This window comes from Nipponia nippon, unplaced genomic scaffold, assembly GCF_047370975.1.
Source record: "Nipponia nippon isolate SJK-2023a ecotype South Korea unplaced genomic scaffold, ASM4737097v1 scaffold_3, whole genome shotgun sequence".
Lineage (NCBI taxonomy): Eukaryota > Metazoa > Chordata > Aves > Pelecaniformes > Threskiornithidae > Nipponia > Nipponia nippon.
Window position 1 is genome coordinate 76574191 of NW_028262347.1, and position 204902 is coordinate 76779092.

The 204902-nt window shown below is 40.3% G+C and overlaps 7 protein-coding genes and 1 long non-coding RNA gene across 26 annotated transcripts; 3 read left to right on the forward strand and 5 right to left on the reverse strand.

The window, feature by feature from the left end:
* Window positions 1–309: 309 nt before the first annotated feature.
* ARFGAP3 (ARF GTPase activating protein 3) lies at window positions 310–36505 on the reverse strand. The gene is made up of 16 exons (XM_087767255.1): window positions 36320–36505; window positions 30036–30154; window positions 28751–28823; window positions 25718–25849; window positions 23521–23604; window positions 21318–21405; window positions 20858–20914; window positions 19065–19111; window positions 16728–16873; window positions 13035–13160; window positions 12330–12452; window positions 8485–8622; window positions 7160–7283; window positions 6043–6133; window positions 2104–2225; window positions 310–1403 (listed from the first exon to the last, which is right to left on the reverse strand). The coding sequence occupies exons 1-16, from the start codon at window positions 36386–36388 to the stop codon at window positions 1386–1388; spliced, it is 1557 nt and encodes a 518-aa protein (XP_087623381.1). The 5' UTR covers window positions 36389–36505; the 3' UTR covers window positions 310–1385.
* Window positions 36506–45390: 8885 nt separating this feature from the next.
* On the reverse strand, window positions 45391–107825 carry PACSIN2 (protein kinase C and casein kinase substrate in neurons 2). 3 transcript variants are annotated; one of them, XM_087766510.1, is made up of 11 exons: window positions 107647–107825; window positions 74087–74197; window positions 61903–62059; window positions 60914–61149; window positions 60056–60211; window positions 58776–58951; window positions 55843–55963; window positions 53586–53710; window positions 52801–52914; window positions 51640–51836; window positions 45391–47233 (listed from the first exon to the last, which is right to left on the reverse strand). In XM_087766510.1, the coding sequence occupies exons 2-11, from the start codon at window positions 74144–74146 to the stop codon at window positions 47121–47123; spliced, it is 1455 nt and encodes a 484-aa protein (XP_087622636.1). In that variant the 5' UTR covers window positions 74147–74197; window positions 107647–107825; the 3' UTR covers window positions 45391–47120. The 3 variants fall into 3 exon arrangements, with proteins under 3 accessions (XP_087622636.1, XP_087622634.1, XP_087622637.1); XM_087766508.1 differs by having other exon boundaries at window positions 52801–52917; XM_087766511.1 differs by lacking the exon at window positions 52801–52914.
* A 92-nt stretch (window positions 107826–107917) lies between these two features.
* On the forward strand, window positions 107918–131698 carry LOC148054710 (uncharacterized). Of its 2 annotated transcripts, none has more exons than XR_015706455.1 (4): window positions 107918–107966; window positions 112551–112683; window positions 121836–122007; window positions 130057–131698. It is a non-coding gene; the product is annotated as an uncharacterized LOC148054710 (long non-coding RNA). The 2 variants fall into 2 exon arrangements; XR_015706456.1 differs by lacking the exon at window positions 107918–107966 and adding an exon at window positions 109324–109923.
* On the reverse strand, window positions 116839–136011 carry TTLL1 (TTL family tubulin polyglutamylase complex subunit L1). 5 transcript variants are annotated; one of them, XM_087765470.1, is made up of 11 exons: window positions 135886–135959; window positions 132240–132360; window positions 131736–131868; window positions 129728–129936; window positions 127719–127899; window positions 126485–126619; window positions 126208–126316; window positions 122770–122913; window positions 120880–120966; window positions 119560–119723; window positions 116839–118018 (listed from the first exon to the last, which is right to left on the reverse strand). In XM_087765470.1, exons 3-11 carry the CDS (start codon window positions 131846–131848, stop codon window positions 117889–117891), a joined length of 1272 nt encoding a protein of 423 aa, XP_087621596.1. In that variant the 5' UTR covers window positions 131849–131868; window positions 132240–132360; window positions 135886–135959; the 3' UTR covers window positions 116839–117888. The 5 variants fall into 5 exon arrangements, with proteins under 5 accessions (XP_087621596.1, XP_087621597.1, XP_087621595.1 ...); XM_087765471.1 differs by having other exon boundaries at window positions 132240–132289; window positions 135886–135938; XM_087765469.1 differs by lacking the exon at window positions 132240–132360 and having other exon boundaries at window positions 135886–136011.
* Window positions 136012–136086: 75 nt separating this feature from the next.
* Window positions 136087–153905, forward strand: LOC148054711 (uncharacterized). Of its 9 annotated transcripts, none has more exons than XM_087766889.1 (7): window positions 136087–137484; window positions 138169–138264; window positions 139577–139623; window positions 148563–148699; window positions 150421–150616; window positions 151706–151817; window positions 152377–153905. In XM_087766889.1, exons 1-7 carry the CDS (start codon window positions 137245–137247, stop codon window positions 152476–152478), a joined length of 930 nt encoding a protein of 309 aa, XP_087623015.1. In that variant the 5' UTR covers window positions 136087–137244; the 3' UTR covers window positions 152479–153905. The 9 variants fall into 9 exon arrangements, with proteins under 9 accessions (XP_087623015.1, XP_087623022.1, XP_087623021.1 ...); XM_087766896.1 differs by having other exon boundaries at window positions 136087–137374; XM_087766895.1 differs by lacking the exon at window positions 139577–139623 and having other exon boundaries at window positions 136087–136949; window positions 137238–137374; window positions 150344–150616.
* Window positions 153906–158147: 4242 nt separating this feature from the next.
* Window positions 158148–160511, reverse strand: MCAT (malonyl-CoA-acyl carrier protein transacylase). The gene is made up of 4 exons (XM_087764262.1): window positions 159917–160511; window positions 159588–159675; window positions 159081–159298; window positions 158148–158811 (listed from the first exon to the last, which is right to left on the reverse strand). Exons 1-4 carry the CDS (start codon window positions 160373–160375, stop codon window positions 158389–158391), a joined length of 1188 nt encoding a protein of 395 aa, XP_087620388.1. The 5' UTR covers window positions 160376–160511; the 3' UTR covers window positions 158148–158388.
* Window positions 160512–160589: 78 nt separating this feature from the next.
* Window positions 160590–172854, forward strand: TSPO (translocator protein). Its single transcript, XM_087764263.1, has 4 exons — window positions 160590–160709; window positions 167561–167761; window positions 171042–171180; window positions 172072–172854. The coding sequence occupies exons 2-4, from the start codon at window positions 167574–167576 to the stop codon at window positions 172246–172248; spliced, it is 504 nt and encodes a 167-aa protein (XP_087620389.1). The 5' UTR covers window positions 160590–160709; window positions 167561–167573; the 3' UTR covers window positions 172249–172854.
* A 1776-nt stretch (window positions 172855–174630) lies between these two features.
* TTLL12 (tubulin tyrosine ligase like 12) lies at window positions 174631–204284 on the reverse strand. 4 transcript variants are annotated; one of them, XM_087764260.1, is made up of 15 exons: window positions 204063–204284; window positions 198647–198691; window positions 197188–197363; window positions 194920–195118; window positions 192946–193105; window positions 192131–192264; window positions 188830–188906; window positions 183207–183323; window positions 182903–183097; window positions 181182–181293; window positions 180187–180338; window positions 180021–180102; window positions 179482–179550; window positions 177105–177243; window positions 174631–175149 (listed from the first exon to the last, which is right to left on the reverse strand). In XM_087764260.1, exons 1-15 carry the CDS (start codon window positions 204180–204182, stop codon window positions 174998–175000), a joined length of 1929 nt encoding a protein of 642 aa, XP_087620386.1. In that variant the 5' UTR covers window positions 204183–204284; the 3' UTR covers window positions 174631–174997. The 4 variants fall into 4 exon arrangements, with proteins under 4 accessions (XP_087620386.1, XP_087620383.1, XP_087620384.1 ...); XM_087764257.1 differs by lacking the exon at window positions 198647–198691 and having other exon boundaries at window positions 204063–204283; XM_087764258.1 differs by lacking the exons at window positions 183207–183323; window positions 198647–198691 and having other exon boundaries at window positions 204063–204283.
* Between the last annotated feature and the right edge of the window lie 618 nt (window positions 204285–204902).

The window sequence follows — 204902 nt, forward strand, 5'->3', positions numbered from 1 at the left end:
TCACACACATTTTTATATATGAGAAACCACGGGAGGGGACAGAACTACATTTGGTCATACTTCGCTTCTTAATTTAAGCAACTGCATCCATACACAAATGTCTACATATGCAGCCCAGTTATCGGAGGAGCAGGTCTTCTGCAAGTCACTGGATACTGTTGGTATATCGCAACTCTGAAAATCAGACCACGTATTTCACTAATTGAAATTAAAGGCTAATTTTACCAGACCATTGTATAGACAAAATACAGATGGCAGTATTTAGGAAGCTGGAGACTGGTGTCTGCACATAGAAATTTAATTAAAAAATGAGTTTATATCAACTGGTTTTATTAGATATCAGCAGTTTACAAATTTGAATTAAGAAATAAAGTTACAGAACGGAATTAGCTTGAGCTCATTCTTGGTTGTGAGGTTTTTTTCTTTAAGGTCATAATCATTTTTATAAGGATGTCATGAGCAATAAATTCTAGACTGTCTAAAACACAGCCCCACTATTTCCTCATTCAATATTTCATAATTTATCAAAAAACTAAGATCATTCTAAACATTTTTAACAAGCATTTAATTAGCTACTCTATTAGGCCCTTTATATATTTTAATTTTTTTTTCAATTTGTACACAATACAGATTTTAAGAAAGCACTTAAGGATTCTATATTGCAATTTTTTGTAACTTTCAAAACTAGGAATAAATAGATTGTTCCCATGACAAGATGAAACTGACTATTCAATATACCACGTGTCTTGCCTTCTCCATACCTCACATTTAAGGATACAATTTTCTAGCAGGAATATTGTTTTAAAACACTAATTCCTCATCATTTTAACGCACATCAATTTATGACTGCAAGAGCTTCTACTTCCTGATAAGCGCAGGTTTAACATAATTCTATATTTTGCTACATTCCACTAAATACCACCTCAGCATACGCTTAATTTACATTTTCTTCCCCACAGCTCGTCCGACAGTCAGAAGACAAGTTATGTCTGGCGAGTAAAGATGCAACTGCACTGAGGTTTCTATTAGGAAGCCTCATTTCCAATGTACGCGTTTCACCCTTCTTTCTCTTTCCTGCCTCACAGCCAAAACCAGTAATAAAATAAATCCTCTAACATTAAGGTCGCAACAAGACTGTAAAGGAGGGGGGGGGGGGGGGAAGCATATGTAATGTAACAAGGTGTTACAAGATTTCTGCTCTGTAAAGATGAAATAGCAGTAAGAGGGTGAGCCAGAAAGCTGCACAAGGAAACAAATATGCTGGAACAAGTGAAAACATCAACAGTCTTAAGGCAACCTTCATTCGAATCAGCAGTGTGATATTACTTGTATAGCTGAAGAGAAATCCTTCTTCAGTGTACTTAATTATGTCGATACAAAAGATGTTATGAACCATATCGATCCTAGAAAAGTAAAAAAAAAACAACAGACATGAGTATGTTTTCCATTGAAAAGAAATTAGTTTTATTTACTTTTGTACAATAAATAGTAGTTTAATTCTTAAAGACTTAAAGAAAACTGACCAATGCTTCTGAGAACTGGAGTTTATGGTTAAACTCCAGGATAATTAGCCTGACTTTCAAACACCGGAGAGCTCCCACTGACCTCATATAGGAAACGCAAACTAACTGGAGCACGAAGCATGCTTTACACTATTGAGACCAGCATTAATTTTGTGCACAAACATGGATCAAAGGTATTACTGTCAAGTCAATTAAAGAGTCCATACAAGAGTTGGGCTAGATGATCGCTGCAGGTCCCTTCCAACTAAACTATTCTATTCTGAGTTATGAACTATTATTACTTAAAAAATAAAGTGACAGCAAATAACTTCCATGATGGAATTTTTGTTTCAATTGTAAGAAAAGAAATAAACTATATAAGGGAAAAGGCAAAAATGACATTCTAAGGAAGGTGAGCTATCAGCTAGAGATTTATTTTTAAAAAGATAAAGATCTACTGTCTAGTATGAGAGGTCTACGAAGCTCAAAACCAAATTCATTCTTTCTTCCCTAAAGATGATTCAACGGCAGGATCCATGATACTAAATCCCTACAAAAAGACCTTAACTGATGGTTAATATATTGTAATATTTTTACTAACCTGTATAGATGTCATGACCCCATTAGCAAGTACAGAAAGTTTTCCAGCCACTGATTTCACTCCTTGTTTAAACTGAGCTATATCAGGAGCTGAAGGCAAGACATTTGTAATATTGTAGCTTCCTAAAGGGAGAACACACACACAAGAAGAAAATAGAATTTTACATTAAAAGCAGTCTTTTTTTCCCCCTGAAGTACAATATACTACTAGGAGCACTAAATACCAATGTCTGAGTGACACTGTAAAAACCACCAGGCATAGATCTCAAATTTCTTCAGTACATCTTCCTTTTAATTTTTTTCAGTTGTTCATAATTCCACCTAGAGTGTCATCATCTACACTTTGTATTCCCAGCTGAGCAATTAATGTTTGGGTAATATATGATTTATTCTGCACTTTCAATCTGCTGCAATTTTAATTTGTTTTGTATCCTAAACAGCTGTTATTACCTTGCAATTTAAAGATGAATGCACTTCAGTGGCGGCTGAAGTGATGAACCCTATTTGTGTGCATGCATAGGTATGCTTTCCCTGCTGTATATACACAGATATTTTGCATTACTACAACTGAGGCTTGGAAAATTCTATAGAAATTATGGTACAGGTAAGTAAGTAAGTTTTAAAACTCCAAAACAAAGCTGGCAATCCAGCCCTCCTTAAAGCCAATAAAATTTGGTCAGTAAGTGTTAGCTCTACTGCTAGCATGAAAAGTCTAGGCCTAAAGATAACAGAAATCAAAGATGTTTCAAAACTAACTGCATGATACATATTAATGTGCTAACAATTACAATCACCCACTCATTTGTGAAAAGAATTACTGGCATGCCTTGATATTAAATACCTGATACTGTAAAAGGCACAAATGGCAGTAAACCAGCATCACAGAGCAATGATCTCGGGAATAAATGGGGGTCCTGAGAGGAAGCATCCCAAAACAGACCATTTTCAAAATGGAGACTGCAATCTGTAGCCTTAATTTAGACACGTCGCCAACTGATAGTCATGACCAGTCGGGACACAACTGGTAACTTGTGAGCAGTTACTGAATCTCGGACAAGCTCATCCAGCCGCAGGCTCCACAACCTGCACAACTCTTTAACTCCTTTTGACAGCAGCTCCGTATATACAGGGCATTGCTACACACCGGCAGCACTTTCCTCTCCTTTTTGTCTTTTTGAACAGGGGTGGAGGGGGAAGAGAGAGGGAACCTGCAGCTCCTCTTTTCATGGGAAATTCAAGGCACCTGCCTCATTAGCAGGCTGAGACAGACATTACTGCAGATAATTTGATTTGCCTAAGCTAAGTGGCTGGTTCGTAGTGGCAGATGCATAGTCACACATTCAGAGAACTTGCCACCCCATTCTTTAAAGCCGGCTAGCAGCTGTTTCTACAATGCATAGGCACGCTTGTTTATAGATTATTTTCAAAAATTCACTGTTAGTGAGACAGCCCTATTTCGGGACTGTAATTCTGATTTCCTTACGATCTGTTCCACTTACCAAATGCTTTAGCATTTTTGTTATTAAAGTCAGAGTCATGGAAATAACACTTTCAGATACAAATAACCTGAGAAAAGCTCTAACCACTTCTCAGCCACATAAATTTTCTCACGTTTTTCTGGTTATGTATGGTTGTCTGAAAAACTTCTTGTGAATGACACAGGAAAGCAACTCCTTTGCTTGTGACTTCCTTCAAAAGCAGCACCTACAGGTCAGCTACAGGTCTGAAATAACGCAAAGTAAAAGCATTTTCTTGCAGCCCCCTCTTTTTGATAAATAGCTCCTACAGCATTCTACAGAAAAGCAAGCACCCCAAAACTGTTCAGCCCTAAAATCTCAGCAGTGCTCATAAAAACAACTTTAGATTCAAAGGACATTTTATTCTGGCAAGGACCCCAGAATTACAGCAGCATTTTTGTTGCCAGCCTCCAGTCTCCTGATTACCTTTATTTTATGGAACTAATGATGGCCCTGGCAATAATTCAACACCAGAGAAGCTATCAGTGCAGTAAAATTTCTCCAAGAAGGGCCATTGTCAAAAGATAGTCTTTGGGGTGGGGGGTGTAACAGAAAAACATGCAGGAAAGGAAGATTCTGTAGACTGAATATAGTGTGAATTTATAATATACAAACTAATAATTCCTGGTGTATTTTTTCCTCGCTATTATTTTAGAGCAGTTAACAACCCACAAAATTTAGCAGAAGTTTAGTCTTTGTAATGTAACTTTAAATTTACTGTTGGGTTACATGCCAGTCATGGAGAGTAACTAACTACAGGTTGCAGGCAGGTATTTTTCATTCCATTATTGGGTATCTCTGCATTCCCCCACAAGACCCAAGAACCCTTCCAGGTGGGCAATGATGAGTAATCGTGTGTGCACAATTCACGTATACAATTGCCTGTAAGCACCCTTATGCAGAATACGGTGAGAATTTTATCACATATAGATGTATGTGTACATAGAAAGGCACATTCATATACATACATACACACGCAGATCTCTCTCTCTCTCATACAATTTGCCCCATCTTTAACTTATATTTACCTTTTCCTAGTTCATTCTCTTATTCATTACTGTGTAAAAACCCCACAAATTACACAAATTAAAGGAAAAATTAATTCCATATAAAATAATTTATATGCAAGAAGATCAAAAGGACGAAGAAAGAACTATTCAACAATAGCTAGATAACAAAATAATATTTGTTATCACAATCCCATATATTATTGAAAACATTATCGTTTACAAATTCAGAAAGAAACACCATTTCTTTGCTTATGTTCCCATCATCTTTTTTTATCACATGTATGACACCATGTTGCAAATATTCTTTCAAGTGGCTAAAGTACTTACTGTGATTTCTGCTTTTCTGTCTCCTCCCCTCCTTAGATTTTTTTTTTTTTTGTTACATTTCAATTGACTACAATCCAGCTTAAGTAACTGGTAACAGGAGTTATTTCTCTACTAGCCAATGTATTCAAAACTTGCTTCCAGGGGATCAAAACTGAACAGTCACACCGTTTTTTTTAATTCCAGCTATTCCAAAGTAAAATCAGATGCTGCACAGTTTGCTTTTCCAGCCTATTTGTATAATTACTCACAGATTTCAAGTTCTTCAGTAATTCTTTTTTTTCCATTTCTTTACAAGTTACGGAATGAAACCCAACTGATCAGGTCAATAAAATATTCCAGTATTTCTTACCTTTTTTGTTTCACATTATTGCACTATCCAAAAAGGGTGTTGGAAAGAAAACATGAGACATTTTCAATAGCCTAAGAGGCTACTTTTCAGTCAATCTAATCTAATACTTCTTCCTTTGTAATTTGATGAACTATACTCCCCAGTGTAAGGTGTTCCAACAAATCTTTTAAACAGACAAACCAGTTGCAAAATTTCCTTAATAATTTGGCAAGACCAGTGTTAGAAGCAGATATCCCAATGAATGGATATGCCATGCAACAGATTACACAGGAATTTCAAGCCCACTAACATTTTATTAATGGTTCCTCTTAGCTTCAATATTATATGACAGCTATTTTCACATATATAAATATAAGTTACTTATGGTAACTTATAAAAAAATTCTACCTAATAGTCAATTTAGGTATTGTCTCATTTGTTTTTATCATCAAATATGACAGTTTTTCTTTGATAAAAATTCTTTATGATATAGTCACTCTCTTACCAAGTCACATAAAACCCCAGTATAATATATTGAACTTACTGAACTGAAAATACAGAACTTGAATCTTTTTTTTTTTTGTTTTAAATAATGACTAGACCCGTTATGCTTGTTTGACCTACTAGCAATACTAATGCATACTGCACTTTGCACACTTGTAGAATACAGCAACAGCTAGCCGATACTGGAACTAGGAACAGAGTACCGGAGCATTTCCCACTGCATGCTACAGTTTCTCACTCTGTTCAATATGTACCTGCTGGTTGTTTTTTCTGATCTTCAAACAAGTCAGCTGAACTTATAGAGGAGCTTCCAGAAAGTCTTTCTAGCCGAGCCCTTGCTTCATACTAGGAAAGAATTGAGAAGAAAAAGTATTGTAACAATATGCTGTCATCTTTTGAAGTCATGTCAGATAATTCATGAGATTATAGATACAGTTCTAGAACATACAAATCCAGCTGAAGTTGACCATTCTGAAAGCTGTTCCCATTTCATAGTTTTCACATGACTTACACAGTGTGAGTCTGTCATCATCTCAACTCATTTCTGAGTGACATTTACCACTGCAACACCAAGAGGCCTACTTACTGTTAGCTACCCTAGAAAAGGGGATTGCTGAAAAGGCAGAGGAGAATAAACTACACAACCATTAAAAACAACAACTGAAAAATGTGAAATGCAGTGGTTGGGTAGGCTAAGGAAAAAGCACTGCAGTTAGCATCATGGTAACCCTTCTAATCACATGATGCTTTTAATTCAACTTTTTCTGAGTTCCGTGGGAATGGTAATACATTGATTATATTTTTTTACATGACTGTTTACATTGTTAATTTTTCATTAAAAATAGATTTTTTTTAAAATGATGCCTCGCCTCCAAAACGCAACATAATATTAATCTGTTTTTTATTCCTAGGCTGATTCAATTACATGTCATTTGTTGAACCATTTATCTGCTTGCTTATCCTTACAACAGTAACAATGTTTCCATGTAACAAATACAGAGGGGACAGCTGTTTTAACAATGGTTTGTTAGTATCAGTTTGGCAAAAGAAGTAAACCTTCACCCAGCATCAGGATGATTCTTTCAAAAATAAAGACTGCTGAATCATAGTATACCACTTCTATCAGAGAGGAATGATGTTGGAGGTAAGGTCCTACTTGCAGCTGCAACTCCTTAGGAAATACTAAACTATCAGAGTTATCAGAGACTTGTACATTTCTATCAAACGAATATTCAAGTGAACATAATTCAATAAGCATACTAATTCTACCAATTTTAACTATTTATTGCCTTCTCTTTATACAAGAACACCATGTTTATAGCCAAACAATATTTTAACATTCAAAAATATTTATCACTGCTTTCTACTTACATCAGCATGATCTTGCCTTCCAAAATACATGTCTGATGAAATTGCTTTTGCATTGCCAAATTTTTTTTGTGCCTCATCTGAGTTTGAAGATGGTTCATACTCAGGCTTACGACGAGACGTAGGCCTAAAAGAAAAATAAATGCATTAGTGAGCATAACTTTTATTTATATCATGGCAGAATGCAATAAATCAAGGAAGAAGCACTATCACCTTTGTTTTGTGAAGCTTAAAAGTATAAATGTGATTTTTTTTTAATAAAAATTAAATCAGTATGAACCCAGGATAAAGAAATTCAGTTAACTAAGTTGATATACCAGCAAATAAAATTCCAGTGACAGTTTTACAAGATGGTGAATATATAGCATTTCAAATTCATTAATCCTGTGTCTTTATTTTCAGAGTTCATTTAAAAAGCAAGCCAAAATTATGTCAATAAAACCTCATAAAAACCAAAACACAATGTCAGTGAACTTCAGATTTAAACGTAATAGTACAAAAAGGTTCAATATCCTTTGAACTGTCACTGCCTTCTACCTGAAACATACATATTCAACACTTGCCTTTTCTCTCTCTCTCTTTTTTTTTTTTTTTTTTTTAATAAATGTACTCAAATAAGGAAATAGCAGCATTGTGGACATGAACCCCTATTTTATGCTATATGCACCACCGGTCCAGTCTGCAGGAAACAACATGCTTGTGCTTAAAAAAACCAAGTTGTACTTAAGTGCACAAACTGCATTGTACAGGTAAATGAAAATACAGGTAATAAGAACAGAAGCAGAAAACACCGACCAAGCACACAAACCCCCACACTCTTATATTTTCCACTTGATTGTTGTTGAAAAGAAACGTATTCATTTTTTATCATCACAACAATCATACCTGCTGTTTGCAAGTATCTTCAATGCCTTCATCCTGAAAGCCGAGTACCCCAGTTTCATTCATCTGGTAACTGGGTTCTGCTTGGTTCATTAAGCAATAAACAAAGCAGGTACAGCAAGTATGCTCTCAGAACAGTGCAAATATTTGAGTTTCTCTCTACATCTTTTGTCTCCTTTTTTTTTTTTGCTGAAACATTTTGGAAATTACCTCCAGTACATGTACTCTACAGCACTGAGCAAAACAGTGCTTAAAATAGAAATAACTAAACAGGAAATTCAGCTTACAGAAGTAATTCAGCCAGGATGTCCCTTGACTGCTGATGAACGTTATGGCCAAATTTTCCCTCTAGACTGAAAAAAATCCCAGTCCTATGACCAGGACTCAAATCATATTGACAAGCTTGGGCTTCCTGTACAAAAATCAGTTAGGTTTTCTTTGTATACCTGTCTGAAAATCCTGTATTTTTTGAAGTTAACATTACATCAGCATCTCTACTGTTATTTTCTTTCTTCCAAAAAGAATCTGTATTGTCATCCCATTTAGAGAAAGCGCTGCTCCTCAAATCTGAAGAATCATAGTACCTAAAATAAAAGAAAAAAAATATTGAAAAAGTAGGAACTTTATATTGTAAAATAAATACTGCTTTAATAAGTGTTCACTAGCAAGTAAGTTTTCAGCACAATGGTAGCTGTTAGTGAGTAATTTGGATTTCATAATCTTGGTTAGAAGCTTTGTGCAGTTGAATCCAATGGATTTTTGGTTTTTTGCACACATATTTAACCGAATGAAAAGTTCATCCTTTCTTTAGGCTGGATATAGTCATGAATATGCAGTGACTGCCTGAAAGATCTGGTCCCATGAAAAACAGCAGAGCAAAGTTCTCAGCACTTCAAAGTCTTATTTCTTCTTTAGTGTCAGACAACGCACTAGGAAGAACATTGTCAAGATACCTGGCTGGTTTAAGAGCTTCAGGAGCTAAGAAAACTTCAGGATGGACCCTGTGAGCAAGGCATCATGATGATCCTACAAGGTAAGGTAGGCTGCTCATGAAGGCCTGCTGCTTTTGACACTCTATACTAAGAAACCAGCTATGAAAAAAGCCACCACAACTTTCAAGGCACTTTGAACACTCCAGAGATCCAAGAGCACCTCATCCATGGCATCCAACTGTGCTGTGGTTTCACATGGGGCAAAGTTTTCTAACTAAGGGGCTGACAGTGGCTAATCTCACAGTTCCATATGAGTCAATCTATAAGCTACGCAAGCAGAGAATCTGCTCCCATTTTCCAAGGCATCAACAAACATAGTTCAGAGCAGTAAGAAAAGCCCTTGTCTCTGGTTCTGTATATATTTTTTAATACAAATATTAGTATTAAATACCTCTGACCTTTGTAACACGTTTTATTAAAACAACGCTAAATAACATAGTTCTTAAAAGTGAGTCTTAATTTAATAAGACAATCCCCTGTTGCATATCAAAACTGCAGGGAAAGCACGAACAGAAAGAAAAGGGAAAAAAAAAATTAAGCATGTTTGTCAGTTCCAGTGGTATCTTATCTTGACATTTTCCCCTTTGATTATCTACACATATCTAAACTTATATGGAAAATACTTGAAAAAAACTCTATTAAAATCCCAAAGATTAAGAATTTCCCTTTGCGGTTAAATAAACTTTCTCAAAGTTTGGATATGACCAGCATAGGGAGTAAGAAGATCAAAACAATGGGAGGCTAGCAGAATGGAATCATTCAATAGAACAAGCACAGGATATTAAAGTCCGCATTTGTAGTCTGTGAAAAGCACCTTTTAAAAAAAAAAAAAAAAAAAAAAAAAAAAGTTCTCCATGCTTGTGTTATGAATAGTCGGGACATTGGTTTTGCGGTTTATGAGATAGACACCTTCAGCAGCAAAGTTCCTCCCCTTCTCTCCTGACAGACAAAGGGAAGTGCATTTAGCGCTCTGAGCAAAGGAGACTCACTGCAATGCAAATCTTCATCTTCACAGTATCAGCCCACAGAGTGGACGTTACACCCAGTAGATTCCTGAAGGTATTTTCTCCTGCTAAATGAGGCTTTTTACCACCTCCACCTTTTGGATACAGGTGGAAGACCCAAAGTAAGAGTCATAGATGAAAGTTGAAAAGAAAGGAAAATCACAGCATCTATTTTTTGGGGCACATCACTATACCAATTCAATCTTTCACTGTTCCTGTGACCTTAGGTTGTTTTCAATGCCATATCACATGTAAAATAAATAAAAGGAAAGCAGAAACTCCCAGACAAGAGTGGTACAGCACCAGAAAGTTGTTGGTATTCCAAATTTCTTCATGCAGCTGCCTCTCTCCCTTACATCAGCTTAGAAACATGGCAAGGCACTACATATTTTCTTACAACCAGGGTCATTTTCTTTGGGCCTGACTTCTCAGTTTCTATGTCCTATGTTCCTGTGGTAGCAGAGTGTAGAAGCACAGTACGCAACCAGCAAGGAAGCTACTACATAGCAACGTTCTTATACCTGCCCACCTAATGAAGAAGCCACAGCAATCTTTAAAAGTTCCATATGGATGTGTAATAACAAACAAGGGGTGTGTGTAGGTGTGTGTGTGTGGGTGTGTATATAGATATATATAAATATATATATCTCTCTCTCTATCTCCAATCTCACAATGGCCATCCAAACCACAGGACGGGGCAGGGGCTACAAGAGCTGGTCTGAATAAAATTACTTATTTTCTCCATCCTTCCCTTTCAGATTTTCATAACTTTGCAAAATATTTCTTCAGCATTTGGGTGCGGTGAAGGGAGAAAGAAAAACTGCATTTAATAGAAAATAAAATTTTACATTGTTATGTTAATAAAGATTTTATTAATTGTAGCAAAAAGAAAAATTTAAATCCAAGGATTTTGAGAGGCTTCAATTACATATCTAAACCTTGAGACATTTAGCTTGCTTAATTTACAGATACTTATCAGCACTCTAATATCCAGCATGATTATTTTGCTTTTGGGCTTATATTAAGATGATATTAAAATTACTTTACCTCTATTTCAAAGTCACAGCTTGGAATAAAGGATGATAACCACCTTACAAACCTTACCAAGTCAAACAACCTGACTTTATACTTTCTTTAAAGAGAATGAATTTGTATACCAACTCCGATTAGATTCTACTACTGCTATAACCAGAATAACAAGAGCCGGGAACAGCTAGGGTACAATTTATCTCCTAATTATTGAATCAAAACACATTAAAAAGCCTCTTCCATAATTCATCCTTTGCCTGCTAGTAGGCTTATGAATAATTTGAGACCAGTAACAGTTCTTTTCAAGGAACAAATAGAGAAGCACTGAAACGATACCTTTTATTTTACAAGACTGCTGCCAGTTTACTTGGTACCACATTTGCATTTCTGCCACTAGTGATTACACTACAAAGTAATGACACAAAAGCCTTTGTGGTTTTATTTGCCTGTCTACAAGTAATTAGGTACAATTTTTCATGTTTCTGTGGCACCAATCCAATAAAGGCAGTTTATAAAAGCAACACCTGTTTCTACCTATCAGTCCAGAAACAGCTGTTGCATTGCAATTAGTGCCTGTAGGACTAATTCTTTTTCTTCTCCCTCCCAACAGCAGTATTTTATAATTTGCATTGCATTCATGCTCTGATCAAAAATTTGTCAATTATTTTTTGCTTACATTTTATGTTCACATACATAAAAGCCTATCAAATAAGACTGCAGACATCTACACAATACATCCAACGCACAACACCTCAAAAAGATCTAAGCTTTTACATTTGGCATACATCCAGTTAAAAGACTGATGCAACTAGAGTATATCTAGTATCAGACTTTGATACTTGTTTAATTCTAAATTGAAAGTTGAAGACAGTACCACAAGGGGACACACACACACACACGAACACAAGTCATTCTGACAAAAAATTCACTGGATTCAGGATACAGCAAACAAAAGCTTGTATGGCAACTGTCTGTGCAAACAGAGACTAGATCCTGAACAAGACAAAAACTTGTGAATGCATAATTCAGACTGCCTTCTCCTCAGAAAAAGTAATCCCTCCTCTTTATAAATACATCCGTCATCAAGGTAAAGTCAACCATTTCACAACTTTTCTGATTCAGATGTCCCCTGAAAATATACTAGGTGTGTAGACATGTCCCATTGTCTTCTGTTTTGATCTTAAGTTCCAAATATATTGTATATATTTGAATATGTAACTTGCATATACTTCCACTCCCACTCAAAATAAGCAGCTTATACATTACCTTGAACTGGAAGAGAAATACGAGTCTTCTACATCATCGGTGTACTTTTTTTTTGGCTTTGCAATTGCAGGTGTTTCCTGCTCTATTGTTTGCATATCTGAGGTGACTGAGTGAGAAATGCCACTGGGGACAGGAAGAAAATAAGTATGTAAAGAGATGACAAAGCTCACACCCTAAAAAAAAAAGAAACGAAAGCCCAAACCTAGTTTCTGAAGCTTGCTGGTAAAACCCAAGCTATACAAACATTTAAGAAGAAAGGAGAAATTAAAAAAAAAAAAAGCCCTGGAAAACTCAACTGTCGTTCTTTGAAGTAGTGACAGGACTTCTGAACACATAGACCATTCCAACAGCTAGAAAACACAGCAATGTGACTTCTTCAGAGTTTTGGCTTGTAAAAGACAGACTATACTTAGGTTGGTACTGTTCACTGAAAACATCCTGGCTACCTTCCTCACAGTCTGCTAATGGAAGCAAACACCCTACAGACAGCTTACAATTTAGGTTAACGCCTGACTGGCAGGTTAGAACTTAAATCTATCAGAAGCAATCCTGCCCCTTCCCCCTGACAGATACTAGATTCTTTGATGATATTGTTTAAGTTTCCATAACACACTTTAGTATATTTTTTCATTTCCTAAGTAAAATGAAGGATAACTGCATAAAGCCACAGAGTATTTTAAATACAGTTTATAGAACTTCACATACCTTCTGTTGCTGCCAAACCCCATGCCAAGTCTCTCCAATTCATTTTTCTTCTTACCAGACAGATTTAACTTCTCTTCTTTTGTTTTAATATCAAGATCTCTGTAGGCCAGCCGTAAAGATGATACGCTAGAACAAAACATACAGTGAACATATAGCTGTAAAATGCTACACTGAATGCTTAATCCAATAATATTGGTAGAAATTAACAATATATATTGTAGCACTGTATTTTGTATGTTCTGTGTTTACTGAAAATATTAATTATTAATTGGATTAAATTCCAACTATAAGGGTGGGAGAAAGCCAATAGAGAAGACTGTCTAAACGGTACCCCAGTCTGTGTATGGACAGGCAGTCTTTTTCAAAACAAATGTGAAACATGCTACTGCTAAAGTTCAGGACACAGTTTTCCATTACCATTAAGTCAAACTGAAAGAGTCTTTTTTTCCACAGTCCTTATTCTATGTGATACGAAACAAGTATCAAAATTATTCAACTCTGACATACTACAGTACTGTGGCATTCATGAGAGTAATGTTTTCCCCTAACGTGCAGCGTGGCCCTGCTACGTCTCCCTCCTTTCACCCCCTTCATGCTCCTAGTGGCTTTAACACCTTCTATACATGCGCTCTTGAGACAAGTGCTAAAGGTAGACCATACTTCTTATTGATGCTGCCCTTCCCTGTGCCCAAAAAGGTGTCTCAGAAGAGGGGAGGAGAGAGTCTTTGTACTCCCAAAATGGAATATATTCTGTATTGTGGAAACTTGGAAGCATCCAAAAGTTTTCACTTTCTGCACAGCTGGCAACACGTTTTGTCATCTGAAACATCCTCACAGTTCAGATATAGTAAGCTGTCTTTCTGAGATGCCATGAACCATCCTACACCTCAAAACAATCTTAACTATTTTCCAGTAACACCAGTGTAGCAGAGACAGAGGTTTTTAATGATTACAGAATTGTAGAAACACTGCTTAAAGTTAATTTGTTAGGTTAAAAGGGATACAAATAGTAATTTTCAGGAGCAACGCAGCAATATTTTAATTCAGAAGTTGTGACTGGCATAAAGTACAAACAAACACTATCAAAAGAAAGGTAAATGAGATTTAGGATGCTGCTGTAGACGTCCTGCTGCAAGCAGAAAGGAAGTACTAAGTCTGAAATCCTTTGGAACTTTACATCCATTTTGTGCAGAAGCAGGAATGAAAACAAAACAAGTTTTTGACCAAGGAATGTTTTCTTCCAGTGTGTCTCCTAACTATTTGATTGCTGAAACAGGCTCTTCCCAGCTTGATTTTTTTCTAGTCCGCTGCATACTGACTTAATTTTAACCACGAGTACAAGATGCCCCTACCAAAGTTCATACCCTGCTGGTTAGTGCATCTCCTGCAAGACAGGAGCTGGGTGGCTGAGCCTGTTAAAATGCATTCGGTTGTCTTCCTTCACAGACAAGGGATGTAGGTACCAGCCCGCTCTAAGGAATGGGACACAAATCGTCTGCTGACAAGGCATTTCAAAAAGGAGAAGAGCCATCTCAATCTTGTGATGATTAGGTATCCTTTGATTGGGGCTTCCAGAGGACTTGGAGCCAGAACCAAAAAATCACTACGTCTTATGTTCAGATGCTTGTAACAATAAAAGTCAGATACAAACCAGGATGCATCTGTGGAATGACTTTTGACACCAATAAAATCAGAAAAATATATCTCCAAAGCACAGAGTATGTTCAGGGACGTTTAAAAATAAATTCTTACAGTTTAGGACCAACTGTTACACAGAAAATTGAACATGTTCTCTAAAATTCAACTTGAAACTGCTACTAATAAAATCTACCCAGCACTTTAAGTAGAAAGATCAGCAGCCCATCTTATGAAATCTGTTTTATGAACATCAAAAATCGTATTTGCTGTTGATTTAAACAAATAGGGATACTGATCAATTTTTTTACAGTAACTCGTTATCTATTCTCGTCAGTGCACAGCAGAAAATAAAGAAATTGTGTACCAATTATAAAATCACATTTTAAGTTTTAAGTCTCAGCACTCTTTCTCCTTCTAAGTACTAGACTACAAAAGCATCGCTTCCATTCCCGCCACGTAACAAAGCCACATTGAATTAATTTCCTAAAGCTCATTACTCAAGCTTTTAAAATTAAAACCACCACACAAATTAGCTGGAAACAAATGCAATTTTAAAAGTATTCACTCTTCTTTAATTTTGGTATATACTGCCATCTACAGTTAAAAATCCAAAAAGGTAATCTCAAGGGAAATAGTTATCCTGCCTCTACTGGGATCGGATCCATAAACTGAAGTGTATGGGCACCTCTCATGTTTGCAGACATTTTTAGAGGGTTCTGGCCGCTGCAGAAAGCTTGCAGCAAACTTATACTAAAGGTTGCAGCAAACTTATACTAAAGGCTGCCTTGGGTCTATATAGATTTATAAATTTCTGACACAAAAACTGAATCGCTACTTGGGACTTTCTTCCAAACTGAATTATATCATCAAAGACAGTACCATTAAAGAGTAACAATAAATAATAATGAACAATCATATTTCTTCTTATTTAATAGTCTGTTCCTCCAGGTCACTCTACTGGTAGTTTTTGGCAGCCACTGAGAAGCATGACTTTGTGGTAAAAATACTTCAGGAAAAATGAATGATCCCCTTGTGATTAATATTTTTGATGCACACAAAACATCCATTTCTGCAGAGGCTACATAAAAGTGAGCAAAAGGAGTAGGGAGGAGATTATAGACCAAAGAGCTTGGTACCATGAGCTCCAAGTGATCCTTTAACTATGTAATAATTCAGAAAATTTCTCAATAGGTTATAAAGATGATGCATCTTAGCACTTAAGAGAGGATGTTAAGCTTTACAACAGTAAAAGTGTACACTAACACACTCTTTAGTAATGTAATTTTGATGACGACTAACAAAATGTTAAAAACCAAAAACACGTAACAGAGAAATGGAGTGGAAGGAACCAGGAACAGCACCCGCTGAGCTTTAGGGCTGAGTACTTATTAATTAAGCTGGCCTAACAGATTCAAGGCCTCAGACAAAAATATTCAAAGGGTTTTGGTGAAAATGAAGGCAGTTCCAGTATAAAATAGCTGAAACTTAAGCAGGCAATTCTAGTCATACTTAAACTACCCCCTGCCTTCAGCACAGAAACTCTTACCCAGTAAGTACAAATAAATCTGTATATTTGTATGTTCCCTACACTCTTAGAAAGACTGTTTTAAATAGTATTCAGTTCACTACACCAGAACAAAATAAACTAGGTTACCAGCAGGAGGTAAAGAAAGTTCAAGAGGCAAGAGTCTTCTGTGGTAATACTTAAATTTAACATATTTTAGATTTATTTCACATTTTATTCATATGTATCAGTAGAATGTCTCCTTATTTTCTGTGTTAAATAAGAATAACACTAAGGTTATATTTAAAGATAGCATTGGGCTATTTCTACAGTAAATGATCAACTGTAGAAACATATACCTAATGGCAAAAAAAAGGGCAATGGGGGAATCACTCTTTGGCCTCATCCACATTTGGGATTTTTTTTAAAGCAAGAAATGAAGTTTTATTTGCATGAGCTTATCTCTGGTAGTATTGAAAATGTTGACAATTACTTCATTAACATGAAATTAGGCTTCATGTTTTACCATTGTATATATAATTCATACTTACAGTGGCTCTTCCTTCTCAGTTGTCTTACTGCTATGAAGATCCTCTTGTTCCTTCCTTTTATCTACAGCTTGTGCTTGTTTCTCAATCTCATTAAAGCTTTGGCTGCTCACTTTTTGTGCCCCCAAACCACCTTTTTTGGCACCGAGCTTGATTTATTGAAAAACAAAAAACAAAAGGCCCAACATTATAACTGAGACAATCACCTCAACTGACTTAACAGTCAACTTTGAAAGCATCAGCAAACACTATACTCTGTTCCGGAGCATATGCAAACAGCAATGAAAATTTGGAGCAAAGAAAATATTTTTTCATGTTTTGACCCTCTACATGCTTCCTCTACTATGTCTTACAAATTTAGTTAGTTCTGCAGTCAACCATCACAGGGTAATGAAACTATTACAGTTTTAATTGTTCAGAAGTTGGCATGTTCAAATAAATGCTGTAATATATAGCACAACTTTAGTTTCTTAATAATTATTTTGTTGCATAGGACTAACATAATAAAATTTGTTGCAATGGAACCATTTGGTGCTCATTCACTTAATTCACAATTTACATTTAGAAGTGGCAAAGATTCTTCAGCTAGTTCTCACTGGCCAGTGCTAGTGTGTTATCTTAAGATTAAATATTGATTTATTTGTATTTTTAATAAATGCGTACATAGGTATTTACTGATTTATGGTAGGAAAGCAATATACAAGTTTTGTATATATGTGTATGCATGAGTAGCCTTTGCATGTGACAAAGCATTGTAAACTTCTTTTAGATAAACATGTCAGTTGAGAGGCATCAGTTTTGCACTTGTTCTTTTAAAATAATTCTATTTCTAGTTCATATTACTTCAATACAGGGATACACATTCTTTCATTCTGATTATCGAAGATTTAAAAAACACCTATTATTACAAATTTGAATAGATACAATGATGCTGATTCAGACGGTGGCACAGCACTCAAAGTGCTGTTCTTAGTCTCCTATGTGTTTAATTCCTCATCCACAACACTGCAGAAATACTAATTTTCACAATACATTTATCTTAACTTTTTAACACTTTGAAGTCTTCAGGCAAAAGCTCTGGCCTACGTACATAAAGTTTTAGGCTCTACAGTTCACAAACTGCACATGCACCTGTGAACCCAGTTATGTTCTTACTGTAAGGGAACATACCCGCATAAACCATCTAGAATAAGACATTCTTCTTGCATATAAGGGCCCCCTAGTGGGAGCAAGAAATAATAGTTTTCAACCTAAATGACTTTTGCTCCAATAAATCTTAAAAATCTTTTGCCATACAATAGGCCAGACTTAAAAGAAGTGACTCCCTGTAACATAGTGTCACCCTAGTAGCCTAATATTAGGGCTATTTTCTTGGGACTCAGGAGCCAAACATTCAAAACCTAGCTTTTCCTAGCTAACTCGATTTAACTTGTCTTACTCAGCTTTCAGGTTCTTTGAACCACCATTCTGAAATACTCAACTCTCCTCATGCCTTCTTTACAGAGACCAGATGCCTAAGTGTTAAGGGCCCACGCAGAAACAAGTCTGTAAACTATCTTGAAACTATCTTGAATTGAATGCGGCTGCAAGTTACCTATAAATACAACCAAACACCATACCACTGTATGGCACGAGAGGAGGAGTGCTCCAGAAATACACATCTAAATGTCTCAAACTCACCTTATATTGACAGATCATGCCACACATGCATATTTAGCCACGCAAAAGTGCTATTGGAACTCCCCCTGGTTTCAGGATTTGCTACAAAAAGATCTGAATGCCAGCTAACTTAGGTGAAAGCCTGAAGAGGCCTTGCAACCCAGTATCAGCAAGTGAGAAGAAAGGTTACAGGGCACCAGTGAAGTTGCAGGGACAACAGTTGTGAAAAGAACTGAAGAGAAGTGGGATATCGACCTTGATATCAGTATATGCTTTGACATTTTTGTTTTACTCATTTTTGAAAAGACATCACCTGCTGTTCAGGTCCAGACAGCACAAAGAAAATGACACTCAGATATACATGTGGAAGTCTAGCCAGTTCAGCGAGCTACATGCAACATACGCAGAATTTATCTGAGGTCAGAAAAAGATCTGAAGCGCCCTACTACATAACAACAGTAACCTGTTAGACAAATTCATCTTAACAATAATCCGTTTTCAAGCAGACCACTGGCTGTTTTGATATAGAAACGGTTTTCAGTTCCATTTTAGTTTCATAGATCATTACTGACACAAGTACTGTTTAGTGCTAAGTTACATGATACATTTCCATATTGCAAACTACATATTTCTAGAGATCTATAATACAGACAAAAATATGTATTATGTATATACACTTACCCCCTTCTTAGCTTGATTTGGCTTCTTTTTTATGAAGGTGGTGTTCTCTGTAAGGATTAAATGTACATTACTTGACATACAATTTTATTAATTCCAGAACTGCAGAAGATAATTTCCACAATATCAGCCTCAAAATAGTTTTTGGAATTTATTTTAATGCCTCAAACTATTACAGTTTCTACACTAAGAGACTAAGATACTAAACTGAGTTACAGGGAACGGAGCTGTGAAATCTCCAAGAAAATGTGGGAAACTGCCTGACTGACAATATGGCATCTCTTGCAAATACATAATAGGAATAAAATTACAGCTCAGTTTTCAGTTGTAGATACCTGCTAGTAAACAGAACAAGAATGCAGGACTTGCTATTCTGAATCAGCCTAGAGGTCCACCTGATCCTGTACCGTTTCCAAAATTAATTGTTTCCTGGATGGAAAGGTATTGGCTATGTTTAAAACCACCAAAATATGCCTGTATCATCATAAACAAAATCACATACATTATCAGAAGTGACAACATACTCTGCCACTAGATTGAACAGCTTTGTTCAACTGCCTCCAGTATTGGGAGTTTGAAAGTTACAGCCTTAATGCTTTCTATTAAATCTTGAAACACAGAAAAGAAACGAACCTACCTTCTGTTCTGCATGAAGTCTGACACAACTCCTCATCTTGATATTTTTAATGAGACCCTAATAGGACTCACTACATTCGATGAGGCACTGTATTGTGCCTTGGCTACCCTGAGCCAAGGTCAATCTCCCACAATCACAAGTTTTCAATCAACAACTCATATTGAACGCTTGAACATACAGAAAAAGTGGTTTGAGCTGAAATTTAGTTGGAAACAGGCATACACAGAACAGATATTCTTCACGTAAGATAGAACTTGTGATGTCCAAAACAAACAAGAAAAGCACTTGTTTTATGAGAACATGTGTTAAAGATACAAGTGACAAAACTGGGAAGTGTATGCGGTTAACTCTTTTTGCTACTCTCCAGCTCTCAAACCTGCCCCCCCCCCAAACCAAAACCCAAAACCCAAAGCCAACCAAATGAATATAAAAACAGTCATGAAGACCATACCTTCTTGAAGCACTGAGTTAGACCTGGCCACCACTTCTTTACTACCCCTGTGCTGCTGAGAATCAATGCTCTTTATTCTCAGAAACCTGCTCCTGCAGGATGACCCTCAAAATGATAAGCCACTGATGTATTTTATTCTATTCTATTTTCCTCAACTTTTTTTTACTTTACTTACAGTACGACACACTCTTCAGTATGAAGCAAATGAAGACTCTGGACATCGAAGATATTGTATTACAAATACAAGATTTTTCCAGTTTAAATTTTTATGGTCAGTTTTCTGAAAAGGGAGCAAAAACTATATCTAGATAGAAAGACTGACCTATGACCAAACACGACGTGTTTGCTTAACATAAATAACAGGCCATTAATCACAGCACAATGGTCTATTCCACCTGTGTGCTTTAAATGCAGAACTTAAAGCAGTCGTAACAGGAGGTGTAAAACATTAATGGTTACCTTTATTAGGTGTGATACCTGTAGTATTTAAATTCATCAGGTTGGCTAAGATAAGACAGATAAAACCAGAACAACACTGACTGAAATTAATTTCTTAGAAGGAGTATACTGTTTAACAGAAGAAGTTGTAACACGAATTCAGATGTTTCAACTCACTCATGCACACTGATATTAAAGTAAGAATTCCACATCTCTTCCCAGTCATATATTCTCTGTACAAACGAATACTTAAGTACACTATACTATTACCTAATGCAGCTTTTGGTGATGTACTAAGGCAATCAACACTTGGTCCATGTTCTGGTCCTAAAACATAACGAATAACAAGGATAAGAATATCAGAAGGCTCTTTAGAATGCTTAAAATAACAAAACACAACTTACAGTACTCAGGGTACTGTTTGATACATATAGTGTAATGTGTTATTTCTATCACAGCTTTACCAATTACTAAAAAGAGCAGAAGGCATCCAAAGATTCATCTGAAGTCTTCTGAATTAAATTTTAATTTGGATTTCTATTAAACGTTATTAAAGGAACATGCAGTGTCACACATTCTAGCATAACCCTTCTAAAAAGTCCTTCCTCTCCAAAATTCTTGTGTTATTAGCATGGTTAGGCTATTTAACTATTAAAGTAGGGTAAAAAGAGTCTAAACAAAGAGACTACCAGAAAAATGCAGCTTCTTGTTAACAAAGAATCAGTCATACCTTCATAGGATTCTGGAATATTTTCTGAAGTTTTCTGCTGTAGAGAAACTGTCTCTGGCTCTGATAACACCCACTCTGTATTCTTTGCCTTGAAAAAAATTACAAAATCAAAAGTGCACAGAAAATAGAATACAGTAAATGAATATGAGCACCGAGCTCAAAGACTGCCTAAGCACCACTGATTAGTTAACATTATATATATTAGTTAATATGTGTTTTAATTGTGCTTTAGATTTATTTATGGTATGCTGGCTATTAGTTTTCTTTACTCATAACAGTAATATAGTACAGGAAATCTGGATCATTTATTTACTATAATCACCAAACCTTCTCCCCACACTAAGCTCTTACACTTCCAATTTTCTAACATTTAATTTTTGATTGTGAGCAGTCCTCCCAAGTCTTCCTGATGAGTGCTCCCACTTCCCTCAGACACATCCTCCTCACCAGGCAGGCTTGTGACCTGGTCACAACAACATCTGCTTAGTATCATGTTTTCCATCAATGCTGTGCCACTGCCAGTTCATGCTTATTCTTCCCTAAAACCTCAATCTCAAAACTTCCTGACATCCCTCTCTCAAAGCATCCATACCCAAACAATCTCTTTCCCTGAGGTACAGACTGTTTGTCTTTAACGTCCTGCCTTTGCAGCTACCCAAAATGTTTGCGGTGAAAATTTACTTTACCCTACGCATACATTCCCTTAAGAGGGTTTGCATTGAGTTCCTACTTCTTGTCCTCAACCTCAAAAATATTTACAACGCTTTTCTGCTTAAACTTCTTTTTCTTTAGCTTGCCTCGGTTTACACATTTCCCACTCAACTGCAAGCATTCTTCCAAGTTGCCTTCTGCAAACAGAAATACTCCATTTATTTTTCTGCTATCAGGACAGATGATCCTCCGGTGAAGACACTAGACTAGAATTCACATTAATTGGGGTTTTTTTTTTGGTCTTTGCAATGAGCATTTACGAGTAATACAGCAATCTTCCCAGTCTGCAAAATGTAAATGCTCTTTCACTGTTTCAAAGATGCTGAAATTTATTTTGATAAGACATTCAAATATTGGCTGCAGTAGAAGTTCCTAAAATAAAAGAAATAAATAGCAAAAAGGCTGAATTTCCCTTTAAAATGCACCATTTTTGAAACCTCACATACAACAAAAAAGTTACATTTTGAAATGTCACAACTGAATAACCAAAATAAAAAACCCCAATTTTTCATTTAATTTACAGCTTTTTTCATCCTTAAGCATCCCATATACACTAGAAAGTCACTAAAAAGTCATGCCATTTTTACTGTGTTCTTTACCCAGGTGCAGATATGAGCAACTTGCATAGGTTTTTATTACTTGCTACTAATGCACATGCACGACCACAATGTCACGACAGGGGAATTAACATGCATATGAACTGGTGAAGAGTTTTCACAACGAGAGCTAATCTGATATACCCAAGCTCTCTGAATTCTTCTCTATCCCAAAATATGCCTCATGATCATACTCGTGTTTTAGGTGTTCATGGACTGCAACCGTACTAGAAAGCAATTATACTAGAACACTTAATATTGTTGCAATATTTAGGAATACTAGGTGTAGTAATAACTTAATTGCTCTAAGTTTTAAGATCACAATTGCTGAAGTTGTTTTCACTGGTATTTTTCAAATACCAGACTCAAGCAAGTCTCTGAAACATTTTAATCTGTGAAATAAACACAGCATCTATCACCTTAAGGAGGTAGGATCAAATAAACAAAACCCAACAGTAGCCTTCCGAAGGTTTCTTTAACTTTTTCAAAGAGTATGTAAGTATTCTGGAGGAAGAAAAAAAGCTTCCGTTTAGCAAATGTTTTAAGAACTGTTAAACTTTACTGATCAAAAAACAAAGTTATCACACAGTATATTTAAATCAGGGCACTCCCAAGCAAGGAATCATGAGTCCAAGTGGAATTGTACGGCTACAAAAAAAACATAGTTTCATTCCACATTTAGCTACTATTTGGGTCATTCTAAATTATCACGTTAGAAAGTGGTTCACATCCAGGAAGAATTTTGAGACGCACAGAAGGAAAAGCAGTAAATGTTAACTCCCTGACCTACCCTTTCTCTGTAAGGTTTTCTTTCAGGGTTTAATCTTCATTGCAGAGCACACAGTTAACCTAAGTGTTGAGAAAGCTAACAAGAATTAAATACAGGTAACCTATACCTTGGGAGAAACATGGGATGCAAAAAAATCTTCCTCTTTGTTTTGAGGTGACACAGGTGGTATTCCACATCCATCTGTCCACAGCTAGAATTAAAAGAGAGAGAGAGAATTTTACAGGACAATTGCATTAATACATTTTTTTCAAATGCACTAACCTTAAACCTACTCTTTTTTTCCCCCCAGATAAAAATTCCTTGATTTTTTTTTTTGGTACATAATTTTTCCTTACAAATTTATTCAAGCTTCAGTATATGACATTCCTTTTTTATTTATTTATTTCATACATCTTTGATGTGTTCCTTCACATTACCCATTTCCTTCCTAACAAAATGCTCAGTATAAGCTCTGCTGCAGTAACACTGTCAATATTTAGTATCACTAGAGCTTTATAATAAGTAAGCTTTTTCATATTCTCATATAAGGTATTTTCTCTCTAATATTCTTATTTTGCCCAAAGCAAAAAAACCTGAAAACATAACACTAGCAGTCATTGGAAACAGTTTTCAGAATTGCGTCAGTGTGGTCTGGTGCTCTGATGAATTTTCCCACCTAGTCTCAGAGTACCAAAACCTCTGCTACAGTTAAAGCAGAGTTTTTCAAGATGCTAACTAACATTTTTGAGCTATGCCTGATCTCAGGGCGGGCTGGAGAGCCCGCAGTGCCTCAGGCCATTCTTAGCATTGTGCAGGACAGGACTATAACCTGTGACCTGCACTCCAAGGTTACTCATAGGTAATTTCTTACGGTTCTTTCTACTACGTGCAAAAGATAGATGACCAAAAATAACAACCTCTGTCAAAAAGGTTACTGAATGTGCAACAAGCTTACCTCATCATTCAACAATCAGCTGAACCAGTAAGTTAGGGAAGAAATTTTTTAAAATTTGACAGGGGAGGGGATGGTTGGTACTAAATCTTATTATCGGAATAATTTATTTCACCAATTTACACAGCACATAATCACTTAAGCTTGCAGTACATAATTCAAAAGTATATTTACTAAAACTTTTAAATAAGAAATACATAATTAATATCAAACAATTGGATGGAATCTGTAACTGAAACAAGATAATAGCTGTTCTTCAAAGTGTCATTTAGGGAACTTACCGTCAACTTAAATGCACATGGTATATTATATTTACTTGAACATGTTTTACATCTAAAGCTGTTTAGTAAGTCGAAAGAAATATTCTCTGAAGTTAAGTGATGTGAACTATATTGTCTATAACATTTGTAATATAGAATTATTATAATCCGTTAAATTTCATGCTATGTGATGCGTAGATTAGGGAAAAAAACAAGCTTTCTTGCTTTTCTTTTAATTCCCACTCATCTGATCAACTTCAAATGAATCAATCACGGACTTTAACAAGCTGAATTAAACAATCAAAACATGCTTTCTGTGTATGCAGAACAGAACTGTTGTCAAACTTATTTAACACCTCAGCAAACTAATTCTGCATACTTTGCTAAGAACTTCTTCCTGTCAGCAACCTAACTTAAGGTTTCCATAGCATGCATGAACTGCTTCACTATTTTTTAATGGAGAACAGCAACTTCAGGACATATGTAACTTGATAAGTTTTCAAAAATTATTTTTGTAGGAAAAAAGCAGAAAACCCATGTACCTGTTCAAATCAAATCCCACTGAAATCACAAATATTTTGCAGTTAATTCTATTAGCATTTTTACATTTTTTACATGCTGTACTTCTCAATAATAATTCAGTTCCAGAAAAGCAGAAATAAAACCACTATATAGTTCACGGAGAAGTGCTGACTTTTTTTTTTATGAAATACCACTAATATGATTCTGGAACACACTTGCAAAACAAAGCAGCTTCCATTTTGAAGAATACCTGAAGTTTCTGCCTGGAACTCCTGTAAGTTACTGCAAATGTTACAGTTAATGTTTTGAGTAACCCAGAAGTGACCTTGAAATATCAGATATCTCAATATCCTTTTTCTCTATCTCAATATTCTTATCTATATTCTTTATCTCAATATTCTTTTTCCAAACAAAAAAGATAAGCTGCAAATAGTTTACACCCCAGCTTGCCTATTCACTGCAATGTGTATCAGTACCTCCCAAAGACAGATAATCTTTTGCATTACTAATTAGAAACTTAAAATGGCTGTAGAGGGAAAGAGGAGAAAGTTTTTCAGACATCTAAATGACACAGGGGACACACTACTCACATCAGTACCGTGCTTTCTTGTTGCTTGCGTTGCAAGAGATTTAATCTTTTCCTTGTATAGCTGAGCACCTCGACTGTTATACTTTGCATTGGTATCATTTGTTGTGCATCCATGTTGATGGAAAAAAGCAGACTATGAAGCAGAAAACAGAAAATGCTATAAGAAACACGTTTAAAACCTTATGACATTTAACACAAAAATATATTGCAATGCAGCAAAATAGTCTGCTCCCCTACCTAAATTTAATCTTTTAAATTATTAAGTCTATGTAGACCTCCAAAATAAAAAGAAAACTCCATTCTGGCAACTTCTCTACGTATAAATAAAACAACAGAAAAACCAAATACATCAGTGGGACATTTTAAAAGCGTATACAAATACAAGCTTCCCATCATATACAAAGAATCCCAGTTCTGAAACTAACTGTAGAAAGGAAGAGGTAATTGATTGCCAATACCTGCCCTTCAAAGGACATTCCTCATAGTCTAAAAGGCATTACTTGGCTTCATCTCTAGCATGCTAGAGAGAACAACGTATGTTCAATAGCATCAAAATGAGTGTATAAAAATGGTCTTCCTTCAAAAGAAAAGTATATGTATGCACATATATATGTATGTATCTATATCTATACATATAATTGTGTATTTATAGAAAAGTATCAATGAAAATTTTGATCATATTTAGGATCTTAAACCAAAAGCAAATCAATTCACTTGTATCAGAGTTCCACAATCCGGAGAAAAAGAGGGGGGAAAAAAAAAATTGTTGTTTGAAAGATGACAACGTGGAAAAGCTGGCCATTTTTTCAGCACCTAGAATTGACTAGCAAATCATGTTGTACGTTCTTGCACAGAAGAACACATCAGACTATTACAGTAAAACATAATAAACAAGTTTCTGACAGTATCAGCAAATCTAGATAACCTAAGGTTATGACCCCATATGCTACAATTGCAAAGCATAAATCTAGTATGCAAGTCCCAGACTTTGTATAAAAATTAAGCAACAACCATGCAAGAGATAATGCCCGTCAACTTCTGTGATTACAACAGAAACAGCTGTAAACATCACAGGTGCCAAAATTACTGTGCATTTTTTTATTTAAATATATACACCTAGCAACTTGATATTCGGAGCTTTTTTTTTTTTGTAAACCCTAATTCCAAACATCATAGAGAATTATTCTGAAAACAAAACAAACTAAGAACACTTCAGATTTTCTAGCAATCCGATATATAACTACGAAGCTCAGGACTGCTGTTATCCAAGATTGAGCATGACCAGGCAAATATAGAATACAAATGATTAATGTTAATCTGACAGTGCTTCTAAACAGTAGTTAGTAACAATAGAATTTGGCATTTAATTGGAACAAAAAGGGGATTTTTTTTTTTTTTTTTAACACAATTAGAGGAAAATGTCCAGACAGTTCACTAAACTTGTCTTTAAAGTTTCAGGTATCAATCTTCCTAGGTAATCCAAAACAGGCTACTGTGAATTTGAGGTATTTGAGGGGTGGGTGTGGGTATATTAGACCTCTTGGTAAAATGTATGATAGGAAACGGTGACATCCAAGCAGAAAGACAAAAAGTCATAAAATGAAATAGTAAAGGTTTATCGTTAAACTTCTGGTAATATGCTTTCTAAGATTAACTGAAGTACTTTTGAAACTTTGCCGTCTCTTCCTTCTCACTGCCTTAAAACCTTTTGCTAAAAATGAAAATATTTTTCATGCAAAATCTCCCTCTTCTGATTAGTCAATACTGTGATTTTCATGTACTAAGTCAGATAACAGAAACTTGATGAGTAAATTCACTTAACAGTAGTATTAACACAGAGAGGTGTAACTTAGAAAGGATGGGCAGAAGAAAAAGAGGCAGAAGACATCACTATTTCTCAAGAAGGCATGCAACTGCTCAGATCTGTAAGCCGGAGATAATGACCTGCTGAATGCGCAATTCAAAGAAAAAGGTTTGATTGGAAAATGCAGAAGTGGAAGATAAATAAGAATGATTCTGAATTCATCATTCTTTGTATGGAAATAGAAAGGAAAAAAATAGAAAAAACAGCAGAATATGAAAGTGTTAAGACTTAAGGAAAGCAGATTCAGAAAGCTCAAAACTGTTAAGAAAAAGCCTATGGAAAGCAAGTTTTCTTAAAGAAACAACATTTAGGACAAAGCACAAATGAAGAAAGATACAAGGTAAGCATTCATGGAATTAGAAGAAAAGCAGAAATTGCTTAGGGAAGTTGCATGTTTCCTCACTGGGTGGGTCAACTTAGGGAAGCAATCTCAGTTATTGGTGGTCTATCTTTGAAAAAAAAAAATGGAAAAATGGGCAAGATTCCAGAAGAGCTGACAAAGAAAATGGAAATTGAGAACAATACAGCAGTCAACATAAACAATATTTTTGTAAATTGAAGTTAACGAACTTATTTGTAAGTACATAAAAAATCAAGTTGAAAATAACAGCCAATATGAATTGGCCAAAACGAAAACACTGCTGTTTCCTCTCTGACAGTGTAGCATGTCTTATCTTGACTTCAGTTGTACCTCTGGTGTAAGTCAGATCTTGACTTCAGTGTGACCTTTGACAGTGACATTTTTGGCATGATATTTTCATAAACCATGTAAGGATATATGGTCACAGGAAAATGCCTGTAAGCTAGGTTTACAAGCTGTTGGAAAGACATTGTTCAGCAGCTGTCAATGTTTCACTGTTAAATTAGACATGTATGGACAAGGAATCTGATCTGGCCTTTTCAGTGATTTTTATTAATGACTGCTAAGAAAAAATAAAACATTTGCAGACCGTACCAAGGCAGAAAAGTTGCAAGAAGTATGGAGGATGAAATCAGCATTCAAAGGAATTCTGATAAACAAGAAGGGGGGACGGAAAAAAAAAAAAAAAGAGAGAGATAAATGAACTGGGAAAATAAAAAATATCCCAAGATGTGAGCCAATAAGGACAGACAATAGCTTCCAAACCTAACAAGCTTCAACGTGCAAAGCAAATACTCAGGCGTACATACAGCATTTGCATTTCCTCCAACTTGCATGCATCTCAGCTGAAACCAAGACCAATTGGAATCCAGTTCTGTGGATCTAAACAGAAGGACACATTTTTAATGTTATCTCCAAAGCTATTTAAAATCTCTCTACTTCTTTTTTTGGTAAAGTGTTTCTCTCCCCTGTTTTTTTTTTTCTAAAGTGAAAAACATGCATCTATAGAAAAAAAAATCTGCAACAATACACAATGTGCAAAACAAATTAATAAAGTCATGTAGAACTGCCACAGTTTTTCAAACTGTAAAAGTTTGAAAAAAAATGCACCCTCTGGCTGACAGGCTTTCTCTTTTAAAAAGCACCAATAAGATACATTTTCAGGAATCACATTTGAACTCTGTCAACAGCAGATGACAATCACATGTAATGGACAAAGTGACAATTTGGATGTTGTATCACAACAAAAATTTGGGGCCCGGTATGAGGAGAATTAATACTGAGATCATTAGGAATGGATTCTTGAGAGGCCTCTTGTAACCTTCTTGTATACACTAAAAAGGCAGCAGAGGAAGAATATGGGTTTTAGTTGATGGAAAATGGCTGCTTTTACCTGCAATCCATTCTTGAACGCATTGCTGTCACTCACTTAAAGCAGAACCTTCCATTTCAAATATGTAATTATTTATTAGGCCAAAAAGGCCCACAGGCCATCAGTTAGGATACTCACCTGAAACGTGACAAGCTCAGGGTGCTGATTTACTGCACCAACTGATTGACTGAGCTAAACCGTTGCCAAAGAGGGGAGCCCTTTCCACTACCCCAGTATTAGCACTCAGGTGACACCATAACCAACTACTTCAGGAAGCAAGGCTGGCAAAACGCTATTTAGCTCTCCAAACTGGCTTGCTAAGGGGTCAGATTATAAGCAATACACTGTAACGCTGTTGAAGATGGTAAACTAATATTTGCCTCAGTCTTGATTTGCAGGAATGATAAAACACTTCAACATGCTTACTCTGTTCTTGGTTTTCATCATCATCAACGTAGAAACAAATCTGCCAAGACACGCGCAGTACTCACACAAAAAGCAGGTAACGGGAATGGGTGCATAGTACAAATTCTACTGAACCCTACCTATTTACCTAATTCCCAAGCAGCTACCAGATACGTCAAAGCCAATACAAACATTTAAAAGGTCTGAATCAGTAGTTGAGAGAAGAACAGGTTTTCCTCTCTGAGCAGGTATGTGAACAAACAAACAGAAATATTAAAAGATGCAATTTTTACTATAAAAATATACAAACTACTTACCGAATGAAACTCAAATGAACACCAAGTGATCGATGGGTCCCTGAACAATCAATACAGAGAAAAACTCCATATGTTATGCTTGCCCAGCTAGGGTTCTTGGCTCCGCAGTCAAAACACACCTTAAAGAAAATAAAGATCAGTAACAGGACTTGAGCATAACCACGTCTTACAGTTGTATTACAGGTCATGCTAACACCCTTGCAGTGATCAAACTTAATTAACTCATCCTTACAGCATCTGTTGACATGACAACTTTATATTATCCTAATTTTATAAATATAAAGAGGAGTTATGCAATCTGCCCACACTTGTGTGTCTTTGCCCTAACTAGACAGGACTATATGCCTTCCCGGTTTCTGACTATAACCAGCGTACACATGGACCACAGGCTGAGAAACCGTGGGTTAGAGAACCCACATCAGTGTAGTTCAAACGCACATTTCACACAGTACTTCCAGCACTACTGAAATACTAAAGCGTTTAAGAAATATTTTTCCAAGGGCGGGCTCTCTTCGTGACGTAGCACTGAGTGTGCTCTTTCTTTAGAACGTACACGCGACTGCAATTATCAGCAGCACTAATGACATCATTATCTACTTTGCAGTATAGAATCCTTGACCCTTAGAGCAAGCCTCTGAAATCCAGCTGTGTGAAGAAAGCATCCACGCCGTGTACTGCCTAGCCGAGCACTCTCTGCCAGACATGACTATTTGTATGATGTATCACATACGTATTGCTGCATCAACCTTTTAACTGTCTGTAACACAGACTGGTAAAAAAGCAAATATGCCCACAATTACTGCATACACAAGCCCAAGAATTTCTTACCCTCTGCCACCATGTTATACTCCTAACATTCAGCCAAAACTACAAGAGGTATCTGCGTGTACATCTCAGACCGCAACTTTCATGTCCTGTTTCAGTTATTTTGAATTTTGTACTTCTTTGGCCAAGGAAAGTAAGAACAAAAAAATTATCTGATACGAATCAATTTTCAAATGCAAGGAAGAACACAAATTTAAACAGAAACAGCTATTCCTAGTTAATGTCACATGTACACATCTATTCCTGTATGAAAGCACTTCATTATCTGATCAATGCTTTTTCAGTGGTATTTATAAATGCTGCAAAGAAGTACTGCTACAGTAAAAGCATCCATCTATAGGTACACTCAGTGGCATCTACTAAGAAATAACTCTACAGAGAGACAAGCTTTTACACACAAATTGATGGAGCTCCCATCTGCAACTTTATCCTTTAACACCCTCCTATAAATCTAATGCATCACCAGATAGCAAGGGAAGTTCCAGCTATACGCAGAAATTAAAAAAAAAAGGCTTATTCCAAGTCAGCTGGGGACAGACGGAACACCCCACAAGCAGGCCACAATGCTTCCAGCACCTCCTTGTCAGGTTGGGGGGAAAAAAAAAAAAAAAAGGTTAAGAAGTCTCCTTGCTAGAAACTCCATTCATACAACTAAATAGGGATTTTTTTGTCTCTTACTTTTTTGTACCTACCCAGTCAAACTAGCCCTGAGTTTGCGCTCAAATCAGCTCATCTGTCATCCACCTAAATTTCAAGTACACACCCAGAAGCAGTTTGAGGCTAAACTCCTCATAGAATCATAGAACGTCCCGAGTTGGAAGGGACCCACAAGGATCATCAAGTCCAACTCCTCGTTTTAGTGTGGGTCTATTTTAAGCTTGCACAGTCCAAGTTTATCAGGCACAAGCAAAGTTCACCAGCAGATCCAGCATTAGCTCTTCCGACATATGAACACTTCAGGTCTGAGCTTCAGTTAGGCTAATGACTGGTAGCACAAACAGAAAGCATGGAGGTCACAGCTTCTGCATGTGCAAGTCCCCTTTTTCTCTCTCAACAAGAGACTTAACATTTATTGATGTTAAGTCATTTATGTTTCCCACTGTTGTATGTGGAAATGGGGTCATTCACTGACATACAGCAGAAAAAAGAAATAAGACAATCTACACAGAATGAGTGACGAAAGGAGGGGTTAGAGGGAGGCCCTGAAACAAGCACAAATGGAAGAATGGGATACAGGGAGTTAGGGAAAAAGAAGAAAGAATAACTCTTCATGTGTGCCATATTCTAAGAAAACACACAGCCTTAGTAGTCAGAACTCATTATCTTTTTCCCAATTCTCTCAATTCTTTGAAGTAGTTCCTTAAAAAACAACACGAGCCTTGTCTTCATTTTAAATTGGCTATTTTCAGGCTTTTTCTTACAAGGCCAAAAGGAGGATGGGGACAACAAAACAAGAGAAGATTCTGCTTGAAACCAAAGAGAACAGAACAGCCCTGGTCTCGCTTCTAATACAGGAGAGCAAACCAGACTTATAGTCCTAAGTCTTGTGGAAATTCCCTGGAGCACAAACGGGAAACGAAAATCTTGAGTATAAGTGGGTGGTTAAAAAAAATCCCATGTTTAAAAAAGTTCAGTTATAAACATCCCTGAAGATCCTCCTCCCCTCGCCAGTACAATATAAGCACTTCTTAATTTCAACGTCTTAAAAGTCCACTGAATCACCTTGGAACCTAGCTGCCACAAAGCGGTATAGCTCAGTATCTTCACTCACGCAGGACTCTCTATCAACTATTTACCAGACACCTGTGAAAGTTATTCATGTGCATAAAAACTGTAGCGTTTAGGATTGTGGTGCAAGTAGGAACATCTAATTTACCTGTGAAATTAATAAGAACTGCCATTTCTATCATGTTATTCAAGAGAAATAGAAGCACGTTTCATTAACATTTAGACTCATTTTGTTTAGTTTTCTCAATTTGTAAAGTGTTTCCCACCACATAAATTTTAACAAGAAGTGGGGCGGGGTGGGGGTGGACAGACAACAAATGAAAATCAATTTCAGAGCCACCCTATGAAATCATTTCCATATCAAAAACAGATAAACTGTATTTTCTATACTGATTTAGGCACAACTAAGATATCAAAATCATTATAAAAATCAATTAAAAGGATACGCTTGAATAATCTATTGCTTTTAAAATACACTTGCATTCTTTTTGCTTATTTTGTGTTAAAGCATTTCAGGACAGCCTAGATTCAGTAACAGTCACTTGGAAAAAAAAGAGCAAAAGCCCTGAGATGTTTGTACCAGAGCAAACACAATGACACGGGCATAATCCACAGCAAGCAGTCATTAAATCATACAGCATCCACCTTGCACAAGATACCTATGTTAATAAATAAATACACAATATACATTGTTATTAGATACGGAAATGTGATAATATATAGTCTATAGAAATGTTAGTTTTGGCATTTCAGAAGAGGCAAGCAGGTTCAGCAAGTTTATCCCTGCGGTCACAGTTACACAGACATTTTCAACCTCCCACATAGCAGGGCTACTGCCACAGGGTAGCAGCTCCACATCTCCTTGTGCTTGCCATTCCCAGCATCCGAGGCTACCATACAGCTGGCATCAACAGAAAACCAGCTAAAACTCAGGAGGTAGTTTCACACGCGGTCAAAGGTGATCCAAATCCACGCAGCTACTCTCTTAGTTACCCGCCACCCTATGCAGATATGCCTTCCTTCTTCTCTTGCATCAGCAGTAATCGTCACACTTGCTGATCCTACTGGAAACCAGCGCTGCGCTGCTTTGACGCAGAGCAAAGGTAGGTCCAACTCACATCACAGCCACATGACAGCAATGCCAATATAAGGGAGGGAACGGGAGTGTTTGCCACAGGAAGAAGACAGGACTGCCCATTTTGGAAGTGTCACGGTCTTAAAAGGACTTAAGTGAGACATGATATACTACACTCTACTCTGGGGAAAAAAACCCCACACCCACAACACACCCCATAATAACGAAACTGAACAATTGATAAACCACCACCATAACACGCACACTTAGTTTTCAGCCAGTTCAGATCCTCGATCTGGGTCTCCAAGCAGAGACATGAATACTACCATCAATGAAAGAAAAGAAAGAACCAGAGAGAAGGGAATGAGAAACTACTGTTTTCAGAGGAATAGCTTTATGCCAGATTAAAAGAGACTGTACAGCACAGCCTCAAGGCGCGAGTCTTCAAAACAGGTGAGCTTTACAAACATTTAAGTTAACAATACCAGGTAGCTTAGGGACTATGAGCATTTTTATACGTATAAACTACATCCTATGCAATTGTAATAAGTTTGTTAAGTGTCATCAGACAGCTCTATATTAATAGTCCAAAGACAAACCAAGAACTCAAAAAAAGCTATTTCTCATGGTATACAAAGTAAACTAAGATCAAATTACAGGTATGTTAATTTCAAATATCAGTTTAAACACGCCATAATCCACAAATTAAACTGCACATTTATTTAAATGAGAATTATTTTCCTAAGCTTATGTGCACTAAGAACTACTGCAGAGCACGTAGCACAGTGTAAGTGTACATGCCTGCTTATAGCAGGCAGTCAGTCAGCCCAGATGCTGCACTGAAGAGATACCAGTTCTTCCCAAACTGTATCCATAAGCAACACAGTTAAAGCATATTACTAAGGTTTTAATACAGAACCTTTCCAATATTTGCATTTCTTTCCCATCTCTGTCTTTCCCAGGAGAAAAGCCCTACAAATAAAAGGGGCAGACTGCATAAGAACACAAGAAAAAACAAACAAGATGTAACCAAACACGAGGGGATAAACTGATGACAGCAACAACTTTTACTTAAGAAGACTGGTCAGATATACCGGCGTGGGAGAGTTGCGCGACCTAAGCTGTTGATGTTTCCCACTCTCCTTCCTCTCTGTCTTTACAGGTCAACAAGACCGGGCTTCACTGCAGCGTTAATGAGTTCTCTGCACCTGAGCTGCTTCTTTCAAACAGACCTAGTGCGAATGGCAGCACACACTGTGCCAATATTGCTTTGTCAACATTGGCACTAAATTTCTATATAGCACCCAACGTGACTGCAAGGAGAGACAGATACGCCTGAGCAACCACAGGTACCACCACCACCACCTTACTAAGTCTAGCAGAGTAACGACAAGTTCAGAACTGTTCCAGGCACTCCGTCCTCGGGCTTTCCATCCTCACCAGCTGTGGGCAGCACCTTCTGATTTTTTCATGATCACAACACAGAAAAAGCGTCACAACACCATTACAGAACTACTCAATCTCTTCGACACAGTGCCAGTGAACTTCAGGAGCCTGTAAAAGATCTTCTCTCTGACTCTCCCTGTTGGGACTAAGACCTTTCCTCAATAAACTTTTTACCCCATTGCAAAGGCAAGTTTTAGGAATGCTTGTGTCAGAAACTAGCTGGCAAGCGTTCATCTTTGAGCTACGCTTTCTGAGAAACCAGACGTGTGTCCACTGCCTGTACAGTCTTAAATCATTTGTGTTCAAAGTGTGGAAGTCAGTTTTGGACCAAAGACAGACCTCCAGACTCATATTCCCAGAAAACAAAACCACGGTGTTTCTTCAGAATTGTCTCCTAGTGTATTTTTCAGGTACGTTCACAGCGCGTACCACAACGCCAATACAACGGAGCAGATGGCACCGAAAAGCAGCACAGCGGCGCACCGCTGCGGAAGGCGGTTCTGCCGCCCAAGGCTTCTGCCGCCTCGCCTCGCAGCCCGGGGCACCTTCCCCAGTTCACAGCTGCCCACCCCGCACCTTCCTGCGGAATGGGTACTGAAAAACCAACGGGGCTTTACAACGCTGAAAAATTAAAAGTCGCCACTGGACGAGTCCAACGTGATGAGAAAACATCAAACTTTTATCGCCACAGGAGCGGCTGTGCCACAACAGGCTTTGCTTCTTTGATTAAAAAAAAAAAAAAAAACAAAAAACAGACAAAAACAAAATAAGAAAAACACTTTCAACACTCTACGCTGTCGCTGTTTTAGAACTTGCTTTTTATTTTTAGCAGCGCGGACCCTCCTTCCAGCAATCCTCAGACACCAGGTACCCGAGAGGAGCTGCACTTTCCTCACTGGAGGCCGAACCCCAAACGCCCAGCGGCCGCCGCCAGCGAGCGGGCGGCCAGGGCTGCCCACCGACGCCGAGAAGGGCTTCCCCGGCCTCCGCGACGGCCGCCACCGCCGGGGACCTGCCCGGCCCTGCCCGCCGCTCACAGGCTGCCCCCGGCAGCGGGCGGCCAGGCCGGGGCGCCGGGGGCTCGGCGGGGCGGGGCGGGCGGCGGGCACTCCCCCGCCCCGCCCCGCCGGCAGTGCGACGTGTCACAACGGCGGAGCCTCCCCCCCCCCCGGCCCCGGCCCCGGCCCCGGCCCCGGCCCGGCGCCCTTACCTTGTTGGTGGGGATGGAGCGGAGCCGCTTGAAGATGGCGGCAATGTCCTGCTTGCTGGGCTCGCACATGGCGCCGGGCGGCAGGTGGGGGCGAGGCGGGAGGGCTGCGAAGGAGAGGAGCCGCCGCCGCCGCTCCCGCCGGGACGCCCCACGCCGCCGCGGGACGCTCCGCTCCGCCCCGCCCCGCCCCGCCCGGGAGGCGGCCACGCAGCGCGCGCGCCCTCAGCCCGGCGGGGCGCGGCCCGCGGTCGCCGGCGTGGCGCGAGGGGGCGACGCTCCCCCCCGCCGGCCGCCTCCCGGTTGCCCTGGAAACGAGCGGCTCTGCTGCGTCAGCACCTTCCGTTGGGCACTCCAACCGCCGCGGGGGAACCGGTGGAGCCGGGAGAGCGGTGTGAGGCGGCCAGCGGGGAGGTGGTTCGCCCTGGGAGGGCTGAGGGGAGGGCAGGCCACGCCGGCCTCGCTTCCTCGGGGCCCGAGGCGGCAGTGGGGAGCCTGGGGCCCCGGAAAAAAAAGAGCCGCGGAAGAACACTGCCGCCTGCTCCCTTCACTGGCTGTGGAAAAAGCGAAGCAGCTGTATTCCCCTCAAGACAGGTGATACCGCACACCATTACGCCTGTGAATAGACCTGTTTCTGCTCTTGGGCTCAACAAGTAGGTTGCAAGCGCTCTGTAAAAATGTTTGTTACAGCCATCGTTACCCTCTCTTCACTAGCATTAAAGTACACAGCCAGGGACAAATGAGTCAGTGCAAAACCAGCATAACAAAAAGACGACAGGTTTTAATTGCTTTCGAAAGCAGCATGTTCAGATTGTAAATCTGAAGTCATAAAGACTCTCAGAACAGGAAACAATAACAGACGTATAATCAGGAACTGTGTAAGATACTGGTATCCCTACTTCAAAAACCCTGAGTGCCTGAACTACACATGGTTGCATGCACAGAGCTTCCGCCACCTCTCCCGCACACTGCACCTTACAGGAGGACGATCATCACTTGGGGCATGAAGCTCAAGCAAAGGCAGAGATGCCAGACTAATCCACCCTTTTGCTGGAATGCTGGCCAGGATGCTGCAGAGGTCCTGCAGGAGCCACTCCAGGTCCCTCATGGCCAGCACTGAACTAAAGGTACTAAGTCCTTAAGGGTGGCCCCCGCAAAACAGCGCAAAGGCGACACTGTGGCTCTAAAGAACTCGGCTCAGCAGCGGTAAGATGATCCGTGGCAGGATCTTGAGAGCTTGGTATCTCAGCACTCTTCTTTAGAGACCATCAAGGCTCACAAGGCTGTATCCCCTTCTCCCTTACTATTCTGACAGACAGGTAAGACTGCATAGTTGTCCATAAATGGAAAACACAGAGTTTAGACAATTTCTGTAATTCTGTAATTTTCTTTCAGAAAAGTCTAGGTTGCAGGGGACCTCCAGAGATTGTCTGCTCTAACCTTCTGTTACAAACAGGGCCATAGATTGAGTTACCTAGCTAGCTAAATAGTCAAGTTCAAGGCTCTGCATGAAAATCTAGCTTGAGCCCCTCGGCCTCAAACCCGCATCACCTTTAGTGCCTCAAGTACAAGAGGTTCACTGCCTCCCACAGACGCTAACAACCCCCCGTTCTTACCGGTGGGTGGGGAAGTAGTTCAGGGTGATGAGACCCGTTACTGCCTGGGTTCTGGCCACGCCGCCTGAGTCGGGCACGCGGGGAGCGCAGTCTCGTGCGCTGGTTCAGGGATTTCTGCTGGAGCGTATGCTGCGGGCTGTCCCCGCGCGGGGCCAGAGGCATACCCTGGCCCTGTGGTGCCTTGCTGATCGCTAGGAGTCAGTCACTAGTTATCCTGACGGGCAGCTGAATGCATGAACATTTTACTCTTCTTTTCAGAGTGTGGACAGTTGCTAGCAGCAGGCCAGCAGCCCCTTTACTCCAGATTAACTTTGTTCAGTCTGGCACTATCACAGGTAGGGAGCCTGATCAAAGTATAGAACGGCAGTCCAAAAACCCATCTGTATGCATATTGCCAAGCAACATTGAGACTCGACCTAAAACATTTGAGCCCGTAGAAGCATAACCATACCAACAAATGTAATCACCTCCCTTCACGATCACTTGGGATCAAAAATGCCTAGGCAGGAGACCTCCCGTTACAAAGTGAAGCTTACATTTCAGGAAGACATTGCCCAGGTAGTCACAGGTGCTCCCTACAGCGCACTCCCCTCTGGAGATACCTGCCAAATCCCATCTGACTGCATGAAGATTGCCATCCCAGCCTACAGTCGCTGGCCTCATAGGAAGGAAGAGCTGCTAAGAAATTTCCACAAAGGAAAAAGAGAGCCCATTACATCAGCTTTATAAGTACTGTTAAAAAAAAAGCAGGAGGGGTACAATCTTGCCAGTTAATTGGAACAGCTATCATCAGAAAAACAAGGTCATCCTGAAGATTGATCTGTCTGGCATGATCCTAGAAAAGGATGATGTTATTTATCGTCCCATACTTTCCCCAGCTGCCTGGCTGCCTCCCCAGGCAATGGCACACAAAGGCAGCTGGCTCCTGCCACTGCAGCAACCCAGGAGGCTCACAGTATATCTTTGGGAAGCACAGGCCAATAACACTGTAGCGGGGCTGGTGGTTCTGTCTTTTGCTGGCCTCCTGTTTCAGGGAGCAGTACCTCTGCCCCCGAGCCGGGATGTCAAAAAGCTGCTCGCTGTTCAGAGCCCCCTTGCACACGCAGCTCCCAAGTCTCCATCCAGGAAGTAAGGAGCGTCTCGGCCCTTGACAGTGCTCAGAAGCACAGCGCACTGTCCCCACCTAGTCTCAGACAGCGCCTCTATCCTAAGGCCAGACAATTCAGCTGTGTGGATTGTGCATGCTAGACAGATTCCTGTTGCAGACTACAAGCTCAGCTGACTGGTAGATGAGTTCTAGACAGGACGGAAGAAAAGCATTTAGCACATGCTTATGAACCTGAGGGAGGTAAGCAGGTCCTGGAGGCAATCTTTAAGCAGCCTCTAGGTTGCGTGAGAAAGGTAACGCAGCGAATTGAGGTAACAGCAGAAGGGAGGCGTGAGCTGGTCCATTACCATCAGGGAAAAAGGCAGTGCTTGTAATTCACTGGCTGGTCTGCACCTTGAGTAAATTAAAAAAAACAACCAAACCAACCCTTACCTTCAAGAGTGCCTGTAGATTGGGCACTGGAGTGTCCTCTACTTCAACGAGCAGCTGTTATGTGCAATACAGGTCCTTACCCAGATGCAGTAGCAGACCAGCACTGTGAGCAAGACTGACTCCCGTGGTCTGGCATTGCTTATGTCCTCAATCCTCAACAGATGTTCATCTTGACAAAAAACTGTCCAAGGAGCACAGATTCCTTCCCCGTTCCCATTATCCACAGCATGCTGTGCTGTCATTTTCTTTGTCCATGAGAAAGAATGCTGATTTGTTCAAGATATTTTGGAAATAGCCTCCATATCCTATTCTCTCCCTAGCGGTGACCTTGCCCAGTCCCAGGGGAGAAGCAAACTTGATTCTAAATAATGGCAACTATCAGAATAAGCCCTGAAAGGTGATGAATGTTTCCAGGGAGTAGAGGTGGGCCTCTTGTTCTTCAGCAAGTTTGTGGTTTGAGTGGATTGCCGAAAGAGGGAAGGCACGGAGAAAGAACAGCAGCAGTAGTGGGAAAGCAGACCACACCTGCTACTTTGTCAGTTATGCCTCAGTGTAGTAATGTCATGTCTTGCTAGTGGTTTCCAAGAATGCACGTATTTCTATTCCCAGTGCACACAGAACCATTTAAAAATTGCTTCCATGCCAGCTGGTCTGACAAACATATACACGGAGGAAGACGGCTGTATGTGTACCCTCAGAAACAAGTGCCAGGCAAGTACAGCATTCCCTAGACAGGCTGTATTACAAGCCCTCTAATCAGGTGCAAATGCAGAGCAATTCATTGTCAGCATGCCAGAGTATGACACTGGGTCTTGTTGTTTCACAAACCCAAGGGCTCTTATTCTTACTAACAACGCAGAATACGGTTCCAATTTGATATGAAAAGATTTCATGATGAGGAGAATCAAACATTGGAACAGTTTTCCTAGAGCAACTGAAATCTCTGTCCTTGGCGGTTTTCAGGACCCAACCAGACAAAGCCCTCAGCAACCTGCTGCTAGTTCAGTTCACTCCACTTTCAGCAGGAGGTTGGACTGGAAATGTCTTGAGACCCCTCCTCCCGCTTCCATGACAGCACTCCCTTCTCTGCACACCCAGGCTAGGCCTGAAACAGATGGGTTGTCCCTGTAATACTTTGTTGACACCCAGTTTTTGAGTGCCAGAGCTACCATGACCTGATGCGACATAGGCAAAGCAACCTGTTCCAATACTTTCTCCTACTCTCACCTATCCAAATGCTGCAACAAAAGTCTCAGGCTCCTGGATCTTGCCAGAGGGTCCCGCCAGGACATACGAATACAAAGGAGGATAACCGTTCAGGATGATCTCTTGAGAACTGTCTGTTCTCCAGGTCTTTGGCCGATTTGATAACCAGAGATAGGCACTTGTGTCTGCATGGAGTTGTGTGGAATTACAGGTTCAGTGCCCACCTTCTGTCTCACAGCTCTAAAAGGTTTGCTGCCATTCCCAACCTTCAAAGCTTTTAGTTCTGTAAAGTTCTATTAGTGCTGTTCTCCAGTTATTATCAAGCCTCCCGTTGTTTGCTTTCTCCTCACATTGCTGCTGAGAAATGGCAGAATACAGGTATAGTCCCAGGTCCTGCTAGCTAGATCTTCATTACCCTTCCGGTGCCACAGGTTCCCTTAGAGCCAGAGGATGCGTACGAATTGTGCTTGATGTCCTTTGGGAAACTTGGTCACACCGAGCAAAATTTGTCACTGCTCACAGCTATATTGTGCATCATGAAAATGTTACCTCATGACAGTTGTAGCTCAAGAAGTTTTAGGCCAGCCTCCCTCTGCAAATGATATCCTCAAAGACGCAACATAGTCCCAGACATGTATCATTCCAGTATAAGTAATCCATACAGAAAATCTCTAGAACAGAAAAATCAAGCATCCAAATGCCTACTCCCACAATATGGAAACAAAGTTTAGTAACTACATTAAAAACCAGTTGAAACCAGTTTAACACATCAATAATACATTTTTATTTAGTACTAATGCATTGTTTGTACTGATAACATCAAGAAGCATAACCACTTCAAACAGGTGAGGTTTCTTGGAGCTTTCCACCCTTGAAAGTGGTCTGTGTCTCAACAACGTGGCCCAGTACAAAGCCAAAAAGTTACTATACTGTAATTTACAGACAACCCCTCTGCACACTCAATACTCAGCTGTGCTTAGGTAAGCCTGTTTGTCTTAGCAATGCCAGGGACTTGCAAAGCTACAGCTGGAAGTAGCATCCCATTGCAAAACCCATCTACATTTGCCACATGATAGCATTTCATCTATGCCAGGGCAATCAAATTTCAGCATTTTCTGCACAGGGGTTCAAGAAATCTGTCATCGTAGTACTTCACAATTGATATGGTTGTTTACCTCACAGGGTTGGAGATTTCATGGGTCACATGGAAAGGTGATCTAGCTGAGGTAACAGGTGACTTGGATTTTCAAAAAAGTTCATGCTAATGTCTCATAAAAGCCCAAGTAAACTGCCATGAAATAAAGGAAATGATCATTTTATAAATCAGTTACTGACTACAGTAATAAAAGGTGGGAGGTTACATAGATTCATGCTTGGACTTGTAGATTTGAATATTTACCTACAAAAAGGGTAAGTAGAAAGGTAGCAGTTTATTGATATTAAATTATTTATGATCACAGAAGTGGAAAACAGCTGCAAAAGGATCTTGTACAGTACTGATTGACCAGATAAAGCAACAAGGGAATTTCAAAGTCAAATGCAAAATAAAAATACAGTCTGAACCTCTCTGAACTAGCTACGACTAAGAACGAACATTACTACCTCTCTTTCTGGGACTGATCACAGGTCCTCTTTTCTGGACTACTTCATTTAGATCTGTATGAACACTAGTGTGGTGTTCAGTTGTTGCCAAAGCAGTGAACTGAATTTTCAAAAATAAAAGGAAAGAATTAATTTTTTCTTATTTCATAGGACCAGAGAGAGAGATTGTTGAAAGTCAAAAATATTATGGCTGAAGTATCACTATATGTTGTCCTGTTCTTATACTCTTCCCCAGGCACCCACTACATACTGCTGGCACAGACCTTGTCTGGCCTACTAGTCATTCTTAGAGAAGAGGTTACACCTTCTGAAATGTGGACAGGTGCTCAGTAAAACTTTCAGATGTACATAGGTACTCTCCCCTGAACAGAAGGTTCAAGAAGCACCTAAAGCATTTTTGAAATTTTGTGCTGAAGGATTAATACAGTATCACACAGGAATCTGAATTTCTAACAGGAGAAAACAAGTAGAGCAGGCTGATAATGATACATACCGAGCATTAGCAGGTAAACTGCTCGGTGTTGAACACACTGAAGGTATTGTCTACTGCAGTAATTACCACACGATCCTTCTTGGGTTCTGAAATTGCTGTTTGTTTTAGTTCAAACAAAATGAGGAAGTAAAAGTATTCCAATAAAAGTGGAATTATCTTGTATTCTCTCATTTCAGGAACAGAATCTGCAGCTCTTCAAATTGACCACTAGGTATGCTTTCAGCCACAATTAGCAAGCTCCCTGTTGTTGTGAGGTGAATGAACAACTTCCTGCCAAATCAGAAAGGTTGGAGAAAGATTAAGAAAATCATTATGTAACCTTAAAGTTATTTTTAAAAATAACAGATGCAGCTCCAGGAGAACAGGAGGTGCTGCTGCTGGACATCCAGCCTTCAGTATGCCATTCTCTATTCTCTCCCTTTTCTTCTTTGTTTTACAATAATATACAGCTAACACAAAAGTTATTTTAAAAATCACCCAAATCACATCAGATTAGTACCAAACCATCTCATTTACTGTCTACTCTGATTTCCCACTAGAAGTCTCAGTATTTCTATTTATCTCCAATCATGAAGTCTGCCTTAATTTTTGCTTTGCAAGTGTTATGAATAAAGACATAATTGGAAGAAAGAACAGAGAAGTCAGCTCAGCCATGGTGAGAACCGTTTTAGTACATCACGCCAACTTCACAGACATCTCAACCAAGAGATAATAGCAATGGATTGGTTTATTACACTGAGGGTATAGCTTTGCTTTTGGCATCTTGAATGTGTACAGCAAATATGTTATACATATTTTCATATTATAGCCTACAAGTAAATTAAGAGGCAGTTTGCAGAAATTGTGTTCAAAATGTTGCTGTCAAGCTCTCAGCCTCAGAATCAACAAATTAAGAGGAATTTTAATATTGCTTTGGACTGTGCATTAGGAACTGAGCGAACAACATGAATCAGCAGCATGTCCTTGCAGCAGAGGTGGCCCACAGCACACCAGGCTGTATTAGCAAGAGTGTGGCCAGCAGGCTAAAGCTACCTAATGGAAAAGCATAGAGAAAATGGTGCCAGACCCTTAAAGGTGCACAAGCAAAGTGCAAGAGGAAGCATGAGAAATTCTGGTACATAAGGAAAAAAATTCCTCACAGTGAAAGTGATGAACCACTAAAACAGGTTGCTCAGAGAGGTGGTGGACTCTTCATCCCTGGAGGTGTTCAAGACTCAGATGGACAAGCCCTGAACAACCTGCTCTAACTGGACCTGCTTTGAGGTCCCCTGGCTGGGCTAGGTAGACTCCAGAAGTCCCCTGCATCCTCATTCTAAATTTGGCTATGATGAATATATGCAAACTCTGTATAGTAGATAATAAGATCCATGTTCTTAAAGCAAAATTCTCAACTGAATTAAACCGTGCAAGGTAAACAGGTGTCCATTCAAAATGAGGATGAAACTAGTCATTTTCATTTGAGCAAATCCAAGTCTGTTTCCCAAAGTTCTCATTGAAAGGAAGAGTTTTAAGAGTTTCAAGCACTTAAAATGGCCTATTGTTTATACTAGTTTGTTAGTAGTCAAATAAACTTATCAAACATTTAAAAAATAATAAATAAGTTTGCCATTAGCTTCTGCTACTCAGTATGATGGAAGACTTTCTCCAGTTTTGGACACCCTCCCCACCCGCACTCAGTATGAGATCCTGATGAACTTGAGCAAGTGCAGTGGAGGGACGTCAGGGGGATGGAGCACTTGCTCTGTGAGGAGAGGCTGAGGGAACGGGGCTTGTTCAGCCTGGAGAAGAGATTAGTCTGGGGGTCCCAACAGCAGCCTTCCAGCACGTACAAGGAGGCTATCAAAACGACAGAGCCAGGCTCCATCCAAGCACAGTGTGACAACACAACAATGGACATAAACTGCAATAAGGCAGGTTCTAACCACAAATAAAATGGGGGAGAAAAATATTATAATTAAGCATTGTAACAGTTTGAACAGAGAGGTTATGAAATCAGTCTTTGGCAATTTTCCAGACTAGCTCAAAGGCCTTGAGCAACCTCGTTTGAATGCAGAGCTGAAGGTGCTTTAAATAGGACACTGGACTAGAGACCTCCCTTAGTCCCTTCCACTTGGATTCTATGGTGCCTTCACCAAGCTGGACAACCAGCATAAAAAACTAGTACTTCATTTAGATTAAAAGATGCAGTATTGGCGAGGGAGATGAGAAAATTTTCAGCTAGCCATCACAAACACTACTACGTTAATTGCTACCAGTCACCCAGAAAACTCTCACAAAAGGCAGAAAAGATTCAGATATTATTAAAAAAAAAATCCAAGCTGTATCAGATTTGACTATACCACAGAAAGCAGCATCACAGTAGATTTTGCATACCCATAAAAGACATGGTCTCCTCTTCTTCATCAACATTTTTCTGGAATGCCTTGCCAAGAGCCCCTGTGCACTGCACCCTCCCCCTTTTTCTTAACAGCACAATGTCACTAATGTCGTATCCTCTTTATGGCTCTCTTATACAATGCAGATTTTGTCACCTTGAATTGCAACAAAACGCACAGATTATTTGCTTCATAAGACTACTTTCACATTCATGGAAATAGTAAGAGGTCCATTCTGTGTATTTAAGAGGTTAACAGATTTTATTGTTTTTCTAAAATATTTTACAATACAGAGACCCAAACCAGTAATTCCTGACAATTTTAGTAACCACCTTGTGGATGAACAATTATGTTGATAAGTTTTCCTTGACAGACACATAGATACATCCACTTTCTAAGCTTGCACATTTTGATTCATTGAAAATGATGACTAAATACAGCTATAAGCTCAAAAAGCAAACGATAAAGTCCAAGACTACCAACAGTGTTTTATAGTTACCTCAAAATAGATTTGTTAGCTTCATTACAGTGTAACTTCCTAACATAACATATCTACTTACCTGATACTTAGGGGTGGGGTTTTTTTAAACACAAATCTGCTGTAATTTTATAACCCAGTTTTAAATGTCACAAATGCATACTATTTGACATGATTACAGATGACTGAGCTGTAACTGCAAACAAATGTAGATTTTTACAGTGTTCTGCTACAATAATCCATGTAAGGACTAAAGCCAGTTTATATTTTGACCCAGAAATTTATCCACAAATACTGATTTTGAGTATGTTAGTGTATTTACTGTACTTCTGAAAATCTAATCACAGAATACTTTGTCTATGGTACAGTAATGAATATGGCAGGAAAGCAGATTTAAATATACCTATAATTTAAACTCTTAAAACAGTCTAAATCTTATTGACATCAAAAGGCTTGATAACTAATAGCCATGCTCTTTATATTTTGGAATATCAAATTATATGTACATATACACAACATAGATAGGCTCTTAATAAAAAGCATTTAGTCTATTTTACAGTCTTCTCTGTTCAAAAAATTAGTCTTTGCAGATTTAACATTTCAAATCACCCAAAAATCATTAGCAGTTTAAAGAAGATAATTTTTTTTTCCCTGCAAACGTGTGCTGGAAATAGCTACTGTTCTGGGGTTTATGCATAATTTATCTTTCTTTTGAGTGCCATTTAAGGTCTAGATGGAAAACTCTTAGTATAAGTGTCACACCACATAAGCAACATTCATAATAGAATCCCAACCCATGACGCCTGCAGGTGTATCTGCTACAAATAACCTTCTGTAACAGATATCTATTAAATACAGTATTTGTTTTACAACTTCAAGCCATGCTGACAACATAGAAAGATTACTACAACATGGAAAGAGTTTTCATTCAGTCAACTGCCAACTAAATCTCTGTCATAATTTAAGTATTAATTGATAAATCCAAGCATACAAAAAGGTGCTTACCTACAAAGCATTTAAATAAAAAAATACTGCATCTTTCAGACATCGCTAAGAACAAATAGAAAATTAACTATAATCTTTAAAATTCACGTTGCAAATTACTGAAGGTCACTTAAAATAACTGATTAAACAAAAGTGAGCGTAAGCCACATACCTAGGGTAGGATGAGGCACAAGCATAGGAAATGCAAAAATGTTTAGGAGTCACAATAACAGACCATGTGGTAAGAAAAAGCTTAAAAAGTATTTTTCCTATCATACTATTTTTTTCAGCCTAACCCCTTTCCTTTGCATTGTGCACAAGTTGTGAAAACAATGTCAAATTATTAGTTCAAACTTTTATCTTTAAATCACGGTGATTTCAGTATCGAGCTCTCGCCTCTTCATTAAAATATATACACTCTATACATCATTCAGCTTCCTCTCGCTTTAAATATATACTGTACAGACCCACAGAGCTTTTGTAACACTTCTGTATTAACTTTGTCCTTTGTCACTGGATTGGTTCTACGTAGTTTGCTGGGTATAAACCAACTTGTCCATTGTCCAGACGTCCTTTGCACCAACCCTGCTCGTCTTCATTCTCCATTTTAGTTAACTCATCCCCTGCAAAAAGAAGGAACATTGTTAACAAGCTGTAACCTTTTAAGTAACAACAGGAAGATAACATGGCAGTTACCTACATGTCTGCTTTTCTTCCCCTGCCCACCCCAGACCCCAGTAGAAAGCCGCCTCTTTGCTCTTCATGCTTTTGATACTAAGAATACCACTTAGAGATTTACATATGGGATTCAAGGCCCCCAATTTCAAGAAAATAGGAAGAAGCAAGCTACTTTGAAACTAAAACATTACATTGATGGCATCTCAAAAAGGTCATAGCATTTTTTTAAAGCACAATAAAGAATGCAAACTTTTCAAGTGATATACAGTGTTATTTCACTATAAGATCAAAGACTCCCTTATATCTAAAGGCTGTGAAGAGACAGAGATAGCTGTGGACAGTACAACTACCTCTAAACAAGCAGAATAATCCTACGCTTTTGGCCCTCAACAAAACGTCAGTGCAAGTGAAATAAATGTTTCATTAGGCTTACTGTAAATACATACTCTTCTAAGAGTTTGTGGAACATAAGGAGGAAAATGCTACAAACATTAAGACATGGCAGTAAAATTCTCTTGAATTATACTTGCAGCTTTTCAGTATACCACTACCAAGTTGTGATGCAGAAAGATTTAAAAGAATCTTATACCTTACACTTTGTTACATCTCTCTCTCTCTCTCTCTCTCTCCTTTCCTCATCTTTTTAAGAAATACAAGGATTGAGATTTAACTTTCCCTTTTATTGCTCTAGCTTTATACTGCAGGAAGCTGATGATGTTGCTCTAGAAAAAATAACTAAGAATTTGTTTGCTAACTTACACAGCAAAAGCTGAGACTGATTATCAATTCAGACTTTTATGAATTATAGCATAACCTTTATTTATGCACCTTAACATAACCTCATTTTGACTAACATCCACATCTAATCTTCTACATCCTCAGGAAATACGTTGGCATTAGAGAGTCCGCAGACTCCAAGATGCTGTATATGAGGAAATGAATGTCCACCTCAGCCAGGCAAAAAAGGCCAGACTAAGTAACAATTATTTCCTCATGTACAACTTATTTGTGTCAAATTATTTCCCTAGATAAAACTGATTTGTGTTTCATCTTAGTTAGCAATAGGAAATACATGCTGAAGATATTAACCACTTAATACAGCTCCAAATGGCTATAAATACACAGCCTTGGTATCATTTAGGAGAACAAAAACTAGCCTAGAGACTATCAAGTCTTTGGTAGAAATGGACAAGCTTCATATTAAATCTTCTCAGATATCTCTCTTCTATAGCTTATCTGTTAGCTAAAAAAGGTTAAAGCCTCATCTCCTCTAGTTTGTAAGTTTACCAGATAACTAATAACATTATGAACAAGTGTTTGGCACTAGGGACTGTACTTGGCTTATGCAGACGTCTTACAATTTTTTTCCACCATTTCTAGCGCTGCAGAATGAGAATGTACAATTTCAAGCTTTCCTGCCACTTCTATGATGTGTATTTTAATAAAGAGTGAAAACAATGACTATCAAAGCCACACTGCATTAACAGTAAGCCCCAATGCAGTTGCACTTGTATTAGCAGCTAGGACTTGGAAACTCAGTGATCTTGGAGGTCTATGAAAATATTACCACTTAAGTGTCATCTGCACAACAGTTACAACGAAAACAGCCTTTAACAACTGCGATAAAGATAGCATACACAGTAACACATTTTGACAACATTGCATCGTCTACATTTACTGTAGATATTTATTCTCAGCCATGGCAGAGACACAGTAGGGTGAGCTAGACATATGGTAAATGGTTGTGTCCCATCCTGTTACATGATTATAAAACCTCTCATAAGATATGAATAAACAAAGTTATTCTTCTGCTTTGGAAGTCTCCCACAGTTTGCCAAGAAAAGACAGATGTATAAAGTATTCCACTAACAAAAAGGAGCTTCATGTATTAAAGTACATTTAATGGACCCTATGCAGAGCATATATACTACAGCATGTACCTAGAAGTGATCACAAAAGCTTTGTAGGCAAATTCTTTGAATATCCAAGGAAGTCCCATCTGAGAATATCCGCATACATTTAAACAGATCCCTAAAATGCATTAATCCTCTGCTGACAGCTGCTTAGGAGTCTAGGCATAGTCTACATAGAAGCACAGGAGTGAGTACATTTTAAATTGGCTTCTGCATGACCTGGTGAATTTTTTTCCTTAGTCTTTTGTATGTCCAGTGTAAACCTAGTCACATCAGTACTTCGCCTAAAACCTAAGTAAGTTTGTAGCCATTTTATAATTCAGCTTCTGTGAGGGGATTCATAGTCTAGCCTGTGATCCCTTTCCTACGATTGATACAGTCACATAATTTGGTGTTAATACATACTTTAATGCTCTTTCTTCAAAGGTATTAAGCTATTTTTCAGTTAAGCCTACATACATCTCTTAGAGTTCATACTTCCTGTACTTCATTTCTACAGACCTCACACTGAGAACCACTTGGTTGAAATAGTTTAATGCAAGTCACACAGCTGGTACTAAAGCACAGAATGCCTAACTTTGTATTTAACCATTACATCTGGATGTATAAACATTGCATAGTTTTGCCACCGAAAGGCTCATTACTGTAAACCCTTGGAATGCCATCTTGTTGCCCGACAGGCACGATACATATATTTCAAGAGGATTAGCACACTTCCATCCCCTGCTGAGAAAAAAGGAGCAGTTAAAGTCTACAGAATGAAGAATAATTTTAGCTGCTGCGCATTCCAGAGAAAGTTCTAGATGTTTTGTTACTGCTGTCCTTCTGTCAGGGCACAATTCAGCAAAGTTAATGGACAAACAACCCATTCTTCCTCTCTGGAAGCCTACAATGCTTGTCTACAAAGAAGAGTCAGATGTGTTAGTTTCACTACTAAAAAAGGAGGATGGCGAGTGAAAGGTAGGAGCACCACCACCTAAGTTGTGGGGCTTTTTGGTTTAAAAGACACAGACTGCATTTAGAATATGACCTGGAAATACACTGTTCTGAGCACCACCTTTCTCCACACGCAGATGGAAGTCCAGCAGTTCACTGAGTAGCTACATCATTGACTTGTTTACTACATTAACTTTAAGCCGTAACATCCACCTAAGACCCACTGTTGGTGGTGTAGAAGTAGCATACTTCTTACGAACCCCAGCTGAAAGTGAAGTAGAACTAAAAGTTTTCTCAAACTTTCTTTCAACACTTGAATCCTGTTTTTCCTCTACAACGAAGTCAGTCATTACAGGAGAAGGGAACAAATCACAAGCAAATGGGCAAAGAGACAAGATCAATGAGATTGCCTATCTCATTTTCACAAGCTGAGGTTCGGTTTGCTTTTGCTAAACTACTCATGCAATCTTGTTCTGGAATTCCTGGTTGGTAAACTTTTCGTTTGCAATTATGGGCAAGACAATAGAACAATTGGCTGAAATGAGAGGTCGAAAGGCATGGGCAGGGTGTAGATTTCACCTTTCATCACTAGAGGGTGCTGCCTCCGGGTTGGCCAGATGATGAAAAACGAAGTCTCCTACTTAGGCGGCTAAGTGAGCTGCCCAGGCACTGGCTCAGCACACAACGGCTGGTAGAACTAGCCCAGACAAACTGGAGGCAGCAGCACCCATGGGGTGCAGCCATCGTACCCTTGTGCCAGCTCTGTATGTGTGGAAACATACCGTGGCATGGGTCTCTCCTGTCAGTTGCCTCTATTCTGTTCTCTCAACTCCTATAGCAGTGAGGTAAAAAAGGAACGGGGTTTATGGCTCAAGGGAAATACAACACCCTAAGAAGGGAGATGTACAGTAAGTGTACCCTAATATAATGCAAGACAAAAAAAACCCCAAAACACGGGTAAAGACAGTTACTCTGCTTAACATACACTGAACGGGGATGGAAAGAGAGAAGAAAAAATTATCTGTCCGTGGCTAAGTTTTCGACCTTAAAAAGTTAGCACTGTAGGAAGTTGGAGGCCAAAACCGGTTCCAGTTTAAACAGAAAAAATATCAGTTGATTAGATATTCTTTTAAGATTAGCTGCTGTAGCGTTTTCCTTTAAAAAACCAACTTTGTAGGGTTGGCATTTCTAGACAGCTAAAAGCAGCAGCTGTTACTGTCACAACTAAAAAAAGGAGGAGACAGGATTATCAGTTCTGCAGCTCATTTTGTTTAACACAAGATGCTAAGAAAGAGATATCCTAAACAGATGCATCCCAACACATTCCAAACAGGGGATACTAAGAAGCGCTATCAGGAGTGGTGAGGGTTAGATAGGATCCTGTAAGTGGAGTTGTACATTCAGGGAAACAGGTGACTTCAGAAAATGAAATCTGAAGAGAAAAACTCCCCCCCCCCTTTTCTCCTTTTGATAAATATTTTAAGTGAATGTTGTAAACTTACCAGCTTTAAAGCTGAGTTCATCTTGCTCTTGGCCCTCATAGTCATAGAGTGCACGTACTCTCACCTCCATTGCAGGAGAGGTATCTTCATCAAATGGATTGGTGTCTCCATTTGCATCAGTGGAAGAGAAAGGATTGTTGGACTCTTCATCAGACCAATCTGTAGGGTAGCTTTGGTTTTTTTCATAGCTGCTAACACTGAAAACAATTTTTGAATTATTCTTTTCTGGTCTTAAAATAGGAGACTAGAAATACCACTAAGATATCAGTTCCCCTAATTAAGCTTAAACTCCACTCTAAGGCCCAGTTTTGAAACTTTATTTCTGGTATCTTCTCACCTATGTTTAGCTGACAATGCCTCATTCAAAAAAAAAAAAAAGAGCATTCTTGCAATACATTTACAAAGTTAGAACAGGGAAAAAGAAAAAAAGATATCAAAGACAGCCTCCCCACAAACTCCAAAACCTTCTCTATCAAGAAATCTATATAATCCACGAGACTATTTACTCTAGAAAAGCAAGAGGTATGCAGGTAGATGAGAGGAATTATCTGGTTTAGGATAAGACATTTAAATTGCTTTGCAGAACCTTCCTCCCAAATCTCTATGCACCTCTACAATAGCTTTCAACACTTTTTGTATGTTGCAATCCACCAATAAAGAAACTTCATTATACTGCAACAACTTGATCATTTAAAGAAAAGTTCACTGTTGAGCATGCACATGCCATTTAAGAGAGTGGTATGACATCCTTAGTGTGCATACTGAAGTAACAGGCAGCTGCTTGGGAAGGTCCTAAATAAAAAGAAAGCAATCATAAACGCAGATTTATCCAGCGAGAACACACAGAGCAGTGAAGCTCCAGAAGCAGTTTCACTAGAAAAATCCATCAGTTTTAGCATTTTATAGGACTGGTAAAGGAAGGAAAAAAGCAACAGCAGTTTTTTAGCAACTGCCAATAACCCCAGTAGTTTCAAACCAAAGATCAAGGCAACAGATATGGCATCTGTTAGGAAAGACAAGTTAGGTTACAGTGTTGCTTACATAACCACTTAAAAGGCCTTCATGCACTGACCGGCATAGTGTTATAGAAACCAAAAATAGAAAACCCTGGATAGAGAAAGTGCAAGTGTGAAAACAATTAAAAAACAACATTTCACCAACTTTTTGATCTTATTGTCCTCCTTTTCACTGACAGTACTCCCAGTATCTTCTTCATCTTCAAAGGGATTGTAACTTGATTGTACTGACTGCACTGTGTTACTCTGGACACTAAGACTGCTAATTTGGAAAAGAAAGAGCATTATGGTGACCCTATCTGTTTCAGATTAGAACACTGTCATCGGTGTCCCACTAAGCAGTTTCTTAGCAGACCCCTTCTCCAGCCAAAAAAACCAACCAAACAAAAACCCAAACATCTATCAAGTGTAGCATCAGACCCAAGAAAGTTCGGAAAGCCTCACATACGATACATTCCTTCAGAATTAGCATATCCTTCATGGACCATAATATCTTTTTCTTACTGCCTGCAATAAAAGGCAGTGTGATTTTTCTAGCCAGTTTCATTCCTTTCTATAGCAGCTGGTGTTAACAGTTTTGTATTAATCACATCCAGAATTCCGAAGGGACTAAACATTTTGCAAGCTAAGATTTCAAAATATTATTGTCATTTCTAGGGATGGGAAGATAGCAACAGACTAACTACCAGATTAGCTACAGAAAGTTCAGTTTCTCATGAAGTTTGGTTTCTTTTAATACCCAATGGAAAGAAAACTGAAAAATGGAGAATAATTCCCAAAATATTTTGTGAGCTGCAGAAACACATCACTAAAAATGCTCACAAATAATTAACATTTGGTTGGATAGTGACTTTTTGATCCCGTAGAGCTTAGTGTACTTGAAGATAACAATCCTGTTCAGTTAGTCTTTTTAGGCATGAAAAAGAATACCTGCTATGTTTGTTAGGCTGTGAAACTTGATCTCCTGTCTGATTAATACCAGTCAGAGTCACTCCATCAGAAGCCTTCTTCTTTTCTCTTCTACTGAGAGTGCGATTCAGATCTGCAGACCACTCCTATGAATGAATCAAAAATGTGATTGAGAAATTTAATTGAACAAGTAATTATCATATTTAACTTTCAGACTGAATTATGGAACATAATAATACAAATAATTATTAAAGAGATAAGTTACTCTAAGTGTTTCAGTTATAGTTCCCATCTAGTTCCCACCCTAGCAAAGCAAACAGCTATCTGTGCTACTCGCAAAATCCCAAGGTTACCTGCACTTCCCTGCTTAGTATTCTGAACACCTTGAAAAGACTTAAAATACCAGACATCTGGCAGACAACTGGAGAAATCAAAGGAGTTGGCCAGTGCAGCTTTTTAAAAGTTGTACTGAGAGGGCTCACTGTTTCAAATAATGCCAAGACATCTGGCTTTAAAAGGCAAACCTTACATTTAATTTAAAAAGGTATTATAGTCTAATTTAAGACAGGGCTTACTTCTCAAGAAGTGCTCCAAGAATGACCTATGAGGAAGCTCATTTTTAGCTCATTGTACATCACTTCTGTCCCTAAGATCTGAGCCCTTACAGTACATCACTCTAGGTTTAGTGAAATTTACTGTCCTTAAAAGCCATCCATAAGAGTTAAGGCTCAAATCAACACAACTGTTGGCAAGACTCACGATGCCATTTGTAAAGTATCCCCTCCTTGATGTTTTGAACCATTCGGATGTTGCAGAAGACAGACAGGCAGGCATGGGGAGACCTAAACACAACTTCTACCTATCAAGGCAAACTAAGCTGCACGCTGATATACAGCAGGAAACAGAGAGCAAACTGGATGCAACCAAATATCCTGTGCTGAGGCATGTTTCATCTCAGAAGCCCTAAAGGTAAAAAAAGTCAGGAGATAGTCTGCTGTACAAAAGACAGCATTCGAGAAGTATTTAACAGGAAACCAGAGATTTTGCGAGTTGCTGTTACTACTGGTTTACACACATAGCACAGTCAGTCTTAAGTGATTTCTGGCCAATTTTTCAGAGATACCTCATTATTTTAACTTTGTACAAATACATATTGGATTTCTGAGTTGCCATAGTTTAAATACCACTGACCTAAGCATATTTGCAGTTTATAATGCAATTTCATATTCATTTGATCATGACTTTTTTTTTTTACTTACGTCATCCTTGTAGCATGTAAATGAGAAAAAGCTTGATTAGAAAAACAGTAACAACAGTATTTAATCTGTTAATTATAACGCTTATGAAAAAGGATGACAATTTCCCCACACAGAAGTAACTGTAGTTCAGTGTTTCAGGCAAAGAAATTCTGCAGTACTATTATGAGTTTTTTTCCTCAAACCTAATCTGAAGTTACTCAATATTTTAAAAACAAGTGATATTTTCCATTAGGGCTAATAAGGGAACAGTGAACACTCCAGAGTTGATGCTTCCACTCTGTTGATTTAACGCCTAGAAATTATTTCAACTAAACCCATGATTCTGGTCAGACAAACTCATCCCAGTTCCAGCTATTTGATACTCTGGTACTATGATCTGCACTGATACATTTTGGTACTTGTTTCTTGTAGGCTATGTTAGCAGAACACTACTTAAAAAAGAAATCCTTTCTTTGGAAGATGGCATTCAGCAGTAAAATTATCAACTGGTTAAAAGTGGAACTTTTTAAAATGTAACAGTATTGAAAAAACTAGTTAAGACTTATAACACCGATTTTCAGGACTGATTGAAGTATTTAGTTCAAACTTTTTCAGTCTTTGCTGCTTACACTATAATTACCTGCTAACAGCAAGGAGATTCAAATTGAAGTCTGACACCAAAGCGGGGAAGTAAAACATGTATGATAACATACACAGGTGTCAGAGGTGTGTCAGTCAAACCATGGCTTACTAATGACTTCAGTAATGACTTTAGCTTAAAAAAAAAAAAATCACTATATGAGTTTTCTGGTTTACCCCTTTCATCTTTAATTAGGTGCCTGATATAATCACCTCCAAAAGTTGGGGGATGAGGAGAGCCCAACGGAAATCAAGAAAGAAAACTACTATGACTTGTAAAAACAAAAAAAAATTCACTGCTGGAAGCCTGAATTTAAGAGTTACACCAGAAAGGAATATGACAAAAAGCAAAGAGGAAAAAACAGACAAACAAGCCTGGGTTTTAAGTACTCTGACCTTACCTCAAACTGAGGCCAATTCATTGACATCCCTGGACCTTGATTAGCTCTAAACCACCGCAAGTCTTCAACAGCATCTGCTGTTTTGATATTCTGTTCCAGTTCACGATAGATATTTTTGTAACTGTAAAACAAATTTGTCTTCAAATTTAGTATAGCATTTAGAAATGTGGCAAATCCCCTAGTCAGATTTAAAAAAAAAGACTGTTTCAAAGTTCACAATATTATTGAAAAAATTTACAGCAAGACAGACTTAAAAACTCTATGACAGACCTATTAACTGCCTGTAAAAAAGGAAGAGTAGTCCAACAAGTAAGCTTGCTGAAAGTCCACAAAAACATAAAAAATCCTTATTTGCCAGATTTTAGAATTATGACTCTTGTGTAACTTAATTGGCTGTTGTTAAATGTAGGAGTTACATAGGAATGTATTTAAATTACTGAATGCCAATCTTGAAATTTCTTGAATTTAAAAGCTTGTCTACAAGACAGTAGAAACCATTTTTGTGATAAATCCATAGCATTCTATGAAAACTCCTGTCTTAATCCAATGAGAATTATAAGTCATTATAAAAATAAAAATATCAAACCTGAAGCAGAGTTAAATGGGTTAAACATTTTCCTATGCAGTTATAATATCTGCTAACTGTTTTTATTGTTCTGGGTACTCTCCAATTTTACTAACTGTACTATTTATACAAAATATCAAACACTATAAAAAAAGAACCTTACTACTTTTACTTATCTCTTAGTCTAATTGTTTTCCATTAAAGTTGAGTTCTCGTAAGTATAAAGTATTTTACAGAATAGAAGTCATGTTGCAGATACAACTTTGATCCCCCGCTCCTAGACCATGCACATGATGTATTCACTCTACAGACTGTGACTGTAAATACAATTGTTTTATACAAAAAACCTAATATGGTTCAATATGGAACTCGGAGTATAAAGAGGTCTTAACACAACAGCCACAAGGCTTAAAATAAGAGATGCAGAACTGCCAGTCTGTATTCAAGCTAGAGAGAGTTTTGGAAACTCCTTCCAGACCAAGTCACACAAAATTTAGAATTAGAATTCATTAGTGCTACATTGTCAAGGAGTCAAACTTTCCCAAAATATACTTCCAAATTTCTCAATTTCTATATATTACTTGACTGCTTTAACATGTATGCAGTGTGGGTTTTTTTCTACATCAGTGGTTCTTTGAATGTATTTAAGCAACAGAAAGGCACGTGCTTTGAGAAAGGGAATAAATCATTTTGAATGATACACTAGCCATCAGTTAAATGAACAATACGCTGGAGGTCTACGTCTGAGAAAACAGGACAGGGCTATTTTCTGGACTGTGCTCTTCAGCATTATTAGTCTTAAAAAAGTTAAAAATCAGACTTCCTTTTGAGGGTTTATTCTACACTTTTTATCTCTGTGTATTCGAAGCGGCACAGATAAGGAAATAGATAAACAGTTACAGTTGCTTTATCCCTAGTTTTATCCTAACAGTTCTTTTCTTTGCACCTTATTAACATACCATAAGACACCACTCCAGGACCTCCTAAGGAAATCATTGCCTCTCCACTTGGTCATCTTGTGTAGTCTTCTCCCAACCTTGCCCCTTAAATCAACTATTTCTCATATATTTCTGTTCTGTAGTTTTTTTCAACCTAATTAAACTGAATTCAATTGGGCAGCAATCCTGGCTATCTAGCTACTCGGAGATTAAAAAGAATCTGTCTTGCACAGCTGTTCCATAAGAACTTTGAAGCAACCCAAAATTATAATGATGCTAAAATAAGTGATCTTGCCTTTACCTATTGCTTGCTCTGTATTTGTTCTTGCCCCTACGTCATCCCTTCGCTTATGCCGGCACTAACATTCGTGTGACTGCATAGCAAGTCAGTTTGGAATACTGATCAGGGTTAAAACCAAACTAGATTCTTCCTGCCCTAGGTTACCTTGATCAGCTCCTTAATTCCACTGGTTGGACTACCGTAAGACTTTTGTCACTAGAAGAAGCAACAGAAACGAAGAGACAGCCAGGAGCACACTTTTCTACTTTTAACTGAAGCGCCAACCAGAGTGCACACAAAACTCTGCTGTTTTAAGTGAGATGTAAAATTCCACTAGTGGTACAGCATTTGCTGCAAGTATACCAGTGTCTGTCTTCTCAAATGCAAGAGAAGAAAAACACATTATAACCACTGCCTTGCTGATATACTGAAGTAGCTTCGTATCAACATGGCCTGTAGTAGTCGATGACATGCTACACGATCTGACAAAATAAGCTGCATGAGCTCTGGTTTGAGTTCCCTAGCAGAAGTTTAGATTTCTTGGAATGTAGTGAGGAGAGTCCAGGCAGAAAGAACAAAGTACAAGACATGCGTTATACATACCGCAGTATAAAGATCAGACTTTGAAATTGATAGAGACAAGAGTTCAGCAATGGGCAACCAATAGATCTTTAACATTTATCCTCTAGTTAAGGTAATTCCTTTATACTGAACTCAAATATTTTAACAATAAATGTGTTTATGCCACAAAGTTCATGCTGTCTTACACTAATAAATTCTGGTTTGTTCTCCAAGAAACATGCAAGACATATTACACCAAACCCCTCCTTTCCCAATCTTTGGTCCAGCATTTTTTGATTCTAAGCTCTGCATCCTTTTTAATTGGCACACATTTGATTATAAAAATACAACAAAAATGAGAGTTTCTTGGTTCATTTAACACTGTGTTAAATAAAACTAGCAAATGTTAGGGATAGATGCTAATCTGTTCTTAGACAAAACAAAGAATTAAGCTTTCACTTACACTTTGAACAAATTGAAGCAACACATCAGAAACAAATCAGATTCCAAACTCTGATCTACTTGAAGTATGGATTATTTTTCACTGAAAAGTATTAAGCATTAATTTTGAAGTCTTACACAGTTTTACCTTGCAACATTAGACAAGTCAAGGTGTTTTTGAACTTCCAGTAATACTTCTCGAAAGAAACGTAAGCGTTTTTCCTCAAACTGCTGACACTGTTCAAATACCTGCTCCATGTTTTCCATATATTGAGGAGTGGCATTATCTAATTCTTTCAGTGATTTTTCATACTTTTCTTTTGTCTGGGGGTGGAAAAACAAACCGTTAGCAATATATTTTATTACTACCCTACATAACAGACTTATCGATGTAGTAATGGCCAAGATTTAGACCAGAAGTTCCCAAACTTCATTCTCTTTTCATGAGCACTGTACCTATGTCAGGTTACGATGAGTTACCTAACAAAACTGCAGAACAGTTACAATAAAGCTCTAAGCTTCTTCTCTGGCTTTTTAAGAGAAACCATGACAAATGTTCATGTAAACTAAAGATAAAAGCCAAAGGAGCCACAGAGTAAATCAGAGCAGGCAGTCTTTCAAGTTACAGGTCTCTTTAAAGATCTCCAAATAATTTCAAAGTGTTGTCTTTTCTCCTTCAGAAATTTACATAGCCTGCTGTGAGGTATTACCAAAAAACCAAACATTGTATACATCCCCGTGAACATAAATTGCCTATGCTGTGAGCTCAGTTAACAGATAGAACCTCAGGCTCTACACTAATCTACAGAAGTAGCCCACAGACAGGAATTAAAAGATCCCACCCAATGTAACATCAGCCTTCCAGAACACAGAACAGAATTCTCGAAGGGAAAAGATGTCTTTGAAGAAAGTCACACAAGAAAAGCCTCTTGGTAGCAGCCCGCCAAAGAGATAAATCGAATTGAGCAATAGAATGGTATTTCCAAAAGTGTATTTACTTTCATTTAAATGGATTATATCAGCTTACTTTCTTAAAAAAAAAATGCATTCTGCAGTCAAGAATAACTACAAGTTTAGATGTTGTCAGCAAGTTTTAAGTGCCTATCTCACAGCCTCTCAAGTGAAATAACTCAACCCTCACTACTAAATGAGTAGAAGTCTGTCCTAGAAGTTCGCTGTCTTATTCTGCTTTGTTCCCTGCTGAAAGTACTCATGTGAAACAGAGGCAATACATTATTCATTCTTCACAGAAGAACTTGGCAATAACATATGCTTTGGAGAAAACTCTAAATTTCAGTATAGGACCGTAACTGGAAGTGAGGTGCCCTGCAGTCCATGGCACATTCAGGAAGGAAAAAAAGCTTAAATATGCACAAGCTATAGGTTAAAAAGACTGCATACAAACAGTATGTTAGCATACAGTATTACCTTTAGTACATCTTGTTTGCTTCTCTCCACTTTGTCTTGTAATTTCTTAAGTTGTTCAGGATTTAGTGCTGGATCAGCTTTGCTGTTTGTTTCTCTGGATATAGCCAGTTTCTCCTCTTTGCAGGCCGCATGGTATGCTTTCTTTGCAGCTTCCACCTACAAAGTAGATTTGAATATTTGCATCTGGGATAGTTTACACAACAACCATCAACTGAATTTTTTAGCCTTATAATAATGTTGCAATGAAGAAAGTGTCAGGTTTTGTTTCAGGATGTTTTTTTTGTTGTTTTTTTGTGGTTTTTTTTTGTTTTTCATTTAGGCCAAGAAGTGACCACTACACAAGAATCAACATAAGGAAATTATTGTAGTACTTATGAATCAGCATTCTCTCACCATACAAGAAATGTCACTTATACAGCTTAGAGAAGTGTGGAACAGACTCAAGAAAAGGTTTACAGAAAGTCCTCAATAGAACATTTTTTCCTCATGCTCATGTCCTCCTGCTCCCCTTCTTCTACAAACCTGTTATTTAAGAATAATGTTACATGACAGGGGAATAAACCCACAAACACTTTTCCCCTGCTTATTTCTTTGAGCAATTCGTAACTTTCAAATGCATGAAATCAGATACTGTTAAAATGACAGCTTAAATTCCACTTTTCCCAGATTTTCACTGAAGTCACGAAGATTAGGAGAGACCAAGAGAAAATACTTATTTTCAGAAAAGGACAGAAAGGAGGAGATCTTTTTGAGAAAGGAGGGTCCAGCAGAGAGAATAGGGAGTTTACTCCCTTATAGAGATTTAAGACATTAATATATTGTAACACAGGATATCTAATACATAATCTACTGCTGTACCTCTTTCAGCTTTTTTGCCCAGGGTTTCTGAGCTTTCCTAAATCCATCTTCTGCTTCTTTGGTTTCCTTAAATCCTCCCATCATTTGCTTATGAAAGGCTTCCTTCTGCCAGTTCTTGATTTTTTCAAAGTCTTCATTCATCAGTGAACCTTTTACTTCTAGATGTAGTTCACTCACTTTTTCAGCTTCTGACATAAAAGCACACCAAGCCCTTTCTACTGTTCCATACTGTGGGCCTAAACACAACAGAAAGTGTCATTCTCAGTAACCATCACCCACATGGAACTTATATTCCCAAGAAACTACCTGAAGCTATTGACTTATATTCACTTGTAAACACCAATATCGACGCAAACCTGGAAAAGGGAACAGTTTCTTTTCAGATAAATTTAGAATGTTACAAATTTTTACAGCAGAAGAAATTATATTCATTTAGTCTGGCCTCCTTCTCCCTCTACCATGATTCTCAGTATTCCACCTATTGGCTCCTCTTTGAACTGCCTTCAATTTCTCAACGTACTTTTTGAAGCATGGATAACCAGGAAAAAGACAAATTATTTCAGAATATATTAAAATGGTATCAGATTAGCCTTCCACTAGAGCAATGCCTAGCTCTTTTGTTACTAGTCTTTTCCCCCACAACCACTGCCCCCTTATTATTCAGATACACTTTTCAAACTGTATTCTATACCATTAGTTACCTAGAAACAGCCAGTTCTCTAGAACTGAATCTATTTGCATACCTCAACACTGAAGGCAAGATTCATCTGCTTCAGTAAGAAACAAGCAAACTAGCAAAGGAGCAGGGCTTTGTTTGTTTTTAATCAAGAAAAGCTTGATCATTTGTTACGTTACTGAGCCTTTTGCAAAGACTCCATTATAGGCTAAAAAGTACAAAATTTCTACTTTTTACTTACCAAAACAAAGATACAGAAACATTTTTGTCCCATTTGAGAAAGTTTTCAGAGATCAAAATCAGAATGTATTACCTTTTTCCACAAGCTGTTTCCACCTTTTCGCCCATTCTGTAAGCTGCTGAGCATAGACCTTCTCTATTCGTGCCCGTTCATGAATACAATTCATAAGATCATTGCAAAGTCTGTGACCATCATCAATTCGTTTTACTGTCCGCTTGTAATTTCCAACCTGTAAAGAGACAAATACTTAACAACTCCTGCTTGAAAGCTCTGAAAACAAGATAAATCTCTAATTAACACAAATGCTGTTACCTAGGAGAAAAGTAATCTACTAGCAGGAATTCATCAATTATAGCATAAGGTATTTTTCAATTAATCTTAAAACCTAACTGCAACACCACCACAAAGGCCACAAGTTCTCCTGTAAAAAGGCTATTAATTTTAAAAGTGAAAGCTTTATTATATTTTATTAGTCCTGCAATGTAATTATGGGCAGTCATCACAATTGTTCTGCATTATTATTGTTGCTTTAGATAATCAAGATATTTAACACAAATACAGTATTTCCCTCTCCCATGCATATTATTAAGTACCTAATGCCTTAATTTTATGCTGTGTTTAATCTTTCAGAATTAATAAAACTGCAAAGACATGCAAAGGAGTATTGCAACATTTCTATCAAGCATAATAGTTTGCGTTTTTTTGGGTTTTTTTTAAGAATGTAGTATGGAAGAAGCACAACCACTATATATACAACAGAGGCCGGATATGCTGTTTGTTACAGTTGTGCTCCACTGCTGACAAACTACATAGCAACTCTTTCAAAAGTCTACTGTAGCATTTAATGTGGGAAGATACTGACAGCACTTACGTGGAGTTCCTATACCTAGAATTAACTTGCGAATTCTAAAGAAAAAATATAGTTGCGCAATCCACAAGCTACAAAAGGATAAGGCTATGGAGAAAAATGCACACTATATAATGAAAATCCATTGCATAATTAAGACCCCCCTTTCATTTTTGTGTATGCACCAACATGGAATCACCAATCTAGATAATTGAAGGGAAAAAAAGCCTGCTCCCAGAGTAATATTTCCATTGATTTCAAGGTCACTCAGGGTGGCTTTTGTAAACATTACACAAGACGCAAGAACTTGGTTAACAGAATTTGCACAGACTATTAAATATCACAGTCAGTTTCTTATCTGCCCTAACCACCTGACTGAAAAATAAAGATTAGCAGTAAGGCAGTAGATTAAACATCCAAATACTTAAAGCATGTTTGTAATTTTTACATTTGAATCATATCTGATTCACATTTTAAATACAGGAAACGATCCAACTTTTAGGTTCACATTTATTCAGAATTTTGTAAGCAGATGTACATGCAAGCCATCTGCTTAAGGAAAAACTCTTCTAAGTATATAGGGAAATACTCTTAGAAGGGGAAAAAACCTGTATTGAGTGCTGGAAAAATAAGTGACTATGCTGATAAATACAGACATATGTTAGGACTCCTTATCAAAAGGGCGGGGAGGGGAGAAATCGAAACCATCAATGACAGGACAAAAACAATTCCTTTAGATAGTGGCCTCAAAGCATTAATTTGGGGATGTTTTTGGTTTTGGACTAGAGCCGTTTCAATGGATCAAAGAAATTTAGGTAGCATCTAAGAAAAGCATTAGTTAGCAGTCACTGATTTGTCTAAATCATGTAAAAAAGTACACACACACACCAGCCTTTAAACGTAAGTCACTATATAACTGAAGATAAGTAGCTACCAGCATCACAAAGAAGCTGACACCGAAAATCAAGATAGTCAACGCATCCATGTGAAAACAGATTTCATCTATTAACAAAAAAGTATGAAAAATAACCTCTCATTTTCATAAGAAATAAAAATTTGAGAAGTAGGCAGTTTCAAACTAACACTGTACACTAACAAATAGAATATACATATGTAATCAAAGCATTAAGAAAATTAAATACTTCAAAGAATACTTTCTAAAGCCTTTGTATTGGAAGAGCAAATCATTCATCTGCTCAAAATTACTCCAGCTGCAGGTTCACAGCCAAGCAGGCTGTTAAAACAGGTTATGCTAGCTTGGCACAACTACTGAAACCTTATATTAGCATCAATTTGTGTCTCCAGTTATGTGCCCAGGGATTTATGTCTCTAGCATGAACGTTTCCTTTAATAAATTTTCACTATTAAATTAGCATTTTAAATGCTAATATTGAATGGGAGCTGGCTGCCTCATGGTATTTTGTGTTGTCTGAGCAAATTCTAACCTCATGGTAATATCTAGCAGCTGCAAAATCTCAGGCAGATATTCGGAGAGCTGAATTTAGCTTACCTATTATGGTCCACTCACTATTATTGCATAGGACCATCTTTAAAAAGCTGCATGCAGACCACAGATAAGTCACTCGCGCTACCTCCTTCTCCACAGGAGGACTGAAGGAAGTAGCATCAGAGTTTAGAACCAGGATAAAGAAGAACCAGGCCTACAACACTAGAAAATAACAACCTTGTATTCCAAAGAAAGCCCTTTTATACCAGTATTTTAAAGAAAAAAAAAAAGCATTCACTTGATTTATGAAACAGTAAAGTATGTTAGACATCACATTCAAATTTCACGCCCTTTGAGGAACATTAGAATTTTGGAAATACAGCATTTTTCTGTGTTTCATGACACACAGAACATAAGTTATATACTCGGCATTTAAGATTTTAAAATACTAGTGGTTTATTTAAAAAACTGCATTTTAAGTTATGGACACTGCAATGACAATTTTTTTTTTTTAGAAGTGGAATGTGCAGCCTGTCACTGTAGGAGGCAGACTTGGAGGTATGAGAGCACAAGGTATTTAGACTACAGAGCCAAGTAAAGGGACGAGAACTCTAGTCTTTATGCAGCCAAGGAACTACTAGGTTAACTGTAGATAAGTTAAAACAATTAAATTAAAAACCTATAAACACACTAAAGACACCCTGAATTCTGGAGAAGAAAACCATGACTTAATACATTGTTTTATACAAGACTATTTTCTCCAGTTCCTGAGGTAGACTGCAAACAGTCTGCAAGACTTCCCCCTTCCTCTTCACATGAGGTATTCGAGCTAAAACAAAAATGACAAATTCTTTTACTTGTAGCAACTGACCGGGGGGGGGGGGGGGGAAAAATCCCGTCTTTCTGTGTTTCAGTCAGAGCCACATTTACATAATGCCTTGCAATTTTCAGATTTCTCGATTGGCACTGTTCAGTACATGAACGTATGATTTTGCTAGTTAGAAAAACTTTCTGATCGTTCTGAGCATTGGGCTATTTCCTGCTAAACAGACAGCAGGCAACTAAGACATGAAGTTACTAGTTTCCTTGTCCTACAAATGAAACATTTGTTTCAGGAAGGTAAATTGTAAGATTAAACTTTCTTAGTTTCAAGAATGAGAGATATTTAAAAACTATATCCTGCTTTCATTTTAGCATCAACACTTCACCCATCTGAAAGAGACATTTTATTACATGATACCAAATTCAGTTGCTGTTTACCCTTAGTTGCCAGAAACACCTCAGAAGGAAATAACCCCAAGAGTTTATTTCTTCAAAATACCACTACAATGGTCACTTTCTTGATGCAATCAGTGAATTCTGTGAGAACTGCGATTCACAGTTTTGTGTCACACCCCCCCGCCCCGCTTTTCTAAGTTGAGTTAGCAACCAGTTTCCCCTCTTCCACTGCAAGAAATACTGAGCTTTGCTACTAATAAGCATCAGTTGATTCTATTTTGCCCCATTTATCTCTTACAGGCATTATAGATGCCTTCAAATCTCTATTTTGCTTAGTCAAGAAAACATTCCTTCTCATTTTGATATTTCCTCTCATGCATGAACACAGCAATGTCGCCTCAAATCCCACTTAGTATAGCTAGCCGTCCAGTCATCTCTCCTTTGTGACCACCAGTGTACTAACGTAGCCAAGCACTGTCACTGATATGATCTTTAGTGGGAATATTTAAGAGCTTACCACCTCATTATTTTACAATTTCACAGCACTAAACACAAAAGGAGAGTCTTAAATTATTCTAGGCTCCTTTACCTCAACTGATTTTTTTTTATTAGCATATTCATAGAGCAGGATAAAAGCCTATAAAGAGTTAAACACACTTAGCAGGTTTTTCTGGTATGCTGAATGAAAAATAAAGGTATTTAATTTGTTAGCAGCCAAGAAGGTGGCAAACGTTCAGCTCTTGCTAAACTCCAGTCAGTTAATTCTAGTATGTCATGATAATTGTTATAACCACAAGTATTTCAGGAGTTTCAAATGCCTGAAGTAAGATTTGATGTCAACTCTTTTTCCAAGCTTGCCTAGCTTATTCATAACTAGTCAGCCTTTATGAACTGGAACCATTTGAAAGTCAGTCAGTCACCATAGTGTACAACAAGGTTTTTTATGGGCAAATATTCACAGGCAGGAAATACAGTAATGACCTTTGAAGGCTTATAGTCAAACCCACACATACCAATGGCCAGTATGGGTACACACTTACTATTTCCAGCATTCCATTCAACCATGACTACAATTTCTTTCCAGCTACATCCAACAGGAAGTTTCCAAACATTTCAACCAGCATTAACATCTATAATACTGTGGGGTTTCTTTTTCAAATAAGAAGAATTATCTTGGTACATAATTAGCACATACACAGTCCAAGTACCTAGGAGCACTAGCTCTGTGTATTTAAATTTTGTAAGTTCACCCATGTAAATTCACAACTGGTTGCAAGACAAATCCTGAAGAAGCTTTTAAACCCACAAAATCTAAAGCCAAACATACCAGTAAGCAAACACTTGGCAATGTAAATGGAGAACATTATGTTGCTCAATGTTAGAAGGATTAAAAAAATGCATATAGGAGATACGAAAGGAATCTACTATTGCAGAGTCCAAATATTTTTAAAATGAAAAAGCAAAACACAGTCTGCTTCATCAGCAAAAAGCATTCACTGACAAGTAACTGAAATCCCTCAACACAGGAACACCTTTTTAATATTCAAGAGTGAGTTTTGGGAGCTCATCCCTCTTAAATTCCCTGCATCTAATACACACCCCCTCAACAGATACCTCAGGTAGATGTTGGCTGACAGTAGCCGGCATGAAGCACAGATATCAGAGTATCAAATGGGCAGGACCAAGACCATCTGAGCAGACAGCTTATAAAGGAGTTTGTGGGAGGCATGTCGCAGATCAGCTGCCTCTGCTATCCAGAGTGTCAGGTCTGGAGCTTGTCTTGCCTTGGGGTTTTTTTGGGAGAATGGGAATACATATGGTGGCCAACCTTCCTCCACCCATACTACGCAGGGGACCAACTTCCTCTTTTTGAATAAGCTGAAAATCTTATCTTGCTAGTGGATATCTCAACAAATACTTCAGAATGCAATGAAAGGCATGTGCTGAGCACCTCAAAATGCACATCAAGTCCTGGCCTCCAAGGGAGTCAGTCACAGGCCTAAGTTCATAGAACTAATGCCAGTTGCTGGTTTAGCAGCTGTTCAGAATGACTAATTTTTTAATTTTTTTTAATAAGTAGGTGTTTTCACAGGGCAGTTAAACACCCCTGCAATAAATGGAGAGGGCTCCATATTGCTGATGCTAGCAGAAAATAAGGGAGAGTAGGGATTCACATCCAGGGTATAAAAGGCACAGCCTGTGAGGGACCCATGGCCCATTAAAAGTAAGTGCTTCCACAGGCAGGGTAGCTGGTCCTTTTGATGTCTTACCTTGCAAGATATGCATACACTTCTACTTTGATCTCTAGGAACACTTACTCATCACCTTTCCTGCCTTCACAGGTATTTAAGTGAACAATAGCATCGGTCTCGGCTTGCTTGGTCTTTTAATATGACCATAATAATAGTGATCAGCAAGCATAAGGCCGGAGCTTAATTAACAAAATGCATCATAAAATTGGCCTTCCATTTATTATTAATATATCAAATTCTTTCATGTGTATTTCAAAACCACTTCAGCAGAACAAGGCCAATAAGGTTGTCTATTTCTTGTGTTTCACTAAAACCGTGCAATCTTGGAACCAACCAGTTTTGCCACAGTCTATTTTTGGATGCAAGAAAGTGGCATGAATGATTATGACAAATAGATGTATTTACAGCAGTCATGCAAATGCTGAGAGTCCATATGATGAGAAAGAAATACGAAGGGTTTCAAATTGCACGTTGGGTTCCAAATTTTCCACTTTCCCTTGGAAAAGTTACTGCCGTCCTGCTCCAGGCTATCAGCAATAACCTTTGATTACCCAAAGCATGCCACCCTTGCCAGCTAAGTAACACAGATGAAGGAATTCCTTCTTGGAGCATAACCACAAGATTCCTTGGTCTTAAAAAACTGCTGCACCCAGAGAGAGCCATGAGCTTAACCAGATACATCAAGGTACACTGAGGCTTGTTAGAAAGATGAAGAATGAAAAAGAAGCTTCCATTTCTTAAGTAAATTAAGGCATTACTGAACAACAGGACAACTGAAACTTTGATGAAATCCTCCACTATTATTGTGGCAACTATCTTTCAGAATGTCTTTTCTTATTATTTTGCAATTCCTTGCTCTCTAAGCAAGCTTACATGAAAACATGTACAAAATTTTCTGTCTCCTAAAGTACTTGCATTTCGTAAACACCTGGACATATTAGAGGAAAATAAAAAGATTCGTTCTCCTGAAAACGATTTATCATCTTGCTAGAAGACAAAAAACTTTTAGTAGTAGCTTGGGTTAACTAAATACTGAAAAAGTTCCTCAATTTAATTGTGAAAGCTGCTATTTCTATTTCATGCTAAAGAAAGATGTATATTTCTGAAAGCCTAATTTTTTCAGTTATACCAGCTGTTCTGATACAAGATACTACCTATGCCTAAACCTTGTCCTACCCACATTTTTTGACTGATATATCTACAGCAAGTCAACACCAAGAATACAAGTCCAAACAGCAACTTCTCCAGTTCCCTTTCAACAAGACAACTATTTCCCAACCACAAATCTGAACCTGATAACAGTATATCTATGTAGTAATTAAAAAGACTAGTCTTTAAAGGAAACAAATTACTATTCGTATTGGATTTCAAGCGTTGAGCTTGACTCTCAATGCCAGAACTGGAAGTTTCCATGAACAGTATTGAAATAGCAACCTAATAAAAAGCTTCATAGATGAAGTAACCTGCATTGAATTGCTCCATGGACAGTCTGAACATACGCAAACAGACAAGGTTAGAGCATTAACTTTAGTACCATGCAACCATATACTATAGATTCACATTTTTAAATGTGATCAAACTGCTAGTAATCATCTTTGTAATAAGGACCCTAGCAAAGGCAGTGACAACTCCAAAAGAAAGCAAACACTTCTGGATGCAGAAAACTGATTAAGAACCAAGTGTTTTATTTCCTAAAGACAACATTGTATGAAATTTCTGTCACCAGCAATGGCAAAAACTTTGAAGTTGGTTTATCAGCATTTTATTCAGTACAGTTCTTATTATCAGCTCAACAGAACATCAACGTTCAAGAAATAAAAGTGGTTTAGTTTCAAAGATATGGAGTGAGCAAAAAAGTTTTCACAGTAAGTTCTTCAGATAGGTCCCACACCCAGCCACCTCACTCTTTCCTAAGTGTCTTTCAAGAAAAAGATGGGCTTTGCAGCACACTCCAAAGGTAAATAAATTTGAGCTATTTTGGAGTGTGAGGGAACAAACTCAAAAGCTCACCCTGCCAGACTGTCTCTTCTGTGCCATGGCCAAGTTTAAATACATTCACTGCTTTCAGCTGTGGCAGTAAAACATAGCAAGGTGGCTTTTAACAAACTGCAGGCTGTCTTTGAAAAAGAAAAAACCTATCCTGTCAAATATCTTAAAAACCTCTAATGAAAGGGTGCAAATGACAACATCTGCAGTAACAATACAACTTCCAAATTGATTAAGAGTGCTTTACTACTTGTTACCTGAGGCATGAAGTACTGAGGCTGGCATTCCAGAGACACTGCGTCTTTTCTAATCAAGTCAGAGAAAATAGATTTATCAAAGCAGTTTAGTTATCCATTTTGAGAAAGACTAAGACTAGAATTCAAAGTTGCAATCTTCAGAAACAAAATAACCAATTCAGAACAGATGGAAAAAGGACAAGTTTTAGACTAAAATTCAGTCAAATTTACTTTGGAAAGATGGCTCCAAACCACAAGTACTTAAACAAGACTTTGGTAATTAAGTTTGACAGGCTTGCTGTTAGTTTCTGCATGTCACTTAACACTGAAGAGTTATTCTTAAGTTAAATTTATTAGGACTTGCACAGGACTTCCTTTACTTTAGGTTTGTGTCCTACCAACAGCAGAAGCCTGACAAACCTCCTCCCCCCCTCTTAACTGTTGATCGGAAGGATAATTCCTGTCTTACTGTTTTGTCAGGCTTCTCTGTAGAAAGGCAAGGTTTAAAGTCAAATGGTACATTCTGCCAAGGCATTACTTGGCCTAAGCAAACTGCTGGATACCTTAATTATACACTCAAACAAATAATCAGAAGTATATACAAACCAAAATACAGTCCAGGCTAGTATCAGGCAGGCATGTCAAAATGCAGTTACCCTCACAGAAATGCACAGGAGTGCAGAGGTCCCAAGAAAACTACTCCTGGATGAAAGCAATCACTCAAAATATCCTATATCAAGGCTACACTGCAGTGGACAGCACAGCTTTAGGTACTTTACCACTTTCCCTTATGTTGTGCTTTAGTCCAAATATTTTGTTCAAACCCCACCTTCCCTGCTACATGCAGCTATAAAGGCTGTCAACCAAAACATAAGTTCCACATTATTCACATTTCTCACTATAATAGGGTATTGCCAAGCCTACCGGTCTTCTGAATAGCTTAATACCCAGTAATAGGGAGTCATCCTGTAAGTATCAGAGTGCAAAGAAACAGCAATTTCTTTGCTTACTATATTCTCTCAGCTATTTCCATTGAGAGAAAAGTTTGTATGCATGTTTTTCTTAAGACAGCTTTGTAAACACATTTATTCTCAGAAACTACAGACTCTGTAAATTTACCCAGTACAGCATGCGTGAAGGTCAAAAATCGCTACAATGTCACTCCTTCCTGTTAATAGTTCAGCATTACTACATAATCATTTATATCAGAGTACTCTTTTTCATGTTTAGTTTAAAGTATCTTAGTGTATCCATAAAAGTTCCATCTCCGCAGAATGCCAGGGATGTCATACCACACATTTTTCAGCTCTCCATGCAGTCATAAACATTTAAGCATACCTACTACAGTCTTTCAGCTATACATACAGCAGGTTATCATAAACTGCTGTATCTTTTGAACACTCTAAGCTATTCTTTGTTGGTTTTTGCTTTTCCTTTTTTTTTTTTTTTAACCACAACACAAATGTCAGCGGTGATATTTTAAGCACTAATCAACTATAAAACTTTTACAGCCTCCCCTCTGTTTCACTGAAATACCACTTGGTTTCAACATATTGAAATTTCAAGCCTATAGTCACTTTGCTAAAATAATGACAAAGCCTTTACATCCATATTAAGAACACAACTGTCTCTATTAATGGTTTTTAAAGAGTCAGTGTTTGTAGCCACAAAACCCCCAAACTTGTCTGTTTGTCCTAAGAATCAAACCGTACAAAGCAGAGGAACAGCAAAACAAGTAGTGTTTCCTACATAATTCAATACTCAAAACTCCAAAATTCAGTGTAATATTCCCTTTTACATTGCTAAACTGTCAAAGGCTTAGTACAATGAAATACAGGTTTGGTTTGTTTTTTTTTTTTAAATGGTCATCAATTGCATGTATAGTCCAATTTTGCTTTCAGAAAAACTATTAATACTTTGAACATCCTTAAAGTCACCTCAGTAACAAAGCCATTGACTTATCACTGGGATTCATTTTTTACTGCAGCCAAACCTTTGTTTCACTCCTTGAAGAGTGAGTGTGAAGATGGTCTCTAGCATTTTTAATGAACTGAACCCAGTCCATGAGAATATAATTGCCTCTTCAGTTTTGGAGATTATTTTTAACTGATTTTAGCATATTATTAGTTAATATGATCTAAACAATGCTAGTTTTCCCCTTTGAACAACTTGCATACCTGTTCTAGTCAGCATTTGTCAACTCTCAGAACATACTACTTTTCCAGGCTGATGTACTCAAAGTTTCAGAAAAAAAAGAAACTAATTATTCAATCTGAAATTTTTCCTCTTGACCATTTTAACATACCCACCTTTGTGGTTATACATCCAAAAAGAGAAAGAGCAGAGAAAAGAATTAATCCTATAAAGAAAGAAACTGATTGCAATACTGAAGTCTAACTTTCTTTTATCCAAGGATAAAGAAAGATACACCCATGCATTACACAGTAGTCTATTGACACTGCTTATGAAGCAGATCGCAGTTCTGACCTTTGGGAAGGAATACATAGAAAAGTCCAAAGCAATGGATTAAGAACTAGTGTTTACAAAATGGTATAAAGTCAGTCACCAATAGCATAAAGAAAGAACACCTTTAACCCACCTATAATAAGCATCAAATACACTTAAGCTATGTTTCGTAAAGGTCCTAGCTTAGGCTAATTGCTATTTCTGATCATTTATCATCCTTTAATATTAAGTACTTGAGTTCACATTTGTCCAAACAATCATACTAGTTTACAGAATTCCCATTCTCATTCATTCATCTTGTCTGCTTCCAGACACAATTACTTGATGGAAGACAACAGCTTGGTACGGAATAGCCAGGCAGAAGTCATGTTCTCCTGCCAAGTATAGGCTGCCCAACACATCAAAAAAAATCCCCTTTGGTCCAAGACTCTTTTTTCCCTGACTGCCTCCTTGTTTTATTTTTAAAAAACTTCTATCAAGGAAGCCTGCCCAGAAAGTTCCTTCAGCATAAAATAAAAAACACAGAATAATTGAGGTTGGAAGGAACCTCTGGAGATCATCTAGTCCCACCCTGCTCAATGCAGTCTTGATAGATCAGGTTACTCAGGACCATGTCCAGTTGAGTCTTAGACACCTTCAAGAGTAGAGGTCCCACATGCTCTCTGCAGTCATACTACAGAGTACCCCTACAACAAAAGGGGTTAAGACACAATCCAGCAATTTTAAAACCACCTCTTTATAAATAGGATAGACATATTTAACATAATAGTAAATATGTCACCTCAAAAAATTATAGTTATCTACTAAACAAGAACCTCACTGGCATTATGTCTTTTAGATAATGTATTGAAAAATAATGGGAGATCTGCATCAAAATGCAATATGCCCTCACCACCACCACCAATGCAGGTTAGTGGTCTAGAAAAGCTTTCATTTAAAAGGAAGCATAATGTTAGGTCACCAAAACCAAGCTGTCTTACATAGTCTCTGGTAACGGAAATATTCAGACATTTTCCCTAGCCATTTTCATGTTTGCTATAGTCCAAACTCAAAAGAGCTCCCAGTCACATGGTAGAAATTTGCCCCACTGAATACAGTTCATCTGGACAGCATACTTACTTCCAATTACATCGGTATTGACACTGTCAAACCTTTCTTTTTCTTGCAAGAAACTTTTTTAGTAAAATACTTTCTGCTTTACGAAGTTTGCTATCTTTAAAGCTTAATCAAGTTATCATAACATCTGAAAGCCTTCTTCAGATTTGGGCAGCAGCAATTACTGATATTACAATTTGTTTTATAATATCTTTCTGCATGTATTCTCCTACATTGAGATAAGGATAAGATAACTTCTCTCAAAAAAGTTTATACTCATATCTAGACACAAACAGGAGACATGCAGTACATTCACATGCTATCTTACATTTGTAATTTATGTACACTTACAGTAGCCTTTAGCCAGTTAGTTTAGACTTAACACTGATCACTCAACCCCCTTGGTAGTTTTAAAAGCTACCCACCCACACCCCTCTTCGGCAAGAAAAATTGACAAAGGTTCAATTCTGAATTGCATATCCTACCCAAATGGATGATCCTCAAGTTTGTGCTGGTTAAAAACCATTGACAGAACTAGGCCAAAATCTAAAACATCACTTCTACCCTGAAGGCTATTTCTGCAGATCAGAATAACCAAAGGCATCTTATATTGCAGCTCTCTCCACAGTTTACAATGTACAAAAATCAGATTTTCTATAGTAAGAGTAAAAAATAAAACCAAAATATTCTGATAAAACATTCGGGTTACCTCCCAGAAGCTATCACTGGAAACTTCTACTCCAACGGAATCATCATATGAGCCAGACATTTCTATGTATGAAGAACTTGTAAGTATTCAGAGCTTAAACACCTTCAAAATCTGTAAAAAGATAGAAAAAAAATTATTTATGAGCATTATTAATGAAAAACAGTTATCAAAAGAGAAATGAAGTTAAGTAACATCCTTCAATTCTTTGATATCTAGGGATGCCAAATAAAAACAAGAGGTCACCACACTGGGCATGTAACTAAGTACGTTTCGCAACAGAACACTATTCTACCACACAAAGTTCTTGGCTAGTAACTACCTGAACTACTTGTTATTTTCTTGCCACCACTCTTGTGTATATTAAAGCAGATAATAGATTCTAAATGATGGTATGATGCACGTATCTACTGTTCCACATGTACCACGTAAAAGGTTATAGGCTCCATGACAGAAGGTCTCCTTGAAGCTGACAATTACTTTCCCTAGAAGTTGAAGCTCCCACACCTAGTTTTACTGCATTTTATGTGACCATACTACTTCATTGTTTTCTTTTAGGAAAACAAACAAACAAACAAAAAAAATCATCTCCAAATTCTGATCTTTATTAGAAGTCATTACTTTAACAATTCAGGCATTCTCACTTATATAGACACAGCTGCATGGAAGAAAAACATGACCTATTCTCATCGAAGGAGACGACTGTTTATAAAGCACTGTGTAGAAAAAAAAAAATGTAGGGTTACCCTATGCTAACATTTAGGGTAAGTATCAAGAACACTACTGAGGCAAAAATTCAGGCACTTACATCCACAAATGCGGTTTGCGGGGTGGAGACCAAGAGGTAGGAGAGGAAGGAAACAGCTCCCTCCCACAACACACACATGCAAATCCCTGCCTAATCTCTACAAACGAAGTCATCAGGTTCTCCTGTTTAGACTTCTCCTATCAAGTTTGCCTACATATGGATAAACAGATTTTACCCCCCGCTCTTCTGGAATGAACACCTTCATCAGTAGACTGTAAGGCGACGCGCCCTCTCTCTTTCACACTATGAATCTTACTTCCCTTAATGCAACAGGGACACTTCAAAAGGAAGGGTAGAAAATGCCTACAAACCTGGTCTGCCTTGCAACCTAGTGGTCATGACATGCTGCCGAGAGAAACAGAATTGAAATCCTCCAAGGCCAAGGGGAATTCAACACTAAATTCACATTTCTTGGATACTCTGAAAAATAACTGTGCCATATGGGTAGGCATACACCACTTGTTTGTAACAAGAACTAGCTACCGAAACAAAACAGTTGTTTGGACAGTTACAGCACAAACAGAACAAAGAACTGCTCTGGCTGGGAAGACAAGCTGTTTCTCTGCAACAGTTTTTCATCCAATTCATTTCCATAATCCAATTCACAGAAAGCTTAAATAGCCTTAAGACTGAATACAGAACTGAAAGCTACAACAGAAACATCAATTGTTAGATTTTTACTTTGAAAAGACAGCCAAAAATACAGGAAGGGGTCTGCAAAACGGCAACAATTAGAAAGGATGATGATATATTGAGATAGAGTATTTTTACACATTAGTGTAATACTCTTCAACTTGTTATGTTATTGGTAATTATCAAAAACCCCACTTTTCAACACCTGTGCTTTTATCAAACCAAGAGGGGAAAGCGCGTTAAAACACTTCACATTCAATTGTCAGTTTCTTAGCAACACACCTTTACATGGAATGTGCTCTTTCCAGATCAATTTTGGCCCTTGCAATTCTTACAATACATCAAGATAAGCAAAGATCACAATTGTAAGCGTTTATATTTTCTGATAGCCTTTCTTACGTAGCCATAAGCAGCACAAGGAGGAAACACAAGCGCAATAAACTTGCAACTGGTTGGACAAACTCAAAAAAATAGTTTGACATTAAACGGCTTTTTCTAAGAGTTTGTTTTAAAGTTTTCACAAAAATATAAGGTTATGCAGTGGTATCTTTAATCATAATTTTTGGTGTTATTTTGTCTAATTAAAAGGAGACCTAGAGTTTAAAGACAGCTTGTTAAATTAATAAATGTCGCCAGCTAGATTCTGTTAACTGTTCGTGTCCTCTTGCCTTTTTCCTGTTAAGGCAGCACTAACGCTCACATTACTCTGAAACCAAGTAAGCGATTGAAGCAAGCGCGTGACCCGGGCATGCCATGCAGAACAAGGCAAGGAACAAGACTCCAGAGGTTCTTAGGAAGGGTTACAGTTGTTTTTCTATAGTACACCAAGATCTTTCAACCAAAGTGTTGACTGCCATTTGGAAGAGATCAGGCAGACAACTGTAGAGTTCAGCGTCCTGGAAAAACAAACCCTTACGCAAAAGTATAAACCTAAAGGAAAGTTTCCACAAGTCACCCATTTCCCCCCCCACCCCCCCAAAACCACACAAGAAGTATTTTTCCCCCCTCCAATTACAAAAAGAAAAGACAATGAAAGTGTTCTGAAGTAATAATACAGTGTCCGCTTACCTTTAACAAAATAGCCTAAACTATATCAGCGTGGGAAATTTAACCTGAAAAGCTACATGGAAAAATTGGAAAAGCTGAAACAGAGGAACATTTTCTTAAATGAGGGAACAGGTTGTAGGGACTTTCTAAAACTTTTATTCCTCCTCAACTAAAACTACATAATACACAGAGCTATCCTTTTTTTCCATAAAAGCATGAAAATGATCAGCCCTCAGGAAATTCTGATGGATTTAAGGTTTTTATATGCCAAATACTATGCTGTGAGAAAGTATGAGCAAGCGTATTTAGGGAAATATTATGAAGTCATAGCAACAACTGGCACAGAAAAACACTATTTGTACAGCACTACTTAAAAATAAACTGAATACTGAGATAGGAACATTAAGCAGCATGAGTCATGCTACCCTCATGAAACAGAATTATTACAGCAGCCAGTCCTTTAGCACATTTTTGGTTAGGGTTTGGTTCTCCCATCCTTCAAGTGAATTTGCAGAGGTTTCACAACGAAAGTTCATTGCACTTTGATTTGCAGGGTCTTCCGTTTCACTATAAAAAGTAAACCTATCACCAACTAAGGCTGTCAGTACAAAATCTGGGAAATCTAGACCAAGACGACAAGAGAGATGAGTTCTGCACAGATTCTCCGCCAACGATCACTTGCATCTCACAAAGTTGGGGGTTCTTTGGTCAGCTAGATTGCAGCAGAACCAGTAACTCCATAGGGAAGCAGGGTGCACACCCAGTTCCTGTATTCCCACAACAGTTTGGCTTCATCCACTCTGGCCTTTATCTTCTTATTCCACGACTCCAGGCCCAACTCTTTAGGAGTACTTACACGGCCCTTTTTCTCGTACCTCAACTACTGGCTGAGCAAGCAGTAGCACAGTGCTGTAGCAGCTTCCACCCACTGACTGGTAAACCAGCTCACCAAACAGGACAGATATTACTGAGCTCACATTAAGATTTTCTTGAGCAGGTACATCACTTTAGGTTTCTTCCATCCAGCTGCCAATTTTCACGAAACTGAGAAGAAATGCTCTTCTTTAACGTTTGTCTGAAACTGACCAATTGATTCAAAAAGTATGGAAGCAGGAAGTTAGAGAAGGCAATGGTGTAAGCCTCATTTTCATCAGAAGGCAGACTACAGATCTTCACCGAATAGAAACCACCTCTGGCTCACACTCTGTGCCTTTTCCTTAGCATGCTCTTGGCCAACACAAATGAAATCTCATAACTTTCATACTTCTCAGGATATTTTCTTCCCCTGTGTCAAAGAACTTCGGAATTTCCATTAAAAACCAAAATCTCAATATTTTATTACCAAGGCCAAAGGTCTTAAAACAAGTTTTTACCTCTGTCACCACAGGCACATAAACCACCAAATGTGAAACAGCACAGAGAAAGCCTTACCAGTTCAGAGCCCTTGTTGCCTTTTGTCATAAAAGGTCCCAGCACACATTAGCTAAGAGAACTTACGTAGGCTAAAAATAAACCACAAAGTTCACCTGAAAAAAGTAACCATATACTAAGTAGCACATACTGCAAATAGCTACAGAAATGGTGCGAACAAACAAGGCTCAAGTTTCTCGACTTAGTGATTTTTAAGCAATTCTTAGGATACATTGATCTTAGACACAAGGAAACCAACCAATAAACAAATGAGACTTTTTTTAAAAGCTTGCTCTTAGGGAACATTCTAGCAATGCTATATGCTAAAGACCTTGACTTTCTTCTCTATTGCTAGTGCCCTACAATGTGAAAAGAATTGCTATAAATATCCTGAAGGTTTAACAACATGAGGATTTTAGAAAATATTAACTAATAATGAGCAAGCAGACCTTCAGGTACCACACACAAAAACACCTGAATAGAATATGCTGCCTCTGCTCTCAAGAAATTGGTTTTGATGCTGTTACCTTGAAAGCAATTTACAAAAATCCTTGCGTCATTCATGTTGAAATACTAGGTATTTTTTTACTCCCTTTTTCTTCATGTGTCAGGTGGTAGAGATTAGCACAACACACAACTTGCAAAAATCTGTGCAAAAAATGCAGACTTTTAAGATGCTAAAATAATCCAGTGAATTCCAAAGCTTCTCTTAAGGTGTTTTCCAACAGTAAGAGGGAAAAAAAAACAAAAACAAACATTTAAAGAAACCCTTCAGTTTATCCCCCCCAGCCACCAATAACAGATTAATTTGTTTGATGAACTCTTACTGTGAAACAGGTAGGGCTGTTTGTTGAAAGATAAGATTTTAACATTCTGAACTCCCTTGGAAGATGATGTTTATTTTGATTAGCTACTTCACTATAATTCAAAAAGACAGTATTAAAAAGAAAAAAAAAAATCTAATTAAAGTCTCAGTGCTGCTTACTGAATCCTACAATGAGAAAGAACACATTCCGAGTCTGATATTCCAGCACAAAGAATGCCTGCAGACAAAACACTATTTCAAATACTTGAAACCTGAAGGCAATACCACACAGCCTTGTCCTGCAGACCTGATCAACATTTCCCAAAATGTACAATCCAGATGACAAACAGGAGACGTGACTCCTTGTGCCTTACTTCCAGAACTTCACAGTTTCTGGAACAGAAAGATCTGACAGAAGTTTTCAGGGCCAACATGACATAATACTTCTCTCTTCCAATTATTCTCTCATGTACAATAGGCTGCTTTAAAGCAAGGCAATCGCTAGTACTATAGTTCTAGGTGACAAACTGGTCCACAACAGAGAAAATCTCAGAATCATAGAATGACAGAATCATTCAGCGGGGTCAGCCCAGGTTGCTCAGGGCTTTATACAGTCAGGTCTTGAAAACCTCCAGGGATGGAGACTGCACAGCTTCTCTGCGCAACCTATTTCAGTGTTTAACTGTCCTCAAGATGAGAGACAGAAGAAAATAAATTAATTCATATTTAGAAAACCAAATGGTCTCTTCAGCCATTAATATTATCCTTATGTTTTCTCTAAAGACTCTACAGAAGCAAGCTCAGACAAAGACAGTCTACTAGCCTCTAGAAGAGAAAAGCACCTGGTCACATTAGCTTTTAAGCTCGTTTTTTAAATGACATGACTTGTCACTACAGACCTGACTCAGCAAGATTCCAAGTATCATGACTAGGGAGTGGAATAGTTACGTATAAGGACACCACTCAACTTGGATTAGCTGCTCATAAATACTTCCAGCTATGGTATTTTTCCTTACTATTCACTGAAGGCTGAGGTTTTGTTCCACACAGAAGAGCAAGAAAATGGGACTTCATTGTACAGAAATAAACACGTCCTATGCTTTAAGTGCAAACCATTGCGGTTTACTACCAAGTGTAGCTACCACAAATATTCTGTATCTTGTATTCCCTGGTTAAATAAAGCAATTTAGATAATGCTTCCTTTTCTATTCTGTCCAAAGAACCTGCTCTATAAGAGTTCCCAGTTTCTTCAGGGTAGCAATTTGTTTATTGTTTACATAGATAGAAAAAAGTGACATAACTACTTTAGCAATATTGTGAAATCAGGTACCAAAACCTGTTAAGAATCACAGCTATCGACACTGAAAAGTCTATAAATTAACAGGACAAGTAATTATAAGAAAAAAAGGTTGCTTTGGTTTACGCATTCAAGTGACACCAAGGAATTCTAGCCCCTGGGTGCAGGGAACAAATGCATCAGACCATGGTTATTCACTGCTACTCAGTGCTGTGAACTCTTCTAATTATAATCAGTAGGTTTGACTGCATGTTATTAATAGAAGTCAAGCCTTAGACTTTCGAAGGTAGAGTCTCAAATCAATGACTTTGGCCTAATTCTTGTTCTTCAATCTATAAAATAGGGAGAATAGCACCCTCTTTCAGAGATTTAAAAAAAAAAAAAAATCCCTTAGTCTCTGCCAAGAAAACAATTACAGCAACAAATACCAGAGAAAAGTCCGTAAAAGGAAATTGAATCATTACTTCCTGGGGAATTCAGCCTGTATGTTAAAGTTAGCAGAGGCACACACCAAATGATTTTTTTGAAAGAAGTTGACAGCATCCCATTTGGTGAACCCTATATCCTAAGCACCGAAGGAAGGAATCTAGGAAATGTATGCCATTACAAACTGTGTAAGCATATTTCCTATTATGCACACTCCTCTGAGACCGGGAGCGATATTTATTCTTGTATTTTCTAGTTTTAATACCTGAGTATTTTGCCACCTAGACATTTTTCAGTTATCAAATAGCATAAAGTGGCATTAAGTAGTACAGAAGCTACTAGTTCGTACTAGCCATTCGTAACCATAAGAGTAACAAGAGATTCCTCGCACTTCTGTGGCCCGCAGGCAGCGGGAAAAGGAGCGAGAAGCAGCCAGAAGCTACTAGGAACCAGGAGGGAGGGAGGGCATGTGAGCAGCCAGAAGCTACTAGGAACCAGGAGGGAGGGAGGGCATGTGAGCCTCCAGGACAAGAGGAATGGCCAGGAGAGCGGAGCTGCCTGGCTTCAGCCCAGCTGGAGGACGGCAGAGCGAAGGGGCTTCTGCAGGTGTGCGATTGCTTCTGGGTTTTCCTCCCTCCCCATGCTCCAGTCAGCAATCAGAAGTTGGTGTTAAATGCCAATTAAGTAAACCCCTTGAGTCAAGACTGCTTGGTTTCCAACAACTTCCTCACTACTGGATTATATTCGCCCATGCTCATGTTTGTTAAATGCTACATGTGTAGCATGCAACAGAAAAAACCCACTGAAAATAGCATTAATTCACTGCCTAAATATGCAAGCAGTTAACACACATTCAAGCCATAGTTCTAGCACATATCAGAAGATCACTAAAGCAGTTAAAACTTCCTTGATATTTACCACATGTAAAAAAACCCCACACAACTATAGTGAGAAGACAATATCTCACATTAAACTCTCCAGGCACATCAACACTGTGTGACTGAAATTTTACGACATAGAAATTTCACAATGCATAATATAAGGACTAAGAACAGCTATTTCAGTCATTACATTTTATTAAGCACAGTTTGAATATTTTGTTAAATAAATGAAACTTAAAATTACTGATTAAGCTTGATCATCTCTGAATAACACACACAGTACAGAAATGCATCTCTGAAGTGCAAGGCAATGACCCAAACACTGTCAAACAGACTCAGCCTCCATAGTATGTTTCATGCATGTACAAGTATTACCTCATTCTCACACTCTAGAGAAGACAGGCTCAAGTTATGAGCCGCTGTTTCTGTCTGGTTTTATGTTCAGAGACAATATAACTGAACCCTTCAAGTCTCTTGGGGAATTCTCTCTCGGAAACGCATGCCTTTACTGCAGGCATGAGCAGCAATGGCAGAGTGACATAGCTGTCAGAGAACTAGCTCTCATCTCCTATACTTCTTCCCCCTAATTTGCTGTTAGACATGCTGGGTTTTTTTCAGATTCAAGACCTAGCTGTCCTTACGAGCTCCTGCACGCTGCCAGCACAACCTCCCTCTGCATTTTTCCAACTAACCAGGAGACGCCTTAAATGGCGAAATACTGACTTTGGGGAAAAATAATTTTTTATTCTCTGCGTGACAAACCACTCTGTGTAGATGTATTATTTTAATTGTGCATTTTTTTGTTTAAACCAGTAAAGTTATTAATCACCTTCAGAAGCTTTGCAGAGGTTTCTGATTTTAAGTGCAATGGACACTGACCACAGGAAATTACTAACACTGCAAACTAGAAGCTTTAAATAGCATAGCTATAACAGCTAAGAACACAAAGTTGATACATGGGGAGCTTTAAAATATTTGGATATACTTAAAACAAACCTTAACATACTCAGATCATACTTTTTGCTTAGCTGAAGGTATGAGGGATGATGCAGTAACCAGAATAAACCATGCGAGGAAAAAAAAAAAACAAACCAAAAACATAGCTAGTTCTGCAGATACAAACTGCACCTGCATTTACAACACTCTGCTCAAAGCTTGATAGCATTGTTAAAATGCTCCTGCTGTACGCCAATCAAATATACACCTAGGGCATGCCAACACTGAAAGCTTCTACTATGAACCCCGAGTACCAATCTGCATGGAAATTAGATCATCACTAGGTTTTAGTTTTTAAATATCCAAAGCTGATAAAAGATTTCATTGTTTAACATGCTTCTGTTGTATTTAATCAAAATAGTTTGATTTATTTTTTTATAATGACCACCACTACGCAACATTAAGTGGTTAAATTTGAAGTTGATTCCCATGAAAGTGTTCTGATACAGTTTTTTCTATGCCTTGAAAGTCAAAGGAAAAATCAATTACAGAGAAGTTTGAGCAATTATGATTCATACTACAAAAAATGCAAATGGTTATCTTCAGCTTTATTCAGGCAGAATTGTGAAGACTAAGTTCAGAGCTCTTAAAATTATTATTTCAGTGACAAAAATGTGTGCACTATTTTCTGTTTTTCAATAAAAACAGTTTTCAACTCCAGCAGCCTACCACTGAGCAAAACCTCCAGCTTTGCAAACTTAGTTCCACAAGTGGAACAAGCTGAAATCAAGGTGACCTTGATAAAAGAAAAAAAAAAAAAAAAAGTAGTTGTTAAATCACAGGAAAAGCCCCAAACCAAAAGCATTATGTCTTTACTTCTATAAGTTGTAGAATATGTATCTTATCACAAACTCATTGTATATTAATCAGTAATCATTGAAGGGACACAACTGTTCCCCAAATTCTCTCTCCAAATTTTCAGACCGATTTCTATATTGACTGTTCTTAAAAACATAAAACGAGACACTGTAAAATAATGGAATTTTTAATTAAAGTACTGTAGTAAGGCTAAAAAAACTTTTTTAAAAGCATCTCACAATATTGTTTTATAATGAATAAGATGAGGATTTTTATTAAATTGTTTTGCAAACTGATCCTGGCTTTAATCAATATTTAATTTTTGAAACAAACTCTGGAGGTGTGCTGTCCTGTTGAATACTGAGTACTACCTGCAGATTATTCAGGTAACAAGGGAAAATACGGGAAAAAGTACACTTGAATAGTATCCTTCACTGATATTAGGTACACAATCTAACCATAAAACATTAAAACAAGTAAAATATCCTCCCATTTCTGTTGAGATACACAAAAGAGAAGCAACATAAGAGAACAACTTCACAGTAGACTGTTTGGTCAGAAAACACTTGTGTTTTAGATTTTAAACCCTGCTACACTTTATTGTAGAATAAGTTTCCCATTCTAAAGACATACTTCTTGAATTGTAGATCTAGGAAAGGACTGTGAGGTACCTAGAGCCATAAGACCTAGGTATTATGCTATCTAGTATAATATTAAGTGGTCGTCCTCTAAATAAAGAATCTGTAAAACTTGTTTCTTTAAGAGCCTCAGGTCTTTCTGATCAAGCTAAAAATCCACAGTAACATTTTCTTCACTGCAGAAAAAAAGCACATCAAAATTAGCTTTGAGTAAATTTTTTCCAGAAAACCACCTGAAGAACTCAGGACCATCTGGCGATTAAAATAACTTGAAAGATCAAATAGTATTTTTTAAAATCAGAGGTTTCCATTATTTAGGTTTGAGTGACTAAAATGCTGAAGTGCAAGAAAAACTTCAATTTGACTAGAAGTGTTCACCCTTTTCTAATGCTCACCTTTGTAATTCCTGTAACATTACCCACTAATTCACGTCCTGTCAGTCTCCTAAAATGAAATAAACCTTAATATTTTGGCATCCTCTCCAAATAAATAAAACTGAGATAAATATGCCTTTAGGCTTGTTTCAAAGAAGCAAGAAGGGGGCACAAGACCACATGCCTTCAACTTGCAAATTATACTTGGTAAGCGTTTAGTTAGGAAGAAAGCTTTAAAGTGGCCAGATACTTTAAAAAAACCAACACCCAACCCTTTAGGTAGGGGAATTAGATGGCTAGTTATACACATTTATAATGAAAACTTATTTTAGCAAATTCTTAAGGGAAATACCTAAAGTATACACACTTAATACTTAGTTTAAGTAGAATTTTACGATGGCGCAAAAAGAAGGATAGTGCAGAGAAACAGTATTGATGCATTCTCCAGCAGAGACAATATGAAACAGTACAGCCGCACTGACAAAGAAAAGCTGCAGAGAAAAGTGACATGTATACAACTGTTCTAAAATGGCATGTAATTAAGACGCAAAATAGAACATTACAAGAAGCGCTGCCTCAGACATCAAAACTTCCTGAAGATAAAAGGTGCCATGGTACTTACCTGACCACACAAGTACCACAAAACATGAACACTGTTCTACTTGAAAATAGAAAACCCCACAGAAGTACATAAATACATAGTAATACAATAACCATTCTAGAGAGAGATGTGTTTTAGACAGCAGACTGTTTGAGCCCAGAACCATCGTTTCAAACATGATCAAACACACCCTCTTACATTCAAGCAAACATTGCAAAATATTACATTCACTTGGCCAAAAATATTCATATGAGCTATGACACAATATAGTAAACTTTTGGTAGGAAAAAAGGAACTATTAGAGTTGTTTGGCTAGTGATTCGATATACTGTTTGCAAAATAGTTAGCTTGAAAAACATGCCTTCATTCACTTGCATTTTTTCCAAATAGGGAGTTCAGCAACATAACTGCACAGATAGCTACAGTACCTGCACAGCTTTGCCTGACCTCCATTTCCACAAACAGAATTCTCTCATCAAAGCATACTTCATCATTTCCTGTGGGCTGATGAAAACCTTGTAGCTCAAGCTAAGGTCATTTCCCCCCCCCCCCCCGCCCCTTGCAGCTCTTAAAACAACACAGGGTTTTCAGTCATACACATTTCTAATGGTTCTGTACAGCTGTAAAGTTGAATATTCAGGTTTACTATAATCTTTAGGAAAGACCACAGGTAGACCATATTAAAGGACAGTATTTTTAATCATAAAACTGGCTTCAGTGGAGAACAGTGTTTTTAAATACCTCAGTGAAATACGTAGGCACATTTTGCAGATGCATTGCTTCGGAAGCAGCTGTGTTGTTTCGGCGTTTCACAGTCAAAAGCTGTATTTTTCCATCTCAGGAAATATGGGGCTGTAATATTAATCAATGAAGTACTGACGTGCATTGAATAGAAGCATATCTAAACCCTTAGATTAAGGTGAAACAAGCTAGTCTTCCTGAATCTGAAGGTTACATTAAGGAGCTCCTGTTCTTTACTTCAGGAGAGAACCAATTCAGAGACCTCATTTGAACCAAATCTAGCCCCGAGACTGTCTCTAACAGATATGTTTCCAAAGACTAAAGCACTGTTAGAGATTGTAAATATGTGCATTAACAACATGTCAGCATATTCCACCTTTTATTATTGTTAGAGAAATACAGATGATCATGCTTGGCAGAAACTAGTAAGACTGATTGGGAGAGGGGAAGCTAGTTGCACAGGTGGACCCAGACAAACCTGTGCACTCTTCAAGTATTAGTTAATTCCTCTGTCACTTTTTTGAGATGTAAATAAAATCAAGGGGGGAAAAAATGGGAAGTGATGGTTTTCTTCCCATGGAGAAAGTAAGAGAAAGCACAAACAAAAATAGGCTTTCCTATATAGTGTCTCAGAAGGACATTACTGAAGACAATAGAGGAAGAGTCTCCAAGGCCTAGTAAAATAACTTCAGTTTCTCAGACCACAATGCACTCATATTATACTTAATTTAAAACAGTGCAGAGGCATTAAGTTTCCACACAGAACTCCTTAGGGCTGAATGGATTGTTCTCTACTAGACAAAAACATCAGCTTTCTAGGATAGCTACTCAACACATGTAGAGTAACAGAAATATCTTATAACATCAGAAATGTTTTGCTAGTATAGCTTTTGTTCAAGGGCCCAGCATGAGCTAGTACAGAACTGTACCCTCGGACCCTTGCTAAAGCAGAAATGAAATCATCACCCCATAACTGCTGGCTTAATTCAGAGCTGTGAAACAGCTCTAATCAGTAGTTTCAATTATTACCAATTCTTTCTGCAGCCATTATCCCCTCACTGTCACAGCCCTGCTGACAAAATGCAGGTCAAATCATCATGCAACATTACTCAATTCTCAAAATACATTCAAGGGTAGTTTAGTATTTGGGGAAAACACTATCAATGTAAAAATTGCTAATGAAGATAGCCTTACAACTGAAAAGCAATATTTTCAGCTGTGATCACTGTCAGATAAACTTTATACATCACTTCAGCAGTGTCACTTCTGGAACTGATACGGAATTTATTGACCTCTGCAGAATGCAATTCATAAATGTAGAAAGAAAACAGCAACAGGCACACATAGCTTCGACTACCCTTCTTTCCAGTAAGTTAAATAACCAATTATTCTTTTAGGAACAATAAAAGATCTGTTCAAGTGTTTCAAAATCAAGGCTATACTGTAACAGTACAAACATGTGACAGTGTTTCATATTTCAGATTAAATAAGATTAATTCAGATTTTAAAGCAAACTGAATCCAGCTTCTAAAGAAGTTAGGAGCATTTAAATTGTTTGCTTGTGTTAAGGTGGGGGAGAAGGTTGCTTAATACTTAGTTTCATTAACATGGCCACTGAAAAAAGCAACTCTTGAATTCTGTTTAAACAGATCTGCAGCCCAGTGAATCCGAGGTAAACTTCAGCCAAGACTCCTCCTGTTTCTAGGCAATTTAATTCTCTGGTCCTGAAATGGTAATTACTGCAAAAAGGACGGAAGACCTTTACTTACCACTTAGTAATCTACACAACATGGGCTGCTGACCTAGTAGAATTAAATATCCCCTACAAACTTTTTTTTTTTTTTTTAAATAAATATAAACTGGCTCCTTACCATGTATTAAACTCATTGGTCTAAGACACCCGGAAGTATCACTTAAGTATTAAGGTCACAGATCTCATTTTATGGTCTTCCTTGTACACATAATTTGACAAGCTAAGCTAGAAATAAGTCTAGGTTTTTTTGTGTGTGCTGGGGCTTTTTGTTTTTTTAAAATCACATATATATTTTAACTCTAAGGCAATGAAAAATCTAAAGTTCAGTGTACAAAACAAGGTGCTGCTTAAAACATATGAGATCAAGGTTAGGCAAACAAGGTGGTGAAAGTTTTTCTTTGGTTCTCAAGGTTTCACTAATCTTATTAAGGGTTTAGGAAAAAAAAAAAAAAAGACAGAATAGCCAGTCTTCCTTATGATTTTCAGAGATCCGGATACATGTTACTTGTCCTTATATAGCTCTCAAACACACAAATCACTCAAACGTAGAATCCCCAAATGCAATAATGTGAAATGAATGCTTAATCTGGTCAACTGATCTCGGAAAGACTGGTCTTTTCTACCCTTCTCCCGCTTTTCAGGAAAAGGAAAGCTTTTATGCTGTTTCAACTAATGCTGGACTGAAGTACAAGTAGGTCAGCCATCTACCCCACAATCTAAATTGGACTGAAGTTCAAGGAAACTGGGACAAGAGGCCCCATTAGCTACCACTTCTTGCACTTGCAATTACCATTGTGTTTTTTCATTTAATAAGGCTGAGCCATCACTGACTATGGAGCATTTAAACAGCAGCCTTTAACCTGCATCTCAGCAACAATTAAACAGAAAGAAGAGAGGTAAATAATACAAAGTTCAATCTAGTGCTCTCTCAAGATTAGAGTCTGAGAAACCTTAATGTTGAAAATGCAAGTATGCAAGACTACTTTTAAAATATCTATGGTCCAGGTCCAAAGTGGATCAAAGTGTTGAAGAAAAGTAAAAGTACACAATACACAACTTCCTTTGTTTGTCGTGCATGCTGCTGAGGAACTTCAGCATTTTAAATGGTTCCGCAATGATCCTCAAAAACAGAATCAATTGCTACTAAAGGTAGAATTATACACTTTTTTTGCTTTATGAACTAACTTAATCTAAATTCATATGTCAGTAACCTCTACACTCACAAACTAGTGCTATGATAGTCATAACATGAGAAAAAGCAGGCACAAATAATTTCAGAATAAAGTGATCACATTTCATAAGCTATTTAGTTTACTGCAAATCATTCTACACATTGTAATCAAACTGAAAAACTGCATAACATTACATTCCAATACAACATCCTATTTTAAATTAAAATAGAATTCAACTGGCATTTTTGCATGATGCTTAGTAACATGAAATAATCAAAATAGAAAAGGTTAGTATCATGGAACAAAATCATCCTGGAATGAAAATATCAAACTTGCACACACTCAAAAGTAATGGCTTAAGCCAGATTTCAAAAATGTACTTTGTGCATAAACCATATATATATATATATATGGTTTATATGCACACACACACACAGAAAAACAGCCAATGGAAAATAATTCTCCTCAGTACTACAGAGTTTTTGTGCCATTAGCCATCGGGAATTTTCAACAATCTTATGAAAGGTACTACCAAGGTCCACCTCCAACTCAGGATTTTACTAACTAGTTAGTGATCTTGTGCTTACGAATTCAGCTTGAATGTCTGAACAGATTACACACCATATTTCCCTGTGAAGTGCTTGATTTGTCCTCCAAGATTTGAATGCACTGTATTTGCGCCGACAGCTAGGATGGTATCCCCATGCCTATGTCCAAGTAGGGGCATGGGGCAGGGGGACAATGACGTATAGACAGAACTGCACCATGACACTATAGAGGCAGGGTTCTGTGTCACTGGTCACACTAAGATCTCAGCCAATGTTCTAGAATAGCTTGTGGTTACTGAAATGAGTCACCTGTCTACATATGACTACGGTTACAAAGCCATATCTCCATATGGCTCGTCAGTTAAGAGACTGAGCAGCAAAGGAATCAAAAAAGAAAAAGATTGAATAGTTCAACAGCTGGAACAGCTGCAAGTTGAAAGCTTCAATTATGCAGAAATGCCTTAAAGGTGTCACTGAAAATAAGATTTCTATTTGACCAAATATTCCCCAAGAATAAGAAAACCAAGCCATGTGCTTACCTAATTAATAATAAACTTCACATTTAATTATCTTTACCATATGGTAGTGGGAAGAATAAAAGAGGTGTATAAGATTTTAAAATACTGCAGAAAAAAGCTTAGACAAATAAAGACAATGAAGAAAGTATGATAAAAATTGATACACAAAATACATTGTTTATAATATTTACAAGTAACCTATAATGATCTCTTCCATAATCATACTCTTCAATGTCACAGGTCAAGCCAAGAACATTTCAGCTGAGAACACTTGTGAAACTTAAGTACAGGCATTTTCTACTTCTGGTTCTGAAGGCCTAAAGCCTTAATGTAATCATCGGATATAAACAGCATTAGAAAAAGTAAGCCTGCATCTAGAAAAATCTTCTAAAACCTCTTCATTTCTTGTTTCTGCACACCATTTTTCAATTTTCTTTACTTCAAAATACAGTGGCTGTACTGGAGGGGTAGGCATTCTCCCTTTAGTTCCTAGCACGAATCAGACGCAAACTGTGATCTGCCTAAATAGCAAAGCACACCAAATCCAGGAGGCTTTAGATTGACAAAAGCCCAGCTAGAGCCACAAAGCTAACATCAGCTCTAGTCATAAACAGTACACGTGGTAACTCCTCAGTCATTCATTGTAAGCTTTCCTGGGAAGCCCAGAAGTTTCCCTAACCCACTAAGAGAATCCCTCCAGTAACTACAGCTATGATCTCGGTAACATTTTTATGTTTTTAATAGAGGCAGCTTAATAGCTGAAGAGTCATCATCACAAGTAACCTTCACACAATCAAACTAGGTCTCGGGCCACTGTTTTAAAGAGCGATCAACTATTCTTACTCGTAAACCTCAAGGGTACAAAGCGCTAAGAGAACAAAGCAATTTCGAATATATTTTAAAAATATACTTTGGGGGATGTTGTGGTTTAACCCAGCAGCTAAACACCACACAGCTGTTCGCTTGCTCACTCCCCCCCAGTGAGATAGGGGAGAGAATTGGAAAAAAGGTAAAACTCATGGGTTGAGATAAAGACAATTTAATAGGACAGAAAAGGAAGGGAAAATAATAACGATAGAAGAATATACAAAACAAGTGATGCGCGATGCAATTGCTCACCACCCATTGGCCGATGCCCAGTCACTTCCCGAGCAGTGGCCGCCCCCCACAGCTCCCCCCATTTTTTTGTTCAGTATGACATCATATGGTATGGAATATCCCTTTGACCAGTTTTGTCCTGGCTGTGTCCCCTCCCAGCTTATTGTGCACCTCTGGCCTCCTCGCTGGCACAGCAATGTGAGAAGCTGAAAAGTCCTTGACTTCGTGCAAGCCCTGCTCAGCAACAACTAAAACATCGGTGTGTTATCAACAGTATTCTCATCCCAAATCCAAAACACAGCACTATGCCAGCTACTAGCAAGAAAATTAACTCTATCCCAGCCAAAACCAGGACAGGGGATGTATATTTTGATTTTACTAAGCTTATTTCACAACATGTAAAGAAATGTTTCAGGCACATGTATAATTAAAAAAAACCCCAACACTAAAAGCATGAAAGAGATGGTGAGTCTAGCTGTAAGGTTCTCCTTGCCATTGAGTATTATTAACCTCTGGAACAACTATCTGAAGGCTACACACACACTCCTGTAACAAAGTTTCTTTCTTTCCTTTTGTAATAAGGAGGCTATCCTTACAGAAGCAGGAATACTAATATTTCTCTTTAACTTGAAATTCAGTTTGTACTGAAAGAACTTGCATAACTGTCCATACCTGAAAGATAAAATAATAGCTGCTTCACTGAAGCAAAATACCTGTATATTTGATGCATCAGAGCTACCCCAAAAAATAGGTATTATACTTAAAACGTAATTGTATTTTACCACATCTACCAGCGTTAGTAAAGAATGTGCTATATATTCAAGAGCTTAATAACCTTAAGTTGATTCCTTAGACAATGTGCATTTCTCCTGTACCTTGCAATTTATGAAACTGAAAATGAAATTATGTCCAACTCTTAACACCTTCAAACAAATTACCTACCTTTTCCCCTCACAACTGCTACAAGGAATTTGAATATTCAGTATGTTTTATAGGAAGAGAAACTATTTTATAACTTAGTTTACATTTGCCACACTATCTTAAAAAGCCTGTAGCCATAATTCCAACCCAAAATGCCAATTTGAAAACAAAGGCGGCTAATGTTTATCAATCCCTTCAGGGACTGGTAACACTTTAGCATTGGAAACACTTTGCTCCATTTGACTCAGACAATCAGTGAGCTAGTTAACTGTGACAGGGGACAGTCTACCAGACTTTGTTTACAACAGGAAAGAAATCCCTTTCCTTTCAGCTTCCCAGAAAATAAAGGTAAGATCTATTCACATTTTTAACGCTAGATTTTATGGAAAGTCAATGCAATAATTGATTAGATTGGCAAAAGATGAGGATTATAGTGAGGGCCACGGGGATCCTGAAAACAAGATCAAGTCCTTGGAGTTGATGAGGCTGGACTACTCCATATGTCAAGTAGGTCTTCAAAGAGTGTTCAATAGCCACACTTTGCTACAGTAACCAGATCCCATAAGAAACACTTCAGCTGAGTATTTGTCAATTTATAACGATCACAGAATCATAGAACAACCCAAGTTAGAAGGGACCTCGAAAGACCATCTAATCCCACCTTTCGTCGGAAAGGGAGCCTCAATGAGATTATCTAGCACCCTGTCCAGTCATATCTTGAAAACCTCCAGTGATGGCGAGGCTACAAGTGGTATCTATCAATTCACAAGACATCTTCAAATTCAACTTCCAAAAGACAAAAATTAGATCACAATTGAAAGAGCAGCATTCTCACAGCCAGTTACATTTTATTTGCTTGTTTACCTCCTGCACACAAACACACAATTGTAGTCCATTTTTCTTTTTTTCTTATGCTAAAGTAGAATGCTACACAGTTGAATCTTGCAGCCAAAGCCACTAACTAATCCTTTAACTACAAATTCTAATACTTGAAGAAAAATGTCACTGTTACATAACATTTTTCTGGTACAACACAGAAAATTTAAGCTATACCTAATTCATGTAATAATATAGGTTTTCCATTATAGTCCATTTTGCATAATGTAAATTTGAAATGCACAAGTAACTAATAGCTCGGAAGAACACTTGTTTGGTACACACATACTCAACAAAACAGTCTTTGTCCTGGGCTTGTTACATCCTGGTAGAACTGTTTCTTATCATATGAATATACTTTTATTGCAACATCCCTTGTCCTAAGGTTTGTTCTCTTTATTACCCCCCCTCAGTATTTGCATTGTTATCTCATATTACCCTCACGCAATTATTAAATATTCAATTATCTGATCCTGTGCTTAATGCTGCTCTGAGAGCATAGGTAATCCAATATTACAATTCTCAATGCAAATCACAAGAATGTGAAGAGAGTCAGTAATGATCAATGCCCAACTACATTCCCAAAAAAGATAAAGCTCTAAACCCAAAATATTTTAGTCTTGCGTTTCTACCACTGGCACCTAAAACTCCTTTCAAAGGCAGGCAACTATTCTTTAAGAAATGTTTTTGTGTTTATTCTTATTTTTACACAAATGGAAGAATTCTAATGACACCAAACCATTTTTCGCTGAGCCAACATTTTGTTAGAACATAGTATCCACCTGTAGTTCAGCTTTGAGGGCTTTTTGTAAAAGAAGCTACAGTAGTTGACACACAAGTCTTCTGTTGGCCTTCATTCTGAGGTTCTGAACAGCAATGCCTCACACTAACTGGAACAATTTAGAATTGCAACATAAGAAGTGTTATGTGATACCAGAAGAGTCCTAAGGGGTTTTCTAAGTTCTCCCTGGTTGCTTGTATGAGAGCATATGAACTATATCCCTACAGTATTCACCAAATGAAGAAGTTTCTAAAGTTTCTAAACCTAAAAATAGTGCAGGATCAAAGGCAGCCTTTTGAACGGGTTTAGTGGTGACTCACAGCTTTGACTAAGTCCTAGCAAAATTAACATTGAAATTAGTTTTACTAACTCCACATGGTTCCAATTGACAGACATAAATCAAAATGCAATACCACTGTCCATTTTCTACTGTCTGGGAAAGGTAAAAGTCAATAGAAGCTAGCACTAAGTAATACAAGTAGGACAGGCAGAAACGAGGAAAAAGTCATACTAGTATCACTGACACAAAATAATCAGAATACAATGCTATTGAAAGGGTTCTTTTAGCTATGCAAAAAACTTCTGGCTCAAGGTTCAATATATGCAATCACAAATCCAGCACTTTTGCCTATAAGATAAAAGCATTGAAAACTTATCCAAATTCTGAAAAATCTCTGAACTCATCTTTTACAGTCCTCTAGTTAGGGTATTTCAATAGTAATATTCCAAGAATTTATTCAACAGTTTCAGGATCTGGATGCAAGTTACCATCTGAATTCATTCACCTTAACACAGATAACCAGTAATTCTATATCAAGTTTTAAATTTTAGACAAAATCAGTAGAAATCCAATAACAAATTGTTAGGTGGATTTTCAAGTAGGTAAGTTCTCACTTGCTTCAATATTTAAGTTTCAGTAGGCTAGCTTTAGACAAAACTTTAATGTTGTTCCATTTTCATTTTATGCATTTGACATATGTATGCCAAATCCCTATTTGTACTTGTCTTTCACCCAAGATGAAGAATTTTTTTTTTTTTTAAACAGAAAAAAACATTCATAAAGAAAGTTAGCCAACTGGGAAGCAAGATTTTAAAATGTCTTGTTAAGCTTATGTAGTTACATTTCCAGCAACCCTTTTAGTGTTCACAGCTACATAAAGCAGTTAAGCACTTAAAATTGGGCGATGGTGAAATACACAGAAGACACAACTTGCATTCCTTCCTCTTTTAGGGCAGATACTATAGCCAGATTGAGATTTTTCACAGTACTCCAAATTTAAACATGCACACTGACTCTGATGTAAATGCCTAGGTGCAATATGCTATTCTTTGCACATTCCAATAATTCTCATGGGCCAGCATAGCTGCATAACTAGAGAAAGTAGCTCAAGCTTAATTCAGAGATTCATGTGATATGTTTTTCCTTGACAAATTCAAAACACATTTTTAGAGAAGCATGTTTATAAAATCTTCAGTTTTAAAGAGCCAATTTGTACAACAGCTTTTCACGGTATTTTTCCCTACCTAATAAATTGCATTTCAGTGAGTATTCTAGCCAAATTAGATATTTTACACATCCCTGAATAATCTCATAGAAACTTTGTAACTTCACAGTTGAACTACGAACATCATTCACAACTCGGACAAATAATCTTGAAAGATATGATACTAGTACAGCATGATTCATTCAAAAAATGGGGTATTTTATCCATATGTATTAAATGTGAAATAAACACTGCAAATGCAAAAAGTACATAAAACGTGCACAATGAAAACACCTTTATATGTACTTGAAAACATCAAAACCTGTTCAACTACTTCCATATTTTCTTGCCATGCAGCAAGATCTCTTGGAAATGGCATAAAAACTGCTAAAATTATTACTGTAAAACTAGTAATTTTGTTCAGCAATAAATTGGTAGGCATTACATGCTAAATTTAGCACAGTTTGTCCTTAATTACACAATGGAAAGTGTTTCTGCATGTAGAAGCAAAGACACATCCTATCTAGACTGTTTTGCAAGAAAGGGGAGGAGGGCAAAAGGGGCAGAAATATCAAAGATCTCCAACTGCAGTTTCAGTTTCTCTACAGGGCTAGTAAAAAAAAAAAAACCAGCTAATTGAATCCTTAGAGAAAGTTAGACTACTACTTATTTTATTAGACTGATCAAAGTCTAAAGCAAAGAAGCTATAGGCTGTCTTGCATAACCCTAAAATAAATCCAGAATTAATGTATATTTCTTTTATCTATTTGCATATATCAATTACTGAACTGCTACTGACTTGACAATGATTGAAATTGCACAGCACAGACTTTACTCATGATACCCATACAACTCACAGGATTTACGTTCTACCAGAAACTACGTAATAGCCTGATCTAAACCAAGTGCTAAAAATACAGTAATTAGATACAGACTAGACCAACATATTGTTCTCTGATATGAGGATACTACAAGCCAAAGCAGAAGCGGCTGCTTATATGCTACTTTGGACAAAGGATTTCTTAGCCAAATTCAAACCGATTTTAAGGTTCTCCTACGGATCCTTTAAAACTATATGGATTGTCCTTTAATCTCCTCAAATTTGTGTTTAGGAATATAACTAACAGATTTGGTCCTACCTCAATGAACAGACAAGACATTCATGATATGCAGTGAATGAACTTTCACCTTTCGCAGTGCAGCGACCAATTAAACAAAGAAAAGCACAAAGTGTTCTGCAATACTGCTCTGTCTGCTTTCTTGGAAAGATGTTCTCTGCTAGCCAATCTGTGCACCCGCTTCAAAAACAACATCAGGTGGAACAGCACTTTGCCGAGAATGGCTGAGAAAGCAGACTGGGCAGTATCATAGAACAAAAGTAACAGGAGGATCCAGCTACAACTATTCAATTATTTTTGAGTGAGGGAGGAAAAAAAACCAAAAACAACAAGCACATGCTACAATAAGGTAAGGAAGCAGTTTTTCCAGTCTAGGAAATAAAAGACCTGGCATGGTTTTTGTGTATACCTAGATTTTTCCCTGGGGGGAAAAACAAAACAAACCTGAACATTCTAAAAGAACTCACTTGATTCTTTCCACAAGATTGATTCAATTTTGGAAATTAAATATTGAGTTGGAATTCAAAGCTAGTTCTTCAAAACCTGGTTTAACAATAAAGTGTTAAACAGATTAATTTAAATCTTCTGCTCGAGTTTCAAAAAATTATTTAGCATTCACTTTTTTTATAAATACAGCATTTCATTACATAAGAATATATATCAGCATTACACATTTGAAACATTTAAGTTACAACTGAAGTAAAAAGAAGTAAAAAAAAAAGTGACTGAAGTAAAAATAGAAGTCAAAAGGCAAAGACTTTTAGCTCCTTTCTACTTAGAACCTGTTCAACTTTAAAAAGTATTTCAATTCTGTCTTCTAGTCCTTCCACATTAAAATATTTTAAGCAAAAATTCAAGAAAAAAAACCCAGCAAGTCCACCTGTAAATTTATGAATTCAAGATCATTTGAAACTTATTACCTATTCAGCCATGCATTTAAAATTGGTAAAAATCAAGAAACATAAGTTTAAATGAATTTTCAATTCCCTTAACTATAAATAGTTTAAGGGTACAGTCTCTAGTCAGTAAGTGTTAAATCTTACTCAGCTGTATTTCAGCAGCTCATATAGCACAGCTTCAGCTGCTAGGATGAGCAACACTGTTGCATTTATATACACTACATTTTTCTTATTTTATTACATCCTGACCATCTTTGGCACACATGGGATTATAAAAGCACCTATACAAAAACTTGTTTACACCCACCATTCACTTTACAGCTGAACTTCATAGAAATTATTCACTGTACTGCTCATCGCAATACCTAACCTGATCACTTTATTATGCTATAAATTTGCTCCGCCGACAGATTGATCTGGTCTTCTCCCATGTCCCCAGACACTCCTCCTGACCCATCCCTGTGCCATTGATTCTATTCAGGAAGCCAGGTGCTAAGCTTTATCCAGCTGAAAATTACTCTGCCCAAAATAAGAAGTTTCTTGCTGGACCAGGGAACCAACTCCAGTCACAGCACAGCCACATAAATAGTGCCAACACAGATCACGTAGCAAGAACGAATAGCTGGGCACCAGGGAAAGAACCTGATCTCCTCTTTTAGCAGCAACACCGACTGCCACTGGTTTTGAAGTTACTTGCCTTATCACTGTGAGAAGTGGCAACAAGCTTCTGAGCTAGTTTAACAAGTTAAAAGATGCTAAGCTAAGAATAAACAAGTACACATTCAACATAAAAGATACTCTTCAGAAAGTCTGAGACCCCAAAAGGCAAAAAGATATTTTCCTTGTTTATGTGTAAGTGGTAGGCACATGAGTAAGAGATTAGATTTTTGCATTTGGGAACATAAATCAAGCCCATTTAATATCACTGAAATCTCACTGTACAAGTCACATGACTGAACGTTTTGTAACTGGTTATAATGTAGGTAGACAGGATTAAGTGGTCAAGAAAGGTGACACTTCTGCAATAATATTCATCATCATTATTATTATTATTGAATTATTAATGACTTTAAAGAACACTAACACTCCACACACATTCTGGAACATCTTCCAATAGCTCATGTACCACATAGGCACTAACTGGTATCTACCAGAGACCACTAAAGCACACTGAACCACAGAGCAGTCACCTCCTTCTGCAGTGAGCTGCTGTGTGAAGGAGAATGCCGCATTACCCTGGGGCCCTTTGGTCCCACTGACGTATATTCCATGTTTCACTTCCCCAGTTCTCAAATTAGTATGGAATTTAAGATACATTATAGGTGACAATATCCTAACTCAAAGACCACGCTGCATTCAACACGAAGGACCTCCATGTATACCGTACTTCAAAAGAGAATGGATGACAGCACTAAAAGAAGTGACTATCTGCATTCCCGAGCTGACTCAGACCATTTCCAGCTTCAACTGAGAAGCCCCAGATTTGGCAATCTGATAAAATAATATTACTCTATCATGCAAGAATCACAGTGAATCACACAAGATTTTTTAATAGCTGTCCCCAAAGCCACATTAGAAGAAAAAAAAAAGAAAAACACAGTAGCTACAGAAATAGCTACACTTGAAGTGGAAAAGAGGGGAAGTTCATCGTAACAAATGTAACAAAAGCTAGGAATGATGAAAGACAGCAGAAAGAACACAGAAACAGTTGTAGTGGTAGACCTCGAATATATTTAAAGTTCCTTTATTGTCCTTATTATACCAACCTTAGCAACAATGGCATTGTTCATAAGGTATCGACATTTTAATGTATTAACAGAGGCAGAAGATCTATGAATGCCAAAAAATAATCATATCTGAGTGATATGATTATTAGCCCTCAAATTACAAATCAAAAGGGCTTAGGAATCCAAACAAGGATGTTCAAAGTAGCTTTTATTCAAGAATTTTAAAATATCATTTGGGAAGCTCTAAGTCATGAACTTTTAAGAAGTTCTGAATAACGGGTAAGTGTCAGAAGGCTAGAGAAAAACTGATGTCACACAAGCATTTTCAATTAGTTACTAGGTTAGGTTACTAAAGACAATTAAATTAAAATGGAACAAGTAAGATTCCACTTGAGCATAACAAGTTGATAAAAATTATTACATAGGTAAAAAGAAAAATCAATACAAGCAACTTCTTAACAGCATCCTCTTCTTATGAGGTCACCATCCTGAGTGATAATGACTATGCTGAGCACATAAGTTTCAACACAGCATTCAGGTTGCTATAACAAGGTATTCAGATTAAGATACAGAATGATACAAACTCAGTCTGAAATTACATTTATTTTAAGCTCTCAACATACAGAGTCAAGAAATATTATGAAGCGGGATGTGTCCACTGAGCTACTGCTAAGCTATTGACCATTATTATCGGTGACCTCAAAAAAGAACAGTAATCACGACTGATCTACTGCACAGCTGATTTAAGGAAAATCCTGAGGAAATAGTAAATAACAGAGAATTCGGTACTGATAAACCTATTTGGATTGTTTGCCAAAATGAGCACAAGCTAAAGACGTGAACTTGGAATTCACATTGGGCTGTACCAAGACAAAGTTTGATTTTCCTGTCTCATAAAGATGGCCTAATATTTTAAGCATCAAGTTGGAAGAATTTTGAAATGGAGAGGAATACTCAGTTGAATGTGCTCAATGAATTGTAGGACATAAACAAAGCGCTATGAGGTAGGCAGCTAGAAGGATGTGTTATCTGACTGTACATCAGAGAGAGTGCCTTGTTTCAGACAGCAGGACTAATCAGCCAACTGGGCAACTAATGGGGTTGTGGTGGACTCTACATCCATTCTTTCTAAATGGGAAGTTTTCTTTGTGGCTATGTCAAATTCCAACAGGGATTCATTCACAGAAGCCCTATGGCTTGTCTTTTTCAGATAAGACCAGATGATTACAAATGGTTCCTTCCTGGATTAAATCTATTAATCATTCTTTTGTATTTGTACTGTGTACTACTACAACTGGATAATCAAACTACTTGAACATTTTAAGAGCAGCAGCAATTAAAATCTGTTTATACGAAAGATCATCTCTTTAGATGTCTATAGAATGTCAATGCATGATCCACAGATTAAAAAGTGCCTATTCATTAAAGCCATCTCCAAAACATGCTCCTGAGGATATATCCAAGATTGCAAGAAAAGAAGAAAAGGAAGAAACAGAAGAATAGGAAGTTAATTCTAAATTTGCAAATAAGTTTACCTATCCTGCAGACAACATGAGTGGGGTACATCTTGTTATAACATCTTAAAAAAAAAAAAAAATCTGCATCAAATCATCGCATGTATTAAACCAAAAGGCATAACTTCTGATATAATACAACTGCCATCAAATTCATTGTTAGGCCATGTATTGGGCTTGCATGGCACGGTTTTGGTAGCGGGGGAGTTACAGGGGTGGCTTCTGTGAGAAGCTGCTAGAAGCTTCCCCTGTGTCCAATAGGGCCAATGCCAGCCAGCTCCAAGACAGACCCACTGCTGGCCAAGGCCGAGCCCATCAGCAGTGGTGGTAAGCGCCTCTGGGATAACGTATTTAAGAAGGGGCGGGGGGGTGGGGTGGGGGTGGGAAACCTGCACAACTGCAGCCAGAGAGAGGAATGAAAATATGTGAGAGAAACAACTCTGCAGACACCCAGGTCAGTGAAGAAGAAGTGGGAGGAGGTGCTCCAGGCACTGGAGCAGAGATTCCCCTGCAGCCCATGGTGAAGACCATGGTGAGGCAGGCTGTCCCCCTGCAGCCCATGGAGGTCAATGGTGGAGTAGATCTCCACCTGCAGCCCATGGAGGACCCCACACCAGAGCAGGGGGATGCCCAAAGGAGGCTGTGACCCTGTGGGAAGCCCGCGCTGGAGCAGGCTCCTGGCAGGACCTGTGGCCCCAGCCAGGAGCCCAGGCTGGAGCAGGTTTGCTGGCAGGACTTGTGACCCCACGAGGGACCCACACTGGAGCAGTCTGTTCCTGAAGGGCTGCACCCTGTGGAAAGGACCCACACTGGAGCAGTTCGTGAAGAACTGCAGCCCATGGGAAGGACTCACATTAGACCAGTTCATGGAGGACTGTCTCCCATGGGAGGGACTCCACACTGGAGCAGGGGAAGAGTGTGAGGAGTCCTCCCCTTGAGGAGGAAGGAGCGGCAGAGACAACGTGTGATGAACTGACCACAACCCCCCTTCCCCATCCCCCTGGACCACTGGTGGGGGAGGAGGTGGAGAAAAATCAGGAGTGAAGTTAAGCCCAGGAAGAAGGGAGGGGTGGGGGGAAGATGTTTTAAGATTTGGTTTTATTTCTCATTACTCCACTCTGATTGGCAATACATTAAACTAATTTCCCCAAGTTGAGTCTGTTTTGCCCGTGACGGTAGTTGGTGAGTGATCTCTCCCTGCCCTTATCTCGACCCATGAGCCTTTTGTTATATTTCCTCTCCTCTGTCTAGTTGAGGAGGGGAATGATAGAGCAGCTTGGTGGGCACCTGGTGTCCAGCCAGGGTCAACCCACCACAGGCCATCAATGACACAGTAACAGTATACAACTTGTTTCACTTATCTTTCCATTTAGGACTCTGCTTAAGACAGCATGAAAGTTTGCTTTGGGAAGTGGCACCATGAATCACAGATTATTGGTTGATAGTACTTAATCCATATGTGCTGGTTGTTCCTACTTTCAATTGAAACAGCTTTCAAAAAAGACAAAAACCTCAACTCAAAGCAAGAATGATTCGCAGCCCTAAAAGTTCCCTGGAACAAAAAAAAAAAAAAAAATGCTAGTAGAAAGCAAAACGGCAGTAAAATACACTCAACTTGGTGTAAACCAATGGAAACACTAATGGCCTACCATAATAGTGGACCAATACAAATAATCAACGAGATGGTAATACTCCCAGCTGTGGGCATAAGAGTTTAATTGAAGAAATTTAATTGCCCAAAATAGGAACAGCTAACCACTCAATTTATTTCTCACTGTATTTGAATGACACAAGACTCATAGCATTCTTTATATGAAGTTCTCTCCCAACACACAAAAATTAAAGAAAAGTTGTTAAAGGAAATGGTTATCCAGTTTCAGTTCTCACACATAAAACAGAATGCTCACATTTTGGAATGGAACCATCAAATCAACCCAGCAAGAACTTGGGAATAATTCCCTTCAGTTAAGTTCACTCTAGAGCTTAACCAAGCTGTTCAATGGCTCCTTCAAGTTAAGCACAATTGTATGTTGACCAGTTACTAGATTATTTGGATTGGTTAGATTATTTCAGGTAAATGACAAAACAGCAACAACAAAAAAAGAGTTCTGAAGCTTTTATCTGTAACTATTAAGGAACGGAGAGAACCTGAAGACTTTGGAAAAAAATGCTTTAAAAATGTTATTCAAGGACTGTGGAAGTAAGCGTGCCTACAAGTTGATGTTGTACACATGTGGTTCCATTAAATACAAAGAGTTGCTTTAACATACCTAGACTTGCTTGCTATAGATTTATCATTTCTCCTGACAAGAAAGAAGCGTTATTCTACTCAGCAATGATCCAGGTATCTGTCAATTTGCCAAGAAAGCCTCTATTAAGGAAGAGGATCAGAGGCATAAGTCAAATTAAAAAGATGTCCCATTTGTCCTATGACTCATGGCAGATCATTTCTTGAAATCTGCACTTCACGTTACCCCTTTTAAGAAGGACACATTAAGCATATTCACCCCGCACCCTTTATTTGACCTATTAAGTCAGAAATAAAAAAAAAACCAAAACACAAAACAAACAAAAACACATAAGCTTAAAAGAATAGTGAAGTATGGCTGTGCATCTGCTATTGATAACAAATAAAATTCTTATTTCAATATTCACCTACCATTACAATGCTACGTAAGAAGTTCTGTGCAAGTTGGTTTTGGAACCCAGAAACCCTCGGCTCTGCTCCAAAAACAGAGTTTGAGATGCCAGGTATGAGAACTCTGCCAGTGCTTTCAGAGCTCAGTCAACACACACCTTTTGTTGTTACAATCACCAGCTGGCAATGCATCAGCCTGATACGTGGGGGAGATTAACTTATTATCATACATAAAAATCAGATTATGAGTCCTATTTGTGCTACTCATACAAAGATGCAATAATAACAATACAGACAATATCACACTTCTGCAAAAAGACACTTCACAATGAAGATTACAGGAACACCACAGTCACCCAGTTTTAATATTAGTAAACAACCCACTACTTTATAATCAAAAGCTAAGAGTTTGCAAGTACATCATGATTTTGTGTTACCTAAATCACGAGAGGCATGAGAAGATATTTAAAACACATACTTGTGAAACCCTATGAGTTCACAGTGTCACTTAAAACTTGCGTGGCACCCATTCTCAGGGCATCTACTATGTCGCATTTATAAGTTTATGTCAATGATTACATAAAATCCAGCCTTATTGGTTTCAGTAAAACTGTTTGAAACAAATATTTAATGATATGATTTGACAGACTGTTCTTAACCTTGCCATTTCTGCTGTTACACTGTAGTCCTGTTTGTTATTCACAGTCTAGAGCGTATGATAAAAGGCAAAGAAGCTTGTTTAAAAGTTTTGGTCTGTAGATGCCTTGGAATTAATTTTTAGCTTAAAGCAGAGGCCTACACAAGCAAAAAGGGTTAATAACATGCATTAGCCCAAAAACAAACAATGCAAGACACAGGTTTCCAACACTGTCAAAATATTTACAACATGTTGTGTAAGCCAGAACAGTTTTTAAATATTTGCATATTCTAAAAAGTTGAATGAAACCACATCGCTTAAAGCCTTAGAGACATTTTCTTTTTGCTTCAGAGCTCATTACTGTGCAGTGTTACAATATCCATGCTACCTCTATCCCTATTTACGAATTAGGGCTGGGTACCTTCTCAAATATTGACACATCCTGTCCGCCAAGATTCACGGGACTCTACGAATGCACACCAGTTCACAGAGGCTCAAGCAGAATCACTCGCACTCCAAGGAGCGCACATTAAGGCAGATTCTAGACCAACACCCTAAGAGAAATTTTGACTGTTCCCTTCCCCTAAGCAAGGTACCTTGCAGGACAGCACATAAAGGAATGACATTCGAGTCTCGTGACAAATTTGACTATGACTGCTCCAGGGAACCAACAGCCTTTTTACTATCGACTTCAGGTTATTCTTCCCAACCCCAGTGAGCCAACTAGGCAGGTAACATTCACATTAAATACACCATTTTATTCAACCACAAACTCGGAATACTTAGCTCGATTTATCTCAGTACAGTTACATCACTGTTATTTCCTGCTTTCTTCCTTTTCATATCCTGAGAACAATTCATCGTTACATTAAGGCAAGCCAAAAATTGGTAATTAGTTTTAATTGAAAGGAACAACACCACTTCTTGAAGTTTTATGGATTAAGACAGAATTTGAGTTAAATCCTATGTTACAAAAAAGTAGTTCATCTCACAGACTAGTCTTCAATTCAAGCATTAGAGACTTCATTCCAGGTCTCAGGCAACAAGTCAGTCATTAAATCTTAGAATTTCTTTTAAAAAGCAGAGATCCCAAGAACCAAAAAAACACTACTCCAGTGAATTAGTTTACATGCACGTTTGAACAAATCTACTAAAAAAACCTTCAATCTGCTTCTACCATTCTCCTGGCTTATTGTATGAGGAGATGCAACTTTTTCCAGGACCTACTATTCCCACAGTGAGAAAACCATGCACTATCTCAGAAGCAGAAAGCTACCTTCTAGCTAATTCACATTACTCCCACAGATTCATACAAGCTCAGGCAATTCTTGACTAGCAGCACCGCTAAGCGTTTTATCCTTTGCCATTCCTACGACAAGCACAGAAGTCTCTTGTCCTGCATTTACAGGCTACCAAGTCAAGTCACAGTAACCTTTAGGCTCATTTTAACCACAATCAGGTAAGCACAGAATTGACGTAAGGACATCTTCGAGTAGCTCACTCAGCTCTAGAGAAGGAAAAGGTACCTATATGCTGTATAAACATACCATGAGAACAAAACTTCTTATGCCTAACACTAAGTCATCCAAACATGTCACCTGGTAAAAATAACAGGTTCACAATACTGATTTTCAGACCAACATGCAAGTGCTCCAATACAACACAAGAAAGCAGACACTGGCCCATTAGAAAAATATGTCATCTAGGTATTTTCAGAAAGTATTACTTACAAACAGTCATAGATCAAAACATTGCCCAGAATATCACTGCACAGTCAGAAAGCCATGTTACTATAATGGTATTTTAAATACTAAAGGCATAAAAAAGAAAAATTAGAAAAATACAATTAAATATACACTACAAAGTAAAATGAAGTTTTTGTTACAGAGATGACTGACAGTTAAAAAAAAGGTAAAGAACACTTAAGACCATCCAAAGATGCATACAGCTAACAGACCATCCACAAAGATGTATACAGCTAACATCAAGCCCAGCAATCACAAACGCCATCTAATTTGTCAGCTCAACATTTAACTACTGCATCCACTTGCAGCACGCCATCTTCACAATGAGAGAAAAAACATTCAGTAAAAAAAAAAATTCCAAAACAGTTTTGCCCATCAACCATTAATAAACTATTTCATCGCTAACTACAATTGTGCTATGTATCTTCCTTTTAACACAGATATTGTTGCTTCATGTGTGGTATGCAGTTTAACCCCCAGAGCAGTTTTTAATGTTTATTCTAGTACAGCACTGCATAACACACAGACCCCGAGCCAAAGAAACTGACTCTAGAACTGTAAACTATGCACCGAGGGGAGTTTGGAGCACTTGAATGCTGAACAGCCATGCCAAGGTTAACACTACAGAGGACAAGGTAGCACCTGCACTCCTCTCCTGCTTACCATACCTAAGTTGTCATATAGTATAATCAGAAATCTCTAAAATGATGCTGCATTGTGCTAATTACACATGCCCTGTGTGCTAATACATGCTACGGCTTAAGCTGATTCAGTCATAATTGGCAGAATATAACTACTATCTTTGAAGGCAAATTGCAAGTTTGACAAAAATATAATTTCAGGCAGGTACAAGTATGAAAGAGCAAGCACATTAGCCCTCAGTGCTAATAACCTTAATAGTTAAAAACACAATTAAGAAGTTTTGCCCATCTGAAATATAGTTGGCAAACTGTTTTAGTTACCTCTCACCTTTAAGCAGAAATACAAGTCTCCCCCTACTCCTGGCCCAATAAAGCAATGAAGCAATAGTTTTATATTGGTCTCATCACAGACAAATGAGAATGATCTTTTTGTTGCACTAAAACCAGAATGAAAACTCAGTTGCTTACATAACGCAGTCTCCACTATGACTATTATAATAATGCACTGTTAATGTTTTTACCTTTTCAAAGTAGTGGAAAGGTTCTGTCTTTAGAGAAGGGCTGAACAAACTCTGGAATTAAATCCACATTAGCAGAAGGGAAAAAAAACCCTCCTGTAGCAAGAGAAAACAGTCTTATGGCAACCTTTCAAGCAGTCTGTTGTGAAGTCATGGAGTGCAACAGAAGAAAACAGAAGTGTCTAGCACATCATAAGGCTCATTTTTTACCCCAGTCTGGGTCACATACAAATGATCAAACTTACTGCAATAGGTACAGGAAATGTGAGCAATGGTGTACTCGTTTTAAATCATCCTAACTAATCTATGGTTTTAATCAAGAATGGCTACCAAGAAAACCGAACATTTAAAACTGCAAGATTACATTTAGCTTTCAGACATTCAGTTTTCAAACATCCAGTTTACAATGGACAGTGTATGTCACTCGCATCTTTCTGGCTTCCCTTACTGCTAGGGCAAAAGGATGAAGCCTCAGAAGACCGAGTCTATCAGCTTCTGAGTCACTCCAACCAGAGACAGGCAAGCAGCTGGGAAACATGGATACAGCAAGCCAGGCAGACACTGTAGATACCCAGTCTCTCTCTAACCAGGTAGCCTCAATGAACATAAAGAGACTTCTGTCTCTCACGCAGACGTTTCACTCTGGGAGATGAGGAGATTCCTTCCGCAAGCCAAAAAAGGTAAAGTCAAGAGAGAAGAAGGCAATGGCAAGACGGAGAAGCCTGACTTAGCTGTGTCATCAACCGGCGCTCAGGAGGCTGTGAGCCACTTAAAACCTCACTCTCCCCCGTAGAAACACCTCCTCCCACCAAATCAGCATCGTTACCTACCATCATCCAGGGCGCCAGGATTTCAAAGCCAGGAGGAAAAACCCAATGGCGCGATTTTAGGTCTCCCGCCTCGCCCCCTCTTCCTCCCCTCCCAAAACCAAAGCCGTCACCACCACCGAGCGGGTCACTAAACTTCCCTGAGCAGCGAGCTCTTCCCTCCTACGGGAACCGAGCCTCCCCACAGCCCGTGTCGTCATCCCTCGCAAGCCCCAGCCCTGCCCTGCCCCGCCAGGCGCCGTGCAAGGAGAGATTCACCTTCCCCGCGCCCGCCGGAGAGGAAGCCCCGACTCCACCGCGGGGCTCGTCGGCCGGCGCCCCCCCCGCTCCCTCCCCAAGGCGCCCGCTGCCCCTCCGCCCCGCCTCGGCACTGTCACTCCCGCCCGACCCTCGCCTCACCGCAGGGGCACCGAGCCCCCCACCCGCCCCGACACCCAATGGGGCCTTCACGGCACGCCACCCGCCCCGCCCGGCCCGGCCCGGCCCGACCCCGCCACGGGGCACCGGCGGCGCCGGCCGCCACCGGCCTAGGCGCGAAGGCTGAACCAACCGCCCTCCCCGCGCCCGCCGGTGGGACCCCGCCATTCCGCGCCCCCCCCCCCCCCCAAAGGCTCCGACGGCGGGTCCAAAGCCCGGCCTCCGCCTCAAGCCTCTCCCTGAAGCCGGGGCTCAAGACGACGGCGCCGCCCTCACCTGAAGTGCCGGGAACTGCCCGTCTCCTGTGCCCGCCGGCGGCGAAGGAGGGAGGGGGCTGAGGAGACGGCGAGAGAGCACAGAGGAACGCGAGTGCAGCCCCGCCGCTCCGCTCCGCTCCCCGCCGCGCCGCTGCACCGACTGCCGCCCCCCGCGCCCGCCTGCCTCCCCCGCCCCTCCGATTGGCGGACACCCAGCCGCCTCCCGATTGGGCGAGGGCAAAGAGCAGGCTCCCGCCCCGCCGCTGCCCATTGGCTCTCAGCGACTGCCAATTAACGCCGCTTCCTAGTCGATGGCTGGAAGGGGCGGCGGGGGCAAAGGTAGCTGCCGGGCGGCGGGGGGCGGCGGGGGGCGGTGGTGCGCGCGTCCGCGCGTCCGCGGCCGGCGCGAGCTCCCTATCGGCTGTCGGCGGCCGTTAGCGCCGAGCGCGCCTCGGGGTGGCCCCGCGGCCCGTCCCCGCGCCGGTCCTGCGGGCCGAGCCCCCGGCTCGGGGGGCACCTCCTGAGGGGGCTCCGGCCGCGGCGGGGTACGCGCCTGCGCCCGGCGGTGCCAGCGGCTGCCACCCCGCGCCCGCCGGGTAGCCTGCCCGCCCCGACCGGCTCGCCGAGAGGGCAACCGCCGCCTACGTATAGATAGGTATATACGTGGTGGGAAACGGCTGACAGTAACGCTGCGGAACGTGGCAGGGCGCGACGCGAATAAAACCACCGCGCTTATGTCCCCCTTCCACTGCGGGGGACCGTCAAGGAGCAGATTTTGTTTCCCGAAGCAGAATTCGGCCGAGCCGATAGATCCTGAAAAGCGACAGGGACTTTTGGAAGCCCGAAAGTGGTGAAGGCTTTAATTTCCCTTCTGATCCCGCGGCAGTCCCGCCGTGTAACGCAGTGCCCTCTAACACCACAATGCGGCAATGATGGTGCTGCATTCATTACGCTTCTCCTCGGGCTCCTGCCCGTCAGCTGAAGCCGCGTCTTGCCGGGGGAGACAGCGCAGGACTTCGCGGGCTTGTCCGTCAGCTGCATTTGAGACAGAGGTGGCTCAAGGACGGAGCCACCTTTAAAATAACATTGCTGGTTTGGTTAAACCTCTCTGTGCGCAGAGGTACGCGATACTTGAATAGTATCACAGGCAGAACTGTTATTCCAGCCCTTGCCTATCTTTCAGAGTTATTTGCTTTAGACAGAGCATTATTTCAAGTTCCAAGCAGCAGCCATCACGGTAACCTTATTTCGTCCCTTCAGCCTTTGCCTTCTCCTCCACCAACTTCAGCGTTTCCCTCCCATCTGCCCTTCTCATCGCTGATCTGCCTCCAGCGTTGCCCCAGAGGACAGCGAGAGCTCTGGGTCATTGGGTAGGGCTGCAAAACAGTCTGAAGAGTACTTTCCTCTTGGCCATGTTTCTTATGCAAGTCTGCATATAATCAGCGTAGATGCCAAGTCTTCCTGTACTCTTTCACTAAGTGCGTGACTCATTAACTTAAGGAGTTTTAAGTTCACTGGGAATTTAGATTAGCTCAGAAGGACTGTGAGACCATAGCACTGGGGTGAATTTTACCTTCTGAAGGAATGTCCTTAAAAAACTGATTTAAGTGCAGTTAACATGACTGCAAAATTTGGTCAGGTTGGTAAGCTTTCTAAGATTTAACATTACTTCCCCCCCCCCCCCCCCCCCCCCAAATCTCCTTTTCATCTCTCTCCTGTGTTGAAAGTTAAAAGTTCACATTTGAGAGGAGGAATCTTGAAATTTATTGCTCTTTCTTCTCTCACTTCTGAACACAGATGCGCTTTAGTTTTCTACACAGTCTCTCTCACTAAATAGGAGATCAAGCTTTGCATAAACCAGCTCTTTTTACAGGACATTACAAGTGATATATATAATTGTAAATACAGCTCTTTCTGTATGGACACGAATCAAGCTTCCGTTTTGCCTAGAGCATTGTCAAAGCTGGAAGTCCTCCCTGCCAGAACACTTAGACTTTCTTCAACCTCAACATCAAAACAGTCATTCATCTCTTTGTATGGTCAAATAATGCTCAAACTTGTTCAAAGATTGAAGAAACAGAATAGGAATTCAGTGTAAATCATAGCGCTCCCTGGTAGAACTAAGTTCATACTGTGATGAAAGGGAATTCCCTTTCGGCAGAGCACAGAAGTTCAACCTGCAGCCGGTGGTGGACTGACACAAAAAAACCCCCAACTATTCCACACAGAGTGAATTGAATACCACCTTGTGCCCCCAAAATCACTTCACCGTGCACAGAACCCGTGTGAATCACAGGTACGCTACCAGCTGTGAAAATAGGGGCTCACATTCTTATATTAGGCTAGTATGGGGGCAATGACTGTAAATGGAGCAAGAGGTGTATATTCAGGCCCTCGGTCTGGTTGCAAAAACTATCAGGCAGTCTTTTAACAGCACAGAAAATAGTGCCTTTTTCTTCAAATCAGCTATTCCCATGCATGGACTTTGCTAGGCCTCTGTACTGCTGATACATTTTATGTATATATTATATATATATTACTTATTATTATATATATTATGTTATAATGGTGTATATACACACAGTATGTGTTTTATTACTATATTTAGATATATACTTACTATATTTAGATATATATGTTCACTATACTACATATTTTTAAAATACATATATATATACATACAGGTACAGTAAATTTAGCCCTTGTGTCACAGTGCAAAGGCAGTGGGGTTGTTTTGGGAGTCCTCTTCATATGGAACTTGAACTGGTTCTGCCTTCCAAGGGAATGGAGGGTGATCGGAAATGAGTAATTTAGACAACATTTTTGTACTAATAGCTGGATTCAGATTTTAACACAACTTAAGAAATAACAATTGTTTTTCAGCTTTCCACTTAAACATCTTTATAAATCTATTAACACCTTTATAAATGCTATGAAACATCTTTATAAGTGCTATGAAGTTATAATTTTAGAGATAAAAAGGTAAAGGCAGGACTATTAATTGGAATAAAGAAAGTTCACCCAAAGATAATTTATAGGAACATTTTAATTTAATGTTTGGAGGTTCCTCGAGGCACCACTTTAGGGAATAGTATTTTCAAGCTGCTGAATGTTCTCTTCTGGTTGCAAGATGTTTCCTATGCTTTTTACATTTGGATGAAAAATGCATAGACACCTTTGGAAGCCAATAAGATAATAACAGCTATCAGAATTTCAAAAATACATTTTTAATTGGAAAGTTTTTGCCCCTTTTCCAAGTGTACCATTTGAAACAATTTGGAAGCAACATTATTAGTCTCGTCTTAGTCTACTTTTTGGATCAACACTGTTGATCTTCCTGTGAATTACCTCTAAAAGTGAAAGCAGAATTTGTCTGCGTTGGGGTTAACACACAGGCTGGTGCAGTAATTTGACTTCGTTACTTATAGTAACACAGTTTAATGTATGTATAAATATATACAGGCTTGAGGCCACATGCACTGAATAAATACATATATGCACTTGAAAAACTGCTTGGGGAAATATACTTCAGTGGTTAATAAAGTACTATATTTTTCAATTTATAAAATGTAAATTATCTTTATGCATATTCAAACACTAAGTTTTTCTTGTAGTGAATTAAAAGAGATTAGTGGTCTAATTATATCTATCATCAGTCATGCAACCTCCCAGCATGATGACACAAGTATGATGCCATAAATAATTTACTGATATAGTGAATAACACTTTAACATATTAATCATTTTGATTTTAGTATTTTGATATTTTTTTCCTAAATATTAAAATTCAGTTGTACTCTGAACATTTTCAGTAATATTCAGAATGTGACATCCTAGGAAAGATTATCTCAATGTGTTTTCTTAGAAGAAAGGCTAACAGCCTATGCAGCCCTGCTGGTGAGCATTTGATCTAGACTGTTAGGAACAGGACAGGAAGTTTCGGGGGGAAAAAAAAAATTCCTCTCTCATTTTAGATAAGTATCCCACGGTTATTTTTACTTTTAACACCATCTATTTTTAAATATGCTTCTTGTGTCTTCTGCTGTCCTCAGAAATTCTATGTGTCCTTTTAAGCACTAATACTTTCTCTGTAAATAAAATTCTGCCTCTTGGCTTCACTCAGTGCAAATTTTATTGGTGTTTCTTGACTCTTGCAATAACATTTCAGCATTCTCTTCAGAATGTTTCTCTCTAGCTAAGAAAGCCCAGGTGTTATATATTTATTTATTTACACTTTAAATCTAAGTTTAAATCCTGAACCATATTTTGGTTGCAAATGTGATGCCATTAGTGATTATATATGCCAACCAATGACACAGAATTTTAGAATACTAAATTTAATTCCACTTAAATCAATCAATTTCACTGTCTCACTGCCCAGCTTTCACTGGGAAAGAACTTTTCACATATAAGACATGTTCTTGTCTGAAATATTCTTTATTATCTCCTTGTTTTTCACATTCATGTTTTTAATTACTGTTTCATACTGCCCAAACATTTCCATTTCACAACAGTTTTCTATGATTATCTCAGATATGAATGATATGCTTTTAATAGGTACAAAATTTGAGAGTAATTAAGGCATAGAAGACTCTCTGTCAATGGTAAAGGTAGGCCTATGTCATAACAGTTGGGAAAGTTCTGGCTACGGACTGCTTCAAGTATGGAGAGTTTCTTTAAGCTTGTCTAAGCTTTGATGGCACCTTAAAAAAAGTGGAAGAAAAATACAGTCTAGCACAAACAACTTCCTACAATTCAGTAAAAACAATCAGTTTTTCCAAGATACTAATTTGTGTTCCTATTTCCTCTTAATAATTGCATTTTTAACAAAATTGTGGCTAAAGTCAGCTTTTCCCAGCTATACACATTTAATGCATTTGCTGCAGAGAATACAGGAATAAAGTTTTTGTTTGTTTTTGTTAAGGAACCCTACAGGTTAGCAGAACTAGCTATGGACACCAGTGTTATGTTTTGATACCTACGCACCGGATGGCACGGAGTCCTTCCCACTGACCTGAAGGCTTGGGTGAGCTATTTTAATAAAGCAGGTGCAAGATGTAAGTTGCCTTCTGTTTTTTCCACTTAAGTAAACTGAACAGTAACTACTTCAGAAACAGCACTAGTTTACAATGACAGAGTGAAGCCCTTCCTTTACTACAGATAAATGAGCTCTGCCTGACATGTTCTGCTGCTGAAATGCAGGACTATCTATCTTCTGTGAAATGTCTATTGTTTTGCTAAGTTTATAGCAGGAAGTGAATCAGGAGACGGGAACATTTTAGGCAGAAGTTCTATTGTAAAGCCAACAGCAACAAAGTAGCTTTAGGGATAATACTGTTTCTTTTACTCTAATTAAGTTCCTAAAGCCATATAAAGAAGCTATTCTGTGGGAATCTTATTAATTCCTTCCATGTCAAAGAATTAATAGGGAGAAAGGTTAGTGCCCAGGAAGCAAGCCCCACTATTCAACTCCAGCAATAAGCTCTTTCTACACTGATGTCATTACAACAATTCCCATAGCTGTTTAGAGCTTGTCTATTTAATTCTTCATACAATACTGTCGTTATGCCAGTGATCACTTGAGCATATGAAGAACAGTATTTTAAGACTGAGACGCACATTTATTTTAGCTGTGCCTGGCAAGTTATTACACTGGCCAAAGTCAGAACTTTTGAGAACTGTTATTTCTGATTTATTTTGCTCCACTGGAAGCCAAAACAGTTTCTTTATCCTACAGCTAGATACATTTGGAGGATGATTGGCCTAGGGCCATGGTTAGTTACTCAGAACTAAGAGCTCATCTGCTTGCGGTCAGTCAGATTTAAGCCCACTTAAGCCTTCTCAGTCAGAGGTGAAACAGTCTTTAGTCTTTTGGAGAATTAGGCTCCAGCAAAAAGACTTACCTTACCTTTCAATGAGAGCATCCACGCAAGGTTTAGCATTTGTTATTGTACATGTTAGCATCACACCTGTAGTCAATTCCCCTTAACTCCTACAGTAGGCGCATGCCCCAAATGGCATGCACATCTCTCTCATCACCTCAGTTCCAGCTGACAGCAGAGCATGCCCCAGGCTGTTACCAGTTTGTACGCCGCTTTGTACCATTAGTTCCATCCTACTACAGCGATAGGTTTAGTTAAGGACACAGGAGTGAAAAGTTTAAGATTTATCCCTGAGTAGGCAATTGAAGTTTTCATTTCCAGTTTCTCTTCTTCCTTACCAGATTTTCACCTTTACCTTTCAAGGCCACGTACAAACAAGCATCTCACAGGGTGATATCCACATACTACCCTCCTCCTCCCCCAGAACTATTAGCTACCATTGCTTTTGTTTCCTTGTCATCCTCCTGTTTCTGAGTCTGAAGATAAGCTGCTTCATGCAGAGAGCAAACTCTCATTCCAGCTAACACAGAACATGACCCTTCCCTTATTCAAATTCCTTCAGAGAATCATCGTATTTTTCAACAGGTCTTACGTGGACAAAATATTATGTAGCAATGGAAGTTCCTAATTTTGAGTTTCTCAAGAACATTACACTTATGTACATGAGTCCTCAAGTTCTTCATAGAAAAAGAAGACTTCCTGCTTGTTTATAGTTTTTGGTGGATTTGTTACTGATAATCAGAAAGCCAATCTTAGTCATCTAGAATTTCATGTTATTTCAGTTTTGTTCCTTAAAACTCCCTTTGCATACACAGGTATGTATTAGATGTAAAATATGTATTAGAACTGAAAATATAGTCAGGCCTTCAAACTTCAACCTCTGCAAAAAGCCTGTTGAAAACGGAAATGAGGAGAAAGCAGTGTGATGTATCTAATCACTAGTCTATTGTTTTTAAAAAGAAAGTGGAATGAGATCAGGAAGAGAGGGTCACTGTATCTGCAGTCTCTTTGACTTCTTGCTCTTCAAAGAAGAAAATTGCATTACTGAATTCATGTTTCGGTCAGCAGGATAAGTTACTATCAATACACTGCTTGGAGACATAACTGTAAAATCCAACATCGACATTTGAAATCTAAATTCTAGTTCTGAGATCAAGTACTACATAGTCAAAGATTCCTGTTGGAGCTTCCCCCCCCCACACAATTAGTAATACTTTAATGTTTTGATTTTGAGGTAATAACCATAATTTACCTATATTTTACAGAGATATTTCATTCTCAAGTGAAGCATTTGAAATAATGCTTTCCCAATATTACAGTGGCCAGAGAGGAGGACTTGCTTGTTCCAAATTGATAGCTCTGCTATGAAAAATATTTTCCATATAAAATACTGCTCTGCAAATGCTATATGTGAATGAAATATATCTGCTACACACTGGGACAGAAATCCTTATTCTTTGAAAGCAATAGTAAGACTTCCACTGATTTAACATGATGACAATTTTTCAGAAGTCAGGACTGGAAGAGATGCATTATTATACTGAGTAATAAGAGTGCAAGCTCAAATGATTTGACCCTTTCCAAGCCATTAGAAAACCCCCAAACAATTAAATAAGAATACTAAATATTAGTAATATTACAGGCAGTGCCATTCCTATTCTGTCTTGTCAATACCTGCGTTCTGGAGGCTCTGATTCAACTCGCTGCCTAGCTGTAAAGTCACCATTGCCAACACAGAGTACCACCAAACAAGTTTGGAAGAACAAGATTATTTAGACGCTACCATCGGTTTTGGTTCATTATGAAATTACAGCGAAAAAGTATCCCCTGGATTAAGTCTCCAAAGCCTTCTACAGCAATAAATCCAAAGAACCCAGACCTGGTTTTGCTTTCACATTAAGCCTTTCCAAAAGGGAGACTGAAAGTCACTGTAGCTCATTTAGTATGTTATGACTTCTACACACCCAAAAAGTAACAGTGTGAAGCTGACTTTTTTACCAGAATCTGCATTTCTCAATATATCTCTTCCCTATAAAGTCCCACCAGTGTAGGCTGCACGAACAGGAAAGAAGATAAAGGGAAGGAGTAATCATTCTATTGTAGCCATCCTTGCCAGTGCTACTGTTATTATAGAACAAGACTACAACAACATCCTTTGTCCCAGCTACTAAAGCAATTAATTGCAAGCAGTGGAAATGAAAGTGAGAGAAAGCTCCATCTTCCTTCTATCAGAGTATCCTTGTTGGCTGTCTGTAAGAAATATAACCATACTACAAAATACTATTTACTACAGCCTGATAGTTCCTAAGGCTGTCACTACTTCCTACTTTACCACCAACAGGCAGTTGGGGGTAAAGCCGGAAACATCTGCCCACTAACTATCACGTCATTAAAACAACACTTAATATCTGACCACGCATCTGCTTAAGAGTAGCTTACCTGTCAAGGTGCAAATATACAAGCAAGACTCACACTTAGGAACTAAAAAAAAAAAAAACCCCAAAAACCCAACCCAAACACAAAACCCCAACCCCAAAAAACTGAGACCTGGAATTTAGATGAGCTTTACTATCCTGCAGTAATGATCTTTTCTTAGCCTTCTTTCAAGAGCCAATTTGAACATGCTTTTGTAGCGGCCAGTGAGAAGATTCAAGTTTGATGACCAGAGAACCAGTTGGATTTTGGTCTTTATTTTAATGGAATATACAAGATTAATCAAGATGAGGATTACACTTGGAGTGACTCATTCAGTCTGCATATTTCATTCTTTATTGCAAGGATGAATCCCAGATCATGTGTAAGGATATTGGTCAGCCCAGCCCACATCTGCCCTCCGTCTCCCCAGCCCAAACTGCTCTTGCCGGATTGTGTTCAGGCTGAGAGTCATCAGCACCAACTGTCCCAAAGACCGCAGTTTGTGAGCAGCTGCCCTCTTGTAGGGGGACCTTCGAAAGCAGGAAATAGACTGACATTTTCTGTGGTGCAGGTGGTCTGTTTTAGGTGTTCAAGAAATTCAAAACTTTTGGGAGAGGTTAAGTTTACTTGGCATGCACTTTCGTGGCCTGCTGCACAGAAGGGCAAAGCACGTAGCCTGCTGTGGCAGGCAGACTGAGTATCACTGCACGAGTGATACATCCAGATTAGAGCGTATTATGGTTACATCGACATTTGCAACGTCTCAGCCTCCTTCGTCTTTCTCTCCCCAATACTCCACCATCAAAAAAAAAAGGGAGGAGGGGGAAGGAGAATAAAGACAACCAGAACTGCACATTGACATTTATAAATAACTGCCCAATAACCGGTGGAAATGCAAGTGGAAGCAACAGCCAATCACAGACCCAACTAGTTTATTTATATGCTATGCTGTTAGAAGACTGAAACACCTATTTTTAACTTTTGCTCTATACATTTTGGTAGCTAATCATCACAACTTTTGTTATCAGAGCTACCAGAAATAGCTTACCACATGCAACAATATTTTTGTTATAGTGCACACAAAATATACAAAAATATACAGATATTGTACTTATATACATGCCTAAATACACGAAGAGATTCTGGTGCAAATAAGGATTTATCATCGGCTTCAGGCAATAAGATTTATCACAGTATGTAGTTGTTCTGTCTGTTTTTCCACAGACATGCGTTATCTTGAAATAAAAAATGAATGGCTAGTGAAATGATGCATCAGTATACCATTTGAAACACTCCCTCAGTCCATGAAACTTTCTGCCTTTAAAGAGTCAGCAGCTCAAAACACTTAAAGGAAATAACAAAAAAAAACCCTCAGCATATAAAAAGCTGCTTTTCAATTTCTTAATACTAGTTATAAATCATTAACTGCATTAACTGACAATAGCCTCAAGTCCATGTATTGCTATTTTTTCTAGTTGCTCGTCTTTTACTAGCAAGAATCTGAACCATCATTCTGACAATATTCACACTTGCCACTACCAGCCTTTTACAGAATCCACACCTCATTATATTACAGGGAGCTAGGGACAGGCTACTATAGGAAATAAATTATATCCAGAACAGCAAGAGGTTTCTTTCAGAATGCATATTTTGAGTTTTCATCTTTATAAAGTAAGTTCTTACTCATTACTGAGAGAACATAAGTTTATATAAAGCATATATATATCTATAAAATAATTATATATACATACATACTATATGTATGTTGTTGTAATAATCATCAAGTCAGTGTATGTCTAGTACAGTTCCTGGTTTTAGAGTGTTTGTTTCACTTCTTTTCAAAGGCTGTATTGTCCTCTTTTAATATTTAATATTTGCAGTATAGTAAAATAGAGGAATCTGTTCAAAAACTGCATTTTTGTTCATGATGTCTTCCTACCAAGAGTGCAGCTGTTTTTTCTGTTATCACTTCCAGGTGGTTAGTACAGGCTTTCCTGAATCTTTTGCACGATTTCCTTTTACTCCAGTGGATTGCCCAGAACGACTTCTCAAGTCACGATCAGGCCCATCACTTTGTGCTATCTCTTCATCATATCTGAAAATAAGATAACCTGTTTCAATGCCTTGTTCTGCTATTCACCACACAAACAAGAGTGGGTCCTCTATATTCTATTTTGCTTAATATCTAGCACTGAAATTTAATATAAGCTGTTCTACACATCGGTTTACACACGTGTAGTTTGATATGCAGCTATTATTCAAGGAAATATACTACCACATGATGTTACAATACAGATCAACCGAAATATCTTCAGCTAGTTTTTGAAAGCAACAAATAATCTGGCAGCTTTGGTTAAACTCTTGAGTTTGTGAAACTTCATGCTTGTGAAATTTCCCATGTACGTCTGTATTTCTCCTCGCTACGTAGGTCTGTGGTTAAGCAGGAACATCAGACTGCTGGCAGTTTAATGAAGTCTTAAGCTATTGCTTCAAACAGAGGATTGTTAGCTGCAGTGTTAAAAAACTCCACTGTTGCATCAGAGAGCGAGTAGGGAAAGAACGAGGTGAACAAAAAACAGTGTGCTTTAATTCAGTGCATTTGATGACATGGATTTTGTAACACTTAACCACAGTGACAAGTAGTTCTTTAAATATCTAAGCCCATTATGGCCTCAGATAACCTCAGTATATACTTACCTCTCAGCTGCTACGCAGATGTCAAGCAGAAATTGGCTACAGATGCATAATTATAATTGTCAAAAAGATAATACTACAATATTTTGTAGAACAGTCATAATACATACTTAGTTACACTATTGTATAGGTATTCGCAGCTACCATGTACATAACATTCATTAAAATGTGATTCATAATTCAGGCAATGCTTATATTTAACTGTTTTTACTGGTATATAGAAAGAGTATTTAAGATCAGTGTGAACTAGTGGATCAACTATATACATAACCGCATTCCTGACATACTGCACAACTGTATCACTAGTGCTAAAGAACGTATGTGAACATTTTCTCAAAAAATACGAGAAACTGTATCATCAATATGGTATTTAAATCAGTGTTCCTGTGCATAAGACCAATCAATCCTAGATAAATCCTTCAGACACTCCAATATAAAGATCTCCATCTCCTTCATTTTTCTCTTTGTAATAGAGATTGGGGAATTTAAAAAATATCTGATGACTCATTATTATTACATCCATGAATTACAGGAGTCAAGAGGCATCATTTCTATGAACCGAGAGAAAAATTTATCTATTTTATCTATTTAACTACCATCTCTATATTACACTCAGTACAATTACAGTTCTACACATGTAGAAGATAAACACTCTCTTTGCCTCTATCCCTCAAATCTAGCCGCTGGAAGCTCAGAAGGTGCAGGCAGGGGCTTATCAGACAAGTAACTTTCCCTCCGGAGATGAGGCGAGGCAACTCTGCTTTAATGCACTCCCACCTCCAATGTTGTTATTGCAGCTCCAAAAAAAATGAACTGGTACTTTGTGCCCATTTTTTCACATCCGAATGAAATTCACCTTATCTCTGTGGTCTACATTACACATTAAAAAAGTGAGGTGATTGAAAAACATTTGCATTTATATAGAGCATTGATAAAACTTACAAGACCTCATAATTGCCAAGAACCTCTTTTGGTGGAGATTTATTCCATTTACAGTCTGGAATTTCCCCATTAGGCACAGCAATGTTAAGTGTGTCATTAATAAGATTATACTTCAAGATGCGATCGTTAGCAGTACTGGAAGTAAGAGAAGGGGAAGCATTAACCTACAAAAGAAAAAAAAAGGTCAGCGTCAATTTTTTGAGTGGTATATAGTTCTCCAAACAGCATGTGTGATGACAATATGTAATATTTGGGAAATTAAGACTCAGCGTCTCAAAGCGCATCTTTCAGTTCCTCAGACACTGGAAGGAATCCCCCACTGGGCATTTTTCTTTTTACTTAAAAACAAAAGCACCACACCACTAAGTGTCTGCAGTGTCAGCCTGAAGATTTTTGTTGACACTAGATTCACCAGGGCTAATCAGACAAGACATAGATTTTTATTTAATTTTCTAAGCTTACATGGATACAAAACCCATAAATTTCAGTGCTTACAATTTGCTTGGTTCACTCCAACAGCTGTTATATACAGGAATCTGTGGGTTTCTTCTAGGTAAACAGCTTTTATTTATGTTCTTATTCTGAGTTCTCCCCTGTTAAATTCTGAGCTGCAGAAACAAATATGTGCTCTCCATTCAAAGCACTACATTGCATCTTGTTTTAATTAAAACTGGGGTTCATTTAACATATCTCTTGTGTTCCACATTTATTATGGAGAAGTGGTATCAGAACAATAAACAGATTTTTTTTTTTTTTATAAAGTCCATTTACCTTTGATCTTTCAATTAGATTGCGAAGGAGGAGGGCTGGATAAATTTTATGTTGAACATACAGATCCAAAGTTAATACACTAAAGAGAAATTTATGTGGAAAAAAAAGCCTTCCAAATATCCTGATTATCCTTTGTGTGCCCCTTTTCTTTCCTCTCAACCTGCAACATTAAGGCCATGACAGCATTTAAAACTTAAGTTTGATGTTATTCTCCATTGAGCAAATGCCAATTTTCCAGCTACTGATACAGTATCTGATAGGGCTGCTAACATTCAGACTGCCTCTGAAGTCCAGTTGGATGGATGCACTGGATTTAAAAGACAAAACAAAGCCACAAACACATAGAAACACCAAACAAATAGGAAACAAAAGCACGTGCTACCTTGGTCATCACACGGCCTATTTTACTTTTCAACATTTTTCTTAATCCACTTACCTGAGGAACAAAAGATATTGTTTCAAAAGAGGAAAGACTACATTGAAATCTACTTTGTTTTATTCTGTGAAATGAGAAGGAAGTCTTTCTTCCTTCATTTTATGTAACTTTACCTCAATTAGCCATGGTTTAAGCTTGTCATCAATGATAATGTCATATCCATAACACTCAAAGCAGTGTTTATCATTATTCATTACAGGCTAAAAAAAAAAAAAAAAAAAAAGAATATGTATTAAAATCAACAATTCAGTAAGTAACCTGATTACACACTTTGTTTGCTAGAAATCACATGCGGTTACATTACGAATCTTCTACTGATTACATTATGAATCTTGAACTGAACAGTTTTCAGTGTTGTAACTTAAGCTTGCTAACTAGTAAGTTCAGGATTGCCTCTTTTTTCCAAGCTGTAAGTAAATATTTCAATATTCATGATTGCATTAATGCCAAGTTACGCTAATTTTCTATTATGCTTCCAGTGTGAAAACAAAAGTGTTTTCATATTTTGCAAAAGTAATTACAATATTTAAAGCCTGCATGTATCAGGAGAAATCAGGAAGTTTTAAAATTTACATAACACAGCTTCACATAATCATGAATTCTTTAAACTTCAGAAAAAGGAGACTTATTCAAAGACATTTCTTTTATTATGCTGCTGTAACTATGCAGAAATTTGAGGTCAAACAATTACCAGATACATTTTAAAATTATAATTAGCTCAAGTCAGCTGTGATCCCAAAAGCCAAGAGAGACCAAGGACCAAGTTGTGCTTAGATGCACATCCTCTAGAGAACCAGTAGTTTTCCAGCATCTGCTAAACATTTGCAGTATGCACGGTAAGACTTTTCTTCTACGCAAATCTCATCAGATCTTTTAAAGAAACCTTTGTAACAGGTTAGTGAGATGTTTTCCCGTAGACGAATAATGAAAGCTTTTCAGCTCTTCAGGGAGTGAAAGGGGGAAGCAGGAACAAGCATCTCTCTCGTTGCATTTGCCATTGTCAGAAAGTCGGAGGACCAAAACATTTCACGCTCAGTAATTCTCAAGACTTTTGCTCTTCTCTTTTAAGGTTCTGCTAACATTTGGATTAAATCCCTTTTCTTCTCACATCTGGTTTCAAATATGACTGCACAGCAGAGGCTGAGTTGAGCCACGCTTCCCCACCTCCCGTTGATCTTGGCTTCACGACCTTGTCCCTCTTTCTCGTGCTGATTCTGGCGTTCATCTGGTCCTTCAGTGAGGTGAGTCAGCTTATTACACTGGCAGAACACTAACCCATCAAAAAGGCAAGACAGTAATTGTCTGTTGGGTGAGTGAGCTGATTCAGCTCACGATGGTGCCAGGACCAGCCCAAAAGAGATGACAGCACCATGCACTTGGGAACAGGACAGCCCCTGGCACCAGCGAGCCCTTCAGTTACCCCAGCTGACCCACAGAGTGATACTTGCTCTCTAATGTAATCATGGGATATTACCCAAACACTAGAAAGTCACTCAAACAGAGGACTGGTTGCTACTTTATTTTTTTTTTTTTAAATAAGAGTTCATGATAACTATGTGACTCGTGTATAAAAGAGGTGAAAGTAAGTTATGTAACTCTGCTGAACTAATAGCCTTAAGTTTTCTTTGATAAATTGTCCTCCAGAGCTATTTTTTCTTTGACACATTTGTTATTGCTGAAATGACGTCACGCGCCTTGGCAGAGGTTAATACTATTCACAAGGGCAGTATCAAGTCATATTAAATAGTTCACAGAGCCCTCAAGGAAAGGGATTCATTCACTTCTTCAATATGCACAGATAGCTCACCTGCCCACCCGAGCTTCAAGTTCACTCTGCTCAGAGAAATCAAGAGATAACAGAATTGCAGAAATCAGCATCAACACCATCACTCAAATAGCAGGAAATAGATTTTAGGGGTTTTAGTGGCAAACGCACTTTCACGGTTATGAGAAGCCTGCAGCCGTAATGCTATCGCTGGCAGCATTCCAGGAACAGTACTCACCGCAACAGCCTTCAGTGACTGCACAATTATCCAGTGAATTTCATCAAATAATTTGTTTGTGACTTCCTTTCCACGGGTGCTCTCCAGATATAGGCGCAAGTTACTCACTGTCCACTTGCCTCCATGGATATGATTGTAATCATCCTGAAGAGTTAAGGAGTTAATTCAGTCTAAGATTTTGAAGTTGTTCGGCAGTTCTGTTTCATTCACACAAAAAGCCCACTTACATACAAGTATTGCTCTAAAAACAACCTCAGCAAATTGGTTTTGCTCTTTTACAGCTTTATGAAGACTTCAGCTTTACTTTGAACTGCCCTCTATATAAACAACTGTTTTTATTACAGCTGTATATGTTTATATCACGCATTGCAAATCAAGTAACAAATCTTTCTTAGAAGAAAAAAACAACTGGTACTTTGACAGTTTTAGAGTAAAACATAATTTATGATTTGGAAAGTTTTAAAATGTGAAAGGAAAGAATTGAACTTTTTCCTCCTCTGGGGATAAGGGAGAAATAATTGAGTGAGCAATAGCTAAATTTCACTGAAGTTAGCTCTTTTAAAACGCAGCACTTGAAAGTGTTTGTCTGTGTTTATTCATTTAAAATGCGACTTGTCTGTTTCCCAAAAGGCAAACACGGTACCTTCTTAATGGTGCTGCTGACAACAGTTACATTCAAGAAGACAGTGAAATGACACCTGAATTATTTTTAAAGGTCAATTTTTCAAGTAATTCAGTATTTTGATACAGAAAAAACACTAAGTGCTACTGAAACAGAACAGGGGAAAAAAGGTTACCTTATATTTGTCTTTTCAGAGGCTATCAAGGCTCTGCAGTATATTCTCTTTAAACAGAAAGACAAGAGCAAACTGAGGGTATTCTTACTGATGGAAAGACACACATTCAGCCCTCAAATAACTCTCAGGACAAATGCTTTGTCCCTTTATAAAGGTTCTCCTCAGAGCATATCTAAGAATTAACAATTGTATGCCTGCTAAATTATAAAACACAGAATGCATAGAGCAGAAAAAAGTTCTCAGAGGAATGAAATCTGTCGTCCTCTAAGACAAGGTCAGAGAAGCCTCTGTCTATTTTTAGGCTTTTTCTACAGCTCCCCCCTTAGTAAATTTGGAAAACTAGACTGTACAAATAAAGATCTGAAACATGGTTCTCAGGACTTGCTGCATGGAAAAAATGTCTTGAGACCAGATTCCAGCAAGGGAACAGAGATCAAAGTTTCAACCCTCTTTGCATTTCAGAACAAGTACTCAAATCAAGATAGATTGCAACTGGGTAGAGCGTTACACAATCACAGCTGTTTAATTAGAAATATTAAAACAAAGTAGAATATTGCGCTACACAGAAGATCACTAACTGAAAATAATTAAGTAGAAGAATTACTGTTGTTTTGTTTGTTTTTGTTACACATGCAGCGAATAATGACTTAGAGCTGTATTTTCCAGCACAAACATTACGATGGGTATACGGACTTACCCTCCTTCCTTCATTTTACCCTTTCCTCCTCCCCGATATTGAATTGTACGCTTTTCAAATTAGTGATGTTTTCCCGTGAGCTCGTAGGGTACGAACACACTGGAACTCTATGGTTCACGTAGGGATTAGAGTAGAGATTAACAACTAGAACTGAAAGAGTTTTTCCAGACCTCATAATTTTGATAAATTACTTGACAGTTCATATTAGGTTCTTCTTCTGAAACTGTACAGCCTAAGTGCCTCCAAAGTTACCGACACGTTTAAAACAGAAGGACAGATAGGACGGATAGAGTGGCTTTACATTAAACTTCTCTCACTTCTTTCTGCAAAACTCAACAGATATTAGTGGTTCAGAATGTCTAAAAAGTTTTTCCAATACTCTAGTAATGACTCCACATTTTTAAGCTGCTACTTCTATACCCATTTCTGTTGTCCTTTCTTCTCTCAAAGTGACCCCGCCACTACTTTCACTTCTACTTCTATTTGGGAGAAATCTTGAAGGCCATTCTCCAACTGGCAGAGAAGACAAAATGGCGCATAATAATGGGGTAGGCAACATATCACATGCCTCACCTCTTCACTGCTACTGGCAACAGCACCATGAGTTATGCTCTAAGGTGTATGGGATCTGCTTTCACCACAACTAATTCTCAGTGTGCCCTGTCAAACCAGAATGTGTCCGAAGCACTTCACAAATCAGCACCTGAGCCAGAAAATGTTTGTAGTACTGAAAAATGCCATATTTTGACACTTACCTTGGTTTATAACTACCACCGTAAGTGACATTTATAATTCACATTGTTGTTACAGGAATGTCCAGATAAAAACAGTTCTGCTACGCTGCACATCTTACAGAACAATAATAGATGAGGCACATTTAGCAAGGTTGCAATTTAAGATACATTATATATATCTTGTGAGTGTATGTGTATACACATATGAATATATATGCATGAGTGTATGCGTACGTGTATGTATATACACGTTCATTTTTCCATACTCTTAAAATAAAACCTCTGAAATTAGGAAGTGCGACAACAGGAGTTTTAATTACTGTAACAGAGGCATGGTTTATAAATCACAGACATCCGCTAAAAACGCAAAAGGGACAGTCATCATCATCAAGTGGATTCCCTGAAGAAACAAGGCTTGGGCAGTGATACTGTATGCCCAGCTGTTCGTGTCACCCCTGACCCACTAGCCTTTCCTCCCACTGGTGAATTTCAGCCTATTTTGACACAGGGAAGTGCTGTCAAAGCTATTAGGTTTCCACATGTTTTATGAATATCAATGGCAAATTACAGGACAGAACTGTTCTGCAGGCAGGACTCCATCTTTGTCCATTCAAGAGGAAGCCACCAGCTGGCCAGGCAGCAAACATTTATCTCCAAGCTCGCAACTGCACATTCCCTTTCTCACCCAGAGAAGGAAGGTGGGGGCAGGGGGGAAACATAGGAAGAAGCTGGACAGCACTGTGATGAGTAAGTGCTGGATATAGGAAAGCTGAACTAACTGCTTGGGAGAGAGAAAGGGAGATCAGGAAGGCGATATTAAAGTGCTATTATAAAATACAAATCCACAGGAACCAGGCTTCATTAATTCCACTGCTCACAGAATCAATTGCTAAGCGAGCATATTAGCATTTAAATGACAGGAGACTTGAAAAAAAAACCCTGCTTTCAGCTACTGCAAGATACTGAAGATATAATATAATATAATACTGAAGATATCACAGAGTCTATTACAGAGCTGCAACTTCTTATCTTGAACACTTCTGATCTACAGTCTTCTGAAATTTATTTATTTGTAAGTTCAAGCTGAAGTATTTTAATTGCAAGACAATGAAGAATATCACAAATAAAACCTTTTTATTCCACGTTTTTGGGACAATTTAAGAAAATCAGTCTTGCTACAAAAAAACACCTAAGAACTCAGTACACTTACCCCATGTTTCTGAATGGCAACATTTGTAAGATGTACAAACATGTTATCCAATTCACTTGTACTTGGTGTATATTTTACTGTGCAAAACCGGCAAAATCCAAGTTTATACCTTAAATGCAAAAAGCCATTAAAATGTGTTAAATCCCAATAAGAAATAAGGAAAAGAGCATCCTAGGATACCATGTACATGTTAAACTTCTTTGTGCAACAAGCGCAACACTATTTTGACTACATTAAACGTTCTCTCAAAACAAAATATAAATATATACAATCTTACATGTAACATCTCAGTGGACGGTATGTAGATACTAAAACATACAGACGAAGATCAAATTTCTTTCCACCAATAAGTAATGGATTGTTGATATAGAGAGAAATCACATAGGCTTCTTTGGAAGACTGAGATACAAACCTGAAAAACACAAATCATGTTTCAGAACGTGACAATTGCAAAGATAAAATCTGACAAGGGTTTTTCTTCTTTAGAAGCCGTCTGTAAATTTTGGATTGACTGAAATCTTGCATCTTTTGCCATGACAATGTATAAAGTTGTAGTGGTTAATAAGACACGCTTGGCATCAGGCATTATATACCAAAAAAAGTTAAAAATACTGAACAGATGTCCAAGATCAATTAATCGTTTAAACTCAGTTTTGAAGCTAACAGGGTAGCCGACTGAGCCATTCGGAATGCAGCTCTACAAGCCAAGCATTAGAGCTTGGCATAGTTCAGACAAGCAAAGAGTACGTATTACATTACCTTCATCAGTCAAGGTCTTATACTCCTAGAATATTTGTATTTATGCTTAGTGTGCAATTGCAAACCACTGTGAAAAGCTAAGATAACTTTCAGATTGTGACATTCTTCAGATTCCAAGTCAAATAGAAAGAAAAAAAAAAAAAAAGAAAAGAAAAAAAAAAGACTCAAGTGATAATTCAGCCAGTCACTTTATAACAGGAAAAAAATTAACATTAGTTGTGTGGTCAAAACTTTTACTAGTCAGAGAAAAACATAGATTGCTAACCTGTTTCATCCATTTGGAAGGAGATCACCAACACAAGGTGTATTATTTTGTGCTCCAAACAGAAAATGTATTTATTTCATATAAAAGCATTCTTCCTTTGTACTAATTTAAAAAGTGAATTAATATATATTAAATAATTATTGAAATTGCTTAGGGAAAGATTTTTCTCTTGCTTCCTGTTATTTAATACTATGAAGCAGAACAATTTATTTTTGTGCAATTTTTTTCCCCAACAACACTGAAAGCATTTTTATAAAGAATAGTTAATTGAACAGTTCTTTGTACCTCCTCATATCAAAACAAATCATATTAAAATCTGTCTGAAGGAGGAAGTCAGATAACAACTGAGATTAAATGCAGAACTAACTATATAATGACAAAGCAATAATAATGGAATACTTTTCCCATGTATCAGACAATTAGCATGTTGATGTGGTTCACCTGATTATAGAAAGTACAATAAAGGGTTTGGGTTTTAAGAACTTACGATGATGTTTTGCTATCGCGAGACCATTTTTTAATTTGGGAGAGCTTATTGATTAGAAATATTCCTTTTCCTTGAGCTTTGCCACAAGGTTTCATAATCCAAGTGCTGGAGGGATTTTTTCTGAATTCTTCAACAAAGAGATTATAATCGGCAGGAAGCATAAAAGTAACAGGAACAAAATCTGAGTTAAGGAAAAAAAAAAGGTGCACAATTAAGGACACTATAGCTGATAAGGCTATTGACACATATTGACTAAAAAAAAAAAAAAATTCTGTCTTCAGTTTTCCTGTCTGGCACGATCCACCTTCATTAAGACTCATGTCGCTTTTTATCTCATTTAAATTCTAGTTTGTAGTATTTACTTATTAAACAATTGCAAAATATTGCATGCTGCTAACTTCAGATTAATAGATTTTAATTCACATGAATCAATTTTCTTCTTCTGTTTACATGCTGTGAAATTAGAGTATTATATACCATTCCAACTTCACTTTATAAAACTTTCTCAATTTCCTATGTCAGCTTTTACCATTCTGATAACCACCTTATCATCCTCTGTGCACGCAAAAATGTGAATGTTGATGTTGCTTCCCCTTTGGATGTGGTAATTTTTATTTCCATGTAACTCCCATTAGTCATTCTTATTTGCTCCCACAATCAGTATTACCATGCTTACTGAAATCTAAAGAAAAGCATTTCTCGCTTTTTGCTACCAGATTATCTTCACTTCCATCCATACAAAACTGCTTCCTTCTTACACGGATGAACAGTGCTTTCATTTCACTTTCAGAAGATGTAAATCAACTCAACATATCTCCATCTCTGTTTCACTCCAATGCTTTCTGACCTATGAAACAACTTTACTCTCCTCATTCCTGATCTATTGCTGGTTTGGTTTATGTTTTTTTGTGTTGGTTTTTTTTTTTTTAATTTTATTTTCTAGCAGTCATTACTTGTTCTCCAACTTTCCCCAAATTTCTCCTCTGAAGAGTTTCTTCATTCAGTTCTGTCTAGAGCCTTTCTGCAAAAGCTTATTTTAGTTTTTGCTCCAGTATAAGATTTTCAGATAATGTTTTTTCACTTTTGAATTAAAGAAACTCCCACCCTGTCTCATATGAAGTTCCAGAGCCCTTTGGTTTCACCACTAATCTTATTGCAAAGTACCTTAATCCCACAATTTTCTCTTTTCAAAATAATTTAAAAAAAACCCAACCAAAACAACAAAAAAACAACAAAACCCCAACCAACCCCTCTCCTAGACTCCCCCCCTCAAACACAAAAAGCCTAGTTACAAATCTATTTCTGTACCTTACATTTAAAAATAATAATTTCATTATCACTTCATCCAATGTTGCTTCAGCTAATGTTGCACTGTTACATTCAGTCTTCTTTAAGGACCTTACTACTTACAAACCTAAGTCTAAATACAAAACTTTCATGCATACAAACTCATTTGTTCTCCTCCTTGAATACTGCTGAATACCAGCAGGTACACAGTGGAGGCACTGGGCCTTAGCGCTGTGGTAATATGACAGGGAAACAGAAATGTTCAATCTTTTATTCCTGCTTTGTCTCTAATTTCAACAAAGAACCTGAACGAGTGGCATCCCCTCTATTCCTCTCAAACTGTAAAATATTAGCAATTATCCTTCAAAGCAAGGTTTGTGAAAAGCTTTGAAAATGTAGTATTTAACGTGAAACGTTCGTTACTACTGTTTTTTACCACTTTCCCAATTTTTGTGTTTCCTTATACTCTAATGGCAGATTTGAGGGGAGGGGAAGGGAGAAGAAGACAGAGAAAGAAGGCTGTTAGGTTTTCAGAATGCAGCAAACAATTTTAGGATAAAGTGCACTTTATTTAATTGACCGGGACAGAGCATTTCAAGATAGTCACTTTAATGTTCTAACACTTCAGAGATTCAGTGCTTTATGCACAGAAAAGCTACCTCAATTCCAGGTTATTGACCACAGAGGAAAAAAGATTAATGCTGATAATGAGAACCACATACCCAAATAAATATATTTCCCATTTTCATCCTTTTCAGCAAGAGGACTTCCTTCTTTCTCTAGTTCTTTCCTGTATCGCTTGATATTCTTTACCATCAAATCTTTTCTGGTCAGTTCATAATGGTTTGGGAAATGATTGACAATTTGGTCATCAGAGAGGCGGTAACCAGTTTCCACACTGAAAACATTTCTGATTGTTTGCACGCTCATCCTGAAAGCAAAGACAGATACCAAATGATTTCTCCCAAGAAACACAACTCAGGAGGACAAAGTTGAATTTTTTTTGTTTGTTACATTCACTTCATCTTTTCTCTCTCATTTCTCTTTACAGTGTAATATTTTGCTGCAGTGACAATCCAACGTATCCTGAACCTCCATTAGCAAAACCAATGAAATCCTGCCAGAGATTTTATCGATCCCTCTGCTACTACTGAATTTGGGGCAGACAGTGAGGAAAGGAAGATGACAACTTGGCCCTACTGGACTCTGTTGATAGTCAGGTCAACCGCCAGCAGGACCTAAAAATGACTGATATTCACCCAAACGCTACGGAAGCATCTTTCTAAATCTATTACTTCACTCTCTGGAAACTCAGCTTTCCTCTTAAAAAAAGCCACAAAAACAACTTCCTACTGACTACCTTGTTATCCAGATAGTAAAGGACTTCAAGCATGTGAATTGAAAACAGCGATTCAGAGATCTTGCTAAAAACACCCATAAACACCAGATCAGAGGGCTGCAGGGACAAAGTCATCAAATCAGTTATCTACTTCATTTTTCACAGAAGATAAGAGCAGGGCCATAGATACGAAGAATTTTCTGTATTAGATGTCTCACACTGGAAATTTAAGAATATTTCCTGAATGCCATCAATCTGCTATGTTGTCATTTCAGGAAGAAAAAACAAAAAAAACCAACCAGTCACACAACAGTTTCCATGAGTGCCCTGTTCCCCCACTCCCCCCCCCAACCGCATTCCAAAAGCATGAGCAGATTACGAGATTCCTACCCATTTAAATAAGTGGTTCACAAAGGGTACATTTGGCAGCATAAAGCGCCATTCTGTTGTATTTGAAAGGGACAATATAAATTGTTTGGTTTACTTTTAGAGTATTGTTTCTGCCAATTAATAGATTACTGCATTCTAGGACAGCATTTCACAGTCTTCTATTAGACAAATACCAAATAAAAAGCTAGGTTATTTACTCTCGTCCTTTCACCATTATCTTGGTTTAATTCCACATTCACCCTCAGTATTGAAACGCTGAATAATTAGTCTGCATATAAATCATTATCATGAAGGTGAAGGAAAGTACAGTTCTCAAGGCCTTTATTACAGCAGCCTGCACTCTGGTAACAGGACAAGCCTCCGTCAGATTGATAAAATAATATTTTATCATATATTGGAGCTGTGTCCTCTTGGATTATTTTGCTTAGGTTGTGTTGTCAGAAAATTTTGGGAAAAGATACAAAGATTCCCCTCCGGCCACAGATCCCTTCCAACAGTAGAGGAAAAATTCTCCTAACTGCATACAAGAAATTTAAATAAAATCAGGTATCACATTTCGAAACAAAAACCACGGAGCCCAGCCTTTCCCCTGGGCTTTTTACAATTGGTATTCCCAGAAGTGATCAATATCTTGCTAGGTCAGTGACTTTCCACTCCCTGACAAAACCTTTGGCAAACTGCAAAGATACACGAGATCAGTAGCATGGGAATGGATCCATGCAGATGGGACCTTCTGCCCTGAGGAACACCAATGACTTTAGCAGGCCTGCACAGATACAGGAATCTACCAATACGAATCTGAACAGAAGACCAGCAACAGCGTAAGACATTACAGCAGCAATGAAACAATGTTACACTCTTAGGACCACCGCAGTAAATTAATGAGAATTTCTGCTGCATCTTTTGTTTTTAATATGTGTTTTGTCATATTACCAGTGGTATTAACATAAGATATTAAAATACTTCACAAATTTAGAAATTGGTATTTTTAATGTACTTACCAATAAAAATTCCAGTCTTCGTTTTCTGCCACCTGAATCCAGCCTCTTTTTTCAAAGTTGTTTATTAGAACAGATTTTTCTATGTCAGTTACCCACTTTACTTTTCCTGCCATTATCCTAAAGCAGAATCAACCTGTTAGTAAAGAAAAGTTTAAAGATGTGAAGTTGAAAACAGGAAAGTCAAAGGGGAAGAAAAGTGACATCCAGAAAGCACTTTAACTTAGGTAAGTTACAAGAAGTAAATTAATTGGAAAATCAAGGAAAATAACATCTTAGGTTCAGTCTGAAACCCTACATTTGTCAACTGGACAACTCGCAACAAGGACACTAGTTACAAGGATCTTTCACACTCCCCAGCCAATCCACCTTTTATGAATGGGCACACAGCTCATGTCTCCTCTTAAACATACTAATGACAGAAATCACTGTCATACACTTATTGGGTAATGTTTACAGAACCAAGCGTAGAGCACAGACATTTTATTATTTCTAACCAAGACTTACATGCATGTATCTTTTTTGAAGCTGGAGAGTTCATATGGGTCACTTAGTGACTGTAGACAAAAAGAAAATGATTCCAAGAGAAATCCCTTACATGCTCTATCACGAATCACAATTTGCTATACTGAAAGGAAAGGAACCAAAGTAACATTACCAACTTTGTGTTGTCTTCTCTGTATTTCATGCAGCTATGATTTTGCTCTGGCTGGGGGGTGGGATAAACTGATATGATTAAACCCTTGACAGAAGGATTTCCCCAAACCTAAGGCTGTTAAAACAGTCCTTATAAGCTGCATTTCAATTCGTAACACCTAGGTGTCACTTTCTACATTAGATCTCTCACTTGTCCAGATCAGCCTTTTCCGTTGGGATCACACAATCACTCCGGCTGGAAAGGCCCACAGGAAGTCTCTTGTCCAGCCTCCTGCTCAACGCAGGGCTAGCTATGAGCTCACACCAGCTTGCTCAGAGCTTTATCCGGCCACATTTTGAAAACCTCCAAAGACGCACAGCTTCTCTGGCCATCCTGTCTCGCTGCTTGACTGGCCTCGTGAGGAAAAGGTGGGGTTGTTTTCAATATATTCTGAACCTCTCTTCTTTCAGCTTGCTGTCTCTCATTCTCACCACGCTAAAGAGCCTGGGTCCGTCTTCTTGATAACCTCTCACAGGCACAGGCAGGCTGCTATTAGGTGACCCCAGAGCCACCTCTTCTCCAGGCTGAAGAAACACAGTTGCCCCAGCTTCTCCTCACCAGACAAGTGCTTCAGCCCCCTGACCATCTTGGCAACCCTCCGTTTAGTCTTTCTGCAGTTCATTCCGCAAATTAGTTTTACCATTGCAGCCTAGTGACTTTTCATCGTTATGTTTTACAGAAATCAACTGCAGAGAAGTGCTGATTCAGAAGAAAAACTCTTTGAGCCAAAAGCAGATTCTTTGGCACACACACGCCTGTCCCAAGAACAAAAACCACCATGCAAGTGAGTGGGAGAGAACGGAGTTACACACAATCTACTGCTCCCTCTACATATACGTATACTTTTCCATTGAAAAGTCAATTAAAACTTCAAATCACGTTTACTAATGTAGTACTGTAATTAATGCAAGTAAGTAATGAACGTAGTTAATACAATTTCTGTAACTAAAATATTGGACTGGAATTCAAGGGGTCTTTTCCTTGAATTCCAGGACCAACTTCCAGGGCCAGATATCCAGATGTACATCTGCTAGCAGGATAACACTCTATGGTTTCTCTCTTCCTGGGAGGCGTAGCCCATTACAGAGTGCTCCCACTTTTTCCTTCCTAGACTATTTAAACTGCCAAACTCCACAAGGCAGAAACGTTTACTCTTAGACTTCAATTTTGAAGAGCTTCAGATACACTTGTTTTTATTCACATTGGTAAAACGAGTTGAAATCAAGGTTAAATAGACAGATAGAAAAGAGTACGTGCAGTCTCAGGGTCTTTTTGTGCATGCTTATACAACACCTAGTTCTACAAGGTCATGATCTTTTTCTGAGCCTTCCAGATACTACCAAAACAGAAATAAACGAAACAAAGGGATTCATTTATTGGCACTGAAGTATGTATGATTCACAATCAGTGACTCACTAGTACCACACACTATCTTGTTGTGGTTTTAAAAGTTCGGGGATTAGTCAGCTTGGAATAGAGTTGTCCCTTCAAAAGGAAATGCATTAAATGCTACGATAGCATTAAGCAAACAGGTTAAATGCCTTAAAACGTGTCCTCCACATCTCCAAGCTACCCCATTAGGCTTACCCACATCCAACACCAACGCTATACCTGTCTCTCTGTCACCCGACTCCCTGATCTTGCTCCCTGCTTCCCAAGTGTGTCTCACTCCAGCATCCTTAATACATAAGCTACAACTACTCTCAGGGCTTGTTCTTCCAGAAATGCTGCATCAGACAAATGTAGCTGCCTGCAACTCTGTCTTTATAGAAGCACGTGGCTGCTACCTGGCAAAGATTAAGAGATCGGGTGCAATGCCACAAGGCTACTTTGCCAACACTTCTAATGCTGCAACCTCATTTCTACCCTGGGATGCAACAGCTGTCACAGCATGCTTTCTATAGGGTTCTTTATGAAGAGATTTCAACGCATGCTACACGTCCTATGGCAAGGAACCCTGAAAGATTACATGTACTGAACCAGCAAGTGGATTTTGTGGTAGCAAGTGGGACTGCTCCATGACTCGTTGTGCTGTCTTACTCCCAGAGACCGCACTGTTTGACTTCAGAAGCCAGAGACAACTCAACAGAAGACTCACCCACAGGAAGGTGAGTTAAAACTAAACCGAAGCAAAAAATTGAAGATAACTTCTACCACAAATAAAAAGAAAAATTACAATAGTGTCATTCTTTTCCTGTTTTGGGAACTTTAGACCTTACAGATCCATTCTACTACAGGAGGATTGAAAGGATAGCAATACAACAGCAGACTGAAAATTAGTCCTTGGTTTATGCAGACAGTTTGATCATCTCAGATGATGTTTAACTGGCCTGTAAGTAAAATGTTCTGATTTTGTGTAATTTGATTACTGAAACCCACAAACAAGGAGTCATAAAAAGTAACTTATATTAAGTTGTACCAAAAAACTTTCTTGTTTTCAATAATATAATTTTAATACGATGTAATTTTCTACAGGAATCCTCTAATCCGCCATTAGGTATTCGAGCTAACCTGATGAGATTGCACGAGATAACCACGCATTCAAACTTCTGGTCAGCTGAGGTCCTTAGTTTCAGTAAACGTCAAAGAAGAGCTATATAACGCAGCCCTAGCCTGCACATAGCAGGGTAACAGTAAGTCAAGTCCTTCTCAGAGCACCAGACCTCCTACTCAGGAGACAAGTATATAATATAGGCAGAGCAGGCCCAACACTTCCCCAAAACACTGCCTTTAGTGGTCACAGCAATAGCATGCAAACGTAAGGAAGCCTGGCAGCAGCCGAATCCAAGGCAAGGGCCTCTTGCCCTGGCACAAATTCACGAGGTGATGGTAAGACCCAGAAGCACCCGGGTGTCATTCTTCCTGGGATTTACCGCCCCGAGGGAAGCTACTCACGCCGATCGCAGACCACCCTCTCGGGCTGCAAAACAAGCGTCGGTACGCGGTGCCAGTGCCTGCGGCACCCGATCCAGCAAGCTCAATTTGCTTCTAACCATTGAAAGCCTAACCGTGGTTCGTTATTAGGTTTATGACTGGAAAATCCAGTTCGGTGACGCGGCTGTGCCACCGGGGGAGAGCAGCGGGCCGGCCTGCCGGCGCCAGGCCCGAAACCCTCGGGATGAGGTGTGGGAGGCCGGGGGCCGAGGGCAGCGGATCACCGGCCGCCACAGAAGCAGACGCAGGGAACCGCAGCGGAGGCAGCCGGGCTCCGGCCTCCACCAACGCCTCACCCGCGGCGCGACACGCCATGTCGCGACAGCTGCACCAAGAGGCTGACCCCGACCGGCTTTGCCCCCGTCCCTCCCAGGCACCCTCCCAGAGCGGGCCCGCAAGGGGAACCTGGGCGAGACGATTACGTCCCCCCTCCATCTCCCAGGAAGGGTCGCGATCCCACAGGGATCTTCAGCTGTCGCGACAGCCCCGGGGGGACGACCCAACCCGCGCCCCCGCGCTCACCTGCCGGCGGGAGGGGCGGCGGCGGCGGCGGCGGCTCCCCCTCACGCCCAGCCGGCCTCGCCGGCCGCTCCCTCCGCCAGCCCCTTCTCCCCGCCCCTTCCGGCGCCGCTCCCTAGCAACCGCGACGCGCCAGGGGCGGGACTTCCGGAGCGGCGGCGGCGGCGGGAGGGGGGCTCGGTTGCCAGGGAGACGCGCCGCGGCCCCGCCCCGCGAGCGCGAGGGGTTGCGCAGCCCGGCGGCGCCGGCGGCCATCTTGTGTCGGCAGCGCGCAGCCCCGCTGTGTCTGCTTCTGCGCGGGACTGGCAGCCGCGTCAGCCCGAAGTCTCGGTAGCCGCGCTGCGAGGGAGGAGGGGTGCGGAGGGTTCCTGGCGAGGCCAGGGCGCGGCGCAGGCCCTGAAGGGAAGGGGCGCGTTGCCTTTGGCGCCGTTGCCAGGCCCTGGCCTCGCCCGCCCTTTTCCGTCACCCTCTGAATGCTGCGAGCCTGACAGGAGGCCCCTGAATCCTGCCCAGCCCTCTCGCTGCCATCCACACTGCCTGGGGCTGTCTTGATCTTCAGCCGCTGTGGCCTGGGCCTGCCCCGTCGTCAAAAAAAAGTCCCTGACCAAACCTCCGATCATGAGTAAACTGAGGTCATAGGATGACAAAACATGCCTAGATGTTATCAGAATACCTGAAAAAAACCAGGTCGCTCAGATGCCAAAGCTCAAGTCCCTGTTCGAGCACATCAGGTGCTAAGAGGTTCATCGCCATATGGCTGTAGGAGTACCTTTTTTTGTACTGATACTGTCCTGAGGAAGTGTGCGAGTTTTTCTCAAAATGATCAAAAACTATAATTCGCAGTGACAACTGGGTGAGAGGAAGTGTACCGAAGAACTTACGGCATTAGTGCCTGTGTAGAGAAGTCTGATTTACGCATACAAAATTCCTTCCAAAATGAGAGATTATGTTAAGACACCTGACATAGATTAAGGTTACTGGCATTTTGTGACGGGCTCAATACAAAACAATGAGGTATTACATAATGAACTCCAGAGATCTGAAGAGTCTCTGAGGAAAAAATAAAGGTAAAATAAATTATTCATTCTATAAGACAAATTACTTATTAAAAACCAGACCCATCAAGACAGTAGCTGAAATAAGCAGTCTGCAGTGTGTTGGCGTACAGCAAGTAACTCTGATACAAATCCAGATTCCCTAAGAGCCTTAATGCCCCAAATAATCTGAATATAGTAAATATGCTCTATGATTTACCATATCATCCTACGGTTATAGGCTCAGTTTCAAGGATGCAACTATGAAGAAACAGTTACATTTAATAATTAATGTAACTGGAGCTGTTAAATATTCCCTAGTTTAACTATGAAAGCAGCCGCGAAATGCAGCGTCTCTTCCTTCGGTCACGTGCGGTGGAAATTTCCTGGCACCGCAATACCTCTGGCAGCAGAAGAGAGCATGGAGCAGCCTTCGCAGCCTTCTTTCAACCAAGAAGGTACGTCTGCTGTGACAGCTGGCAGCACGAAAAGTCAACCTGAATCTTCTCCTTGCTGTCAATCCTTTTTTGTCCCTGCATCCATCATACCTCGGGGGAGAGCTGAAAAAGTACCACTTTTTATGTGTATTAAATAATGCATTAAGGACAGAAGCAGTTGTTTAGGTTTTTTTATGCAAGAGTCTTTTAGCTTAGTTCAGCAGTCCTTAATCGAAGTTATAGTTCCATGGTATAAAAAGCTGTTGTTTTGCTGTCTCACTGAAAATTACATCCACAGCATTACATCACAGCTAATAATAGATGCTCTAGTTCTTCATATTAATGCATCTCCACTTTGTAACATTATTGTTCCAGCAAGGGAAGTCGGGGAGAATTTGAGAGCAGCTCAATACTGCTTGCTATTATGGTATCAGGAAATGCTGTAGCAGCATCGGCGTGCTGTCTTTGTGACAGAAATCACTCCTACGGTGACATTTGCCTATTTTATTCTAAGTTTGAGCCAGCTCACTGAATTGAGCAAGATTACCTGTATGTGCAAAATTAAGCCTGGTTTCAGGAGGGGAGCTATTATTGATTTGAAGCAAAGTAAATATGAAAATTGAAATATCAGCACTGGTAAACAGGCCGAAGTTTTGGCAAGAAGTGATATTACGGAGGTTAATTTCCCTTTTATTATATTGTACTTTCGAGGCAATTTTCATCTAGCCTATTGCATGTGTAAATGTAAACACCATCCCCACAACACAGCCCTTGGCATGAGTTGGAAGATAAGCGTTGTCATGTTCATTTTACAGATGAGTAAACCTCACGTACGGAGCTCGGAAGAGGAGAGAAAAACGTCCATGTTACAAGGAGGATTGCTACGCGCAGCGCAGCAAGAAGCGGTTTGCGTAAGTGTCTTATACACACACACGCACCCACAAGCACTTTTCTACATTTAAAAACTTAGCCGCCGAAGTCCACGGACATCCCAGCGTCAGGCGGAGCGCTGCATCTGTGCCGCCGTTCTGCTTCTCCTGGTGTTTACCTTCGCTCGCGCAGCGATGAACTCATACTATCAATTGAGGGCAAAGTCCACTCTCGGGCATTACCCGGTAAAGCCTGAGCTGTTTGACGTGACAACAACGTGTGGAGCAATAGGGGGGTTTTGGTGCTTTACAGCTCTCCTGCAGTAAACTGTGCTCTCCAGTGATGGGCGATACTGACGGGATCAGTCCCCACGCTGTTACCAACGGCACAAAAGGAGAACGACCTCACCAAACCTTTTGCAGGAGGCCAGCAGGGTTTCGGTAGATGTCTTGCTCTTTAACCCCTCGGTACCTCTGCGCTGGCTGTGCTGCCAGGGCTGCTCCTGCGTTCTGACCCGGGCACCCGCGGGACAGGTGGGGACGCACGCGTCGCTCAGTGGCTTCTGCTAAGCTGAACAAATTAAGAAAAAACCTGCTCCTCCCTGTTCAAAAGCAAACAATACCGCAACATTTCCAACATTTTAAAGACTATCTTTAAATTGCGAAACACGTATTGAAGGCCAAAGGGACTCTTGAGCAGCACCAATCTCTGCCACCAAAACCAACACCACGCTGAAGCCCCCAGCCAGCGTGGGCTCCGGCACACTCGGGGTGCTGAAAAACCCGCACGGGCCCGCTTACAGACACGCAACGCCCTTTGGAAAGGGGGTCCTTTGGCGAAAGGGGACCGCGGGGCCCGGCCGTGCCGCTCGGCATCGCCACCGGTGCGAGCGCGAAGCTCGGGCCGTGGTGGCCAGGGTCCCGTCGCGCCCATTCGGCCCGGCGGCGGCCCTCCCACCGCGGGGGCTGGCGTCCCACCGCGGGGTCGTCCATCCACGGGTCCACCCCGGCCCCGCCGGCTCCAGCTCGGAGCGGACGGCGCCCCCCAACCCCGCCGCCGCAGCCGCGCCCGGCGGCGCCAGCCCGGCCCCGGGGGGCGGCACGGCCCCGCTCCCCCCCCGAGGCGCTTCTCCTCCCGCCGGCAGCGGCCGCCCGGGCCGCCGAGCCCGACCCAGCGGGGGCGGCGGGTGTCCCCGGCGGGGCGGTGCGGTGCGGGCGCGGAGCGGGGCGGGGCGGCGGGCGGACAATAGGGGCAGCCTGCGAGCGACGCCGCGGTGAGTGGCCGGCGCGGTGGGGCCGGGGCGGGCCGGGCCGGGGCACCCCCCTCTCCTGACGCCTGCCTGTGTGCCCGCAGGGCGGCGGTGGCTTCCAGCGCGGGGCGCCGAGCGGAGCCGAGCCGAGGTGAGCGGCGGGGTCCCGGCGGCAGAGGGGCGGCGCGGCGGCGCCTTTCCTTGAGGCGGGCGGGGAGGAGCGGGGGGAAAGCGGCCGGGCTTTCCCGGGCGGACCCCCATGGCAGCCCCGGGGCGGCGCGGGGGGCTGCGGGAGGCCGGCGGTGCCGGGACGCGCCGCCTCACCTGCGCGCCCGGCCCCCGGGGCGTGGGGGGTCCCGGCACGTTTTCACAGGCAGCCCGCCCCCGGGCACCTCCGCGGGGTCTGGCGCCGCAGCATCTTGGGGCTCGGGAGAGGGCATCGGTGTCGTTGAAAGAAACAACTGGGAGCGGAGCGAGCTGCCGGAGCCGCCGGTTACAGGCAGCGCCGTGCCCGCGGGCGGTGAGCACGGCCGGGGCCCGGGGCGGGAGGCGGCGCGGCGCCGCGCCTCGGCGAGGAGCGACCTGCCCCGGCTGCGCAGCCTCCGGGAGGGACGTGTGTGCCCTTCCAAATGATGCTGCGGGGACCTGTGCGCTTTGTACTCAACTGCTATCTTCTAAGCAAATGAGGAGCAGAGTACGTGTACTTTCACTCTTAGCAAAGCAGGAAATAAGCCCTCAATATAAGTTTAGGGTGTATAGCAAAATGTGCCACCGATAAACATTTTTAAATGTTCCTGAAGAACTCGTTTTCTGTATCTGTACACGTGTACAACAGTACTACTGATAACAGGAATGATGTGCGACAGCAGAGATGGATAAAGAAATCCGTATGGCAGTATCTACTCAGTAACGTTTAAGTCATTTCACAAGGAGTGATTACAGGAGTGTGGTGAGTTCTGTGATTAAGCAGGTTTCTAGGTGTTTAAATTGCAAAGTGAGTATTAGCCTGCGTCTGCTTCTCTAGGCTGTAGCAGAAAGACATACGTATAACAAGATGCCAGAATGGTCTCCGTTACCATTTTCTGTCACAGGTACATGGACAAAGTTATTTTGAGTCAACGTATTGTGGGTATGTGATTTTTTTTTTTCTCCCCCCCCCCCCCTTTAATGCATGTCAGTTGAATGGGAGTTAGAACTGAGTATAATGAAGAAGAAAATCGATGCTTGTTCAAGGTGTTTGATCTCTTCTGATCTCAAAACATCACTGCTGTAGAGACCCTCTCTCTCTGAAAGGAGAAATTTAAGAAAAGTGCCTGCTTCACCTGGTTGGTAGGTGTCTGTGGTAGCTGTTTTTAAGGATTTTTCTATCAATAGGCCATTGACCATAAGACCATTTAGAGAGGGCTAAGAAAAATTGAACGAACTCAGCTCCTGCAGCGTAACAACCTGCTAGCCAAAGCAAGAGTTGGTGGGAGTAGGATGCTAACTGTGGGCTTGATCCTGCAGTTACCACAGGGAGCAGTAAAACCCCTCTTAATGCAGTATGGATCTGAAATGAAACTGGGAAGCCAAATACTGAAATCAAAATTTACATGAGTAAGGGCTACAAATCCACAGAAAAAAAAAAGACTGAAGAACACATTGTGTTTGAAGAAATACAGTGCTGTATTGGGGCAAGATGACTCCTGTGCATAAAGCCTTCTTCGTTTGCTCTTCACAGTCAGTTTTATACATTTGATCTGTTTAATAAGACACCCTATCTTTATTGTTAGTTACACTGTCTACAAGATGTGTGGAATATACCTTACCAATGGTAACTTGGTAATTTTATTGTGTAAAAATACCACTAAAATATTGTGTAGGTGAACTAGGATTTTAAATCATAGTCATTTTATTGCCGTTTGTAACACTGTTACTATCAGCATTTTACCTGAATACAGGAAGCCTAAGTAAAACTGAGAACAGCGTGGCATTTTAATTCTTTATACTGATGTGCAAAACAAGAAAGACAGCATAAATAGTGACGTAAATTTGAGTTCTTAGACCTACAGTTACACTGTACCTGCAAATCAACAGTTTCTCTCATCTTCCCAATCTGGCAGCGACAAGTGGGATCTCAGAGGCACCTGTAGGAGACCACCAAAGGTCCTAGAAGATGCTGAGTTTTCTGACCACAAGTCCAATAAAGTGTCCCTGTTAAATGGGACAGGATGCAGGTGCGAGGTGGCAATACATCGACAGCGCGTGTGCTGTGCTGTGCAGCGCTAAGGGGGACTAGGTGAGGGAAAACGGCAGCCCGTTAGCTATCCCAAATGTGCCAGCTTTTTAAGAATATGAATGATCATGTTTAAATTAACAATATTATTTGGTCCGTTGAAGCTAAGCATCTACCTGAGTATTTGTATAGATTATGACCTTGGTGATCAGCATCCTTTGATCCAGAATTTAATATCAAGGCATGAATTCTGTACTCTGCTTGCTGAGGGTGCCAGCAGGCTCGTTGCAGGTACTTCACTCTTCAAGTGGATGGGATGGTAGAACAAGGTCTCTTAAGTACATCAGATTTTTTTTTTTTCCAATTTGATTGAAGAGATGTTAACGTTAGATTGAAGTATTCCAATTTTATTATGTAACTGTATTAATAATTATGAACATTATGTGAACTTTTCTGACTACCAATAACAACTTTTCTATCTGCATCACTTATTTTAGGAGCTTTCAAAAATAAAAAAACCCTAAGCTAGACAATTTTAGAATAAATGTCAACAAAGAAACATATTCCATAGCTTTATGGTTCATTCATGGATTATTGAACTATATACATTGTCATACTTACCTCCTACAACTTGGCCACGCAATTAAAGTAACAATTTTAAATAAATTCTTATTTATTACAAAAGAATCTTGACCTTTTGGTGAGACTGAGAAGTGCAAAGGGCAGAAGATGTTTTGAAAAGGAAATGTAAATGTTAGAGCAGAAGCCTTCTGACTTAATCTAAACCTTAACTCTTTGTGAACAAGTAGAACAAAGACGACATCCCTGAGATATGTGGCGCTGTCACAAAACAAAAAATCCAAGTGTGGCAGAAAAAATGTTGCATTTTTTTAAAATGGGAATGGTTAATTTCAGTTTGATATCAATATATCAATGTTCTCTTCAATGTTCTTAGTTCTTCCTATAAAACTTGGGAATCTGTTTTCTTTTGATAAAAGCAGAACCCCCTCGTTTCTGTGAGTATTTAGAAGCTGTTAAAATAGGCTTATGAGCACTGAAGGAATCAGTAGACTCTTCAAGAAAAATGATACTTTGTAGGCTTATCAAATCGTGGCTTTTCAATGTGGACATAACTGTACTATCTACTTTTTAAGGTGGAAATCTCTTGTTGTTCTCTACAGCCGTATATTAAACGTCACAGTAAGGACTGGTGCTCTCTGCGTGCTCTTAACAGACAACACGCAAATGCTGATGATGCATAAAAATCTTGAGAGATTCTCGAAGTCTTGACTCAGAATTTCAATCAGGGCCCCTTAAACACTTTCAGCAGAGACTGAAATAGCAAATACCTGTGCAAGCTCTTTACTTCAAAAGGTTTCTTCCATTTAAAGTCTGCTGTATGCACTTCTTTCACTACCGAGGTCACAGGACTTGCTTAAGGAATACTTTTCTTTTTAAAAATATAATCAAACGCTTCATTCCTATCCTGTTTTTGAGGTAAGAGAGCTTATGTTAAATTCTCAGTGAAGGCATGTTCCAATACTGACTTACCGAGCATAAAACCGTAAATGAAATTAAATTTAAGAAGCAGAGCGTGTATTTTTTAGATTTACAGGAGTGTGCCTTTAATAGCTGTTTGAGGCAATATTAAGAAGTGTTTATGCGTAAACAGTCTCCAAGGTCATTGATGTTAAGCTGACTGGAACACGGTATGAGACAAAGAATTAATTTATCTTTGCTCCTTGACCTGATACTGATTTAAGGGTTAATCCAGCAACCTGAGTTAACGATCCTGCACTATTCAAAAATGAATAACGATGACTTAACCACTCATCTTTTTAAGAGAAACTGAGGTTGCCGATGGCTACCTTGTGATGTTTTGCCACAAGCTGTGGTGGTTCGGGAGGCAAGGCTGTGGAAGCCCAGGTGTCTCTACGAGGCAAGGGGCAGAGATATCCCGTAGCGACGGCAGCGGTTCCCACCGCCTGTGTGCGGCTGGTGGCTTATGGCTTCTGACTTGCAAGGGAGGAGGGTCAACAGCCGAGGGCAACCACTGCTAATCCGACAGGGGTCATAGGAGAGCCTAGGACTTAAAAAAAAATCAAACCCAAAATCCGCCTTGGGTTTTAAAGAGTGTATTCTTCCTCGCTACAGCAGCCTGAATGTCCAATATCCTCGTTTCTCTGTAACCTTAACTAGCTCTTAATCTTCGGTCATTTTATCAAAGACTTGTCCTTGTAAAATGGCATAGAGATTTGTATTTGCAACAGTGAGGATGACGTCATGTTTTGAAAGAGTTGGCTATGGATTGGAGGTATATATGCAAACAACCAAGCCTCTATTTGTTTTTCATTTAAATTTAGTTTGCATGGGCAGCTGGTAGAATCTGAAACAGTTTGAGATATGCTTTGATACCTCGGGGGTAAAGGACAAGGGTCCTATCTGGCAATCCATATTTATGTAGGTAGGTGCTGGGAATTTTGAGCCCGAATATTGGAATTAGATTATCAGTAGTAGTCTTCTGCTTTCATAACCAGCTTTAAAACATACTAAATCGCATATTGGAATTATTAATAGCTTTACCGTGTCATGTCTGCACAAAATACGTAAGGTTGTATGTGTAAGACATAAAGTGCACATAAATTATACTACAGGTAAGTCATAAAATACATAAAGATAATGCATGAACTATAATTAATGCATTCAGTGCATTATACTGAAATATCATCATGCCTGTCATCTTAAAAAGTATTACCCCAGCAAATCTAACCAAACGGACTACACGTAAATTTCAGGACCTTTCGTTTTCCCCAACTCACCTGCTGGCATACTTGATTTAGCAACATGTTCCTTTTCCAAGAAGATTTTCTGTTCCCTTTTGCTAGGTAAAAAAAAGACACAAACAGAAAAAACTGACTATGCAAAGTAAAGACAGCGTCAACATACTCTTTCTACTGAAGATGCTTGATTATTCAATCACAATTGTGTTCATAAAAAGCCATAATTTCCATCATATAATTAAGCCTTTAGAGGGCTGTTTTTTTTTAATTTGGATCTAGGCCTCTATTCAGCAAAACATGAAGTACGTATTTAACTTGAAATACATTATTTATTCTGCTGAAGGCATTTCACCATTAAAACGGAGCTTTTTAGTTTGCTTGGTCAAAGCCTTACAGAGAAGCATGAGCTTTTTGATCTGATCTCTGGTTTGGAAATGATCTCTGTCGCTGGCATGGGATCCTGCTGCCGCTTCCTCAGAGGTGTTGTGAGGACTCGGTTGTGGTCACTGCTCTCTAAATGACAAGCCATTACTCTGGCACACATACGACCTCTTGGTTTCTGTAAACCAAAATCAGTTTGCCTTTGCTTTCTATATAAATGAGAGAAGGAAGGAAAGCGTGAGATGGGTGGTGGAAGATAAACACATCCTGCTTTGGAGAACCAGGAGGGCCTGCAGAGTGTGATGTACGCTTCTCTTGCCCAGCTCTGTACGGACCCGAACTTGAGGAACGAAACACATCCATATTAATGCAGCTTTCATGTGTGTGTCTATATGTACCTGTATTAGATTTTTAAAAAAGATGACAGAAATCAGCAAATAGCCTGAATTTGTTCCTTCCTTGCCAAGAAGGCAGTTGCTAAGCTTTGCTTTGAAACTAAATTAGACCCACCTCATACATCTTCAAGACAGTGACCCAACCAGACTGCCTTTGCCCCAACACTGTCTCTCCCATAGAATACATTATAAATCCCCTCTTCGTTGGATTGCCCTTACTCGAACATTGAGACAAAGTGGTGGGCAGAGCCAGCATACCAGGCTGCAGCTGAGTTGTGGAGAGCATGACCCAACAGCTACAACAGTTTCTTTTTTAGCCTGTGGGAGGAAGGTATTATCAGAACAGGTGTGAGGTAGCATATGTTGTGCTTTGGGCTTTTGTCATGGTATTGTATGGTTTGTTTACATGTCTGAGTTCTGTAGTGCATTGACTTATTATAGATCTTTTTCAGAACACAGTTTTCATCTCTCACAGATATAGACATTTCCATTGTGTGGCCCCGTGAATATGAAACTAGCATCTAGTCTAGAAATGAAAAAAAAAAAAAAAGAAAATACCTTTTTTTAGATTTTTTTTTTTTTCACAGTGCACGGTTGTAAAGGCTAAGAATAGTTAGCATAGATGTGCAATAGAGAGCTGACTTTTTATGCTGGGTTTTAATACATTTTATCCACTATAATACTTGTTTTACCAGAAACCTTTAACAACTTTCTAAGCTGTGAAGAAACACGATTAACGCATTTCCATTTGTTTGAATCTCCCTGTGGTACCCACAGGCTACAGGAATACGTCACTACATACCTAGATGTTTACTGTGTACGTCTGAGCATACAGTTGGGTTGTTTAACCTCAAAAAGTCCAACACTGTGTGCTTTGACTGTTTCTCTGTGCAGTCCACTGACACTAACGGCATCCAGAGAACTGACACTTTGGATGTCCAAGTGAGTACTTCAGCATCCCTGGGATCCTCCAAACCTTGCTCAGCCATTCCCAGCTTCTCATTTGTGGACCTTCAGGACCCCTTGGAGCTCCTGCCTGAGCTCTGGTGGAGTTCTCAAACCAGGAGCTGCCCTGGGTCATCCAGTCCATGCAGTAGCATAGGTGTCACATCGCACCTTGCACAAAAAATGGACAGGGCTGCCCTTGTGGGAACGTGATCCGCTGTTCACCACCACTCCACCCAGTAACCCGCTGGTTTAGGTGTTCCCCTGGGAAATGGAAGAGTCGGTTCAAGTACCTGCTCCAGTGAATATGGATTTATTTAAAGTGATACAGCTTCACTGTGCGGTATATGTGGAACCTTGGCACCTGAATCAGAGCTACAAAGTCCTTGGGGTGACTGGGTATCTGGAAATCAGATACCCAGTCTGGTATGGTGCTGGAATGCCCAAAGTCCCTCTATGGATGGTACCCTCTTCTTCATTATTTTTGTTTGGACTGGGGAGAGAGACATACAGCAACGCATAAAGGAAGTGTTTAAAACAGGACAGGGCATCTCTCGAAGCAAATATAGCACCTGAAACTACTATCTCTCTCTCTTTTTAAAAAGATGATCTTATCTAATTAAGCCTTTTAACTCACCTCTAAAATATGTTCAGATTCTGCCGCTCTTACATAGAAATCCACAGGTGCCCCCTTGGAAGAAAGGACTGTGGTATTTCCCCGCAGGAACAGAGTTGGGTCACGCAACTCCCTCATAGCAGTCGCAATGAAATTCAGAAGGCCTGATCCCAGCTCCTCTTTGTCACTGCTAAACTACGCAGCTCTTCAGAAATCTGGATATATTGAAAATCCTAGATTATAAACATTTATATGAGTAAAGCAGAAATGCTACAGATAGAAGGAAGAACCCAGACTATTAAACTACAAACTGCATGACACGATAATATCTACCCAGCAGAAACTAGTCCATAGCATGCTTTTCCCCAGCCACATTAAACATCAGTAAGAGGAGCCTTCAGTTCTGTAGAACTGAGTATATTTTCATTTATTTAGTATCACATTTCTGTGTTTGCTTATGCAATAATGTATACACATTAATTATTAATAATTTAGCTTTGTGGAAAATGTAAATTTCATCTAAATATTGAAAGAAGATCAAGGCTCCCTCTGCGCACAAGGGCCCCAACCTCATCCCAAGCGTAAAACTTAAAGAGTTTACAGGGCTGCAGAAACGTGGCACAAGAAATCCCTGCCAAGCAGCATTATGACAGATACCTTTTGGTTGGTTTAGCTCCATCTCTGAGAATATTTCACGTGAGTTTGATTCATTTGACCTGCAGAGTGTGTGCTTAAAAGGAGAAAGGAATCCAGCCAGCGGGAAATCCCCTTCGTTGCTGTCCAAGATCGCTCCATCGACAAAGGGGGGTCAGTTCTGTAATGACGGAGCTGGGAAGCAGAGAGATCATAAAAAGCTGGCCAAAAACGTGCAAAGATAAAACCGCAGCATCTCCAGAAGACTGTCATTAAGTTCATCATCAGGCACCCTCCAGACAACGGGCAGAACCTTCTGCCGCAGCAAATGTCCAAGGGGCAGAAGGAGCGTTACCTGCCCAAGGGCGTGCGTGTAGTTTGAAATAATCCCTGTCCACAGCTCTTGATGTCATTTCTCTTGATAAGCCAAATAAAACAATCGTAACGACTACAAAAACATCAGCTCCGCTCCAAGCTCTGCCACTGGGGAACTGAATCTCTTTAGTGCTTTTAAGGGAAGTGTTATCCAAATACTGGCAACTGATTTTAGCGGTTCCTACTGTCCACCCTTCCATTTGGAAAGCTATTAATCCATTCAATTCTTTGTTATATTCTATTTCTACGGTGAGCTGCCTGTAATTTCCACGGTGGTGGCCTCCAGCTGAAGAAGATGTGTAATCTCAGACCTAAACTAAAGACTCAGGAAAACCTGTTCGAGTTGTCTGTTTTAGGTACTCTGCTGCCTGGGGATCTCCATCAGTTGGAGTGATTTAATGCAAGGCAGGTCGTTGCAAACAGCACAGGAAAGCATCTTGTACTAAGTGAAACTACTGAGAAACTATACTTACCTACACTAGCTATATTTATCTAGATTTTCCAATTTCTAGGCCGTTTTGAGCCAATATGAAGCAGCAGCCATCTAAATGCTGCATGTTTGAATTGCTGTACATCTGCTGGGTCACTGAAACTTTGACTGCTCTCAAAATAGTTATCTTAGCAACGCTCGCGTTCTAACTGGAGAAGTAAAAAGGGTAACTGTAAGAGCGCTTTAAACAATTTGCATCTAAACTGAAAAGACCTTGTGTAACAAGAAGCTGTGGGGTTGTCTTTCATGACTCGTTGCAGAATACGATGTCTCAAACGAGGAGGATCCCCAGGCACTTTGTCCTCTCCAGCTACCCCAATGGAGCACCAGAAGAGGAAACCTACAGTAACCTCCGAACAATCCCAGACACCACAGAGCAAATGGAGTTTAATATCAGGTATCACACTGCATTAATACTCCTTCTGTCCTCCCCGTCGTCCCCCCCCCCCCCCAATACAAACTCCCAGACTTTCCAGAAGGCTTTGCTAAGCCAAATAATCAGTGGATACCATTGGAAATGGAATAGATGCAAGTGTAGATAACCTGTAGTGCTTAACACTGACCATGCAAGATTATGCTGCATTAAATGTCTGTAAGTTTTTATCCTGCAGAGGGACACAGATGTGGCTCTTCATTAGAAACCCACCTGTTATGGCAAGCAGCTGAGGAAGACATTTTTACATAATTCTCTAGGCGCCTCTCACAACAAACCGATAGTGCTGCTTTGGGTTTTTCTTAATCCCATACATACATTTTTCCAGTTCAAGAGTCAGGGGCTGCCTTTCCCCCCCGCCTGTGAAAATTCCTTTCTGTGGGTTTTTTTTTTGTGGTTGGACTGACCAAACCAAGCCCAAGCTTTTTTAAGCAGATCTCGAGAATTAAGTTCTTAAGCCCACTTACTATTCGGCAGATCTCGTAAACAGATCTCAGCAGAAATACAAGTTAAAATAAAAGTTGTATAGTCAAATTATTTTTCTACAAAAAAAAAAAAAAAGGACGAGTGCCTAAGAGAAGCTAAATCTAATTGAAAATTTTCATCAGGAAAGCGTAACCAGTTTTTGGCATTTTGGCATCAACGTGGGCCACAGACGTTATAGTTCAAGGTTCTGCAAGCCCCGGGACCTCCCTAAGAGCCTTTAAAAGGTTTTGGTCAGTTCAGACCCTGGCACCACCCATTAGCTGCAGACCCGCACTGCATCGTGGAAATCATTGGAGTAAACCTGTTGGATGACAAAGCCAGCAGTTAAGTAAGATGAAATATTTCGAAAGGTCCGACGTGAAGGCTGTTTCAATATTTTGACTTTGGGGAGAAAAAACGCAAAACCCAAACCAGAATTCCATTGCCTTGTATAAAGGAATTAGACACCTGAAAAAACAGGTTTTTCAAAAGTGCCATATATGCAGCTTTTTATGAAAACATCAAAGCACTTCTGTATGCATATAAATATGGCTGTAAGATGCCTAATCAATAAAACCATAAAAAACAGGAAAAAAAAAAACCTTAACATTTCACTTTTACATGCCCAGCTTAGTCCAAGTGTTAGGAGAATAACTGTGCCTGACATTTGCAGAGTGCTTTTTAGAGAATTGCTGTGGCAGTATTGCCCTCTGTCCTGGTTTCAGCTGGGATAGAGTTCATTTTCTTCCCAGTAGCTGGTATAGTGCTGTGGTTTGGATTTAGGATGAGAGTAATGTTGATAACACACCGATGTTTTAGTTGTTGCTAAGCAGTGCTTACACTGGTCAAGGACTTTTCAGCTTCCGGTGCTCTGCCGGGTGCCCAAGAAGCTGGGAGGGGGCACAGCCAGGGGGGCTGACCCAGCTGGCCACAGGGCTATGCCACACCGTATGACGTCATGCTCAGTATAGAAACTGGGGGAGCGGGCCGGGGGGCAGCGATCGCTGCTCGGGGCCGGGCCGGGCATCGGTCGGAGGGTGGTGAGTGGTTGCATCACTTGTTTTTCCTGGGTTTTGTTCCTCTCTTTTTTTTTTTTTGTTTTCCTTTTTACTACAATTTTTATTATTATTTTATTTTGTTTAGACTATTAAACTGTTCTTATCTCAACCCACAAATCTACTTACTTTTGCCCTTCCGATTCTCTCCCCCATCCCACCGAGGGGGGAGGGTGAGCGAGCGGCTGCGTGGTGCTTGGTTGCCGGCCGGGGTTAAACCACGACATCCTCTAACGTGCGCATCCCGAACACCTTACAGCTCGGCTACCCAGGTTGGCCGTCAGCTGGCCCTGATCGGGGACGAATTTAACAGGACATACCACAGGAAGTTTGAAGATACGCTGCTTCACCTGGCACATGGGTAAGTTACCTTACTGACGCTGTCAGTCTTCAGATCCTTTTAAAAACCATGTTAGATAGATAAATGGTAATGTTTTGTTAGATAAATAATAGCATTTCTGTACACAAAGTAAAAAATTTTATTGCTACTACTGCTGCTTCATACAGAACCTAAAAAACCAAACCAGATACCGTGGCTTGTTTTACGAGCAAGAGCTTTATAACGTAAATTGTTTCCACAGACTACAGCCGTTTACAGTCAAAAGACTTAAATAGTTTCTTGGTATTTATAATTTCACAGTATCACAGTAGTTTTCTAGGTTAGACAGTGTTTTCAAGCACTGAGCGATGAGAGCCTAGCAAGTGTGATGCTTCAGGGATTAACATGTTACTGCATGTCAAATAACCCACCCATGCACATACAAGAAAACGTGGCTAGACTAGTTTGAATTGCCTGTTAATCTGCTGTGATCTGACAGGGTTGTCGCGGATAGCGATTAACTGCAGATTAACTGACGTGCAGTAGCGGCCTAACCTGAGATACATCATCTGTGCCTGAACCCCCAAGTATTCACGTGCGGTTCCACCTCTTCTCCCCTTGCTTCAGGGAGAGGACAGTCACTTGCTGCAGACTTACAGAGCTGTGTTCCTGGACACAGCATATAGTCACATAACTTCTGCCTCGGTAAAGCTGGATTCGTGCTGCAGAGGAGCCCTGTGGGATCGCTGTGTCAGGCCTGTATTGCTGCCCCAAACTCCGATGCGTTAGCGATCAACAGCTCTCGCTGGGTTGCGCTGTTCTAAGTTTGAAACGAGAACAAAGGCACCAGATTGCGGCTCAGGAGCTCTGCTGCATGTTTCCTTCTGTGATGTTAGTGATCAATTAATTCTGAAACCAAATTATCTTTAGCTTTCAAAGCTCTAAGTTGCCAGGTCTTCTGCCTAAATATTTAGAGAAATACAGACGTACACATAAACTTTCAGGAAGGAACATACTGGAGTTTTGGGTTCCTCTTTGTAGTTTTCTAAACCTTGGTATTTTATTTGCCAATTTTTAGAATAAATTTTCTATCCCCATGCCTTTTTTTTTTTTTTTTGTTTAAATCATCAGGGTTGCTATCAGTGTTTTCCAGACATGGAATATTGTTAAAAGTGTTATGAGAAGCTTTGGAAATATTTTGAACAATAACTGGACAAAGAGGATCATTGGTTATGGAAGCTGGGTATGCTTTCTCCCTTTTCTCCTGCCTTTTTGTTGACAAGTAGGTAACAGCAACACCTAACTCCCATGTAAGTGTCAATGAGTAAAGCATATCATGTAGCTCTAGGTTCGGGTTTATTCCCTAGTTTGTTGGTGTCCCCTCATTGCCTCATTTTTAATTTTTAGGCTGAAATTTCTCATTTATAGACAGAGTATGCCAAATGTCTGCCAACAGCTGCCCAAGTCCCACACAACTCACGGGGGCTCCGTGCAGAGGGGAGGCGTCTCCCACCGTAAGAAGCTGTAAGGGTGTACTCTAGGGGAGATAAGCAGGCCTGCTGCTGGCAGTGTTTTACCCTGTGTTTGCCCTGGAGAAGAGAGGAGGATTATTTAAAGGCTGGATCTGACCCTGCCACTGCAGCAGTCGCAGTAGCCACCGCAAAAACCAGACCCTGACGCACAGAACTGGACCGCATTCTCGATTTCACACTAACCTCACCCGCAGGCATTCTTGTTAGCTTTTTGGCACCATCTTTTTGCTGCTTGTTCTTTCTAATTACCTTCTCTTTTTCTTCCCACAGATTTGCAGGCTTCCTTTCAGGTGCGTCTGCCAGCAGCTGGTGCCTGCAGCCTTGCTTGTTGCTGCCTTTTGGTGGGCCATGAGTTACAGACTGCAGAATTAACAGAGAGAATTACAACAGGAGGTCATTGCTGGACTCTGACCAGTATCATTAACACCCAGGTGGTGGCAGTTGGTTTGTTTTTCAAATTTACACCGATAAAAATCTCTTTTATATTTAAAACCTAGGCTAGTGCAGGGTCACTGCTGTTTCATACCTTTTTTAAAAAAGAAAAATGTTTAAAATAAGGAGGTTGTTGCTGGATGACTGCCTGACTTGCTCGTTTTGAAATGTGACTCCAGGCGATTAGAAAGTCTGTCTTTTTTGTGTTTGTTTTAATGCAATATAAAGTGTCTATTTCATATAAATGAGTTTCTTAAAGAGATTCTGGATGTGGGGAAGACTGAAGGCATGCTGGACATCCTTTAAATTTTAACACTGTAAAAGCAATAGTAAAGATTAAAACCATGATACTTTTTTAAAATTAAATTGTTGCTTTCAATGTTTCGCAGTGTTATCTACTTTATTTTCCAAGACGGTGCTATCACACATTAGTAACAACATATTGTCTTGTACGTTTGGTTATCTAAGACTACAGGACAGGCTTTATTTGATTCTTATGTAGTAAAATTAGCATACGAAATGATAGCTTATTGGAAAAAGAGTTGTTCTGAAGAGCGAGCTAGCAAGCAAGTTGGTTGGGTTGGTACTTGAGGGCCACTCAAGCCAAGCTATTAATTTTCCAGAATTTTTCAGAAATCTGCTAATAGATTTTATAGTCTTCCGCCTCTTTTCAAAGCAAAACTTTGAGTCGCCCAGAAAAAAGAAGAATTTGATTGAATTTGGAAAAGGGTTTTTTTTGCTGATACATGTCTTTTTCGAAGGCATGCGCTCAGGGGGAAATAAAGGACTACGGGAAAGTTGAGGACAGCTTACAGGATGGAGATGGTGCAAGCAGCACCCTTGCATACCCCACAGGCAGCTTCTAGGCCACAGTGGGCTTTCTCCTCTCCCTCGACAACACGCCCCAACCGTACCGAGTTATGCTCTCTATCCGGGTGCGTCTTCCCTACCCTCTGCTGCTGAAGCTGCTTTTCGCCGTACACAGCTACAGACTCTCTCTCGGCGAGAGAAAACGAAAGTGCATCTCTGTGGTTTGGGTATTCCCCTCAGCAGAGGGGATACCTGCTTCCTGCCTAGTCAAGCGACTACTACGGTTAGCACGCTTTTGAAACAGGAAAATACAATATTTAATGGCCTAGTGATTTAAGCCCTCATCTGAGAGGTTGGAGTTTCAAGTTCGAGTCCCTGCTTTAAATCAGACGAGGAATTTGAACCACTCTTTTCTTCAGTGGAGACAGATGCCAAACACAGTCAAGTTTAAGCGTGTTGAGGAATGTGTTTCCTCTCTTTTGTGAATGGTGCCCAAATCCCATTATGACCCTAACGGCCCATCTCAAAACATTCTTCTGTGGAAATGTCGTGGTTTAACCCCAGCTGGCAACCAAGCACCACGCAGCTGCTCACTTACCCCCTGCCCCAGCTGGGATGAGGGAGGGAATCGGAAAAAAAAAGTAAGACCCATAGGTTGAGATAAAGACAGTTTAATAGGACAGCAGAGGAAGAGAAAATAATAATAATAATAATAATATACAAGTGATGCACAGTGCAATTGCTCACCACCCGCTGACCGATGGCCAGCCCGTCCCCGAGCAGCGATTGCTGCCCCCCGGCCCGCTCCCCCAGTTTCTATACTGAGCATGACGTCATACGGTGTGGCATAGCCCTGTGGCCAGCCTGGGTCAGCCCCCCTGGCTGTGCCCCCTCCCAGCTTCTTGTGCACCGGGCAGAGCACGGGAAGCTGAAAAGTCCTTGACTTAGTGCAAGCCCTACTTAGCAACAACTAGAACATCGGTGTGTTATCAACATTATTCTCATCCTAAATCCAAACCACAGCACTATACCAGCTACTGGGAAGAAAATGAACTCTATCCCAGCCGAAACCAAGACGGGGAAAAAAAAAAAAGGAAAAAAAAGAAAAAAAAAGTTCAACTAGAATATTTCATTCAACCATTTAATGCTAAAGGACTTCAATATATCTTTGACTGACCTGAAATGCAGAGCAAAAAAAAGGTACGCAAAGACGGTACGTAGAGGGTGATGGCTCCAGCATACCCCGAAAGTCCAAGGAGCAGCAGCACGTATTCCAGTTTCACCTTTTTTCAAAATGCCCTCGAGCCGATTTGCGCTTCAGCAGCAGGTATGCAAGTTTTTCTTCGAAAAGCACAACCAGCGCACCTGGAACCTTAGTCCCACTCCGGCCAGAAGCCGGCCAGCCGAGTTGCCCATCTAACCAAAAACCAGACCAAAGTTTCATCCGTGAACTGGCGGCTCCGTTGAGCTCCGTAACAGCAGGGCGACAGAAAACACGTTAAAGTTACTGCTTAGCGAAGGGTAAAAATTCCCATCAAGAGTCTAATAAACAATCTATGCATGCAATGTAATACCAACGGCCACAAATTTGATTGTTCCTGGCCGAATGACTTTAACACCACAAAATAATTTCAGCTATTTCCAGATAAATAATCTTTATGCACAGGGGAGCAGTGATAAACGGGAGCCTGCTGCACCGCCTGTTCCGCCCGAGAGCTGCGTGGGATGACTCTGCTTCTTCGCACTCTTGCAATCAATAATGTCACATTTTGAATCACAAGAGAAGGGAAGTTCAGCATCCAGCACATACGGAGCAAAACACAGGAAACATAAAATGCAATCGCGCCAATGAACCCAGTGAAACACAAAGCGAACAGAATCCGCAACGAGAATTCGCACAACCTGGAGTACCACAGCGAGCAGTAATTCCCGGGCTCCCCTCTCGCCTGCGGAGCCGAGCAAAGAGCCTCTTAGTTAAGGCTCTGCGCTCTGACTCAGGAGACCCAAATTTAATTATCTTTTTTTTTTTTTTTTTTTTTTACTGCACACTTCCTCATGTGACAGAGTTTACGGCACTTGATTTTTTAAATTTTTTTTTCCACATCCTGTTTCTGCTCATTCCTAGGTAAAAGAACCGTGTCAACTTTACACATATTGAACATTCCGTTTCCGGACATAGAAGGGGTAGATGAGTAAGCACGTAAAAGAAATGCAGGTAACGGTACTAAGATCCAGGATTCTTCATTACTCCGCATGCCGCTCTCCGCCTGGCCACAGACGAGTTTTACAACACGAGACGCCTTTCCGCTCGTGCCCAGCCATACGCCAGCGTGACATCGCGCTGCCAGGCACTGCACGAAAGCAAGCCCCGCGCGCTCTCGATCCAGAGGCCTGGAGACCTCCACCGCGCTTTTTTAGCCGCTGCAAACTGCGACATCGACGCAAGAGCGCGATACCGCTCGGCTTCTGCTTTTGAAGACAGGAGGCTCACCCAGGAGCCGAGGAGCAGCCTCGGCAACGCGCGGCTTGCTGCCTCGGCTCCGCCTGAAACGCTGCACAGAAGAAAAGCAAACACCCGCGCAGCGCCTACGGTTCCTTCTTGCCGCTGACTGAACGGGGCCCACGAGAGCGGGGTGCTCTTAGGGTACAGACATCCCTTCGGCGCTCTGCATCTGGCGACGGTGCAAAGGTTATCTAATATTCCGCTTTTGCAAACAGATCTTCAGCGTGTTTTGCCCAACGAGCTTTTATTCCGGGCAAAGCATGCAATGTGAAATGAGAAAAAAAAAAGAAAAACATTTATGGTAATTACAATACAAATAGACAACAGGTCTCCAAAATTTCCACAAAAAAAGTTAAATAATTTTAAAAAAAAGTCCAGAAACTATAAAGCACTGTACTAAACCCAAAATTAGTGCCACCAACATGCCACGCTCAGTTCCAGCTATCACAAAAGCTGGTTGCAAAGTCACTAACGTTGTGTTTGGGCTTACAAGACGTAGTCTGAAACTTCTAACACAGCACGTATGTAATTCAGCGTTTAATAACATGGAATGGATTTAGTTGAGATGTTCTAACTATCTAGTGACAACTTCGGTACACTTTATCGAATAATTAACGCCTTACCTGTAACGAAGGAGCCTCCACCGAAATAATTGTCGTTACAGTAATCCCAGCCCTTAACTGGCAGCCTCTAATAGTCCAATGATCACGCTGACAAATTCTTCTGTAATTTACTGGTCACTGATGTTTACACATGCCGAAAGTGGAATTTGTACTATAACGGTAGGCTCAGCTGCCAATTTCAGTTCACAAAAGAACTGTTAAATAACGCACTCCACTAAGCAATCATAATTGAGGCCACTGTTTTTAATTCACTTTCCCCTTCAGAAATGTGAAATTACGAAATGATTAATACCGTAATTGGAAGTTATTCTGCATTTCATAATATATTATTGAAGACATGCGTGGTCATTTAAGTAAGATATCCTCAATTTTTCCTCCGTATCTGTTTAATATACCATTAAAATACCAAAAATAAAACAGAAAAAAAGCTAGAGTTCAGTTGAAGCTTCTGGTCGCGCTGTAACACGCACCACGTAACCGTTCCCTGCCTGCTTGCCCGTGATCCCCTGGCCAGCACTGTCCTCTCCCGTTTCCTAAAGCTTGCAGTACCCCTTATGGACAAAGAGCAAGCAAAGCAAGCACGCGTTTCCCGCGCACCCCGCAGGCATCTTGCGCAGGCAGCGCAATGTTGTAACGCGACCGGACCGACTTTAATAAGCCAAAGGTTGGTTACGGAATCCAATCCCAGGGATGTGGCGCTAAAGCCGCGCCGAGCGCCGCCTCGAGCGTCGCAGGCCCTGAGGAAGGCGCTGGAGGCAGCGTGCGCTCCCCCCCAGCCAGCCCAGGGACCCGCCGCCGGCCCTCGCCGACAAGGCCGCCGGGAAGCTCTTTCCAGGAGGGCTCGGGACAACCCGCTCCTCTCCAGCTCATCCCCTGCCGCCAGAAAACGTACGAGCTGGCAAAGCACGCTCAAGAACAAGGAGAGAACTGAAATAACCAGCGTTCAAATCCTCCTCCCCGGCACTCTGCTACCACAGGGTTCGCCCCGTACAAAAGCGCCCCTGAAAAGATCTTTCCGGAAAGGTTCTGCTCTGTCAAGAAAAGCCACCTGAAGGGCCGATTCAGCCGACGCAGCCCCAGAGGCCCGGTGAGGGGCGACAAAAGCCCTGCACCTCTGGGGAGGTGGGGAATTTCGGTGAGCTTTTTCTTTCAGTGAAACGTTTCTTGTGTAACTCTGCACAAGCAGCGCGGTACTGGACAACTGGAGGGAAAATGACTTCCATCCTCGTGTGGGCTACAGGCCAGTAATGATGCACCCCACAGCATTAAAAATACCAAGAAAAACTTCACGGTTTATTTATAGCTTACCCTTAAGAAAATCACGTTCCTAATAACATCTTCTGCCTCACCCACCTGCTACCTGGCAATACGGACACAAAATAAAAGAACTTTACACCGACGAATATCCCAGAAGTCAGGCGAGTTAGAAAACAGGAACATCAACGTGCCGAGAGCCGTACAACCGGATGGCTCCTCCAAACGCACCCCCCGAGCCCGGCGCACAGCCCTCCACAACCTGGAGCCAACAGCCCGCTCCTACCCCCTATCCACGCAAAGGCCAGCCAGCCAAAGCTACCGACTTCAACTTGAATCCGCACCCCCCAAAAATTTTAAAAAGGAAAAAAAAAAAAAAAGAGAGGAGAAGCTGCTTGTTGACTGAGGCCCAACAGGCGGCCATTTGGCACGTTTATTGGCAGTTTTGCAGTACCGACACAGGCAGCAGAGCCAGACTTTGCTCTCCCCTTCCACATCTGAGGCACACGGGGAAGGAAAACGTTCACGGCGATTACGCGCACGCTGCTCTTTTCATCACGAGAAGCCATGAATGTTTAAGACTTCCTCTTTTGGGAGCACAAAGTTATTTTTCAATTAGGCAGGAAAAACAAGTTGCATGGATTTTTCTCAAAAGGCTACTTAGGTCTCTGCTGCTTCCTCATCTTCCAGAGCATCTACATGGTTATATTGTTTCCAGGCCTTTAAATTACATTTTTTGAGAACGGCTCCTAGTTGATTCCCGGGCCCCACTTCGTACGTGTAAGGAAATTCTGTTCCTTGCTTCCTTTCGTATACGGAATGCATGGTCTGTTCCCACAGAACAGGTGAAACCACCTGCTTCACTAACAGCTTCTGAATGTGCTTTGAGTGCATGTACTTTTTGCCATCAACATTGGAATAGACACAGACCAGTGGTTTCTGAATCTCAATCGATTTTAGGACTTCAGCCAATGGCTCTACTGCTGGTTCCATAAGTCTGGTATGAAAAGCCCCACTGACTGGAAGCATTTTTGTACGCGTAAAATAATATTTTCGGGCGTTCTCCTGCAAAAACTCCAAAGCCTATAAAAGAGAGAGAGAAGTGAGAGTCTTGCACGGCAAAGGTTCACTCAGTCACCCCACAAGAACCACCTCATCGGCCTTATCGTGATAAAGGGATTCCTGTCCCTACCCAACAACTGAGCACACGCTGGGGAAAAAACCCACAGATCAGACACTTGTCTGGACAAGCTAAGGCCGTACATCGCTTCCACACAGAAGCGCAAAGTAAAAGTCTTAAAAAACCCGGAATGTTACATTCAACTAAAGGGATCGTTATTCTGAAGCAATACCTGTAAGTGTCCTGCAATGACTCTGCTGTCTGGAAACAAATAGTTTGAAATTTCACACACGGGGTTTTCTATACCCAGCGATTCACAGTGTTTACGGGCTTCCAAGCAGGCAAATTTGTAATTTGCCTCTCGCCGACCGATAACCGATAGCATTCCACTGGGGACGGCTTCCGACGCCTTTTGCATGGCTTCGGCACGCACTTTCACCGCGTACAGCGCTAAGGAGAAAAACAGAGACCTTCGGTCAATACCAGCCCTGAGAAAACACCGCTAAAGGCGCCTTGCATCTGCGCGCAAGAAAGGGCGGCCGTTTACTCTCATGAGACGTCAATGCTTTTAATGCTGTTTTACACGTATTAAAGTGAGCAGTGGAAATAGAAAGTAAAATTTATCCTCTAATTAAAAAAAAAGCAGGAGGGAAACGGCGGTGGCAGGTGAATGCTTCGCACAAAGCACGGGGCGGGGGCGGGAGGTCCGCCTAGGGGGTTCACCGCGATTCCCGGGCACCTTCGGCAAAGCCCAGGGCTCCAGCGAAGACCAGCGCCGCGAACTCCCCCACGCTGTACCCCGCCGCCGCCACGCAGCTCTCCACCACCTGCACGGAGACAGACCCGAGGCCGAACATCAGCCGGCCCCCGCCGGGGGTGGGGGGCCCGTCCCGCCCCGGGGGAGGCTCCCAGCCCCGGGGGGGCCCCCAGCCCCGGCGCAGGCCGCGACAGGCCGCGGCCATGCGGCAGCCGCCCGGCGGGGCCCAGGCCCGCGGCGGGGCCCGGCCTCACCCCGAGGGGGCCGCCCCCGCTCTCCCCCCCCGCTCCCCGCCGCGGCGCGCCCCTCACTTTAGGCTGCTGGTGGTTGAGCTTCTCCACGGCGGCCAGGGAGGCGACGAACACGGCGGGCTGGCAGTGCCGGGTGCGGTCCAGCTCGTCCCGCGGCCCCCTCAGGCAGAGGGAGAGCAGGTCGTAGCCCAGCACCTTCTCGGCCAGGCGGTACATGTCCCGCACGCCGGGGTACCGCAGCAGCCCGCGGCCCATCCCCACGAACTGGCTGCCCTGCCCGGGGAAGAGCAGCACCGTGCCCTCCCGGGGGGACGGCCGCTCCCGCCTCGCCGCCTCCGCCGCCGCCGCCGCCGCGCCCGGCTCCTCGGCCCCCACCGAGCTCTGCAGCAGGTCGCTCAGGCTCGCCGCCCGGTCCCCAGCGCCGGGGCGGGAGCTGCCCCGCCGCCGCGGTGCGCCGCGGAGGCCGCCGCGCCCGCTGCAGCCACCAAGCCGCCATGTCGCCGCGGCCCAGCTGCCCATGGCCGCCGCCCGGCCGCCTGCGCCGCCGCCGCCGCGCCCCGCGTTGCCACGGGAACCGGGCGGCCCCCGCCGGCAGCCACCCCCCCGCCGGGCGCCGGCGAAAGGGAGGGAGGGAGGGAGGGAGGGAGAGAGAGAGGGAGAGAGGGAGGTCGGCCCCGCCGCTCGCCGCCCTCAGCCGCGCCCGGGGCCCGGCCCGCGCCGCGCCGCGCCGCTCCTCCCGCCCGGCGGCGGAGGTCCCTCCCCGGGGCGGGCCCGGGCGGCCTGGGGGCGGGCGCCGCCGCCTCACGGCAGAGGCGGCGCGACGAGCGGCGGCGGCGGCGGCGCGGGAGCGGAGGTACGCGCCTCGGCCCGGGCGGCCCCTGCGCGGGTCCCGCCGGCGGCCGGAGCGGGCCGCGGGCCGCAGGAGCCTGAGGAGGGCGCCCCGTGGCGAGCGCGAAGCGGCTGGCGGCAGCCCCGCGTGCCCGGGCCGGGCCGGGCAGGGCCGCGCCGCGGGCGAGTGCAGGCAGCGCCCCGGGGCATCGGCGCCCGCCGCTGCCGGTCGCCTGCCGGGGCCGGGACGGTGCCGCGGCTCACGGGCAGAGGGGGTTCAGGCAGGCAGGCACCGACTGCGTCTCCGCGCCGGTACTTGGCGTGGAAAGTGCTTTTTTTTCTTAGAAAAAAAAGAAAAAAAAAGGGGCGCTCACCACGGAAGCTTGTTATTAATTTTGGTTTTGCACAGGAGTTTCCCAGGGGCTCTGCCTTCTCGCACCAGGCGCGTTTACTCTGTGCGCTGGAGTGAAGCTTGTTTCAGGCTGCTGTTTAAGTAAAGCTATTTTCCTTCAGTGTAATTTGCTTCTAATTGGCCATTTCTTTAAGGGCGAAAGAAAGGGCTTGGGTTTTTTTCCTTCTGAATTTCCAAGTAACGCTTATAAATCAGCACAAAACGCACTTTACTCATTTGAGCATTCCATAGCAGGATTGCTCAAAAGAAAAAGAAAGTGAAAGTTGCCATGCCACAGTCGCAGTTGTGCGGTGACTTTGCATCACTCCGGGTTACGAAGCAGCATCAAGCAGCGAGTCGGGCTTCTTCGCAGAGCAGTTTCAGAAAACAGATTGTATTGCTTTACCTCGGCAGGAGCAACATGGATCAGAATAGCAAGAAATTCTGTTGCCTTTTTACTCAGGCTGATTGAAAAGGATCCCAGTGAGCTGATGTTGCTCACTTTTCTCATCTCTGTCTTATGCTGTAAGATGGTTTCCTCCGTTTTTGTTGGCCTCCAGATAAAATACTTGGAAAAGCCAGTGAGCTTCTCAGCTTAACCGAAGTACGTGGGCAGTAACACGGGATGTATATGACGCATACATGACTACATCCCACTCCGTGGCGGCCTCTGCCTGCAGCATAAGCGGCGATGCCTCCTGTGCTCGCTGAGAGGAGACGCTGGGAGCCGGGCTGGCCGGCTGAGGTGGTGCCTCAGGGAAAACTCTGCGGGTCGCTGCCCCTCTCGCTGCGTTCAGCTCGTGCGCCAGAGCTTCCAGGCGCCCTCGCCACCAGCTGCCCCACCAGCCCCGACAGCGAACGGTGCCCCCCTTGCGTTAGGCCACCGGATCGCAGATCGCCCTAGCGGACGCCCATCGAGCCCTGGGAGGTTTCACCGTTGTAACCTTCGCGTTCGGTGCTTTCAGAGGCAAAGCCCAAGGCAGGGTCCCGTTCCTGCAAAGCACCGCGGCAGCCCGGGTAGTAGGGCTGCGGCTGTGGGTGCCCCTCGGCACTGCCGTTTTGTCTCTGGTTTGCTGTAAAGGGCGCAGGCCGCTTGCAGAGCACTGGAGACTCGCCCGCGGTGGCACCTCACCAACGTCCTGTTAAAGCATCCCTCGGATGCGCCGCTTGTTAGGTTTTACCCTGTTAAAAGAATAGCTGGCGAGCTGAAAAGAGTCAGGCCTAGGCAGCACTTAGACTAGAAGCATCCAAGAGAAACTTAACATTTTTAAGAAGAGATGGGGATGACGCTTTCCAAGTGGGTGAACAAAGAAGAAGAAGAAAAACCTACAGCAGGAGGTTGGGCAGCTGTTCGGGAGGGAGGTAGTCAAAGGGATGTTTTGTCTTTAAAGTACGCTGTCTGCAGAGGGTTTTATACAAACATACATAGGGGAAATTAGAAGAGATTGAGCAGTAAATGGCAAATTATCACCTGGGAAGATTTTGTTCTAGCGTACATTTCAGTTCCCAGCATGTGAATCTTCAGTAAGTCATAGATCTATTTGCACAACTCGTGCTCTGCCATTTTAAACCAAGTGTAACCTGGGCAGTGAGAGTTGGCGTCTCGAAACCTGATGAGTACACCTTGCATTACATCCTGAAATAAATAGCAGAATTTTTATTTTGTTATAAATACAAATTATAAACATATACTGTACACTTACATGTTAGATATTTATATTGAATTTATATTATATAATATATATGGTTTTAAGTTTCTCTATTACTTGAGATTAGATCACAAAGATAAGACTGCTTTTTTTTGTGGTAGCCGTATTCTGTGTCACGGACTGTGATAGAACTTTGGTTTTAGTGTTGTGGTTTCCCAGGAGTTAAAGCCACAAAGAGACATAAATAGCTTATCAATATAAGTTAAGTACGCACCCCTTAATTCTTCAGACAGCTATCTCAGGAAGAAGCCTTTTCCCCAGGGAAAACGTGCATGCTGCCTCTCAGACCTGGGGAGAACCTCATCTGCCCTCAAAAAACATGTCCTGGAGAGGATGAGAGGGAGAGCGTACGTCTTGGGGGACGCCCCTTCAGTAGTCTGTCTGTTCACAGCTTTGTCAGTCATCTACCTCAGAACAGCGGGGACGAGAAACCCCAGAAGCACGTGGGTGATTTAGCCCTGCCGAGAGATTTTCCTCCGTGTTTTCAATGCGATAGCTATAATTTAAGCCCCATGTGACTGGGTAGCCAGCACTAAGTTGCACAAGCAAGGGATTAGCCAGAGGTTTATCAGAACAGGGATATACGAGAATGCAATGAAAGCAGTTGCTCTTTCCTTCCTTCTCCTTCCCACCGACCGAGCTCTCCCTGGGAGCGCCCGGAGAAGGGGAAGGGACCCACCTGCCCTTCCGAGACCTGCTCGAAGCAAACAAGTGTTTTAGTTCATTTTTCATCAGGCTGAAGCAAGGCAGCTCCTCTGTCATGATCTACCTAGTCCCCCCATCCCTTTTCTGGGTGCGCGATGTTTTTTCCAGAAAAGAGAGGACACGGAAAGCTTCGGTTTCTTTGATTTTCTGAATGTTACACCACCACAGAGAAACAACCTGCAAAAAGACAGAAGCCCAGCAGGCAGCAAGTTGCAGTATTGGTTCTCCCCCCGCCCCTTTATTTCTCCTGTTACTTTATGTAGCTAGAACCATCTTTGGGCAAGTTGGATGTTTTGAATACCTAAAAAAATTACTTTAACATCTTTGTAAAACAAATTGGCCTGCTGCAGCCCTCGCTGCGCTGCTGAAACTGCCTGAAGGCAGACTAGGGCTAAACAGAAAATGGGCAGGATGATGAAGAAAACGTTGCAGGGCAGAGATAAGAGGTGGAAACAGAACTAGACAAGTTAAGTGTGTGGGGGGAGAAAAGATTTCCAACTGTGGTGGAATTAAGAGGCAGATATCTGCTGGGCACGCTGCAGATACCATCCAGAGACATCCAGGTTTCTTCAGCATGAAAATCAGGGTGCGAGAACATTGTGCAACCAGCTCTCACCCTGAAGTGGAGCTGGGATATGATTGGGAAAGTAGTAATTATTTCTGGGCTGTGTAATACAGATGCAGCCAGAGGGGCTGTGCCAGCAAGCCTGTGCCGCGTAAGTTATCACCCACCAAATAATTTCAGGATTATCAGCTACACACTAAAAGGAATTCAGAGCTGATAATCCTTTATATACTCCGTGATTACCTCACTTTCAAAAGCTGTACTGGGCATTCTATAAACGTTGCACGATCTCGTGCTGCACAGCTAACCAAACAAATGCTACAGCGCCGACCGAATACACCGGCTCTCCAGTGCATCCCTGCCTCTTACTCTCTGACTAAAGACCAAGTAACCAGAGGAAGATGGACATGGCTTCTTCCAAAATCAAGTAGTGCTGCTCCCCGAGTTAGCTGCTGCTTTTTGCGGGAGATATAATACTAGTATTTTGTTTCTTGGGAATTAAAATACAGGAACTCCCACCGCTGATGGACAGCTGTGGTCTACTAGGCCGAGCCTACCAGCACATTCTGATTTCGCTGCATGGCTTCATTCCTCTTTCTCCTTGGTACTACGCAAGAGAGAGTCTTTTGCCATGCTTGGGAAGTCCTGAGAAATACTATTGGAAAACACAGTGTATCATTAGTAGTAATAGTAGTCAACAGACTGAGGCACCAACATTCAGTTCAAGCCAATATGTTCAATCTACCTCTTCACTTCTATTTCTTCCCCTTTCCTGTTGATGCACAGCTTCACTTTCCCTGTTTCTTTGCTTTGCGCCTTCCCCATTTCTGTTTGCCTGCCTGATTTTCTTTCTCTTGGCACTTAAGAATTGTTGCAGCATTCTTCCTCCAACATACGCAGAGGGACAGACGCGTAGCTACATCATTTATTCACTGATGACTGCAGCAGAGCAGTATTTTTCCAGTTTGATAGCATTTAGCACTTTCAGCTTGCAGACCGCTTTCAGACTTTCTTCCCTGGGGAGAAGCTGACAAAACCCCTGACAAAGTCCAGTTGCTTACTACCTGCAGGAAACCACCCTGATATTGTTACATGCAAATAGAGCATAAACCCCTTCGGGTCCTTGCTTATCACTTTAAAAAAAATACTAGAATTTGACAGCCAGACTAGAGCTGCACAGATGAGCAGCGCTTTACAGCATGGGTGGAGAACTAAGCGTGGTGTTCTCTCTGCAGGCAAAGCAAGAGCGACAGGGTTAAGAATTAGTGAGATCTTAGCAACTTTAAATTTCTAACGTAACCTTTGGGAATTACTTATCTGAAGGCAACCAAAGAGAATCCTTGTGCTCGGAGCTCTTGTCCCCATTACACCTTGTTGCTCCTGCACATAGCAATTCCTTCACATCCCAGTAAAAGCGGAGCCTTTCATGCTGTCAACGCAGGTGACAAGTGGTGTATGCTGCAACTGACAGCCTGCTCCCTCGGGAAGGTAACGATACAGATCTAGGCGTAGGAGAACACATTAACTCCTTTGCTCCATTTGAGACGCTCCCTGGTAAACAGCAAGTAGAATCCCTTAGGCAGGAAGTACGGCAGCAATGACTACAGCAATGAGCTATGCGGATTTTTTTCCTCCCTTCCTTGTTGCCCGTCCTCCACCCAAGACCGAATTGATACTCTTCCAGCAGACTAGCACATCGTTGTTCTCCCACTTCTTCTCCCCAACCTTAGGTTCTGAATTCTTCCCTGCTTAGTTTTTCATTCACTCGTTCATTCTTTTGTTCTGTTTTTGACTTTGACTGTTGTACCGCTTTGTCTGCTGCCTTTTTTGTGTGCATTCCTACTCGTTTCCCTCCCACGACTCTCTCCTGAGGCATGCCCACAGCCCAGCAGCCTACATGCCCTTTCTTGTTTACTCCTTACAAACTTTCTAATCCTGCATGCTTTACCAGTCCCTCCACGCTCTCTGTTTTGCCTTCAAAATTCTGCTCTGCTTCTATCACCAGGATTTTTCTTGTTCCCATGCAATCTGGCTTGTGGTCCCAGCCACTGAAATCTCTTCATTAAATCGGCACAACCGTACGGGCAGACCCCTGAGGACAGGGACAAAAACCATAATGCAGGAGAGCTCCCTTGCTGGCCGAGCTTATACCTGTTCTCCAAAAAGAAATCCACTGTACCAGCAGAACTGCGACACTGCAGTGTCATCTGTGCGCCATTTCCTATCAGTTCAAGCACATCTGTTGCAAGTGGGATTTCCTCTTCCCCACTCCCTGCCTCCTCATCCCAGCAGTCATAACTATAGCAATAAAAACTTTTAAACATAGGCCAAGACAACAGCCAAGTCAATAAGGCACTTTTCTTTGACAAGCCTCTGAAATGCTGGTTGCTCTAAAACTTTGTTTTCCTGCCTGGGGCTCCCGCAGTGGCTCTTTCCCCACAGCTGCAATCTCTTAGGATTCCCTCCTGCTGTCTCCCCCTCCTGCACAACAGACGAACAGGAATTGGGTGTATTTGCCTACTGTATATTTGAAAAAATACCGTGTTTCGGTTCTGCCCTTCGTTATCATACATCTAATCTGTCTACATTTTAGCAAGCTAAACACAGCTCTTCTGCAGCATTTGGCTTTTGGCCAGAAAACCTGCGATGAAGCTTTTTCCTGCTTACTTGCTTACTTTTTTTTACTGCTGCCCATACTCTTAACTAAAGCAGTGCGGCCTACCAGAGCAAGGCATTACTTAGTCTTACTTCTGTAGGCAAATTTAATCCAGTACACTTTATGGGCTTGGCAGCTATGATTGCTGCAACTGATTGAGTGCTTCATGAAGAAGCCACGGGTGTCCTCCCCGTTTATCCACTAAGATCTCCTTCCTTGTTTAGCAAAACATCATTTAAGTACTTACCTTCTCATTGTCCTCCCTGGTGTTTATTTTCTGAGGCAGATTCCCAAGTGTCTGCTACTAATTCACATCACCCTTACTAGCCATTGAGCGTCCTTAGCACTGTTTGGAGGCTAAAAATGCAACACAATGTATGTAATTATTTTGCTTGAGCACAGGAAAGCACACACAGTTTTCTTACTCTTGACTATGCCATTCCATTGAGTGAACGGACCTTTTGGTGACTACAGAAATACACGCTTAGTGCCTTTTTTTTTTTTTCTTTTCCAAGTGGAGTTCATCTAATATCAAACTGCTTTATTCCTCTGGCATACTTACGGGTGAGGATATTTATGTAGGTAAAATTCAGTAATCTTGGTGCGCAAAGCTGAGAGGGAAGTAAAGGCTTTACTTCTCCCCCCCAACGTAAATGATGATAGGTCCCTTTATGGGGGTGAGTGAACCTGGTACAGGATCCATTCATTTCAGCTGCAGTCTTTCTCAGTGACAAGACCAGGCTGTGGATCAGATCCTACACGTGTATATTTTTAAAATCTGCTAAAAATGGAAAAATTTGTAGTTGCATTTTAGAATTGCTCTGCCAATCAACGTTTGGCTTTGTTTCAGATTCACTGTCTCAATGGAAGTGGTACCAGCCTGGGCCCCAGCAGTGGGTTTCACACTCCTGCCCCACGCAGGAGGATTTTTAGGAAGCAAGATAACCAAAAAGGAAATCCCAGTGTGGTATGAATCTCTACAGAAGCCATCCTGGTGTCCACCTAACTGGGTGTTTGCTCCTGTTTGGGGAACTCTCTATACATCTATGGGGTATGTTTTTCACACTGTATTAAGGCATTTATCTGATCTCAAAGATGCTTATTGTATAATGCTGGGCCAGAGAACTGTTATTGTATTCTTGTGGCTGTATGTTTGTAAGAAACCGTGTCAAGCTGCCTGTTTAACTGGTAAAAACATGTTTTGGGAGTTGCGTGTGGGTTTGATAGGACATTTTGTATGCACAAGTATCCACAGCAAAAGCAGGAGTTTGAAAAGCTGCCATTAATTTGCTTTCCTCATTCATTCTGAGGGGAAGACCTGCCAAGCTGGCAGCGATGGAACAAGGCAGCACTGGGATTTCTTCTATGTATGTCCTCCAGTCGTTTTAGGAAAGTTTAAAAAAAAGAAAGGGGGGGGGATGACAGATGGGGGGAGAATTAGGATATAACTAACAGAGCTCAATTAAAAGAAACCAAAATCAAAACATACATGTCCTTTCAAATAAAACTGCCAGGCCGTTAAACTGTAAATGTTTGAAACCATCTACTGTCTCCTTATTTAACTAGTTTAAAATACCTGACAGCACAGCAATTACTGTCAAATGAAAAAGGAATCACAAGGCCAAATACCATTCCCACAGGAACCTTAAAAGTTTAATACTACTGTATTTTGGCAGCTGTTACTTTTAATAAGATGTCGCAAAAATATTTATAGAGGTAGGTTGTCTCAGGAGATTGTTTGGGCAGTTTTGATACTCCTCACAGACTGCTCTGGAAGCTGTCCACTCAATGTGACGTGCTTTTATGTTACCTCTGGTGAGCTGCGCCACAGAGGAGAGGTAGCACTCTGCTCCTAGAGCCTCAGCGGAGGTCAGTGCAACCCCCAAGCACAGAGTGGTGCTTTGCGTCTCTTCTGCACTTGGTCGCTCAGAACTAGCTACATACCAAGATTCAGCATCTTTTTTTTCCCTAGCTATCAAATACACATTGTTGGTAATCCAACAGTAATAGTTTTTTGGCTGCAATATGCCTTTTATGGCTTACCCCTCCATTTCTTCCATCATGATAATATATTTTAAGTGATTTGTAGTTTGTAGATAGCACTGGCTTAACTATATAAAGTTTCAAAGAGACCAAATCTTTTCCAAGATAACCTGCAAGACAACTATATAATGTTATCTTAAATACCACACCACCTGTTGCAAAATACAGTAGTGATGCAATGTCTGAAACTGTATCTGAATGCTAAATTGGCTCTTACACATTCTCTCATTTTGGTTTCATTTTCTTTCCAGAAAAGATTTATAGTTTTTATAGCCTCATGTACTGTCCCTCCTTTCCTGTCAGCATTCTCTTTTCTTTCTCCTTTTACAGAGTGTACTTTTAAAAATTGCTCTCTACTCTTGTATATCCCAAGAGTTAGCATTTGAATCAGATCGTTACTGTCCTGTGAATAAAAAAAAAAATGCCTTTTATCAGAGAGACAAGAGCTGAGTGGCTTTCCCATGAAGGGCTTCCTTCAAGTTGACTGCACAATTTGTAACCCTGTTTCTGGATTCCTCATCATAAACCTGGATATCAAGTTAAATATTTTAAAAATTGAAATTGTGACACCTTATCACTTACTTTGATAATATCAGAACCAGTATATTCTGAGGTGGATGGTCCCGATTATGTACTATACATCTAGCTCAGTGAAAAGATCATATTTGTTACCAGGCCTTTTCTTCTGTAATCCATCATGTGCACACATTCCTTGAATGATCAAGACAGCTCATTCCTTTAGAATCTCTCGAATATATTAAAAGCAAGAAACAACTAAAAGCAAGATTTAATAAGCCTTTACATGCCTTTCTTAACATTTAGCTTCCTAGCAGATTTGTATATCATGATCTTGGTCTGAAGTCAAAGTTAGAAGTACGAAGAACTAAGTCCACACTGTGGCTCTGTAAATCACTTAGGAACAGATTTGGGTCCTGATGCGTTTTACAAAGATAAACCGTGAAGTTTCTAATGCTTCCCCTGCCCCCCCCTTCTTTTTTTTTTTAATATTCTCTGCAATCAAACTGCTGAGATATCAAAGCTGCATTGTTCGGTCCTTATGAAAGTAATGGTCAAGAAGCAAGCTTGGGTCACTAACTGGGTTAAACAGAAAAAAAAAAAATCCTTCTTGTACGACCTACAAATGAAGACAAACTCCTTGCAATTACTCCTAGGGATGTTTGTCTGCTCCTAAAAAAATAATGCTTACAAGTTGGTCTCTGTCTTTGCTCCACTGCCAGCAGAAATATGTATGAGCCCCCTGCTGTCCAGCATAGTGCACAGTCCAGTTGACATTCCTACCAGGATGGAATCGGCATTCAGTTACTAATTCTGAAACAAGGGTATAATTCCAGATACTGGCATTTTATCCAGGGGATTCTACTGTAGTCATTTGGAATGGCTGTGCGCTGATCTGGATTGAAATCTAGTTGATGCCTAAAGGGAAAGTCAAAGAAGAGCAAAAGAAATAGTCTTAGGTGATGAATGCTCCCTGTTCTAATCAGGCTCCTTTAGTGCAAAAATAAACCTTACATTAGTAAATCTCCCAAATCCTGAGTATTCCTGTCTTTAGCAGCTTATGTTCTGGGATCCCTCCAGTGAACTGTTCTTCTGTGGCATTAAGAAGATCTGTTCAAAATCTTGAAACTATTTTTGGAAGATCTTTCAGTAGCCAGGATCCTGCAGGCAGGAAGGCTGCTGGATGCTCCTTGTGGTTAATTCTTTCCACAGAACTCCGAAAATCTTTGTTCTCCCCATCTTTGTCCCGTTCCTTCTAAAAAGTGACTATAGGGTTCCTCCTGCTCTAACACCATCCATCCCCATACTCACCTGTGCTTTGGGATGCCACTCAATTCCTACTCCCCCTATATTAATTTCATGCACTTAAAAGTGTGGTTTTTTTTTTTTTAATTTATTTTTAAAGCACCGTCACCCAGTATGAAAATTAACAGTTTCTTCACTATTTAGAGACTTACCTTTTACCTTGCATCTTGGACTTGCTTCCATTTCAACATGGCTTTCTCTTTTAAGACTGAAATGCAGTAGGTCATCTGCTCCTCTGCACCTAGAAGTGAGAACTCTGGCAGGACAGGGAAATTTTCTCTCTCCATATTGCTATCTACGGTAGGTGATCAACCCTGTGCAGTCAGTTACTCTGCCAAGTAGTACTTGGATATCTGCTTTTCCAAACGAATTTGGACCCTAGCACTGAAGTAACTTCATTTGATCAAGAATGCGTGCTTGCTTTCTAACCGAGGTACTGAATTACACCTTACATTTGCTTTCTCCAGATATGGCTCCTACCTGGTGTGGAAGGAACTGGGGGGCTTCAGTGAAAAGTCGGTGGTTCCTCTGGGTCTGTATGCAGGGCAGCTGGCATTAAACTGGGCATGGACTCCAATATTTTTTGGAGCTCACAAAATGGGATGGGTAAGTGGAAAAGTCAGTTTCTTAATCATAGGCTTCTGCTGTCATTTGCAAGGCGCTAAGACAAGAGTTTTGTGTCTTAATCTTTTCTCCCTGAAAATGAGCCTGAGTACAGAACATGGCTTGCAGAAGTCTTCTCAAATTCTCTTTAATGCATCCCAGCAGCCACCTGAGAGAATTTACATATCTACAACAGCCTTAAATGTTTAGATTTCAAGGAGCTCTTTCTGCCACCCTTTGTAAAGAGGTTTGTGTGACCAGAAAACGTAAACATGTATGCTTCATTAAAATTCCCAGGTGTCTCTCACAATCAGCAGTGATAAGCAGCTTATCATAACATTACTCAGGTAATCAGCACCCATTTTAGACAAGACTAATTTTCCGCAGTCTGAAGAGAAACAGCTTGCCTCAAAAATAAAAATCAATAATAAAAATAAAAAATATTTGCCTGGTTCTCTAAATATATATGCAATGCTGTAATAGTGGAAGACTCCAGTCCATCACTTATTCATTCACACCGCATCTCTTCAGGCAGCATCTATGACATGAAAAGACTGGATAAGTTTACTTAGCTAAGCGACTTGCTCAAAGTCACACTGGGTTTGTAGTCAATGTAGCACTTAACGCTGCCAAAAAGAGAGGGTATAGGTGAAGGGGATTTTATTCTCCCCCTCCTGCTCCCAGCTGCAATGCCCTTTCTTGTGACTGTTGTATCATTTTATGAGTCAATTCAACTCATAACTCAGCAGAAATCTATCTTTTTTTTGCTGGCTGGTTTTCTGAGAAGGAATTAACTCACAGAGGGATCCAACAGGTGCCAGAGCTACACAAAGACTATCTAGTCAAGCAAATGCAACAAGTAAAAGCAACACTAACCACCTTCCTGTGTTTCAGGGCTTGGTGACTCTCCTGCTCACGACTGGTACAGCAACAGCTACAACTGCTTCCTGGTATAACATCAACAAAATGGCAGCTTATTTGATGGTTCCTTATTTAGCTTGGCTAACCATGGCTTCTGCACTCAATTACCGTATCTGGAACGACAATCGCAACAAGAACCGATCTGAATAAACATTTTTCAGCCAAAGAGATTATTCTTTTTTTTCACAAGAATTTTCTAAATAAAGTTATGGCCTTATTTTATTTTTAGCTGAACTACTTGTACCATTAATTTGATAATTACAAGTTGACAAAGCAGTACTTGTTTAAAACAAATACGTCTTTACTAGGCAAGTCACAAAAGGGTGTATGCCTGACTGAGTTTTATAGCAAACTAAAAGATAGCGCTGATTGAAAAGTACTAGTTTTCTATGTTATAGCATTACATTTTATATGACAACAGCATTTTAACTATTATCAGAAAGAAGCATGAACTACAACTTCGTTATGTTCAGAGGAAGAAATCCAGCCATATATTAACACAGCTTCCAGAAAGCTGCTCCTAACAGTGACAAGCATGATTGTGGCCTGAATCTTTGATGTTTACCACTAGACACGGTGCTTTAGTGCTATGACGTGTCCCACTACAGCTGCCAGAGATTTATCTTCTGGTCATTGTACTCTGGAAATGTTTAAGACGAGATTATTTTTTTTTTCCCCCCACAATTTGTGCCTTCCCACTTTGAAGCACTGTGCAATCTAGTGTCAGCTAAATGCATTAAACTACATGTAAACTTACTAACCTTGTTCCTCTGTTTTTATTGTTTTTAAATGGTTTTGAGCAGAAAAATACTGAAGGCAACAGGATGCTATAGCCTCAAAGATAGCCCCTTCATCTCTTCTCCTCACCGTTGCAACGGGCAAGACAAAACAGGAAATTGAGAGCACCTGGACAGAAACTGAGAGGACCCAAATATTCAGCAGCCCCCTGCACACACCTCTGAGGCATCACCAGCAGCACTGGCCAAACAGCACTAACATACTCCACCTGGACCCTCAGTGTGATGCCCGTTCACCACTAGGCCTTGCCAGTGGAGCCAGCAGCCAGGCCACGGGTGGGTCTGTTGCCCAACAGGGCAGTACACACACTGTAGCTACTAGCGTCTCCTACCTGCACCCTCTCACTTCAGCTGCTTAGAAATAGAAACAAGGGTTTCTCCTCTTTAGGGTTATGGTAGCTGACACAGTAAGATCTGGGATGCTTAGTTCAACCAGTTGCTTCCTATAAGATAAAAATATCTCTTTTGTCTAAGAGCACAACAACAGACTATTTTTTGCCCACAGCTTGTGGTCCCTCTGCACAAATCTTACTACTTTTTAAAAGTCATTCTTATGGTTTGCTAAGTGTGAGATCACTTTTCCCTTTGTGATGAGGGAAACATTCCCCTCTTCTCTAGATCCAGAGGCACTTTGTTACGTTTTCAGGTACTTTGAAAGCAGAAAGTGCCCTTTGCTCTCCTACAAGTGACAAATATATCTGCTGAGCAGCACTGCATGCCCCCTTACGTCCAGTCTCAAGCACTCATTACTACATTCTATATCACAGACAAACTTCTTCCCTGCAGTCACACCATCTATGTTCAGCACTTCACCATGTTTCTTTAACTATGTTTAAGTAAGGAGTCCAAAAAAGTTCTGGCTCATGGAGACTGATATGGCTGTCAGCACCACTTCGGGCTGTGCAATCCAGCTCTCCCTTCTGGCTGCACCTGTGCAGTGACTGAGTTTTCGTAAGACACAGATGGTTTATTTCTCCAGCCTATGTTCCAGTCAGTGGAAAGAAGTAGGTTTCTGCAGACCAGCCTGAAATAGCCTAAAATATCCCTCTCGGTTTCCTGATCAGGAGAGATAACATGCTGCATATTCACAAAGCTTGAAGCAAGGTTTAGAACATTTATACAATTTTATAACTACTTTGCTCTCAAGCAGATCCTGATTGCTGCAACTAGCTTAAAAAAAAATACTACCCACATAATATATACTTCATGACGGACCGCAGAATTTTTCTAACTTGTACATACGTACAAAGCAACATAAGTACAGCCTAAAATTGCTAAAGTTCAGCCAGTTACCCTGATTTGAGGAGGGAGGAGAGAATGGGGATGACTAATTTCAAACTGACACCCCATTCCCAAATACCTCTATCTTAGGCCCTAAACTGCTTGGACTTCTAGCAGAGTTTCCCAGATCCCTTTCATTCCTTCAGGCTTCTTCTGTATTCCCGTGCCGCTCCAGACATTGCATCCCTCTCACTTCCTGCCTGACCATTTCTCACAAATCTAGTTTCTTTAAAGGGCAGGCTAAGGACAACAGCCAGCAGTACAGGGTTCCTAAGTCTTGTGGGTTTTGTTTGCCGCCTTTTAAATAAGAAAAATGGGAAGAGTCACCAAATCTTTCATCTCATTACGCTAGTAGTTCATTGCACTGGAATACCATATTATTTTCCTATCAGAACATTGTACATCTTTGTATAGCAGACGGATAGATATGAAAGATACACAAACTCCAACATGATTCAGTAAATTATAGTTTTAATGTTGACATGAGGAACTTGTGCAATGTTTCCCAGCAAGCAAGCAATCAGGCTACCTGAGAAACAAGTCAATTGCTCCAGTTACTGTCCTATTTTGAGGTCTCCCATATTCAAGAAACAAGATATTTGGTCAATGCAAACCAATGATTTATAGAACTAAGCAAGACAAGGAAAATGCAGACAAAATGATTATCAATACAGTATATGGTATAGGCATATTCTTTTGATATGACTTTTTTCCCGGGTTACCAGTATAGGAAAATAGTTGCATCAGCAGCTCATAGAACTGAAATATAAATCTTGCTGTTAAGCATATCTGGGAAGGAAATAGAGTTGAGCCTCCTGTGGCTAGACAATGCATGTCACATGGCAGCTGTCTGTTTCATCCAGAAATAGGGTGCTGAAGACGTCATTAAAAAAGGTAGGGTGGTATTTGCAGGCTCTATCACAGTCAGGATTAAAGTTCACCTCCAGGATCTGAGGCTGCATAATTCTTTTCCCTGTAAAGGGGAACACAAACATTGCCTCTTAATACAAGCTCTATAGAGATCCTGAGTCACTCCCCATCTTTAAGCCAGAGATTATAGAAAATGCACACTGGACTGGGAAAAGCCATCTTTTATGACCCAAGCTGGCAAGCTGGTAAGGTGTTTTTATTTCAGTGGGTTTCATTTTTTGGTTTTTTTTGGAGGGACGGAGGTCTGTTCTGCCATCATTATCCAGAGGACAATTATCCAACAGATTCTGCAATCACTGTGCTAATCCAATGCCTCATTTAGAACAAGAATTTGCAGCTATTTAACAGGATCTTCCCAATACAGCTGTCTTGCTTGACAGCCTGAAACATCTTCCAGAAAACTCTGCTTCTCCTTTCACCTTTCAGTACAAACCTTCCTCTCTTAAAGCTCTTAGATATCTCCCTTTCTAGTTCTAGCAGTCCTGTTCCTTTACGCTCCAGCCACTCCCACCTGCCACTTCATCTCACTCCTAGAAGGAAGTCAGAAGTTAAATTTTCTCTTAAAGCTTCATCAGTACAGTTCAGAGTTCAGAATCAAATGCATTCTGTGCAAAGAGAAACACAGGATTTTATTTCCTGTCTGGTGTTGAGATCGTAAGTGAGGGTACAAGCTTCTGATGCATAGGTAAACGCTACTCTGCTCTGCACAGAAGCAACTAGCCTATTTGTCCACAGGCTGCCTACAGCATCACAGCCATGACTTTGGCACCCACGCCCCCATCTTCAAAAGGTTAGGGACCTACGCAGTTCAGCCAGGGCTGTAATGTGAGGCTGGTCCTTTTACTACAATAGTTTTCCTCAAGCTAGGAATAATAGTGAGTTGCTTTGCTTCTCCCATTCAAGACAACTCTGGGACAGCTGAAAGAGCATTCAACATGGACGCAGCAGACCCAGGTTCAACCCCTTGCTCCACTTGATCTGAACAGAAAAGGCTCAGTTGTACACCTCCTGTTTCTCAATCACCTCACTCCATAAAAGTGATTCAATATTGACAGAATCAGCCACTGCAGGACTGGTCTAGGGGCACCCACCCAACATAAAACATCTAATCACTCCTCCAGCAAACCTGGGCACAAGCAATGAATTTTTCCTGTGTCCCGGGGACCACAATGTCACAAGAAAAGAGCACACTCAGTTCTGTTTAATACTCCTCTGGCAGTCCTTTTTGTGTTGGTGCCTCTGCTGCTTTTCTGCCTACAAGAGACAAGTGTCTGGGTTGGGCATGCTTACAGAACATTTTTGAGCCTCCTTGTGAGATAATAAAGAATTCACCCTATTTGGCAAATTTTGCCACCAGACCTCCACAACTGGCTGGAAGAAAGGCTCCAGGTAGTCAGCCATGCTCTGGCCCTACCACGAAGCAGCTTCACACACATGTTCTTGCAGACACTTGGCAACAACTGAGTGATGGTCCTGACAACATCAATAGCGCTCAAATGGTGACTGTGGTCCCTTCCCTGCTTTAATACGTAACTGTGCATTGAAGACCCTGGGGCAAGCCTGGAAGCCACAGATAGTAAGACATCTCTTTAAGGTTTTCATAGAGAGATAGGTATTTCAGACATTCTCTCACCATAAACCGGAAAGAAAACTTGCTGCTGTCAGAGAGTGACTAGATTGCTGTGCAGTTGGGTTTTTTTTTTGGTGTGTGTGGTCTTTGTTTGGATTTTTTTTTTTTTTTAAACAGAGAATGGCAGTAGCAGGGGCACAAGACTCAGCCAAGCACAGTTAACAGCTCCCCCATCATTACTGTTAACCAGCATGGCAGATGCTAACCCCACAGGTCTGCAACTCCAGATACACTTTGATGTCAGTGGGAGGCACAGAGATGCAGCTCACACTGCTTGAAAAACAGTAAGAGTTCAGACAGAAGAAATATATTTCTGAAAAGGTCCACAAATATAAAGAATTCAACATTCAAAGAAATTAGCTTCTTACCATCTCTGCTGGTGTCCCATTTAAGCATCAAGTCAACAGCGTATATTGCTCTTGATGATGGATAATCACAGATGCCAAGAGGTGCAGGTTTAGCTGAAGCAACTTGGAACAATTCAGCAAATGCCTTAAAAATGTTTGCCTAATAACAGAAAAAGGTCTCTGAATGAGAAGTGAGGTTCCATAAAAGCAATAAACATGTTTTTAACCACTTGATTCATACAGCTTCTTAAAGAGTTTGTATAAATTACACTAGCCAACAGATGAAAATCTGCACAGTATTAGCTTCAAAATGTCCATTTAGACCTAAAGACAACACAGTGACTAAGCGCTGAGCACCTGGCAATATCCATGGACTTTTCTGGGGTGCAAATCGGTACTATGGAAATCCTGGAAATTGGTTATTTAGTATTAGAATTAACCCCCTTCTCAGGCACTAGGTACAGTATTACACTTATGTGTAGAGGAGGGGAAAGAAAACCCAGGAGAGTTCTGTGAACACCACCAGTACAACTATGAAGTTCTGACTTTTTCCTGCCTATGAAGTTGCATTCTAGCTTTGTTTTGTCTTGTTCTGCAACGAAAAATCTTCTACCCACTTACACCCCTCTAAAAAGGGTGGTGGGGACACGGAGATTTTAAGAACATACTACATTGGTATTTTGAGAAACAATCAGATATCCAATGTGAAAATCAAATAAAACAAAGAACATAGAGGTGTGAATTTTAGCATTGAGTTTATACTGCAGTGAACCATTCCTTCTGCAAATGAAAAAATGGTGTAATACTTCCTATTCTCCACACAGTACTACTTTGGGTAACCTACAGTACATATTTTGACATCTCTCTTTTAACCCCTTGTAGTCTCTTCCAGACTATTTTAAAACTAATGCTGCAAAGCCTGTCATACTCCGAGTATTGAGTGGATGTGAGGTTCTAGTTAAAACTGACGTAAATTAATTTATGGAAATCAATCCACGGTTGGATAATTTATTCACTTTTGAAAGCATACGCACATGTAAATGCTCAGCTACCCTTCATTCTGCATCTTCTAGCTCCTGATAGATATGGAAGAATGCAACAATTCAGTTTTGCGCATGTTTCTGAACCATCGCTTCACATTCAGCTTTTTCTTTCAAGCATGAATTACAGGCAAAAAAAAAAAAAGTCAATGAGAAGGCCCTCATCTGACTGCCTGCATGTTTTATGGAACTATAGTATTTGGAGCTCCCTCTTTGCAGATAAAAGATGCCCTAATGTTAGGGCACCGTCTGTTTTCTTGTGAACGGTCATTAATGCAGTGACCAGGGACAGGGCTCTCGCCAGCTCGCTAACAGAGAAGCTGGGGCAGCAGCTGGAAATTCTGCATTGCAGCCTCAAAGACAAGATTTAATTTAACAAACGGGGGTTCTAACTTCCTAGCTCAGAGATATTACATTGGCGGAGGAGGGGTCTTTAAGAAAAGAGAGAAGATCAGCCTAATTTGTTTCCTTTTAAGTATGCCACAGTATACAAATGCAGCCTCTGCACTATCCAGTCTGGCACTGTAACCCTTCAAGCACAGCACCCCTGGAGCAGGGGCAGTGCTTATTTCTATCAGCCACTTGGGCACATCCCTGTCTTGTGAGTGAGCTCCAGTGCACTGCACAGCAAGCTAACCTGAAAGCGTACAGGGAGGTCTTTAGACCGACAGCTCTGCTTAAAATAGGTAACCAAAACCTGTGATGCCATTTCACTGAGATTCCTATATACTGTAATTTCCTATTTACTTCAGTCTCCTACTTGTTCTGACAGCTCCTTGTCTTGTGAAGCTGTTTGGAACAAAGGACACAAGAGCCTGAATACTTCAGTGGTTCAACTTTTCAGAATCAGAGTTAATATTCTACTGAAGAGTAGTGAAGGCTTTGAAAACAACTCTTCCACAGTCACGTGAGCAACATTTGTAGTGATTAGCACACTTCATACTCTGGACTTCCCTGCCATTTTGCATGAAATACTAAGTCTTCACAACCATGGGTTTAGATTATCGGCAACCTTCTGTAAAAAAGATGGAACTTGCAAGAAAAAAAGATCCAGCTCCCAGGATCCTGAGGGCAGTCAGGACTGGCTTTTTTACTAAGTCCAATATAAAGAATTCTCATAGTGTAACCATGAAATAAAATTCTCAAATGTTAACAGCAAAAGTTTTTGAGGGAGAATTACGCTAAGTTAATAAATGCTTCTAAAGTAAAGGTTAACATTTGTTGCCCTTTGTGGAACTGATACACGTGAAGTATGTCTTATGAATAAAAAGAACGAACAACATTTTTGGAAAAGCTAATTTGAGGAGTAAATAAAGATCCATGAACATTTACACGAGAAAGACGAATTGCTGACTTACTTGTACGGTTGTCCAAGGATATTCAGGATATTGTTTTTCAAACAGAGGAATAAATTCTTCGCAGTGTACCTAAAGCAGTTTAGCAACATCAAAGACTGTTTTGGTTGGGAATGACTGAGCAATCAGATGACAAGGGAATGGAACATCAAGTATATTTTTCTCATTCATACAAACCCAGGTAGAGAACTAGGGAATTACACAGCTCCTGAACACCTTCCTTGTTCCAGTATTTCTTGTTATAAAAGATCACACTGAAGTCCTTGACAATGATTAGCTACCATTTTAATAATTCTTTTACTTATCTCTATCAATGTGGGTGACATTCAGGATGTAAGTTTGTATTACTTTATATAATCACAGGTGATTAGGGGCCCAGAGGGGGAAGAACCTAGGAAAATATTTGCTTAGGGTACTTTCAACACACTGACTGCTTGTTTAAGTGGAGGTGAAATAGGTTATTTGGCAACAGTCACAAAGGAGGCACTGGAAGATTTTCTAACAACGGAAAGGCGAGGGAATGTTTTGGACTGTTTGCTTACCTGTTTTAATGTTACACCGGGAGCATAATTCATGACTGTGAAATGCTTCTCATAGTCATCCAAGTCATCAAGTGAAAATGCCCTAAGAAATAAAACAATTCCTTAGTTTCCAATGTATCAGATTTAATTCCAAGCCCCTCCACACTAAGGAAGAGAACAAAATTACCGATTTGAAAAGCGCAGCCAGAATACATCATAGATATACAGCTTGAGTGGTTTTATGGACCGCAGCAATACAACATAACGAATGTCAAATTTAACCATCCCCACATCTTCTCGGTGAAACAAGACTGGATTCTCAATATATTTGCATACTACCTACAACAAAGCAAAACCACTCACAGTAAATATAATTCAACTGAAATGAAAAAGTGTCATTGGATCTCGATGACTTAAGGTATCCTTGTATGCATTTCAGCTTTTCTTTAGAAATGCGCACAAATACACAATGTTGTTATGCAAGTAGGTACCTTTTAATCAAACTCTTTGACATCAGGGTGGGGAAAGTGGGAGGCCAGAATGTACTTATTTAAAAAAAAAAAAACAACCAAAATTAATTGTATTTATAATTTCAGTGACCTTGTTGTTTTGAATGAGAAATGTGAAGCAATTCTTTGTGCATTTCTGCATTCCAGAAAATACGTGCAGTCCACACACCAACAGAAATAAAGCTGAAGCGACACTCCGACGTATGACTGCACATTGCAGACTCCCTATAAAAAGCTCCATGATTCATCTGTTGTTGGCAAAGACGGTACTTTGTGCCACTGAGCAGAGCTGTGGATGAGCAGTAACAATCAACCAGGGGACAGAAGCAATAACATTCCAAAATTTATGACCAGCGCTAACTATAGCTAATGTGTGTTCATCTGCCAGTCTGATGATTAGCGTTAAAGCAGCACCACACTGGAGTATTCATTACTGCCAGGGCAAGTTTTATTTTTTAAATAAGAAAACACCAGGCTCCGAGTTCATCACTGCAACAAACGAAGCTGACCAATTTGAACCTGAATCAATTCTGAATTATCGAAACTGTATGCTTATGGCCAGCATATGAATTTTGAAGAAAAATAAATTTCCTTCTTTGTATTTTTAAACCTTCTGTGAAGCAGTTTGTTCAGCTCTCCCCTTTCAATCACATTCAAAACAATGCTCTCTAACCTTTGGGCTGCTTTCCCTATGCCTGATGATATTGTTAAGGCTGTTGGTGATGTGGGTATCCAGGCTTCTGGCCAAGTTCCACGGTTTGCATATCCAGTGATTGTCTTCTCCTCTGAGAGAGAGGGAGAGAGAGAGAAGCCAACACCTGTAAATATCCACCTCATTTGTCTGTCTTAACATCCACTTGAACGGATCTATGTACTCCCCTGAATAAATACGTTCTAAAGCTTACAAAAAGGCTACAGTACAAGGACTTTTGACTGACAGCTGGGAGTAGTAAGCCTTAGGTGTAAAGGGGAGAAAAGGCAGCGGTAGCTTTCACTGATCCTTTCAGTTAGGGCCTAGCGTACTCTTACTGTTTATTTCCTTCTTCTGCATGCGATTCCTTCAAAAGGGGAAAACAACCCATCAGCAGGGCAGCAGCATCATGAACACACACAGGTCATGGTGTGGAAATCATTCTGCCAGGAGTGCGAGAACATTCTGGCAGAGTATTGTGCAATTTTCTAGGTTGATTCCCTAATAATACCTCCAAATCACTCACATTAAATGACACCATAACTTGTCTCTTTGGGAAGAAATCACACAATATCTCAACAGTTCATATTGAAAGAAAACAAAAGTACACCACCATCTTCTCACTTTCCAGTAACTAGTCACCTCAAGGGGCAAAACTATTTGCAATATCTTTGAGGAAAATAGGCAACATGCTGGTATTTCAATGCATCTTTCTGAATAAGGACAGAATGACACTTGATGTCTTCCTTTCCTCAACCTACTAAAGCATCCTGAGAAACTTCTTGAGCTTCATGGTAAACAGCATAAACTGAGCTGAAGTTAGTGGTGTTAACTTAAGAGGGTCTGTTTTATTTGTTTATTTGAAACTTCCTATCCCCTCCTTTCCATTCCTTACATACACATTGCATTTATGGTCAATCCTTGGTATTAAAAAGGAATTAAACCACCAAACACTAGGGATACATAGAAGGAGCACTCTCTCCTGGTCGTGCAAGTCAATAACAGACTATGTAGAGCAAAGAACGGCCAAATGCAATGCCTGGCAGGTGGCACCATAAGCAAACATCGCTAAAGAAGAAACATTTCAACCAGAATACTCCACACCAGGCATAAGAGGTTATTCCACTAGCAGTATCTAATGCTCTCTTTCTCTCTTACCAAAAGAAAATCTTAGTTTCCATCCACTCCAAGGCAGCTGCACCAGCAGAAAGAGTGTGGATTTAAAACCCTAAAGCTCCACAACTGCTTTAGGCTAACACTAAAACTCGATTTTACTTTCACAACGTTACAGAACCCAAGTACTTTAATTCTAAACATTTTCCACTCTGGCTTAAGTGCAAGAACAACTGCTACTGGTCCCCTGGAAATAAAAAACAACATTTGTTACAAACAGTCTGATCCTTTGTATATCTGTTAAATACAAGAGTCAAGATCTTGACTAGACAAAAAGCAACAGCTTCAAATCCGTATTCAAATCATGGTGAAGTTTCTGTGTTTCAAAATGCATTGCTTAACTACTCTTACATTAAAGAAAAGATGTAAAAAGCTCACACTTTCCAAGTAAAATTCACTTGAACGTAAGCACAGCAAGAGCAAGCTCATGGTGGTGTAACAGCTGCCAATCCCAAAGTGCAGCCTACTGGTCTTTGAGGAAAGCGGGATCAAGAAAGCACAAAATGTAAGGAAGTGGAAACACGAGCCACCTTCTGTCGCGTTGCTGAAAGTAGCTCACGAACTGAGGCAATTCTGTTTGGAGGTTAAAAGTACGAGGCAACCATCTTGGCCCATCTGGTCCTCCAGCTCGTCTAGAGATGGATGCCAGGCAGTCTTTGACAGTCAGGAGGTTCTCACATGGGAACTGATTCAGCATTACCTCAGGCCTTTCCTCACTTAGCTTCCTACAAAACAGAGAAGTTGTTGGGTGAAGGAGGAAGGTTGGTGAGGCCTTTGGGAACACAGTTTTTATAGCAACAAAAGAATTTGTATCATCAGGGGAACAATTGCAACCTATAATCTTTGAAGTGCGAGAAGTTGTAGAGGATGTCTGCTTCTCCCTCGTTGTCTGTGAACACAAAACGGGGATGTGTCAGGTTGTTGAGGACTTGCTGAATGTCTGTGAAAACCCTAGAAGAAAAAGGCGCATGAAGAACAATGTGAGTTTGGTTTCTGAAACTGATCAACTCTTGCTTGAACAGAAAAAAAGTTTTAAGCTTGGCTTCCTACAAGAATTATACTTTACCAATACACACTATCTGTGACAATCTCAACCCACAGAAACATTTTAAATTGAAGTGGGACAGATATAAAAAAAAAATATTTTGAGACAGAAATCTCAAAGACAGTTTAGCTCCTACAACTTTCACAAAACCAGCAATTCAGAAGACAGTGACTAAGTCCCCGACAGAGAAGCACTAACATGAATTCACTATTCTACATGAAAAGTCCCCAAGGGAGGCCTTGTAAATGCCTTTGTTGCTGGAAGAGCCCTAAAAATCAACCTGCTGTCATTCACAAGAAAGAAATTCATCGGAAATCTTGTCAGTTTAACTCAGTAGCTTCAGAAGGCTATTTTCAGAACTTCATGCAGAGACATTTAAAACAATCAAAACATATGAAAGTACATACATTATGTATGTGCAGGAAGTACACACAACTTTGAGATTTAATACAAATCCCCTCCCAGCTCCACTAAAAAACCACACCAAAACCCAACCCAAACCTGATACACATTACAGAACATAACCAAGAACGAGGCAAGATGTTGCTTATCTTAGGAAATTCCCCTCTCAAATAAAACCAGTGACTTGGCTATCTGACATGCTAAAACAAGCAGATAGCAATATAGGTTATTTTGATGATTTTACAGCTTAAAGTGAGGTCACTTAATTCAGAATTCAGCATGATGACTCAAAAAGCAAGACTGACATAGAAAACAGTTCTCAAGGTAAGGGAACATTTAAACAGACTAAGCAACCACTAATTTTTTCCATGCGAAACCACTATATTCTTCCTCTTCTCCAGACCTATTCTTATCAATTGTGTAACTTTCTTCTCTTCTGCTACTAACCAACTGGAAGAGATACTCCCCTGCAAGACACTTGTCTGAAATAGTGAACTGTAAAAATAGCCCAGTCACAAGGGGAAATATATTCTTTAAAAAGAAGAAAAGTATGTAAGATGTTTTGCATAGTTCCATGTGTGACATACTACAATGTGACATACTATTTATGCTGGAGCCTAAGACTAACAGAGCGGACTTCACAGTAGATGAAGAGAGTCACCCTGGCATCCCTGTTAAAAGAAGTCACCAGTCTTTCCCCACTGTTGCAACAGAGCAAAGTTAATATCTTTATACAGCCCCACTAGCATTTCTTTATGCTATGCAAATATCCCTGGTTTGGAGCAACTTTTAGTCCTTGCTGAAGCAAAAGGGAATCAAAGGGGTGACCTGAAGATAAAAGGCCTTATAATGCTGTAACAAAGTCTTGAAGCATCCAACATTCCCACACAAATACACACACAAGAACACATGCAACATAAGAAATACTAGAATTTAAGTTGCTCATACAGTCCCAGATCAGTCCCTTACAAACACACCCTACAATACAAGTTATCATCCCACAGACACTAGTCCTGTGTAGCTGGATCCAAACCTAGCTACATGGTAACAAGAAGATCATCAGATCTACACAATGCATGTATTCTGCTTGTTAAATCCACCCAATAAATGGGAGTAGCAATAGGTTGTGGTTCCCCCCCCCCCCCCCCCCCTTCTTGTGATTAAGCCCCTTTAGCATGGTATGGAAATATTTTGCCAACATATTGCACAATTTTTTTGTGGCAGAGTGCTGGAATGCTGGCCTTCAGGATTCCCAGCTTCCGTTCCAGGGTATGTGAGTGGTGTCTGGTTTCCAGCTCAGGAAAAAGGGTAAAATTAGCACAGCCAAGTATAGAGTTTGGTACGCTCATTCTGAAAAGCAATGTGGTTGGAAAAAACTTGTACAGTGTTATGTATTTGGTGTACAGCCATGGTTAGAGTTGGGATAAGGCTATGCAATCATTTGGTTAGTTATCTGCAAAAACAATCCAGTTACAGTTGCTTTCTCCAGAACAGAAATGAAACCTTAATTCAAAACTAGTGTTACGCTGGAGCTATGAAAAGTCACAGATAGGACTCCTTTGCATGTGAGCTACCAGAGAACCTGAATGCACTTACAGGTAAAGTTCAAAAAAAGGCGTTTACTGAAATTAGTGGAAGTAACTCAGTAGGGGATCTTTGGGAGTCCCTCCTGTTGCAGCTACAGCAAATACCTTTGAGATCTCCGTTTCATCAACTGATGGTTCTCAACAATTCTTCCAACTAGGGTAACAACAAGGCTGAACTATAACCTAAGGTATTAAAATGGATTAATCAGTGCTTAAGGCCAAACAAAAACATAAGCCCTGTGGCAAACTCCCTTACTAGAAGTCAAAAAGAGGCAATGGTATGAAAAATGCTGCTGTAACAAAGGCCTGAGGCCAAGGCATTTGGCCTTACACTGCATGGAAGGACACCTGCAGAGCCTGGCAGCATCTGATAACTCCAGTAAATCTTATTCCACATCATTTCCTAGACATCATTTAATCAGTCAGAGGTTGCCTCCCTCCACCCCATTTTTATTCCATGTTTCCAAATACATCATTTAGTAATAAACTCCCACTGTTGGCTGGGCACCAGCCACTTTTCTCAGCTGACGAGCAGGGTGTTCTTTACACAAACGAGGAGTTCAGCTGAGAGGTGGGTCACCTCCTCTTGCACATCCAAAAATCTATTCCCCCCCAGTGCTAACTCACTTAAATGCTCTACATAAGCTCTACACCACACAGAAATACAAGTAGTGACCTGCATTCAGTCACTCCAAACAGCAGGCTTAAAGAAAGATTCTGGTACTCTTTTTTCCCCCCAGATAAGTATTAAAAACAAAGAACACCCTTCCTAAACAAACTAATATTTCTCTTTCAAAAATTTCCCACTACCACACTGAGCTGCCTTTATAGATAGACAGAAGGTATCAATCACTATCTTCTATAATACAGTTATCAAAGACTATTAGAAAGATTTTTTTTTTCCCCCAGTAGCTTACAGCTATACACAAGATTTCACAGAGGTGCTACTCACATTAACAATAAAAAAACCTGCTTTCTTAATCTTGAAGTCTTGCTAAGAAATTAATGTGCCAGACCACTCTGGATTATGTATTTTAAGACTTGCTTATAGAACACAAAAATGCTGCACAAAAGAAATGGGGGAGCTCAATTTATCTTTGCCAAGTGCAGGAAGACTACTGAAATAAGCTGATGGAGGTTAAGATTAGAGGGAAAATAAGGCCATCCCACTCGTTCCAAGTTTAAGTCACTCCATCCATTCTTTACGCAATCGTCTTACCATAAAAGTCTTGGGACAGTCAAAGGCTCTGGAAGGCAGGTGATTTAATGTCAAGAACGTAGATTTCATAGAAACACTATATCAAATTAATGTTTTTCACTGCTAATACCTATCACTGAGTTTAGTGGTGAGGTTCCCTTAGGTACTTTAGTATATCCAGTATTAATGCATACATTTGAAAAAATCAGACCTCTGCACTGAAGAACACAGACTATAAGGGCAGGCACCTGACAACTACTGCGCTATTCCTTTGTTATCATCTACGAGGCATGTAGGATTTTCTACGATATTCCCCTGTTTTTAGTTAAATAAGTTGGTACACATTCCAATGTCTACTCTGATAATACACATCCACATATATACATAAAAATACAGACAGATAAGAAATGCACCAAGTCCCATTCTGGGTTTGACAGATGACAGAACCTCTACACTGCAATACTGTGGTATTAGCACACCTACTTTCAATCCCATCAAAACTGGAAGGACTTTTCATATGCATTTTGTCTTTGAAACATTTAGTTCATTTATCCACCTTTTTTTCAAGCCAGCACTCTGCACAGCTGGATAGAACTCTCTCCCTAGGGCAGCAGTTACTATTAATGCAAGACCTACTTGAACCTATAATTTTGCTATATCAAACTACGTGTACTTGCTCCCCTGCTTTTTAGGATTCAGGTTAAAAATTTATTTTATTTTCCCATTCTCTGTCTTAGCTCTACTTGGAAACAAGATGACTAAGAATCTGTCCCAGGTTCTAAACTTTCCAACCTCATGCATTTCTTTTCTTCTGAATCCCCTCAAACAGTGGCAATACACAAGACAGAGCATATACATTAACAGGCTACACATATCTACCCAGCTTCACATGTTCTCATCTGCCTGTCCATCGTGACAGCCTTAAAACCTTTAAAGCTCTGAAAGAGGCCAAGAGCACTGGAAGACTGCAACTCCCACTAGGCCATCTGGACTCTGAGATGCTACCCTGCTCCTGGAGGAACTTTAGTAGATGAAATTCAGAACACAAAAAGGACCTTCTGGCCTCCTGTGGAGGCCAAGCTGCTCTCCTTTCTCCTCTTCAGACAAGAGCTGGATAAAGAAGAAGAGAGGAAAACCTTTAGGAGTACATGGACAGGGTGTTGATGACATTCCTTAGAAGCAGAACAGGAAGGATTTGGCATGTGGTTCCCCCTTCCTTCCCTCCCTGCCTCCTTGATGTAAATGCCATTCACCTGAAATATGAGATGCAAAATGAAGAGGTAGCAGAGAAAAATAAAAGTCGACATTTCCCAACATCCTCACTGTTTCTTTCCAACTCTACTAGAATGCATCTACCTTTGACTCCCTTATCTGAAACAGAGGCAAGTACACTAGATGAAAAAACAGCTTATGCTTATCCTCACAGTCTTGTAATCAGAGATCTAGTGAATAACAAATCACCTCAACACAAGAAGCTAGGGTGTGAGTATACCTATCAAATACATTTTAGCCTAACCTCATCCCTTAAGGACAACGCTTCAAGCAAGAACTTGGATCCCAGTGTCAGACTACAAACACCCTGGAGTGCAACTCACAGCACATGCTACATAATAGTGTGTTTTTCTGGAATGAAACTAGTAATAAGGCAGTCTAGCCATGCAGTGCCCTGCTTTTGCTCAGAAAAATCCCTTATCTTTGTAATGCTCTTCCAGTTTTCTGCTGAAGTACACCCCATTTTTGTAGTAAGGCATATATCCAATTTGAAACATGCCAGGTTTTCACAAGATTCCTGTTTGGCAATCTCATCTGAAGAAGGGGAATACCCTGTTATATTCACACAGCACAGAGAAGCACATGTACCCCTATGGACGTACACGCTATAATGCAGAGAAGTCTTCAGTCTTTCTTCCATACTCTAGTTGTACTCCTTAGTTAAAACAGTGTTACAACATTATGCAACTTTTCTTTCACCCAGAAGGTGGCACTTACTTAAAAAAAATAAAAAATCTGAATTTATTTTTAGAAATTCTGTAAGTGACAATCCATTTACTCTGAAGAATCCAACAAGAACAATTATTAAGTCAGAATCTTAAGCAAGTGGCTACATCTAAACACATGCCCAACTTGCCTCTGTTGTTCAAGGCTGGAAAAGGCTGTTCAGCCTCAGCACACTGCCATTATTATACTTAATCTTGGTAAAAAAGCATTTTGTTTGCGGATACGTACTTGAAAATTTTGTCTTTGTCATAAACTGGTGGGTTTATCGCTATAGGCAGTTTTTCCTTGTTTTCTGCTAAAATAGCCTAGAAAACAAAAAACCCATAAAAAGTTAATACTAGGCAGAATAAAGGAGCAGCTTTAGGTCAAAGTCCACAATATTCAGCAGGTATGAACAGCAACTTAAACCAAACTGAATTTTAAAGTGTGCCTGATCAGGTTTACAAAAGAAGTGATTGAAAACCAACATAACCTTTAAGGAGAAGCTACAGGTAAAATATTCTGTATGACTCAATGTTCACCCAAGTGTTTTATCAGCAATAGCCTGTTGAAGTTTAGCCTGTTGAAATTTTCTCAAATTATAAACCTTTACAGATAATTTTCTGCAATTCCCTATCTCCATATAAGTATTTAAATACAGGTATACAAGTGCATTTGTAGTCACGGTAAAAATGACAGTCCATCTGCATGTCTCATCGGTCCGTTGTCTTCAGTATAAGTGAATTCCATCAAAGCTTCATTTTGAGAAACATATTCTGTTGTGTAATATGCTGCTCAGGGAAAAAAAAACAGTACAAGAGCAGGGGCAGAAGGGAATCAGAGGTAACAGGCTATTAGTAAAAAAGGAACAAGAAATATGGCTTCAAGACCACGGCTTATCAACACTGTTGAAACACCCTGAGAAATTCCTGTTTCTCCTAAGCATTAAACAAAATATCAAATCACAGATGATCATATGCAGTAAGAGACAAAGTTACTGTACTTCCAACAAAACGGAAGATTGACCATTTAGCCATGATGTTTTATTACAGATAACTAAAAAAATTATAGTGGGCTGGAACTTAATTCTGCTCCTGTTAAAATGAGCAAAAGCCTTCAGCAGCCTTCAGCAGTAAATATGCTTGAAAAATCTCACTCCATCTTTTACATCATCTCTGACTGCTAAAAGGAAATACACATTCGGATCATTGCTGATACCCTGCCAAAGGAAGTATCTCACAGAAACTCTAGGATGGGAGAAGTGCATCTTGAGAAACCAAGGTAGCTGCTGTTCTGCAATAGCTCCCTGAGTTCCAGCTGCTGCAGGCTGTCCTCATAAGTTGCAGTGGTGAAATGTCTGTCCAGCCTTAGACATACCTCTTTACCTTTAAGGTTGTTATAGGGAATACCATCATACATAACCGGAAAACATAAACGAAACCCCAATTGTAATCAAAGATCTTAGACATCACCTTCTAAAACAGATTGGACAGTACAAATAAAAAACAATTCCTGCAGTCACCTAAGAATAGGAAGGGAGCCTGTAATTTTAAGAGAAGACTACAGTTCTCAGAACAGTACCAGAGGATTCATTATTGTCTTTTCTGCAACTCGAACGCAGGGAGCTGTTGCAGAAGAGCAACTACTCTAGTCTCCCCGAGATACTTCTTCCATCCCAGACACTTCATGAGAAGCCACCTCCCCTGACACTGGTTTCTGCAATCATTGCTCAATCATTACCCATAGTACCATTAAGTTACAGCCTTTGTGGTCTGTGTTGGAGACCAGAATTAGGTAACAGAACAAAAAATAGGTGAAAGTTAAGCCACAATGTTGCTGTAACAACCCTGTGATTCTTTTGAATAGAACACTGAAGCTTTCAGGTTTATTTAAAGGAAAATTAGAATATGAAATATAACATCCTTAGCTATAGTGAAAACCAACAACACAGCCCATTTAACAACATATGATTATTTGCACAGAGTAGTAAAGCAGTTGCAGAAATTGTACAGTGATAGCAGCAAACAATTTTGAAACAGTATGACTTGCATAAATGTTCAGAAATGTTTTCACACAACTGTTATTTCCCTGCAGAAATGCTGGCTCACATATTAACGCTGCAAACAGATCTCTGAAGTTGTCTGTATTTTTTTGTGCATGCTGCTCTGCCTACCTGAAAACAGGGGAATTGGCAGTGTCAGCAACATAGTATCTCTTTCTAGCCATCTCACTTTCGGTGTTTAAGGATGTGCTGTGCCCTAAGCTATTCTTCACTGGTCTGTCACCAGTTAAGACTTTAATCTACAGCCAAACATTCTAGAGCAAAAGAAAGCTCTGTCGGTTGGTTCTAGCAACAATATTTTGCTGTCACCTCTTCTGAATAGCTGAGTGGCAGAGACAAAGTAAAGAAAAAAAAAAAAAAAAGGATGCTTTGAGAAAATGTTTTTAAGGTGGGGTGGTAAAGGAGGATACTGTTTGCATATTTGCCACACACTGTTCTTTAACTTGACCTGATCATCCCAAAACAGAATTAAAACACATGCAAAAAATTGCCTTATCTGAGAATCAGGCACTTTTGCCAAGAGAACACCTGTAAGACAGGAACTATGGGTGCATTGTTGTTCCTCATCTGTAAATGCAAAGTACATCTATCCTGCTTCCAAAAATGTGAAATCCCAACCAACCAATGTGACTTAGGTTACAAGACAGCCTAGCTACTTTGAATGTACACCTTTCTTTGGCAGAAACTTCGTTACTGACTTGACATTCTTAATAACAAGCTGGATCCAGCATTTTCTACCTATCCTCTATCAAAAGAAACATACAGTTGGGGTATAGATTCATCTTTAGAAGGAGCACTTTGAACGCCACTAGTGGCCAGTACAGTGTCCTCATAAGCATCACATTCCTTCATTTTTCTTAAAAAAGAACCTCATGCAGATCTGGTTCATGAAAAGGAGATTCCAAACAACAATAATTTCACATCCTTAAAATATCACAAACCTTTAGCAGAAAGGAGAGCTCTAAACAAAACAGATGAGTACTTTATAACAGTGCCATCAAACTAAAGATATCTCTGCTCCAGTATTTAATGGTTCTAAATCATGACATTAAATGAGTAGCCAGGTTGAAAAATATAACCACTCCTAAAATACTGAAATAAATCTTTCTGTAATTCAAGACTGACCAAAAGTGCTGCAATAATAAATCCAATCAGTAAGCCTATTACACAATGTCTCAAGTATCTAACTGGAAGGTGGGTACCTCATATGAAGTACATCGTATGCTTATAAAAAAAAGTTATACAATACTGCAGTAACATATTTGAAATAATTTGTGTTGCTTCAGTTTTTAAACTGTTAAATATTATGCTTAAGACATTTCTCGTCTCAACATACTTTCTTTGAAATGATTTGGGTTTTTTTAGTTAATAGCTATACTCTAAATTAATCTTTAAGCCTAAAAAGAAGCAAAATCAGAATTCTTGCAATGTTTTGACACACTACCTCTTCTTAGAAGAGAGAAAATATGAGCTTTGTTAAAATTATACCTGGTAATGCTCATCTGATGGCTCTGGCGTAAAACAGTTGACATCCAACACTTCATTAGGTACCCATGGTAACAAAACACACTTCCTGATCAAGCGATCTGTTTCCCCATAAGCGTAATCACGAGTCACTTCATCTGCAGCAAAACAAGGAGAATGAAAGGCAGTTCCTAGAAGGTTCTCCACTGAAAGTATTCCTCATGCCACATCACACCAATGACAGCTGAGCAGTTAATAACACCACAACTTTTTTATTTAAATGCAAAATTAGAGATAATTAAAGAACTACATCAAAAAGGGTGTTATTTAGAATGCAAAAATTAGTCCAAAACCATCTGACTTACGTCAGTTTAGTCAGACAGCTGGGCACTTATCTCCTCTGCATGATGGGGGCATAAGGTGGCCCCCAACCAAGATTACAGGAGCAAAGGGTTGGCCTGGCATTTCCCAATGTCAAGTACTTGACTTCGTGACTCAAAGCTACAAAAATAGACTTTTAAGGAAATTTTTTTTTAAACTCTCAGATGACTGAATCTGTAGTTTCACGAAGACAGTGATGCAAGATTTAAGTTCTCTGTCAATAAAACATTAACAACATTTTTTCACGGATGAAGGCCTCTATCTCACATAAATTATGGTGCTAGAAATATCAGGCAGAGAACTTTTTAAATTCGGTAGCACTGCAAATACGCAGTCATTTTGATCTTGAAATATTTGTTCTGCTGTGAAGCGCTCAGTGATTTGTAAGAATATGGTGCATCTCCTGTTGCAGGCATAAAAACAAAAAAAACCAAAAAACTTTACAGACACACACTTACCACCAGTTTCAAGGTCTCTCAAAGGCCAGAGAACAGTGTAAGCAATTTGTTGAGGCATATAAAACAGAGGTGCTGTTGCAAAGCTAGGCTGATCTGAATGCTGAATGCGTGATCCAAATTCATCCATAATGTACCAGACAGGAACCTTCTCCTCGGCAGTCTGTACCGTTAAAGAGAGGAGTGAGACATCCTGCACATATCAATTGCTAGAAAAGCACCACAAGACAGAAGGCACTGGCAGCACCCCCTACACCATTTCTGTTTCCTACTCCAGCCAAGATTGTGAGCAGGTGTGAAGTACAGAGCAACACTCCCACCCCTGCAACTCTGAGGCTAGGCCAGCCTAGCACCCAGCCACTGCTGGGAACAGCATCTTCCCATCTCAACTGCACAGCCCCATCCTCTTCCTTATGCTAGTGCTATTGCTTACCAGATCCGCTTCCCCTCTACCAAACTAGCCAGCTCAGGGAGCGAAACCAGCAGAAGGCTGTTTGGTTTGGGTTTTTTTGGTAGGGTTAGGTTTGCTGCCCAGTTCACTACGAGGATGAGATGGAAGTTTACAGCTTAAGAGTGAAGGAGAGCAGAACTGCCCCCTGCAACAACAGCTGGCTGTAAGAGTGTTGAGGCTGCATCATCAAACCATCCCTTCCTGCAACACTTGTCATGATAAAATCCTGAATGAATGAATAAGCTTTAAATTGCTTGATAGCACTACTGTTGCCCTGTTACAGATGCGGAAATGGAGGCACAGAGATTAGACTTAAAATATTCAAGTAGCCCAGTGCCAGAAAGGGGAATAGAAGACAAATTCAGCTACAAGTTGAATTAATTGTCTTCCAGAAAAGCACTTTTCAAGTGGTAACACGGATAATTCCACCTGACTCATAAGCCATTCATGACAACAAGATGGGAAACAAAGACAGGGTAGAAAGATTGAGATACTCTTCAGAACTCCTTTTTATTTAAAGAAAAAAGAAAAAAAAGAAAGCACTCACAACTAATCCCTTTCTCAGGGATTTTTCAGGCCTGATACTACTATGAGTTAAGCTGATACCTTAATTGATAAAGTGTCCACTCCAGGGAAAAACCTCAAGCCCCTGAGTTAAGAGGTGCAGGCTGGTCATGCTCATACTGCTCAGGGTTAGCCCTACCCATTCTGCATAGGGCTTGGCCCAAAGAATTTGCCTTTCTCCTCTTTAATCTAAAATACTTACAATAACCTAGGAGGTATGTTGCAGCCCCTACAAAAGAGTTTTTAACTGAACCCTGAGGGTTGCATTCCCTCAGAAATGGCATGTATGCATTTGAGGGCGTTTGAAGGCTCAAGACCTGCTGGTACAGTGCTGAAGGGTTATGTAGGGCAGAGGGACCAAGTCTGGTGTGGTCTTATCCACACTACCTAAAAGTAGCAGCAGTAAGCTATGCCCAGAAACACTTAGGCTCCATCTTGAGGCTAGTTGGTTCTCACCTGAGGGTGAGCTATCATTTACACAGTACAGACAATCACTTGCCAAATACAAACCAGGAAGTTATTTGACAGTGTAGATATATCCCTGCTATTTAAAGCACTCTATACAGGTGAGGAAAACTGCAAGCATAGCTGAGACATACATGTTTATGTGAGACAGTTGATTCATAATAGATTCTTTCCCTCACTACGAGAAAGTTCAAGTAGAAAACACCCACATAACATACAAGCAGATCTCCCCCTTCTAGCCCCCTTCTTTTGCAGCAGATTCTTCCTCTGTTTTTGTAAACACCCTCAAAGTTCTCATCAGAAAGCTGACAGCAAGCCACTGTGCATTTTAGCCCTACATGGCATTTACTCTCCTTCCAAGTAGAAGTTTATTCTGAAATGCCTGTAAAGGACCTTTTTTGTATTGAAAATGTATCTTTAAGAGCCATATATTGGAATGTCTTCACTCAGGATTGCTCAGAACTTTTTAGCATCCTAATTAGGCTTTAGAGACTTACCCCTTGAGAAAGCTGGTAGGTCTGATTGTATTTCCACATTTCCTGCAACACTTGCTCAACACTGCCCTCATCTGGGATCTCTCCGTGAAAGCCAACTCCCATGAGATTTGTCATTCTGTGCAGTAAGCCAGGTACGTGAAGTAGCTGCTGGCGGGCATGTTCAACACGGTACGTCCAGGCGTGGTCAATGAGGAAAATGCTTAAAGAGAATTTTGCTAACATTAAAACGGTGTATTTTTTACACGTAATATAGCCAAATATTCTGTGAATAAGAGCTACATGTCCTTGTAGATGGTTTGATAACTAAGTCTTCTCTTACTCCCAAAGTCACTCCCAGAGTATACGTTGTGACACTACAGGTTAGGAACAACTTCCCAGCAGTAACTGCCATTCTGTTTTTGTTCTAGAAAGCTTATTGTGCATTGGTTAGTATTTCCACGAAAATGAGGAGCAAACACAGAACAGGGCACTCAGTTTGTAAGCCCAGTTCCCTTTAAAGGCTGGCAACACAAGAGTTTCTTCCCTTTTCATCATTATTAACTCCACTGCATCAACCTGATATTCTTGCCTGAAGAAGGAAACAATACATTACTTTGCAAAAGTATTTGAGGATCTTGTTAGCCATGAGCTCTGTGACATCTACTGTCATCTGTAAAACTAGGTGGAGAGATCTGATCATCAAAAGCCTGTATCATTTGCTATGAAAAAAAAAAAAAGGGATTAAGTTTTAAGGGTTTTTTTGATTGTTTCTCTTTGGTTTTTTTGGGGTGTTTCCCCACCCAGGTCTTTTAGAAAAAATGCATTGTTTTAAAAGAATTACCAATCTAACCCAAAAGAAAATCATACACAAGTGACACAGCTTCCCTTGACAAGTTTATCCCTTGTTTAGGCTACATGTTTTTTACAAAAAAACCGCTTAGTTATTCAAACAGAAGGGTTCTCCACGTTTTGGTAATATCCCCTTACTGAACCAAGTCAGAGAAGAATCTGAATTCTACTTACTAAAAAAGAAAAAAAACCCAAACAACCCCAACAAAGCAAACAAACAAAAAAACCAAACAACCCCCTCCCAAACAAAACCAACCCACCACCCATATTTCAGAAAGTTAAAAGCATGGCAGCTGTCACGTACACCAAGTATCCTTGAAAAATTATTGTATCTCAGATTCCACATACAGAAGAAACCTCATTTAATTTTAAAATTAAAGGCTCCAAAGAATGCTAAGGTCAAGCTCTTAGGAAATCTGTTAGCAGACAGGTGTGCTGGTGTTCTGCTCCTACATTCCCACACATCTGAACACTGCAAAAAAGCCCAAGATATCACAGGAGCTGTTTTCAATTTTATAGTTTAAGTGTGTTCCCAGATTTAGAAAGGCAATGACTTAGGTTAAAGCAGGCATGTAAAGGCAGATACCTATGCTCTATGTTGTTTTTACTCAAGGCAAAATTTAAATTTTTAGACTTTGTATGTTTACCTATGACCTAAAAAGTTGTGAAAATTCTGGCAAAAGAAGTTTTAGAGAACTGAGCAGAATTGTGTTTAGATCTCCAGCAGAGCTGACTTCACCTCACTGCCATTTATTAATATATGACAAATGGTCTGTTCTATGTTTGAAATTAATAAGAACACAAAAAACTGTGTTGTAACATTAAGTTGTTTCTTACACAACTTTTTTCTAGTTTTATAGCTGCATACTAGTCTCATATTCATGACAGATAAGTTGATTTTGAAGAAAGCCAACAGTAACTCGATGTGTTCAATTATATATGCATGCATAGCATCCAATCACATGATCACACTGTTGAATTATATTTTAGCCAACTGGAGGAAATTTAATAGTGCATGGATCATTACTTTGAAGCTGCTTAGTACCTCTTTAGCCTGAGATTTGGGGAGGTCACAATTATTTCAATTTTTTTTCCCCAAGGGCACACAGTCTTGCAAATACAAAGTTTTTGTTTCCTTTCTGCAGAATTCATTTCAAGGTTGCCTCTTCCCTATTTTCTCCCTCAGTTCACTAAAACCGATTTCTAAGCATCTTCCTGCATGATTTAAAAAAGAACAATGTTAAGATACTTGCACTCCTAGTACCCTTTGCAAGATGTGCCTCATAGCATGCACCTTTCCTCAAACAGGCAGCTATCTCTTATTGTAAGAAAAGAGGACTTCTGAATAGGATCAAACAAGTTTTAAAGCAAACTGTCCGTATCATTTTAGGGTTTAAGACTACTGAAAGACTGAACACTAGTTCTGAAATCACTACTCACCTATTGGGATTGGAGGCTTGAAGCCCATTCTCATTTGTTACAATAACTTTGAAACAAGTTTCATTTCCAGGATTTGGTTTCTTTTTTAATTCTTCTTCCATTTCTTCATCACCTTCTTCCTCCTCATCCACCTCTTCTACTTGCATTATACCAAAGTAGTCACCAGCATCAAATACCTGAGATTGAAAATGCACAAAATATCCAGCAGTTGGTTGAGGCGGTACCCTGATATGTATAATGCAACACTGAAAAGCACTTGTAGAAGGTTTTGGCCTGCAATCTGATAAAAATTGGCATTTTTAACTTAACAGATAAATGAACAACAGTACTTATTCTTTCACATTTTAATAGAGCTGTTTGTTTGGGAAGTTTCTTTAGTTAATATTGGCAGGAAGCTTTGTTGGTTTCTTTGGTACCAATAGGTCTACTAACGATCGTCTATTAGTTTAACTTCTCATAAAGAATTCTAGAAGTTGAAAAGAGTATCTTTGCTCAACTTTTGCTAAAATCAGCAATTTAAGACCTGCAAAACCAGGTATTACCCAGACTCCATAACCATACTAAAGTACATTAAGGCCCCTGAAGAAAAAGAGCTATTACCACTCCTGTTCCAAAACAGTTAAGAAATCCCAGCAGTTCCCCCCCCCCTTCCTTCCCTACATAAGGAACTGCCTGTGCTCACTCACCTCCAGATAAGTTGGGAGATTCCTTATACTGCTGAAAGTTAAGGTCTAATACACTTATCTCTACTGATGTGCTGAAAGGGATTTGTTTGCATTCTTGCCTACTCCGGACGTAACATCTTGATATAGAAACTACATAAATTAGAGTAGGTCACTACATGGGTTTCCCTTCTGCCAAAATCTTGCCAAATGGAGGGCTCGCATGTATTTTGCAGAACCACAACTCTGCTGACAGCTTTCAGGATTTCAAAGTGAACATAAGCTTTTAAAAAGAAAAAAAAAATGTGTAAAGCCCCAGAAGACTTAACAAAATAACTCCCTCTGAAGGGATTTGAAAAGTCACTCACAATGAACCGGGCAGGAGCAGACAAATCATTTGTCTCAATCTAATCTCACTAGAAAGTAGCAGGGAAGGAGAAAGACCTAGAAGCATGACCTGGTTTAACATGTCAAGCCCAGGTACACCTAGCCTCTGTTGCCACATTATGAGAAGTCATTACTTCTAGATATTGACAACTTATTGGCTGCAAAATTCCAAAGGCCATAACAAGCTTTTATTTGTTCAAGTGAGTGTTCCTTCAGGATAATTATTTCTGCTAAGCCCCAGCAAAGAGGGGAAGAAATCAACTCCACACCTGGAAAGCACGGCCACCTAGACAAAGCAGATAGCTGCCCAAAGACCGCTAGCAAGGGAGGAAGGCAGTGGGGAAACAACACCTACTTCAGATCTTAAGCCACAGCATGATATCACAGACCAGATCCAAGTGGAGAAGTACCTGAGACTCTTTTCTGAGAATCAGGGGATGGCATTTTCCTTTGGGCTGGGGGGAAGAAAAAGAAGATGCCAACAATGTGTTGGCTAACTCCACATACATTTTTCTTAAGGTAAAGAAAATTACTTTGTCAACAAAGTAATTTTGTTGCAAAGTAATAACAACCTCACTATTAAAAATACACCTATTTTTTTAATTAGAAAGTGACTTAATATCATCTGCTTCAGCAGGCATCAAAATAGCTAGCCATTCTAATTTATTCCTAGTTTTCCAGTTTTGCTAGAAGACGACAACATTACTCAACAGTACGCAATACCATGACCTCTTGCTGTTACAATAGTAGCCACCAACGTTTCTTTAAGTCTCTGCTCGGTTGCCTGTACAAATCATAGTCATTCTAAGCTGAGGTAACCACAGGCAGGTCCCAGCAAAAGGAAGAGTCCTTCCTTGCGTGGCCATCAATGGTGCTCACAATTTATTTTCATCAGGTTAGCTCCCAGCTGGATCAGCTCCCTGATCTGGCTCACCGCACAAGTGCTAATCCTGGCCCGTAACAGGCAGCAAAAAGAGTGCACACACGTTCCACTCCTCCTTGAAGTGATGCTTCGCTGCTCCTGCTGTTGGATCAAGAGCTGTCCTCATCAAGGTAATTAGCTAGCAGAAGAAACAGCAGCTAAGTGACTGGCAGTCATTAGAAAATTAAAACCACAAGTGTTATTTACTGAAGTCCACTGGACACCTGCTACTGTATGGCAGTATGTATGCTTTCTACACTTGACATTTTGTCTTAAGGAGTTTGTAGGAGTGGGGGTATGAGGTGAGCCAGCTGCTGACTCAGAGACCAGCCTTCACTCACCACAGGCTCCACCCATTCACCAAACACCCATGATGAATGTTAATATCAAGCCCTTCTACAACTAAGGGAAGCTGTTGGCTTTATATTTTATTCAATATCAACTCAAGACTTAAAAATGAAGGGACTTCAGATCCTCTAGCCAAAGTTTTGACTTCTCCCTCCAACACAGCATCAGTTGCATGAGATTGTAGCAGTTGCAGTTACCAAAAACTCTCCGCTTTTAATACCTTTTCAGCAGAATTATGCTAAAAAAAAGTTTCTCCTTGAGAGTTTATAACTTTGAAAAAGTGAATTAGGTGTATTCCTCACCTGAAGCAATTCACACTTCTTGGAGCAGCAGCTCAAGACCACCTTAATCAGTGGCTTTTTGTGAAGTTTTTGTTGGTTTTTTAAATTCATAATTGATAATGCAAACAGTTCAGTAGTGAATTGACGAATTTGGCAGAAATGCCTGGTGGGCAGTGTGGACACACAGCCTGTTGAGCAGCTGGACGACACTGCTGCCCTCCTCTCTTCCTCCCTCCCTTTGAGAGAGTCTGTCACACTGTGAATCTACTAATGCAGCTGCTCCACTAAAGGAATCTTAAGCTACTTAAGCAAAAAACAGCTGGATAAGATCACGCCACCAATTTGAAAAGTATAACCTTTTGCTTGAAGCAGAATATGGAGAACTCGCATGAAGTACTTTGCCAGGGTAAGTAATAATCTCTAGAAGACAGCAAAGGGGTAGCAACACATTTCGGTGGCACAACTATTTGCAAGCGAAACATGCTTGGGCAAAATCACTCCCTCTTCATATTCAGGTACAGTTCCAACCTAACAAACCTAATGAACCAGAGAATGTGATCACAAAGAAGGCACATGTCATGACAACTACCACACACAGGCATCTTCAGCAAATTCCTTTTAGGCACAACACACACTGCTCTGAAGGCCACAGGTAGCCTCTGAGCAACAGCCTGCGCTCCCCTGCTCTGGAAAATAAAGTCTAGTAGTATTGATCATGCTGCATTCCTCCTTGTAATTAATTAAAAGCCTCCATTTCTAACTGGGATGAAACTCTGAGCAGTCCTTTGCCAGCGACATCTCAGGGCCACAGAAATCTTGCTGCAATACACAGAAGCCTGCCACATATCTTAGCATATGGCTGGAATAGAAAAAAGATTATGAATAAAATTAGATGCAGGCACTGTATTTCCCAGGCTTATAACCAGACTATACATGGTTTCTCCAGTAACATAAGAAACAACCACTATATTGCAAATAGAATTTTAGGCTTTAGGGTAAATTACTACACATGCATATGTTTTGTTTTTCAGGTTTCTGCCAGAAACACAGAGAAGTTTGCTTCCCAACAGAGACTGAACGCTCAATGCAAAAAATAAATAAAAGCAGGTTTCTTTATCTAGCAGATATACCATGTTTTGAACGAGCAATCCAATTCAACTAATGGTTACGCAATGCTCTCAGAAGGAAACCTGCTCCAGCAGATCTCAAGGTAAATGGAAAAAAACCCAAACCCTTCACTTCTCTTGCAGGCTTTAAGGTACACATAGGAGGGAGGGTGAGTTCACTCTGTATGTTGAAGCACGTGTGTGTGTTGGAAAACAGCTGCCTGGGCTGGGTTCTAGAGGTACTGATGTAAGAGAGATTTTTATCTGTATTATGGATGCAAATTTTCCAAGTTCAATGCTAGAAAGTTTTAATCTTTGCGACAGGTTAGGACAAATGAAAAATTCCTCCCACCTTCACACGTGAAACAAGGAAACTCATCCTATGCTCCATGTTGCACTGATTTTTTCCCTACAGTTATTCTTTGCTACCTAGACTCCCAAAACATTTTCACCCTTTCCCTTCACCTCCTTTGCTTTCTTTACTGCTGCTCCTCCAGCCACTCCACATCATCCAGTTCTAAGTAAGGTACTGTAGCTCTGTCTCTGCCTCCTCAAGAGCTCATCCCAGTCCACAGCACTCCTCACAGTAATTTTCCCTGGACACCCCAGTCTTCTCCATATCCTTTTGCCCTTCTGAATAAAACCTAGAAGCTGCAACAGTAGAGACAAGCACCATCAGCAGCCTAATTTATCTTCCTAAGCACACTGAAATCATTAAATCTCTCTCCACATGCCCTAGAACACTTAGTACAAAAGAACATACTCAGCCACCACTGCAAGCAAAATGAAACAGAAGGAGCAGCCTTCCACCTTAGGACATATCCTTTCTTCATCCTGCCTTTCTCCGTCCCAGCCTCTATAAAAGGATCCGGACTATGGGTCTCCTAACTCTATTCTCTTACCTTCTCAATTGCACACGCCCCCAACAAAGTTGGTAACATACAAGAATTTCAGCCACAGGACACAAATCTTAAGCCTGTGTTATGTCACAGCACAATTCCAAAGTTTGCCAGCTACCTCCAGCTTCATAATACTGGCATATAGCAATGCAACAGCTTGCCACTTCAGGTTTCCTTACCAGCTTTATACTGCCTTCTATTTCATCTTGTTCCAGTACATCTCTTGTTGCACCCTCCTATTTAAGCAGAGCAGTAGATATTCCCTGCTCCAAGTCGCTTGCACATATGCTTGTTGAGAGAGGTATGATACAACAGGAATTTTGTGACTGGGCATATGCTTGAGTTAATGTAGATTTATTTTCTCTGTAACACACACGTATTCCTGTTATTAGCAGTACCAGACACACAACAGTTAGAAAGCAGCAGGAACACAGTCAGACCCTTCCTGACTGTATGTGCTACAAACATTCAGATTATATCATGACTTGCTATGCTTCCCTCCTGTCCCAACTTTAAAGTTGAGATGGGGAAAAGCAGCATTCAAGTAATTAGAGAATAGTTTACTTGTACATGTGTGTTAAACTACAGTCCCCTCTCCTTCCCCACTGTCCTATACTTCCTGTTCAAACTTCTCATCCCATCTCGCTTGTTTCTCCACTGCTTATCATGCCCTCCTGCACTCCACCGCTAGTTCCCTTTTCTCCCCATACCCTGAGGTTCCCATCAGATCTCTTTCTCTCCCCAGGACTGAAAGTTCACAGTGAACATAAAGTTCATTCATAAAGTTCATTCTTATTTCCTTCTCCAGGTAGACTCCTCCAGACTCCCTGGAGCACTCTCAAGACTCCAGACAACTAGTTTCGGGTTGTGTCTCTTTCCTGCCTCAGTTCCTTGTTCCTTTACTCCAACAAATCCAAGACAGCTTTCCTCACCACTGAGGCTGGCTGCATATATGCAACACACACACACAAATTTCTAAACTCAACTTCTGTCTTTACAAGCTCTTTGTCCAAAATGACTCCTTTTCTTGACTTCGTTTCTCTTCCCTTCCTCATCACAAAGCTCCAGGGAGCAAACAGATGGTTGCTAAAAACATGGCCAGAAAACGGATTCTCCTTCCTGGAGTGTGCCTGTGCCCCTACACTCCCTTTAGCTCAGGGCCAGGTCCAGAGACTCCTGGTCTCAGCTTCAGCTGAAACATACCCAGCCCCTGTGAAAGGATGGTCTGTATGCTGCCTGGACAGGGCTACAGCAGCAGACCTCAAAAAGGCTCACAAAGGGCAATGTCCCCAAATTTATGTCATCGTATCTATGAGCAGCAATTTTACAAAGGCTTACAACTTGCCCAAAATTTGGCCTGATAAAAAGTCACATGGCACCACCGCTCTAAAATGCTCTACAAAGCAGCCCTTGCATTATTATTGTTTTAACCATGGCCAGAACGTTCTTCTACCACCATCCCCATTCTCTGCAAGAGCTGAATGGCTTTTACTCAGATCAGGAATAAATGAACAAACCAACTGGCCAAAACCACTCCAGAAAACGGCCCAAGACAGGCAACTCATGCGTACGCACGACGAGCTGACTGAGTTAGCTCTGCACAGTTATAAATGATTGAGAAGAGGGCAGACCAGTGTGGAAGTGAAGAGAGCCGGGGGAAAAAAAAGATGAGATAAAAGCCAACCCAAATCATAATACATTAACATATGACAACGTTCTGACTTCACTACTACCACTGTTGCTTTTATAAATTCCTCTTTGGCGAAAAGGTCTGAAGGCTTTAGGACATATTCATCACCTCTCTCCGATACTGAGTCTCCAGTTACCAGGATCCCCAAACGCTTTCAAGCTTTACGCCGACAACAACAAGACGAAATCGGATATGCACAATACACCTCATCTCTTTTACAGTCCCAAGCTGCAGCTCTGGTAACACAACGGGCACGAAGCTTTTGCCACCCTCCCCTGCAGAGCAACCTCTTGGCTCTCTTCTTCACTCCGGCTAGGAAAGGGCGACCCGCTCCCCACCACGGCTGGCGGGAGGAGAGCCTGCTCCCCTCACCATCGCGGGGGGTGTGTGTGGTTGCTTCGTACCCAGCTGGGGAAGGGAGGAGAGGGGACCCCGCTCCTCGCCACTGGCTCCTCACTGAGGGAAGCCCCTTCGGCGAGAAACACCGCGCGGGGGGTGTTTCCCGCCGAAGGGGCTTCCCTCAGCATCGTTCCCCCCTCCCTCCCGCCCCCGGCCCCGGCAACGGCCCACGGCCACCCACCTCGCCACGCAGCTTACGGCACAGGCTCTCCCAGTAGCGCGCCGGGACCCTCGACGCCCGGAGCGCGGCCCCGTGCAGGGCCACGAAGGCCGACAGATCTTCCTCACCCTCTCCCGACATGGCCGATTGCCGCCGCTACCCGCTGCCGCTGCCCGCCCCGCCGCAGACCGGAGGAGGCCGGGTGAGGGCGGCCCCTGAGAAGGAACGAGGGAGGGAGCTGCGCGCGCGTGGCGGGGCGTTGCCAGGGGCGGGGCTTCGGCGCGCGGAGGGGCGGTTGCGGCCGTTGGGGGCGGCCGTTGGGCGGTGGATCGCCTCCGGACGGGCACGGCTGCTCTCCAGTCGCCCCCGAGGAAAGAGGGGCTCAAGGGGCTTTAGTCTGCTGAGCAGGTGTGGGTCTGCTCGTGCTTTCTTCTCCTGCCCTTAAGCTTTAATAAAATCACAGCATTCGTGGCGCGCTGCTGGCCACAAGATGTTCTGAGTTTCCCAGCGTTGGACGATGAAGGGGCTTTTCGGGAAGGTCCAAGCCATAGCCTCTGAAGTGGGTTACAAGTGGGGGGCGAAGCATGAGAGGGGCTAACTACCGGCCACAGCCCCGGGAAATGCTCTCTTTGAGTTGTGTGCGCAGAGGAAAAACTGGCACCGCCTACGGTGCCAAACAATAATTTTTTAAATTAAACCTTTTTTTTTTTTTTTTTAAACTGTGACAAGTGAATTCTAACGCTAGGCCTCTCTTCAGTATCGGTCAGTGTAAGAGGAAGGTGTGTTTGCAAGCACCTGTAGGAGGAAGGTGGCTTCCCAGTATTTTTCTTGTATTTTCTTTTTCTTTTTAGAAGACATTTT

Coding starts and splice junctions, on each gene's coding strand:
- ARFGAP3 (XM_087767255.1), bottom strand. CDS start 36,388: ATGTGCGAGCCCAGCAAGCAGGACATTGCCGCCATCTTCAAGCGGCTC. Junction 30,155..36,319: donor GCTCCATCCCCACCAACAAG/GTAAGGGCGCCG, acceptor ATTTTCTTTAAG/GTGTGTTTTGACTGCGGAGC. Junction 28,824..30,035: donor GTTCATTTGAGTTTCATTCG/GTAAGTAGTTTG, acceptor CCTTCTGTTTAG/ATCCACAGAACTGGATTCCA.
- PACSIN2 (XM_087766508.1), bottom strand. CDS start 74,146: ATGTCTGGCTCATATGATGATTCCGTTGGAGTAGAAGTTTCCAGTGAT. Junction 53,711..55,842: donor TGAATTGGCCTCAGTTTGAG/GTAAGGTCAGAG, acceptor ATTCATTCATAG/GAGTGGTCTGCAGATCTGAA. Junction 51,837..52,800: donor GAGGACAATAAGATCAAAAA/GTTGGTGAAATG, acceptor AATTGTTTTCAG/TGTTAGCAGCTATGAAAAAA.
- TTLL1 (XM_087765469.1), bottom strand. CDS start 131,848: ATGGCAGGAAAAGTAAAGTGGGTAACTGACATAGAAAAATCTGTTCTA. Junction 126,620..127,718: donor CGCGATAGCAAAACATCATC/GTAAGTTCTTAA, acceptor TGTGTTTTTCAG/GTTTGTATCTCAGTCTTCCA. Junction 126,317..126,484: donor CGTCCACTGAGATGTTACAT/GTAAGATTGTAT, acceptor TTTGCATTTAAG/GTATAAACTTGGATTTTGCC.
- LOC148054711 (XM_087766888.1), top strand. CDS start 137,245: ATGAAAGCAGCCGCGAAATGCAGCGTCTCTTCCTTCGGTCACGTGCGG. Junction 138,265..148,562: donor CGCAGCAAGAAGCGGTTTGC/GTAAGTGTCTTA, acceptor GACTCGTTGCAG/AATACGATGTCTCAAACGAG. Junction 148,700..150,343: donor CAAATGGAGTTTAATATCAG/GTATCACACTGC, acceptor TATTTTGTTTAG/ACTATTAAACTGTTCTTATC.
- MCAT (XM_087764262.1), bottom strand. CDS start 160,375: ATGGGCAGCTGGGCCGCGGCGACATGGCGGCTTGGTGGCTGCAGCGGG. Junction 159,676..159,916: donor TCAACCACCAGCAGCCTAAA/GTGAGGGGCGCG, acceptor GTCTCCGTGCAG/GTGGTGGAGAGCTGCGTGGC. Junction 159,299..159,587: donor AGCCCTGGGCTTTGCCGAAG/GTGCCCGGGAAT, acceptor TTTTCTCCTTAG/CGCTGTACGCGGTGAAAGTG.
- TSPO (XM_087764263.1), top strand. CDS start 167,574: ATGGAAGTGGTACCAGCCTGGGCCCCAGCAGTGGGTTTCACACTCCTG. Junction 167,762..171,041: donor ACTCTCTATACATCTATGGG/GTATGTTTTTCA, acceptor TGCTTTCTCCAG/ATATGGCTCCTACCTGGTGT. Junction 171,181..172,071: donor GAGCTCACAAAATGGGATGG/GTAAGTGGAAAA, acceptor CCTGTGTTTCAG/GGCTTGGTGACTCTCCTGCT.
- TTLL12 (XM_087764260.1), bottom strand. CDS start 204,182: ATGTCGGGAGAGGGTGAGGAAGATCTGTCGGCCTTCGTGGCCCTGCAC. Junction 183,324..188,829: donor GACAAAGACAAAATTTTCAA/GTACGTATCCGC, acceptor TTTTTCTTCTAG/GGTTTTCACAGACATTCAGC. Junction 179,551..180,020: donor CCGGTGTAACATTAAAACAG/GTAAGCAAACAG, acceptor AAACTGCTTTAG/GTACACTGCGAAGAATTTAT.